Source organism: Eucalyptus grandis, chromosome 8, assembly GCF_016545825.1.
Source record: "Eucalyptus grandis isolate ANBG69807.140 chromosome 8, ASM1654582v1, whole genome shotgun sequence".
In the NCBI taxonomy this organism is placed as follows: Eukaryota; Viridiplantae; Streptophyta; class Magnoliopsida; order Myrtales; family Myrtaceae; genus Eucalyptus; species Eucalyptus grandis.
In genome coordinates this window covers 72,287,787-72,558,079 of record NC_052619.1, presented here as the reverse complement: position 1 = coordinate 72,558,079, position 270,293 = coordinate 72,287,787, and the positions used below count along the sequence as shown (strand labels likewise).

The window sequence follows — 270,293 nt, the reverse complement described above, 5'->3', positions numbered from 1 at the left end:
GTACAATAGCCAATATTAATGTCAACAACACATTTCTAGCCCAACAGATCAAAGAAAGTTTCCGATGACTCTCGTTGGAGTGTCCATCCGGCGTTAAGGCTTCTCGTGTCTGCTGAACAAAAGCACAGAAACAACTAGCAAATAAAGCTCGTCTATGTCTCTGTCAATCGTAGCTGCTCAAACATTCTTTATAATGACTTGACCGCTTAGAAAAGTTGTTTGGTCTTAAAGTTTCATGAAATTGGAAACAGTCGAAGCTGTGCTTTTATAGTGGGAAATTATTGGTGAGTTTGGTTTAGTTCGTGGCTTTTTGGCATGTTAGAAAGTCAACAATCATCTCTGACGCGAATTCAGGCTACTGTGAAATTTCAAGTTCAAGGCTGACAATGAAAGGCTTCATTCAATTTTTCATGTTTAATTACTATCTACAAGATGTCATGAATGTGACTGATCCATACGTCATGTTATTTATGTGGTTTGATCGTACATCTTTTTAGAATCCATTCAAAACATAATTTGACACAAGAAAAAGAGAAAAAGTAAATACCTCCATAACTTATGCCGCAGCTGATCATACAAATTGTAAAGTGAAAATTTTCACAAAAACGAGCCTTTGAGATAATACTTATTATCATCATACTAAGTATTATCTTTATGTTAGGATTTTATCAGGGATATACAACTTTAGCGCATTGTCAACATCATTCCTTCCCCTATTCTCCTTAAAGAAGCAATTATACGTTGCAGCACATGGACTCACTCCATTCCTCACCATCTCCTCGAGCAACTCCTCAGCATCCTTGATCCTCTCGCATGAACAGAGAAATTTTAAGACAGAAGTATATGCGCAGGCTCAAGCTAATTCCCATCTCCTTCGTCATCTTCATCTTATCGAGCAACAGCTGCGGCTTATGTACCCTACCATACACGTGCGTAACAATGGAATGACTAGTCCTGTCAGGCTCGATACCTCTGTCGCGCATTTCACACACCTTATCGGCAGCTCTCAACATCCTCTCGACCCTCACATCCGGATTCAATCTCGCTCTCCTACAAATCCCATTCAACAAAACATCGTACGTCGCCAGATAAGGCTCGACCCCTCCCTCTATCATATCATTCCAGAAACTCTCCCGCATATGTCTATCCTGCCAATCTTGCACCACCTATATAACTCAAGATTGTTTACATTTTAGCATCTGGGTCAAAAGCTCCACAAGACTTCCTCTTGTGAACAATCTCCACAGCCACTTTCACGCACCCATACTTACAAAGCCTGTCAAGCAAGCAACAGTAATCATTATTACCTGCTCCAGGCTCAAGAAAGCTACCCATGTCGTCGACGCACGTACGGCCTGATCGCGTGAGCCTGGTAGCTATCAACCTTCGTATGAGAATAAAGAAAGTCGGGGTCACTTCATAATTTCTCTTTAACTATCCTCATTGTGAACTCCATATCCTTATGTTTATATCGAGAGCAACATGGTCCAATTTCCTGTGGTACTTGCCTTCACAAACTGCTGAAAATGGCGAATAACAAAGGACGGAAGTTTTACTCATGTCAGTCAGAAGGGTGGAATTTCTTTGTGTATGATTCTACTGCCTAGTCTGCTCGGTCCATCCTTCATTTTCAGCCCCTGTTGGACCGCGTACTATAAGTCATTGATCCCGTTACTGTTTATGATCTGCATTAATTAGGCAAATTATATGCAAATAGTATCATATTGGGATGAATAGACTTTGCGTTGACAGGGATATGGTGAAGAAACAGATTGTACCTTTAGTTTTCCTTCTTTCTTCTATCTACTCTTTCTTTGTTTTTATTTACTTCTCGTCATAGAATCCTCCCTTTATGTATCGCTTGTTGTAGTCCAAGAACTTGTTCCAATTCCAATGTGTAGGTGGGAGGATAGCTTCAAAATGGTGGAGGAAGACATGGTGCAAATGAAGTGTCAGAGCTCATTCCAATAGTGTGGGCGGCCGTGAACAGAAGTAGACGAGGTGGTAACAACGCCACCAATTTAGACTTTCGTCTCTGCGAATTGTGAGCCCGTTACTGGAAGATGTTATGTTTGTGGAGATAACTTCATATTTTGCAAATGTCTGCCTAAATCGATTTACCTAAGGCCTTCCCCTGCATGAAACTCTAGCCGCCTAGTCTCCTTTTTCAGGTTTGATCCAAGCTAAGGCAGAAAGTTAAAGAATGTGGTTTGAAAGATGTGTATATTTATCTCTGTACTTGGGTTTAGATCTGGGTAAGCCTTTGTGTTTGTGATGAGAATTTTGTCGATCTGATTTCAAATAGGATGTACGGTCAAAGCATTTCCAGAGTCTGGCTGCTGCTTAGTCGTGTTGAGAAAGCTGCCTTAACCATTAATGTCGTGATAAATTTCTGAACAGCTAAGCATTTATTTGTAAGCCTCGAGCAATCATGCAATAGATACATCAATTCTCATTACGTATAGTAATCACTGTATATTGCTTAGGATAAATTACAGAATATTTCCATTGAAACCAGATTTCTACTTTCACGCTTCATCATTGAACTCCAGACTATAAATATTAGATTCTTCATCTAGTACTGTAGTGAACTTCAACAAAATCACATCACGGTGCATTACATCAAGTGGAGTCCTCTGCTTTTCTCTGCAAACCTTGATTACACAAGGTTCTGCCATGTTAAAGGAGCATTCCAAAATAACCTTGATGGTTAACTTATTGTGCATTCTCTCTATCTCAGAGTGAACAAGCGGCCATATCTAGGATATACAATAAATGACCCAGAGAACCCTGACTGAAAGGGTGCTTCCCTCACCTAATTACATATATTATCCATTCCCAGTATACATTGACTTCATATATAGAAGCCAATGTTAATGTCAACTAAACATCTCAATCTCAACCGGTAACAGAGTTTCCTATGCGTCTCTTTGGAGTATCTATGTGGTGGGGACGCTTCTTGTGTCGGCTGAACATATACACAGGAACCCAGCACCCTGCCACCACAAGTATATAACCCAGGAGCCTAAAGAAGAGATAAGCATCCCCATGATTTACTAATGGGAAATTACTAATGAGTCCAGTGTAGTAGTTCATCAGGAGAAAGGACATAGATAATCTGAGCATCAATGTGCAAGGAAGTCAAAGTAAAAGGTCGAGAATTGTGCATGCAGAGGTCAGAAATGCTGCGGTATTATATCCCAAGAAGAGGTACAGACAGGGTCCGCTCATGATCATTTTTCCAGCAGAATGCGGTTTTCCCTCTCTACCAGCAGTTGCAGTGGAGGTGGCTGTTGCAGTGGCCGTGGTGGTGTTTGGAGAGTGATCGTCTTGCCAATATCCTCCCGGAGGACTAAGAACAGCTTGGTACGTGGCAGCCGCAACCAGACCAGCCACCACGAGGATCATGTCACGAGGTGATTTAGTGTTGCTGCCGTTTCCAAGGACATTTAAGAATCTGTCCTGCAGTTCGGAGAAGGTAAGTTGCCGACTCAAGTGATCTGAAAGCCCTGTGACGCCAGAGAGGCTTGAAGCTCGTTTTGCATTGGCATTGCGCAGGATTTTTCCCACTTCTTCCTTGTTATTATGCTGAAATCGCTCATAGAAGATGTCTAGAGCAGTCAAGCCTTCAAAATTCTTTGCGTTCACATTCATACGCCCAATCAGCAATTTGATGACCTTCCCATGAACGAAGCACACAGCCGCTTGTTAACAAAAAGATCATTTTTTTCCTGATCATGGTGTCCCAAACAAGAATATGAAGTAATCGTGATAAATATTAATAAACGACTAGTACCTACACCAAAAGGAGAAACCAATAACAGTAATAGCGATAATCACAGGGATATACCTCAGGCTGATTCGTGAGGGTAGCAATATGCAGGACGGTATTGCCATCCTCGTCATTCCAATTCAGTATCTCTTCCATCTTGACTCGCATCAGCCATCCAACCAATACCTTGACCGAGTTAAGTTTGCCATTCTTCACGGCAACATGAACCGCTGTCTCGCACCTGCTCGTCAAGTCCTCGATGGACGATGGGCAGGCGGAGAGGAACTCAGCCAAGAGCACGTCCGCCTCAATCTCAGCCGCGTAATGCAACGGAGTAACCCTCCCTCTCCCTTTGACCCTGATCAAGTCCACGTCGACGGTCATCAATGCTCTCACCGTCTGAACCTGACCGTTTTGCAAGGCCAAGTGCATCGGGCTCAGCCCGAGATGGTTGAGTTTACGAGCGAGCGATGGCCTCAGAGTGGCAATTTCCATGGCGAATAGCGTTTCACCTACACACGCAGACATATGCAAAGGGGTGTTGGCGTACGGCGTGTCGTCTATTCGCTGGAGAATGTGCGGATTACTGGCTAGGCGCGCATAGAGCTTGTCGATGTCCCCATCTTCGGCCGCTCGCTGCAGCTGCTCGTCCATGCTTTATAATGATTCGAGGACTGAGAAAAAACTTGTTTGGTGTTAAGTTTCTTGAAACTGGAAGTTGTAAGTAGTTGCCCTTTTATAGTGGAAAAATCAGAAATCTTATTTTTGACTTGGGTTTAGTTCGGCTGGGCACATATAATAATATCTTTTGATATCTGGATATTTTTTTTTATGATGATTGGCCAATAGATGGCCTTTTGGCACGCTACCATTCGAAGATCTTGTACAGGAGAATTGAGGGCTACTGCGAAAGCAAGAGGTTCAAGTCTGACAGAAGGCTTCATTCGATTTCCATTTTAAATTTCTATCTATAACACGTCATGAGCGCGACCATCTATATGTCACAGTATGAACCCCAGCTTGACCGTACATTCTTCAGAACTCCCTTTCAGCATACAATTGAACCCCAGAAAAGGATAAGAAGAAAATCTTTGGGAACGCACAAAATATCTTTAGAACTTGTGCTGCAGCTTATTATTGGAAGTTTGTTGCGTAAATTTTTTCACAAAAATGAGTCATTTGAGATTAGGAGTGAACAATTCTATATTCCGTGTAAATCGTACCTAGAATCTGAAACATATTCGTTTGAACAGATTTCTTATATTTTGGAATCTAGAACCTATCTTGTATATCATTTACCTCCATAATTTGGGATAAGTACACTAATGGTGCCATAAGTTATGTACGGGGCTCACTTTGGTGCCAAAAGTTTCCGTCGGATCACTTAAGTGCCAAATCGGAGGGAAAACGCTCACTTTGGTGCCACCGGCGAAAGATTCCGGCCAAAATGATTTTTTTTTTTTTTTAAAATTGAGAAGCCTTTAAATGACGTCGTTTTCGGTCCTCCTTAAGAAAACGACGTCGTTTTGCCGTCCTACGTGGATGGCTTCATGGAAACGACGCCGTTTAGCTTACATGGGGAAGAAATTAGGGTTTCGGGGTCGAAGCCATGGCCGTCGTCGGGGTTGGGGTCGGAGTTGGGGTCGGCCTGCGGCCGCCGAGTGGCCATCATCGAGGTCGGGGTCGGGGTCGGGGTCGGCTACGGCCGTCAAGTGGCCATCGTCGGGGTCGGGGTTGGGGTTTGAGCCGCGGCCGTCGAATGGCCATCGTCGCGGTCGGGGTCGAGGTCGGGGTCGGAGCTACGGCCGCCGAGTGGCCATCGTCGGGGTCGGGGTCGGGGTCGAGGTCGGAGCCACTGTCGTTGAGTGGCAATCGTCGGGGTTGGGGTCGAGGTCGGGGTCGAAGCCGTGGCCACCGAGCACAAGGACCGTCGAGGACGGCGACGGCCGGAGATTAGGGTTTTGAATTGGGGAGACACCAAACGGCGTCGTTTTGGTATTTGGATGCTGACTCACCTCTCCGACGAGCCACGTCGGCGTCAAAAATTAATAAAAAAAGGCCACGTCGGATTTCCGGCCAATTTTGTCGGAGTTGGCACCAAAGTGAGCGTTTTTCAAATTTTTTGGCACTTAAGTGATCCGATGAAAACTTTTGGCACCAAAGTGAGCGCCGTACACAACTTATGGCACCATTAGTGTACTTATCCCCCATAATTTACTAACCACAACTTATATTTAGAATGTGAATATTAATAAAGTAAAAGTCTTAATCATATAACGGAAGCTCAGACTAGTGTTTTCACATTATAAATTCATCATCGAACACCATGGATATTGCAGAATCGCGCAAAGACCTGAAACCTATTCATCGAAATATGTTCTTCAATTTTTGAAACCCGGAACTACAGGTTCTTACTAGTCTAGTTCTCAAATTCCAAGTTCTATCCTAGAACCATGCTCACCTCTAATTGAGACTATACTTACAATCATTACATTACTACTAAGTAATATTTTATGATGGGATATTATTAGCAATATTAAGATCCACCACTATTCAAAATCTTTGCTCTGAAATCGAGGACATACATCAAGTCTAGTTTGTCAAATAAGAGTTTGGATCAAGTAAGTACATTCTTGATCACTTTATTCATGGACTTGAAAATGTGTAAACCTTACCTCAAAAGGGACAAGGTAAAAAAAGAAAGAATATAACTGCATGGATATAATTATTTATTTTAACCATCTTGAGGAGTATGTGGATTCACATGAATGTGATGGTGAGCGGGAGGAAGTTTCTCCGGAGACCTCTGAAAAAAAATTCCACGCTAGGGAAAATAATTGAACCGTCTTCACAAAACTACATCCTATCTCAATCGAAGGACCGCGTTTTTTGACATGTTTAAAACTCGTCGTTATCGAAGAACCGTGTGTTTGAATGTTCATGATAAATGACAAGTGAGGTTAATCTGATGTCAAAATATCAAAGAACCGCGTGTTTGGATGTTCATGATAAATGACAGGTGAAGTTAATTAAATGTCAAAATTTCAAAAAACCGCGTGTTTGGATGTTCATGATAAATGACATGTGAAGTTAATCACATGTCAAAATTTCAAAGAACCGCGTGTTTGGATGTTCATGATAAATGACAGGTGAAGTTAATCAAATGTCAAAATTTCAAAGAACCGCGTATTTGGATGTTCATGATAAATGACAGGTGAAGTTAATCAAATATCAAAATTTCAAAACACCACGCCTTTAAATGTTCATGATAATTGACAGGTGAGTTAATTAGGCATCAAAATTTCAAATATTAATCTAAATGTGACTTTGCATATCAGCCAAAAAAATAATAATTCCAAATTGCAATCCCCAAGTTCAAGAATTCAAGGTTCGCTTTTCCGCCATTACTGTAGTTTGTTCTTGTACGAGTTGCTGCGAAAACTAATCGTGGGACAAAGCTTCGGTGACAGTCTGTATAGAAAAGAACCATTCAGGAGGAATACTTTCATTACACAACTGGCATGTTTTCTTGCCCATATATACATAATAAGGGAAGGTGTTAACAATGTTTATGGAAGGACTTATATCCTACAACTGCACCCGCAGCAGACGATCTTCCAACTAGCAAGCACTCCATCGGAGTTAGGCACTGCATTCCGATTTCAATACCTCGATTAAACGGTTTATTGTCTTCTTAGTCTTCCTTTACAAAGTGCTTTGATTCCAAAACAAGCTGGTGTGATGAAGTTGAGAAAGCATCTTCACAATTACAATGCAGTTCTTGATTCCTAGCCTTGGAATCTTTTGAACCGCAGGCAATGGGTGCGATCATGGTTCTCTTTCAAGCACGAAAACGTGGGAAACCCACATCAGTTTTTTGGCGGGGCTCGCCGAATCTGTCGAGTTCAAGCACGCTCGAGAAGGAGGATGAGGAGGAGGAGGAGGAGTAGGACAAGAAGAGAATCATCCCCTTCAGGTGAGACCTCCGAATGAGCAGCAGTAAGTAGTACACGAGCGCATGTGCGGGGAGATGGATACGACGAAGACTGCGAGACGAGGAGCGGGGTCAAGTCATCTCTCTCTCTCTCTCTCGCTTCTTCTTCTTCTTCTTCTTCTTCTTCTCGATTAATGGTGGACGAGAACGGAGAACGATCGAAGGAGTGTTTGGAAAGACCCCATTTTTAACTTTTCCTCCGGACGGCTTTGGAGCGAGCACCGTCTATTTTGTCTTGCGCGAGCAACTTACGGACAACGAAGACCGAGGAAGCTGGAAGCCAAGCTGGTGCGAAATGTCTATTTTGTCCCCCGGGGAACGGGGGGAAGCATCTGGCCATGGGGAAGGGTCGTCGGTAGCAATTATAACCCCCACCCACCAATTTAGAATTCGAGGATTCGACGGGATTTGACATAAATTAATTCGAATAGACGCAAATTGATATGTTACCGTCTGTTATCATTATGAAAGAAAGGGTTATATTCAATTTTTAATTTTTCTTAAATATTTTTAAGTTAATATCACGAAAACTCTAAACTCGTATGTGTTTATATATATATATATGATAAATTTATTCCAAAAGCATAGACGTTAGTTTATATTAAATTTTATCATCAAATTACTGAATTTGATAATACACGGTAATTAAAAAGTGTACTAGTTTAAGGTTTTACCTTCTACTTGTCACAAATGTACAAGTTTGTGATTTTTGTAGTATTAATTCAATTTAACGGAAATTAACAGAGAGTATATTTGTGACAAATGTAGCAATTTGGGATTTTTTTTTGTAGTTAAAGAATTAATTTATGGTAAATTTATCGCATAAATATCAATTTGATATTTTTTGTGATAAAAAATTAATTTTTCGTTATTTTTCATGGATATATCAATTTAAATTTTTTTGTAATATTTAATATTTTTTTATGATACAAGTGATTAAGTGAAACTAGTTGTACTGAGTAAATTTCTCATTAGACATAACAACTAACTTACATTCAGAAGACTATGGCAAAGAAGAAGAATCAATACCAAATGCAGCATTTGCAAACTATTGTTTTTGCCATGATCTCCCATGTAACTTGTAGCAAAATTTATGAAATGACCATATTTGCTATAGTAATGACAAGTCCAAACAACCCCTGAGCTATCAGTAGAAATGTGAGATTGTCCATAAAGTCGCTGTTGGCTTTGGCCTCTCTCTATTTTTGTGCCTCAGCCGCGCCACGGCCATTATGTCCTCTACGGTTTCTTCCATCACTCTTACCACTACCACTAGTTCGAGATTGGGACAAGAGTTGAACTATTTACCGCAGTATTCATTGTCAAGAAGCAGAAGAGAGAACTTCCGTAAATAGTTCAATTATCAATCTCAACAACTCACATATTAATAGTCTAATCAATTGATTAATCTTATCAAATTACGTGTCAATGGTCCATTTCATTAATTAAACCCGCGCTCAAATATTTAATCATGATCAGGCATAATGCCTTTTGATGAGGTAACTAAGATTCCCTCTTAGTTAGGTCTCCACCTATATTGTTAGTGGCCGACCCCCAAGGATATCCTGACATTAATATGCATATCCACAAATCCCTCAATAGATTTACAGAGACATTGAATACCAAACCCACACCCTCTAATATTTGGAATCAAATACATAATTAATCTCATAAACTTAAATATATCTCACAAATCAAATACATAACCTTTCACAATTCAACTCATCTGCAAAAATATTTTTCATAAAACATTTCTCAAATCATTTTAGAACTCACATGATAAATAGATTTCACAAACCGAACCAAATCACCTTTCACAACTTAATTTTTCAAATATAATGCATTTCATAATATATTTCACAAATCAATACATATATCCTTTCATAAACCATACTCAAAGTAGACTTCAAAACTATTTCTCAACTCCGTTCCTCAAACACAATATATATAATAAGACATTTCTCATTCCACTTCGAAACTCATTTCATAAACCAATAACTTTTCAAAACGCCTTACATAAAATGTTTCTAAAACCATTCACAAATAACCGAAAAGTAGTAAATACTCAATCTAACATTTTATGCAACAAACGTGCTCTTTTAGGTCTTTTAGTGTACCAAATTTCTATCACTTTCAAGACATGCGTTTACAAATTTATAGAAGAGAATCAACATCAAAATCAAGTAAAACACTACCACAACTATGAAACAACTAAGCTAAACTTAATCGCTAGCAAATAGTTCTCAAACGTCAAAAAATCGCTCACCCAAAGCAATTATATAAAGCCGTTCGCAACGCAAAACTTGATCACGCTATAACTCTATTTACTGAACTCCATTTCAAGTGAACTTACGTTAAGAATTAAAGCCCTTTGGAAGTTCTAGAAGAAGCACAGTTTGGCCGACTCAAATTCTAGCTGGCAACCTACGAAATTTGACTTGAAAGCCACTGATCGTATATTATTCATTGCGCACGTGAAACTTTGAAAAATTGTTTCAAACAAACCGCAAGCTCAATTGAGTTCTAAAATTCTATAGCTCCACAACACCCTAAAAACTATCAATCCCCCATAATCTCTTAGCTTGACAACCCCTAAATCGGATTTTGCAACTCAAAGTTCACTTAATTCCGAGTTTGTGCCATAATTTTAAAAACTTGAAAGTTAATCAAAACACCTCACGTCACAAACTAGCGTTGAAGAAGAAAATGAGTGCGAGAGCAAGAGCAAGATAGGATTTTCTTGAACCAAATCAGATACCAAATGGGGCATTTTTTGTTTTTAAGAGCTCTATTTATACCTTGATTTCTTCTTTAACTGAAATACCCCTTCTTCGATGGCTGCAAACAGTCACATGCTTGCTGACTGGCAAAGATTTAGCTGGCCGGCGAGCGCAAACTCTCATTCGAGACAATTTGGCCGCTTCAGGACCTTGTCTGGGACAAAGTCCACTCTAAACCATTTCTTGAGAAAAATGCCTCTACTTCAATCCCTAATTTGAAAATTTCACCTTTTCCGCCACTACTGTAGTTTGTTCTCTTACGAGCTGCTGTGACAACCAATTGTAGGACAAAAACTTCCATAACAGCTTGGATAAGTAGAAACATCAGTAATACTTCCATTAAAAAACCGGCATATTTCCTTGCCAATCTATACACAACTACAGAAGGTGATGAAAATGTTTCACCCTACATGGAAGGACTTATATTCTAAAATGCCACCTGCAGCTTCCAACTAGCAAGTACTTCCGTAGGAGTTAGGCATCGCATTGTGATTTCAACACCACGTTGAAAAGATGTGCTGTCTTCTTAATCTTGCTTTACATGGTGCTTTGATTCCAAAACAAGCTAGAGCGATAAAGTTACAGAAAGCCTCTTCACAGTTAACATGCAGTTCTCAATTTCTAGTCTTGAAAACATCAGGCAATGAGTGCAATCATAGTTCTCTTTTAAGTCATCGCTTCAGATGTTCCTCCCTTATTAAATTATACACTGGAAAGCTGCAGCCAGCATGTAAGCAGAATTCTGAACTCAAGGCATCTCCACCAAACCTTGTGGCACTGGCTGTACACATTTGTTTAGGCAGGATCTGAAATCTGATGCTCAAGGTACTGAGGCAGGACAAGAAAATGAGCCCTAAATTGTATCATTGGCTCACCACATTTAGGATCAGAAATCTAAAATACTAACTCGAAGAAAGCACCAACTTCAGAGAAAATAGACCAAGAAAAACTCAAAACTGTACCTTTACAGAAAGCAGAATGACCTGAATCCTAAGCAGCACCACTGCTGTGACCTCTTTTAGAGTGGGAAGTGCTTTGCGGTCCCCTTGAGAGTTAACCACTGTGACTGCGACTTGTTGGGACGCATAATTATCTTGGGAAATATAAATGTAGTCAGTGTGGTTAACCATCAGCTTCACCCCCAAAATCAGTGTAAGAGACCACAATCTAGAAATTTCTATGCTCCATGTATGACTGAGCAAGAGTGAATGAAACCGATGGTTGATAAACATGCTCAAAGATTAACACCCTTTTTTCAAAGACATGTCTTATCTTCTATAGGGCTTGAGGTTATAATTTTGGAACTCGGTTCCAAATGTTATGGATTCCTCATCAAGCTTCTTCTTCAATCTTCTCCAGGTTCTCAACTTGTCAGATTGGATCAAGCCTCTGTAAAGTGTCTCAAAGGTAACCTTTTGAGGAAGAAGGCCATTCTCGATCATCTCCACAAAGAATGTACAAGCTTGCCTCCATTTCTGCTTCTCACACAAGTCATGGATCAATAAGGTATAAGAATCTAGATCTGGCCCCATACCATTTCTCTTCATATCCTCCCAAATTTCCCTCACGATCCCCATCTTATCTAACTTCACAAACATGGCTATGAGAATGTTGTAGGTATGCATGGTGGGCACACAGACATTATCCTCCTTCATCTTCCTATACAACTTTAGCGCATTGTCAACATCTTTCCTTCCCCTATACTCCTTAAAGAAGCAATTATATGTAGCAGCACAAGGACTCACCCCATTGCTCACCATCTCCTCAAGCAACTCCTCCGCATCGTTGATCTTCCCGCACGAACAGAGACATTTAACAACAGAAGTATATGTCGCCACGCTCAAGCTAATTCCCCTCTCCTTCATCATCTTCATCTTATCGAGCAATAACTGCGGCTTATGCGCCCTACTATACACATGCAACACAATGGAATAACTAGTCACATCAGGCTCGATCCCTCTGTCGCGCATTTCATCAAACACCTTATCGGCAGCCCTCAGCGTCCTCTCGAACCTTTCATCCGGATGCAATCTCGCTCTCCTACAAATCCCATTCAACAACACATTGTACGTCACCAAGTGAGGCTCCACCCCACGCTCAATCATATCATTCAAGAACCTCTCCGCCATGTCTATCCTGCCAATCTTGCACCACCCATAAATCAAGATCGTATACATTTTGGCATCCGGGTCAAACTCCCCACAAGCCTTCCTCTTGTTAAAAATCTCCACAGCCACTTTCACGTACCCGTATTTACACAGCGTGTCGAGCAAGTAATAGTAATCCTTATTACCCGGTCCACGCTCAACGAAGCTACCAATGTCGTCGAACGCACGCACGGCCTGGCGCGTGAGCCCGGCCGCGACCAGCCTTCGTATGAGGATGAAGAAAGTGGTGGTCGTCGGGTGGATGCTGTTCTGGTCCATCTCGACGATGAGCTGCCAGACGGCGTCGAACTGCCGCACCTTGGAGAGAATGTCGATGAGGAGGTTGTAGGAGGCGGAGGTGAGAGGCGGGTCGGGGAGGGACTTGGCGTAGTTGAAGAGGGCGACGGCGATCTTGGAGCTGTGGTGGAGGCGGAGGAGGGTCTGGTGGAGGAGGGGAGCGGAGAGGGCCACGCCGTGGAGCTGGAGCGACGACTCCATGGCGTGGAAGGGGTTGTGGTGGTGGAGCAGGATTTGGGATATCGAGTCGGCGTCGCTCGAGGGCTCGAGGGTCGGGAGGGGGTCGTCGGCGGAGGCGGGGGCCGCGCCGTCGAGGACGGCGGCGCAGAGGCGGCGGAGAGGGAGCGTAACGGCGGGAGCGAGAGGCGTGACGGCGGGTCTCAGCTTGAACGCCGCCATGTTGCCGGCGATGAAATTTTTTTTTTTGACTCTCTTCATCTTGTGCATATCTATGGATGTATAAATTAAGGAAAATTGCATATTGGTCCATATGTTTAGACTATTTTCACAAAATAATTAAGATTTCGGCCCCTTACTTATATATTTTTTCTTTGTTGGTCCTTGGTCGTACCTTTAAAAGATGGTCTAGAATCTAGATAATGCAAGGGTTAATTTGAAAAATTAGAAGCGAGGCAAAACTTCTTTGTGATAATTCCACTTTTTATAGTTATTTAGTGATATCATTGCGAGAAGAAAATGAGGATCATGTCTAAAAGCATGGGTTAAAAACTTGTTTATTGTCGAAGACAATGTCGACCCTTGTGAAAAGTGAGACAAAATGGTAATTACGCATTAAAGGGTGATTACTTGATTAAATGTGTAATTTTGGAAAGCAAAAAGTGAGACAAACTCCACTTTTGGATTAAAAATATAGACTAGTATCAAGGCCCACGCTACTAGCATGCGCGATTGCCAACAGATAATCAATTTTTTGGAAAAATTGAAGAGCTATTTAATTGAGTAGATAATTCATAAACATATATCAATTAGATGGTCGCTTGATGAAGAGAGAGTAGTGACTCGTCTTGATTTTGATACACTTTGATGCAAGGGTAATAATGGAAAATCCAAAAAGTAAGGCATTTAAGTTTTGAATTGTATACATAGATCAATCTAGGTGATAAATAGAGTTGGATCACTATATCGGTACATAAATTATTGACTTCACGATTAAAAAAATATCATTTTCAACAAATGCTCCACGCAACACTCATTAAATATATTTAATTTATAAAAAAAAAAAATCATCTCCAATGTACTAATTGCACATAACATAAAAGACATAAAAGACAATGCATCTAAAATCACGATCTTTCTTTCTTTCGTTGATTAAATTCCTAAACACTAGTCAATGAACAAAAGATCAATTTCGCCATTTTAGGTTCAATTACAAGATACATAGAGACATATTTAAACTTTGAGATATGATGACATTTATTTGGAGCAATGGAATTCCCTGGGACATTCAAAACAACTTCTAAGGACTGGCGAAGCTAAAGTTGCCTGGTAAAAGGCCACAGATGAAAATTCTGAAAATGCATAAATGGCTAATCATAATTAACAACTTGTACCTTTGATACATTGTCCATGTTTTTTTTTTTTTTTCGAAATACATTGTCCATTTGATTCTCTCTCTCTCTCTCTATAACTTCTTCAAATTTTTTTTTTAATTTTATGAACATGTCTAGGAGATCAATTTTCTTGTTAAAATGTTACCTCTTTAGTAATTTGATATAAGATCTCTGGTAACAATAACCAGTTCATACAAGACTAAGTTTCACGAAGAATAATTATACACGTTGATCACACTTGCATGTCAAAATCACTCGTGCCTCATATCCAAAGCCAATATATAGAATAAGGCCACATGAAATGATTAATTGTATCAATTTATTATATCAAGTAGCTTCATGAGCTATTTTATTCGGAAATACATTTTTCCCTTTCATCCAACCATAGGTATTTCGCAGACATTGCCCTTTTCATCAATCCAAACATAAACTCGGTTGCAGCAATAATCGCCAAAACCAGCTTCTTTTCCCTTCACTATCAGCACAGCAGTCACGGTTGGATTGTCCTTTTCGATCACAGCTTTCGCTTTCTCTCCATTCTGGCCCACCAACTTAGGCCACGTCATTCGATTCCCTGCGGTCAGTCATTTTTCAACCTCGATCTCATATTATGACGTCACACTCGACTACATCAAATGCCTTGTCATCCATGCACACTACTAAATTTCATATGGCCAAAAATTCAAATGACTAATGGCTCATATTTGGGAAAGGGCTGATGTACATTAACAACACCGTAAGCTAGAAATAAATAAATAAAAAGGGACATGAGCACGTACCCTTGGGATCATTGCACATTCCATCACCACAAGGTGGGTAAGGTTGTTTTGGGAAGGACGACATGCTTCTGATCTTCCTTTTAACAGAGAAAGAAGTAAATTATATGGAATGTTGTCGTTGGCACCACCCTTTATATAACCTTATTTGTTATGCTTGATAGCTATTTTACCATTAATGAGAAATCCAAGGGGAAATCCCTCATTATCTAAATAAAGCAAGAAAAATCTCAGTTTTAATGACCCTCATAATTATGGGAGAATTATGAAGATTCTCTGCTCAAAAAGAAAAATAAAGAATATATAGGTTATTATTGCTATTACTTTATTATGATATAATGCGTTCCAGATTCATCAAGCTTTAGACTAATCTTTGGTATTCTTATGTCCCTCCAAATCGTTATATTTAGTGCACACACCGTATTAATTTAATTTGAGGTGATTCACTAGATTAAAAATGGAGCTTTGGATCAAGGGTACACGCATATGTCCCCTTTTTAGCTACAGCTTTCGTTCACTCATGCTGTATTACCATAGCATAATTAAAGTTACCTCAAGAACAAATTGTTGATTCAGATATATTACTTTTTTTTATTTTTGTACGACATGCAGTACGTAAATCTTTTATACCAGTCATTTTCTAGTCTCTTAAACTTTTACAGTGAATGGTTGGGCACGCAAGTGCAACACGAGTTAGAAGTACATCAAAGGCTCACTCATTTACCTCAAAAACAATAATAGGCTTTGGATTAATCTTTGATAAATAGTCTGCCAAAAATAGTTTGTATTAATCGTCTTCATTTATTAGAGTGAGTGAATGACCGACCATATTCCATCTTTAGGACATGATTCAGTCTGATTAATTTTGAAGTTATACATAAGGGTAGAGACATTGCTCAGAATTTCAAATTATGTGAAAAGATGGAGATCTAGATCCACACTGAGAAGGGTAGTAGCAAATTCCTAAATACTAATTTGGCATGAGAGCTGGAAACGTAATGGAGTCAAGATAATCGGATGACCCTATGCTACTTATCATCAAAAGTGACCCATTTTGAAGTTATACATAAGGGTAGAGACATTGCTTCGAATTTCAAATTATGTGAAAAGATGGAGATCTAGAACCACACTGAGAAGGGTAGTAGCAAATTCCTAAGTACTAGTTTGGTATAAGAGCTGGAAATGTAATGGAGTCCAAATAATCGGATGACCCTATGCTGCTTATCATCAGAAGTGACCCATTTTGAAATTATAAGAAGTACATTGATTTTCAACCCGTCAATATGGTCACGTTGCGACATGTTTTAAAAGCAACCATTGCTTGATCCCGAAGAATATACCATGGGATATGAAACTAACGGTGTTTACCAAAAAATGCTAAGGTAAAATCATAGAGTTAGCTAATTTAAAAATCTGTCAAGTAAATTCTCGAATGGTGCCAGTGATCCCACCCAAGATTAAGAGCATTCTCTTAAATCGACCTAGCGAAACAGAAAAAGAGAACTTTTTCTATTCAGCCCGATTCTCGAATATGAATAGAACATATCATATACATATGCGATCATCCTCTTAATTTGAGGGATGGTGAGAATGTAAATGGTCAGTCTTCAAATTGAGGTTTAGTAACACTGTTGTATAATTCATTTTTTATGCCATCAGTGTATACTTAAATTAACTCTTCGCTAAATTCACCAAGCAGCGGAATAGAAAAAGCTCTTTTATTGATTTTTTTTCTTTATTGATATATGAGTACTAAGCAAAGAGAATATACGAAATGTTGGAAGATACGTAGCTTGACAGAATATTTGATTGATTCTAATCCGATTTGTACAGATCAATTAAGATTAGATCTAGAATAGATTGATTTGTAAGATCATTAATTTCCTTGTTCACTCTTACACTTGTATTATAATTGCTGAAGATGTACATCGATTCTATTCATTGAAGACAATAGAATACACAAAAAAATATTCTCTCCATTCTCGAGTTCTTCAAGTCTTTGCTTTTCTTCATCTTCTTACACGAAAAGAAAAGTTACTCACGAGGGGATTATCAGCATTGACAAATTTAGGCAACCTACCATTATTTCATCCACAGGGGAAGGATATATTATTCTCTCAAACATGGCGTATTAACACCTTTGCTTATTCCTCTTCTTCTTTTTCCCTTGGCATGACACAGCACGAACGTCAACCTTGACACGAAGAATCTGGATGATTCCAACTCTCAGTCTTTGTTATTCAGACATGGCCCGTCCAGGTAGATATTGGACAAGATACAGACATATTTAAACTTTGAGATATGATAACATTTATTTGGAGCAATGGAATTTCCTGGGACATTTAAAACAACTTCTAAGGAAATTAACTATGTTCATTTGGAGCTTTTATTTGACTACTGTAACTTCAGCCGTATGACATAATAAGGAAAAGAGAACTACACATATCAGGACAGAGCAGGAGATACAAAAAATTGCAGACTGTCAATAATCACCAGATCTCCCGGCCCAAAAAAATAAAAACAATAAAGAGTGATAAGATATCACAGAACTCTACAACCGCTTCCAATTGGACTATGACTAACCTGGAGCTGAATCGTCATGGGCCGAGTCGATGCCGGCCTTTCATTTCGTGGATTCACATTGATTTCAAAAAATCAATAATTGTGATTACACGTAATTTATCGACCATAAACCATGGCAAGTTCTAGTCCTTTCATTCGAATGAAGAACCCCTCACGCTTTGTAACGCGAACTCTGTTGTCCTCACTTTACAGTTCCAACATCTGAGTTCATTTTCAAAGCTAGACGTTCAAAAATTTCTGAAAATCCCCACTTATATCATCTAAATCGATTACTTCCTTTTCAGTTCTTTCTGCCTTTCTGATCTTCTCAAGGTCCAGATTCAATTCTGCGAGTTGCCTCTCAATCCTCGATCCCTTATCGGGTAATCTTGAGATCGTAACCTGCATTTGTTCAGAAGGTCGTCACAAACATTATGAACTATCGAGTCACAAATCTAAACTTCTGCTGTAAAGGCATGCTTATGCAAGGACTGTCAACTTTTTAAGACCACCAGAAAAAGGTTACATTCATCACAATAAAAGAAAAGGTATTACTCTTAATTCCTGTTCGTAATTTTTCTATGGAAAAGTATATGCCCAACAGTCTAAAACGTCCATTAAAGCAAATTTTTTTTTTTTTTTCTAAAGTGACATTCACCTTTCATAATGAGAAAATCCTATCGGATACTTAAATCCTAGACTCACAAAATAACTCATTGATCTCATGAGCCATGTAAGACGCGAGCCAAAGCTAGGATGGGCAGCTCATATATGAGATTATTTGCACTTGGTGTTTAGGAAATTAAACTTCCGACGTGCATTTAATCCATACAAACATGCTTGCATGTTAACTATTATATCAACTCCATGAGACTAAATTATGACCCCTTTAAGGGAACTCTTACCATTTGCTTCATCTGCAAGTTATTCACTTTACTAAACTATTACCGTATTTATGATTAAATGCAAAAAGGTACAAAAAGGACGGAAAGGAAATACTAAAACTAAAAGGCTAGCTTTGGTTGCATGATGAACATATTAGCTAGTACATAAAACTTTTCTCGGACCAATAGGAAGTACCTTATCAAGAAGCATGCGTGACAACCGATTGATACGTTCTTTGATATCTGATTCTGTCTGTTTACCAGAACTACCTGGGCTATGGTTTTTCTTGTTCAGTGTGACATCCTTCGGTTTGAAAGCATATGCAGCCCTGTCAAAGTCGTCATTTCATTTTTACCATCAGTAGATAAAACAACAGATGATAAATGCTAGTCTCAAAGTTAAATTCCAATAATTACTCGAAATATGATGGGGATTAACTGAAGTGACATTTCGCCATCATCAACTACTAATATTACTATGTGAATCCCTTATTTTAAATTGAATCTTAGACAAGCAGATGCAGTCGTAACATGCTTCTCCATGAATAAGCTTAGCAGGAGGGACTTGACAGACTCACTCGGGATTTCTAAAACTCTATCTGGCACCGGCAACAAAATTTAAAGGTAGGGACAAACATAATGTTGTAAGCACTGGCTTCAAGAAATTGCATGATGATTCTCAACATACCCATCAACATTACGTTCCAATGGAGCACCTGATGATGAATTACCCACAAGAGCAGAAGCCTTGATCCTGCAACCATAGTGAGAAAGCCAATGAGATTGATTTCAGATGTCATAGTAGATGTTCCACACATTGAACAATACAGGATTCAGTAATAGTGGTAAAAGTCCACATTTGATGGTTTACATTTACTTTTCTACTATGCCACCAGATGACCATCAATAGCTTCTATTGATTCTTTTCCCCGGCCTAATACAATTTTACCCTTACAGGTCTGAATTCAACTCCTGAACTTGAAAGACAAAAAAACACTTCTGTACTCAATCCAGAGTAACGAGGGAATAAATTTTTTACTATATCACTAATGCTTTTAACTCTTTTATCTTGATATGCATTTGCAGACAATCAGAAAGAAATTAAACAATTCACGAAAAAGGAAAACCATTCTGATCCATTTGTTAGACTGAATTAAATGCAATAATTGAAAGTAGCTGAAGTATGCAATATTTGGTAAAGTACCATCTGACTTCCATTTCTTCATCTGCAACTTGCACCGGTGCCGTCTTCGAGTAGAGTAAACTGTGATGACTAACACCAGCTATGCCCAAAGTATCGAGGAACTCTATGTGACTCCTTAAAGACTCATCCCTGAGGCAGTCGATACAAGAAAGTGACCCATAGAGATAAAAAAATCAAACTGATTCAATTATGATGAAGCTGTTCTATGAGCACAAAAATTCTTAACCAATAAGAAGCCAAATACCCAGTCCCCACCAAACTGTATGCATGACAAAAATGTTCAAGAAAAGAAAGAAATATCAGCCACTTTATGATATTTCATCTTTTAAACTGCCAAACATCTTGAAAGTGGAGGAAAGCAAGCCATGTCACAGAACAGGATAGCCCTTATGGCCAGTGATGATGCTAAACCGTAGAGAACAAAAGCTAGTACATCTTGACTTGGTGATCATGCTCCTCATACAACTGCTGCTGAGTTGGAGAAATGTCGAACCCCTCTGTCGGAAGGCTGAAAATTTCCTTCAGATCCTGGAACAGCCAAAGAAATCAGTCCAAACAACCCTGACCTCAAGTTTAGATAAGCATGATTTTGGGTGCTCTTCAAGGGAAATTGAGGACATAGAAAACCCAACCCCAATCTGAAGAGTTGTATCAGAGATGATCTAATACAAATAAATAAGTACCCGCTCACTAAAGTAGCGAATTTGCTCTTTATGCTCAGTTGCTGTTTTGAACAATCCTCCCTTGAATATCTGAACCAAACAGAATGGAGAAACAATAAAATGACAGGTATCATGGCAAATTCCATCCTGTGCGTCCATGCCCGTGAGCAAGCATGGCACGTTTGCAATACACTACTTATACGATATAGTGAGCCACTCACTCATAAAAAAACAAACATGATTGCATTAAATAAGATACTATCTTTTTATGAGAAAACTAGAAAAGAAATCTTATCTTGATTGGTTTATTTGACAATGCATGCAGTGACAAATGGAGTAGCAGATACATCCGGTATTTTTTAGGCATGCATCGTTTGTGCTCATCAACACACGAAAGCCAAAGAATTCTAGTGAAACACCTAAGGCTCCTGATCATAGCATTTCATAGTAACATCTGCTCCAATATAATAACGTTGTTTACCACAACAGTTCTTAAGTCATTTCTCTTATCTTAAATTGCATACAAACCCCAAAACTATCTTTCCATTTTACCAATTGAGACCATAGTATAGTTGAACGACACAAAACCTGCTTTCTGTATATCTTCTCCTCGATAGTTCCACATGTCATCAACCTATACACAATGACATCCTTCATCTGTCCAATTCGATAGGCGCGATCAACACTTTGGTTATCCGTACTGTCAATAAGAAATGCATACGTAAACTAACAGAAATATGCTCAAGATCTGCTTCTTTATTCATATATAAAAACAGCTGCAAAACATCTGAGCTACGTCTGAGAAAAGAGGGGAGGAAAACAGATGGGCAGAATTGCACCCCCCCCCCCAAAAAAAAAAAAAGAACTTAGCTTTAAAGTAATAAATACACCTTTTTTGCCAAAGAACCAAACGAATTTGCGGTAAGTGCTAATATTATTAGGACATCAGAAAATAAATAACAGCCAATGCAAGCACAAACTTGTATTGTGCCAAGAGTTTCTCCAAGTAAATTTAACTTGAAGCAATATGTAGAAGCCTACGAGTAGAAGTTAATGTCAAGAAAGTACCTTTCCTTCCAGGGAGTATGCTAATAACAACATAAGATTATATCAATAAAATAATAGCTTTTAGCTGCGTCAATTTGTTTTATGAGTCAACTAAGGGGGGATCTAGTTAACTTGTGTCAAAATTGATGATTAGATCAAGTCAAGGCTGACATGATGTTTATTACATGCGTCTGCATCATTAGTTCAGTGATATTGGTATCATGAAATATTATTTAGTATAACAGTGTGAAGCTTAAAGTTGGGTAAGAACTTGTATCATCTATCATAATAATGTTACCTATGACAAGTATGGGTTAGAACTCAAACGGTACAGAGATTCCTACTTAAAAGTTGTGGAACAGTTAATAATCCCATAATAAAGGAATAGCATTGAATATAACCTTTACAATGTAATAAATAAATAAAAATTCTTCGTTTCTTCTTTCCTCTTTCATGTACTTGCAAAAGTAGTTCAATTCATGGCTGACAATAAAATAAGCAGTGGTACCTCGGATTCCATGCTGGATCGACAACAATCACACGGTCTGCTCTTGTAAGGGTGAGGCCTAGACCGCCAACTTGAGATGTCAAGAGAAATATAGGTGCTCCAATGCCTTCTTGGAAATCCTAAGTTCATAAGATGAGAATAGCACATAAGCACGTCAAATTTACAAGCCAGACATAAATTAGCGAAATACTTACATTTACTATCTTGATCCTGTCGCTAGCTTTTGTCGTACCATCAATGCGTAAATACTCATAGCCACGGGACAGTAAGGAATCCTAATTGCAAAAGGATTCAGAAAAATCAATCGCCTGTATTGAGCCAATCAACAGTTTACTACTCCCTAAGTGTTTGGAGATATTTCAACTAAAAAATGCAGTATCAATATTGAACTTTGGAAAAGGGGAAAATTAAAATCTCGAACTACATACTGCACAAAGAAAAGCTCCAAATAAGCATAGTTTGTTCAGCATGATCTCAATAGACTTTCACAACCAACAAGCTAATTCTCGACAACTGATTTTATATTGTGACAAATCTCTTTTTCAAAAAACAATATCAACACTTCACCAAATGTAACGTAAGCAGGGAAAAAAAAGCCTTAAGGCAATATGCAAATCAACCACCACAGGATATCAAAACATAGTTTCGTTGTATCGGTGGAGAATCTCATTGTATCAGTGGAGAATAAAAAACCAGTACCCTCATCCTTGTGAGATTTAAAATCAACATGGAATAATCAGATGTGCCAGCAAAGGATAAACATTGCATTCCCCAAAACAACTTGACTAATCATCTTCAAAAGTAGTTCCAAGCATAGCCAAGTCAAACCTGGATAAGATCGAGCATCTTGCGAGTCTGAGAAAAGATAAGCACATTGTGGCCATCTGGAATTAAATTGTCCTATAAAAGAGCATCAAAATGTATTTATGGTAGGCTCTTTCAATTTCATCAATCAAATATAGATATGCAGGAACCTACCAATAATGACATTGTGAAGGATATTTTGCATGATATTATGTCATTTGTCTCCTGAAATTCATCTCTCTCACCAATATCAGCTACATGCATCGCCAATTTCTCTGCCATACCAACATCTTCAGGATTAACCACTGAATCCATCCCTTCAAGAACATCTTCAGCAGCTCTCTTTGTTAACAACAGTGGATGATCACATATCTTCTTCAAAATCTGATCAAAAGAAGTGTACAGTTATAAGCTTTTGTTTTGAAAACAAAACAAACCAAACAGTACTGTTAAATTAAATGTGTGATATAGACTGTCTACGTGTCTTCTAACAACTTGAGTTTTTGGAAAAGAAACAGGTCAAGAGTGAGTCTTGGCACTCTCTCTTACTATTATTCTAATCAGGCGTTGTCTGGATGTCCTTTAATTTTTGGGATAAGTGCACTAGAAGTCCTAAAACTTATCGCAATTGTGCAATTGAGTCCTAAAATTTCAAAAAGTGTGATCAAGTCTCGAAACTTTTAAAAGTACAATCAAGTGCTACAACTTGTCACAAAAGTGCTATCAAGTCCTAAAACTTTCAAAAAATGCAATCAATGAAAACACTTGATTCAACCAATTTGAAAAGTTTTGGGACTCAATTACATTTTCGTAATAAGTTTTATGACAAAAGTTCACTTTTATGACCAGTTTTAGGACTTTCATTGCACATATCCCTTCATTTTTTTCAAAAAATCTAAATCTTGCACTTGACTCACTTTCATTTTTCCTTAGCCTAAAACACCTGAAAACATTCAAAGTACACAAATTTTGACGCGTGGATCCCCATACAATTTTTTCGAAATTTTTCGAAATTTTGGATAGTAATTTTAATTGTGGTGTCAAGGCAAAAAGTTGCTTTTTGCATTTTAAAAGGCACAAAAAGACAAGCCCTTAGTTTTCATAGTTCTGGTCTTTGGTAATCTTGTCAATGTGATTACATCCACAACTTATGTTTCACATGTAAGTAACATTCGAAACACAAGAGGAAGTGTTGAAAAATATGCCAAATATCGGGGCCCATTCTCTAACAAGTTAACTTTTTGCTAAAAATGGCTTAAGTAGCATAGAAAGAATGATAAACTTACAGTCAGGAAATAGGATTCGCATCTATCCTCTTAGCAATCAAAGAGATGGAAATAACAGATGAGATGAAACTTTATTTTCAATCACTCATCACTTGCCTGAGAATGCATCATGCCATTTGGTGTATCATACATTAGCAAGGCATAATAAATGGATGCTGAATATATTTCAATTTTTTATGAGCCATTACCCATGCACAGACAAAGTTAGAGCACATATAAAGAACGAGACAAAGGTTAACAGTCAGAGGATACCGTCAATGCAGCAAGTGGTGAGCGGTCAAAGGAGGAAAGAACCATCTCACTGTTCAGAAAGGCTTCATAAAGTCGTCGCTGCAAATGTCAAAATTTTAGGATCAGCATGTTGAACCCTGGGACCAACACTGTGCAATAAGAGCCTAGGCTGAAGAATGCAACTTGTACCTGACAATTTGTCAATCTTAACCACACAATCAGTTCACTCTTCTTCGACAATTTGGCAACTTCTCCATCGTCTTCACGAAATACTTCACTCTTAAGGCGTCGCAAAAAGTACGGTTGAATGCGTTCCCTCAGCTCCTGTTGCAAAAGGAATTACTCCACCATATCTTTTTTTTTTTGGGCACAAATTCTACAGAAGTAAAGCAAGCTACTACCTGATATACAATATGAAACCAGAGAAGGAAAAAAGAAAAAAAAAAACCCACATGATTAACAGAGAAATGAAAGTTAACACTTACAAGAAACTATTGAGTGAAGCACAATAATCAACAGACAAGGTCAACTTAAAGAAATCTATTAGCTCAAACTTCAACAGTACCAATACTTTCTTAAGTGGCTTCATTTTTTTCTCATGCAGGGATACTTATGTCTTTTATAGAATTAGACAACCTAATGAATTGTAAAGTCCCCGCATAATAAGATAGACCACGAAAAATTACTAAGCTTTATAGTCAACAGAAACTACGGTAGCACAAGACAATGAACAAACAAAATCTTACTTTCAAGACTGCAATTCATATTTCCAACGGAGAATTTAATTTGGTAGGATTTACCAGAAAACTATGCAATATGGTTCAACATTGCCTTTTCCAAGGTTATAGGGCCTCTTTGGAGAAATTGCGTGCTTTACTAATCTTTTAGCACTGGCCAAAAGAAAATCTATAAGTTGCAAGACCGTGAAGTGTGAAATATGCTCAGTAAGGCACTCCTGTTTCAGAGCCATTGTCCTAATTTTCCTGCCATTAAACTTGTTCCTTGGAAAGCATATATCAGCAATCTGCAATGATTCATGTGGACAGAGAGCGGCCTCAGTCAAAACAAAGATATAATGGAGTCCACTCTATACGATGTTCTTGTAATTCCCATATTCCCAACTCTTGTTCTGACTCTGACTCCATGATGCTGTTTATACAGCATTTCTAATTCACTTGACTTAGTCAAGCCCATATTCCCAACTCTTGCTCTGACTCATCTGACTTAATGATGCCCAATTTCTAACTCTATGGCAAGTAGATGGCAAATCATTTAATGGAGAAACCACTACATTAAAGTACAAAAGACATACTGCTAAAAAAGAATTCAATACCTTTGCAACTGCAGAACCAATGCGCTTCTCTCTATCTGAAGCTTTTTTTTCATTTCCACGAAGTATGGGATTCTCATATTTCTCTTTAAAGCTGTAAGAATATTTCAAACTCAACCAAGGAAAAAAAAATTAAGACATGATAATGAGGATGTTTAGAAACCAGGAGAAGTACACTTTGTTATCACCCAGTAGTTCAGGACAGCAGAAGTTAAATAGCGCCCATAGTTCCTATTTAAGCATCACAAAATGGCACACAATATTAGAAAAGTATACTGTATTATTAAGACATAACAGATATGAAAGCACTGCATAAAATAGCAGCCCTAAGGATTACCCTTAGATTGTTCTGAATTGGAGTGCCACTAATGATAATGCGATGAGCAGCTGGTACCTCAAGTAAACTTTTTGCTCTCTGTGTACTCGGATTTTTTATAAGATGTCCCTGGAGTTGTCAACATCATGTGAGATATTATTGTTAGTAGTACATACCACAAGTCCTGATAAGCACATGCTATTTGTGCGTAGGAATAGGAAGAGGATGTCCCACAGATAACATGATCTAAATGAGAAAAAAGGAAGAGAAAAACAGTCTCACTAGTAAATAAGTTAGCGGCTCTTTCCCAGCTTAATGGTTGGGAAGAAGTGTTAACTAAGCATTTACCTAATTACATATAAGAGATAAATGCAAAATTATTCCGTTTTAATACAGAAGAAGTGCTAACAGAGAAAGAAGTGTTTAAGGTTCTTCCTAGCTTGACATAGGATATTCAAGAGATTTATCACATTAAATAATAACATGCGAGTCAAATATGCCAGGTGTACAGGCAAGGCACAAAAACATATAGCAATTCCTGTACAGTTTCCCCATAAGTTTCCCAACTTGTCTCATCCACCAATAACACTATCTGCAAAAAATACATATAGCACATATAGCAGAACATCTAGGATATTCCACATTGGTTCGCATATTTTTGCAGAGATATTGAACATTAAATTGAAATGCAAATGATGTTGTAACTAGGACAAGTATTACTAGTGTAAAGTACTCCCCCACTCTTTGATATCTCATTACCCAAGTCAAGGACTTAACATGTATCCTTGAGGATCTTGCCAAGCATCTCATGAAGCCAACCATGCCCATCTCTCCTATGTCTCCCTCCCTGCACTTTCTCCACATACAAATTTTGTGCAACTCCTAACCTTTGAAACATGCTCAACATAAAAAGAAGGAAAAATAATGCAAGGCAATGCTTAATGTATAAGCAAACAAGAAACATAAGGTTTCTAATTTTTGGCCCTTAAAATGCAGCAACTGCAACATCACCAATAATTTCAATATCCTCAAATAGATGGGCATCCATTTTCATCATGCATGCAAAGTTGTACGCCACATGAAGTCTTGACTATATATTAGTTATTGTCTTCTCGAGCTACTAACTGACTTCATATCAATTGCCAGTGTCGTTACCAATAAATTTCCTTCCTTTTTCTCTTCCTAATCTAATAAGACTTATATTCCTCATGAAAGGGCTTCAGAGGAAGTAGATATACATTGGGAAAAAAATAGAACGTACACATTTATAACAGACTAACATATTGCAGGTGCAGCGACTTTCCATGAGAAATGAAACTTACAGAGAACATTAAGGTGACATAGAGTTGACACATCAATCTTAATGATTTGTTCCACCAATTTCAGTGATTTTTTCCACAATTCCATTTCGAATCAAGAATAGGTGCAACAATTTTAAGGGTTTCTCCCACAACTCCATTTCAAATCAAGAATAGGCACAACAATTTTAAGGGTTTCTCCCACAACTCCATTTCGAATCAATTAAATCGAATGCTTTAAAAAGCAGGTTGCAAATTATCAAAGCGCTTTACAAAAAAAAATCTACATAAAAGGCAAAAAAGACATGTCTACAATGAACAGTTAATTAAGGAACTCGCTAAATTCAACAGTAAGGAAACCATCCTTCACAGCTTTATACCCACCTCATCAAGAATCATATAATCCCATGTGATGCTGTCCTCATCCAGCTCATCCTTAAAGTAAAAATCGCCCCGCAATGATTTTGAGTTGTTCCGCACTATATCATAAGTTGTTAAAAGAATACCTTTGTCCTACAAGCAACACAATTGAAATCAATCATCAAAAAGCTGCGCATTGACAAATAGAGCAAGAAAAAGTTGCTTAGTAACTACTAGATAAAGAAGTGTAGAAAGACTACTCCAACCAGAAAGCAAATATCTTGTTGATCTTAATATCATGAACTATTTAAGATTCTAACTTGGCATTAATAGCAACATGAAAGATACTAATTGCAAACAAGATATTTAATTGAATGATGAACATATGATCATGCACAAATTATCTTGACCGACTCCCTAGAGCTAACCAAGCAACAGAAAAACAACAACCTGAAGCACATATTGCAGTTCATATTGACGAGCCTTTGGACAAGTCCCATAGTACCTGCACACAAAATGATGACACTATCTCTTAGAAACAATTATGAGCGCACCAGTACAACCAGAGTATTTAAAGTTAAAAAGCAGGCAGCCGCACTCTTTTGTCTTTTCAGAGAGTCCTACAACCGATAATTCTTTCAACCAATGAGAAAGCAAAGTCTTTGGCGCCACAACAAGTGCCCTCCTTATCAAACGGGAATGGAACAACCCAGCTAAGAATCCACAAATCTGCAACAAAAATTGAATCTGTATCAACCATGCAAAATCAGCCATTAACAATAGTTGACGATTGCCACATAAGCACCTGCATTGTTTTACCCAAACCCATGTCGTCACCCAAAATGCCACCCTTTCCTTTACAATGCAGGGACCAAAGCCACCTTAAACCATCAACTTGATGAGCATACAACATATTCGCAATTTTGCCGGGTAATTTGTATTCGGATTTCAGGCCAGTCAAGATAAAATCCTTTTTATCATCCAGGAGTACATCATCAACAGAGTCATCTGAAACGTCAATCACATTGCCATCGCCATAATCTGTGCAGTCACTGTAAGAGTTTTCGGACGCAATTGAAAATGAGGATTCAGCACTAGCATACTCGGGCACCTCAATTTTATTCCCTTCAAAAACTGCCCGACCTTTAACTACAGGAGAATGATCCTGGAAGGTCTCATTCTGTTTAGGAACACGCTTCTTCTCAACTGACAACAGCTCAAGCCTGGAGGATAAGTCGTTAAGAATATCCCTGATATCATTTCCAATTTCCCCACAAGTTTTGGGTGGCGGTGGGGAATCGAAATCGGTAATATCAGAGAGCTTTGACTCTTCGTGAGAGGATCTATTATCTGCATCTGCACTATCCTGGGAGGAAAGTTTGCAGAGGCGTCGCCTCCCCTTCATTTTAATCTTTGCCTGTTTGTCCTCTGTCACACCAATGAACTTGGGTTCATAGGCTACGTCACCCGTTTCAGAAGCATCATAGTTTCGAGATGAAACTTCACAAAGGCTTGGTCCCTCCATGTTGACCTTCGTCGCAATCTTTTCCTCTCCACTGTCACGTGAAGAAAGTTTGCAGAGGCGACGCCTCCCTTCAATTCTAATCTTTGCTGGCTTATCTTCCTCTGTCACACTGAAGAACTCAGCCTCAAGGGCAGCTTCACCAGTTTCGGAATCATCCAAGTCTTGAGATGAAACTTCTCGAATGCATTTTCCCTCCGTGTCGACCTTCCTCGTGATCTTTTCTTCTGCAAGTCTCCCACAAAATCCCAAATGCACTATATTAAGGGTTTAAGTAAAGCATTATCTCCACTTCTGGATAGAATCATCGCCAAAGACAACTACAGAGGGCCTTTTCCCCTCCTTTTAGGCCAAAACTAATAGACCTCAATTACAAGTATAGGACTAATACTAACATGATGGAACGAAGGCCCGTAGTAGGCCAATGACAATACTGCAAAAGACTATCAATCGACAACTTCAACATTTCAGCAGAAAATTTAAAGAGCTCTAAAAAGAAATGCTTAAAAAGCTTCCTTAATTGTGAAATAGAATATCAGCTGGCTTGAGCTAACATAATCCATTAGACTTTCAAAGGCACAAAATTTTCTTCTTTAAAAGCAGATAAGAGACACTGGTTTATGGAGGAGATGAAGTTAGAAACACGCATCGGAGCAACCTCAGGATCGCAGACAAATTAGCAATAAAAAAATAAAAATAAAAAAAAGCACGGAGGAACCGAGAAGACAGTACCCAGAGGAGAGTCGAATTCCGTAATCGCTGAGAACCGAGGAACGGCGTGATCGTCGCGGAGATCACGATCGCCTTCGACGGCGGCGGACGACGACGGCCCATCCGCCTCTGCGCCGAAAACCGTCGATCCACGATCGTCTTCGGGCGATGACTCTTCCAACTCTGCACCGAAAACCACAGACCCCCGAAAGATCATCACTCCACCGCAAAGCAATTAAAAAAAAAAAAAAGAAAAGAACAAGAACCCTAATCGAGGAACGAAGAGACGGGAGCCAATCGGCGCGGGGAGAGAGGAGCGGACCCAGACGAAAAGCCGGCGGCGAGGGAGGGCGGCGAGGGCGGGGGACGCCGGCGGCGGAGGGCGGGGGCCGGTGAGGTCCTGGAGGAGGCGGTAGTGGCTGTCGTTGAGGCTCTGCGGCTTCCTTCGACTCGCCATTGCAGCAGCGGATTTCCCTTTCCTCGACCTTAGCTCTCTTCTGGAAAGCTTGCGGAAAAAATGAGGTTGTTTTGTTTGGGTGCTTTTCCCGCTTGTGGTCGGGCGTTTGAAATTTGGATTTTTTTAAATTTGGATTTGGCGTTTGATGGTTGCGACGGAGAATTTTGCCTTGAAGACTGGTTTGGATAATAGGTTTTAGTGGGGGATTTAGCGGAAATTAGGGGCTTTTTCGATTTGTTCCTCCCTCTCTTTCGCCTTCATGCTAGCAAAACGGTATGCTGGATGCTCTTTTAGGGAGAAGATTGGTCCAATTGATTTGGGAATATGTGTTAATGATTTCGAATCATTTATGCAAGTGTCAATGTAGATTATTTGTAGAGAGGATGAACTTTTCTTTTCCTTTATTTCCCTTTCATTGAGTATTGAAACTAGGCCTATGATTAACTACTTTGCCGCTGGTTGAACAAAGGCAAAACATGATGTTTTCGCGTTTGAAAATAATAAGAAACTGAAGTGAGGAAATAATGAAAAACGCTGCTTCAATTAAATCATTTTGAGATACAAATACGATAAATTATAAAAGATATTACAGATGACAATGGCCTAATTACAATTTGTACAAATTACACTAAATGAGAATGCCTAACAAAATTCAATGTCTTTAGCATGGTCTCCCCAACGATGATTTAGATGATAGAAATGTTCAATTGTCCTTCCATCCTTATTGGACACTTTCTTAATTCTTGCAAAACCCAATCATGCCTTATTACAGTCAGCTCTAAATTTTTATGGGAGAAGCCAAATCTATTGTCTTCAAAGATGCATTGATTAATACTAAATGTAGACTGTGAAGGTACAGTTGATGCAATTAGAGTCAATAGGTCGCAAAGCTATAGCAGTAATAATTAGAAGACTTTTTCACCATTTTAGAATGTTGATGTCATTGTTGCTAACTCTATCAATATATTTGAAATAATCTAATCCTAGACACATTTCCAAATCATTAATAGATGAAGACGAAAACTTAGCAAAAAGGAATAATATGTTCCTAGCAATGTCTCCAACTATAGGTTTTAGGCATTGCTCAATGAGAGCCCTATCTTTGTTCACAAGATGGAACTTGTTATATTAAATTGACTAATCTTGGAGCCAACTCACTGCATTGCCAATACTTATTCTACTTGGACATTCTCACCTAATCCTAAATTTTCGCAATATTAAATAGGGAGAGTATCGACGCTTTTAGTTTGATTCTTGTATCCAAGATTGAGGATGTGAAGAAAAAAAGGGAAACGTTTTTAAAATATGAGAGGAATTTTGCCTCTATGGCGACTCTTCTTCATTGAAGAAGGGATCACCCTCCTCATTGGCTAATTGAACGGGCATCAATGTATATAAATAGAATGACTCGGTTGCTTGATGGATAATCGTTGGCACTCGAAACGTCGGTCATACCACCCTCCCCGTTCGCCAATTGACTTACGGTCACTGATCCTGTGACCAAATATATGGTGCCTAGGCCCCCCAAAAGTCTTCCAAGCCGCACGGGCCCAATGATTGAATTCGGCCTAAAAAAGTACGTCGGGTCTAGGCGAGGCATGAGGAACAGTTGATATTATTTTTAGTTATTGTATTATTCTACTAATCTATTATAATTTAATTTCATAATTTATATTATAATTATAACTATGTTGTACCACAATAAAATCTTTCCTAGAAAGTGAAAGTATATTTGAGATTCTTGTCCCGTTCCATTCCCATCTTATTTTTCTTATCATCAAATATAAAAGTTATCAATTCAATGCAATTTCGTAATTCATCAAAGAAAGAGATTGAAATGATCATTCGATTTCGTTTCATATCTTTCCCATCTCGTCTATGTTACGAAGTGCAACATAAAGAGAAAATCTTGACTTGCCCATGTTTTGGAAACGGTGAACCTTGGCCTGAACAAACTTTTTTTTTTTTCAATGAGCGGCTCGAGTAATAATTTAGGTAAAATCTCGGCAGATTATCTGCCATTTGTCTAAGATCTACATAATCTACACAACTTGTAGTTTCTCTGCCTTGAGTTAAAAACCAATCTTCCCAACTTCGCAAATTTTGACCTTTCGGGGCGCCATTTTCTTTCAAATTAATGCAAGCTGATAAGGTGTGCTCAAACTTAAAGGTGCCAAATTCTTTACCCTTCATCTGAAAGGTTATGGTTTTATTGTACAGAATGTCTGTTCATTTTACAGATCCTCCTGCACAAGTGGAACAAGAAAGATGGTGTTTCATCTGTGGAAATAGTTCGTTTGGCGAGCAGAACAAAGTTTTTTAGCCCATAAGAAATGATAGTCGAATATTTTCAATGGGAAACCTCAATTAAGTATGACATTAATTTCCAAATGATGCACCTATAAAGCAACACAATAAAAGCCAAACTTCACGAGAAATAAAAGTCAATCTGAGAAATATACTGGTGATAAATTATTATCCCATATGCTTTTGATTTTGCTTTAATCTACTCTTAAATTAGAATAAAAAAAGATAAGCATTATGCCATAATGGCATCCAAAAACTTGATTTGAGCAGAAGAAGAGATGACAACAAATGATCACCTAAAGTTCTATAACGTCTCAAAGCGAACGAGAACGAAAGTGTCTGGTGTCGTGAGTTTGAAATCAAGTGGGCCTGTAATCGAATGGGGCATTAAAGTGGGGAACGTAAATTGTTTTTTCGGCCTTAGGTGGAACGTAATTAATAAGAAAAGTGGATGAGTTAAGGTCCTGTGATTCGAATTGGCTTGCGTGCCCCCTTCCCCGGACAAAAAAGCAACCCCAGATCATCACGATTGTGCTAGCAATACAAAAAGTAAGTAAAAAAGAGTTTCATGCAAGGCTAAATTCTCTAGCTAGATGAAACCACCGACCTCCTTAACATATTGGACTTCCCAACTTAGAGAAAAGGCAATAATAAGATTCATCATGAGGATGATGGGATTTTACAAGACATGCATAAGAGTTCCCACTAATCATCATAAAGTTGCATTAGCTTAAACGATTGTCGTCACAGAACATCGAGAGTTCTATTCCAAGTAATCATCCTCGTACAACTTTTATACAAAGTATGATCTGTTTGAAGTTTGAAATGGGCGGCTCGTTACTATGACTTACGAAATTCTCTTCATAGCATGTGTACATAACGAACAAAAGTTGGAAAAATTTACAAACCTCAAGTGACGGAATGACTTGCCTTCTCGCAGATGATGTTGCCAAACTCACAAGGTCTCCTCTTCCATGCCCCGGTTCGTATCTAGACTTGAAATCGGTACTCCTATTATCGTCATTGGCTAGAGTTGATCACAAATGTTGAACTCGCAAGATTTTTCCTGGTGATCTAATTATCCCCCTCCAGATGCCATCGATGAAGCGAGCGGCATTTCACTCTCGTGCGATTTAATGGACACATCATGGAACGAATTGCCATTTTGGTCGTTGTGATCGTTTTCGTTCGCTACAACGGCGGCTCCGAAATGCACCTGCCTCCCACCATTTCCCGGAGAATCCACATTAGAACCGTTCTTCTTTACGGATCCAGATGCCGCATTATTTTTCCCGGTCATGCTCCCGCCGAATCCACCTCCGCCCCCTCCCCTGCCACCCATTCTGTGGCTGGAGGTGCCACCAGCGTCGTCGCCACCTCCACAAACAAATCGAAAGCCGCATGTTCGAGAAATACATCGATAACTACACGTGAGAAGCCAAAAGAACCATGGAAAGCACACCAAAATCATCCCGGCATAGAGAAGCCAACTCGAAGATGTGGATTCAGGGAGGCTCATGTACCGTACGAGGAAGCCGCCGCCAATGGCTAAGCATAGCAATATGAAGGAAGCTACGAGCCATATGAACGCCCTCCCCGCCCTCGGGTCTCCTATTGGCATTTATCTGTCTTCTCGATCGCGGACCCGAAATCAAGATTTCGATGGAGAAGAAAGAGAGATTTTCTCTTCGTTGTTATTACCATCCATGTACTCGATCGTGACTCCAATCCGCAAGTCTCTCGACGTGATGTGATCAGATGGATCGGACAAGGTTGATCTCGACAAGGGTTGTTCTAGCTTCTATCGTTGCATGAGATCTGTCATGCACGAGTTCATGATCAGAGGGAAGACATGTTCAAAAGTTGTCCACGAGAAAAATGGTTAAAGACAAACCATAACCCACAAAACGAGAGAGAGAGAGAGAGAGAGAGAGAGAGAGGTGATTTGTTGTCATCTTATAGGTGGCAGTAATTAATTTGCGGCCTATAAATATCAAAGATCCGTACATTAACTTTACGTCATTAGTTGTCTTTATTTAATTTATAGTCCTTGGTTTGGTGGACAAACCTACGACACGGTTAAAAATAAAATATTTAAACATATGATCTTTTAGAGAATATAAACATGAATTACCATGCGACTGGGAAAATGAGTGACTTACACGATGCCTGATGATTATGTTGACTTCAAAGAGGGAATTTAGAAATAACGGTTGATTACTCAAGGGACAAGTGTAAAAAAACTCCTCCATTTATTGAATTTGCATCAATTTAGTCATACACATTTTAATAGTGTCAATTTAATTTTATATATTTTGACTTAATGTCAATTTACTCATAAACCTTTTGATTTGACGTCAATTCATTTCTCCCGATCAATTTTGGCCTCATTGACATGGATACTGGCTGGCTTACGTAGCATCAATAGCACCGAAGTGGACTATTTTCAATAATTTTTTATTTTTTTTTTTGTTTTTTTTTTCCCTTTTTCCCATTTTTTTTCACTCATTTCTAGTTCCTTTTGTTAATGACCAGCCACCGACCGTGGCCAATGATTGACCTTGCCAAATTTGGCTTGGCGAGGGAAGCCCTCTCGTGCCCTCAACCAGGTGAGGGTCAACATTGCCAAGCGAGGCCATCCCTCGCCTATGCTAGGGTGGCCTTACTAGATTTAGTGGGGAGCTTTTGCTCGAGCTGTCCTTGCCTAAGCCATATCTAGTGAGGTTGACCTTCGCTAGGGCTTGGCCTCCCCATGGGCGGTGATTGGTGACTGGTCACCAACAAAAGAAAAAAGAAACGAGAGAAAAAGGAAAAAAGAAAAGAAAATCAAAAAATTATTAAAATAATATTGAAAATTATCCATTTAGTCTTTGGGTACCATATAAGCTAGCCAACGTCCATGCCAGAAATATTCGATCAAAATTAGCCAAAATAACTGAATTGACACTAAATTAAAAGTTTTAAGACTAAATTAATACAAGTACAATAATTTTAGGACAAAAGTTGATATCAATGTAATATGTTTATGAATTTTATGACACTTTTTCCAATTACTTGACGAATCTTAATTATTGTAAATTACTCTCTTGTTCATCTATAATCATATACATTATTATTGTGTATTTATTTAGGCATGGTTTCTCATGGATTAGTTTGGCGAAGTTGAATAACCATTGGATTTGTTGTATTAAAAGTAAACATGTAGGCATGGAATCAGGGAATTTTATTCATAAAAAGTAGGGAATGGAACTAACCTTTGGAAGATAAGTCTCATTTCCAAATATTGACATGAACGGGAACAGTTTTTACATTCACGTGAATTACGTGAACTATTTCATAATTTGGGTCCCTTGTAGGTCTACTAAAGTTAATGTCTTTCATGAAAAGGTGTGCCCCAGCAACTTTTAAATGAATTAGATCAACACATATAGGTAGATTATATGTCTCATGTCACCCCATGTTTAGCTACCACAGTTATATGTGTGTTTTTCCCGAAGCTCTCAAAAGTCATTTCTAAGGATAGACATGTGGCAATGTGCATTTTTTAAATGCATTTGTAAGAAACTTGTAAAAGGATGAACAACCTATCTTATTATTCTTGAGAACTCTGATTATATGATTTTGTGGATTAGTTTCCGTAGATTATGCTAAATCTAGCCATTTAGTGGGACAAAGTATTCGAAATTTTTTTTGTGTTTATCGCATTAATACTAATTCACTTTCAAATCTTTTTCATTGTACCAGTCTAATTCCAAAATTTTATATAATGGTACCGATTGATGTGAATATATTTAATAATGTTTTTGAATTTTGTATTTTGGATTTTATTTTTTTGTTCTTTTTATGTTGTTGAAGATCACCTCTGCTGTCCCATCAATGCTGCAGCAGCAGATAGCGAAGATGGTGCAGGTTTCTTCACCAGCGAATCCTTCTTTATAGCTAAATATTTAGTATTGAAAAAGTCTTGCACCCTATGAGTCTATGACTATCTGTTCTAAGACAAACATAGCGTCCAAAGGAGAAGAAATTTTTCTTTTGTCTTCCTTCTTTTTCACGGCTCCCCCAATCTTTTGAGTTCCTTTTGTCTTCTTTTTATTTTCTTTTTAACACGCGCCTGCTAGCGATTAATAAAGCCTTCACAAAGAAGTCTTCATTTTTGAGTTCAAGCAGTCTACTATAGATCAAAAAACGCCTGTTGATTTCTTTTTATTTTCATAAAAATTATCGTTAAAATTGTAAATTGGTACATCGATCAATTTTATTAATACGAACAAAAGGAGGTTTCTTTTGAGGGATCCAAGTGATCTTTGAGGCCGCGGTCCGCGGTGACGAGGGTGAAAGATCAGCAAGGGGAGTTGTCTTTTGTTTTTTTGGTTGAAAGTGGAGTCGTTGAGTGAAGAGACTGGTAGGGAGTTTCGGATGGCTTAGGGTGGCACGAAAGCTGGTGAGGAATGTGGTTTATAAAGCCTTTGTGATTGCAGGGAAAGTGAAGAAGTGACCTTTCTTCGCATGATTGAGAAGGGCATGTTTGTAAACTGCTTCGAATATGAAGGCCATTTCACATTGTTTATTAATCTTAGCTGCTCCTCTTATCATTTTATAAGTTGCGTGCTCATTTCTTTGGAGTGTTGGAATAAAGCCAATGCTCTACTAGTGAGCTATATATTTAATATCTGTCCCTTCATTTCGAGTTAGTCAAAAGGTCATGAAAAATACTCCTAAAATATATGCTTAAACAATGCTTAGTTAGAGCATCTTTGTCGACAATGCAGCAAATCCAATCCTTGCAATGTGAAGGAGATTTTTCTAGTAATCTAGAGATCCGAGTGTTATCTTGAGAGGTGATTTGTTAGGAACATTTTGTTATCATTATGTATTCATGTAGATATTGTGATTTTACAATGTTGGACTGGGATTTTAATTATGTCCAACTGTAGGTATTGCTAGAGAACAATCATAAAGATTAAATGTTTGAGAATCCAAAAGGACAAAAGTGAATTAAGAGCTGACGCTGCCCACATTACCAGACCCATGTGACAAGCAGGAAAAGGTGGAATTGTTCAAGAAAAGAAACAAAGGAAAAAAGAAGAAGAGAAAAGGTACGACTGTTTTGAGCAAAAAGAGAAAAAGAAAAAGAAAGGTACAGCTGTATGCGTCATTGTGTCCATTTTTCTAACTGGTCCCCACCTTGTTATTTCTTAAGGCATCAACGTTGATGACTATAAATTGAAGTTGCACCTGCTTCGAAGTCGCCAATACGCGTTTTTGCTTTTCATTGCAAGTGGGGTCAAATTCAAATATTTAAAGTATAATATTTTTCTATCGACAAAAAAAAAAAAGTATAATATTTTTCTAATAACGATTTTACCCACGAATGCCAAATAAAATTTGTCACTTTTAAAATGCTGTTTTTCTCATAATATACATAATCAATAAAGTCACTTCTTATTTGATGTGGAACGACAAAAAATACCTAGAGAGCACTCGTTAACAATATTTTTCTAATAATAATAATAATCCTTGATTTGTCGCCATAGTACCTCCTAGTGTACATTGCCTGGCCATGTGAAAAGCACGAAGAAGAAGAAACTCCATGTGATCTTGTAATGATAATGTCCCTCCAATTTATATTTCAGGTTTAATATTCTGAAAAATTCAAATTAATTTACAATTTTATTTCAAATTAAATTTTCACCATGAAAAGTCTTAAATCGGTATACTTATAATAAATTTACTTCAAATGATTGTAAAAAAATCTTAAATATGTATAATTATAATAAATTTACTTCAAACTAATTTCATAAATCGCCAAAACTTCAAACTGATAGTATTTTAAATTAAATTGGATTAATACCACAAAAACCATAAAAATGGTACAACCATGATAAACAGAAGTAAAATCTCAAATCGATACACTAGTTAACTATCATGTGTAATTTAACTCGGGTAATATTATAGTAAAATTTAATAGAAACACCACCGTCTTTAACGACGCAATTAGCTCGGCTTTCCTCTCACAAATGGGAGAAATTCAATTTAGAGATGTCGTTAAGTGATTTTTATTTAGAGTACTATGTTACAAAAAAAATTAATAGAAACTAATAGATAATAAATTGTCACAAAGTATCGGGTTTTGGTAAATTTATCAAATGTATATCAATTTGAAATTTTTAATTTAAAATATTTATTATATGTATATTAATTTAAGATTTTTTAGATATTAATTTTATTTTTAAATCTATAACTTTATTGACTATGAATTTTCTACGTAGACAGAGCCATGTGAAAAGCACGAAAAAGAACATGTGATCTTGTAATAATAACGTCCATCAACTTTATTGACTGGAAATTGATTGTGACTGTGAAGTGGACGCTGCACCTTGTTACTGGTGGACGCTGCAGTTGCCCATAAGCGTCTTTTATGGCAAATGAAACGGGTCTAATTTAAATATGCGAAATGCAGTATTTTTAAATAAGCATTATGTTTTCTGTTAAAAACAATACTAAGCATTATGCTTGCAAGGAAAGTGAAGAAGTGACCCTCTTTCTTTGTATGATTGGGAAGGTGATGTTTGTAAATTGCTTCAAATATTAAAGCCAGTTCACATTGTTTATTAATCTTAGCTACTCCTCTTATCATTTTATAAGTTGCGTACTCATTTCTTTGGAGTGCTGGAATAAAGCCAATGCTCTACTAGTGAGCTATATATTTAATATCTGTCCCTTCATTTCGAGTTAGTCAAAAGGTCATGAAAAATACTCCTTAGTGAGCAGTAAATATATGCTTAAACAATGCTTAGTTAGAGCATCTTTGTCGACAACGCAGCAAATCCACTCCTTGCAATATGAAGGAGATTTTTCTAGTAATCTAGAGATCTTGAGTGTTATCTTGAGAGGTGATTTGTTAGGAACATATTGTTATCGTTATGGATACATATAGATATTGTGAATTTATAATGTTGGACTGGGATTTTAATTATGTCCAAATGTAGATATTGCTAGAGAACAATCATAAAGATTATACGTTTGAGAATCCAAAAGGACAAAAGTGAATTAAGAGCTGACGCTGTCCACGTTACCAGACCCATGTGACAAGCAGGAAAAGGTACAATTGTTCAAGAAAAGAAACAAAGGAAAAAAGAAGAAGAGAAAAGGTACGACTGTTTTGAGAAAAAAGAGAAAAAGAAAAAGAAAGGTACAGCTGTATGTGTCATTGTGCCCATTTTTCTAACTGGTCCCCACCTTGTTATTTATAGAGGCATCAACTTTGATGACTATAAATTGAAGTTGCACCTACTTCGAAGTCGCCAATACGCGTTTTTGCTTTTCATTGCAAGTGGGGTCAAATTCAAATATTTAAAGTATAATATTTTTCTAATAACGATTTTACCCACGAATGCCAAATAAAATTTGTCACTTTTAAAATGCTGTTTTTTCTCATAATATACATAATCAATAAAGTCACTTCTTATTTGATATAAAATGACGAATAATACTTAAATAGCACTCGTTAACAAGAACTTTCTGATAATAATAATCCTTGATTTGTCACCATAGTACCTCCTATTCACGACTCGAAAGCAAATGTTAAGAGGATTTTTTTAAATTTATCCAAAAGTTCTAAAGTGGATTATAAATAGGTGTAGTCTACATCGCCAGACCATGTGAAAAGCACGAAAAAGAAGAAATTTTATTGGCGTGTTTGGTAACATTTTTGTTAAAAAATCATTCTAAAAAATAGAAATAGAAAAAATTATTTATGTTATGGGGAACAATTTTTGATTAGAAAGACGCGTTTGGTAAACTTGTTCCGGGAATAAAAAATGAATAGAAACAGCGTTTGGTAAATTTATATTCTTTTTTTTGTTTATTTTAATTTTTAAATATTTTCTTTTCTTTTTCTTCTTTTGGCCGTTCGTCAGCCATGTCGAGGTCGGCGACCGGTTGACGGGGGCTAAACGGCCTCGCCCGGCCACGGTGAGGCTCGTCGGGGCGAGCTCGGCTCCCGGTCCTCGACAATGGCCGTTGACCTCGGCATGGCCGACGAACGGCCAAAAGAAGAAAAAAAAAAAAAGAAAAAAAAAGAAGAAGAAAAAAAAGAAAGAAAAGAGGAGAGAAAAATTTGTTCTTTAGAAATGTTTTCGAAATAAAAATAACTTTTTTTTTTTCATTTCTGTTCCAATTTGTTACGGGAACAAAAATGATTTTGAACAAAACGCAAATAAACGCGTTTTTGTTTTTTTTGTTTCTCGGAATAAAAAAATAGAAAATCTGTTCATGAACAGATAAAAAGAACACAAACATGTAGGGCCCATGTAATCTTGTAATGATAATGTCCCTCTAATTTATTTTTAAGATTTAATATTATGAAAAATTCAAATGAATACATTTATAATAAATTTATTTCAAATTAATTTTTCACCATGAAAATTCTTAAATCGATATATTTATAACAAATTTACTTCAAATGACCGTAAAAAATCATAACCGGCATAATTATAATAAATTTACTTCAAACTATTTTTAAACTACCAAAAATTCCAAACTAATAGTACCTAAATTAAATTGGATTAATACCATAAAAATCATAAAAATAGTACAACCGTGATAAACAGTAAAATCTCGGGGCCGATACATTAGTTAACCTATGTGTAATTTAATTCAAGAATATAATAGTAAAATTTAATAGAAACTAATAGATGATAAATTTGTCACAAATATACTAGGTTTATGGTAAATTTATCAAATGTGTATCAATTTGAAATTTTTTGTGATTAAAAAAATTAATTTAAAATATATTTATTATATATATATCAATTTAATTTTTTAGGATATTAATTCTATTTTTAAATCTATAACTTTATTGACCATGAATTTTCTACGTAGACAGAGCCATGTGAGAGCCATGTGAAAAGCACAAAAAAGAAGGATCTCCATGTGATCTTGTAATGATAACGTCAATCAACTTTATTGACTGGAAATTGGATGTGACTGTAAAGTGGACGCTGCACCTGCTGGGAAGTTGCCCATACGCGTCTTTTATGGCAAATGGGTCCAATTCAAATATGCTAAATGCAGTATTTTTAAATAAGCATTATGTTTAACTAGTGCTCTGTGGGTACCGATTAAATTAAATACTTACGCATAAAGAAAATTTTGTTATTTTGAAAGCACTACCTTCCTTATCTTATACACAATCAGTGTATTGAGAATGTAAATATTTGTTTCATTAAATATAACTAACTAGTATCAATAAAATGCTTATTAAAAAAGATTTGTCTACTAATGATCTTCACCGTGGCCATAACATTTACTGTTCATTATTTGGAAGCATATTTTTCGATTTTTTTTAATAAGACCACTTCTCTTTAGGTTGGAAATTACGTATTATCAATTGCTGTTAATGTCTGAACCAATCCTATGGACTTCATATTAGATCCGAGTACACCAAAACTCTTAGTATCTTTTGGTCAACTAAGTCAATTTAAAATTTCCGAATCGATTGGTAATTAGCTCAAATCTCGAGTCTTTATAAAATTAATTTATAGTCAACGGTCCTCTAATGAGGCTTACAAAGTCTTTGTCGTGACTTCAAATATTAAAGTCACGGACTTGCATCGAGATCTGCAAAACATCTTCGGCTTTTTGCGAAACTGCCTACGGCCGGAACGATGTGCTAGATGAAAAAGTATCTCAAGAGTGCCTATTAGAGAGAGATAGAGAGTGAGGGGTGGCTCCGTTGGGCGCGAAGTGAGCTCCTATGGCGACATCGGAGACGGGAACCAGCACCAGCAATCCATTAGGAGGGGAATACCAGGTATTCCTAAGTTTTAGAGGACCCGACACTCGTCGTGGATTCGCCGACGTCCTCTACCGCGACTTGTTAGAAGCCGGGATTCATGTTTTCATCGATTACGAAGAGATTCGACCGGGTGAAAGAATTGATGGCGAACTTTTGCGGGCGATCAATGACTCGAGGCTCTACATACCCATCTTCTCTCCAAACTACGCATCGAGTTATTGGTGCCTCTGCGAGCTTGCGAAGATGGTGGAGAACATCTCTAATCCTAGGGAAGACGAGACTAAGAAGGTGATATTGCCCATCTTTTATGATGTGAAACCAGATGACGTGAAGTTGCGAACCCCATCGTACGAAAATGACATTCGGAATTTGGAGCAAATGATGAAGGATAAGAAAAAAATTTCAGCTCCGAGGATGCGAATACATGGCGGCGAGCGCTCAAAACAGTTGGTGGCATCAGCGGGTTGGACTTGAAGAATTATACAGGGTAACCACTTATTTATGAATGGGAAAATCATTTTTTACGATTGAAAGGTAGATCTAATAAAAATTCATTAATCATATTCCAACTCCAGTTTCCCAAAATTTTAAAATTTTTTTTTAAATTTTAAATATCATGAGATATCCAAATTTTTTCTGATCTAACAGAATTATTATGACTTTGTTTTTGACCTAATTTTCATTGTATAAAAGATTGGCTTTGTTTCATCTTTTCTATGCCAACTTGATCCGTACATGTATTAAGATTTCTAATGTATGCCAGAGAACTTTATCATTGAGCTGAACGCAATTATATTTGTAAAGTTCTTTTTCAATCTCATATTGCCGTAACTCTGTTGGAATCAAAAAGATTTGGAGGGAGAGAGTGTAAACACACAACGAGAGATTATATTATACATATGCCTTGTAAAGGCTTAATGGAGTACACACATAAGACACACACAAGCTTTGCTAAGCTTATAACTCTCTAAAATCTCACTCTCTCACTGTCTCTCTCCCCACTCTAAATAAACTAACGTAACCCTATATTTATAAGCATCTTCACCACATGGACTTCAAACTTGCAAGAGTTAAAGTTGAACTTTTCTTCTTGGCAGTAAAAACGTGGGCTGCGTATCTCTTCACGTGCAAGTACTAGCAAAGTTAAACTTTGCTTCTTGCTCCTTGAAGGCTCCAGTAACAATTATACTATTATTTTAATATGTGCCCATTCATTCCTTCATGGGAACACTTGCTGCCCACGTCCAGACTTCATGCATAATGGGACTTTCATTATTATATTAGGTGTTGACTCCAACACTCTCCCTCAACACCTAATACTCTTCTTCTATAGCATTTGATATTCATCTTCTTCAGTTGCCTCCGCAACTGTGACTTCAACTGAGCTTTGCGAAGCTCGGACTTCATCAATGCTATTTCACTTTGCGTATCAGTCTTTTTTCCTTCTCATGGAGCTTTTTTTTCTACAATCTTCCATTTGTTTTTGCCCCTGGGAATCTTTTTCTCTGGGCAACATTTCTTGAGCCTTTGCAATTTCTTGAGCTCGTACCGGAGCTTCTCCTGCTCCCTTTCTTTGAGCTTGAGCTCCTTGTCCTTTTGCTTCAGCATTTCATCCTTCTCTTTCAACATCTCCCGCATCTCTTGCAGTTCCTTCTCACGACCGCTTGATGAAGCTGCTTCTTGCTTCTTCGAGCTTGCCCATGGCTTGCTCTTCTTTGGGAATGTCTCAATGGCTATCACATCATCTGCGTTGATGATACCGGTGGCTACAGGATCTTCTTGCTCCTTTGCTGCAACAATCGCTTGGAGACTCCATTCTTCTTTACTATGGTTCTTCTTCTTGGTAAAAGTGGTAGCTTCTCCTTTTACCTGCTTGAACCAACAGACTCTAGCAAAGTGGCCTACTTTGCCACAAATGTAGCACCGCTTGCTATGCCTTTTGTTGTCTTTGTCACAGTCTTGGTATGCTCTCCCTGGTTGAGTGCTCCTCGCTATTGGTCGCCTTTGCCAATCGCTATGACTTTTCCACCGTTTGCCATTCCTAATGCCGACATCATTTCTCCATTGGCTCTCGAAACCTCTTTTATTTCTAGAGAGAGTACGCACATCATCCACGGTACATGCTAGCACCACATCTTCGTCATTATTGACGATATGTGCATGTTCTATCACCTTTGCTTGACATTCGGATTTGTAATGTCCGAATTTATTGCACTTGAAACACCTGACTTTTGACTTCTCACGTGTTCTATATCTTCTGGTGAAATTTGAATTTTCACCCCTATCTCGGGTACCTCCATGACCTTGTCCACCTTGATAATCTCCTTGATTTGATTGAACAACCCGACTCTGCAATACTTGCTCGGGATACGAACCGATGGACTTTTGATTCATTCTTTGCTCATGCGAACATAATGAACCCATCAACCGCTCCAACGTCATGGTTGATATATCTTGGCCTTCTTCGATCGCCGCAACCACGTAGTCAAATCTTTCAGTCAAAGACCTCAAGATTTTTTCTACGACTCGTACATCTTGGAGCTCTTCACCATTAACCCTCAGTTGGTTAACGATGGTTTGTACACGATCAAAGTAAGCCGAGATAGATTCAGAGTCATTCATGCGTAAAGACTCAAAATCTCCTCGAAGTGTTTGGAGCCGCACCCGCTTGACACGATCATCGCCTTTGTAGGATTTTTGCAATATATCCCATGCTTCTTTCGCTGTCTCCGCACTCGATATTTTCTCAAATATCATCTCCTCCACGGCTTGAAAGATCGTAAATAATGCTTTCTGATCTTTCTTCCGAGTTTCCACCAATAAATCTTTCTCCGTCTTTCTTAAAGCATTGAATGCTTCGGCATCGGCCACTTCGATGTAGCCGTTCTCCACTGAGTTCCACAAATCTTGGGATTTGAAAAGAACCTTCATCCGGACGGACCGCTTGTTGTAATTCTTTCCGTTCAACTTTGGGAGTAGCAGTTGAACAGAGTTGATGGAAGCCATTGCTAGCTTTGAGTTCACGATCCTTGATCGATTGTTCTAGGTTCTCGGTCTCCAGCCACTGGTTTTGATACTCCGGTTCCTGACCTCCTAGGCTCTGGCACTCCAATCCTTGGCCTGCTCTGGATTCACGATCCCTAACCGCTAGCTCTGACACGGTCCCTGGCCGACTAGCTCTGATACCAATTGTTGGAATCAAAAAGATTTGGAGGGAGAGAGTGTAAACACACAACGAGAGATTATATTATACATATGCCTTGTAAAGGCTTAATGGAGTACACACATAAGACACACACAAGCTTTGCTAAGCTTATAACTCTCTAAAATCTCACTCTCTCACTGTCTCTCTCCCCACTCTAAATAAACTAACGTAACCCTATATTTATAAGCATCTTCACCACATGGACTTCAAACTTGCAAGAGTTAAAGTTGAACTTTTCTTCTTGGCAGTAAAAAACGTGGGCTGCGTATCTCTTCACGTGCAAGTACTAGCAAAGTTAAACTTTGCTTCTTGCTCCTTGAAGGCTCCAGTAACAATTATACTATTATTTTAATATGTGCCCATTCATTCCTTCATGGGAACACTTGCTGCCCACGTCCAGACTTCATGCATAATGGGACTTTCATTATTATATTAGGTGTTGACTCCAACAAACTCATCACGCATTTATATTTTGATTCTTCTACTTGATTTAAAGATCAAACATTTCTTCCTCGATTCCTTCAACTTAAACTTGTAATGGAAATTCATGTTAGTGATTCATCACCTTCCTGAAGTTTTGGGGTTAACGTTGAATTTTTATCGAGTCTTTAGTCCATCTTATTCTAGTCCCGGTTCGATTTGTGTCCTTTTTCATTGGATAAATTGTTGTTGCAGCTGACCTATCTCAGAAAAAAAAAATTGCCTCATAATCATAAAGATAAATTTTAATATCTATATATAGACATGTGATAACCCGTATGATTACTAGGTAGAGCGACCATCAAAAGTAAATCAAAGTAAAATTCTTAAGCGATCATGGGGAACGCGCGCACGTATTTCATGACATTTTGATGGAAATTAATTTTTATTGTTTTAAGTAAAATAATAATGTGGTGATAAATTCTTAATGTCCTTGAAACCGATGAACATTAAAAGAAAATGATCTCGCAAAATTAAATGCGGTTTAGTATTATTATTTCGGTAAAAAATAAAAACACTTTTTTCTTACAATTTTTTCTTATATTGGTTTCTACGGGGTGGTTCTTTCTTTGATACAATGATAAAGTATCAACATTAGATTCCTGGCTCCATCACTTAACTGAGTAATATCTGCGTTTTTGATTAGTTTATGAAATTGATCTACAAAAGAGAAGTGAAAAAGGCTTGTTGTAAGTTTGAATAGGAAACACTTATTTATATACTCCTTTTCTGTCTTCTGAATTGATTTTGCGCAAGAATTTTTTATCTCGTAACATAACAATAATATATTATGATTACGTTATTCGTCCATATTTTTAACGTTTCCATGAGAACAATGTTTAAGATAATTAGATTGGAATTAGTTGACTTAGTATATGGTTGGTCAACATGCAAGGAAACGAATTTGTTACCTTTTCACAATTGAAGCTGTTCAACTTTGTGGCAGGGACGGGCATCTAAGCAAGAAGGTTGTTGATGAGGTTGTGAATAGGCTCCGGACAAGACAAATAAAAGTGACCGAAGATTTAGTTGGAATGGAGAATCGAATATCGGCAATAAACAATTTATTAGACATCGATGCTGGTGGTGTGCGGCTTATTGGAATTTACGGGATGGGTGGCATGGGTAAAACCACACTTGCCCAAATAATCTACAACCAACTGTGTCCTCACTTTGGGAAAAGCTGTAGCTTTCTTCGTGACATAAGGGAAACAGCAAAAACCAAGGGCTTAGTCAAGCTGCAAGAACAATTATTGTCCGATATCTCTAATTCTACAGTGGCTCACAACATTCGTTATGATGATGATGGGATCAAAGCGATTGAAGGAACAATTTGCAACAAGAAGGTACTGGTTGTTTTGGATGACGTTGATGACGGCAACCAAATTCAAAAACTAATTGGAAGGATTTCTTTGTGTCCTGGTACTAGGATACTTGTTACCACTAGGGATAGTGGGGTTTTGAATATTAGGGGACTTGAGTATAAATTCAGGCCTTATGAATTGGAGCGGTTGAGTGATGAACACGCACTTCAACTTTTTAGTAAGCATGCCTTTGATGTCGACTCTCCTCTAGAAGGTTATGACGCTCTTTCAAAAGACATTGTCCATACGGCAGGAGGCCTACCTTTAGCTCTTCAAGCAATAGGTGCATCGCTTTATGGTCAGAAAAAGAAAAAAATATGGGAAGAGATGCTGCAGAAGCTAAAGACAACACTCGATAAGGATGTCTTGGAACAATTGAAGATAAGCTATGATGCCTTAGAAAAAGATCAAAAACAGATATTTCTCGACATTGCATGCTTTTTTATCGGTTGGCAGAATAAGACTGAACAAATCTTTATGTGGGACAATTGTGGGCTTCGCTCAGAGCATGCTATTGATGTACTTACTAGGAGGTGTATGATAAAGGTTTTAAATGATAATGAATTTTGGATGCATGATCAGTTTAGAGATCTTGGAAGAGCAATTGCTAAAGAAGAGGGTACTAGGTTGTGGGATACAGCCGACATCATTCGCGAATTAAGTTCGATAGAGGTAAAGTATGACCCTATTTGAATAGAAAATTGCTTACCCTGTTCTTAATTGAGGATTCACGTTTCTGAGTTGGGAGATATTCTTCTATTTCATTTTTCTTCTCTCGATAATATAAAATTGTGGGATATTGACATATTCCTGCTCCTGCTCCTCAATGTCATTGGCAGAAAAAGCAAAACGTTCATGCACTCTGTTTTCACCCGCAATGTCGCCCTTGTATAACTGTCACTGCGAAGGAAATTAAGCGGTTCCCGCATCTACAGTTTCTTTGGTTGAATGGCGTACGCTTGCAAGGCGACTTCGCGAGCTGTCTTTCCAAGTTGAAATGGTTTGATTTGTCCCATTTCACTTATGGCATCGATGATCCACCGTTTATGCCAACCAATTTGCATCTGGAAGACGTAGTTCTGTTGGATACTTATGGCTATGAGTGGACAAAAGATGCGATCAAGAGCCTAATCAAGGTATGGTAGAATCCCCCTCAGTCTAATTTTCTTATTCTATATTGAATGAATTTACAGTCTAATTTTCTCATTTAGTGAGAGTATCAAATGAAAAACGATACAAGTCAGGAGCCTAAATCCATATTTATTTCTTGTATAGACATCTAATTCTCTGTCTTAATGTTTCATCGTCTTTTGTAGGAGGCAACGAAGTTGAAGGTTCTCAGCATTAATTCATGTCGTTTGACACAGGAGACACCAATCTTTTCCAAACACTTAGTTTTGGAGAAGTTGAGTTTTCTTTACTGTTATTCTTTGAAGAAAATTAGTTGCTCTATTGGGAAACTGAGGTTGCTGACTTACTTAGAATTTTGGCATTGTAATGCACTTGAAAAATTGCCTGAACAAATTGGCGGACTAAAGAATCTTCAGCACCTCTCTTTTTTTAATTGTCAAAGCTTGAGGGGACTCCCTGACTCAGTTGGCAAACTAAAGAATCTTCAGCACCTCTCTTTTAGGTGTTGTCAGAGCTTGAGGGGACTCCCTGACTCAGTTTCAAAATTAGACTCATTGATGGAACTGGACCTAGATGATAAAACATTTGACCCATCTACGAAACTGGACCTAGATGACTACAATAAGATTCAAGAGTTGCCGGAGCTCCCAAAAAGTTTGGCCACTCTGAGGTTTTCATCTAGATCGTTGCAGAGTATCCCTGACGTCTCAAACCTTACTAATCTAGTTGAACTGCTCCTATCGGATGGTTATTCAAATATAACTAAATCTTGCGACTTGTCATGGATTGGGAGGCTATCCAAACTGAGAAAGTTGGAATTGTGCCTTTTAAATGTCCCCGCAACATCCATAGAGTGGGGTTCCCTTTCCCTGCTGGAAGAACTTCGTCTCAATAGACTAGACCTGCAGAAGCTGAAACAACTTCCATCAAGCTTGAGAGTTCTAGAACTCGGAGTGACTCAAGTGAAACAAGTGGAACTCGATGGGCTTCCTAATTTGGAAAAGTTGGTGATCATAAGCTGTGAACACGTCGCAAGAATATCCATTACATCAAGTTTGAATAAACTCAGAGATGTTGAGGTGTTCGATTGCCCCAAGCTAGTCGAACTTCAATTTCACGGTGTCTTAAAATCGATGGAGAGTTTAGATAATTCGGATAATGAATCTTTAGAGAGGTTGGTTTGTCTATCGGAGGAGGAGCTAGGATGCAATGAGCTACAAGCTCCCGAGTTGACTGATGGTTGGAGGAGAGTGTCCCTTGTCTCAAGCTCCCTAAAGATGCTTCGAGAACTCGAGCTGTCATCTTTCCTAGGGCCACAAGAGATTCAATTTGTTTCAACGTTGGAAGCATTGGAATTTTTTTCTGTTTCCGATTGCAGTTCATTAAAAAGGTTAGGAGGTTTGTCAAACTTGAAGAATTTGAACCATTTAAGCATTAGGTCGTGCCCGACGCTGCAGGTTGTTGAGGGCATCGACAAGTTAGAGCGTTTGGAGTATTTGGGGATTAGTGACTGCAGATCAGTGGAAAGGATTTTCGAGTCATCAAGCTCAAAAATACCAAAGGAGTGCAAGATACAGATACATGATTTGGGGCAGCTACCCAGCTCTGGCGACGGGGGATCATTCATCACTTGGGAGTGTTATAGACAGATGATTTTGAAGGCACAAACACAAGCGGCGGACTCTACTATCGAAACAACTTTCCCCGAAATAGGGGATCCTCTATTGGAACAGGTACACCTTCTGTTTATTCATGGATCATCATTGTTTCTTCTGCTTTATTCGCTTTTTATTTCTGCTCTAGACAATAACATGATTCTAAAATGTGCAACCATGAAAAATTTCTCATTAAAAATTTCCATTTTACTAGGAATTTTATTTGCTATACTCGTGTCAACTTTGAAAGCGAGGTCAAGGTTCTTACATCATTAACCGTCTGACCGATAGAATACTCTCCTTCCTATTTATGCTTTTAGTTCATTCCGTGCTTATCACAATTACTCAAATGACATGGAACCTATTTTTTAGCCCAAAAATTGATGATGAAACTTCATGAATTCTTTTCCACCTGATAAAATCAATATAATGCAATAGGATCATGCAATCTAACAAAATCACGAGATATCAGAAAATTAAAGAAGAAATAGATTCAACACACCCCAATTTACATAGTCCAGTTCAAAGAGTGATCTAAATCCATAGGAACAGTAGCAATGATACGCTACAAACTAGCAGATTCTAACATAAAAAATAATCTCTTGATTCCAAGCTCTGATTCCACCCAATCGTGATCCAGTGTTTCGCTCAACTTCTAATGCTTCTTTTTCCAAACTAAAAATGCAATATGTAATAATACCAATTTCAAGAAGATATAATGTGTAATAATACCAAAAAGATTTGAAAATAGGGGTACAACGCATCCTATGCATGTCCTCAGCTCCATTGTGCGCTTGGTTGAGCCATGCTAGCTGGTTTAGGCTCCTGGCAATTAGGCTTGACCCAATGTGGCTTGACTCACTAGTGCCTTTGCAAGCGTCGCGACCCTCTGAACGCCCATACACATGTAGATGCCTATTTGCATCCCTTCACTTGAATCCAAGCTGACATTTTCGACAAATCTCGACATCGGCTCAAGTTTGCAGCCTAGTCATGGTCGTGATTCGTCACTTTACATTGCTAAGCTTTTGTCACTTTACATTGCCATGCTCTTCCAATGCCTTCCTTGGACAGCTTAAGTTGCATCATCTTGCCATGTCATCATGTCATGTTGTATGCCACATCATTCATCGTACATGCCATGTCATCACCTATGCCACGTCATCGCCATGTCATCGTCATGTCACATGTCATGTCATTTAGTTTTGGCCACACTACCTCTCCTTCTTTTGCCATCCCTATTTTTGGCCTCGATCATTGATGAAATTACCCGTCTCGTAACAAAACCTTCCAACTCGTATCACAACCACTAGAGCAACAACATGACAGCTAATAGATCCATCACTCTCTAGGTTGCCTACTTGACTTGGGTCCACTTACCAACTTACTACCAGGCTACGTGAACTGCTTTCCCTATTATCCTAACGAATACTGAAGGACCCATTCCATGTGTACACAAATTGACCATATAAATTACCAACAGCATGTGAAAGATCAAATCTAGTACTATACGTACATATGGCATATACCTCTAACAATCAACAGTACTAGCTTGTGAAATACGATATATATGCTCCACCTCCATGTTGATGCACAATGACAACGTAAATGATGTCTTAAACGTGCGATGCACAGTTACATATTGTGGTGCTTCGAACTTCTCTCGTGTAACTCCTCTGAGTCATTCTCAACATTCCAATTTTCCTATCTCTTTGCATTTCTATATGCGACACCTCCTCCGCTTCTCCCAAATTCCCCAACCAGATTTCCTTATTTTCTTAACTTATATGTCAAGTCTTGGGAAAGTTGTGAAGAAGTAAATCAAAGCCCAGCAGTTGCTCCGTTCCAATTTCGAGGAAATGAAGATATGCGAATTTGTAAATGCTGCTTGATTCTAATAGATTTATGTTCGATTGATGCTTTAGAAAGCATTCATAGGTTAATTAAGGGTGAAGAAAACTCGTTACGTTGTTTCTTGGTAGGTGCTTCAAACTAAGGATTATTGTCGTTTGATATTTGGGGAATCTGTTTTCTTCTTTGATGTCAACAAGGATGGCGACGATGACGGGAATGGTGACGGCGATGGCGATGAGGATAGGATAAGGATGAGAATGAGGAAGAAGAAGAGAGGGAAGATGAAGAAGCTGAAGAGGAGGTAAGAGGCCACAACAACCTAAAACTCAGCTGAAATCTATTCTCTATTCAGAATTCGTGCTAATTTTCTGAAATGCTGAAAATAAATCTAGCAAAGAGTTATTGCTCTAGATCGTGAGCTTGCTGCAAATAAAAACTGTGATTGAAGAAATTGATTTTGAAACTGTCGGTTTACAATCTAAAGAAGGGCTTTCTGCGCATCATGGTCCTCTGCTTTGCCCTACTTTCTTCAAATTTAAGTACCTATTGATTGAGAAGAAAAATAAGATAAAAAAAATTCACGTAAAAAATATTTTATTTGTCAATTTGAACGCAACTAAGGGATTATGTTGATTCTTGCTGGTTGCTTGCTTTTGGGTGTTCAAACTAGGGGATTAATGTCATATGATATTTGGGGATTTTGACCTTTTCTTCGTAAGATGTTTAATCCACTTTAAATATGATATTTTCAAGCCTCTCTCTTCTCAGCAAGATGATGGTGAGGATGATGATGGCGACTAGCACGACAATGCGTAGGAGGTTCTGCAGTCATCTTGCGGGCATTTACAAGTTCATTAAATGGACAATGCCGAAGAGAAGGAGGAAGGCTAGAGGCGAAGGCGAATCGATGGCAACAACGAGAAAGAGGACGAGATCGATGATGAAGAAGCCGAATAGGAGGTAAGAGATGGAATAGAATGATGTCCTTGGCTTATTTTTTCCTATCGAAACTTGGGGCGTGAAGACTGACTAGTAGTTGAAAGTGTGTTAATGCCCATATCCGTTCGATCTCGAGAGTTGATCGGCGAAACCACCTCAGTTTCTTGTCTCTTTCATTCCTCAGTAGCTTTTGTTCTTTTCCTTTTCGATTGTTTGGACATTATTCACTCCTTCATTTTCTCTCCATAAAACGACAATGGTGTGTAAGTGCCCTATTTATGGCACGCGAATTTGTTTGGATTTTATTGGTTAATCTCTTCTGATTCAGTGTATGCATCTCACTATGTCGAGAGGTGCCTCGTAGGAACATGCTTCATGAAGATGTCTTAGCTGATATTGTTCAAGACTCATTGGTTTACCACTCCTTGACCTCGAATAGTCATCAAAACAAGACGAATGTTCTTTTCCCAAACCAAATCCTTCAACCTTGGCCTTTAAGCTAAACGGGTGATTCCCAGAATTCTTTCCAGAATTGTTCATGGAGGTAGGCTTGAATAATTAGGGATTTCATGAAATATAATTTTTTTTTTGGTCGGTCCTACTTAAGTCATACTCTAATTCTCACTTTCAAACTTTTGCTCTACTTCCTCGAAATCCACACTTGAAACTAAACCATCCCCACCCTCAATCCCCTCGAGAAGGTGGAGATTTGAATCCCCCACCTCCTCATTCCATACTAGAAGGGTGGCCACTAGGGCAAACTCTAATGGTTATGAAATTTAATTTCACTTCCACCATTCTTGCTCATCTTCGAAGTATTTAAACAAAAGCAAGAACATCTCATTAGGAAAGGAATTCAGTTTCATTCTCATATACAAAACTCTCAAAAGTTGATGTGAAGACCTCTCAAAGGACCAATTAAAGATGGCAATTTTTACCAATTGTGACCTTCCCGATGTGGTGTTGGGAGCGGATTTAGAGGTCATGTCAAGTCGGCATCCCCAAATGGCTCGAGTTCTTAGAAGCCCTTGCTTTGCGTGACATTGATGTTTACATTTTAAATTCGACTAATCCAATGAGCCGCTACTAACTTGCTAGGGTAGACTAGGAGTCGAGTGAGACAAGGGAGACTATTTCACTTCCCACACAATCAAATATTTAAGATCGGGACATGAGACATGATTATACTAATTGCCTAATTAGTGCCCTTTTGGTACACTAACTTAATTGATTTGTTTACCTAATATCCTATATTTATAATATATCATTGCCCTATACCATTGAATGATGCCCATGTATAAGCACGCAATCAAGGGTAAGTAAACAATCATATTTTACAATAAAAGTAGAGTATAAGGAAGTAAGCCGATAAAGTGTTAAGTAAAGAATGCACATGCTCTTGTTATTAAGCCCCCACATAGCAATCCCATGAGGTAAATTCAAAATGAGTCTAATTCCTTGTCTAAAAGATAAATCTATTTAAACCTATTACTAGATCAAAAGTAATCACTAAAATTCCTAAACTATATACACACACTAATTAAATGAAACTAAGCTAAGTCTTGTGCTAAAACTTAAGCAACCTGATCAAGGTCTTTGTTTCGTACCGTTTTCAAATTTTTTATTTTTCGAATATTCTCTAATTTTTTTTATTTAGTATTTTATTACTTTTCAATTTTTATATTCTGAAAAGCAGGGACTCAGGCTGGGCCCTTGGGCCCAATCCGAACATGGACTAAACCTGGACACATAGGTTGGGCCACGGACACGAGTGGGCTTATTTAAAACAAACCCACTTCGAATAGGAAACTCATCGAAGCCCATTTGGTTGAAACTGATTGCAGCAAGCCCATTTTCCCTTCTAACAGCAACGAGTATCTCCCATGGGAAAACCCATTTCCTCATTTTTTTCTCCATCTCTTTCCTTTGTTACTCTTATTGCAGACTGAAAAGGAACACCTAAAATGAACATTAACTCCAGAACATTCGAGGTTTACCGATGGTCAACACTTTCGATCTTTAAGCCGAGAACCATTTATCCACCGCCGTTAGTCATGTCCATCCGTCACTGGTCCGCCATTGTCAACTACCGCCGTCAACCTCCCGCAGTCGCTAGAGCGACCACCGTCAATCATCGGCCACAATCTCTCACGCGCGTACACACTAGGGACTTGATGACAAGCATCGCTAGACATCCGAACTTGCATTATCGCCTCCAGTCATTTCTCATCGGCGGCACCATCAACAACCACCGGAATATATCACCTCACGCAGAAAAATACGGTAGAAGAAGGAACTGAGATTCGTGTTCCGTAACCATGATCATATTGAGAGAAATATTTGCATCCCTTCACTTGAATCCAAGCTGACATTTTTCGACAAACCTCGACATCGGCTCAAGTTTGCAGCCTAGTCATGGTCGTGATTCGTCACTTTACATTGCTACGCTTTTGTCACTTTACATTGCCACGCTCTTCCAATGCCTTCCTTGGACAGCTTAAGTTGCACCATCTTGCCATGTCATCATGTCATGTTGTATGCCACATAATTCATCGTACATGCCATGTCATCACCTATGCCACATCATCGCCATGTCATCGTCATGTCACATGTCATGTCGTTTAGTTTTGGCCACACTACCTCTCCTCCTTCTTTCGCCATCCCTATTTTTGGCCTCGATCATTGATGAAATTACTCGTCTCGTAACAAAACCTTCCAACTCGTATCACAACCACAAGAACAACAACATGATAGCTTATAGATCCATCACTCTCTAGGTTGCCTACTTGACATGGGTCCACTTACCAACTTACTACCAGGCTACGTGAACTGCTTTCCCTATAATCCTAACGAAGACTGAAGGACCCATTCCATGTGTGCACAAATTGACCATATAAATTACCAACAGCATGTAAAAGATCAAATCTAGTACTACACGTACATATGGCATAAACCTCTAACAATCAACAGTACTAGCTTGTGAAATACGATATATATGCTCCACCTCCATCCTGATGCACAGTCACAACGTAAATGAAGTGTTAAACGTGCGATGCACAGTTACATATTGTGGTGCTTCGAACTTCTCTCGTGTAACTCCTTTGAGTCATTCTCAACATTCCAATTTTCCTATCTCTTCGCATCTCTATATGTGACACCTCCTCTGCTTCTCCCAAATTCCCCAACCAGATTTCCTTATTTTCTTAACTTATACGTCAAGTCTTGGGAAAGTTGTGAAGAAGTAAATCAAAGCCTAGCAGTTGCTCCGTTCCAATTTTGAGGAAATGAAGATATGCGAATTTGTGAATTTGTGAATGCTGCTTGATTCTAATAGATTTATGTTCGATTGATGCTTTAGAAAGCATTCTTAGGTTGATTAAGGGTGAGGAAAACCCATTACGTTGATTCTCGGTAGGTGCTTGCATTTGGGTGTTCAAACTAAGGATTATTGTCGTTTGAAATTTGGGGAATCTGTTTTCTTCTTTGAGATGTTTAATCCACCTTAAATATGATATTTTCGAACCTCCCTCTTCTCAGCCAGATGATGGTGAGGAGGATAACGATGACAACAAGGATGACGGTAGGCAGGATGACGATGACGAGGATGATGACGAGGACAATGAAGATGATGGCAAGGATGACGATGACAACGACGAAGTGCGTGAGGACCATGAGAATGATGACGGTGAGGATGATGAGGTCAGCAATGTGCATTCGTCTCGCGGGTCTTCGCCGGTTTGTTCTGAGGACCAGGATGATGACGATGACGATGACGGCGAGGATGATGAGGGCAATAATTCGCATGAGGTTTTGCAGTCATCTCACGGGACTCCACCAGTTCATTTTGTGAGCGATAGCGATGAGAACAATGATGTCAACAAGGATGGCGACGACGACGGGGACGGCGACAATGATGGCGACGAGGATAGGAAAAGGACGAGAATGAGGAAGAGGAAGAGAGGGATGATGAAGAAGCTGAGGAGGAGGTAAGAGGCCACAACAACCTAAAACTCAGCTGAAATCTATTCTCTATTCAGAATTCGTGCTAATTTTCTGAAATGCTGAAAGTAAATCTAGCAAGAGTTATTGCTCTAGATCGCGAGCTTGCTGCAAATAAAAACTGTGATTGAAGAAATTGATGTTGAAACTGTCGGTTTACAGTCTAAAGATGGGCTTGCTGCGCATCATGGTCCTCTGCTTTGCCCTACTTCAAATTTAAATACCTATTGATTGAGGAGAAAAAAAAGATAAAAAAAATTCACGTAAACTTTATTTTATTTGTCAATTTAGACGCAACTAAGGGATTATGTTGATTCTTGCTGGTTGCTTGCGTTTGGGTGTTCAAACTAAGGATTAATGTCATATTATATTTGGGGATTTTGACCTTTTCTTCTTAAGATGTTTAATCCACCTTAAATATGATATTTTCAAACCTCTTTCTGCGCAGTCATCTTGCGGGCATCCACAAGTTCATTCCATGGACAACGATGAAGAGGAGGAAGGCTAGAGGCGAAGGCGAATCAATGGCAACCACGAGAAAGAGGATGAGATTGATGATGAAGAAGCCGAATAGGAGGTAAGAGATGGAATAAAATGATGTACTTGGCTTCTTTTTTCCTATCGAAACATGGGGCGTGAAGACTATGACTAGTAGTTGAAAGTGTACTAGTGCCGATATCCGTTCGGTCTCGAGAGTTGATCGGCGAAGCCACCTCAATTTCTCGTCTCTTTCATTTTTCAACAGCTTTTGTTCTTTTCCTTTTCGATTGTTTAGATGTTATTCACTCCTTTCTTTTCTCTCCATAAAACGAAAATGGTGTGTAAGTGCCCTATTTATGGCACGCGAATTTGTTTGGATTTTATTGGTTATTCTCTTCTGATTCAGGTGTATGCATCTCACTTTGTCGAGAGGTGACGCTTAGGAACATGCTTCATGAATATGTCTTAGCTGATATTTTCGAGATTCATTGGTTTACCAGTCCTTGACCTTGAATAGTCATAAGAACAAGACGGATGTTCTTTTCCCAAACCAAATCCTTCGACCTCGGCCTTTCAGGTAAACGGGTTATTCCCAGAATTCTTCCCAGAATTGTTCGTGGAGGCAGGCCTGATTAATTAGGGATTTCATGAAATGTAATTTCACTTCCACCATTCTTGCTCATCTTCGAAGTATTTAAACAAAAGCAAGAACATCTCGTTAGGAAAGGAATTTACGTCTTCATTATCATACACAAAACTCTCGGAGTTGATGTGATCGCCTCTCAAAGGACCAATTAAAGATGGCAACTTTTAATTGTGACCCTCCAGATGTGGTGTTGGGGAGTGAATTTAGAGGTCTTGTCGAGCTGGTATCCTTAAACGGCTCGGGTTCTCAAAAAGCCTTACTTCGTGTTACATTGGTGTTTACATTTTAAATTTGATTAATCCAATGAGCCGCCGCTAGCTTGCTAGGGCAGATTGGGAGTCAAGTGAGATAAAGAGAGAATATTTCACTTTCTAAACAATCAAATATTTAAGATTGGGGACATGGGTCCGCCATTGTCGACTACCGCTGTCAACCTCCCGTGGTCACTAGAGCGTCACCGTCGGTCATCGGCCACAATCTCTCACGCGCGTACACACAAGGCAGAAATAAGGGATACTAATCTTGCTAGGCACTTGATGACAAGCATCGCCAGACATCCGAACTTGCATTATCCACCTCCAGTCATTTCTCATCGGGGAGAACCATAATGCAGAAAAACATGGAAACGAAGGAACTGGGATTCATGTTCCGTAACCATGATCATATTGAAAGAAAAATTACACCTACTGGCTACAAAATTAACATCAACATATATAAATCATCAATATACGCTCTGGTCGACAGATATCAAAGCCTATTTCACAAGAATGTTTCGAATGCATTTCCTCAAACACATTGTAGGCATTGCAAAGATCGAGTCTAGTATGAAATTGAAGCTGTTTCTCGCTCTAAAATCAGCATTAGAACAAAAATGACATTGCGAATCATCAAGTAACTGTTGGAAGATATGCGGCTAGACAGAATATTTAATTGATTCTGATCCAATTTGTACAGATCAATTAGAATTAAATCTAGGATAGATTGATTCGTGGGATATTTTATTTCCTTGTTCATTCAATCTCTTGTACTATATTTACAAAGGATGTTCATTAATACATCATTGAAGAATACAGAATATACAAAAACTTCTCTCCACTCTCGTGTTCTTCAATCTCCTTTTATTTTTCTTCATATTCTTACATGGTATCAGAGCGGTAAAAGATTCTATTGCTTCCGTTTTCTTCTCTTCATCACTTCTGTCGAGTCTTCGCTTCATGGCCAACATTCCGCCTTCAGCCTCTGGTGGACATCCGCAGCATGAAGATCCCACACAAATCATGGAAAGCCGGGACAATGTCTCCTCTGTTGATGTCGCCAGATCTCTCGAACAACCTGTTCAAACTCAAGAAAATCGAAATCTTTGGCTCGAGTCAGTGCAGGGCAACCCTACTCGGTTCAGCCCATTCCGGGCCAACCATTAGTGGGCCATCCTTACCAGTGGCCACTAATTCAGATGCAGCCAAATTCGTGGCTATTTGGGCCTAACCAGAATGCATCATCGCCAATTTTTCAAGGGACATGGGCCTCTGGCCAACCCGACGGCAGCCCACCAACCGTAAGCGGGGCAAGCATGACCGACGGGTCGGGTGGAGCAAATGCGGGGCAACCCGATGGATCAAGTGGTTTGGGCAATGGAGGAAATCCATACCCGACCAATGCGGGTTATGGAACCGGTTCGAATCCGGGCATGGGAGCGAATCCCTACCTGGGTTTCTCACTCGGATTTTTGCCGTTTCCAGGGACAATCTTCACCGGACGGCCAGAATCCGGCGACCCTCTGTTCGTCTCCACCGCCGACGGACCTGAACTGAAATTGATCAGCCAGCAACTTACCGGGCACGAAAACTACTCCAAGTGGTCGCAGGATTTCCGGCGCGCGCTGGTTACTAAGGACAAGGATGGATTCCTCGATGGAACCATCCCTGTTCCCTCAGACGATCGCCTGGCGCGACACTGGAGGAAGTGCAATCAACTCGTCCGAACCTGGATCGGCAATTGCATCTCCCCAGAAGTCGCGGTAGGACTTCCACCCACAGAAGACGCTCAACGGATGTGGGAAAATGTCAAAGAAATGTACGGCAAACTCGACCGTGCAAAAATCTTTTCGCTCATGCAGGAATTGAGCAATTTAAAACAGGGAAACATGACGGTCACGGCTTGTTTCAACAAGCTATCGTCTTTATGGAACGAACTAGAAGCCGTGGAAGAAAAGCTCGAGGGCCCAGAATCAACATTAAAACAGTATCGTTCCATCAAAGAGAGGGAGAAGGCAACACGATTTTTGCTAATTTTGAACAAAAATTACATCACCTTTCGCTCACAGATTCTGGCCATGGACCCTGTCCCCCCGATCGGACGAATCTATCAGTTGGCTGTGCAGGAGGAGAACCAACGTCTCACGGAGTATGCAAGAAACGGGGAGAGCATTGCTCTTGCAGCCTGCGGCGAACGACGAGAGGGACCACCGAAAACCCTAAATCGAGAGAAAAGAGGCGGATTAGGGTTTGCAGGAGGAGAAGTCGCGCGGTCCTTTAAAAGGGACAGCATCAACGGCCGAGATTTGTTGCGCGGATCGGACGGATCGGATTGTGTACGTGGATCGGACGGTCTAGATCGTCCTCGCGGATCGGACGGTTCCCTTTTGCTTGAAAGCGCGGATGAATCCGACGGTGGATACGATTCCACGATTAAAGGAGTGGACGGCCAGATTCTTGCCACGTCATCAAAAAATTTTCGGCAAAATTTTAAAGCAAAGGGTAAAATGTTTTGCGATTATTGCAAACGTCCTAACCACATGATTGACAGCTGTTGGAAATTACATGGAAAGCCTGGCGAGAAGGAGAAGAAAATATCATCTGCCTATCAAGTGACTGGGCTCACCGGCAAAAATGCTGACCAACCTATCTCCTATGGTCAATATCAACAACTGATGCATGCTTTGCAGAAGTTGGACACCTCCAACAAGGGAGGAAGCTTCTCAGGTATCTCACATTGCCTCATTAATTCAATTTCAAGAAAGGCATGGATCATTGACTCAGGTGCAAGCGATCACATTGTTTGTGATAAAGAATTATTTACCAGTGTAAATGGGAAATTAATTCTTCTTGTTTCCGTGCAATTACCAAATGGGAGCATCACACACGTGAATGTGACAGGAACAGTAAAGCTTAACGCTCAAATTACACTTGAGAATGTCCTTTATGTCCCAGAATTTCAGTTTAATCTTATTTCTGTCTCACGGGTATGCAAGGACAATTCATGCCGGGTATTCTTCGACATTGACACATGCTTCTTTCAGGCCCCTTCGACTGGCAGACTGATGGGCTTGGGTAAACTTTCTGAAGGCCTTTATTCTTGGACCCACTTTCCAAGTAATTTCAATTTTTCTAGTGCTTCCTTCAATAAGAATTCATTGTGTAATTTGACTACCAATGAAAAGAATTTCATTATGCATTTAAGGATGGGTCATAGTACTTTTTTTCCTTATGCACAATGTCCCGTATGCCCACTTGCCAAACAGTCACGCCTTCCATTTCCTTTAGGAAGTACTCGTGAAAATGAAATATTATCATTGATTCATGTTGATATATGGGGCCCCTACCATACAATCAATCACGATGGGTCTCGTTATTTTCTCACTATAGTAGATGATTGTTCTCGTGCAACATGGATATTCCTAATGCAATCTAAGGGTCAAGCTTATTCGAATTTGAAGAAATTTCTTATCTTTTCGAAAAATCAATTTGGAAAGTCTATTAAGAAGATTCGAACTGATAATGGAAAGGAGTTCTTCAGCCATGATTGCATTTCACTATTTTCATCTCATGGGATTCAACATGAAAGTTCTTGTATATACACTCCACAACAGAATGGGGTGGTTGAGCGTAAACACAGGCATCTTCTGGAAGTGGCTAGAGCTCTTAAATTTCAAGCAACAATTCCAGATGAATATTGGGGAGAATGCATTCTTACAGCGGCCTATCTCATCAATCGAATGCCCACTCGGGTCCTACGTGGGAAAACGCCTTTTGAAGTACTGTTTGGCAAGGCACCAGATCAAACACATCTCAAAGTCTTTGGATGTCTCTGTTATGCAGCTATAGTGGGATCTCGCGACAAATTGGATCCTCGTGCACGTCGCTATATTTTCATGGGGTATCCTAATATACAAAAGGGATACAGAGTCCTCGAGCTATCTACTAAGGAATTCTTTGTAAGTAGAGATGTTTTATTTCATGAAAATGTTTTTCCTTTCAATGAAAAAACTCTCTCTCATGAAGAATCCGATGCCTTGAGTATTCCTCATCGGCTTGTGATGGAAGATACAACACATCAGGATCTTAATTATATACCAGTGGCAGTGCCTACTCATGATCATTATGTTCAGATGAATCCCTCTGAAGCAGGACCAACTTCTGATGGGAATCAGGCTCCTACAGATATATCAAGGAATCCACCCACAGATTCTTCTGTTAATAAAAAAAATTGAAGAGATCCTTCCTACGCCAGCTGGGGAACCAACTTCTCCACTTCCGAGAGTAGATCCTCCACGACGTTCTGGTAGAGCTACACGACCTCCCACCTGGACTAAAGACTATGTCTGTGCTACTTTCGAATCTCCAGGTATCAAATATCCAGTTTCGTCCTATGTTTCATTCAATAATTTATCATCAGAACATAGGTGTTGTATAAGTAAATTATCTGAAGATAAGGAACCTGCTAGTTACAATGAAGCATCTGCTGATCCAAGATGGCAGAAGGCCATGGAAGCAGAATTGCAGGCCTTGATTGATAATAAGACCTGGGATCTTGTCACATTGCCACAAAATTGTAAACCCATTGGCTGCAAATGGGTGTACAAAATAAAATATCAAGCTGATGGCTCCGTTGAAAGATTCAAGGCACGCTTAGTGGCCAAAGGCTTCACTCAACGGGAGGGATTCGACTATCACGAGACATTCTCACCTGTCGCCAAAGACGTCACCGTACGATCTTTTTTGACAGTTGCAGCTATTCGTGACTGGTCTCTCCACCAGATGGACGTCCATAATGCCTTTCTCCACGGAGATTTGGATGAAGAGATCTATATGGAGGTTCCTCAGGGATTACGGAGACAGGGGGAGAAGAAAGTATGTCGTCTCCGAAAATCCCTTTATGGATTAAAACAAGCTTCCAGGCAGTGGTATGCAAAATTTACAAGCGCCCTTACAACAGCAGGGTTCCAACAGTCCCGACATGATTATGCCTTATTCACACGGACTAAAGGTATGTCATCCATTTATCTGATGATATATGTTGATGATATTCTTATTATGGGAAATGATGAAGGAGCCATAAGGGATTTTAAGAAATATCTGCATGCAATTTTTCATATTAAAGACTTAGGAGCACCTAAGTACTTTCTTGGCATTGAAATTGCCCGTTCTGAACAAGGGATTTCACTAAGTCAGCGAAAGTTCATATTGGAGATTATCTCGAAACAGGTTTATCGGGTTGCAAGCCAGCTGTTATTCCCATCGAACAGAACACGAAATTGACCACAGCAGATTATGATAAGGGAATTTCTCAAGAAGATGACTTCATTTTGGAAGATCCATCGGGCTATCAAAGGCTTGTCGGAAAACTTATATATCTGACAATGACTAGACCTGACATCTCTTATGCAGTCCAGACTCTTTAGTCAATTCATGCACAGTCCAAAGCAATCACACCTGAATGCTGCATATAAAGTTGTGAAATACTTAAAAGGATGTCCAGGTCTTGGGATATTAATGTCCAGAAGATGTAACATGGAGATAACAGCATATTGTGATGCAGACTATGCAACTTGTCCCATGAGTCGAAGATCCCTTACTGGATATTGCATCAAGCTAGGAGATTCCTTACTCTCCTGGAAGACCAAAAAGCAGCCTACAGTTTCTCTATCTTCAGCTGAAGCAGAGTATCGAGCTATGGCCAAAGCTACTTGTCAGATAGTATGGATTCGAGGTCTTCTTAAGGACCTTGGAATACAAGTACAAGGAGCAACAAAGCTGTTCTGCGACAACGATGCAGCTCTTAAACTTGCAACAAACCCTATTGTGCATGAGAGAACCAAGCATATAGAGGTTGATTGCCACTTTACACGAGACAAGATCTTAGAAGGAGTCATTGAAGCAAGAGGAATTGGAACAACTGAACAGCCAGCAGACATTTTCACCAAGCCTCTTTGTCAAAAACAACATGCATATCTTCTGAACAAGCTAGGTGTCTTAGACATATACAAGCCACCAGCTTGAGGGGGAGTGTTGGAAGATATGCGGCTAGACAGAATATTTAATTGATTCTGATCCAATTTGTACAGATCAATTAGAATTAAATCTAGGATAGATTGATTCGTGGGATATTTTATTTCCTTGTTCATACAATCTCTTGTACTATATTTACAAAGGATGTTCATTAATACATCATTGAAGAATACAGAATATACAAAAACTTCTCTCCACTCTCGTGTTCTTCAATCTCCTTTTATTTTTCTTCATATTCTTACAGTAACAACTCAGTTTTTTCGGTGATTTTCCCATGAGTATCATGAACATAGCTCGGCACAACAACTCTCCAAAACAGAAGCAGAAAAGAAGAGAATGAAATTACCATGTCAATGGACGACGACGAAGCTATAATCCGTCACCAACTCAAGTCTAGAGACTTAGGTTATCACTGCCTATCGGAATCAAAGTGAACGAATGGATCCCAAGTGCGAATCCGTCGCTACGAAACTCCCGGTCGCACAGAAGAGTAAAGCAGAGCACGTCTTGCACGCCTTTGAAGCCGATTGATGGCGTCAGCGATCGACGGTCAGCTCGATAAAAGAGGTTTTCAAAGATGATGTAGCCGAGGATCACAGCCGGTGGTGGTGTGCCGAGCAGGAACGGAGATCCTCAAGTATTCGGATAGTAGGGTGGTTCGCGGCACGGGGGCGAAACTGGCGGAAAACGGCGTCGCCGTGTGTCGATCAGTGCTCGACAGCTTTAATTTCAACTAGGCTTTGACTATTAAGAGACTCCGTTGGATATTTCATGGATTATCATAGTCTATCTAAAGGTTTTTGATGAATTGCTTTGATGAGGTTAAATAACCGTTGGATTTGTTATATTAATAGTAGAGATGTAGGCACGGGTTTATAGGGAAATCTCTCATTGAAAACTTCAAGATCCAACTTTCCGTTGGATTTTTTTTTTTAAAATGTTTTCTTGATAGTTGATATGTAATGGAGCAACTTTTACATTCACCTCATTTATGTGTGATCTCTTTTATAATATGGGTCCCTTGTAAGGCTACTAAAGTCAATGGCTCACATGACTCAGGTGTGCCCAATAACTTTAATATGTAACAGATCGACATATATAAATAGAACACATGTCTCATGTCGGCACATGTCTAGCTATCATAGCTATATGTGTTTTTTTCAAAAGCTATTAAAACTCATGTGTACATATAGATATTTGTCAATATACATTTCTTAAGTGAAATTGTGAGAAAGCTTGGAAACAGGATGAAAGACCCATCTTTTAATTTTTGAGAATTGTGGTCATATGATATTGTAAATTAATTTTTGTACATCAGACTAAATTTAGCCTTCCAATCCCATTAAAAGGGTGGGAATATGACTTTTGAGATTTGCGGGGAATTGCTTTAAAGTGGTTGGTCTACCCCACCAGATTGTGCCGAGCTACAAATAAAACATGGGGTTTTCCGGTAAATATGTTACGATACTCTTCATTCTTATTTTCATTTTAAAAAATTGATCATCTCTATTTAAACAATATAAATTGACCAAATGTACTATCTTTAAAGTCAAGACATGTCACGATCCATTTTCACCCACTAATCTCGATTGATGAGGGAATTTGAATTTAATTATTGAATAAGAGAATTCGTATCCTCCCCAAATAATTAGTTTTCATGCAGTCAACTATTATTATTTGAACAAGTATCATATAGCTTTCTGGCCAAGAAGATAAGAAAACGAAAGAACTCGTACCTTATAGCCGGCAAGCTTTACCAAGTGGAGGTACCATTCGAACAAAGTCTATAAAAGTAGGAAAAAAGAAATCTATTTCATAAGTGAACCAAATTTTACATATTCTTCAATCACGGACCCTTACTAAGCGGAAATATTGAAATCCCTACAATTTGCAGAATCATTTGTTCCACTTCTCGTCGGATTTCACACGTCAAGTTCGATTTTTCTTGCTCCACTGTACAAACCCTGAAACTCTAAGCCAAGTCAACTACGGCCCCCTTAAATTTTCCAAGTAATTGTCATGGCGTTCGTATGCTGACTTGATTCCTATTCGAGAAGTTTCGCATGATATGTATGAATTCCGATTGTTTTCTTGCTCCACTGTACAAACCCTGAAACTCTAAGCCAAGTCAACTACGGCCCCTTAAATTTTCCAAGTAATTGTCATGGCGTTCTTATGCTGACTTGATTCCTATTCGAGAAGTTTCGCATGATATGTATGAATTCCTTGCTCCACTTGAAACTCTAAGCCAAGTCAACAACGGCCCCTTAAATTTTCAAGTAATTGTCATGGCGTTCGTATGCTGAGATTCCTATTCGAGAGTTTCGCATGAGAGAATTCCGATTGAAGAGGAGAGAGAGAGAGTGCCTGTGTGAGGGTGATGGCGGGGCTGTTTGATAAGCAAGCGGAGATATACGCGGATGCGAGGCCGACGTATCCGAGGGAGTGGTACCAGAAGCTGGCCGCTCTCACCCCACGCCAAGCCTTGGCCTGGGACGTTGGCACCGGCAATGGTCAAGCAGCTCTTGGGGTTTTTTCTGTCTCCCTTTCTTCTCATGCGAATTCGAATATGCTTGCGCTTCTGTACATGACTGTTCTCTTCTTAATTTAAACTAAAACTTTTTTATTTATTGTTAAGCTAGATGAAATCTTTTCATTTCCACCTTTGTTTTTATGAACCGCTAGCTACACAGCCAATAGTAAACAATCAATTACTGTATGCAGACGATTATACCGTTCTGTTCTAAGATAACATATTTATTCGTCTTGTTCCTTAGCCATTTGTTTCCTTTGCTTCATTTCCCTCCCCAAATGTAGGTTGCGGAGCATTATCAGCAAGTGATTGCCACGGACGTGAGTGAGTCGCAGCTAAATTATGCCATCCCACATCCCCGCGTTCAGTACATGCACACTCCACCATCCATCTCTGATGATGAATTGTTAGCCACGGTTGGTGGTGAGAACTCTGTCGATCTAATCACCGTGGCTCAAGCCATCCATTGGTTTGAACTCCCCAAATTCTACTCTCTCCTAAATCGTGTCCTCCGCAAGCCAGAGGGTGTGATTGCAGTTTGGGGCTATCAAGCCATCCAAGTTAGCCCTACCTTCGATCCGATACTTAAAAAGTTCTTAGACGCGACGCTTCCGTACTGGAATCCAAACGTCAGGTACGTGTTCGACCAATACAAGACATTGCCGTTCCCTTTCGAAAGTGTCGGTTTGGGATCCGAGGGGAACCCAGTGGCACTCGACATACCAACGGAGGTTTCTTTCGAGGGAATCCTGGGGATCTTGAGGTCGTGGTCCGCGGTGGCGATGGCAAAAGAACAGGGGGTGGAGTTGTTGAGTGAGGGGGTTGTTAGGGAGTTTGAGAGGGCTTGGGGCGATACAAAGCTCGTGAGGAATGTGGTCTATAAAGCCTTTATGCTTGCAGGGAAAGTGAAGAAGTGACCTTCCTCGTATGATTAGTGAGGGCATGTTTGTAAATTACTTTGAATAATAAGGCCATTTCACATTGTTTATTAATCCTAGCTAATCCTTTTATCATTTTCTATGTGGTTCACTCATCTCTCTGAAGCATTTGATCAAGGCTGACGCTCTACCTGTGAGCTATATAAGGTTCGATTTGTTTTAGGTGATGGAATATAAGAGGTACATTTGATTTGGGGCATGTTGCCATCTCTAATAATCATGGTTGAGCGAAGAACTTAAAACTTGACAGCTCTTGAATTGAGTGAAGCGAGTGAATGTGCATTTCAAAGGTAAAGCGAATCCGGCCTTATTCATCTAACGGCTGGCTAGCGGAAACTTTTAAAACAATTGATGGGTGATTCTTCCAAGTTTCTCTAGAATTGTTCAATTGATTCATCTAATAGCTAGCTCGAAGATGTTGTAATTATTACTATAGGAATTCAAAGTTGAATTGGTTCATAGATGAAAATAATCTGTAGCAATTAACCTTTTATTGCAAGTAAAAGTTATATAATGACAACGAACCACAAACAAAACTATTTTAAATTTACTTTTAAAAACATCAAATGATTTCAAATGACCTATTTGTCCACATGAATGGATTTATAAATTTTGTTGTTAAATATAAAAACTCAAAGGTTAATTATTACTGTATATGTTTTTTGTTATAAGTTTTAGTGGCATGTGTTGACTAAGTCAAATAAGGTGGGTGATTAAGTAGACATGGAATTCTTTCAATGACCATAACGCACCGTCTTACAAACGTTCGATTATTATTGTTATTATTTTATACGAGTGATAAACTTAGAGCAAGTCCTGAAGAATTAGTAGGGCTGACTCGCAGGCTTGAGGAACAGAGTAAAGTGTATAGAGGTTAAAGGCACACTAAAAAGGGTGGTTAAGACAGTCTAATCTTATGCGAGACCATGCATAAACGCTAAGACTTCATTTGAGTTGAACATTTGTTGTCCAATTGAAAAGTCAATTTGGGTAGGTGTGGCGGAACATTCGCAGGCTCTCAAAGTCTTAGCTTCATGGGAGAGATACAGCGGTCAATAGAGAGTGTATTATAAGAGCATTTTGTTCCAATTAGTTTTTGTATGATGAAAATAATGGTACTTTAAAAGGCGAGAGAGTTAACATAGTGTAATAGTGTCTTCATGAGCTTTGCATAGTACGATTCTCTTTGGGTTGCTGCCACTACATTCACGCCAAAATAGGCAACAAGTGATATACGAGTAGCTTCATGAAAGTCAATGTTTGGTGTCGGAGCTAAGCTTCCTTATCCAACACTATAAGACCAACTTCATTAGATCTAAACATACTACATATGGAACTTATAAATTTAGGATTTTTAAAAAAATCGACATGAGTGGCAAAAATTTTTATTGCACAAATTGCATTAAAAATATATATTGTAGGAGTACAGTATATATGCCACAACTATAAATAGGTATTGTACATGAACCAACGTGTTGCACGAAATGAAAAGTAAAGGGTGAGTAAAAAATGGTTCAAGTTAAAGCAAATCGAATTGAATAGTTTTTTTGCGGTTCGGTTCAATTTAAAAGTACCTTTTGGGAAAAAAAAAAAAACGGTTCACAAATGAAACCATAATTTTTTGCGTTTTGTTTTGGTTTTGATTTTTTGAAACCAAATCAAACTGAAAAATCATTGTTGACACCTAAATTTTTGGTACCCATTTATTTATCTATTTATTGCATTTAAAAAATAAGTGATTAATTTTTAACCCCTGAAAAAATATTAATTGCATAGCATATAAATTTATGTATATTTATTTTTAGTTTGCATGTTTTGTATTTTATTTATTGGATTGGTGGTTGATGAGTTTAAATTAATGTTTATGAGCTCTAGTTTGGCAAGGCAGATTAAGCTCCATGAAGTGAGCAAATTAGGTCGAACCTATTTTCTTTTAATAACAAAAATTACATAAATGGAGATTTGAAATGATATTACGGTGGATTTTGGAATTGGTATTGCATCTTATCTTTAGCAATAGACGATAAAATTAGTAGAGAATATTCAGGAGATGAGGAAAATAAAAATATTTTTATAATTGGAAGGTTATAGGCAATCTTCCTGAGAAGAAATATTCATAAAAGATTACGTTTGTTTTTGCCTATAATAGGTGTGCACGGAGGTCGATTGGATGGGGGGCTTCTCTTCCTCGAAAAAAAGAGAACACGAAAAGTTAAAAGTGGAAAAAGAGAGAAAAGGGAAGGGGTTACGTGCGGCAGGGTGAAAGGAAAAACTGAGAAAAGTCTATCAGCAAGGAAAAAGAAAAAAAAAAAGAGAAAAAGGAAAAAGTCAAAAAAAAAAAACTGTTCGTCTTCCTCGCGTCTTCGCCTGTTGCCCGAACCGCCGGCTCGCCTCACCGCTCGCGCTACCGCCTCACAGGCGAGCCAGCGCCACCGCCGCCGCAGCCGCGACCCAGCCGCGCCACCGCACCCGTGTTGACGCCTCCGCCTGCTGCTTCGCCGCACCTGCTCTGTCCGAAGTTCCGCCTCTCGCTGCCGCCCCTGTTCTGACGATATCTGCCCAACCCAGCGTCCGACAGCTCCGCCGTGCCTCCACCTCCGATCTCTTTTTGCCGACGCCTGCAGCAGCCGTGCCTCCACCTGCAGAGCTCGCGAGCGTCGCTTCAGCCAGCCCAGCGACCGAGCTCTTCTGCTGCTGAACCTTCCGCCCAGACGCAGCAACGCCGCCCCGCCTTCGCCGGTGATCCGTTTCAGCCAGCCCTCCACCCGAGCGACCATCGGAGCCGGATCTGCAGTCCTCCGACCGCGACGCCCCTATTCCGCCGGCTGTCCCTGCTGCCCGGGTGCCGCCCCTTTCCTGCCGGTCCGCCCTCGCCAGAGTTCCCCTCGCCGGACCGACGATCAGTCCCCTTGGTGACCCGCCACGAGCACAAGGCTTGGAAGAAGATTAAAAGAAAGAAAAAAAAAGGAAAAATATGTTAGGTAGTTTTTTTATTTATTTATTGTGTTTTTATTCTTTTCTTTTATAGCTTGTTTTTTAGTGGAATAGTTCCCTAAATGTATGATTGAGATTTCGACACGAAATAGCCCCTAAAATTAGAAATTGACAGTCTAATTTTCGCGCCCGAAATTCGACTTACAATCTCTTGTGAAACCAACAATCCAATCTCACGCAAATTCGATACGTGATTTAATTTTAAAATTGGCCAATCCGATCTTATGCACGAGATATGATTCGTCAATTTTTGATATCAATCTTATTTTGTTTGATTTGCTGTAGTGTTGGTTGAATCAATTTTATTTTCGTAAAAAAAAATTCAAAAAATATTTGAATTAGGATTATGTTTGTTTTAGAATATTTCTTGTTATCTTGCATATTTAGAATAGGCATTTTATTTCGAATTTTGAAAAAACATAAAATATAAAAATGTATTCATTTAGGATGTTAGTTTTTTAAAAAATTTGAATTGCATGTTTAATTATTTGGCAATTTTAATTCAATTTCATAAAAGAATAAGAAAAAAAAAATTAGAATTAGGGCATTCTTCCATATTATGATAGATTGCATGTTTATTAAAAAAATAAAAAAAATCATGTGTACGTAAGGTTCATGAAATGCGCGTTGTTTAGTGATTGTTGCTATGTTCATTTAATTAAAAATTGCCATCATTAGAATTAGGTCAGAGGAAATTAAACGATTCTCAAATCTATAGTTTCTTTGGTTGGATACCGCAATCTTGCAAGGCGACTTCACTGGCTGTCTTTCCAAGTTGAAATGGTTTTGTTTGGGCGATTGCGTTACAGCCGTCGACGAAGATTATCCGTTTATGCCAACCAATTTGCATCTAGAAAACGTGGTTGTGTTCCATGCTTGGGGCTATGAGTGGACAGAAGATGCGGTCACAAGCCTAATCAAGGTATGTAAGAATCTTATGACCAAAAAAAAAAGAAAAAGGTAGTTAGAATCCCCCTCAGTCTAATTTTCTCATTCAATAAAGGACCAAATTTAATGAATGTATAGTCTAATTTTCTCATTTAGTGAGAGGATCAAATGATAAAGGATACAAGTTGGGAGCTTAAATCCATATTAATGTCTTGTACAAACATCTAATTCTCTGTGCCGATGTTTCATGGTCTTCTGCAGGAGGCAAGGAAGTTGAAGGTTCTCTTCATTTCATTTTGTCGTTCGACACATGGGATACTATTCTTATAAGAAGAAGACGATGATTTATTGAGTAGCTCTCATTTGATGAAAATTAGCTGCTCTATTGGGAAACTGAGGTGGTTGATTTACTTAGATTTTGCGCATTGTGAGAGACTTCAAAAATTGCCCAAACAAAATGGGGAACTAAAGAATCTTCAGCACCTCTCTCTTAGAATTGTTGGAGCTTGAGGGAACTCCCTAACTCAATTCTGAAATTAGAGTCATTGATGGAGCTAGAATTATATAATTGCAATAAAATTCAAGAGTTGCCGAAGCTCCCTAGAAGTTTAACCACTCTAAGGCTTTGCTCTAGATCGTTGCAAAGTGTTCCCGATGTCTCAAACCTTACTAATTTAGTTGAACTGCTCTTATCGGATGGCTCTCGTCAGGGTGAGCAATCAAATATAATTCAACCTTGCGACTTGGCATGTATTGGGAGACTATCCAAACTGAGAAAGATGAATTTGAACCTTTTAAATGTATGCACAAGATCTATAGAGTGGGGTTCCCTTTCTTTGCTGGCAGAACTTCGGCTTAGTGGAGTAGACTTGCAAACGCTGAAACAACTTCCGTCAAACTTGAGAGGTCTATGGCTCGACCGCACTCAAGTGAAACAAGTAGAACTCGATGGGCTTCCTAATTTGGAACAGTTGGCTTTTGAACGTTGCAACCCGGTTACAAGAATATCCATTGCATCAAGTTTGAATAAACTCAAATATGTTCGTGTGCATTGGTGCAGCAAGCTAGTTGAAGTTCAATTTCACGGTGTCTTCAAATCGATGGAGAGCTTACGCATTGAGAGCTGTGAATCTTTCGAGAGTTTGGTTTGTCTGTCGGAGGAGGAGCTGGGATGCAATGAGCTACAAGCTCCCGAGTTGACTGATTGTTGGAGGAGAGTGTCCCTTGTCTCAAGCTCCCTAAAGATGCTTTGAAAACTCAATCTGTCGGATTGGCTAGGGCCACAAGAGATTCAATTTGTTTCAACGTTGGAAGCATTGGAAGAATTTCATGTTATAAAGTGCATTTCGTTGAAAAGGTTAGACGGTTTGTCAAACTTGAAGAATTTGAACAAATTAATAATTTCATGGTGCGAGAACCTGCAGGTTGTTGAGGGCACTGACAAGTTAGAGCGTTTAAAGAAGCTGGACATCTATGGGTGCAGATCAATGGAAAGGATTATTGAGGCATCAAGCTCAAAAACACCAAAGGAGTGCGTGATATATATATGGGTTTGTGGGCGGTTACTCGACACTGGCTCATGCATCACTTGGGAGTGTTACAGAGAGATGATTTTGAACGCACAAACCCAAGCGTCAGACTCTGTTGTCGAAACAAATTTTTCCGAAACAGGGGATCCTCTATTGGAACAGGTAACACCTTTTTATTCGTGGATCATAACCGTTTCTTCTGCTTTATTCGCTTTTTTATTTCTGCTTTATTCTAGTGAAGAGAGAATAAAATGAATCTAAAATGTACAACCATGGAAAATTTCTCATAAAAAATTTCCATTTTAATAGGAATTTAATTTGCTATACTCGTGTTAACTTCAAAAGCGAGGTCAAGGTTCTTACATCACTCACCATCTGACCGATGAAGTACTCTCCTTCCCATTTGTGCTTTTAGTTCATTCTGTGCTTATCACAATTACTCAAATGACATGGAACCTATTTTTACCCCCAAAAATTGATGATGAAGCTTCATGACTTCTTTTTCACTTGATAAACTCAATATGGTGCAATAAAATCATGCAATCTAACAAAGTCACGAAATACCAGAAAATTAATTAAGAAATAGATTCAACACACCCCAATTTACCTAGCCTAGTTCAAAGAGTGATCTAGTAGTAACGATACCGCTACAAATTAGGGGATTCTAACATAAAAAATAAGCTCCTCATTCCAAGCTCTAATTCCATCCAATTCTCATCTACTGTTTCGCTCAACCTCTAATGCTGCTTTTCTCAAACTAAAACTCAAACCTTAACAATTTCAAGAAGATACAATGAATAATACCAAAATATTGAAATATGGTTAAAACGCATCCTATGCATGTCCTCAGCTTAACTGGATGCTTGGTTTTGCCATGCTAGCTGGTCCAAGCTCCTGGCAATAGTATGGCTTGGTTCACCGATGCCTCTGCAAGCATCGGGGATTGACCCTCTGAACGCCCATACACATGTAGATGCCTATTTGCATCCCTTCACTTGAATCCAAGCTGACATTCTCGGCAAATCTCAGGTTTGCAGCCAAGTTAAGGTGGTGATTCGTCGCTTTACATTGCCGCGCTCTCCCAACACCTTGTTTGAGCCGCTTAATTTGCATCATTTTGCCATGTCATCATGTCATGTCATATGCCACATTATTCATCGTACATGCCATGTCATCACCCATGCCACGCTGTTGCCGTGTTATTGTCATATCGTTCAGTTTCAGCTACAGGACCTCTTCCACTTCTTTCACTGTCACTAATTTTGGCCTCAGTCATTGATGAAATTACTGTGTCACATAACAAAACCTTCCAAGTCGTGTCACAAACCACAAGAGTAACAACATGACAGCTTTCGGATCCACCACTCTCTAGGTTGTCTGCTTGACCTGGGTCTACTCAACAAATTATTACCACGCTACATGAACTGCTTTCCCTATCATCCCAATTACTGGTGGACCCATTCCATGTATAACAAGCTGATCATATAAATTACCAACATCATGTTAAAGATCAATTCTGGTACCACACCTACACATGGCATACACCTCTAAGAATCAACAGTACTAGCTTGTGAAATACGACATATATGCTCCATGTCTATCCCAATGCACAGTGACAACGTAAATGATGTCCTGAAAGTGTGACAAGAGGGGTATTTACAAATCTTACCGGCTACATGTTGTGTTGCTTTGAACTTGTATCACGTAACTCCTCTGAGTCATTCTCAACATTTCAATTCTCCTCTCTTCGCATCTCTATATGCAACACCTCCTCTGCTTCTCCCAAATTGTCCGATCGGATTTCCTTATTTTCTTAACTTATGTCAAGTCTCGGGAAAGTCATGAAGAGGTAAATCAAAGCCTAACGGTTGCTCCGTTCCAATTTTGAGCAAATAAAGATACACGAATTTGTGAATACTGCTTGATTCTAATAGATTTATGTTGGGTGGATGCTTTAGAAAGCATTTCTTAGGGTGATTAAGGGTGAGGAAAACCTCTTACGTTGATTCTCACTATGCGCTTGCGTTTGGGTGCTCAAACTAAGGATTATTGTCATATGATATTTGGAGAATCTGTTTCCTTCTTTAAGATGTTTAATCCAACTTATAAATGATACTTTCAAACCTCCCTCTCCTCAGCAAGATGATGGTGATGACAATGACAAGCAGGAGGGTACGGGGAATGACCATGATGAGGACAATGAGGACGACGGCAGGGATGATGACAACAACGACAATGTGCATTCTTCTCGCGGGTCTTTGCCAGTTTGGTCTGAGGACGATAATGATGAGAATGATGATGTCGACGAGGAAGGTGAAGGTGATGCTGGCAGTTACAGCAATAGCAACGATGATGAGGACGAGGATGATGAGGACAACAATTTGCATGAGGTTTTGCAGTCATCTCACGGGACTCCGCCACGATGAGAACAATGATGTCAATGAGGAAGGCGATAGCGACGAGGACAGGATGAGGATGAGGAAGAGGAAGAGAGGGACGATGAAGAAGTCAAAGAGGAGGTAAGAGGCCACAACAACCTAAAACTTAGCTGAAATCTATTCTTTGTTCAATATTCGTGCTAATCTTTGGAAATGCTGAAAATAAATCTAGAAAGAGATTATTGCTCTAGCTCGTGAGCTTGCTGCAAATTGATATTAACTGTCGGTTTACAATTTAAAGAAGGGCTTTCTGCACATCATCGTCCCCTGCTTTGCCCTACTTTCTTCAATTCTGAGTACCTACTGATTGAGAGAATTAAAAAAAAAAAGTCACGTCAAAAAAGTAAAGTAATTAAACACGTCAAAAAAGTAAAGTAATTAAAGGATTATGTTGATTCTTGCTAGTTGCTTGCGATTGATTGTTCAAACTAGAGATTAATGTAAAGTAATATGATATTTGGGGACTTTCACTTTTTCTTCTTGAGATGTTTAATCCAATCTTAAACATGATTTTTTAAACCTCCTCTCCTCAGCAAGAGGATGGCGATGACTACAACGACAATGAATACGACGGTGGGGGCGAATACAATGGCAAGGACAATGATGGCAACTAGGACGACAATGCGCAGGAAGTTCTGTAGTCGTCTCGGCGGCATCCACAAGTTCATTCTGTGGACAACAATGAAGAGAAGGAGGAAAGCGAGAGCCAAATGCGAATTGACGACAACGACAAGAAAGAGGACGAGATCGATGATGAAGAAGCCGAAGAGGAGGTAAGAGATGGAACAGAATGATGTGCTTCCTTCTTTTTTCGTTCGAAGCATGTGGAGAGATGACTGAGACTAGTAGTTGACAATGGTGTGCAAGTGCTCTATTTATGGCACACGAATTTGCTTGGATTTTATTGGTTTATCAGTTCCGATTCAGTGTATGCATCTCATTATGTTGAGAGTTGCCCCATAGAAACATGCTTCCTGAATCTGTCTCTTTTGACATTGTTCAAGACTCATTGTTTACCACTCCATGACACTGAATAACCACAAAAAACGAGACGAATATTTTTCTCCCAGACCAAATCCTTCGTCCTTAGCCTTTCAGGCAAACTGGTGATTCCCAGAATTCTTCCCCCAAGGCTTTTTCATTGCTGATCACATTATGGACCGACTCCAATTTATTCGTGAAGGCAGGCCTGATTAATCAGGGCTTCTCGTCCATAACATTTCACTACTACTATTGTTATTCGTATTGAAAGTGTTTTAAAAAAAGCAGGAACATCTCATTGGGAAAGGAATTAAGGTATTCAATCTCATATGCGAAGCTCTCCTAGTTGATGTGATGGCCTCAAAGGACTAATTTTTTCTTTTTTTTGGGTCAAACTCTCAAAGGACCAATCAAAGATGGCAATTTTTAACTATTGTGGGGAGAATTACAAAAAAAGTCATAGACCTGTTGCAATTGTGTTAATTTAGTTATAATTTTTTTTTTAGCTAATTTAGTCCTAAAATTTTTACAATTGTGTCATTTTAATCCATTTGGCCAAAATTGACCGGTTGATATTGACGTGGATATCGGTCGTCCAGTGAAAGCTGATACAACTTATATATATATATTTACATTTTAAAATATTTTTGAGATTTTTGAATTCTTTTTTTTTTCCACATTCTCCTTCCTCTGGTCGGCGAGGCTGACCTCACCGGCCAATGGCAAGGCTTGTCCCCATTGGCCACTGGTGAAGGCGAGCCTTGCCCAATGATGGTGAGGTCATTGTTGCCAGATCTGGCGAGGAGCCTTGCTAGCCATTGGTGAAGGCTGACCTCACCAATGTCCGGCGAGGCTGCCGTCACTAAATCTAGTGAGGCTCAGCCTCGCCCAACCATGGTGAGGTTGAGCCTCGCCATCCCTGGGCGAGGAGCCTCGCTAGCCATCAGCGAGGTCGACCCACCATGGATTTGGTGAGGCTCGGCCTTGCCCAGCCATGGCGAGGGTCGACCTTGTTAATGCCGGCGAGCTCGGCCCTCGCCTAGCGATGGTGAGGTTGGCCTTGCCGGCCCTCACCTTTAGCTGGCGCCAAAGGAAGGAGAAGGTGAAAAAAGAAAAAAAAGAAAAAAAGAATTAAAAAATTCAATTTTTTTTTTAACGCCATGTCAACTTTTGCCGGACGGCTAGTGTCCACGTCAGCACGAGTCGGCCAATTTTGGCCGGATGGACTAAACCGGCACAATTGTAAAAGATTTAGGACTAAATTGGCGAAAAAAAAAAGTTTATAATTGAATTGACACAATTATGGCCCTCCCGATGTGTTGTCGGGAAGCGGGTTTGGAGGTCATGTCAAGTTGGCATCTCCAAATGACTTGGGTTCTCACTTGACTAGGAGGTAAGGGAGAATATTTCACTTTCTACATAATTAGATTTCTAAGATTGGGACATGATTATACTAATTGCCTAATTAGTGCCCTTTCGTACTTTAACTTAATTGATTTTTTACCTAATAGATCCATGTGACTTATAATTGAATCATTACCCTATGCCATTGAATAATATCCATGCATAAGTGTGCAATCAAGGGTAAGTAAACAATCATAATCAAGACAATAAAAGTTAAGTATAAGGAAGTAAGCTCAATAAAGTGTTAAGCAAAGAACACAAATGCCCTGTTATTACGCCCCTAGACAGCAATCTCACAAGGTAAATTCAAAATGAGTCTAATTCCTTGTTTAAAAGATAAATCTATTTAATCCTATTACAAAATCAAAAGTAATCACTAAAATCCCTAAACTATATTTATTCACACACTAATTAAATGAAACTAAGCTAAGTCTTGTGCCAAAATTTAAGCAACCTGATCAAGGTCTTTGTTTCATACCATTTTCAAATTTTTTATTTTTCGAATATTCTCTCATTTATTTATTTATTTTTATTTAGTATTGTATTACTTTTAATTTTTATATTCTGAAAAGCAGGGACTCAGGCTGGGCCCTTGGGCCCAATCAGAACCTGGACTAAACCTGGACTCACAGGATTGGGCCAAGGACACTAATGGGCTCGTTTAAAACAACCCCACTTCGAATAGAAAACTCATCGAAGCCCATTTTGTGGAAACTGATTGCAGTAAGCCCATTTTCCCTTCTAACAGCAACGACCCTACTTTAAGTCTATAGATGAATCAAGCCCTAAAGTTTTTGCACTCAGTGTATATCTCCCATTGTAAAACCCATTTTCTCATTTTTCTCCTTTTCTTTCCTTGTTATTCTTATTGCAGACTGAAAAGGAACGCCTCAAAAATGAACATTGACTACGGAACATTCGAGGTTTAACCGATGGTCAACACCTTCGATCTTTAAGCCGAGAACCATTTATCCACCGCCGTTAGTCATGTCCATCCATCTCCGGTCCGCCATTGTCGAGTACCTACTGCCGGCAACCTTTGGTAGTCACTAGAGCGCCCTGTCGATCATCGGCCACAATCTCACGCGTGTACACACATGGCAGAAATAAGGGATACTAATGGTTGCTAGGGACTTGATGACAAGCATCGCCAGACATCCGAACTTGCGTTATCCACCTCCAGTCATTTATCATCGGCGAGCACCATCAACAACCACCGGAGTATATCACAAAACGCAGAAAAACACGGAAACGAAGGAACTGGGATTCATGTTCCATAACCATGATCATATTGAAAGAAAATTTTCGCCTAATGGCTACAACATTAACATCAATATACGCTCTGGTTGACTGATATCAAAGCCTATTTCACAAGAATGTTTCAGATGCATTTCATCAAACATATTGTAGGGACTGCAAAGATCGAGTCTAGTTATGAAGTCGAAGTTATTTCTCGTTCTAAAATCAGCATTAGAACAACAATGACATCACGAATCACCAAGCAAAAACTCAGTTTTTTTCAGTAATTTTCACATAAGCATCATGAAGACAAGTCGGCACAACAACTCTCCAAAACAGAAGCAGAAAAGAAGTGAATGAAATTACCATGTCAATGGACAACGACGAAGCTATAATCCGTCACCAACTCAAGTTTAGAGACTTAGGTTATCACTGCCTGTCCGAATCAAAGTGAACGAATAAATTCCAAGCGCGAATCCGTCGCTACGAAACTCCCGGCCGCACAGCAGAGTAAAGCAGAGCACGTCTTGCATGCCCCTGGAGCCGATTGATGGCGGCAGCGATCGACGGTCAGCTCGATAGAAGAGGTTTTCAGAGATGATGTAGCCGAGGATCACAGCCGGCGGTGGTGGGCTGAGCAGGAACGAAGATCCTCAAGTATTCGGATAGCAGGGTAGTTTGCGGCACGGGGCAAGACTGGTGTGTCGATCAATACTTGACAGTTTTAATTTCAACTAGGCTTTGACTAGTAGCGTCGGCTCAATCCAAGCTAAAGACTCTGTTGGATATTTCATGGATTATCATAATCTATCTAAATTTCGGCAAGATTTTTGATGGATTACTTCGATGAGGTTTAATAACTGTTGGATTTGTTATATTAATAGTAGAGATGTAGGCACAGGTTTATAGGGAATTCTCTCATTGAAAACTTTGAGATCGAACTTGTCATTGGATTTTCTTTAAAATGTTTTCTTGATAGTTGATATGTAATTGAGTAACTTTTACATTCAACTTACTTACGTGATCTCTTTTATAATATGGGTCCTTTGTAAGGCTATTAAAGTCAATGGCTCACATGACTTAGGTGTGCCCAGTAACTTTAATATATAACAGATAAACATATATAAATAGAACACATGTCTCGTGTTGGCACATGTCTAGCTACTGTAGCTATATGTGTTTTTTCCAAAAGCTATTAAAACTCATGTGTACAGATAGATATTTGTCAATAGACATTTCTGAAGTGAAATCATAAGAAAGCTTGGAAACAGGATGAACGACCCATCTTTTAATTTTTGAGAACTGTGGTCATATGATGTTGTAAATTAATTTTTGTACATTAGACTAAATTTAGCCTTCCAATCCCAACAAAAGGGTGGGAATATGACTTTTGAGATTTGCGGGGAATTGCTTTAAAGTGGTTGGCCTACCCCACCGGATTGTGCCGAGCTACAAATAAAACATGGGCTTTCCGGTAAATATGTTACGATACTCTTCATTCTTATTTTCTTTTAAAAAAATCGATCATCTCTATTTAAACAAGATAAATTGACTAAATGTACCATCTTTAAGGTCAAGACATGTCATGATCCATTTTCACCCACTAATCTCAATTGATGAGGGAATTTGAATTTAATTATTGAATAAGAGAATTCGTATCCTCCCCAAATAATTAGTTTTCATACAGTCAACTATTATTATTTGAACAACTATTTTTTTTTGAACAAGTGCCATACAGCTCACTGGCCAAGAAGATAAGAAAACGAAAGAACTCGTACCTTATAGCCGGCAAGCTTTACCAAGGGGAGGTACCATTCGAACAAAGTCTGTAAAAAGTAGGAAAAAAGAAATCTATTTCATAAGTGAACCAAATTTTATACATTCTTCAATCACAGACCCTTACTAAAAGGAAATATTGAAATCCCTACAATTTGCAGAATCATGTGTTACGCTTCTCCTCGGATTTCACATGTCAAGTTCGATTTTGCTTGCTCCACGGTGCATACCCTGAAACTCTAAGCCCAGTCGACTCCAGGCCCCCTAAATTTCCCAAGTAATTGTCATAGCCTTCATATGCTGACTTGATTCCTATTCGAGAAGTTTCGCATGATATGTATGAATTCCGGTTGAAGAAGAGAGAGAGAGAGAGAGAGAGAGAGAGAGAGAGAGGGTGTGTGTGATGGCGGGGCTGTTCGATAAGCAAGCGGAGATATACGCAGATGCGAGGCCCACATATCCGAGGGAGTGCTACCAGAAACTGGCCGCTCTCACCCCCGGCCAAGCCTTGGCTTGGGACCTTGGCACCGGCAATGGTCAAGCTGCTCTTGGGGTTTTCCCTGTCTCCCTTTCTTCTCACGCGAATTCGAATATGCTTACGCTTCTGTACATGACTGTTCTCTTCTTAATTAAACTAAAACTTTTTGTTTATTGTTAAGCTAGATGAAACTAGATGAAATCTTTTCATTTCCACCTTTGTTTTTATGAACCGCTAGCTACACGGCCAATAGTAAACAATCAATTACTATACGCAGACGATTATACCGTTCTGTTCTAAGATAACATATTTATTCGTCTTGTTCCTTAGCCATTTGTTTCCTTTGCTTCATTTCCCTCACCAAATGTAGGTTGCAGAGCATTATCAGCAAGTGATTGCCATGGACGTGAGCGAGTCGCAGCTAAATTATGCCATCCCACATCCCCGCGTTCGGTACTTGCACACTCCGCCATCCATCTCTGATGATGAATTGTTAGCCATTGTTGGTGGTGAGAACTCTGTCGACCTAATCACCGTGGCTCAAGCCATCCATTGGTTTGAACTCCCCAAATTCTACTCTCTCGTGAATCCTGTCCTCCGCAAGCTAGAGGGTGTGATTGCAGTTTGGGGCTATCAAGCCATCCAAGTTAGCCCTACCTTTGATTCGATACTTAAAATTTTTTTCGACGCGACGCTTCCGTACTGGAATTCTAACATCAGGTACGTGTCCGACCAATACAAGACACTGCCGTTCCCTTTCGAAAGTGTCGATTTGGGATCCGAGGGGAACCCAGTGGCACTCGACATACCAACGGAGGTTTCTTTCAAGGGAATCCTGGGGATCTTGAGGTCGTGGTCCGCGGTGGCGACGGCAAAAGAACAGGGAGTGGAATTGTTGAGTGAGGGGGTTGTTAGGGAGTTTAAGAGGGCTTGGGGCGGCACGAAGCTTGCGAGGAATGTGGTCTACAAAGCCTTTATGCTTGCAGGGAAAGTGAAGAAGTGACCTTCCTCGTATGATTAGTGAGGGCATGTTTGTAAATTACTTTGAATAATATGGCCACTTCACATTGTTTATTAATCCTAGCTAACCCTTTTATCATTTTCTATGTGGTTCACTTATTTCTTTAAAGCGTTTGATCAAGGACGCTCTACTAGTGAGCTATATAAGGTTCGATTGCTTTAGGTGATGGAATATAAGAAGTACATTTGATTTGGGGCATGTTGCCATCTCTAAGGGCGTGCATGTTTGTGTTCTTTTTATCTGTTCATGAACAGATTTTCTGTTTTTTTGTTCCCGGGAACAAAAAAAGAACATAAATGCGTTTTTGTTCAAAATCTGTTATTTTGTTCTTAGAACAAAATTGGAACGGAAATGAGAAACAAAAAAAAGTTATTTTTTTGTTCTAGAAACACTTTTGAAGAACATTTTTCTCTCTCCTTTCTTTTCTTCTTCTTTTTTCTTTGGCCGGTCGCCGGCCTCGGCCATGGCCAACGACTGACCATCGAGGGCTGGTGACGCCGTTGAGGGTCGGGGACCTTGCCAGAGCGTCGCCAGCCCCTTGCAAGGCTTGGCTGGGCGAGCTCCAACCATGGCGAGGCTCGGCCTCACCGGGGCCGGTGAGCCTCGTCGTGGCCGGGCGAGGCTTTCGGCCCCGTCGGCCGATCGGCTGAGGCCGCGACCGGCCAAAAGAAGAAAAAAGAAAAAGAAAAAGAAAAAAAAAAAAAAAAGAAAAAGAAAAAGGAAAAAGGAAAAAGGAAAAAGGAAAAATAAAATAAAAATATTAAAAAATTAAAAGAAACAAAAAAGAATATAAATTTACCAAACATGTTTTTATTCATTTTTTATTTCCCCGGAACAAGTTTACCAAACGCGTTTTTTCTAGTCAAAGTTGTTCCCCGAACGAAATAGTTTTTTCTATTTCGTTCCCCGGAACACTTTTTGAACAAAAACATAAACAAACGCGCCCTAATTAATCATGGTTGAGCAAAGAACTTAAAACTTGTTAGCTCTTGAATTGAGTAAAGCGAGTGAACGTGCATTTCAAAGGTAAAGCAAATCCGGCCTTATTCATCTAACAGCTAGCTAGCAGAAACTTTTAAAATAATTGATGGGTGATTCTTTCAAGTTTCTCTAGAATTGTTCACTTGGTTCATTTAATAGCTAGCTCAAAGATGTCATAATTATTACTATAGGATTCAAAGTTGAATTGGTTCATAGATGAAAATAATATGTAGCAATTAACCTTTTATTGAAAGTAAAAGTTATATAATGACAACGAAGCACAAACAAAACTATTTTAAATTTAATTTTAAAAAACATCAGATGATTTCAAATGACCTATTTGTCCACATGGATGGCTTTATAAATTTTGTTGTTAAATATAAAAAAGTCAAAGATTAATTGCTAAAAAAGTTAATAAAAAAAAAGCATCGTTCTGATATACCCTACAATGTGTTATGCTAGTTGTATATGTTTTTTGTTATAAGTTTTAGTTGCATGTGTTAACTAAGTTAAATAAGGTGGGTGATTAAGTAGTGGAATTCTTTCTGTCACGCCTCGATCCTCGATCGCGTGCCCATCCCTCTCTTGGTTGATTAATAGCGATGTCCTAGGACGCATCGCCGACCCTTCTTGTTTTAATACGCATGCGGAAGCATATAATAATCCTCAAACAATAAAACATTGGAATAGCAAAATAAGGCCATATTTTTCACATCTGAAAACCATAACCACACTTTTATACAAGACAAACCACATAGTATATAAAACAACACTATTCGCTAAAGGCTGAACTATCACACATTAGTTCTCAGCCTAGGGTTTGCAATTCGGGTCGTAATCAGGATCCTCCTCAGGATCATCCTCTTCTTCAAAATCTTCCTTCTCCTTGGGTTTGACATTAGGGTTCTCCTCCTCATACTCCTCATCAGGGTCATGAAATGGTTATATAATAACCATTGAGATCACGTCTTAGCAAGTTCTACTCCCTAAGACTCGATTAGTAAACTAATACGCTAACCGGGCTGCCTATACACGCATGAGTCAGAGGATTTACCTTGGCCTTGGTTTCACCTTACAAATCAACGTTATTTACAGATGCCTTATATCACATCACTTAATTAATTCATAACATCATATCATTCAATCATTGAATCACATTAAATCCACGCTCATATTGAAAGATCCAATAATCGATTAATTGACCTAGTCGATTACATGTCATCTCGACCCCTTTCTTGATCGACTCATCTCATTTACTCAAATTCACTGCTGAATTATGGCTCAGCGAACACGGCCTATACAGTCATTTCAAATACTCAACTCCAACGTTGAATTACGGCTCAGTGAGCACGGCCTACTAAACTTTGGCGGTAATGCTGAATTATGGCTCAACTGGCATGACTTACTAATTCTTCGGCGATTAATGCTGAATTACAGCTCAGCAGGCACAACTAATTCCAAATTCAGTGGTAATGCTAAATTATGGCTCATCGTGCACAACTTAGATTAGGTGGTAACCTACAGTCCAATGGACATAACCATACTTTAATGATAATGCTAAATTACAGCTCAGCAAGCACAACCGATTCCAAATCCGGTGGTTTCCATGCCCTATTCCACACTGTCACACACCCATCATACATCATTTCATCTTTCAATAGTCTTCTCAATGCGACTAATAACCTTTACACAATTAATTACTCTCGGCCAAGGACTGTGTGCTTTACACTTAGAATCCTCAATCAAAATAATAATTCGCCTATTTCCCTTGTATTAACAATACCCAATAAAAATTTATCGTGTGTGGGTACACAACTGGCTTTAGCCAAAATATAATATTTTTTCTTTCCATAGCTCCCACATTTTCTATAGTCCACTCAAATATTTTTGACATTAACAACCGATGCCCAGTTATTTTTCAATTAATAACCAACGATTATCCAATTAAAGAATAATTCTTACTTTCACAAATAATTTAATTTAGCACAAAATAAAGCTCAATTAAATAAACGGATTGTGCCACGACAATCAGCATAAAATTCAGGAAAATAAATAAATAATTAAATAATTTCAAAAATTAATAAATAAATACTAAAAATCCAATTTAGGCTGGTAATGCCTAACTGAAGCCCGATAAGGGTCGGGAAAAACCCCGAGATGCATTCAATAAATGCTATAAGCTATACTCTAGCTAATTACACTAGTCAAAAGCCTAACATGCATCATAATTAATTAATAATCATTAATCTACTATAATCTAAACACCTATTTGCACTTAATTAAATCTAATCAATCCTTAAGTATAATTAGCAAATTAAGAAAGAATTAGTGAGTAAAACTCACTTGATTAAAGGTGGAGACCGGGTCACGGTGATGACGACATGACGGCGGCCGAATCTCGGGTTTTCAGTGACGTCAATGAGCACATAGACCGGGCCCAAAGGCCTTGCAGGCCCACGGAAAAAGCTGGGCTTGGGCCAAACTTGGGCCGACTAGCTTCGTGGGCTGAGCTGCTGAAACTTCTTGGGCTTCAAATGGGCCTGACACGTGAAGATGGGTTGCTGCATTCACGGGCTGACCAAGAAAGCCCAAAGGAGCTGCTGGGCCTGACTGAAACTCATATGGGCTGAGCTGATCCTAACCAACTGTGGGCTGGAAATCACATGGGCTGAAGCTTGACTCAATGGAGATGGGCCCACGACGCTGGAATGAAGAAATCGGGCAGCAGCTTCGGCGAGTGGAAATGCTTCACGCGGCTGGCGTTGCGGACGAGATGCAGTCAACTTCGGTGAAGGAGACACCGGTTTGCTGACTCACGCGTGGGGACGAGAAGCAGCTTCAGTCGCTGCTTGATTTGCGTGGACGTGTGGCATGCAGCTTGCTCGGTTGGTGGGCTGCTGCTTCGTGGGATATGGGCTGCACGAACGTTGAAGAAAACAACTTGCTGGGCTGAAGAACATTCGGTGGAGGGATCGTGGCTTCGGTGGTGGTGGACTGCCGCGTGGACGGAGAGAAGCTCGCTGCTTCTATTGACCTTGTGCTGGCGAGAGCTGCTGGCGATGCTTCGGTCAGCAAGGCTTCGTGGAATTGAGACCGAGTGAAAGAAGACACGGCAGCAACTTGTAGGGAATTGGGTGGCCGACCAAGGATGGTGCAGGCGCTGGGGTGCTCTTCGGTGGACGTTGATGGCAGCAGACGAAGGAAATGAGGGAGACGGGGACAACCATGAAGAATTACGTGGGCGTGGGTTTTCGGTGAAGCGAAAGGCAGATGGAGAGAGAGAGGCTTCGCACAGAAATGAAGGAGGAATGAGACGTGCGGAGGAAGTCGTGGGTGAAGCCAAACGGTCAAAGAAATGATTGAAATGCCCAAGAGTCCAAGCTTCATCTTCTTAATTAAATGCATTGTCCCCCTAATTCTTTCCACAATTTAAATCTCATAATAATATCCAAATTGAAGTCCAAATTTCCAACCCCATTCCTAATTTCGAATTTCACCAATTTAATTTCACTTTCTTCACTCAATTTCCCAAATTGATGTCCGATTTTGATGAAGAAAAATCCCAATAATTTTCTATGAGTCCCCAACACTTGAAGGCTCGGCTTGAAAGTCCAAATTTCCTTTAATTTGGCCTGTCCAATTTTCTGCAACACCCGAACCAATTTTTCGTAAAAATCTCGAAATCTCTAAAAATATTTGGAAGATGAGTTGACGTTCCTAAAATAAATCGTGACATGACAAGACTTTCAATTTCTGAAATCAGACTCGAATTCATTGTTAATTTCCATTTGGCCCGTCTTTAGCGTGACCTAGACTACCGGGTAACTTTCAGACATTTTTAGTGCAAATGACCCATGGTCGATTTTTTTCGAACCACAATGAACCTACTCGACACATTAGTGACTCTCGATTGTTATGAAAATCTCGAGGATTCAATTACAGGCACAGGGTACCAAACCGACAAAGAAATCAAACTAGTGCCGGTCGACTAGAATTTTCCAATTTAGTGGAGTCACCCACGATCGGTCACACATCTCAGTCGGATAGACCTATCTCCGATCTCAAATCGATTTTTAACTGTGTCGTAATCGCCTCTAAAGATAAGCACAGTCGAGAAGCCGATTCCTAATCGAATTCTCAAGTCTATTTCCTTAAAAGTCCTTAATAGTTTCCTCAGATAATCTAGTTATCTCGATAGTGATTAGCTCTGAGAATAACCCTATAGGCGCGTCAATGAAATGTTCGATTTATTCAGTAGAAAATAATATCGAAAATTTGGGATGTCACACTTTCAATGACCATAACCCACCGTCTTACAAACGTTCAATTATTATTGTTATTATTTTTCTACGAGTGATAAACTTAGAACAAGTCCTGAAGAATTAGTAGGGCTGGCTCGCAGGCTTGAGGAACGGAGTAAGAAGTGTATAGAGGTTAAAGGCACACTAAAAAGGGTGGTTAAGACAGTCTAATCTTATACAAGACCATGCTTAAACGCTAAGACTTCATTTGAGTTGAGCATTTGTTGTCTAATTGGAAAGTCGATTTGGGTAGGTGTGGCGGAACATTCGCAGGCTCTCAAAGTCTTAGCTTCATGGGAGAGATACAGAGGTCAATAGAGAGTGTATTAAAAGAGCATTTTGTTCCAATTAGTTTTTGCATAATGAAAGTAATATAGGTACTTTAAAAGGCGAGAGAGTTAACATAGTGTAATAGTGTCTTCATAAGCTTTGCATAGTACGATTCTCTTGGGTTGCTGCCACTACATTCACGCCAAAATAGGCAACAAGTGATATACGAGTAGCTTCATGAAAGTCAATGTTTGGTGTCGGAGCTAAGCTTCCTTATCCAACACTATAAGACCAACTTCATTAGATCTAAACATACTACATATGGAACTTACAAATTTACGATTTTTAAAATGACACGAGTGGCAAATTTTTTTATTGCACAAATGGCATTAAAAATATCTAGCGTAGGAGTACAGTATTTATGCTACAACTATAAATAGGTATTGTACATGAACCAATGTGTTGTGCGACATGAAAAGTAAGGGATGAGTAAAAAATGATTCAAGTTAAAACAAATCAAATTGAACAGTTTCTTTACGGTTTAGTTCAATTTAAAAGTACCTTTTTGGAAAAAAAAAACGATTCACAAATGAAACCGTAATGTTTTTTGCATTTTGTTTTGGTTTTAATTTTTCGAAACCAAATCAAACCGAAAAATCATTTTGTATAAATTATTAATTTTGTTAATTATTTTTGCCATCTATATATGGAGCATACTATTGATTTTCGTGGTGTGTAAATTCATGAATGGTTGTAACTGCGGGTGGTGGTTTTTTTTTTTCATGAATTTGCAAAAGATGAAGAGGAAAGAATGAAAGAAGAAAGAATGATTAAACCAAATTAATCCACAAAAAAATAATTTGGTTTGATTGGTTCTGGACTATAATATAATTTAGTTTGGTTTCACTTTTCTTCAATCATATTTATGCAGTTTGGTTTGGTTTGACATCCAAATTGTACCAACCACACCGTGCTCACCTCCTAATAGTTATAATAAAGAAATAAGTGTGGTAAAAGATTTGTGTTATATTGTGTCTCAAGTTTGAGCCCATTCTTTAATACGCATAAGTTTTGGCCGACTAAACAAAGTTCAGGAGAGACTTTGTGATGTTTTCGAATTTTCTTGTTCCAGCATTAATCCCATCTCTTCGTGCGTATGCGAAGGAAGAAGCCAAAAGCTGCATGGGGTTTTATTCTTCAAGCATGCAAGTAAAGTCACAGAAGAATTGTCTTCTGCCGAAAAGGAAAGGATCACCAATTTTCTACATTAAATAAAGGACCCACCACCTGCTGCAAGTGCATGAAGAAATGCATGCACATGGCCATGCACGTAGAAAATTGGTCAACACTTGTAGGCGCCGAATTCCCTCTTTCACGGTTTCTCTTTTGTGGGTTTCTCTTGTTTTTTTTATTGATAAAGAAAGAGGGATGGCAGAATAAAAAAAGAGAGAAGGCAGAAGCTATTCTACGTGTGTGTCAGTGCATGATGGTCATACGCTTGCTTCTCTCCATGAACAAGAAATTCGAAGACAGCCGCCCACCTCAGCTCACGGTTATCTTCAAGGATCATAGGCGCACGTTTGTTGACTCTCTTCCCCCTCATTAAATGCTTGCCCATGCACATGCACGATCCGCATGCATGCCTTCAAATATGGTGGGCGTTCGGTGCCGATTGCGGCTTGTCTTGTGGGCGCCTGCGCTGCATTTAATGAGGCCATGTATTTTCATTTGTTTTGTCTTGTTTTCTGCCCTTCTGGAGAAGACGTCCAAAGATGCAAGTAGAGCGAAAGAAAAGCGCTCGGCAGAGAGCAAGAAGAAAAAGCTCGAGAGAGTGTGAGAGACGACAGAGCAAATAGAGGTTTTGTGCTGAGTTGAGTCCAGTGAGTTGTTTTATTAAACACCGTGGGTATCGGGTATAAAATAGGGCTGGGAAACACTTTAGTGCATATGTGATTGTAATCCTATAATTCTCCGATTTATAGTGGATTAATTTGTTGGCTCTCCCCGTGGACGTAGGTTCCGACATTCGGATCGAACCACGTAAATTTCTGGTGTCCTGTCCTTTTATTGTTCCTCTTTTTATTTCGATTGATTTCTATAGCTCCCGACATAATTGCAAAATTTCCGATCCGCTTCCGCTGCGACGCCGATTCATTTACAACAATTTGCATAATCATTTTGTTTTTAATATAAAGACACATTTTATAAGAAAAATTGAGTAGTTAAATATAATCAATTCTAATAAAAGGCAAGTTATTAAGTTGAAGGGATCAAAACAAATACTCGATGGTGAATTGATAAATATATTCTGAGGCAGTACTTAGGTGATGCATTTTTTGAATGCTGCAAATTCTATAAATGCAATATGATGGAAATTTTCTAGCTTAGAGTCCCATTTGTCATGTGGGTCGCTATACTTCAATCATATTTTATTATTATGTACTCATACAAATATATTGGAATTTTACAATATCAAAGTGGGATGTTAAATATGTCGAAACGTAGATATAGCAACAGAATATTGAAAATGATATAATTATTTCAGAATCATTTTTTTAATCCAAAAATTCAAATGTAAATCCAGAACAGAGCTTGTTACATAGCCAGAGTCATTTGACAAGCACGAAGAAGAGCCTCCAAAGAAATTTGGCGTGCGAAGAGGTACACCTCTTATGGTCAGAAAAAGAAAAAAATAGAAAACAAAGGTACACCTCCATATCTCTCCATCTTTTTTGGTCTCCACTTATTGTCATCGCCTTTATTTTTTATTTTTTGGTCAATCCTACTCTATTCACTCTAAGACTTTTGCCCTATCTCTTTACAGGGCGTGGTAGTCGAAACCTACACTTGAAACTAATTTATCCTCACTCCAACCTTCCTGAGAAGGTGGGGATTTGAATCCCCCACCTCCCCTTTCCATATTGGAAAGGTGGCCCATTGCCTTTATTGACTAGGGGCACTTGTTGAGAAATTGCCTATACGCGTTTTTGGTTAGGACTTCTTTGTCCACCTTATCATTATAAAATCCGTCAACTTTGTTGACTAATGGAAGCACCACCTGCTGGGAAGTTGCCTATATGCTTTTTCGACAGCAAATAGAGTTGAAGTCGTACATAATGTAATGTCTTTTTATTAGAATTTTGTTAACCAGTGTTCTAGAGGCATTAATTAAATTAAACATCCAGACGCAAAGAAATTTTTTCATTTTCAAAATACTATTTTTCTCATATTTTGCACCATCAGTATATTGAAAATGAAAAATATTATTTTATTATGAGTGGCTAAGTAGTGTTGTGAGGGCACTTATTAACAAAATACTTTTTAATTGCTGCCATGGCATGTCCTGTTCATGATATGGACGCAAATCTTTCACAAATTTTCTCATAATGCCACTTCTCTCAAAGTGGGATGATTATAATTACCATTGATGTTGATGTCTGAACCGATCTTGTAGTCCCCAGATTATATTAGAATATTCCAAAACTTTTTGAATCTATTGGTCAGCTCAACCGGTTTTGATTTACCGAATCAATTGGTAGTTGGCTTATACCATGAGTCTTTGTAAAATTAATAGAATTTCAATGTTCCTATACTAAATCTTAAAAATTTTTCGTCATGACATAAATAATTATCAATAAGGAAATAATGGTTGTAAAAGTTTTGCACAATTTTTTGCTTTTTAATACGAAGGCATATTCTATGAGAAAATGTGAGTAGTTAAATATAATTAATGATAATATAAGGCAAGTCATTAAGGCGAAGATATCAAAACAAATAATTCATGGTGAATAATAAATATGTGCTAAGGGAGAGCTTAGGTGGAGCATTTTCTGCAGAGAATGAAGCAAATCCAATTTTTGTAAAGTGAAGGAGATTTTTCTAATTATCTATAGTCCCACGTGGAATCACGAGAGGTGATTCTTTACTAATATTTTGTTATTGGATTTTTTTTATTTATTTATTTATTCAGAAGTTCAAAAGTGGATTCTGAACAGATGCTATCGGCGTGAAGAAGAAGAAACTCCGTGTGACCTCGAATGATAATGTCCTCTTTATTATTTTTCAATCCATCAGCTTTATTGACTCTGAATTTTCCATGGAGACTTAGCTACATGAGAGGCACGAAAAAAGAAGAAATTCCATCTGGTCTTGTAATGATAATGTCCTCCACGTTATCATTTTAAGTCCATCAAATTTATTGATTATAAATTGAACGTGATTGTAAATTGGACGCTGCACTTACTGCGAAGTTGCGCACACGCGTCTTTTATGGCAAATGGATTCAAATTCAAATATGTGAAGTGTAGTATTTTTTAATAAGCATTATGTTTAATTAGTGCTCCAGGGTACCGATTAAATTAAAAATTTTCACATAAAGAAAATTTTGTTATTTCGAAAGCTTTGCCTTCCGCATTTTATACGCAATCAGCACATTGAGAATGTAAATTTTCTTTCATTAGATATAGCCAATAAGTGTCCATAGAACGCTTATTAAAAAGATTTGTCTACTAATGATCCTTGGCGTGGTCAAAACATTTCCTGTTCATTATTTGGAAGCATTTTTTCAAATTTCTTTTTAATAAGGCCACTCCTCTCTAGGTCGGAAATTATGTATTACCAACTATTGTTAATGTCTGAACCAATCTTATAGACTCTAGATTAGATCTGAATACACCGAAACTCTTAGAATATTTTTGGTCAACTAAGGGCATGTTCGGTAACACTCCCAGAAACAACTGATTCTATTTTTTTTTTATCACCGAGAACAAAAAAAAGAATAGAAATCCGTTTGGTAAATTTTTTATTCCATAGAACAAAAATATATATAGTTTTTGTTCATTCTTTGTTCATGGGAATAGATTTGGAACAGAATCAAAAAGTAGAAAAAAAGTTATTTTTTGTTCCCGAGAATAATTCCTAGAATAAAGTGTAATTTTTTTTTTTATTTTCACTTCTCTTTTCTTCTCTTTCCTTTTCTTCCATTTGGCCAATTGTGGGCCTTGGTCATGGCTTGTAACCTCGCTGGAGTGTCGCCGGCCCCCCGCGACGCCATGCCTCATCGTGGTTGGGCGAGACTCGACCTTGCTAGGTCACCTCTAGGTTGGCGTTACCTGGTGGTGGCTCAACGAGGCTCGCCGAGTTGGGCAAAGCTTGGCCCCACCCAATTTGGTGAGGCCAAGCCTCATGGTGGCTAGGCGAGCCTTCGGCGAGCTCGCACGACCTCGCCTAACAGGTCACTGGCCACTGCTTTGGCCAACGACTGGCCACAAAAAAGGAGGAAGAAGAAGAGAAAATGAAAAAGAAAAAAGAAAAAAAAAGAAAAAAAATGATAAAAGTAATAAAAAATTTAAAAAAAAAAAGCAAAAAAATTTAAGAATCCTACCAAATGCATTTCTATCTCAAGAATATAAATTTTGAATAGTTACCAAACTTTTTCAAAAATTCAAAAATTACTCCTAAGAACAGAATAAATAAAAAATTATTTTTGAGCAAAAAACTGTTTCTGGCAATATAATAGTTACCAAATGTGTTCCAAATCAATTTAAATTTTTTCCAAATCGATTGGTAGTTGGCTCATATCTTGAGTCTTTTTAAAATTAATTTTATATCCAATGGTCCTCTAATGAGTCTTAGAAGGTCTTCGTTGTGACTTCACTATTGAAATCACGACTTGCATCGAGATCTGCACAACATCTTCGGCTTTGTGCGAAATTGCCTACAGCCGGTACGATTGCATCGCCATGGCATGTCCTGTCCATGAGCAAATAAATATTTTCTAATAAGCCGGAAGATTAAACGATGGTTTATTATTGAAGTGGCTAGAAATCTTGAAAGTATTAATAAATGTTGATATTTTTCAAAACCAAACAAGATAAAAAGGTTGCTTAGTGACTAAAATTAATTGGTATTTATTGTGACAAATGCTGGTATATCAGTCAAACTAAGTTAAGTAATATCGAATAATAGTCAGTAACTTTAAAGGAGTTAATAGTCAGTAACTTTAAAGGAGTTAATAGTCACAGGAATAGGAATTGGTGGATATTTAAACTAATTGCCATTCTTCTACGTGTAAATAAATGTTGTTACTTTTCAAAATCAAGCCATAAAGTGCATAAAAGTATGTCAACAGTTTCCTTGGTTCGTGTGAAATTACTTATACCCAGTGCAACGGGCTAGATGCAAAAGTATCTCAATCCTGCCTATTTGAGAGAGAGAGAAAGAGAGAGAGGTGACCTGACCCGCCAAGTGTGAAGTGAGCTCGTATGGCAAACTCAGAGACAAGAATGAGTACCAACAACCTATTAGGAGGTGAGTATCAGGTGTTTCTGAGTTTTAGAGGGCTCGATACACGTCGGGGAATCACCAATAGCCTCTACCATGCCTTGGTAGATGCTGGAATTCGAGTTTTCATGGATGATGAAGAGCTTCGACCAGGAGAAAGAATTAGTGGCAACCTTCTACTAGCGATCGATGACTCTAAGCTTTACATACCCATCTTCTCTCAAAACTATGCTTCGAGTCATTGGTGCCTCCGCGAGCTTGCAAAGATGGTGGAGAACACCTCTAAATCTAAAGAAGAGGGGAATGAGAAGGTGATATTGCCCATCTTTTATGATGTGAAACCTGCTGATGTGAAATTGAAATCCCCATTATACCGTGATGCCATATTGAATTTGGAGCATAGGATGGTGAATCAAAAGAAGAAGTTTAGCTCTGAGGATGTAGAGTCGTGGCGCCAGGCTCTCAATGAAGTTGATGACACCAAGGGGTGGGAGCTGAAAAAATATTCGGGGTAACTATCTAACCGTGAATGTCAAAATTATCTTTTGCAATTGAGCAATAGAATTCCAACTCCAATTTTTTCAAATTTAAAAGGAAATTCTCAAATTCTTGTTTTCTTCTTCTTCTTCTTTTTTAAATCACGAGATATCAAATTTATTCAGACCTAATAGGATTATTACAATTTTTCTTTTGACCTAATTTCCATTCCATAATAAATTGGCTTTGCTCCATCTTTTCTATACCAATTTGGTCCGTGAATGTATTACAATTTTCCTATTATTTTCTTATTACATGTGGCACCGATGTGGCGCTTACCAAGCATCATATTGGAAAAACTTGAAATATTAAAAATCAAAAACGGTTTTAATATTTTAATAGTAGAAATGAGGAAGGATAAGGATAAAAAGATAGAAAAGCTATTTTTTTCTTAAAGCCAAAGAAAATGCGAGCCATCGGAATTTCTCTCTCGGAATCTTATAATAGTAATACTCCTTTCGTTCAAGAAGATGATCGTTGAGAAAACTTGGATTGTTCGCACAAACCCTCAGCCTTAGATTCTGAAATAAGGTTTGTTCTGACAGCAGCAATTGTTTATGAAAAGGAAAAGCTCACCTTATTAAGCTGCTCCGCTTACACCATTTTCATCAGTCAGACCGCCGGTATCAACGCTTGTTGATCAAACAGTAGTGCAGCTGGTCACTGAAGCTGTCCATGGTCGCCGGCAGCCGTTGCCTCAAACACCTGCCGCTAGACTCACCACCACCTACTGCCTTGCCGGCTACCCTCGCCCTTGAAGACAACCACCATGGAATCAGACACCACCTCCACCACAATCAAATTCAGCCTCCACAACCAACTTCACACTTAACCACCACCAAACTCATCCCCCACCACTGCCTAGCACCTCAAGAATTCGACCAACTTGTCCAAACTCGTCCACCACCGTCACCAGATCAGGTTTCCACCGCCACTATTATGGTTCGCCACCATTAAAATCATGCAGCACATCACCACGCACGGAAAGACCCGGGCTTGAGTTTGGGGCACAAACTCAGCGTGAAACCTCATATCTGAGGTCATACGACCTTCAATTTGAGGTTGTTCGACCTTAGCCACCATTGAGAACTCCATTGACCGCTTGAACTTCATCGAGTGTTGCCGTGACGGCTGGAATTTCGTCAAGCTCGGGGCTACGGTCGCTCAAGCTTCATTGAGTTTGGTCGTTCGGCCATGGTGGTTGGAGCACCTTCGAGCTCACGGCCATGGCCAGTAGAGTTTCCATGTAGTATTTCAAACTCCTGTCTCAAGAACTCAATTTAAAGAAACCATGGAAAGTTTTAAAGAAGAATCAACAAATGATCAGATTGGAGAAAAAAGTTACTGGGGATGGGAGCAAGCGAGATTTCTTTCCACCGTTCTTCGTGCCCCTTCATTTATTCATTTATTTGTTAGTTTCTCAGCCTATTTTCTAATGACAGGTCATTAGTTTCCATCCATTAACATGGATAGAGCTAAAGGAACAATTTGATTGTATCAATTTGACATTTTAATAATTGATTGCATATTTTGAAAGTTTTAACACTCAATTATACTTTCGTGACAAATATTAAGGCTTCGGGTACATTAATTCCTTTAATAATCAAACATTTCTCTTTCTCTGTTTCTTCAACTTAAACTGGTAATGGATGTTAAGGTTTGTAAATTCATCATGTTCTTGAAGTTTTTAGGGTAACGTAATTGGTCTTGGTCCAGTCCCGTTTGTTTCGTGCCATTTTTCGTTGGATAATTCTAGTTGCCTCTCAACACCCCAAAACTAGTTGTCTCATGATGACGACGACAAATGTGTGTGTGTCTTTATATATATATATATAGACATGTGGTAACGTGTATGGCTACTAGGTAGAGTGATCATGAAAAGTAAACTGCTGGGTAAACCTCACACGAGAGCGTGCCACGTGCATGCAGGTGTCACGGGCCGAGAGATTCCTTGGCCTTGGAATGACCCGTGCAACGCCTAGCGAGCGGAATTCGCCAGGCTAGCCTTCCTTCTATAGCTGTTCCACAAACAATATGGTGAATGCTTCTTCGTACGAGATCCAATCACGCCCAGCTTCGTTCGGGCGTTTAGTCCATCGAGTGAGACATCAGTTTTCTTTAGGCACAACAACTAATTTCGGTTTGCCATGGCCTCATCAAGAGAGCGGCATCAGCTCCCGACCAGTTTGTGCACGGGAGGTCAACTCCGCCTTTAGAGCTCCTAAGTGATATAATTATTCTATCCTAGAACTCCTAGCACCAATCGTCTTGACGCCACTCCCACGAACCAGTTGTGTTTGTCCCTTCTGCCTCCTCACTCTTCACTCGATAACCCCAAGTGCTACTCACAAGTGTCACGAGTACAGGAGGATTCACGGACCATGACATTCTCCCCCACTCAGTTTGCAACGCTCTCGTTGCGATCTGTTCTGTCGCTTCCTTGCGTCGCTTAATCATTGATGTACCACTTTTGGGATTTCACATCGAATGGTTACGCTTGCCCAACAAAACAGGCTTTGCTCCATCGGTAGTCTCTTTTGATCTCAGCCACTCGGCCCTTCTTGGTCACCTGCACTTTCTTTGGCAAGTGTGGCATTTTTCGCCAACTGCATCTTTTGGCAGCACTATTTTAGCCTAACCAGCATCTTGACCCCAGCAAACCAAATGGAGGTTCTTTCCTTGTTGAAAACGCAGCAGTATACCTCTTCTTCGTATTCACCAATTGATCCAGGAACATTATCCCCATTCAGTAAGAATTTAGTTCTTCTCAGACTCGCTATCCGCTTGGCGAAAAATCGACTCGTCCTAGTACCCATTGTTATCCTAGGAGCTGAGAGCCCCGCTAAGTTTAGGCATCTTTTGGCCTCGGCAGATTCCTCTCCACCCACTAGGACCGGTCCCACTAGGACTTATCTGTTTGACCTGCACTGGAGCGTGGAGCCCGATTCTCCGACTCGCTCACTTACTGGAGAGATTCCTACTCTGATACCACTTGTCACGGGCTGAAAGATTCCTTGGCCTTGGAACGACTTGTGCGGCGCCTAGCGAGTGGAATTTGCTAGGCCAGCCTTCTTTCTATAGATGTTCCACGAACAATATGGTGAATGCTTCTTTGTACGAGATCCCACCACGCCCAGCTTCGCTCGGGCGTCTAGTCCATCGAGTGAGACAGTGGCTTTCTTTAGGCATAACAATTGGTTTAAGTCTGCCATGGCCTCGTCAGGAGAGCGGCATCAGCTTCCGACCAGTTTGTGCACAGGAGGCCAACCTCGCCTTCAGAGCTTCTAAGTGATATAATCCTTTTATCCTATAACTCCTAGCACCAACCGTCCTGACGCCACTCCCATGTACCAGTTGTGTTCGTCCCTTCTGCCTCCTCACTCTTCACTCGATAATCCCAAGCACCACTCACAAGTGTCACGAGTACGGGAGGATTCACAGACCGTGACACATGCGTGCGTGTGTATAAGTGAAATAATAAGGTAGAGTTAAAGTTTAGTGTCTTTGAACACGATGAACATTCAAATAAAATGAACTTACAGAACTTAGTGCTGTTTAGTTTAGTATTATTATGTCGGTAAAACGCAAAAGTACCTTTTGCTTGCACTACTTTTATATTGGTCTCTTACGTTGTGTTATTTCTCACATGCAATAAGAAAGTGTCAACATGAGATTCCTGGCTTCATCACTTAACTGATTAGTTTATGAAATTGATCTATGAAAGGGATTCAACAAATAATTATTTGATATTTGAATAAGAACCGCTATTTATATACTCCTTTTTGGTTCTTTTTAACGAGAATTTTCCCTCTAGAATAGTTTTAACCTCATGTTCCCAACCTAACTTAGTAGATGGTTGGTCAACATGCAATTAAACGAATTTGTTGCCTCTTCACAATTGAAACTGTTCAACTTTGTTGTAGCGATGGGGATCTTATTGAGGCTGTTGTTGTGGAGGTTGTGGTTAGGCTCAAGACAAGACAAAGAAAAGTGACTAGAGATTTAGTTGGAATGGAGGATCGAATAGCAGCCATAAATGGTTTATTGGACATCCAATCCGGTGGTGTGCGGGTTATTGGAATTTATGGGATGAGTGGCATCGGTAAATCAACACTTACCAAGATCATCTATAACCAACTATGTCCTCGCTTTGGGAAAAACTGTAGCTTTCTTGATGGTGTAAGGGAAACAACAAAAACCAAGGGCTTAGTCAAGTTGCAAGAACAATTGCTATATGATATCTCTAATTCTAGAGTGGCTCGCAACATTGATAACATTGATTATGGAATCAATACGATTAGAGAAACAATTTGCAACAAGAAGGTACTAGTTGTATTGGATGATGTTGATGAGGGAAACCAAATCGAATACCTTATTGGAATTGATTCTCTGTACAATGGTACTAGGATACTTGTTACCACTAGGGACAAAAGTGTTATAAAAATTAGGGGATTGAAGTATGAAATTGTGCCTTATGAAATGGAGGTGTTAAGCGACAAAGACGCACTTCAACTTTTTAGTAGGCATGCATTTGATGCTGACTTTCCTCCAGACAAACTATATGACACTTCAAAAGACATTGTCTCTACTACGGATGGACTACCTTCAGCTCTTCGAGCAATAGGTTCATTGCTTTTTCTTCAGAAAGAGGAAAAAATATGGCAAGAGATGCTAGAGAAGCTAAGAAAAACACCTACTAGCGATGTCTTGGGAAAGCTAAGGATTACTTATGATGCCTTAGAAATGGATCAGCAGCAGATATTCCTCGATATTGCATGCTTTTTCATTGATAAAGATAAGACTAATCCATTCTTTGTGTGGAAAGACTGTGGGTTTAGCCCAGAGTATGCTATTGATGTCCTTATTAACAAATGCACTATAAAGGTTTTAGACGAAAATAAGTTTTGGATGCATGATCAATTTAGAGATCTTGGAAGGACAATTGCTAATCAAGAGCGTTCCAGGTTGTGGGCTCCAGATGACATCATTCACGAATTAAGATCAATAGAGGTAATGTGGTGACCAAATTTAATACTGTGTTCATAATTGAGGATTCGTCTTTCTAAAATGAGAGCTACTCTTATGTTCCATTTTTTCTTCTCTTCAATGGAATAAAAAAGTATAATAAAAAAGTATTACAAGATTCCATTGGAAGACTATCAAGCTTGTCATCTCTCAATGTATCATCCACACCGATTGTGAAAGTGCCCAGTACAATGAGCGAGCTTCGTCGCCTCCAAACACTGGACTTAGAGCATTGTCATAAGCTCCAAGAGTTGCCGGAGCTCCCTAAAAGTTTGACCACTCTACGGTTGCGATCTAGTTCATTGCAGACCGTGCCTAACCTCTCAAATCTTACTAATCTAGTTGAACTACTTCTATCTGATGGTTCTGAATCTAAGGCCACATCAAATATAATTAAAGCTTGTGACCTACAGTGGATAGGGAGGTTATCCAAATTGAGGAAGCAGCACTTGTGCCTTTTAAATGTCCGCGCGCAGCCTACAGAGTTGGGCTCCCTTTCTCTCCTAAAAAAACTTACCATGTATGGATTAGACTTTGAATCCCTCGAACAACTTCCGTCAAGCTTGATAGTTCTAGAGCTCGATCGCATTCAAGTGAAACAAGTACAACTAGATGGGCTTCCTCAATTGGAAAAGTTGACTATCAGAATGTGTGAACTTGTCAAAAGATTATCCTTTCCATCAGGTTTAAGAAAACTGAGAGAAGCTGAGGTGTCTTCTTGCACTGAGCTAGTCGAAGTTCAATTTCTCGGTGCCTTAATATCGCTGGAGGAATTATGTATTGAGGACTGCAGATCTTTAGAGAGGTTTGTTAATCCATCGGAGGAGCTAGGGTGTAATGAGCTACAAGCTACCAAGTTGACTAATGGTGGGAGGAAAGTGTCCATTGTCTCAAGCTTACTAAAGATGCTTCAAGTATTCCAGCTGTTGAGGTGCCCAAAGCTAGAGGAGATTCAATTTGCTTGTATGTTCAAATCATTGGGAGTATTTTCTGTCGAAGGGTGCACTTCATTAAAAAGGATAGGCGGTTTGTCAAATTTGAAGAACTTGACGCGGTTAGGTATTGTAGAGTGTGAGAGCCTGCAAGTTGTAGAGGGCGTGGACGAATTAGAGCATTTGGAGCAGTTGAAAGTTTATAGGTGCAGATCAATGGAAAGGATGATTGATGTATCAAGCTCAAAAAAACCAAAGGAGTGCCAGATTCAAATGAGGGATTGTGGGGAGTTATTGGACATTGGTCCAGATGATTCAAGCATCACTTGGGAGTCTTACAGAGAGAAGATTCTGAATGCCCCAGCACGAGCGTTGGGCTTAAAGCTTGAAACAACTCTTTACGACTATGAAACAAAAATAGAAACAAGGGATCTTCTATTGGAACAGGTGTGCCTCCTTTCTATTTATGGATCATCACCGTTTCTTTTGCTTTATTCCCTTTCTATTTCTGTTCTATTCTAGTGAAGAGGGACAAAAAATAATTCTAAAATGTGCAACCAGGGATAATCACATAAAAAATCCCCATCTTACTAGAAATTTTCATCTGCTATATGTGTGTCAACTTCGGAAATGAGGCCAGGTATCTTACATCACTCACCATTTGAGAATTCATACTCTCCTTCTTCCTATTTGTGCTTTTGGTTCATTTTGTGCTATCACAATTACTCAATGACGTTGAGCCTATTTTTACCTTAAAAAATGGAGGATGAAACTTTATGTCTTCCTTTTCCACTTGTTAAAATCAATATTTGCAATAGGATCATGCAATTTACCAAAATCACAAGATACTGGAAAATTAAATAAGAAATAGATTAACACCACAATTTGCGTAGCTTAGTTCAAACAGTGATCTAGATCCACGGGAAGTATAACAATGATAGATCCATTGCAAACTAGGAGATTCTAACATAAAAATAATCTCTTGATTCCAACCTTCGATTCCACCCAATCCTTACTCAATATTGCATTCTCTGGTATTGTTTTTCTTAAACTAAAACTCACAGAGAACCTAAAACAAAGTTGGTGCTATTTTTACCCCAAATATAACTAAATCCACCCTATTTACCTTATAAGGATTTTCCCTCCATCATTCAATTACAAAGTGATGGCTCCATTCTTTCTTATTCTATTTTTCCTATTCCTATTTAGAATCTAATTGTCATGATTAACGTTTTACATGTTCTTTTTAGTATATTAAAAAAATCTACAAAATCTATCACTTCATCGACAATCTGCTAACGTTTTCTCTTTTTGCAACTCCACTTATTTATGTGTACACCACTTAGATCTTTATTTACAATTGGTTGCTCTCTCCTATTATAAGATAGAGCAAACTCGTCAAAGGTAACATCTTCGCTTATCATAACTCTAGCTAAAAACTCATACTTGTGCCATATCTTGTGTCTCTGGTGCCAATGCATAGTTTAGGAATATGTATCTCCTTGCTTGAGTGCCATCTTTCACATGAGCATAAATAGGGCAATTACAACTTCTCAATCTAGTGTGATAAGCAACTTGCTTAACCGCATTTCCTCATATTACTACAATCAATTGATATTGATGGCTATACTGTATTCATGGCCAAAATTGTAGAGTAAAGAGTGAGCTCTCTCTAGTGGAGTTATATTCATCCATCCTCTGAGTTTGCTTAAGTATGGTGTGTTCACAGTAGTGTGGTGTCTCACTAAGCTTTCCTCAGTGCAAATCGGCTATAATTTTTTTTATTTAAAAAGAAGATAAAAATTAGGGGAAAAAAAGAAGGTAAAAGAAAAGAGGATAAGAATTAAAAGAATTACAAAGCTAATATATATATATATATATATATATATATGTATATATTTTGAAAAAGAAGGTAAGACTGTTGGGTTGCATCGGCGAGGGCTTGCGACCCTCGTTGCGTATCAGTGAGGGCTGTCGGTCCTCGTCGCTAGCAAACGAGGGCTTGCCAACCCTTGTATGTGTCTAATGGTGCTGGCACCCTTATTGCCATAAACAACCTACCAGCCATTAATCAAGCGAGCAACATCCTCGGCCACCATCTTTGTTGAGGGTTAACACAACAAGCTATGACACCAACTTGACCCATTTTCGACAACTATCATACCAGTATTTGATCGTTGCAAATATTCACTTTTGTCTCCAGAATCAGATTTCCTTCTTTTCTTCATTTGTCTCCAGAATCAGATCTTCCTTATTTTCTTCATTTTGAGGGAATGAAGATATGTGAATATGTGAATGTTGCTTGATTCTAATAGACATAAGTTCAATAGATGCTTTATAAAGCATTTTTAGGGGGATTAATTGTAGGGAATCCCTTTATGTTGATTCTTGTTTGGCGCTTGCGTTTGGGTGTTCAAACTTAGGATTATAGTCATATGATATTTGGGAAATCTATCATCTTCTTTAAGATGTTTAATCCACATTAGATATGATACTTTTGAACCTCCCTCTCTCAGCAAGATGATAGTGACAAGCATGAGGATGGTGACAAGGTCGATGGCAGGGAGGATGACAATAGCGAGGACAGTGGCAAGGAGGATGACGACGATGACAACCATGTGAATATAGATGATGATGATGATGGCAAGGAGGAGGATGATGACGACAACCATGTGCATGTGGACAATGAGGATGACGATAGCGAAGATGATGAGAATGTGCATTCATCGGGCAGGCCTTCGCCGGTTTGTTCCATGGGCAATAATGATAAGAACGAGGGTGTCGACAAGGAAGGTCAATGTGAAGGTGATGGCAATAGTGATAGCAAGGACAACGAGGACGAGAATGATAACGGTGAGGATGACGAGGACAACAATGTACATGAGCTTTTGCATTCGTCTGACGGGCCTTCTCTAGTTGGTTCTGTGGACGGTAATGATGAGAACGACAATGTTGTCGAGGAAGGTCAATGGGAAGGCAACATCAGCAGCCATAGCAAGGACGACGAGGACGAGGATGATGATGGTGAGGATGACGAGGACAACAATGTGCATCGGCTTTCACATTTGTCTAGCGGGCCTTCTCTAGTTGGTTCCGTGGATGGTAACGATGAGAATGATGATGTCGACGAGGAAGGTCAATACGAAAGTGATGGCAACAGCCATAGCAAGGATGATGAGGACGAGGACAATGACGGTGAGGATGATGAGGACAACATTATGCGTGAGCTTTCTCAATCATCTCGAGGGCCTTCACCGGTTGGTTCCGTAGATGATAACGTCGAGAATGACGATTTCAATGAGGAAGGCGAAGGTGACGGCTATAGCTATAGCTATGGTGACGGCAATGACGATGAGGGCAAGGATGAGGATGAGGAGAGGGATGATGAAGAAGGCGAACAAGAGGTAAGAGACGACAACAAACTAAAACTCAACTGACTGTTCTTTGTTCAAAACTCGTGTGAATTTTTTGAAAAGCTGAAATTAAATCTAGGGATAGTTAATTGCAAGCTTGCTGCATCTATTAACTGTCGGGTTTAAATCAAAAGAAGGGCTTTCTGCACATCTCTATCCTTTGCTTTACCCTACTTTCTCCAAATCCGAGTACCAACTAATTGCCAGGAAAAAGTCACGTCAATATTCTCTATAAATCAATTTGGATAGAATTAAGAGATTATGTTGATTCTTGTTAGTTGCTTGAGTTTGGGTGTTCAAACTAGGGATTCATGTAAAGTAATATGATATTTGGGAATTCTGACCTTTTCTTCTTAAGATGTTTAATCCACCTTGAACATGATAATTTCAAATCTTAGCAAGATGACGGTGATGACTACAACAACAATGAATACGATGAAGACACGAAAGACAATAGCGATAAAGCTGGTGACGAGGGTGACTACAACAGCGAGGTTGATGACGGCTACTAGGACGACAATGCGCAAGAGGTTCTGTGGTTATCTCGTGGGCCTTCGCGGGTTCATGTTGTGGACAATGACAATAAGGAGGAAGGCGAAAGGCAAAGGCAAAGGCGAATGCAATGGCAACAATGAGGACAAGAAAGAGGGCATTGATGAAGAGGACGAAGAGGAGGTGAGGTGATGGAACAAAATGGTGTACTTGGCTTCTTTTTTTCCTTCAAAACATGCGGCGAGATGACTATGGCTAGCAGCCGAAAGATTGTTGATGCCCTATCCTTCCGGTCTCAAGAGCTTATTGGCGAAGCGACCTTAGTTTCTCATCTCTTTCGGTTCTTATCAGTTTCTATTATTTTCCTTTTCGATAGTTCAGATGTTAATTCCCTCTTTTCTTTTCCCTCCATAAAATGACTATGGTGTGCAAGTGCCCCTATTTATATCACATACTAGTTTGGATCTTACTTGTTAATCAATTCTAATTCTCCATGTATGCATCTAATTATGTCGAAATTTCCCCGCGCGTAGAAACATGCTTCATGAATATGTCTTTGCTGATATTGTTTGAGACTCATCGGTTAAACACTCTATGACACTCAAAAACCATAAAAACAGTACTAATGTTCCTTTTCTAGACCAAATCCTTCGTCCTTTGCCTTTTGGGCAAACAAGAAATTCCCACAATTCTTCTTCTTGCTTTTTCATTGTTGATCACATTATGACCGACTCCACTTTGTCTGTGAAGGCAGGCCCAATTAGTCAAGGCTTCTTGTCCATCCTATAAGATAATTTCGTTGCCAACACTCTTACTTGTCTTTATAGTATATAAACAAAAACAGGTCCATCTCATTGGGATTAAGAAGGGAAAATAACACAAATGGTCCATAAACTTTGATCAATATGCAATGTGATTTACAAACTTTTAATTTGTTCAATGTGGTTCATAAACTTTAGTACAATTTATAATGTCTTTCTTGAATTTTTAATTTGTTCGATATGATCTTTAAATTTTTTATGCATCTTCAAATTAATCTATGAACTATATGAAAATATTCAATATTATTCCTGGACTTAAAATAATGAAATGACAGTATTGAATATTTTCATATAATTCAAGGACTACATTATCTATTGAGCTAAATTTTAGGAACTATTTGTGTCGTTATCCTCATTAGGAAATGAATTAACATATTCAATCTCATGTACAATTAGGCTAAAAAGTGAGGATTTTCCCTCTCTCTTGACATGCAGAGCTTCCCTCTACCAACAATGGTAGTTTTCATTTGGTTTGATTAAATCCTAATTATCGATCACAACCTTTTCTCATTTTCAACCATCCCGTTTTCCTTTCTTTCTCTGCGATGACTCTTTCGTCAATGGAATTTGGCTTTTCTTTTGTGAAATCCGCCCAGTGAAACCCAATTCTCTGCTGCGATGACTCTCTCTTTGTCTTATCCGCTATTGTCTCTGGGTCATCGGTACTTTCCATTTCTATCAATGATCAACTCGGTTGTCTTTTTATTTCTCACCTGAAGCTCCGCTCTTTGCCTGTTTGCCCAATTTCCCAAACTGTATCCTTGTCCATGTCCTTCCAGTCTTCAAGTATACCTTTGCATGTCGACATCCTTGCACATATCCTCTGAATTCTGACTTGGGACTTCAATTATGGACTTTCTCGATCAGGAACAGACATCACGCCTTGCTGCTCTTTGCAACAGATTGGGCCGTTTATGGTCCGAGCAGGAAATTGAGATATGGGAAGACTCACCATCCCTGGAAAAACTTGAGGAATGCAAGAGGATATTAATCGGTAAGATTGTCTCAAATACCTCTATCAACTTTCAAGCATTTCAAAATACAATGAAGCGCGTTTGGCGCACAACTCAAGTGGAGATCACCCAATAGGAAACAAGCATCTATGTGGCTAAATTTGAATTAGAAAGTGAAAAACAAAGGGTACAAGATGGCGGTCCGTGGCTGTTCTCTAGTCATTTGGTGATTTTTCAGCCTTGGAAGCCAAAAACTCCCCTCCATTGTTATGATTTTTCCAAATGTGCAATCCGGGTTCAAGTTTTTGGCCTCCCACTAGAGTGGTACACAGATAAAATGTTAGGCAAGGCTGTTAAACGCATAGGGAGAATGCAGGAGGTCAGGGTTGATACTAAGGACGGACCAACTTTAAAAGTGGTCGTGTTAGGGTTGAAATTAACTTAAGCGATCCTTTGCAACCAGGGCACTTGGTTCGTATCGATGGAAAAGCACTATGGTTAGATTTCCACTATGAACGGCTTCCTCACTTCTGTTATTCATGCGGATACATAGGGCACCACGCAATGTACTGTCAGGACATACCTTTGACTGAAGCTAAGATGGCAGGCAAGGAGAAGATGGCTTTCAGTCAATGGTTGCGTGCTGAAGTTAAGGAATACAGTCCGTACTGGCAGATGTTCTATGAAGGAAAGCTTCCCTCTGACGACTCTGATGAAGTTATTCCAGAAACTCCTCCTTTCATGATCTCCAAAGTACTTGCTCTGTCTCCTCCTGAAGTAGTCGCAGAAAGGGCAGGTTGTCAGGATGGACCAAAGAAAGGGAAAGTTGTGACTACCGATTTGATCCCTGTCGCATAAAAAATGAAGGGTATCCAACAGGCCCCTCTTGAAAAGGACACACATATTTCTGTCACAGCAATGGACACAAGTATGCCACTGAAACAAAACCTACCTATTGTTGAAGAAGTCACAGCTTTAATTCCTCAGCATAATTGTAACGCTTTCCCTAATCGAATGACGGCTATATCTGGTGGAGTATTGATTCTAGCACCTGTCATGCCAAAAGGAACTCAAGATAGAGTTGTAGCAGCTATGAATACCAAGAAAGTGAAACCCTCTCGTATAATCACTAAAACAGGGACAACAAAAAAACTCAAGAGGTACAACCCTTATGACTTGTGTTCTCATGGTTCTGAGTGTTTTGAAGAAACTCAACTACTGGAAACTCCTGTCCTCATGGTCGATGAAGTAAGGAACTGGGCTGAGGTGGCTTGCCTGAAAAAGTCATCGGTAACAAAATGAAAATCCTAAGCTGGAACTGTCAGGGATTTGGCTCTCCCCTGACAGTTCAAGCCCTAAAGGCCCTAGTGGCCAAAGAGAAGCCGGATGTGATCTTTTTGATGGAAACAAAGAATAGAGAGGTAGTTCTTTCAAGAATTCAGAGAAGACTTCAATTTTCTAACTCCCATGTAATTAATCCAGTAGGCATAGCTGGAGGTTTGGCCATGTTTTGGCAGTCTCATTTATCTATACGGGTGGAACTAACTACTCAAGACTTTATCGATGCTCTATGTACAAAGATAGGGAGAGGAATACCTATGCGATTGACTTGTGTACATGCATTAGCAACTCTTCACTCACGCCAACCCTTATGGACAGCCCTTCGATGAATTGCGGCCGCCAACTCTTTACCTTAGGTTTGTGCAGGGGACTTCAATGAAATAATCTATCCTTGGGAGAAGATAGATAAGAGATCCCTTGATTTTTCCCGAATGCAGTCATTTAGAGAAGTTCTACACGATTGTGCACTGATGGATATCGAAAGCAACGGCTGTGCGTTTACTTGGATGAATCACCGAGAGGGGGATGACCTGGTTAAAGAAAGATTGGACAGGGTTCTTTGCAACTGGAACTGGAGAATCTTTTTTCCTGAGGCTGAAGTCTTCGCTTTACCAGCAGTAGGTTCGGACCACAGTCCCTTGGTGCTTAATACTGAAGCAAGACTGCCTAGTAAAGGCAAGACTTTCAAGTTCGAAGCTTATTGGCTGCAGGAACAGGCCTGTTGGGATATCATCGAAACGGCTTGGTCTTCAGCTCCAGCCATGGGCAATAACCTGCCATCCAAATTAAAACAGGTTAGTTGGGCTCTTTTGAAGTGGAGTAAAGTCACATTCTCTCAAGCTAATGAACAGATAGCAATTTTACATCAGCAGCTACAGTTGTTAACAAATCAGACCCATAGATCCCGTGATAAATAACTAGTCACTAAGTTGAAAGAGAAGCTACACAATACTTGGCAGTAGGAGGAATAGTACTGGGCTATGCGCTCTAGGATAAATTGGCTTCGGTGGGGTGATAAAAATACTAAGGGCGCGCATGACAACCATTCTGTTCCAAAAATAGTTCTAGAATAGAAATATATTTTTCTATTTCTATTTCTGGATGAGTTTCTGAGCAAAAAAAATCTGTTTGATAACGATACAAAATTTTTGTTTCAAAAATAGAAATTTGTTTGATAACAGTATAAAATTTCTATTTCTTAAAACAAAATTTTCTTTTTTAGAGCAAATGAGATGTCCATTTTTACAAATTTTATATGCTTATGAACTCATTGACCCAAATACAAAATAAGAGTTTTTTTTTTTTTAAAGTCTCCCTTGTTTGAAAAAAAAAAAATACAAAGTAAGTGTTGTTATATCAAATTTTCTAAATTTTCACATAAAATTCTTTAGCATCCACCTAGATAGGCAATTACGGTCAAACGATATACTTATCAATAGTCTCCATAAAATAGAAAAAAGAAATCAATATGCATTACTCTTGAGCATGATAGAAGGTTCCCAAAACTCTAGTAGAATGAAGGTGGGCAACCATATTCTAATCCCCTTCATGCTAGTGTGTCATGTCGATTGCCGCCACGGTTTACGATATCGAGCAATCGTTTTAGAAAAAAACACAAAGAAGTGTATTGGGCAATTTGCGGTAAATTTTACAAAATCGGCGAATTTTACGAAGTGTAATAGAGCTTGTCATAAAGGACCATTACAAATAAGGGAAATCCTCAAGTAGAACATCACATTACAAGAATTGAAATAGGAATCATCAAATACAGTATCACATTACAAAATCAAAGATTGGAAATCCCTAAATACAAAATAATAGAAATACGTTACAAAAGTTGAAAACACGATTTCATGGAATCTCCGGCATATTATGATCCATTATCATCTTATTGGCAATACTTTTTCTAAACATATTCATCTCAGTAGAAAATTTCATGGAGAAATTATTTCTGATTTATGTTCTAGAAATAGAGAAGTAGAAAATTTCTACTTCTGATTTCTATTCCAAATCTATTTCTGGAACAAAAATTTATTCAGAAATAGAAAAACGGAATAAGTTTATCAAACGGATTTCTATTCCAGAAACAGGTCTGGAATAGAAAAATTGTTTCTGGAACAGAAATTCTGGTTTGTCATGCACCCCCTAAGTTTTTTCATGCCACTACCATTCAACGTAGAAATAGAAATAGAATCAGAATGCTACTAGATGATAATCAAAGATGGGTTAGAGATGATTGCCTTCTCAAGGAAATGATGATGGATTTCTTTTCCAAGCTCCATAAAACATAAGGCTATCGCAATTATGGACCGATTTTGGATAACTGTGACTGTGTTGTGACCACTGCGATGAATGATCAACTAATTTCAGAGGTAACCCGAGAGGAAGTGCAACTAGCAGCGTTCCGGCTGGGGAAAACTCAAGCCCCAGGTCTTGATGGCTTTAATGGTCTCTTTTTCCAACATCACTGGGATATATTAGAAGACGAAGTCTATTCATCGATGAAGCTATTTTTTCAATCTGGTAGCATGCCCCCAAAACTAAACCGAACCAATATCACACTCATACCAAAAGTTCCTAACCTAGAATGCCTCGATCAGTACTGACCCATTAGTCTTTGTAATTATGCCAACAAAATAATCTCCAAGGTGCTCGCCAACCGATTGAAACATTTTCTTCCTAATCTCATTTCTATGGAACAAAGTGCATTTGTAAGCGGCCATTAAATACAGGACAACATTTTAATTGTGCAGGAGGTTCTACATCAACTAAAGACGAGAACTAGAAAGAGAAAGTTTTAGGCTGTTGTCAAAATGGACATGAAAAAGGCATATGATCGTGTTGAATAGGATTTTCTTAAAGACTATCTATTTAGGATTGGATTTCTTTCCACTTGGGTATAGTGGGTCATGCAGTGCATCACTACCGTTTCCATAAGTGTCAAGTTTAATGGGGAACGGCTGAATTACTTCCACCCAACGTGCGGAATTTGACAAGGAGATCCTCTATCCCCTTATCTTTTTATCTTGTTGGCGAATGTGCTGACTACTCTCATCCATCAAGCTCTCCAAACGGGAAACCTTAAGGGTATCTAGCTAAACAGGTGGTGTCCAACTCTGACTCATTTGTTTTTTGTCGATGACGCTATATTTTTCCTAGATGGGTTAGTACAGGAATGCCAAGAACTAGCCAACATCCTAAATCAGTATTGTCTTGCTACGGGACAGGCAATCAATATAAATAAGTCGAGCATCTTCTTCAGTAAAGATTGCCCTGAAAGCCTTAAGGCAAGCCTGGCACAGGAAATTAGAATCCCGGTGTTGGCAAAAACGGGTAAATACCTAGGTATCCCGTCGGACTAGGGAAGATCCAAACGTGAAATGTTTGCGTGGATTATTGGGAAAGTCAACACCAAACTTGATGGATGGAAAGAAAGTCTCATTTCTAAAGGTGGTAAGGAGATTCTTATAAAAAGTGTTGTATGGGCAATCCCACAGTACGCTATGTCAATTTTCAAAATCCCTGTTTCGCTTTGTAAGTCTATTGAAAAAAAGATTGCACGTTTTTTTGTGGCAAAATGATAGCCGAAAGTCAGGAATACATTGGAAGAATTGGGAAATACTGAAGATCAAGAAGGAATTGGGAGGACTCGATTTCGAGATCTAGTCGCTTTTAATAAAGCTATGTTGAGCAAACAGGCCTAGCAATTGATACACCAACCTACTTCTTTATGGGCAAAACTCTTTAAAGGTCTGTATTTCCATTCTCAGGACTTCTTAACTGCCTCGAAGGGTACTCGATCTTCCTGGGGTTGGCAGAGCATACTAGTTGGACGGGATTCTATTTTATCAAAGATTCAATGGTCGGTCGGAGATGGAACTAGTATCAAGATTCAAGAAGACCGTTGGCTTCCTACAGGTAAAATAAGAGGAATAGCTGCTGCAGATGAACCTGAGAGAGTCGCTGATCTGATTGACCCAGAAACTAACCTATGGAATAGGCCTTTACTAGAACATCTCTTTGATGTTGAGATTAAAATTTGGAAACTCCATATCACTCCCAAAATTAAAAATTTCCTTTGGTCTTTATACCAGAATGCCTTGCCCACTAAGGACAACCTATTCCGCAGAAAAATTAGTGCTGATCCTATCTGTTCCCTTTGTTCAACTCAACAACCAGAAACTTTGGAACATTTATTTTTATTATGTCCATGGACCTCACAAGTTTGGTCTCACCCCAGATCAATGCTCCTATTTTACCCATAGATATTCACCGCATAGAGGATTGGATTACTAATCTTTCTGATAAAGAGAAAGCCTTACCTGGTTAGGAGTTTTTAGCCACACTTTTTATGGCAAATTTGGAAATCGTGTAATAGATTCATCTTCTGCCAGCAGACTCTTGATCCTCTTCATGTTGTTGATGCCGCAGTTGCCCAAGTTCGAATGGCTAACATAATCTCAGCTCCTGTTCATGTGGTTGGTTCAGCTTGAAGAGATCCCGATCCCGGCACATCGTGGAGGCCCCCTGACCCAGGAGTCCTGAAGATCAATCTAGATGGGGCATTTCAGCCAGGAAGCGCCACCGGATCAGTCGCATATATTTGTTGCGATCACAATGGAAATATGATTGAAGGTTTCACAAAAATAGTACCTGCTTCTTCGGCGTTGCTGGTGGAAGTCCAGGCACTGAGTATCGCCCTACATCACTTGCAGAACGCCGATAAGACCACGGCTTCTCTTATAATCGAGTCCGACTGCCTTGTGATGGTTGCAGCAGCGAGAGATCCTCAAGCTTTGCCATGGACGGTCAGACCCCTAATTGCCGAAGCTGCTGCTATGCTCTCCTGTTTTCCCCGTTTGTCGATTAGGTTTTGCAGAAGACAAGCAAACTCTGCTGCGGACTGGGCTGCCAAGGCCCATAACAATGGCTCCTTGCCTTCTAATTGGGCTGCTTTCCCTCCTACCCCCTTGTTAAACCTTCTTGGTCTTGACGCTTTTGTCACAGGATGTAACTATCGGGTCAACTAATGCAAGTTTCTTTTTCGACCAAAAAAAAAAAATCTCCTGTACAATTTGTCCAAGTCGATGTGATGGTCTTTTGAAGGAGCAATTGAAGACAGCAATTGAAAAACGCTTGCCTTACTAAAAGAATGAACGCAAATCCATGCAGGACGGCTTTTAGGCAAAAAGAGAACTCATCAATAATCAATGAAATAAGCAAAAACGTACGCAAAAGGAGAAGGTAGATCAAAGGGCCCATGGTGACAGAAAGTTAGAAACATTGTTTACTGTGCACTTCTCTTTTGCGTCCTTCCTCTGATACAACCTTAAGTGGCAGTCTAAAGTAACCCAAAAGAAAGTGTTCCGAGAACAAGGCTGCATATGATTCTTTTTTTTTTTTTTTTTTTCGGTCGGCAAAGCTTTCTTTCATTCTATATAAGATTACAAAGAGCAGATTTCGTTCAAAATTGTAACGAAAAATGGTGTTGTTGTCCCAAGTGATATGTATTTCGCACGCGCTCTTCAACGTTGGATGAACGTGCACTTTGCGTGTGCTCTTCAATATTTGACTTTCTTAGTCCTTTTATTGTGTAATATTTTATTGTGATCTAAACAAGTTATTAAGAAAGTGATTGAAAAGGACTTATAAATTTATAGTTGTCCCAAGTGATATGTTTTTGGGCGCATGCTCTTTAACGTTGGAATAAGAATGTGCATTTCGCATGTGCCCTTCAATATTTGACTTTCTTAGTCCTTATATTTTATTATGATCGAGACAAGTTATGAAGAAAGTAATCGAAAAGGACTAATGATTTTATAGTTATCCCAAGTGATATATATTTTGTGTGTGCTCTTTAATATTTGACTTTCTTAGTTGTTTTATTGTGTACCTAATATTTATTGTGATCGAAACAAATTACAAGACTAATAATTTTCTGGTTGTCCCAATATTTTATTGTGATCGAAACAATATTTTATTGTGTACGCTTGAATACGTATGTGGAATTTGCGGTGCAAGCATGACTCATGAGCGTTTATGAAGCGATACATACGAGCCACGAATTTCATAAACCGGATACTCCTTGAAGATTTGTCTCGTGTGAGATGGAGTGGGGTAGTTACACTTCCCATGCTCGATAGTGCTTGAATTACACAAAAGAAGCTGTGATGAGCGGGTAGGTACGAGATCAGCCGCTATCAACTCCAATGTGCTGTTTATGACAACTCAAAATCCAATTTTAGGACTTCCATCGGTTCATGAATTTTAATGCGAGGATCTTGATGTTTGCACGACCAATCTCTCGCAGTTGCAAATCAAGAACAGGACCCCAATTGCGACGGCAATCAATCAAATCCCAAGATGGCCGGCATATTGTGCCACGTTCACGTGCATGACACACGTCCAAGGTTATGATTAAATCTTATGAGGGTTTTTGATTCACGAGCAGTGCATACAAGGCCACGTGAATTTTTCGATGGGCTCGAACTATCGCCAACGCGTCCAGTGATGTCGTGTGCGCACATAGCAGCGAACAACAAGCATCGCAGAGGCAAAACCTGAATCAGATAATTCTCTCTTGTGGGTTTGGAATTCATTGGGCCCTTCTTTTTCCCATAGAAATGTCATGAAACGTCTGATATTTTCTTTGTGCTTTAATTCCCACATTCTCAAGTATCTCCGATCCACGCACTCTGAAGATCAACATGACGGTTCCTTTGTTGCCGAATCGTTGGAAGGAGCCATCGCCTGCATTTGTCGAGACTCCATGGGTTGATTGGTAGACGGATTGGCGAGATTAGCACATGCTAGCTTGGCCGCGCTGGTGGAGTGCATAGTTATGGTGGAAATCCTAATCTTCCTCTCCCTTTCCGCATGAACTGAAGCTTCGTTTAAGTCTTGAGTCAGACAATGCAGATCTAATAAGAGCCTTTATCAAGCACAAATCAACTGAACTAGGAAGTACAAAGGATGCACTAATTGGGAGAGAATATTATATGATGTTGAGTTTTTCAGGCCTTAAGTTAGCCTATTGCAGCAGGAGTCCAACAAAATAGCCGATTAGGTCGCCAAAGCCTAATGAAAGAAAAGTCCTAGTAATTGGACTATTTTTCCACCTCAAGCCCCTTGGAACTTGATTTGCTCTGAAGTTTTAAACTAGTATTCACTAAATACTTCTAAGGGAATGGCATTTACGTTTTCAGACCTTGGAAAAAAAAAATCCTTCTGATTGTCTCTTCAAAATAAGTTTTGCACTAGATTGCCATGGAGTTTGCTAGATTAGCCAACAAAACGGCCCCATAAAAATTTTAGTGACGAAACTAAAACATTGTGGAATGACATTCCTTGAAATTAACGTCAACACATTTCGCGCGTACACACATTATCATATGGAAATGGATTTACTCAACTGAACAAGAATAGAATAACACTGAGAGCAAAGACCATGCAAAATGAATCTGACCAAATATCTTACACGCACACCAAAATCTGCATTAGTTTGTTGTCAAAATCGTGCAAAGTTAAGAGTAACCTCTATATTAAATTGACTATTAAAATTGATAACGATGCACTAGATTAAACCAGATGCACTTTGGCTAGCTAGGACTCCTCAAGTCCAATCCAAACAAATCTCGGAATTATTGTCAAGATTGATCTCGAACGAGGAAGATGTCCCAACAAGTCTTGCACTTCGTCTGTTTGCATTTGTCTAGCCCAGAGTCGCACCTCCTACCGTGTAATTCTGTCTTTTGTGGCGTTTGATCCTGTCGCGTTCGTCCTGTACATCCAAAAGCCGAAGAAAAACAATGAGATCAAATGAGTTGCTGGGTCGACGTGTAAGCTATCGCTTAATCCGTCTAGAGTTTTCATTTCCTATATCAATAACTTTCATAATAAACTAAGATGAGATCCACATAATGATTTGTTGTCATCTTATAGGCGGCAGTATTCAATTTGCGGCCAATATATATCAAAGATCTTTACGTTAACTTTATGTCTTTTATTGTGTTCATTTATTGTCAAATGTACAGTCCTTGGCTTGATGGACAAACCTGCGATATGGAAGAAAAATCATGTGTAAAGATATGATCGTTTTGAGAATACAAACATAAATTGCTATTATAATGGAAAGATGAGTGCAATTGCCATTATAATGGAAAGATGAGTGCTCTATATAGAATGCTCGCTGATTATATTGAACTCAAATTGGGAAGTTATCAATAGTTAGCCGGTGGATTTGCTATATTAACAGCAGAAATGTAGGCACGAGTGTTTAGGGAATTCTTTCATAAAAGTTTGAGATTGAAGTTTCAATTTAGTTTTTTTTTTTTTTTTGGAAATACAAATATAAATCATAAATATATTATATAAATGTCAATCTACTTTTGAACCTTTTGATTTGACTAATTTAATTATAAATATTTCAACAATTTGTCAATATAAACTTTTTGGCTAATTTTAGCTGAAAACTAGTAAACTAGACATTGTTCTACTTGGTATGATCAGCTATTGGCAAGGGTCGCAGCCCTTGCCAATGGCAGGGAAGGCAACTTCTAAGGTCTGGTGAAGGCTTCAAGCCATGTCCTCACCTACCACAATGGAAAAAAGTATGAAAAATTTAAAAAAAAAATTGTAAAATTATTCACGTTAGTACAAGATGGTATCTTTCGTCAATTTTTGGTCAAAATTGATCGGAATGATTATATTGGTAAATTGTCAGAAGATTTATAGTTTAAGACTGCATTGGTGTTCATATAATATGTTTAGGATTTTTTTGGTAATATTCCCCAATAAACTAAAAGCGTAATAAATGGATATACACTATATTCCTTTGATTAAAAAGTGCGATTAAAAAGTGCAATTAAAATATAGAGGAAATGATGATTAGAAAATTGCATCATTTGTTAATATTTCCCAACTTGTTTTTTTCAAATATCGGGCAAGTCTAGAGTTGAATATTAGGGAGTGCAATGAACAGAGCAGAAACCAAGACCCAAGGCAAGGGCAATGCGAGCAGATGCAGATCAGGAGGGGAGAGAGGAGATGCGGGGTCTGTTCAACAAGCAAGCGTAGATGTACGTGGACGCTCGTCCGACATACACGGCACACTAGTACTCCATGCTCGCTTCTCGCACTCCTCGTCACTCCCTTGCTCGGGACGTCGGCGCCGGCAATGGCCAAGCCGCCCTCAGCGTGAGTCCTCTCTCTCTCTCTCTTTTCTGCGTGCAAGATTAGTAGCAAGTTTACTGTTTTTCTTGATACGATGGAACACAACATTGATTGGGAACCGTGACGGTGTGAGCAGATTTTCTGGATTTTGCAAAAAGAAAAATGGGCTAGACCAGATATGATCGCAAATCATGTGAAATTCGACACTATATATGATTAAATACATATCAAATGCATGTCTCGTTGAAGAGGAATTTTGAGGAGAATCATTCATTCGAGCATTCACCATGTATGAATATTTTTCCTTTGTTTTTGCTTTTGGAAGTAATCGACTAGACATAGGGTGTAGAGAATGAGTGAAGATTAGCTCATCCTGGGTGAATTTTACCTGAATCCTCATATACTACTTTTAACTTTGCTCATTGATAAGAAGTTGATTTATTCGATTTGATTTTGCTTGGGGCTTGGATAGGCTGCATACTGCTTCCTCATCACCAACTGAAGGTGGTCATCCTCCAGTTCCACGTATTTGATCTCAAATCCTTTGTGTTGTTTTGAATGTGAACTTTAAAACTGAAGTTCAACCCGTCTCCGTGTCTTCCGGGCTTCTTCTCCCTTTTTTTTTTTTATCTTTTTAAAATGGGCTTCTCTTTAAAACTAGAGAGATTCTCATCTCCTCCTCTACCATGGAGTTTCCCCTCTACCGCTTGTGTAGTCCCCCTCTACCAGCTGGGTATCTTCCCGTTCCATCCCCATCCTCTTCGTGCAGCAAAGCTCCGCCTCTCAACCTTAGGGTTTCTTCTGGCGTCGAGGTTTGAAAACCCCTATTCGAACAATCGCAAACCCTAACTTGAGCCCCTTTCCTCTGCATCAAGGCACCCCCCATTTTCACTCATCTGACCTTCTTCCAACTCATAAACTCACGATCCAGTGATTCCAGGTTCTTCTCCAGCTTCACTTAACAGAGCTCCCTTCAACCCATACACCCACGATTCCACCAAAACCCCTACAAAAACCATGGCAGATCAAACCAAAGAAGACAGGCGACTTGCGGCTCTCTGTAAAAGCATGGGCAAGCTATGGAATGCAGTTGACGTTGTCGATATACCAGGTGATATTTCTCCTGATAAATTACTAGAGTGTCGCAAAACCCTATTTGGCCGATTCTACACCAACCCCGCATTAAACTACACTGCCTTTCTAACACTCATGCGGAAAGCTTGGAAGACTGAGAACTTTACCTGTGCGACGCTGGAACCGGGTTTTTTCTCACTCTCCTTCCAATCGGAAACTGAAGCACAACGGGTACTCCACACAGGACCTTGGTCCTTCTCTAGTCATCTCCTCATACTTAGGCAGTGCGAACCTGATACACCTGAGTTCTGTTATGACTACAGCTATTGTGATTTCTGGGTTAAGTTTATCGGATTACCGTATGGGAGAGTTACCTATGATGTCATTGAGGAACTAGCCTCCAAACTTGGTGCAGTTGTCGAAGTGAAACTTGAAGCAAAGGGAAATAGTACCTACAAAATGGGTAAAGCTAGAGTTAGATTAACCTTAGCAAACCCTCTGAAGACTGGTGTGCTTGTGAATCTAGAGAACAGGAAGATTTGGGTTGAATTTAAATACGAACGATTGCCCTATTACTACTACTCCTGTGGAAGAATTGGCCATTACGCCACGGAGTGCATCGAAATACCGTATAGAGAATCAGGGTTGGAATAGAACTTACCAGCTCGATGCGGTGATTGGCTGCGCGCCGAGGTGAAGGAATTAAGCCCCTACGGCAAAATATTCTATGGCAAGCAGGAACTCCTTCCTGAAGAGGTGGATGCAATACCCGAAACCCCACTATCACCTGTAATTGAAACAGAGCAGAACAGTCCTCCTGAAACCCGGCAGACACAAGTCTGTAGCACTCAGCAAAAGGGGAAGGAGATTTACCAACATTCCACATCTCAAGATATAATTCTGATTGAAGAGAAAAGCCCCCAGAAAAGAGGCAATAGTTGTATCGATGAAGAGTCAATATTGATACTCCACGAGGAACATATGAAGGAAGCTAATGCAGGGTTGGAGACAATCTCTCCTGCAAGGTTGAAAGGAAAATATGTGAAGTCGACAGGTTCAAAGAAAGTAAAAAGATTCTGTCCATATGGAGCACAAACAGCACATCAAAACTCAGAGGACAGTAATCAGCTAGTGGAAACACCTATAAGGGTGGTAAGAGAATCAGATCAATGGGCTCTGGTGGCTAGCCCTAATAAGCCACCAAATTACCCATGAAACTACTAAGCTGGAATTGTCAGAGGTTGGGCAATCCCCTAACAATCCAGGCCTTGTGAGTCACTGTGACTCAAGAACGGCCCAATCTTGTTTTCATTATGGAAACAAAAAACTCTGAACAGAAAGTGCTCAAAATCAAAAGGAGACTTAAGTTTAAGAATAGTTACCTAGTTAATCCAGAAGGTACAACAGGGGGCTTAGCTTTATTCTGGGATGATCAACTGCAAGTGTCCATCAACTCCTCCTCAGCCTCAGCAATATTCACCCAATGTCACATGACAAACAGTAATCAGAGAATGAATATTATTTTTCTCCATGCTCCATATGTATTCAGAGAAAGAATACAGTTATGGGAACAAATTCATTCAGCAAGTGTGAACTATTGACTACCATGGCTTTGCTTGGGCGATTTCAACGAAATACTCAATCATTGGGAGAAAGTGGGAAAGCATAGAGCTGAAACTTACAGGCTAACAACTTTTAGAGATTTTGTAAGTCAATGTTCCTTGATGGACCTCGAATGCAAGGGATGCTCCTTCACCTGGTCAAACAAACGTGAGGGAGACAATCTGGTGAAAAAGAGACTTGATAGAGTTCTTTGCTCGCTTCAGTGGAGAATTACTTACCCCGAGGCTGAATGTTTTGCACTCCCTGCGATAGGCTCGGATCACACTCCTCTTCTGCTGTCCTTGGCTCAACCGAAGAGAAGAAAACGAAAGCAATTTAAATATGAAGCATACTGGAATGATGAAGTTGAAAGCAAAGACATAGTCACTGATACCTAGAATGGCCCCGATCGCACCCCGGTGGAGAAACTGCAGCAAGTACAGCAGAAACTGATTCATTGGAGCAGAAGCAAATTTGGCCACGCCAGGAAGAGGATTACCTGGCTGCAAGGAGAACTCCAAAACCTAATGAACTGCACACAAAGCAACGGAGAATCAGCCCAAGAAAAAAAGATCACTAAAGAAATTGACCAACTATGGTGACGGGAGGAGATGTACTGGGGAATGCGGTCACGGATAAGCTGGATAAAGTGGGGTGATAAAAATACCCGGTTCTTTCATGCGACGACAATTCAGAGGAGATGTCGCAACCAGATAACAATGCTGAAAAATGAGAACGGAGGTTGGGTTAGAGGGGAAAACCAACTACAGAGGATGACATATCAATTTTATAAAAACTTATATTCCACAGTGGGTCTCCGCAACTACCAACCCATACTAGAACTTATACCTACCTTAGTGGATGACCAAATCAATCAAACCTTGATGGCTCCAGTCACAGAGGAGGAGGATACTCAAGCTATGCAGCAGCTAGGGGCCTTCAAGGCACCCGGTCCTGATGGATTTCATGGCATATTCTATAAGGAGCACTGGCTAGTAATCTCCAAAGATATCTTCCAAACAGTACAGCTCCTTTTCACCACTGGTCATCTAGACCCTGCAATAAACAGAACACTTATCACACTGATACCCAAGATCCTACACCCTGAAAAACTGGAGCAATACCGCCCTATCAGCCTCTGCAATTTTCTATATAAAATAATTTCCAAAGTACTCACAAACAGACTCAAACCAATTCTACCACATATCATTGCAGAGGAACATAGTGTTTTTGTGGGAGGTAGGCAGATTCAAGACAACATACTGATAGTACAGGAGGTGCTACACAGATTGCGAAACGGAAGCAGGAAAAAGAAGTTCCAAGCAGTTTTAAAACTTGACATGCAAAAGGCATACGATCGTATAGAGTGGGACTTTCTTAAAGCCTGTTTAGCAAGGCTAGGCTTCTGTGATCAATGGGTACATATTATCATGCAATGCGTGACCACAGTTACTTACAGCATAAACTACAATGGTGAACCCTTACCTTCCTTTAAACCAACCCGAGGCTTGCGCTAAGGGGATCCACTCTCACCTTACCTCTTTATCATTGTGGCCAACGTGTTGTCTACCCTGATGAAGAAAGCAGTTCAAGATGGTTTGCTCACAGGAATCAAAATGACTATCCACTGCCCTACTCTGTCCCACCTCCTCTTTGCTGACGACTCCATTTTCTTCCTAAATGGTACAATAGCAGAATGTCAGCACTTGGCAAATATCTTAAATCAATACTGCTTTACATCTGGTTAGGCAATCAATCTCAATAAGTCAGGAATCTACTTCAGTAAAGGTTGTCCTACAGCTCTAAAGCGAAACATGGCGTCAACTCTTCGAGCACCAGAAATTACCAAGACAGGGAAGCATTTAGGTATACCTTCAGATTGGGGGCAATCCAAGAAAGACATCTTCATGTGGATCTTAGCTCGGGTCAACTCCAAACTCGACAGTTGGAAGGAAAAATTGCTATCAAAAGCAGGAAAAGAAATATTCCTGAAAGCGGTAATACAAGCTATCCCTCAATACGCCATGTCAATTTTCAAAATACCTACATCAATTTGTAAAGCAATTGAGAGAAGGGTGGCATCATTTTGGTGGAAAAGCAATGACAAAAAAGATGGAATTCACTGGAAGAAGTGGGACTCGTTAAGAACCAGGAAAAGTGAGGGGGGGATTGGGCTTCAAAGACTTACAAACATTCAACACAGCAATGCTAGCAAAGCAGATGTGGCGTATCCTTAAAAAACCAAACTCTCTGCTGACCAAAGTAATGAAAGGATTGTATTACTCACAGGGTGACATCTGGAACGCTCGAAGAGGCTCCCAACCCTCGTGGAGTTGGCAAAGTATCATCAAGGCCAAGGATATGGTTGCTCCTCAGGTAATGCAAAGGATAGGCAATGGGAAAAACACAGCAATCAGAACAGATAGATGGCTAAAAAGCGGCCCTATAGGAGGCCCAGCAACAAATCATGAACCAGCACGAGTTTCGGACCTCATAAATCTAGACACAAGCGCATGGAATGAAACTCTACTACATTCTATGTTTGATGAATCAAGGGTCCAGGAAATATTAGCTACACCCATCAGCTTACCTGACGAAGAAGATAAACTGGTCTGGATACACACTAAATCGGGAGATTACGAAGTGAAGAGTGGTTATTTTATATTCAGGGATGTCATGCTTAAACCACAGGAAACACAAGCACATTCGTCTTATAAAGCTAGCCCAAAACTCTGGAAATACATTTGGCAGTCCACAATCCCACCCAAAATCAAATTTTTCCTCTGGAATGCATGCAACAACGCACTCGCAACAATGGAGAATTTGCACCACAGAAAGATTGTACCTTCTCCTCTATGCCCCCTCTGCAAGGAGGAAGCAGAAACGCCCAAGCATACACTTCTTCTATGTCCATGGACTGCCAAGGTATGGAATTCATCTCCTCTGAATCTTCGAATCTCTAGGTTTGGCCTCACCCGGTTCGAAGAATGGATCTGCAGAATCAAACAGAACCCAATTACTTCGGGCAAATTTAACAACATTGCGGTGTTGCTTTGGAGCGTTTGGAAGGAGAGAAATCAATTCATTTTCAGCTATCAAAACCTGAGGCCGCACTCCACAATCGCCAGAGCAGAGGCGATCTCAGCGAGTTATAGGGCCATGAACAGACCACCCAAAAGAGAGAAGGAAACAAAACACTTATCTGAAATCTGGCATCCACCTCCTCCAGGCAAGATCTGAATCAACGTAGACGCCTCCTTTGATCCAGATCTGGCAATCGACATCTCTCCCACCGATGGAACAAATCCCCCTCGCAACAGAGAAGACGCCTCCTTTGAAACCGATCTGGCAAACGAAACAATATCCACGGATGAAAGATATGGAAGCAACCCTCCTCGACACAGAGCAGCCATCGCCTATGTCTGTCGAGAACACCGCGGCATCGTGGTGGATGGCTTCGCGAAGCAGGTTCCTGCGGCCTCGGCTCCTCAAGCGGAGGCGATTGCAATGGACGAAGCCCTAAAGTTCATCGCAAGCCGACACTTTCTCTCTCCTCAAGTACATTCTGACTGTTTAACTCTGGTGCACGCGTTGAAGTCTTCGACTGAACTCAACTGGGAACCGTAACCGATTGTGAGCCGGGCCCAAGCCAAACTCGCCCAACTTCCGGGCCTTTCCCTGGCCCACTGCCATCGTAGCTCGAATCGGCCCGCGGATTGGATAGCCAAGGCTTGCCGGAACAACTCCTTACCCCCTAACTGGATATCAAATCCCCCCTGCTTTATTTGATCTTTTATGCACTGATGTAATGGGTGTTTTAATCCCAAGACTGAATGAGTAATCAAAGCGCTGATGTTTGATGACCCAAAAAAAAAAAAGGGCTTCTCTTTCCTCTTTGATTTATTCAATCGAATTTCATTACTTCCAGATTGTTTTTGTCACTTACAACTCCGTTCATATGCCCTGCACTTGCTTGTAAAATAGGTAGCCCAGCACTACGACCGGGTGATCGCCACTGATGCGAGCGCAGCCCAGCTAAAATGTGCGATGCAGCATCCGAGGGTCCATTACGTCCACACCCCAATACCCATCTCCAACGACGAAATCATGACCTTAATTTGAGGTGAAATATCAGTGGATTTAATTACGGTGGCTCAAGCGGTGCACTGGTTCGACCTACCCAATTTCTACTCCCTCTTGACCCGTTTGCTTCGGAAGCCGGGAGGTTTGGTGGCAGTATGGTGCTACAATGGCATTGAAGTGAGCTCTACATTTGATCCGGGCATGAAACGCTTCCATGAAACTACGCTGCTCTTTTGGGACGCCAACATAAAGCACGTATCCGATGGTTACGAGAAGCTTCATTTCCCGTTCGAGAGTGTGGGGTTGGGGTGTGAAGGTGAGCCGCTGCCACTGGATATACCAAAGGATCTCTCTTTCGAAGGGTTTCTGAGGGTGTTGAGGTCATGGTCCGCAGTTACTACGCTAAGGAACGAGGTGTTGATCCGAATCCATATGCAGTAATGAAGCTACGATTCACATCTAGACTATCACAAAATCATCAACATATTTAAATCATTAATAGAACCTTTATCGCGGATGATTTTTCACTTAAACCATGACCAAACTTCTTGGCTATGTTTTCATTCGCAATCATTTAAAACAGAGCAAATTTAGTTCGATCTAGCAAAGGATTATGACCTGGGATGATTACTAATCGGATATGAATAAGGCAAACACAGGTACGGCTTCTAGGACGGGAATCAACGAAACAAGTAGAAATGATCACTTTACGAGGTCTTCGGTTGCGGCGACTGCCGGTAGGGGCGAACAGAGTGTCCAGGGAGCAACAGTGAAATCAGGAACCTACAACGGAAACTGCGGTTGTCCATATCTTGAGAATATTGGAAAAAGTGAATTGATCATGGAATCCAAGAGAGGTCTTTCGCGCGTTAAAGAGGAAGATGTGGATTTATCCGAGAGGGAGTTTCCGAGGTGCTGCTCTATGGCCATGTCGCCGTTAATGAAGAGGAGCTTTAGAAGTGAGGATAAAACTGCTGGAAATACAAAAGATATGAGAAATCAGTGCGACGACTGAATCAAAAATCGAAAATAGAAAATCCGATAACCCAGAAAACTTGGCTTCGGTTTGCCATAATCCAGTAAGGTAGAGCTTGGAATGACAAATTTGAGCTCAATGGAGCTCCATCTATGGCTGTTTTCTCCCTGTTTCGAGTCAGGCATTTCGTCGTACACCCAAATCGCGCCCCCGTCAGCACACATACGTAACTGTGCGTGCTGAGCAGAGGAGTGAATCGGGGGGAGCCGCTGGTTGAGCATGACGAGCGCGTGTGCCGAAGGAGGCCAGGCGACGTTGTCGGCGGAAGCGGAGGATCGAAAGCGAAAGAAAGAAAGAAGTTATCAAGGCCGGGCTTGTTGAGTCTTGAAGCGGGCTGAGCTTGTAAAGGTTTGGGCTTTTCTCAGTAAACGCGGGCTTGTTTTCTACTTTCCATGGGCTAAAGCTTTGGGCTGAATTGTTTGAACTTTTATAACAAGGCCTGTAAGGCATGACACACTCAAGGTGAGCTTAAATTCTGATCCTTGGCATGGGCCGGGTTATATGTATATCTGCTATCAGTGCGAAGGACTTTGATTGTCTTCGAGAACTAAGATTGTCTTCGAGGACCGAGTTTTTTTTTTTTTTTAATATCATATTTGCAAAACAAATGTTAAGTGAAAGTTATTCAGACCTATGTTGCATAAGATAAATTTATGTAAACCGCGAGTAATCATCAATATGGCTTAGGAACACGGGCCAATCATGGGATTTTGATTATGTTCAACTGTAGATATTGCTAGAGAACAATAATAAAGATTAAATGTTTGAGAATCGTATTATTTGTAATCCTAAAGTACAAAAGTGAATTTCTTGTCCAAAAAAAAAAGTACAAAAGTGAATTTAGAGCAGATACCGTCTACATTTCCAGATCCATGTGACGAGCACGAGAAGGTACAATTGTTGAAGAAAAGAAAAGAAAACGTACGACTGTTTTGAGCAAAAAGATAAAAAGAAAAGGAAAGGTACATTTCTACCTAACAAAGAAGGGGGTACAACTGCATGTGTTATTGTGTCCATTTTTCCAACTGGCCCCCGCCTTATCATTTTTAAAGGCATCGACTTTAATGACTATAAATTGAAGGTTGCGACCGCGAAGTTGCCCATGCGCGTTTTTCTATTTATCGCAAATGGGGTCAAATGCAAATATTTAAAGTATAATTTTTTCTAATAAGGATTTTGACGAATGTAATAAAACATCCACACATAAAATTTTTGTCATTTTCAAAATATTGTTTTTCTTATTTTATACATGATAAATAAAGCCACTTTTTACCCACTCTTGAGCAATGCGGATAGTATAAATGTTCTCCCTTATCGTTGAGATCGAGAGTTCAAATTCTCTCGTTATATTCCATGACTTAAGTGAGGGTTCCAGGGGTGAATTACAGGGCCAACCCTCGAGGTTTTATGTCTAAATAGCAGCTAGTACTGTCGGGCCGTATGATCACCAAATGGTGATCTCCAACCGTTCCTCGATCATCAAAAAATAAAAATAAAAAGAAAGCCACTTCTTATTTGGTGTGAAATGATTAATAAGTACCTAGAAAGCACTTGATAACAAAAATTTTCTAATGATAATCCTTGATTGGTCGTCCTAGCACCTCCTGTTCACTACTCGGAAGCAAGAGGATCTTGTTTTATTTGTCCGGAAGTTCAAAAGTAAATTCACAACAGGTGTTGTCGACATAACCAGAGCCATGTGAAAAGCGCGAAGAAGAAGAAGCTCCATGCGATCTTGTAATGAAAATGTCCTCCAATTTATTTTTAAATCCATAACTTTATTGACTCTGAATTTTCTACGTAGACACAGCCGTGTGAAAAGCACGAAAAAAGAAGGAACTCCATGTGATCTTGTACTGATAATGTCCTCCACCGTCCATCAACTTTATTGACCGTAAATTGGACGTGACTGTTAATTGGATGCTGTACCTGCTGCGAAGTTGCCCACAAGCGTCGTTTATGACAAATGGAGTCAAAGTCAAATATGTGAAATGCAGTGTTTTTATCTATCGTAGGAATACAGTATATATGCCGCGACTATAAATAGGTATTATACATGAACCGACGTGTTGCGTGAACTAAAAAGCAAGGGGTGAGTAAAAAATGGTTCAAGTTAAAGCAACACGAATTGAACAATTTCTTTGTAGTTCGATTCAATTTAAAAGTACCTTTTGGAAAAAAAGAAAAAAGAAAAAACAGTTCACAAATGAAACCAGAATGTTTTTTGCATTTTTTTTTTGGTTTTAACTTTTTGAAACCAAGTCAAACTGCAAAATCATTTTGTATAAATTAATAATTTTGTTAATTATTTTTGCCATCTATATATGGAACAGCCTATTGATTTTCGTGGTATGTGAATTCATGAATTGTTGTAACTATGGCTTGTGGTTGTTTTTTTTTTTTTTTCATGAATTTGCACAAGGTGAAGAGGAAAAAAATGAAGGAAGAAAGAATGATTAAACTGAATTCATCCTCAAAAAATAATTTGGTTTGATTGGTTGTGGACTATAATAATTTAGTTTGGTTTCACTTTTCTTCGATTGTATTTATGCAGTTTGGTTTGGTTTGACATCCAAATTGTACCAACCACACCGTGCTCACCTCCTAATAGTTATAATAAAGAAATAAGTGTGGTAAAAGATTTGCATAATCATTTTGTTTTTAATATAAAGACACATTTTATAAGAAAATTGAGTAGTTAAATGTAATCAATTCTAATAAAAGGCAAGTTATTAAGTTGAAGGGATCAAAACAAATACTTGATGGTGAATTGATAAATATATGCTGAGGCAGCACTTAGGTGATGCATTTTTTTTTTTTTTTGGTAAAGAATTAGGTGATGCATTTTTTGAATGCTGCAAATCCTATAAATGCAATATGAAGGAAATTTTCTAGCTTAGAGTCCCATTTGTCATGTGGGACGCTATTCTTCAATCATATTTTACTATTATGTACTCATACAGATATTTGTAATTTTACAATATCAAACTCGGATGTTAAATATGTCCAAACGTAGGTATAGCAACAGAATATTGAAAATGATATAATTATTTGAGAATCATTTTTTAATCCAAAAAATCAAATGTAAATTCAGAACAGAGGTTGTTACATAACCAGAGTCATTTGACAAGCACGAAGAAGAGCCTCCAAAGAAATTTGGCGTGCGAAGAGGTACACCTCTTATGGTCAGAAAAAGAAAAAAATAGAAAACAAAGGTACACCTCTATATCTCTCCATCTTTTTTGGTCTCCACTTATTATCATCGCCTTTATTTTTTATTTTTTGGTCAATCTACTCTATTCACTCTCAAATTTTTTGTCCTACCTTCCTGATGGAGAAACCAACACTTGCCTAATTTGTCCCACCCCAATCTTTTTGGAATTCGAATCCCTCACCTCCTCTTTCCATATTGGAAGGGTGGCCCATCGCCTTTGTTGACTAGCTGCACTTGCTGAGAAATTGCCTATACGCGTTTTTGGTTAGGCCTTCTTTGTCCACCTTGTCATTATAAAATCCGTCAACTTTGTTGACTAATGGAAGCGCCACCTGCTGGGAAGTTGCCTGTATGCTTTTTAGACAGCAAATAGAGCCGAAGTCGTACATAATGTAATGTCTTTTTACTAGAATTTTGTTAACCAGTGTTCTAGAGGCATTAATTAAATTAAACATCCACGCGCAAAGAAATTTTTTCATTTTCAAAATACTACTCATATTTTGCACCATCAGTGTATTGAAAATGAAAAATATTATTTTATTATGAGTGGCTAACTAGTGTTGTGAGGGCACTTATTAACAAAATACCTTTTAATTGCTGCCATAGCATGTCCTGTTCATGATATGGACGCAAATCTTTCACAAATTTTCTCATAATGCCACTTCTCTCAAAGTGGGATAATTATAATTACCATTGTTGTTGATGTCTGAACCGATCTTGTAGTCTCCAGATTATATTTGAATATTTCAAAACTTTTTGAATCTATTGGTCAGCTTAGTCGGTTTTAATTTCCCAAATCAATTGGTAGTTGGCTCATACCATGAGTCTTTGTAAAATTAATAGAATTTTAATGTTCCTCTAATAAATCTTAAATTTTTTTCATCATGACTTAAATAGTTATCAATAAGGAAATAATGGTTCTAAAAGTTTTGCGCAATTTTTTGCTTTTTAATACGAAGGCATATTTTATGAGAAAATGTGAATAGTTAAATATAATTAATGATAATGTAAGGCAAGTCATTAAGGCGAAGAGATCAAAACAAATAATCCATGGTGAATAATAAATATATGCTAAGGGAGCGCTTAGGTGGAGCATTTTCTGCAGAGAATGAAGCAAATCCAATTTTTGTAAAGTGAAGGAGATTTTTCTAATTATCTATAGTCCCACGTGGAATCACGAGAGGTGATTCTTTACTAATATTTTGTTATTGGATTTTTTTATTTATTCAGAAGTTCAAAAGTGGATTCTGAACGGATGCTATCTACATAGCCAGAGCCATGTGAAAGCATGAAGAAGAAACTCCGTGTGACCTCGAATGATAATGTCCTATTTATTATTTTTCAATCCATCACTTTATTGACTCTGAATTTTCCATGGAGACATAGCTACATGAGAAGCACGAAAAAAGAAGAAATTCCATCTGATCTTGTAATGATAATGTCCTCCACGTTATCATTTTAAGTCCATCAAATTTATTGATTATAAATTGAACGTGATTGTAAATTGGACGTTGCACTTACTGCGAAGTTGCGCACACCCGTCTTTTATGGCAAATGGATTCAAATTCAAATATGTGAAGTGTAGTATTTTTTAATAAGCATTATGTTTAATTAGTGCTCCAGGGTAACGATTAAATTAAATATTTACACATAAAGAAAATTTTGTTATTTCGAAAGCTTTGCCTTCCTTATGCGCAATCAGCACATTGAGAATATAATTTTTTTTTTTCATTAGATATAGCCAACAAGTGTCCATAGAACGCTTATTAAAAAGATATGTCTACTAATGATCCTTGGCGTGGCCAAAACATTTCCTGTTCATTATTTGGAAGCATTTTTTCAAATTTCTTTTTAATAAGGCCACTCCTCTCTAGGTTGGAAATTATGTATTACCAACTGTTGTTAATGTCTAAACCGATCTTATGGACTCTAGATTAGATCCAAATACACCAAAACTCTTAGAATCTTTTTGGTCAACTAAGGGCATGTTCGGTAACACTCCCAGAAACAACTTATTCTATTTTTTTTTTTTATCACCGAGAACAAAAAAAGAATAGAAATCCGTTTGGTAAATTTTTTGTTCCAGAGAACAAAAATATATATAGTTTTTGTTCATTTTTTGTTCATGGGAATATATTTGAAACAGAATCAAGAAGTAGAAAAAAGTTATTTCTTGTTCCCGACAACAATTCTTCTAATAAAGTCTAATTTTTTTTTTATTTTCTCTTCTCTTTTCTTCTCTTTCCTTTTCTTCTTCTTCCTTTTGGCCGATTGTGGGCCTTGGTCATTGCTCGCAACCTCGCCGGAGTGTCGCCAGCCCCCCGTGATGCCATGCCTCGTTGTGGTTGGGCGAGACTCGACCTTGCTAGGCCACCTCTAGGTTGGCGTTACCTAGTGGTGTCTCAATGAGGCTCGCTGGGTTGGGCAAGGCTCGGCCTCACCCAATCTGGTGAGGCCAAGCCTCGTGGTGGCTAGGCGAGCCTTCGACAAGCTCGCAAGACCTCGCCTAACAGGTCGCTAGCCACTGCTCTAGCCAACGACTGGCCACGAAAAAGGAGGAAGAAGAAGAGAAAATGAAAAAGAAAAAAGAAAAAATAGAAAAATATGATAAAAGTATTTTAAAAAATTAAAAAAAACAAAAAAAAAATTTAAGAATCTTACCAAATGCATTTCTATCCTAGGAATATAAATTTTAAATAATTACCAAACTTTTTCAAAAACTCAAAAATTATTCCCAAGAACATAATAAAAAAAAATTATTTCTGAGCAAAAATTGTTTCTGGCAATATAACGGTTATCAAATGTGCTCTAAATCAATTTAAATTTTTTCCAAATCGATTGATAGTTGGCTCATATCTTGAGTCTTTTTAAAATTAATTTTATATTCAAGGGTCCTCTAATAAGTCTTAGAAGGTCTTCGTTGTGACTTCAATATTAAAATCACGACTTGCATCGAGATCTGCACAACATCTTCGGCTTTGTGCGAAATTGCCTACAGCTGGTACGATTGCATCGCCATGGCATGTCCTGTCCATGAGCAAATAAATATTTTCTAATAAGCCGGAAGATTAAACGATGGTTTATTATTGAAGTAGTTAGAAATCTTGAAAGTATTAATAAATGTTGATATTTTTCAAAACCAAACAAGATAAAAGGTTGCTTAGTGACTAAAATTTATTGGTATTTATTGTGACAAATGCTGGTATATCAGTCAAACTAAGTTAGGTAATATCGAATAATAGTTAGTAACTTTAAAGGAGTTAATAGTCACAGGAATAGGAATTGGTAGATTATTAAACTAATTGCCAATCTTCTACGTGTAAATAAATGTTGTTACTTTTCAAAATCAAGCAAAAAAGTGCATAAAAGTATGTCAATAGTTTCCTCGGTTCGTGTGAAATTACTTATACCTAGTACAACGGGCTAGATGAAAAAGTATCTCAATCCTGCCTATTTGAGAGAGAGAGAGAGAGAGAGAGAGAGAGAGAGAGAGAGAGAGAGGTGACCTGACCCGCTAAGTGTGAAGTGAGCTCGTATGGCAAACTCAGAGACAAGAATGAGTACCAACAACCTATTAGGAGGTGAGTATCAGGTGTTTCTGAGTTTTAGAGGGCTCGATACTCGTCGGGGAATCACCAATAGCCTCTACCATGCCTTGGTAGATGCTGGAATTCGAGTTTTCATGGATGATGAAGAGCTTCGACCAGGAGAAAGAATTAGTGGCAACCTTCTCCTAGCGATCGATGACTCTAAGCTTTACATACCCATCTTCTCCCAAAACTATGCTTCGAGTCATTGGTGCCTCCACGAGCTTGCAAAGATGGTGGAGAACACCTCTAAATCTAAAGAAGAGGGGAATGAGAAGGTGATATTGCCCATCTTTTATGACGTGAAACCTGCTGATGTGAAATTGAAATCCCCATTGTACCTTGATGCCATATTGAATTTGGAGCAAAGGAAGGATCAAAAGAAGAAGTTTAGCTTCGAGGATGTAGAGTCGTGGCGTGAGGCTCTCAATGAAGTTGATGACACCAAGGGGTGGGAGCTGAAGAAATATTCGGGGTAACCATCTAACCATGAATGTCAAAATTATCTTTTACGATTGAGCAATAGATCTTATAAAGATTCATTAATTATATTCCAACTCCAATTTTTTCAAATTTAAAAGGAAATTCTCAAATTCTTGTTTTCTTCTTCTTCTTCTTTTTTAAATCACGAGATATCAAATTTATTCAGACCTAATAGGATTATTACAATTTTTCTTTTGACCTAATTTCCATTCCATAATAAATTGGCTTTGCTCCATCTTTTCTATACCAATTTGGTCCGTGAATGTATTACAATTTTCCTATTATTTTCTTATTACATGTGGCACCGATGTGGCGCTTACCAAGCATCATATTGGAAAAAACTTGAAATATTAAAAATCAAAAACGGTTTTAATATTTTAATAGTAGAAATGAGGAAGGATAAGGATAAAAAGATAGAAAAGCTATTTTGTTTTTAAAGCAAAAGAAAATGCGAGCCATCGGAATTTCTCTCTCGGAATCTTATAATAGTAATACTCCTTTCGTTCAAGAAGATGATCGTTGAGAAAAACTTGGATTGTTCGCACAAACCCTCAGCCTTAGATTCTGAAATAAGGTTTGTTCTGACAGCAGCAATTGTTTATGAAAAGGAAAAGCTCACCTTATTAAGCTGCTCCGCTTACACCATTTTCATCAGTCAGACCGCCGGTATCAACGCTTGTTGATCAAACAGTAGTGCAGCTGGTCACTGAAGCTGTCCATGGTCGCCGGCAGCCGTTGCCTCAAACACCTGCCGCTGACTCACCACCACCTACTGCCTTGCCGGCTACCCTCGCCCTTGAAGACAACCACCATGGAATCAGACACCACCTCCACCACAATCAAATTCAGCCTCCACAACCAACTTCACACTTAACCACCACCAAACTCATCCCCCACCACTGCCTAGCACCTCAAGAACTCGACCAACTTTGCCAAACTCGTCCACCACCGTCACCAGATCAGGTTGCCACCGCCACCATTAAAATCATGCAGCACATCACCACACACGGAAAGACCCGCGCTTGAGTTTGGGGCACAAACTCAGCGTGAACCTCATATCTGAGGTCATGCGACCTCCAATTTGAGGTTGTTCGACCTTAGCCACCATTGAGAACTCCATTGACCGCTTGAGCTTCATCGAGTTTGGCCGTGACGGCTGGAATTTCGTTAAGCTCGGGGCTACGGTCGCTCGAGCTTCATTGAGTTTGGTCATTCGGCCATGGTGGTTGGAGCTCCTTCGAGCTCACAGCCATGGCCAGTAGAGTTTCCATGTAGTATTTCAAACTCCTGTCTCAAGAACTCAATTTAAAGAAACCATGGAAAGTTTTAAAGAAGAATGAACAAATGATCAGATTGGAGAAAAAAGTTACTGGGGATGGGAGCAAGCGAGATTTCTTTCCACCGTTCTTCGTGCCCCTTCATTTATTCTTTTATTTGTTAGTTTCTCAGCCTATTTTCTAATGACAGGTCAATATTTTCCATCCATTAACGTGGATAGAGCTAAAGGAACAATTTGATTGTATCAATTTTTTTTAGTAATTGATTGCATATTTTGAAAATTTTAACACTCAATTATATTTTCGTGACAAATATTAAGGCTTCGGGTACATTAATTCCTTTAATAATCAAACATTTTTCTTTCTCTGTTTCTTCAACTTAAACTGGTAATGGATGTTAAGGTTTGTAAATTCATCATGTTCTTGAAGTTTTTAGGGTAACGTAATTGGTCTTGGTCCAGTCCCGTTTGTTTCGTGCCATTTTTCGGTGGATAATTCTAGTTGCCTCTCAACACCCCAAAACTAGTTGTCTCATGATGACGACGACAAATGTGTGTGTGTGTCTTTATATATATATATATATGTGGTAACGCGTATGGCTACTAGGTAGAGTGATCATGAAAAGTAAACTGCCAGGTAAACCTCACACAAGAGCGTGCCACGTGCATGCATGCGTGCGTGTGTATAAGTGAAATAATAAGGTAGAGTTAAAGTTTATTGTCTTCGAACACGATGAACATTCAAATAAAATGAACTTACAAAACTTAGTGCTGTTTAGTTTAGTATTATTATGTCGGTAAAACGCAAAAGTACCTTTTGCTTGCACTACTTTTATATTGGTCTCTTACGTTGTGTTATTTCTCACATGCAATAAGAAAGTGTCAACATGAGATTCCTGGCTTCATCACTTAACTGATTAGTTTATGAAATTGATCTATGAAAGGGATTCAACAAATAATTATTTGATATTTGAATAAGAACCGCTATTTATATACTCCTTTTTGGTTCTTTTTAACGAGAGTTTTCCCTCCAGAATAGTTTTAACTTCATGTTCCCAACCTAACTTAGTAGATGGTTGGTCAACATGCGATTAAACGAATTTGTTGCCTCTTCACAATTGAAACTGTACAACTTTGTTGCAGCGATGGGGATCTTATCGAGGCTGTTGTTGTGGAGGTTGTGGTTAGGCTCAAGACAAGACAAAGAAAAGTGACTAGAGATTTAGTTGGAATGGAGGATCGAATAGCAGCCATAAATGGTTTATTGGACATCCAATCCGGTGGTGTGCGGGTTATTGGAATTTATGGGATGAGTGGCATCGGTAAATCAACACTTGCCAAGATCATCTATAACCAACTATGTCCTCGCTTTGGGAAAAACTGTAGCTTTCTTGATGGTGTAAGGGAAACAGCAAAAACCAAGGGCTTAGTCAAGTTGCAAGAACAATTGCTATATGATATCTCTAATTCTAGAGTGGCTCACAACATTGATAACATTGATTATGGAATCAATACGATTAGAGAAACAATTTGCAACAAGAAGGTACTAGTTGTATTGGATGATGTTGATGAGGGAAACCAAATCGAATACCTTATTGGAATTGATTCTCTGTACAATGGTACTAGGATACTTGTTACCACTAGGGACAAAAGTGTTATAAAAATTAGGGGATTGAAGTATGAAATTGTGCCTTATGAAATGGAGGTGTTAAGTGACAAAGATGCACTTCAACTTTTTAGTAGGCATGCATTTGATGTTGACTTTCCTCCAGACAAACTATATGACACTTCAAAAGACATCGTCTCTACTACGGATGGACTACCTTCAGCTCTTCGAGCAATAGGTTCATTGCTTTTTCTTCAGAAAGAGGAAAAATATGGCAAGAGATGCTAGAGAAGCTAAGAAAAACACCTACTAGCGATGTCTTGGGAAAGCTAAGGATTACTTATGATGCCTTAGAAATGGATCAGCAGCAAATATTCCTCGATATTGCATGCTTTTTCATTGATAAAGATAAGACTAATCCATTCTTTGTGTGGAAAGACTGTGAGTTTAGCCCAGAGTATGCTATTGATGTCCTTATTAACAAATGCACTATAAAGGTTTTAGACGAAAATAAGTTTTGGATGCATGATCAATTTAGAGATCTTGGAAGGACAATTGCTAATCAAGAGCATTCCAGGTTGTGGGCTCCAGATGACATCATTCATGAATTAAGATCAATAGAGGTAATGTGGTGACCAAATTTAATACTGTGTTCATAATTGAGGATTTGTCTTTCTAAAATGAGAGCTACTCTTATGTTCCATTTTTTCTTCTCTTCAATGGAATAAAAAAGTATAATATTGACAAATTCTTGCTTCTGCTCCTCAATTTCATTAGCAGATCAAGAGTAGTGTTCAAGCACTGGATTTGACAAATTGGTCAAGGACTGATGATAACTTAACTATCACTGCGGAGGAAATTAAACGTTTCCCACATCTTCGGCTACTGTGGTTGCATAACATAACCTGCCAAGGCGACTTTGCGGGCTGTCTTTCCGAATTGAAATGGATCAGTTTGTTTTACCTTGATAGAAGTTCTGAACGTCATCCACGTTTTGAGGCAACCAATTTGCATCTAGAAAACGTGGTTGTGGGGAATTTCGTTGGCCATGAGTTCACGGATGATCATGTCAGGGGCCTGATCAAGGTATGTCAGTTTCCCTATCAGTCTAATTTTCTTATTTAAGGACAGAATTCATTGGATTTGTAGTCTAATTTTCTCATTTAGTGAGAGGATCAAAGGACAAATGATCCAAGTTGAGAGCCTAAATTCCCATATATTTCTTGTTTAGACATCCAATTGTCCATGCTGATGTTTCATTTGCTTTTGTAGGATGGGAGGAAATTGAAGGTTCTCACTCTTGAGAATAATATGTCAATTTACAGGACACCAACCTTTTTTGAATACTCAGTTTTAGAGAAGTTGAGTATTTCTAAATGTTCATCTTTGATGGAAATTGACTGCTCTATCGGAAAACTGCGGTTGTTGACTGATTTGAGTATTGAGTCATGTCAGAATCTTGAAAAATTACCTGAACAAATTGGAGAGCTACCAAATCTTCAGCACCTCTCTCTTAGGAATTGTGACAGCTTGAGTGAACTCCCCAAATCAATTTCGAAACTAGAGTCATTGATGAACTTGGATGTGTCTCACACACCTATTACAGTATTACAAGATTCCATTGGAAGACTATCAAGCTTGTCATCTCTCAATGTATCATCCACACCGATTGTGAAAGTGCCCAGTACAATGAGCGAGCTTTGTCGCCTCCAAACACTGGACTTAGAGCATTGTCATAAGCTCCAAGAGTTGCCGGAGCTCCCTAAAAGTTTGACCACTCTACGGTTGAGATCTAGTTCATTGCAGACCGTGCCTAACCTCTCAAATCTTACTAATCTAGTTGAACTACTTCTATCTGATGGTTCTGAATCTAAGGCCACATCAAATATAATTAAAGCTTGTGACCTACAAAGGATAGGGAGGTTATCCAAATTGAGGAAGCAGCACTTGTGCCTTTTAAATGTCCGCGCGCAGCCTACAGAGTTGGGCTCCCTTTCTCTCCTAAAAAAACTTACCATGTATGGATTAGACTTTGAATCCCTCGAACAACTTCCGTCAAACTTGATAGTTCTAGAGCTCGATCGCATTCAAGTGAAACAAGTACAACTAGACGGGCTTCCTCAATTGGAAAAGTTGACTATCAGAATGTGTGAACTTGTCAAAAGATTATCCTTTCCATCGGGTTTAAGAAAATTGAGAGAAGCTGAGGTGTCTTCTTGCACTGAGCTAGTCGAAGTTCAATTTCTCGGTGCCTTAATATCATTGGAGGAATTATGTATTGAGGACTGCAGATCTTTAGAGAGGTTTGTTAATCCATCGGAGGAGCCCGGGTGTAATGAGCTACAAGCTACCAAGTTGACTAATGGTGGGAGGAAAGTGTCCATTGTCTCAAGCTTTCTAAAGATGCTTCAAGTATTCCAGCTGTTGAGGTGCCCAAAGCTAGAGGAGATTCAATTTGCTTGTATGTTCAAATCATTGGGAGTCTTTTCTGTCGAAGGGTGCACTTCATTAAAAAGGATAGGCAGTTTGTCAAATTTGAAGAACTTGACGCGGTTAGGTATTGTAGAGTGTGAGAGCCTCCAAGTTGTAGATGGCGTGGACGAATTAGAGCATTTGGAGCAGTTGAAAGTTTATAGGTGCAGATCAATGGAAAGGATGATTGATGTATCAAGCTCAAAAATACCAAAGGAGTGCCAGATTCAAATGAGGGATTGTGGGGAGTTATTGGACATTGGTCCAAATGATTCAAGCATCACTTGGGAGTCTTACAGAGAGAAGATTCTGAATGCCCCAGCACGAGTGTTGGGCTCAAAATTTGAAACAACTCTTTACGACTGTGAAACAAAAACAGAAACAGGGGATCTTCTATTGGAACAGGTGCGCCTCCTTTCTATTTATGGATCATCACTGTTTCTTTTGCTTTATTCGCTTTCTATTTCTGTTCTATTCTAGTGAAGAGGGACAAAAAATAATTCTGAAATGTGCAACAGGGATAATCACATAAAAAATCCCCATCTAACTAGAAATTTTCATCTGCTATATGTGTGTGAACTTCGGAAATGAGGCCAGGTATCTTACATCACTCACCATTTGAGAATTCATACTCTCCTTCTTCCTATTTGTGCTCTTGGTTCATTTTGTGCTATCACAATTACTCAATGACGTTGAGCCTATTTTTACCTTAAAAAATGGATGATGAAACTTCATGTCTTCCTTTTCCACTTGTTAAAATCAATATTTGCAATAGGATCATGAAATTTACCAAAATCACAAGATACCAGAAAATTAAATAAGAAATAGATTAACACACCACAATTTGCGTAGCTTAGTTCAAAGAGTGATCTAGATCCACGGAAAGTATAACAATGATAGATCCATTGCAAACTAGGAGATTCTAACATAAAAAATAATCTCTTGATTCCAACCTTCGTTTCCACCCAATCCTTACTCAATATTGCATTCTCTGGTACTGTTTTTCTTAAACTAAAACTCAGAGAACCTAAAACAAGGTTGGTGCTATTTTTACCCTGAATATAACTAAATCCACCTTATTTAGCTTATAAGGATTTTCCCTCAATCATTCAATTACAAAGTGATGGCTCCATTCTTTCTTATTCTATTTTTTCTATTCCTATTTAGAATCTAATTGTCATGATTAACGTTTTACATGTTTTTTTTAGTATATTAAAAAAATCTACAAAATCTATCACTTCATCGACAATCTGCTAATGTTTTTACTCTTTTTGCCACTCCACTTATTTATATGTACACCACTTAGATCTTTATTTACAATTGGTTGCTCTCTCCTATTATAAGATAGAGCAAACTCGTCAAAGGTAACATCTTCGCTTATCATAATTCTAGATAAAAACTCATACTTGTGCCATATCTTGTGTCTCTGGTGCCAATGCATAGTTTAGGAATATGTATCTCCTTGCTTGAGTGCCATCTTTCACATGAGCATAAATAGGGCAATTACAACTTCTCAATCTAGTGTGAGCTTAACCGCATTTCCTCATATTACTACAATCAATTGATATTGATGGCTATACTGTATTCATGGCCAAAATTGTAGAGTAAAGAGTGAGCTCCCTCTAGTGAAGTTATATTCATCCATCCTCTAAGTTTGCTTAAGTGTGGTGTCTCATTAAGCTTTCCTCAGTGCAAATCGGCTATAATTTTTTTTTTAAAAAGAAGATAAAAATTAGGGGCAAAAAGAAGGTAAAAGAAAAGAGGATAAGAATTAAAAGAATTACAAAGCTAAAATACTTTTTTTTTTTTTTGAAAAAGAAGGTAAGACTGTTGGGCTGCATCGGCGAGGGCTTGCGACCCTCGTTGTGTATCGGTGAGGGCTGTCGGCCCTCGTCGCTTGCAAACGAGGGCTGGCCAACCCTTGTACGTGTCTAATGGTGCTGGCACCCTTATTGCCATAAACAATCTACCAGCCATTAATCAAGCGAGCAACATCCTCGGCCACCATCTTCGTTGAGGGTTAACACAACAAGCTATGACACCAACTTGACCCATTTTCGACAACTATCATATCAGTATTTGATCCTTGCAAATATTCACTTTTGTCTCCAGAATCAGATTTCCTTCTTTTCTTCATTTGTCTCCAGAATCAGATTTTCCTTCTTTTCTTCATTTTGAGGGAATGAAGATATGTGAATATGTGAATGTTGCTTGATTCTAATAAACATATGTTCAATAGATGCTTTATAAAGCATTTTTAGGGGGATTAATTGTAGGGAATCCCTTTATGTTGATTCTTGCTTGGTGCTTGCGTTTGGGTGTTCAAACTTAGGATTATAGTCATATGATATTTGGGAAATCTATCATCTTCTTTAAGATGTTTAATCCACATTAGATATGATACTTTTGAACCTCCCTCTCTCAGCAAGATGATAGTGACAAGCATGAGGACGGTGACAAGGTTGATGACAAGGAGGATGACAATAGCGAGGACAGTGGCAAGGAGGATGACGACGATGACAACCATGTGCATATAGATGATGATGATGATGGCAAGGATGACGACGACGATGACAACCATGTGCATATAGATGATGATGATGGCAAGGATGACGACGACGATGACAACCATGTGCATATAGATGACGATGATGGCAAGGAGGATGATGATGACGACAACCATGTGCATGTGGACAATGAAGATGATGACAGCGAAGATGATGAGAATGTGCATTCATTGGGCAGGCCTTCGCCGGTTTGTTCCATGGACAATAATGATAAGAATGAGGGTGTTGACAAGGAAGGTCAATGTGAAGGTGATGGCAATAGTGATAGCAAGGACAACGAGGACGAGAATGATAACGGTGAGGATGACGAGGACAACAATGTACATGAGCTTTTGCATTCATCTGACGGGCCTTCTCTGGTTGGTTCTGTGGACGGTAACGATGAGAACGACAATGTTGTCGAGGAAGGTCAGTGGGAAGACAACATCAGCAGCCATAGCAAGGACGACGAGGATGAGGACGATGATGGTGAGGATGACGAGGACAACAATGTGCATCGGCTTTCGCATTTGTCTAGCGGGCCTTCTCTAGTTGGTTCCGTGGATGGTAACGATGAGAATGATGATGTCGACGAGGAAGGTCAATACGAAAGTGACGGCAACAGCCATAGCAAGGATGATGAGGACGAGGACAATGACGGTGAGGATGACGAGGACAACATTATGCGTGAGCTTTCTCAATCATCTCGAGGGTCTTCACTGGTTGGTTCCGTAGATGATAATGTCGAGAATGACGATTTCAATGAGGAAGGCGAAGGTGACGGCTACAACTATAGCTATGGCGACGGCAATGACGATGAGGGCAAGGATGAGGATGAGGAGAGGGATGATGAAGAAGGCGAACAAGAGGTAAGAGACGACAACAACCTAAAACTCAATTGACTGTTCTCTGTTCAAAACTCATGTGAATTTTTTGAAAAGCTGAAATTAAATCTAGGGATAGTTAATTGCAAGCTTGCTGCATCTATTAACTGTCGGGTTTAAATCAAAAGAAGGGCTTTCTGCACATCTCTATCCTTTTCTTTGCCCTACTTTCTCCAAATCCGAGTACCAACTAATTGCCAAGAAAAAGTCACGTCAATATTTTCTATAATTCAATTTGGATAGAATTAAGAGATTATGTTGATTCTTGTTAGTTGCTTGAGTTTGGGTGTTCAAACTAGGGATTAATGTAAAGTAATATGATATTTGGGAATTTTGACCTTTTCTTCTTAAGATGTTTAATCCACCTTGAACATGATAGTTTCAAATCTTAGCAAGATGATGGTGATGACTACAACAACAATGAATACGATGACGACACGAAAGACAATAGCGATAAAGCTGGTGACGAGGGTGACTACAACGGCGAGGATGATGACGGCTACTAGGACTACAATGCGCAAGAGGTTCTATGGTTATCTCGTGGGCCTTCGCGGGTTCATTTTGTGGACAATGACAACAAGGAGGAAGGCGAAAGGCAAAGGCAAAGGCGAATGCAATGGCAACAATGAGGACAAGAAAGAGGGCATTGATGAAGAGGTCGAAGAGGAGGTGAGTGATGGAACAAAATGGTGTACTTGGCTTCTTTTTTTCCTTCAAAACATGCGGCGAGATGACTATGGCTAGCAGCCGAAAGATTGTTGATGCCCAATCCTTCCAGTCTCAAGAGTTGATTGGCGAAGCGACCTTAGTTTCTCGTCTCTTTCGGTTCTTATCAGTTTCTATTATTTTCCTTTTCGATAGTTCAGATGTTAATTCCCTCCTTTCTTTTCCCTCCATAAAACGACTATGGTGTGCAAGTGCCCCTATTTATATCACATACTAGTTTGAATCTTAGTTGTTAATCAATTCTAATTCTCCATGTATGCATCTAATTATGTCGAAATTTCCCCCTGGAGAAACATGCTTCATGAATATGTCTTTGCTGATATTGTTTGAGACTCATCGGTTAAACACTCTATGACACTCAAAAACCATAAAAACGGTACTAATGTTCCTTTTCTAGACCAAATCCTTCGTCCTTTGCCTCTTGGGCAAACAGGAAATTCCCACAATTCTTCTTCTTGCTTTTTCATTGTTGATCACATTATGACCGACTCCACTTTGTCTGTGAAGGCAGGCCCAATTAGTCAAGGCTTCTTGTCCATCCTATAAGATAATTTCATTGCCGACATTCTTACTTGTCTTTATAGTATATAAACAAAAACAGGTCCATCTCATTGGGATTAAAAAGGGAAAATAATACAAATGGTCCATAAACTTTGATCAATATGCAATGTGATTTATGAACTTTTAATTTGTTCAATGTGGTCCATAAACTTTAGTACAATTTATAATGTCTTCCCTGAATTTTTAATTTGTTCGATATGACCTTTAAATTTTTTATACATGTTCAAATTAGTCTCTGAACTATATGAAAATGTTCAATATTATTTCTGGACTTAAAATAATGAAATGACAGTATTGAATATTTCCAATATTATTTCAAGGACCACATTATCTATTGAGCTAAATTTTAGGAACTATTTGTGTCGTTATCCTCATTAGGAAAGGAATTAATGTATTCAATCTCATGTACAATTTGTCCAAGTCGATGTGATGGTCTTTTGAAGGACCAATTGAAGACAGCAATTGAAAAACGCTTGCCTTACTAAAAGAATGAACGCAAATCCATGCAGGACGGCTTTTAGGCAAAAAGAGAATTCATCAATAATCAATGAAATAAGCAAAAACGTACGCAAAAGGAGAAGGTAGATCAAAGGGCCCATGGTGACAGAAAGTTAGAAACATTGTTTACAGTGCACTTCTCTTTTGCGTCCTCCCTCTGATACAACCTTAAGTGGCGGTCTAAAGTAACACAAAAGAAAGGGTTCCGAGAACAAGGCTGCATATGATTCTTTTTTTTTTTTTTTTTTTTGGTCGGTAAAGCTTTCTTTCATTCTATATAAGATTAGAAAAACAGATTTCGTTCAAAATTGTAACGAAAAATGGTGTTGTTGTCCCAAGTGATATGTATTTCGCACGCGCTCTTCAACGTTGGATGAATGTGCACTTTGCGTGTGCTCTTCAATATTTGACCTTCTTAGTCCTTTTATTGTGTAATATTTTATTGTGATCTAAACAAGTTATTAAAAAAGTGATTGAAAAGGACTTATAAGTTTATAGTTGTTCCAAGTGATATGTTTTTGGGCGCATGCTCTTTAACGTTGGAATAAGAATGTGCATTTCGCATGTGCCTTTCAATATTTGACTTTCTTAGTCCTTTTATTGTGTACTCAATATTTTATTGTGATCTAAACAAGTTATGAAGAAAGTAATCGAAAATGACTAATGATTTTATAGTTGTCCCAAGTGATATATATTTTGTGCGTGCTCTTTAATATTTGACTTTCTTAGTTGTTTTATTTTGTACCTAATATTTATTGTGATCGAAACAAATTACAAGACTAATAATTTTCTGGTTGTCCCAATATTTTATTGTGTACGCTCGAATACGTATGTGGAATTTGCGGTGCAAGCATGACTCATGAGCGTTTCTGAAGTGATACATACGAGCCACGAATCTCATAAACCGGATACTCCTTGAAGATTTGTCTCGTGTGAGATAGAGTGGGGTAGTTACACTTCCTATGCTCGATAGTGCTTGAATTACACAAAAGAAGCTGTGATGAGCGGGTAGGTACGAGATCAGCCGCTATCAACTCCAATGTGCTGTTTATGACAACTCAAAATCCAATTTTAGGACTTCCATCAGTTCATGAATTTTAATGCGAGGATCTTGATGTTTGCACGACCAATCTCTCGCAGTTGCAAATCAAGAACAGGACCCCAATTGCGACGGCAATCAATCAAATCCCAAGATGGCCGGCATATTGTGCCACGTTCACGTGCATGACACACGTCCAAGGTTATGATTAAATCTTATGAGGGTTTTTTATTCACGAGCAGTGCATACAAGGCCACGTGAATTTTTCGATGGGCTCGAACTATCGCCAACGCGTCCAGTGATGTCGTTTGCGCACATAGCAGCGAACAACAAGCATCGCAGAGGCAAAACCTGAACCAGATAATTCTCTCTTGTGGGTTTGGATTTCATTGGGCCCTTCTTTTTCTCAAAGAAGTGTCATGAAACGTCTGCTATTTTCTTTGTGCTTCAATTTCCCACATTCTCAAGTATCTCTGATCCACGCACTCTGAAGATCGACATGACGGTTCCTTTGTTGCCGAATCGTTGGAAGGAGCCATCGCCTGCATTTGTCGAGACTCCATGGGTTGATTGGTAGACGGATTTGCGAGATTAGCACATGCTAGCTCGGCCGCGCTGGTGGAGTGCATAGTTATGGTGGAAATCCTAATCTTCCTCTCCCTTTCCGCATGAACTGAAGCTTCGTTTAAGTCTTGAGTCAGACAATGCAGATCTAATAAGAGCCTTATCAAGCACAAATCAACTGAACTAGGAAGTACAATGGATGCACTAATTGGGAGAGAATATTATATGATGTTGAGTTTTTCAGGCCTTAAGTTAGCCTGTTGCAGCAGGGAGTCCAACAAAATAGTCGACTAGGTCGCCAAAGCCTAATGAAAGAAAAGTCCTAGTAATTGGACTATTTATCTACCTCAAGCTCCTTGGAACTTGATTTGCTCTGAAGTTTTAAACTTGTATTCACGAAATACTTCTAAGGGAATGGCATTTACGTTTTCAGACCTTGGAAAAAAAAAATTTCCTTCTGATTGTCTCGTCAGAAAAATTTTTGCACTAGATTGCCATGGAGTTTGCTAGATTAACCAACAAAACGGCCCCATAAAAATTTTAGTGACGAAACTGAAACCTAGTGGAATGACATTTCTGGAGATTAACGTCAAAACATTTCGCGCGTACACACATTATCGTATGGAAATGGATTTACTCAACTGAACAAGAATAGAATAACACTGAGAGCAAAGACCATGCAAAATGAATCTGACCAAATATCTTACACGCACACCAAAATCTGCATTAGTTTGTTGTCAAAATCGTGCAAAGTTAAGAGTAATCTCTATATTAAATTGACTATTAAAATTGATAACGATGCACTAGATTAAACCAGATGCACTTTGGCTAGCTAGGACTCCTCAAGTCCAATGAGCCAAACAAATCTTGGTATTATTGTCAAGATTGATCTCGAATGAGGAAGATGTCCCAACAAGTCTTGCACTTCGTCTGTTTGCATTTGTCTAGCCCAGAGTCGCACCTCCTACCGTGTAATTCTGTCTTTTGTGGCGTTTGATCCTGTCACGTTCGTCCTGTACATCCAAAAGCCGAAGAAAAACAATGAGGTCAAATGAGTTGCTGGGTCGACGTGTAAGCTATCGCTTAATCCTTCTAGAGTTTTCATTTCCTATATCAATAACTTTCATAATAAACGAAGATGAGATCCACATAATGATTTGTTGTCATCTTATAGGCGGCAGTATTCAATTTGCGGCCAATATATATCAAAGATCTTCACGTTAACTTTATGTCTTTTATTGTGTTCATTTATATTGGTAAATTGTCAAAAAATTTATAGTTTAAGACTGAATTGGTGTTCATATAATATGTTTAGGATTTTTTTTTTGGTAATATTCCCCAATAAACTAAAAGCTTAATAAATGGATATACACTATATTCCTTTGATTAAAAAGTGCAATTAAAATATAGAGGAAATGATGATTAGAAAATCGCATCATTTGTTAATATTTCCCAACTTTTCTTTTTCAAATACTGGGCAAGTCTAGAGTTGAATATTAGGGAGTGCAATGAACAGAGCAGAAACCAAGACCCAAGGCAAGGGCGACACGAGCAGAGGCAGACCGGGAGGGGAGAGAGGAGATGGTGGGTCTGTTCGACAAGCAAGCGGAGATGTACGTGGACGCTCGTCCGACATACTCAGCACACTGGTACTCCCCGTCACTCCCTCGCCCGGGACGTCGGCGCCGGCAATGGCCAAGCCGCCCTCAGCGTGAGTCCCCTCTCTCTCTCTCTTTTCTGTGTGCAAGATTAGTAGCAAGTTTACTGTTTGTCTCGATACGATGGAACCCAACATTGATCGGGAGCTATGACGGTGGGAGCAGATTTTCTGGATTTTGCAAAAACAAAAATGGGCTAGACCACTTTACCAAAAAAAAAGGGCTAGACCAGATATGATCGCAAATCATGCTAAATTCGACACTTTTTATGATTAAATACATATCAAATCTTGCTGAAGAGGAATTTTGAGGAGAATCATTCATTCGAGCACTCACCATGTATGAATATTTTTCCTTTGTTGTTGCTTTTGGAAGTAATTGACTAGACATAGGGTGTAGAGAATGAGTGAAGATTAGCTCATCTTGGGTGAATTTTACCTGAATCCTCATATACTGCTTTTAACTCTGCTCATTGAGAAGTTGATTTATTCGATTTGATTTTGCTTGGGGCTTGGATAGGCTGCGTACTGCTTCCTAATCACTAACTAAAGGTGGTCATCCTCCAGTTCCACATAATTGATCTCAAATTCTTCGTGTTGTTTTGAATGTGAACTTTAAAACTGAAGTCCAACCCGTCTCAGTGTCTTCCGGGCTTCTTCTCCCTTTTTTGTCTTTTTAAAATGGGCTTCTCTTTCCTCTCTAATTTATTCAATCGAATTTCATTACTTCCAGATTGTTCGTCACTTACAACTCCATTCATATGCCCTGCACTTGCTTGTAAAATAGGCAGCCAAGCACTATGACCGGGTGATCGCCACTGATGCGAGCGCAATCCAGCTAAAATGTGCGATGCAGCATCCGAAGGTCCATTATGTCCACACCCCAATACCTATCTCCAACGCCGAAATCATGACCTTAACTGGAGGTGAAAATTCAGTGAATTTAATTACGGTGGCTCAAGCGATGCACTGGTTCGACCTACCCAATTTCTACTCCCTCTTGACCCGTCTGCTCTGGAAGCCGGGAGGTTTGGTGGCAGTATGGTGCTACAATGGCATTGAAGTGAGCTCTACATTTGATCCGGGCATGAAACGCTTCCATGAAACTACGCTGCTCTTTTGGGACCCCAACATAAAGCATGTATCCGATGGTTACGAGAAACTTCACTTCTCGTTCGAGAGTGTTGGGTTGGGATGTGAAGGTGAGCCGCTGCCACTGGATATACCAAAGGATCTCTCTTTCGAAGGGTTTCTGAGGGTGTTAAGGTCATGGTCCGCAGTTACTACGGCTAAGGAACGAGGTGTTGATCCGTTATCCATATGCAGTAATGAAGCTACGATTCACATCTAGACTATCACAAAATCATCAACATATTTAAATCATTAATAGAACCTTTATCACAGATGATTTTTTTACTTATACCGTAACCAAATTTCTTGGTTATGTTTTCATTCGCAATCATCTAAAACAGAGCAAATTTAGTTCGATCTAGCAAAGGACTATGACCTGTGATGATTACTGATCAGATATGAATAAGACAAACACAGATACGGCTTCAAGGACGAGAATCAATGAAACATTTAGAAATGATCACTTTACAAGCTCTTCGGTTGCGGCGACTGCGAGCAGGGGTGAATGGAGTCTCCGGGGAGCAGCAGTGAAATCAAGAATCTGTGACAGAAACGGCGGTTGTCCGTAGCCTGAGAATATCAGAGAAAGTGAATGGATCGGTGGAATCCAAGAGAGGTTTTTCGCGTTTTAAAGAGGAGGATGTGAATTTATCCGAGAGGGAGCTTCGGAGGTGCTATTCTATAGCCATGTCGATCATCGTTAACGAAAAGGAGCTTCAGGAGTGAGGATAAAACTGCTGGAAACACAAAAGAAACGAGAAATCAGTGTGTTTATTGAATCGAAAATCGAAAATAGAAAATCCAAGAATCAGAGAAAAATCGGCTTCAATGTCATTGCCATAATCCCGTAAGGTAGAGCTTGTAATGACAAAATTTGAGCTCAGCGGAGCTCCATCTATGGCTGTTCTCTCCCTGTTTCAAGTCAGGCATTTCGTCATACACGCAAATCGTGCCCCCGTCAGCACACACACGTAACTGTGCGTGCTGAGCAGAGGAGTGAATCGGGGGGAGCCGCTGGTTGAGCATGACAAGCGCGTGCGCCGAAGGAGGCCGGGCGACGTTGTCGGCGGAGGCGGAGGCGGAGGATCGAAAGCGAAAGAAAGAAAGAAGTTATCAAGGCCGGGCTTGTTGAGTCTTGAAGCGGGCCGAGCTTGTAAAGGTTTGGGCTCTTCTCAGTAGACATGGGCTTGTCTTTTACTTTCCATGGGCTAAAGCTTGGGGCTGAATTGTTTCAACCTCTTATAACAAGGCCTGTAGGACAAGACACACTCCGGGTGAGCTTAAATTCTGATCCTTGGCATGGGCCGGGTTATATGTATATATGCTATCAGTGCGAAGGACTTTGATTGTCTTAGAGAACCGAGGTTTTTTTTTTTTTTAATTATCATATTTGCAAACCAAATGTAAAGTTAAAGTTACTCAGACCTATGTTGCATAAGATAAATTTATGTAAACCATGAGTAATCATCAATATGGCTCAGGAAGACAGGCCAATCGTGGGATTTTAATTATGTCCAACTCTAACTATTGCTAGAGAACAATAATAAAGATTAAATGTTTGAGAATCGTATTGTTTGTAATCCAAAAGTACAAAAGTGAATTTAGAGCAGATGCCGTCCACATATCCAGACCCATGACAAGCACGAGAAGGTACAATTGTTTAAGCAAAGAAAAGAAATCTGTTCAAAAAAAGAAAAAGCAAAGAAAAGAAGAAAAAAAAGGTACGACTGTTTTGAGCAAAAAGATAAAAAGAAAAAGGAAGGTACATTTCAGCCGACAAAAGAAGGGGTACAACTGCATGTGTTATTGTGTCTATTTTTCTAACTGGCCCCCACCTTGTCATTTTTAAAGGCATCAACTTTAATGACTATAAATTGAAAGTTGCACCTGCGAAGTTGCCTATGCGTGTTTTTCTAATAATCGCAAATGGGGTCAAATGCAAATATTTAAAGTATAGATTTTTCTAATGAGGATTTTACAGACGAATGTTATAAAACATACACACATAAAATTTTTGACATTTTCAAAATACTGTATTTTCTTATTTTATACATAATCAATAAAGTCACTTCTTATTCTATGTGAAATGATTAATAAGTGCCTAGAAAGCACTCGATAATAAAAATGTTCTAATAATAATCCTTGATTGGTCGTCGTAGCACCTCCTACTCACGACTCGGAAGCAAGAGGTTCAAAAGTAAATTCAGAACAGGTGTCGTCTACATTGCCGGAGCCATGTGAAAAGCACAAAGAAGAAGAGGCTCCATGCGATCTTGTAATGATAATGTCCTCTACTTTATTATTTTTAAATTCATCAACTTTATTGATTTTGAATTTTCTACGGAGACAGAGTCATGTGAAAAGCACAAAAAAAGAAGGAACTCCATGTGATCTTGTAATAAGAAAGTCCTCCACCTTACCATTTTAAGTCCATCAACTTTATTGACTATAAAATTGGACGTGACTGTAAATTGGACGCTGCACCTGCCGCGAAGTTGCCCACACGCGTCTTTAATGGCAAATGGAGTCAAATTCAAATATGTGAAATGCAGTATTTTTTAATTAGCATCATGTAATTAGTTGTCTTCATTTAATGTGTAGTCCTTGGTTTGGTGGACAAACCTCAAAACAGATAATGTTTAAACATATGATTGTTTAGAGATTATAAACACAATTTGTTATAAGATTGAAGTTGATGGCTCACATGAATCGGGTGCACCTAATAAAGATGTATCATGTCGCCGCATGCCTAGCTACCACAATTATATGTGTGTTTTCCCAAAGCTATTAAAACTCATTTCTAAGGATAGATACGTACCAATGTACATTTTTTAACCACGTTTGTGAGAAGCTTATAAAATGATGAACAAACCATACATCTATTATATTAGTATCAATTCAATTCTAAATGTTTTCATTTAACTGATTTAGTCCTAAATGCATTTATATCAATTGAGTTCATTTGGCGAATTTTAGCTCAAAATTGCTGTCATAAACATTGGCCATCTTATGTGTTCAATGTTAACGTTGACAATTTTAATAATGTTTTTTGAACTTTCTATTTTGGTTTTTATTTTCTGTTCTTGTTATTTTTTTGAAGACAACCTCTACCTTCCCATCAATGCCGCTGCAGCGTATAGCGAAGATGGTGCAGGTTTCTTCACTACCTATCTTCTTTTTATTAACGTTCTCTCCTAAAAGACCGTTTCGAACCTACGAATTCAACAAAATCCACAAGACTGCTGTAAAAATGAAGATTAATAGAGGTAAACCCTTATGCATTCGGAGTTATGACCTTATGATACTTCATCAAGGGAGCAATTAGTTCCGGCTTCGGTCCAGTCCTCTTCTTCCCGACGCTTGGCCACGAGCCTGTCGTACTCATCCTCTTTGACCGAGTCGTAGATTGGATCCTCGATCTTGATCTGCACGGCGGACTCGGCTCTTGAGCTGCCGGCGCGAAGGGTCTTGAGGCACCGCAACCTCCCTAGATACGCTGTTGAGGTGGCTCCTAATTTCCTTCGCTGACCGTTGCCTCTTTGTTGCTTGTCTTCCAACTCTCTCTATGGCCAGACTTTTGCCAGCCACAATGAAGGCATGGGGCGAGGGCCACCATGTTCTCGTTGACCATAGTGAGGGCGTTGCGGCCCTTGCCCAGAGCCAACGAGGGCTGTGATGCCCTCGCCCAATGCCGGCAAGGGTCGGCTAGTGGCCCTTGCCAGCTCTCAACAAAAAATAAAATAAATAATTAACATAAAAGATAAGATAAAAAGAAAAAAATTATAAAAAAATCAGAAAATTATTTTAAAATTATTAAAAAATTATTTTAAAATATCTGGCACTGTCATTCACGTAGAATGATCGAAGTCCATATTAGCGATTTTTTATCAAAATTGATTGGATAGACTTAATTGGTATCAATGTAGAATGTATTTAGGACTAAATCGCTTAAAACATTTGATTATTGATTTGTCACCTTTTTTATATTTTCCGGTGGAGTTTAAATTTCCTCCTCTACCTCAGCCTCCTCCACGACCTTGATCTCCTCGATAGCCTCCTCAACTTGATGAAGCGATCCGATTTTGCAATGCTTGCTTGGGACTTGAACCAACGGGCTTTTGATTCATTTTTTTGCTCATGGGAGTACAATGAACCCATCCATTGCTCCCATGTAGGGGTTGACACATTTGGCCCTTCCTCGATCCTTGCAGTGATGTAACCAAATTTTTCAGTCAAAGACCTCAAATTTTTTTTTCCCGAGATTTGTACATCTTGGAGGTCTTCATTGTTAACCCTTAATTGTTTAATGACGGTTTGCTTATGATCGAAATATATCGAGATTGATTCAGGGTCACTCATGCATAAAGATTCAAAATCACCTTAAAGTGTTTAAAGTTGAACTTGTTTGACACAATCGTTGCCTCTGTAGGAGTTTTGGAATATCCCACACTACTTTTACGGGCTTCACACTTGATATTTTTTCAGATATCGTTTCCTCTATGGCTTGAAAGATCGCAGATAATGCATACTAATTTTTCGTCTTGGACTCTACCAATAATCATTCTCCACCTTTTTCAAAGCATTGAATGCTTTCACATTAGCTACGATACTATTGTAATATTAACGTGAAAATGATATGATCTTGCAAATTAAATCAATGTGAAAATATCAAATAAATAAATGAGGAATAATAATATATAAAAAATTTATGTAATTCAGTTCGAGTATCGATATATATATATATATATATATATATATATATATATATATATATATATATATATAGTCGGTATCAAATAATTCATTATAATCAAATAATTAGAATTACAACTGCTTATATACTCAAGTGCTTCTTAGATTTAAATTTAAATATTAAATTCAAAATATTTATAAATAAATAACTAAATTGGACCTAAGTTCACGTAACAAAAATTGTAGTGTTCACCCCAAGCAAAAGCTTTGCTGGTGCCACTGAAAAATCAAGAACGTTGCACCTTCTTGGATATTTTCCCTTCTTCCTGTTATTATTTTTTTCTTTAATACGGCTTCTGCAGGAGAGGTGAGAGGACAACTTTTCTTTCCGTAGGTCCCTCACGCGGTCGAACCTCTATTGAACGAGCACTTGAGAAAGGCGACGTACACTTCTTTCTTTCCTCTTAGAGATAGACTCCTTTACCCCATAAATAAATAAATATTCATAGAATAAATGAATCCCTCATTTTGTCTTTTAGTGCTCATGTCTTTCCCACTTCCTTTTGTACGGCCAAAAACAAGTCCAAGAAAGATGAGCTCCTCCGTCCTAATTCCAATTCATTTGGACAAATTTTTCTTAATAAATTCAATTTAACAAATCAATATTCAAATTTAAAACATTAATTTAACAGTCACTTTAGTGTAATAACTTTTCAACAAATTTTATGAATCATGTAATTTGAAAAGAATATTCATATAATCAAATTGATTGTTGAAATTTTTTTCGTTTAACTTTGTAAATTGTGATTTAATGTAATTCATATACCACTTTCTAACTTTGATACCAAATGTTGGAACCCAAAAAATGAATAACCTCACAAATTTGGAACAAGAGCACAAATAAAGACTAGAGGGATTTTTGATAGAAATGCAAATGCTCATACTATAATTCTCTATTTCAGAAGCTAACCTTCGCTTTTTTTTAGAGGGGGGGTTGCTTATAATGATTCACAAGTAATCTATTTATAACTAAATATTTAGCATTGAAAAAGTGTTGCGCCCTATGACTATTTGCTCTAAAACAAACATAGCATAAGAAATTTTTCCAGGTGCCCCCAATCTTTCATTTTGTCTTCTTTCTTTTTTATGCACTTGCTAGCGATTAATAAAGTCTTCACAAACCACCCCATGTGGTGGCGGCATTGGTTCGGGCTTTGTCCTCCTCACGACGGGGACAAGTTCGAATCCCAATGTCGTCATTTGTGAACTTACTTGTGACGTCGTCAGTGGTGGTTTCCTGGCGTCGCACCTAGGTTTCTTCGCCTACCGCATTGCCATGTATGAGATTCTCTGAATCACAAAAAAAAAAATAATAATAAAGTCTTCACAAAGAAGTTTTCATTTTTTAGTTCAAGCAGTCTATCATAAATCATGGCTGTTGATTTCTTTTTGTTTTCATGAAGGTATTGTTAACAAATCAATCAATTTTATTAAGATGAACAAAAGGAGGTTTCTTTCGAGGGATCCTAGTGATCTTTAAGGTCGTGGTCCGCGGTGACGATGGTGAAAGGACGGCAAGTGGAGTTGTTTATTGTTTTTTTCGGTTGAAAGTGGAGTTCTTAAGTGGAGGGACTTGTAGGAAGTTTGAGATGGCTTAGGGTGGTACGAAACTGGTAAGAAATGTGGTTTATAAAGCCCTTGTGCTTGCAGGGAAAGTGAAGAAGCGACCATCTCTGTATGATTGGGAAGGACATGTTTGTAGGTTGTTACGAATATTAAGGCCATTTCACATTGTTTATTAATCTTAGCTACTCTTATCATTTTATATGCCGCTTACTCATTTCTTTGGAGCATTGGAATAAAGCCAACGCTCTACTAATGAGCTATATATTTAACATTTGCCACTTTTTTTTCGAGTTAGTCAAAAGATCATGAAAAATACTCCCTAGCGAATAGTAACAATGCTTAGTTAGAGCATCTTTGTTGACAATGTAGGGCAATATGACGGAGATTTTTTCAATAATCTACAATTCCATGTGTTATTTTGAGAGGTGATTCATTATGAATATTTTGTTATTATTATGTATTTATATAGATATTGTGAATTTATCATGTTATACTGGAATTTTAATTATGTCCCACTGTCGATGTTGCTAGAGAACAATCACGAAGATTAAATGTACAAAAGCAATTAAAAGTAGATGCTGTCCACATTGCCAGACCCATGTGACCAGCACGAAAAGGTACAACTGTTTAAGAAGAGGAAAAAAAGCTAAAAAAATAAAAGAAAAGAAAAAGGTATGAGCAAAAAGAGAAAAAGAAAAAGAAAGGTACATCACTATCCGACAAAAGAAGGGGTACAGCTGTATGAGTGCCATTTTTCTAAGTGGTCCCCACCTTATTATTGTTAAAGGCATCAACTTTAATGACTACAAATTGGAAGTTGCACCTGCTTCGAAGTCGCCCGTGCGCGTTTTTGTTTTCATCGCAAGACTACAAATTAGGGGTCAAATTCGAACATTTGCTGTATAACATTTCTAATAAGGATTTTACCGACGAATGCCCATTAAAACATCCACACATAAAATTTTTGTATATTCTCAAAATACTTTTTTTTTTCATATTATGCATAATCAATAAAGTCACTTCTTATTTGACGTAGAATGGCTATGACAACCGGTCAAATAGTATTTAATTTTATTTTCTTTTGTTTCTGATAATAGATTTGAAATAAAAATCAGTTTAGTAAATTTTTATTTCTGAAAATAAATTTATTCTTAGGAATAGATTTGGAGTAGAATCAATAAGTAAAAAAAAAGTTGATTGTTTATTTCTAGAAATAATTCTAGAATCAAGCCAACTGAAATTTTTTCTTTTATTTTATCTTCTTCTTTTCTTCTCAATTTTCTTCCTTTTCTTCTCCTCTTCCGCTGCCACTACCATCGGCCACCATCCCACCACTGCCCACCACTACAAGTCATTGGTGACCAGTTGGGTGAGTTCCAACAAGCTCGTCGGAGGCTTGCCCAACCATCGGTGAGCCTTGCCTAGCCGGGTGAGGCTCTTCCACGTCTTGGCTAGGTTGGGTGAGATGGTGAGGCTCGGCCAACAAGAAGTAGCCTCGCCAGGGCTGGCAACCCTTCGGCGAGGCCCTCGACGCTCGTCTAACTGGTCGCTAGTCATTTCAAGGTTAGTGACTAGCTAAGGAAGAAGATAAAAGAAAAGAATAAAAAATAATAAAATTATCAAAAATCAGAATAAAGTAGTTTGGATTATAAATTTTTAGGACGATGTCAAACCTAATTTTATTTTGGGAATATAAATTTTGGATAGTTTCTAAACACTTTTAAATACTTAGAATTTATTTCCGAAAATAGAATAAAAAATTATTCATGAAAACAGAATAATTACTAAAGGTGACTTAAATGTGTGGAGATCATTATTTAACAATAGCCTTTTACAAGTAATAATCCTTGATTGGTCGCTGTAGCACGTCTTGTTCACGACTTGGAAGCCAATGCTAGAGGACAATTTTTTTTTGTTTTTTATCCAGAAGTTCAAAAGTGGAATCAGAACAGACGTTGTCTACGTTGCCAGAGGCATGTGAAAAGAGCACGAAGAAGAGAAGAAACTCCATGTGATCTTGTAATGATAATGTCCTCCACTTTATTATTTTTAAATCCATCAATTTTATTGACTCTGAATTTTCTACGGATACAGCAACGTGAAAAGCACGAAAAAGAAGAAACTCCGTGTGATCTTATCATGTCATGATAATATCGTCCACCCTATTATTTTTATGTCCGTCAACGACCGTAAAGTGGACGCTGCACCTACTGCGAAGTTGCCAGTTGCCACACGCGTCTTTTATGTCAAATGGAGTCAAATTCAAATGTGTTTTTTTTTTTTTTTTTTTTTTAATAATCATTCTGTTTAACTAGTGCTCCTAGGATACATATTAAATTAAACATTTACACGTAAAGAAAAATTTGTTATTTTGAAAGCACTACCTTCCACATTTTATACACAATAAGTGCATTGATAATGTAAATATTTATTTCATTAGATATAGCTAACAAGTATTCATTGAACGCTTGATAAAGGGATTTGTCTACTAATGATCCTTGGCGTGACCATAACATTTCTTGTTCATATTTGGAAGCATATTTTTCAATTTTTTTTTTTAGTAAGGCCACTTCTCTCAAGGTTGAAATTTATAATGTCTGAAACGATTTTATAGACTCTAGATTAGATCCGATCACACCAAAACTCTTAGGCTACGTTTGGTCCTCCAAATTTCTAATCGGAATAGGATTTGATAGGATATGATATGAAATTCTGATATTTTTTTTATATCTTATCTATTATATAGTGAATCACAATATTAAAGTTAGATATATTCCCATCATATTATGTATGTATATATATATTTTATATAAATGACGTGTCATTATAAATGAACCTAAGTCAACAGCTGGTAAGCAAACCCAGGAGCGATTGCGGGACCCACTACTACTGTACTCCAGATAAGAATTTCTAACGACGTTTCGAGATTCAAACTTCTTCCCTTCATGAGGGGGAGAGAGCTCGAGCCATTCTGTGGCGAAGGCGTGGTAATGAACCAAATGTTTATAAAACAAAGATGGTGAAAATTTCTCATAACACTATTCCTTAATTTATTTTTATTTTATTTATCTTTTTTTTTTTATATTATTTTCTTTATTATTTCTTTTTTCCCCTTTCATTATTCTTTAGAAAATTTTATCAAATAGTAAACTGTACTAACATATCTAAAATACAAAAATACCTAAAATATATAATAAATATAAATATTTAATTTATGGATTGAAGGTTTATTATAAGATAGAATTAGTTGAATATATAAATTAAAATAAGATTAATTAAAAATAGATTTCTATTTTTTATTTCTTAAATTATAATTTCTTTTTTTTTTTTTTTTCCTTCTCCTTCTTCCTTCGGCCGGTCGCAAGACCTCGACGACTAGTTGGAGGAAGAATGAGGAGAAAGAAAAAAAAAAAAAAAAAAAAAAAAGAATTCAAAAAATTAAAATATTATTAAAAATTATTTACGTCAACGCCGATCAAATGCCGTCAACCGACCGTATCCAATCGATAAATCCGACCAAAATTGACTATAAATGATTGAATTGACATAACGTAAAAATGTTTAAGACGTAATTGGCACAAAAAAATTTAAAATTAAATTGATATAAATACAAAAAATTTAAGATATTTTTCATCACTTCTCCGTAAAAATGACAGTGTTCACCTCAAGCAAAAGCTTTTCTCGTACCACTGCGTTCTTGATTTTCCCTCCTCCGTTTTATTTTTCTTTTTATAACGCTTCTGCGGAAGACAGCGAGAGGACAACTGCTTTTCTTTCCGTGGGTCCCTCACGCGGTCAAACCTTTATCGACAGATCACTACCCAAGAAAGGAGACGCAGACGTCTTTCTTTCTCTCCTGGTGACAGTCTTCTTTACCCCACAGATAAATAAATATTCATAGAATAAAAATGAGCCCCTTATTTTGTCTTTTGTTGCCCGTATCTTCCCTTGCTTTCTTTTCTACGGCCAAAAACAAGTCCAACAAAAAAGAGCTTCTTCGTTCAAAAAATCTTTCTCAATAAATTTAATTTAACAAATCGATATCCAAATATAAATTCAAGACATTTATTTTGACAATCACTACAGTATAACTATTTTTCATTAAATTTCATAAATCTTATAATTTGAAAAGAGCACTCATTTAAACGGATCAATTATTGAAATTTCTTTCATTTAGTTTTGTAAATTATAATTGAATGCAATTGATAGACGTGATTTCTAACTTTGATATCAAATGTTGAAATCAAAAGAAGAATAACCCTGGAAATTTGGGGCAAGAGCACAAATAAAGACTAGAGGGAGGACTTTCTTATTGAAATGCAAATGCCCATACTGCAATTCTCTATTTCTGAAGCTAAACTTTGCCTTCTTTTTCTTTTTTCTTTTTTTTGCCTTGCGTACGATGATTCACAAGTAATCTATTTAAAGCTAAATATTTAGTATTGAAAGAGTGTTGCACCCTATGACTATTTGCTCTAAGACAAATATAGCATTCAATGGAGAAGAAATTTTTCTAGGTGTCCCCAATCTTTACTTTGGTCTTCTTTCTTTTTCACGTGCCTGATAGCGATTAATGAAGTCTTCACAAAGAAGTCTTCATTTTTGAGTTCAAGCAGTCTATTATAAATCACGTCCATTGATTTCTTTTTATTTTCATGAAGGTATTGTTAACACGTCAGTCAATTTTATTAATACAAATAAAAGGAGTTTTTTTTAGGGATCCTAGTGATCTTTGAGGTCGTGGTTCGCGGTAACGATGGTGAAAGATCGACAAGTGGAGCTGTTTTTTTTGTTTTTGCGGTTGAAAGTGGAGTTGTTAGGTGAAAGGACTGTAAGAGACTTTCAGATGGCTTAGGGTGGTACGAAGCTTGGCGAGGATTATGGTTTTATAAAGCCTTTGTGCTCGCCGGGATAGTGAAGAAGTGACCTTCTTCATATGACTGGGAAGGGCATGTTTGTAAATTACCTCAAATATTAAGGCCATTTCACATTGTTTACTAATCTTAAGTTACTCCTCTTCTCATTTTATATGATGTTTACTCATTTCTTTGGAGCGAACGCTCTACTAGTGAGCTATATATTTAATATCTGTCCCATCTTTTCGGGTTAGTCAAAGGATCATGAAAAATACTCCCAATGAGTAGTAAATATTTGCTTAAACAATGCTTAGTTAGAGCATCTTTGTTGACAACGCAGTAAATCCAATCTTTGCATTATGAAGGAGATTTTTCGGTTATCTAAAGTTTCGTGTGTTATTTTCAGAGGTGATTCATTAGGAATATTTTATTATCATTATGTATTTATATAGATATGTTGTGAATTTATAATGTTACATTGGGATTCTAATATTGTCCAATAGTCGATATTGCTAGAGAACAATTATAAAGATTAAATGTTTGAGAATCGTATTATTTGTAATCCAAAAGTACAGAAGTGAATTTAGAGCAGATGCCGTCCACATTTCCAGACCCATGTGACAAGCACGAGAAGGTACAATTGTTGAAGAAAAGAAAAGAAAAGAAAAGGTACGACTGTTTTGAGAAAAAAGATAAAAAGAAAAAGAAAGGTACATTTCCACCCGACAAAAGAAGGGGTACAGCCGCGTGTGTTATTGTGTCCATTTTTCAAACCGGCCCCCACCTTATCATTTTTAAAGGCATCAACTTTAATGACTATAAATTGAAAGTTGCGCCCGCGAAGTTGCCCATGCGCGTTTTCTATTTATCGCAAATGGGGTCAAATGCAAATATTTAAAGTATAATTTTTTTCTAATAAGGATTTTACCGACTAACGTAATAAAACATCCACACATAACATTTTTGTCATTATTTTATACATAATCAATAAAGCTGCTTCTTATTTTTACCAAAAAAAATAAAAATAAAGCCGCTTCTTATTTGGTGTGAAATGATTAATAAGTACCTAAAAAGAACTCTATAACAAAAATTTTCTTATAATAATTTTCGGTCTGTCATCGATCGAAAAAATATTAGGTGGTTTGGGACCGCCACATCAGTGTGGTCCTGGACCACTAACGCGACTAGGGGTGTGCAACGAAAACCGCCCGAACGGAACCGGCCGGACCGGACCGGTCGGTTTCAGGCGGTCCTAGAGGGTCTCGGTCCGGTCTTAGGTTCCTATTTTTGGAACCGGTGACCGGTTGGTCCGATTCCCGATTTTGGGGTCGGAACCAGACCGAACCAGACCGGACCGACTATTTATATATATATATATATATATATATATATTTTAATTTATGAAATAATTTATAGTACCAATTACCATCATATTCATTTCTTCTCTCATAACTCAAAGCCAATAATCCCTTCCCTTTTTTGCTTCTGAAGTACACTTAACAGTAACCATCACATCGGCTTTTATTTTCCAAATTTTTGCAATTCTCCTCACTTGCCTTTCCCTCTTGAAACCTAAACGAATGGGGTTGCCCTCTCTTTTTGGTTAGTTTCTGCTTTAATATATAGTAATCATGACATCAACTTCTATTTTCCCAATTTTTGTGATCCAACTCGGCGGTAATTCGATTTAACTTTCATTTTCCCAAACCCTTCCTAGTTCCTCCCCACAGCGTCATCATCTCTTCGCTCTCTCCCGTCTCCCGTCGTTGCCCCGATGATTCCCAAGGCCCTCTCGTTCTTTGAGGTGAGTCCCGAGTCCCGTCCTCGATCAGCTCTTTTGCTATGTTTTCATTGTCGCCCGGCTTCGTTGTTTGATCATTTATACTCTGTAGTCCCATCTTCGTTTGTTTCCGACATGCTATTGTGTTGTATTGATGTCGCATTTGGAGGGGGGGGACGGGGGCGGTGGGTGTTTGGATTTCGTCTCCTCTGCGCATTTTGGTATGGGTAAGAGTGCGATTCGTTAGGGGATTTCAATCTCTTGGCTCTCTATTGAGATTTGATTATTCGTTAGGAGATTTCAATCTCTTGGCTCTCTTTGTTTCCACAAAGTTGACGTTTTTAATTTAATAGGGCGTCACTTTGTTTTTTTTTTTGTAAATGTAATAATATTAATGAGGAGGACAAATGTACAAAAGATCGGATCCAAACAAGCACTCTTAACAAAGGAGCAAGAGTGACGGGGATCCGATAAAAAGCCCGAGGGCGCCAGTAAGAACACAAAAGCTAAGAAGCGAACAAACAAGCCGTAACGACAGGAACCTGTAGCGTCCCCATCCTCAAGCCCTCAAAGCTGAAAGCGGAGAACGGATGAGGAAGGAACCTGTAACTACAAGAACAAGATCAGACCGAACCACCAGCAACCTAAGGAGGAATAGCTATAGATGAAAAGATCATTGGGTGGAATCCCCACCCCCTTTGCAGTCTTCTGTTCCTCGGAGAAGGAAGAACTTCCGTGAATGCGAGTGCTTTGTCCTTAACCACCTTGATTAGGTGATTTTTAAGGGCGTCACTTTGTTGCTCACAAAGTAAATAAAAAAACTTGACCGAATCATAATCTCACGCGTTACTTTACTAGTAATTACTATTTATTTTTTGTTAAATGAAATGAGAACAAGTGATGGTTCATTGGAACTCGACCGGACCGGACCGGACCAACCGGTCCGGTCCGATTCTCGGTTCCAAGATAGCCGGTCCAGTCCACAGTCCATAAAAGTGGGAACCGGTCCTTCAGATCCGGTTCCCGGTTCTTGGGTGGAACTGGACTGAACCGGGAATCGATCACCCCTAAACGTGGTGCCACATGTGAGGAGAGGAAGACAGAAGAGAGAGGAAAGAGAGCGTAAGAGAGATAGGACAGGAGTAGGTCCTTTGGTTCTCTCCTCTCACACGTGGCGCCACGTGAGTTGTCGTGGCGATCCCCAACCATCTAATATTTTCTCGGTCGTCTTAGGACGTCCTGTTCACGACTCGAAAGCAAGAGGATCTTTTTTTATTTGTCCGGAAGTTCAAAAGTAAATTCAGGACAGGTGTTGTCTACATCGCCAGAGCCACGCGAAAAGCGCGAAGAAGAAGAAACTCCTTCTGGTCTGGTAATGAAAATGCCCTCCAATTTATTTTTAAATCGGTAACTTTATTGACTCTGAATTTTCTACATAGACACAGCCATGTGAAAAGTACGAAAAAGAAGGAACTCCATGTGATCTTGTACTGATAATGTCCTCCACCGTCCATCTACTTTATTGACTATAAATGGGACGTGACCGTAAATTGGATGCTGCACCTGCTGCGAAGTTGCCCACACGCGTCTTTTATGACAAATGGAGTCAAATTCAAATATGTGAAATGCAGTGTTTTTTAATTAGCATTATGTCATTACTTGTCGTCATTTAATGTATAGTCCTTGGTTTGGTGGACAAACCTAAAAAAAGATAATGTTTAAACATATGATTTTTAGAGATTATAAACAAAATTTGTTATAAGACTAGGAAGACGAGTGATTTATAGAATGCTTGATGATTAGGTTGACTTTAAATCAGGAATTTTGAAATAGTGATTGATTACTTGATGAATATTAATTATCGTAAATTACTCTTTTGTTCATCTATAATCATATACATTATTATTGTTTATTTAGATTTAGGTATGGTTTCTCGTGGATTAGTTTGTTGAGGTTGAATAATCGTTGGATTTGTTATATTAAAAGTAAAAAGGTGTAGGCACGGAATCATGGGGAATTTTTTCATTAAAAGTACAAGATTAAACTTACCATTGGATATTTCTTTAAATTGTAAAGGTAAGTCTCAAACGTGTTTTAATTTTTTGGTAGTTGATAAGTTCCAAATATTGACAGGAATGGAATTATGCAATTTTTACACTCACTTGATTTACGTAAGATATCTCATAATTTGGGCCCCTTGCAGGTCTATTGAAGTTGATGGCTCACATTAATTAGGTGCACCTTATAACTTTTAAATGTAATAGATCAACACATATAAGTAGATAAGATGTCTCATGTCGCCACATGCCTAGCTACCAAAATTATATGTTTGTTTTCCCAAAGCTATTAAGAATCATTTCTAGGGATAGATATGTGCCAATATACATTCTTTAACCGCATTTGTTTAATGATGGTTTGCTCATGATCAAAATATATCGAGATTGATTAAGGGTCACTCATGCATAAAGACTCAAAATCACCTTAAAGTGTTTAAAGTTGAACTTGTTTGACACAACCGTCACCTCTGTAGGAGTTTTGGAAAATATCCCACGCTACTTTTGTAGGCTTCACACTCGATATTTTTTCAGATATCATTTCCTCTGTGGCTTGAAAGATCGCAAATAATGCATAATAATTTTTCCTCCTGGACTGGCAATAATCATTCTCCACCCTTTTTAAAGCATTTAACGCGAAAACGACATGATCTTGCAGATTAAATCAATGTGAAAATATCAAATAAATAAATGAGGAATAATAATACATCAAAGATTTATGTAATTCAGTTCGAGTATCGACACTTATATACAGGAAAGTTAGTATCAAATAATCAATTATAATCGAATAATTAGAATTATAACCGTTATATATTCAAGTGTTTTTAGATCTAAATTTAAATATTAAATTCAAAATACTTATAAATAAATAACTAAATTGGACCTAAGTTCACATAACAAAAATTGTAGTGTTCACCCCAAGCAAAAGCTTTGCTAGTACCACTGAAAAATCAAGAACGTTGCACGTTCTTGGATATATTCCCTTCTTCCTGTTATTATTTTTTTCTTTAATACGGCTTCTGCAGGAAAAGTGAGAGGACAACTTTTCTTTCCGTAGGTCCCTCACGCGGTCGAACCTTTATTGAACGAGCACTTGATAAAGGCGATGTACACTTCTTTCTTTCCCCTTAGAGATAGACTCCTTTACCCCATAAAAAGAAAAAAATATTCAATGAATCCCTCATTCTGTCTTTTAGTGCCCATGTCTTTCCCCCCTTCCTTTTGTACGGCCAAAAACAAGTCCAAGAAAGATGAGCTCCTCCGTCCGAATTCCAATTCATTTGGACAAATTTTTCTTAATAAATTCAATTTAACAAATCGATATTTGAATTTAAAACATTAATTTAACAGTCACTTTAGTGTAATAATTTTTCACCAAATTTTATGAATCATGTAATTTGAAAAGAATATTCATATAATCAAATTGATTGTTGAAATTTTTTTCGTTTAACTTTGTAAGTTGTAATTTAATGTAATTCATATACCTCATTTCTAACTTTGATACCAAATGTTGGAACCAAAAAAAGGAATAACCTCAGAAATTTGGAACAAGAGCACAAATAAAGACTAGAGGGATTTTTGATAGAAATGCAAATGCCCATACTATAATTCTCTATTTCTGAAGCTAACGTTCTCTGTTTTTGAGAGAGGAGGGGATTGCTTATAATGATTCACAAGTAATCTATTTATAACTAAATATTTAGTATTGAAAAAGTGTTGCACCTTATGACTATTTGCTCTATGACAAACATAGCATAAGAAATTTTTCCAGGTGCCCCTAATCTTTCCTTTTGTCTTCTTTCTTTTTATGCACTTGCTAGCGATTAATAAAGTCTTCACAAACCACCCCATGTGGCGGCGGCATTGGTTCGGGCTTTGTCCTCCGTCGTCATTTGTGGACTTACCCAATGGCATCGGGGTGGTGGTTTCGCTGGCGTCACCCTTTTCTTTACGTCATTTTGTTTACTTCATCATGGGATTTTCTGAATCACAAAAAAATAAAAAAATAAAAAATAAAGTCTTCACAAAGAAGTTTTCATTTTTTAGTTCAAGCAATCTATCATAAATCATGGCTGTTGATTTCTTTTTGTTTTCATGAAGGTATTGTTAACAAATGAATCAATTTTATTAAGATGAACAAAAGGAGGTTTCTTTCGAGGGATCCTAGTGATCTTTGAGGTCGTGGTCCGCGGTGACGATGGTGAAAGGACGGCAAGTGGAGTTGTTTATTGCTTTTTTCGGTTGAAAGTGGAGTTCTTAAGTGGAGGGCCTGTAGGAAATTTGAGATGGCTTAGGGTGGTACGAAACTGGTGAGAAATGTGGTTTATAAAGCCCTTGTGCTTGCTGGGAAAGTGAAGAAGCGACCTTCTTTGTATGATTGGGAAGGACATATTTGTAAAGTGTTATAAATATTAAGGCCATTTCACATTGTTTATTAATCTTAGCTACTCTTATCATTTTATATGCTGCTTACTCATTTCTTTGGAGTATTGGAATAAAGTCAATGCTCTACTAATGAGCTATATATTTAACATTTGTCCCTTTTTTTCGAGTTAGTCAAAAGATCATGAAAAATACTCCCAATGAATAGTAACAATGCTTAGTTAGAGCATCTTCGTTGACAACATAGCAAATCCAATCTTTACAATATGACGTAGATTTTTTTAGTAATCTACAATTCCGTTGTTATCTTGAGAGGTGATTCATTATGAATATTTTGTTATTATTATGTATTTATATAGATATTGTGAATTTATCATGTTATATTGGAATTTTAATTATGTCCCCCTGTCAATATTGCTAGAAAACAATCATAAAGATTAAATGTACAAAAGCAATTAAAAGTAGACGCTGGCCACATTACTAGACCCATGTGACCAGCACGAAAAGGTACAACTGTTTAAGAAGAGGAAAATAAGGAACAAAAAGGAAAGAAAAGAAAAGAAAAGAAAAAGTATTGACTGTTTTGAGCAAAAAGAGAAAAGGAAAAAGGTACGTCACTATCCGACAAAAGAAGGGGTACAGCTGTATGAGTGTCCATTTTTCTAACTGGTCCCCACCTTATTATTTTTAAAGGCATCAACTTTAATGACTACAAATTGGAAGTTGCACCTGCTTCGAAGTCGCCCGTGCGTGTTTTTTCTTTTCATCGCAAGCGGGGTCAAATTCGAATATTTGCAGTATAACATTTCTAATAAGGATTTTACCGACGAATGCCCATTTTTACCAGTTAAATAAAATATCCACACATAAATTTTTGTATATTTTCAGAATACTTTTTTTTTGGTAAAGGAATACTGTTTTTTTTTTTATATTATGCATAATCAATAAAGTCACCATATTAACCTTTTACCAATAAATAAATAAATAAATAAAGTCACTTCTTATTTGATGTGGAATGGTTATGGCAACGGTCAAATAGTGTTTGATTCTCTTTTTTATTTAAGAATAGATTTGAAATAAACTGCTTCAATAAATTTTTTATTTAAGAAATAAATTTATTCTTGGGAATAAATGAGAATAAATTTGGAGTAAATCAATAAGTAAAAAAAAAATTGATTATTTATTTACAGGAACAATTCCAAAATCAAGCTAACTAAATTTTTTTCTTTTCTTTAATCTTCTTCTTTCCTTCTCATTTTTCTTCCTTTTCTTTTCTTCTTTCGTTGCCACTGCCATCGTCCACCACCATTGTCGCTGTCCACCACTGCATGTCACCGGCAACCAATTGGGTGAGTTTCGACGAGTTTGTTGGAGGCTCGCCCAGCCATCGGTGAGCCTCACCTAGCCAGGTGAGGCTCTTTCGAGTCTTGGCTAGGTTGGGTGAGCCGGCAAGGCTCGACTGACAAGAAGCGGCCTTGTCGAGGTTAGCAACCCTCATGAACCCTCGTCTAGCTGGTCGCCAATCATTTCAAGGCTACTGATTGGTTGAGGAAGAATATAAAAGAAAATAAAAAAAAAAAAAATATTAAAAATATTAAAAAAAAAAAAAAAGTGATTTGAATTAGAAATTTTGATGACGGTGTCAAACGCAATTTTATTTTGGGAATATAAATTTTGGATAGTTTCTAAATGCCTTCAAATACTTATAATTTATTCCCGAAAATAGAATAAAAAATTATTCATGAAAATAGAATAATTACTTACGCGCTCTAAATATCTGGAGACCATTAGTTAACAATAGCCTTTTACAAGTAATAATCCTTGATTGGTCGCTGTAGCACGTCTTGTTCATGACTTGGAAGCAAATGTTAGAGGACAAATTTTTTTTTTTTTTTATCCAGAAGTTCAAAAGTGGATTCAGAACAAATGTTGTCTACGTTGCCAGAGGCATGTGAAAACTGAAAAGCACGAAGAAGAAGGAACTCCATGTGATCTTGTAATGATAATGTCCTCCACTTTATTATTTTTAAATCCATCAACTTTATTGACTTTGAATTTTCTACGGAGACAAGCAATGTGAAAAGCACGAAAAAGAAGGAACTCCGTGTGATCTTGTCATGTCATGATAATATCGTCCCCCCTTTTATTTTTATGTCCATCAACTTTATTGAGCGTAAAGTGGACACTACACATGCTGCGAAGCTGCCACACACGTCTCTTATGGCAAATGAAGTCAAATTCAAGTATGCGTTGTTTTTTTTAATAATATTTATTTCGTTAGATATAACTAACAAGTGTCCGCAGAATGTTTATTAAAAAGATCTGTCTACTAATGATCCTTGGCATGGTTATAACATTTCCTGTTCATCATTTGGAAGCAAATTTTTTCAATTCTTTTTGGTAAGGTCACTTCTCTCTATGTTGGAAATTATGTATTACTAATTGTTACTTACGTGTGAACCGATCTTATAGACTCCATGTTAGATCCGAATACACCAAAACTCTTAGAATCTTTTGGTAAAATAAGTCAATTTTAATTTCTAATCGATTGGTAGTTGCCTCATATGTATCTTGAGTCTTTGTAAACTTAATACTTGTCTTTGTAAAATTAATAGTATTTCAACGGTTCTCTAATAAGTCTCAAAAAGTCTTCGTCGTGACTTCAATGTTGAAGTCACCTACTTGTATCGAAGATCTGCAAAACTATTTCAACAGCGTCTTTTAGAGAGAGAGAGAGAGAGAGAGAGAGAGCTCCGGGGGATTGGGGAGGGAGAGGGAGGGGTGACCATGCTAAAGGTGCATTTTATGAGAAATAATTTGAGTAGTTAAATGTAACTAATTACAACAGAAGGCAAGTTGTCAAGGTGAAGAGATCATAAAAAACACTCCATGGTGAGTCATAAATATATGCTTAGACAATTCTTAGGTAGAGCATCTTTCTAAACAATGCAGCAAACACAATCTTTACAATGTGAAGGAGATTTTCCTGTAATCTAAGGTTCCATGTGGAATCCTGAGAGGTGATTCGTTAGGAATGTGTTGTTATTATTAAGTATTTATATAGATATCGTGAATTTACCATATTACCCTGGGAATTTAATTATGTCCAACGATAGATATAGCGATGGAACGTTCATAAGGATTTAAGTTTTTGAGAATCATATTAATTGTTATCCAAAAGTTCCGAAGTGAATTCAGAGCAGACCCATGTGACAAGCACGAAGACGAAAGTCGAAAAAAATTGGGCGTCTGACAAGGTATAGCCGTATGTAATGTAATCCGTTTTTCTAATGGGTCAGAGCCTCATTATTTTTAAAGTCGTCAGCTTTACTGACTAGTGACTACAAATTGGCAACTGCACCTGCTACGAAGTTGCCTATACTCGTTTTTTTTTTTTTTTTAAATGGCAAATGGGGTCAAATCCAATTATTTAAAGTGTAATATTTTTCTAATAAGAATTTTATCAATGAATGCCCTAAGTTACACGTTAAATTAAACATCCGCACCTAAAACTTTCGTCATTTTCAAAAAAAAAAAATTCTCATATTATGCACAATCAAGAAAGCCACTTCTTATTAGTTGTGTAGCAAGAACCTTCTAATAACAATCCTTGACTGGTCATTATACCATGTCCTGTGCAAAGCATATGCTTCAATTTTTTTTTTTAATGGGGCCATTTCTCTCTAAGTTGAAACTATGTATCCATTGTTTTTAAGGTCTGAACCAATTTTATGGTCTCCATATTATTAGAATATTCCAAAACTCTTAAGAGTCTTTTGGTCAGCAAAGTCAATTATTAACTTCCCGAAATCATATCTCAAATCTTTGTGAAATTAGTAATATTTCAACGTCCTCCAAAAGTTTGAAAAGTCTTCGTCGTGATGATTTTAAAGTTTCCAACTTGTATCAAAATCTGTAGAGCATTGTCTTTTTTTTTTTTTTTTTTGGACGAAAATAAGACTTACTTTCATTTAAAACACGGATTACAAGTAGACGGTAAATAGACTTCAGAACATAAAATATTTAGAAGGGGTTGAGGTGGTGCATTTAACCAATTTGTAGGTAAAGTCTTACGGCGGTGCGCCTTGGCGGTCCAATCAGCTGCGTGGTTTGCGTCGCGGGAGCAGTAGGCGAGAGTAACGAATGACATCTGCTGAAGGAGCTCTCTGATTTCGGTCACTAAATGCATAATGGCCCAAGGTGCATCATCCCGGCCCAAACAGGCCTCCACGAGTGCATTATTGTCGCACTGTACTTCCCAGCTTTTGTCTTCGAACTGAACAGCCCCCACTTGACTTTCTCTTCGTTGGTTGAGAGAGTTCAACGCGTGCAGGAGTGCTAGGGTTTCGGCGTGCAGAGGAGAAGCCGCCCGAATTTCAGCTACAAATCCGTCGATCAATAATCCACTCGAGTCCCGGATGAGCCCTGCGACCGAACCTAGTTCTTCTCCATCCTTCCATGAGCAGTCGACATTCAGCTTGAAGGTGGTGCTGTTCGGAGCCGTCCAGTTCTCTGTTGTAGCTGATTTGCTGGATTTCTGCTTGTCTTTCTTGCGGTTCCATCTGAGGAAGGCTCGGGTCTGTGTGTGGGCAAGATCTACAATTGATTCAGCCTTGGGAGCTCGAGATCTGAAGATGTAGTCGTTTCTAAGTTTCCATCTGGTGGCAAGTAGAGCATTGTCGACTTCGTGCAAAATTGCCTATATATGTGCTAGATGAAAAAGTATTTCTTCATTGCCTCTGAGAAAAAGGGAGAGAGAGAGCTAGGTGTCCTTGCTAGGTGCGAAATTAGCCCCTATGGCAAGCTCAGGAAGTTATGAGGTGTTCCTCAATTTTTGTGGGGACGACACTCGTCGTGGATTTACCAATACCCTCTATTGTGCCTTGAAAAATGCTGGCATTAGCGTTTTCATTGATGACAAAGGGCTTCCACAAGGTGAAACATTTGGTACAGAACTTCTGCAAGTGATCGACCATTGCAAGCTCTACATAACCATCTTCTCCAAAAACTATGCTTCGAAACACTGGTGCCTCCGCGAGCTTGTGAGGATAGTGGATAACACCTATGGAACTGAAGAAGATGGGAATAAGAAGGTGGGGACCACCTCAAAACCCAGAGAAGACGTGAATGAGAAGGTGATATTCCCCATCTTTTATGATGTGGAACCTGAGGATGTGAAGCTGAAAACAGATAAGTATAATATGGCCATATCGAAGTTGGAGCAAAAGATGGAGGATCATAAGAGGAAGTTCAGCACAGAGGACGTAGAGAAGTGGAAACAAGCTCTCCAAAAAGTCGATGGCATCCAAGGATGGGAGCGAAGGAAATATAAAGGGTAATCATCTAAATATAAATGAGAAAACTATTTTTTTTACAATAAGACAATAGTTCTAATAAGGGTGTGTTTGATAACCATTATGTTCTTGGAAATAATTTTCGCTTAGAAATGATTATTTAATTTAGTTCCCGAAAATAATTTCTGAGCATTTGAAAAATCTTAGTAACTATCCAAAATTTTTATTTTCGGAATATAAATGTGTTTAATAGGATTCTTAAATTTTTTTTTCTTTTTCTTTTTTTAATACTAGTATTATTATTTTTTTTTTTCTCTTTTTTTCTCTTTTTCTTGTTCTTCCTCCTTTTTTTTTTGTGGCCAATCGCTGGCCACTCGTGGTTGGCCACAGGCCGGGCGAGGTTTGGCTACCTCGCAGGACGCTTGCCTGGCCACCACGAGGTCAATGATGGCAGCTGGTGATCTATTAGGCGAGGTATGGCAAGCTCGCTGAAGGATCGCTTGGCCACCACGAGGCTTAGCCTCACCTAGATCTGTGAGGCTAAGGCTTGCGATGGCTAGGCGAGCCTTCGATGAGCTCGCCAGACCTTGCCTAGTCGGTCGCTGGCCATTGTTGATGACGACGGCGGTGGTTTGTGACCAGTTGGGAGAAAGAAGAGAGAAGGAGGAAAAAAAAAAAGAGAGAAAAAGAAAAATAGGTTGCACTTGATTCTAGAATTATTCATGGAAATAAGAAGTAATATTTTTCTACTTTTTTATTCTATTTCAAATCTATTTAAAAAAAAATGAATTTTTGTTCTTAGGAATAAAAAATTTATCAAACGGATTTCTATTATTTTTTTTGTTCTAGGGAACGAAGAAATAGAATTAGACACTATTTGGAGTGTTACTAAATAGGTTGTAAAAGTTCATTAGTTATGTGCCAACTCCAATTTCTCTAAATTTAAATAAGAAGTCTCATATTCTTCTTTGAAATTTTTTTTAAATCTTGTGATGTCCAAAAAATTTTAAACCTAATGGGGCAATTATAATTTTGTTTGTGACCTCATTTCCAATGTATACAAATTTGGCTTGGCTTCATCTTTTTTTATATTAACTTGATCCATGTATGTGTTAACATTCATACCGTATGCTAGAGATTTTGATTATGAAATTGTATGCAGTTGCATTTGTGAAGTTGTTTCCATGTCAAATGAAATAAGTAAATCTAATATTGCCGTAATTGATCATAAATTATATTTTGATTCTTCTACCTTTTTTTTTTTGTGCAGAAATTTTGATTATTCTACTTGATTTAAAATCAAACATTTATGTTCCTCTAGTCCTTCAACTAAAACTTGCAATGGATGTTCAAGTTTGCAAGTCATCATTCTCCTCAAGTTTTGAGGGTAACGTATTTGTCGATCTTTGATACATCTTGGTCTAGTCCCATTTCTTACATGACACTTAAATTCTTGTATTGACAAAAATAATGTCGGAGTGAATAAATTTTAGTGTCTTTGAACATGACGAACATTCAAAAAATGAACTTACAAAACTTAATGCTATTTAGTATTTTTATTTTGGTAAACAACAAAAACACTTCTTCTTACATTGTTTTCTCATTGGTTGCTTATGTGGCATTCTTTCTTACATGCAATAATAAGGGAAAATAACATTGTAAGTGCCATAACTTTCATACGGCATGTATGAGAGTACCACAACTTTTTTCAGTTGATTACTTAAGTGCTATAACATTATAAAATCATTTATATAGTGTTGTGCCATGTTGGATTTTTGACATTCGGTCGAACAATTTTAAAAAGTTATGCCATTCAAGTAAAAATAAAATAAAATAAAAGTCATTGGACTCAATTGATAAAAAAAAAAAAAAAAGTTATGATATTTAAGTAAGTACCGTACGAAAGTTATGATACTTATAGTATAATAATAGAGTATCAAGATTAGATTCCTAGCTCTGTCACATTTCTGATTTGGATCTACCTTTTGATTAGTCTATGAAATTGACCTTCAAAAGAGCTCCGATGAAGACTTGTTAGATATTTAAATAAGCACTTATTTACATACTCCTTTTTGTTGATCTCGTAACATGACGATAGTATTTTCTGATTATGTTATTCATTCATAAGCTCAAAAGCTTCTTACATGGAAATAATTGACTAGACGGTATTTGGAATAACATTATTTAAGATAATCAGATTTGTTTTAGCTGGCAAGCACGAAGTAAGTTGATACCTGGCCCCCCAAAAAAAAAAAAAAAAAAAGTTTTGACCTCGCGTTCCCACCCTATTACTTAGTGGATGGTTGGTCAACATGCGAGGAAATGAATTTATTACCTTTTGTCAATTGAGACTTGTTCAACTTTGTGGCAGCGATGGGCATCTAAGCAACTCAGTTGTTGAAGCGGTTATGAAGAGGCTCGAGACAAGACAAAAAATGTGACTGCAGAATTCGTCGGAATGGATGATCAAATAGCAGACATAAACAATTTATTAGACATCGACCGCCATGACTGGAAGATTATTGGCATTTATGGGATAAGTGGTATTGGTAAAACAACAATTGCCAAAATCATCTACAACAAATTACTTCCTCAATTTGGAAAATATTGCAGCTTTCTTGAAGCCATAGGGGTAACGGCAGAAGCCAATGGCTTAGTCAAGTTTCAACAACAACTTTTTTCCGACATCTACAATCCTAAAGGGGTTCGCAACATTGGTAACAGTGATCATTTGATCAATAATATTAGAGAAACAATTAGCAAAAATAAGGCACTAATTGTTTTGGATGACGTGAATAAGAGCAACCAAATCCAAGAGCTAATTGGAACACATTTGTTTCCTGGTACTAGGATACTCATTACCACTAAGGACAGAGGGGTTCTGACCAACAGAGTATTTCCGGTGATCAAGCCCTATGAAATGGAGGGGTTGAACTACAAAGACGCACTTCAACTTTTTTGTAAGCATGCCTTCAATAAAAACTCTCCTGCACCCGGTTACGGCACTCTTCCAAGAGATATTGTCCATCGTGTGGGTGGACTACCTCTAGCTCTTCAAGCAATTGGTTCAATGCTTTATGGTCAGCATGGGAAAGAAAAATGGGAAAAGCTGCTGACGGATCTAAGGAAAATGCCTAATGATGATGTCGCGAAAAAGCTACAACTTTCCTATGATACCTTGAGCCCAGCTCAACAGAAAATATTTCTTGATATTGCATGTTTTTTCATCGGTTCTAATAAGAGAGATCCAATCTACATGTGGGAAGATCTTGGGTTTCGACCAGACATTGCTATTGACGTCCTTCGCAATAGGTGCATGATAAAGGTTTTAGATAATGATACATTTTGGATGCATAATCAGTTTAGAGATCTTGGAAGGACAATCGCTAGTCAAGAGCAAAGTAGGCTGTGGGCTAAAGAGGACATCGTTCGCCAATTAGGGTCCAAAGAGGTAAAGTATGGCTAAATTTGAATTGAAAATTGCTTACCCTGTTCTTAATTGAGGAATGACGTTTCTGAATAGGGAGCCATTCTTCTGTCTCATTTTTTCTTCTCTTCGACGAAATAAATTTGTGGATATTGACAAATTCCTGCTTTTGCTCCTCAATGTCGTTAGCAGATTAACAAAAGCATTAAAGCACTCCATTTAGGGTCACGAAAACAACGTCGAATGACTGTCACTGCTCAGCAAATTGAACGGTTCCCAAATCTCCAGCTGCTGAGGTTGCGGAACATAACCTGTCGAGGCAACTTTGCAGGTTGTCTTTCCCAGTTGAGATGGATCCATTTGCGTTACAACTATGAATACTGCCAACGTCATCCGCAGTTTATGGCAACCAACTTGCATCTAAAAAATGTGGTTGTGATGTACATTGGTGGCAATGAGTGGACAGACAATGCCGTCAGGAGCCTAATCCAGGTGTGTTGTAATTCCTCTTGGTCTAATTTTCTCATTCAATGAAGGACAAAATTTAATGAATTTACAGTCCAATTTTCTCATTTAATAAGATGATCAAATGACATACGATAAGTTGGAAGCCTAAATCCAAATTTATTTCTTGTATAGACATCAAATTCTCTATCATGATATTTTATTGGCTTTTGTAGGGGGCAAGGAAATTAAAGAGTTTAGCTCTCCAAAATGCTCACTCGTTGAATAGGACACCAACCTTTTCCGAACAGTTAGTTTTAGAGAAGTTGACTATTTATGAATGCAGATGTTTGAAGGCAATTGATGGCTCTATTGGGAAATTGAGGCGGTTGACTAATTTGAGTGTCAAGTCTTGTAAGGCACTTGAAAATTTGCCTGAACAAATTGGCCAACTAAAGGATCTTGAGCACCTCTCTCTTAGGGAATGTAGCATGTTGAGGGAACTCCCTGACTCTATTTCAAAATTGGGGTCATTGAAGAATCTGGATGTATCATTCACGAGCATTACAAGATTACCGGGATCCATTAGTAGACTACGAAGCTTGTCATCTCTCGATGTATCACACACAAAAATAGTGAAATTGCCTAGGACAATGAGCAAGCTTAGTCAACTTTATACACTGGACCTAGATGTTTGTCGACAGATCCAAGAGTTGCCAGAGCTCCCCGAAAGATTGACCAGTCTAAAGCTTAGATCTGATTCATTGCAAACTATCCCTGACCTCTCAAATCTTACTAATCTAGTTGAAGTGCTCTTATCCGATGCCTCAGAACTTAAAGAAGAATCACACATAACTCAACCTCGTGACTTCCCGCGTTTTGGGAGGCTATCCCAACTGAGGAAGCTGGAGCTGTGCCTTTTAAATGTCCACGCAACGTCTACAAAGTGGGGTTCCCTTTTTGCACTGGAAGAACTTACTCTCCATGGACTAGACTTCCAAAGGCTGAAACAACTTCCGTCAAACTTGAGAGTTCTACTGCTTTTTAACATTCAGGTGGAAAAAGCAGAATTTGATGGGCTTCCTCAGTTGGAAACGTTGAATATCAAACGGTGTGAACTCGTCACAAGTATATCCATTACATCAAGTTTGGGAAAACTGAGAGAAACCAATGTGGATTCTTGCAACAAGCTAGTTGAAATTCAATTTCTTGGTGTCTTAGAATCAATGGAGAGCTTATTTATTGATCACTGCAAATCTTTGGAGAGGTTAGTTTGTCTGTCGGAGGAGCCAGGGTGCAATGAGCAACAAGCTCCCGAGTTGACTGATGGGAGGAGAGTGTCCCTTGTCTCAAGCTCCCTAAAGATGCTTCAAAAACTTTATCTGTCCAGGTGCCCAGAGCTACGGGAGATTCATTTTTTCCCAGTGTTGGAAGCATTGAGACAATTTTCTGTTCGTGAGTGCATTTCGTTAAAAAGGTTTGGCAATTTGTCAAACTTGAAGAATTTGAAGTCTTTAGATATTCAAGTGTGCAAGAACCTGGAGGCTGTTGAGGGCATCAACGAGTTAGAATTTTTGCATTCATTGCATATTGCTCGATGCAGATCAATGAAAATGATTTTTGATACATCAAGGTCAAAAATACCAAATTATTGCGGCATAATAGTAAGGGATTGTAGGAATTTTCCCAACACTCATTCACGTAATGTAAGCGATTGGAGGTCTTACAGAGAGAAGATTCTGTTTGAAGAAAAAAGATCGATAAATAGAGAACGGTTTTGTCATGACGAGTACCCCGGAGTTCTAATTTCTGATGTTAAAAAATTAGAGAGGTACGCCTTCTTTCAATTCATTGATCATCGTCGTATGTTTGGCTTTATTTGATTTCCATTTCAATTACTAAAAGACCTTCCCTTAATAGACTTATGGGCAGTTGGAGAAGTATATGTTCGGCGGCCAGGACCTCAATTATAAACATGAAAAAAAGAGAGAAAAGGATAGAGTCCGCAAAAGCAGAAGAGAGACCGCTCTCTGAAAAAGTTCTCAAAAAGGTTTTGTTTCAAGCAAGTCCCTGAAGAAGGCGAGCAATTTACCCTCAGCTCACGAGCAGCTCATATCTTTGTCGAGCCGTGCATGTCGAGTGCCGTTTTCCGTAACATGGCCAGCATTTTCGTTTCAAATTTTTCGGATTTGACCCAATTGCACGTGCCACCCGCGTGCAACTGGATTAAAATGAAATGGCTAACGTTGAAAAGACAAATGAAAGCTAGGTTCTTCGAGTCAGCACCAGCAGAGCCAAGGTTGTTTGCTTCACCCGACTGGAAATGGAGGTCGACGGTGGAGTGTGGAAGGAGGGCAATGGTGCGGACGACTTGGATCGAAGCTAACCCTGCGAGGCGATTACATGCATGTCCAACACTTGGGTATGACTTCTGATTTGTTAAATTTTTGGGTTTTCGCATTTGAAATTTGGTGTTAATTGAGGTTTAATTACCCAGTGTCTTAGAATCGATGGAGAGCTTATGCTTGTTGGCTGCAAATATATCCGGAGGTTGGTTTGTCTGTCGGAGCTACAAGCTCCCGAGTTGAGTTATGCTTGGGAGGAGAGTTCCCTTGTCTCGAACTCCCTAAAGGTGCTTCAAGTACCTGCTGTCGGGGTGCCTACAGCTACTGGAGATTCAACTTATTTCTACCTTAATATCATTGTAAAAATTTTATGTTGGTTGACACCAAGGAATGACCAACTCTTGAAATTGAAGAGTGGCAAGCTCAGTCGACGAGAACAAAGCTTGATCAAAACATAAGTCACCAGCGAATAAGGCAATCGATAAGTTGAAGTGGATCAATGAGGGCCTTCACCGGTCGATGAGATTCATTGACAGCCAACGATTGCATATTTTGCTTAGTGCTTAGCGTCTTCCAAGGTTCTTTTCCCTTTTGTTTTCTTTTTCAAATGTGCTTCTCTTCCCTTCTCTTTGCTTTTTGATGATAGATCTTTCACCAATCTCAATTTCCGTCATCAACAACCAGATTGTTCGTCAGGTTCAGCTCTGTTCCTATGCCCTGCATTTCCTTGTAAAGTTGGTAGCTGAGCACTACGACCGGGTGATCGCCGCTAATGCAAGCACGGCCCAGCTAAAATGTGCGATGCAGCATTTAAGGGTCATTCACACCCCAAGGACGAAATCGTGACCTCAATCAGAGGAGAAAATTCAGTGGATTTCATTACAGTGGCTCAAGCAGTCCACTCGTTCGACTCCCCAATTTCTCTCCCTCGTGACCCATCTGCTCTGAAAGCCGGGAGGCGTGTGTGATGCTTCAGTGATGTTGAAGTGAGCCTTACACATGATCCAGTCATGAAACGCTCCCACGACTCCACACTGTTATTCCGGGACCCCTAACATAAAGCACTTTCCCATTTGAGAGTGTGGAGTTGGGATGCGAAGGCAAGCATTGCCACTTGATATACCGAAGGAGCCTCTTTCAGAGAGTTTTTTAGGATGTCAAGGTCATGGTCCGCAGCTACTATAGCTAAGGAACAAGGTGTTGATTAGTTATCCAAGGCGTGGTGAGAGAGCTTAAGGAGGCATGGGTGGTCCTGATTTGGTCCAGTGCATTGTGTAAAAGGCTTTCATGCTTGCCGGCACAGTATAAGCTGTAAATTTCTGTGTCCTCTTTCGACTCCATTAGGATAGAACTGAACACGAAGGACAGTTCAAATGATCTTTCTAGTTGCCAATTTTACAAGCTCAGACATTGTGCTGAGCTGATAGGCAGATACTCTATCTCTGTCAAGCATGTCAGACTTGGCTTCTTTTCTCCTTCGATAGAGGTGGCAAAATGACTATGATTATTAGTTCAAAGAGTATCGAACGCACACATCCTGCCGGTTTCAAGGTCCAGGAGCGAAACAACCCCAGTTTTTTCGTCCATTTTGGTTCTTATCAGGTTTTATTCTTTCCATTTTCAGTAGATCAAATGTTAATTCGCTCATCTTTTCCATCCACAGCCAGGCAGGGGTATGCAAGTGCCCTGTTTATTCGACAAATTTGTTTGGATCTCAGTTTATTCCGTTCCAATTTGGTGTATGCATTTTTAATTACGTCAACGAGAGTTCATTTGCTGATATTGTTCAAGACCCGTTGGTTTACTACTCCACGAGACTTCTAGTTATAAAGAATATGAATTTTATTTTCCCCCTTGAAGGCTTTTTCAGCGCTGATCACATTGTGGGCCGATTAATCGGGGATTGTCCAGCACCAATTGTAATTTCACTGCCACCATTTTCACTCATCTTTATAGGGTGCATACAATTCCCTGCCATGAAGTCCAGATGCAGTAATGAAGCTCTGATTCACATCTAGACTATCACAAAACCATCAACATATTTAAATCATTAATAGAATCTTCATGACGGATGGTTTTTTATTTAAACCATTACTAAACTTCTCGGCTATGTTTTCATTCGCAACCATCTAAAACAGAGCAAATTCAGCTGGATCTAGCAAAGGATTATCACCCGGGATGATTGCTGATCGAATATGAATAAGGCAAACACAGGTACGACTTCAAGGACAGGAATTGACGAAACAAGCAGAAATTATAACTTTACGAGCTCTTCAGTTTGAGCGACCGCGAGCAGGGGCGAACAGAGTCTCCAGGGAGCAGCAGTGAAATCAGGAACCCGCGACGGAAACGGTGGTTGTCCATAGCCTGAGAATATTGGAAAAAGTGAATTGATCAGTGGACTCCGAGGGAGGTTTTTCGCGTGTTAAAGAGGAAGACATGGATTTATCCGAGAGGGAGCTTCGGAGGTGCTGCTTTATAACCATGTCGATCGTTCGTCGTTAATGAAAAGGAGCTTCAGAAGTGAGGATAAAACTGCTGGAAACACAAAAGAAACGAGAAATCAGTGCGGTGATTGAATCAAAAATCGAAAATAGAAAATCGGAGAATCCGGAAAACTCGGCTTCAGTTTCGTTGCCATAATCCCGTAAGGTAAAGCTTGTAATGACAAAATTTGAGCTCAGTGGAGCTCCATCTATGGCTGTTTTCTCCCTGTTTCAAGTCAGGCATTTCGCCGTACGCGCAAAATCGCACCCCCATCAGCACACATACGTAACTGTGCGTGCTCAGCGGAGGAGTGAATCGGGGGGAGCCGCTGGTTGAGCATGACGAGCGCGTGCGCCGAAGGAGGTCGGCCGTCGCTGTCGGCGGACGCGGAGGCTGAGGGAAGGAGGAAGGAGGAGAGGCAGTTGCGCATGACGTCCATTTCTGCCGATGCGCCGCCCTATCGCAGCGGAGCGTGAGGTCGCGGGATCCGTAAATGTGCCCATTGTTTTCTCCGCTGCAGGATCATAAGCGGAAGAACGAAACAAATTATCAAGGCCGGGCTTGTTGAGTCTTGAAGCGGGCTGAGCTTCTAAAGGTTTCCGCTCTTCTCAGTAAATATGGTCTTGTCTTTTTACTGTCCAGGGCTAAAGCTTTGGGCTGAATTGTTTGAACTTTTATAGCAAGGCCTGTAAGACAAGACACATTCGAGCTTAAATTCTGATCCCTGGTAATCATATTTGCAAACCAAATGTGAAGTGAAAGTTACTGAGACATATGTTGCGTAAGATAAATCTATGTGAGCCCAGCCTGATCATTATGGGCCCAAAGATAGGCTTGGATGTAAGGGTAGGATTTTGACCTAGACAGAGTTGGACCAAGTAGTACCCCGAAACTTCCAATTCGTTTTTTCTTGAAATAATAACACCAATAGTTCTTGAACTTTAGTTGATATATAATGTCGTTCTTGAATTTTAAATTTGTGCAAATGGCATGCTTCAACTTTGGTCCAATGTGCAATGATATTATTAGACTTTAAATTTGTTCAAGGTGGTCCCGAATCCAATTGTTTAATGCAGTTTATAAACTATTACTAAATGTTTAATGTGGTCCCTAGATTATAAGAAAATCTTAAAAAGTTCAAGAACCATGTTGAATATTAGATCAAATTTGGGGACCGCACCGGACAAATTAATAAATGACATTACACATTGGTCTACTAAATTTGATGTCTCACATAAATAGGGTGGACCCAATAACTTTTAAATGTAATAGATCAACACATATAAGTGGATGACATGTCTCATGTTGCCACATGTCTATCTACCACAATTATATGTGTGTTTATCCAAAACTGTTACAACTTATTTATAAGGATAGAAATGTGCCAATATACATTCTTTAACCATGTTTCTAAGAAGTTTGTAAAAGGATGAACTACCCATCTTATTATATTTGAGAACAGTGATCATATAATATTGTGTATTAGTTTTCGTGCATTAGACTAAATGTTTCCATTCAATTGGGAAAAGTACCAAAAAATGTTGTACACATATTACAGCAGTCCAAATTTAGTTATAAATCTTTAATTTAACCAATTTAGTTCTAAATGTATTTATACCAATTGAGTTTATTTGACTTATTTTAACTGAAAATCAGTGATGAAGACATTAGCCATTTTATGTGGCACAATCGATGCTCACGTTGATATTTTAAATAATAGTTTTTGAATTTTCTAATTTGGTTTTTTCTTTCTTTTCTGTTCCTTTTATTTTTTTGAAGACGACCTCCGCTTTCCCATCAATGCCGCTGCATCATATAGCGAAGATTTGTAGGTTTCTTCACTGCCTATCTTATTTTTATTAACATTCTCTCCTTCAAGACCGTTTCGAACCTACAAATTCAACAAAATCCACAAGACTGCTCTAAAAATAAAGATTAATGGAAGTGGACCGATAAGCATTTGGAGTTCTGACCTTCTGATACTTCATCAGAGGAGCAATTAGTTCCGACTCTGGTCCAGTCCTCTTCTTCCCTATAATTGCTGCTCAAAATGCTCTATATTATTGATTATACATTATTTACATTTTAGATGAATTTATAGGAGAAGATACATAATGTTCTTTGCTTAATTTTAGCAAAGAATCCCAAAATATATGCAACAAGAAAGGTAACAAAATAACAAAAAATAATATCAAAAATCAGATTTGTTTACATTCTTTTATACGGCCCCGCAAGATGGAGTTTCCATCGAAAACACCAATCTTGTGTCAAAGTTGATGAACTCGTTATTTTGATAATGGTTTAGTGAGAAAGTTGCGAGTTGATCATGTATTGAGCTATGGGAGACTTGAAGACGGTTTCTTTTGATGAGCTCTCCAACAAAATGGTAGTCAATGGCAATATATTTCATGCTAGAATGGAAGACCGGATTGGCACAAACATATATCACGCCAATATTGTCACAATGGATGACGAGGGGTTGTGTCGAATGAACTGCGGTCTCTTGAAGGAGATTTTGGACCCAAAGAAGTTTGGCCGACGTTGTGGCTACGGCCCTATATTCGGACTCAGTGGAGGAGTGCGCAACAAATTTTTGCTTCCGAGAACTCCAAGAAATGGGATTAGCGCGAATGTAGCTAAGAAATACGGAAGTAGAAGTACAGTCATCTGAGTTATCGGCCCAGTTGGCGTCGGAGTAAGCATGAAGTGTTGGTGTGGTATCACGGCGCAAATGTAAGCCATGAAAGATGGTACTCTTGTGATAGCGAAGTAGACGCTTGGCTGCCGTCCAATGTGTGTCGATGGGTTTGTGTGTGAACTGCGATAACTTATTGACTGTGTAGGCAATGTCGGGTCGGGTAATAATAAGGTATAGTAAGCTACCAATTAAACTTCAAAAATCAGTTGGATTTCTGAGTTCGGTGCCATCAATAATAGTCAAAGTAGTACCTGTTGCATGGGGGTGCTAACCTCTTTAGCAGCAATCATTTTATGGCGCTCAAGAAGGTCTTGAATATACTTGTATTGGGATAAAAGTACACCGTGTTGAGTAAGTATGACTTCAACTCCCAAAAAGTAGTGTAGAGACTCGAGATCTTTCGCAGAAAATTGGTGAGAGAATGAGGCAATGAATTGGTTCACAACTTTGGAGTCAATTCCAGTGATGATGAGACCATCAACATAGACCAGAAAACACATGTGAGTCCCATTTTTGGAGTAGATAAAAAGGGAATTGTCTGCTTTGAAGTTGACAAAAGAATGATCAAGGAGAAAGGCACTTAATTCATTGTACCATACGCGGGAGCTTGTTTAAGCCCATAAATTACTTTGCATAATTTATAGACGTGATTGGGTTTGGTAGGATCCTTGTAGCCAAGAGGTTGCATCATATAGACTTCATCGTCAAGGGTGCCTTGGAGAAAGGCATTATTTACATCCATTTGTCATAAATCCCAACCACACATGAGGGCTACAAGCTCCCAATTTGACTTATGGTGGGAGGAGAGTGTCCCTTGTCGCAAGCTCCTTGAAGATGCTTCAAATATTTCATCTGTCGACTTGCCTAGAGCCAAAAGAGATTCAATTTGTTTCAACATTGGAAGCTTTGAAAGAATTTAATGTTGTGGCTTTCATTTTGTTAAAAAGGTTAGGCGGTTTGTCAAACACGAAGAATTTGAAGTGTTTAGAAATAATATTTTGTAAGAAGTTGACTATTTCTGGGTGCATATCAATAGAAAGGATTACTGATGCATCAATCTCAAAAATACCAAAGGAGTGCCGGATAGATATAAGGGATTGTGAGTGGTTACTCAACATTGGCCCCCATAATTCAATCATCACTTGGGAGTGCTACAGAGAGTTGATTCTGAATGCACAAACAAAAGCGTCGGACTCTGCTATCGAAACAACTTTTTCCGAAATTGGGGATCATGTATTGGAACATGTAAACCTTTCTTTTATTCACAGATCATCTTGTTTCTTTTACTTTATTCTAGTGAAGAGAGAATAAAATGATTTTAAAATGTTCAACCGTGGAAAATCTCTCATTAAAAATTCCCATCTTACTAGGAATTTTATTCGCTATACTTGCATCAACTTCCAAAGTGAGGTCAATGTTCTCCATCACTCACCATCTGACCAAGAATCTATACTCTCCTTCCTATTTGTGCTTTTAATTCATTCTGTGCTTATCACAATCACTCAAATGACATGCAACCAGTTTTTACCCCTAAAAATTGATGATGAAACTCCATGACTTCTTTCCACTTGATAAATTCAATATAGTGCAATATATCGTGCAATCCAACAAAGTCATGGGATCTCAGAAAATTAAATAAGAAATAGATTCAACACACCTCAATTTGCGTAGCTCAGTTCAAAGAGCGATCTAAATTCATGGAAAGAGTGACAATGATACCACTACAAACTATGAGATTCTAACATAAAAAATAATCTCTATTACAACCTCCGAATCCACCCAATCCTCATCAGTGTTTCACTCAACCTCTAATGCTGCTTTTCTCAAACTAAAACTCACAGAGAGAACCTTAACAATTTCAAGAAGATACATTGTGTAATAATACCAAGATGTTTTGAAAATAGGGTTAAAACGCATCCTATGCATGTCCTCAGCTCCACTGGGTGCTTGGTTGAGTCATGATAGCTGGTCCAGGCTCCTGGCAATTAGGCTCGACCCAATATGGCTTGACTCACCGGTGCCTCTGCAATTGTCGGGGATTAACCCTCTGAACGCCCATGCACTTGTAGATGCCTATTTGCATCTCTTCACTTGAATCCAAGTGGACATTCTCGACAAATCTCCACATTGGCTCAAGTTTGCGGCCAAGTCACCATTCATTGCTTTACATTACTGCGCTCTCCCAACACCTTCCCCAGGCCGCTTAAGTTGCATCATTTTGCCTGTGCTATTCATCCTACATGCCATGTCATTGCCTATGCCACGACATTGCCATGTCATCATCATGACATATGCCATGTCATATAGTGTCAGACAAACTAGCTCTTCCGCTTCTTTTGCTGTCACTATTTTTGGCCTCAGTCATTGATGAAATCACTGTGTCTTGAGACAAAACCTTCCCACTCATGTCACAACCCACAAGAGTAACAATATAACAGCTTACAGATCGACCACTCTCTACCCTGCTTGACTTGGGTCTACTTACCCACTTACTACCACGCTAGGTCAATTGCTTTCCCTACCATCCAATCGAATACTGAAGAACCCATTCCATGTGTACACAAATTGACCGTATAAATTACCAACAACATGCGAAAGATCAAATCTAGTACTACACGTGCACAAGGCATATACCTCTAACAATCAACAGTACTAGCTTCTGAAATACGATATATCTGCTCCACCTCCATCACGATGCACAGTGACATCGTAAATGATGTCCTAAACTTGTGGCATGAGGGGTATTTCCAAAACTTACCAGCTACATGTTCTGCTGCTTCCGACTTGTCTCACGTAACTCATCTGAGTCATTCTAATTTTCCCATCTCTTCGCATCTCTATACACAACACCTCCTCTGCTTCTCCCAAATTTCCCAATCAGATTTCCTTATTTTCTTAACTTATTTCAAGTCTTGGGAAAGTCACAAAGGAGTAAATCAAAGCCTAACTGTTGCTCCGTTCCAATTTTGAGGGAACGAAGATATGCAAATTTGTGAATGCTGCTTGATTCTAATAGATTTATGTTCGATTGATGCTTTAGAAAGCATTCTTATGGTGATTAAGGGTGGGGAAAACCTCTTACGTTGATTCTGTCTGGGCACTTGCGTTTGGGTGTTCAAACGAAGGATTATTGTCGCATGATGCTTGGGGAATCTGTTTTCTTCTTTAAGACGTTTAATCCCCCTTAGATATGATAATTTCAAACCTCCCTCTCCTCAACAAGATGATGGTGACAAGGATGACGACAATGACAGGCATGACGGTAGGGACGATGGCGATGACGAGGACAATGAGGACGACAGCAGGGATGATGATGGCGGTAGGGATGATAAGCCTTCTTAAGCTGAAACTACCGCAAGCCAAACCATTTTCTATTATAACTAATATTGAGCTCAATTTATTTCTTTTTATCAGCATTTTCATTTTTTTATTTTTTATTATCACTTTGTCTTTGTACCCTTTCACGAATCAGAGCTCTTTTAGCTCTATGCAGCTCTGTTTGCGATTTGAGAACAAACTCCCAACTAATAAAACCACTGGGATTGCCTTAGTGAGCATCCCTCCCTCATGAGAAGTGGGAGATGGGGGGTTCATTTGCCCACCTTCTTGGGGTTGGGCGGAGACAAATAGTTTCAGATATAGCTTTCGACTTTCACGTGTTGTGTGTTGTAAAGAGCAGTACAAAAAGTTTGAGAGTGAGTTGAGAGTTAGAGTAAGACTGATAAAAAAAAAAATCCTAACTAATACATGAGAATTCCAGAACTTAAAAAGTAACAGCCATGAATCAACATATCAAAATCATAAGTTGTAAACCAATTTATGCTCCACCATCAACCACCTCTATCAATAAATTACGCTCAGCCATTGTCATCAGCCATTCGGTGACAAAAATTTTCATATTGGCAAACATTCTCTGAATATCAAAAACTACCAAAGCTAATATGAGCAATTGCAAGACAATACCAGATATTTGGTAATATGCATACCGGTGACTTTCACTCATTTTCCTCGCCATTGTTCATCATGAGAAGATCATCCAATACGGAGAACACAATAAACAACATAAAAAAGTAACAATGACACAATGGGTGGTCCTAGATCTATACACTTAGTAAATCAACTTCGGAGAAACGATTCATATCGACACGTTTTCAGATCTGACATTGTCATGATCTATTTCTCGGTCATGCCTTTGAGGCGTTTTGTCAAACATTATACGTGCAACAAAACGATTGACTCAAGCTATGGAACGGAACAAAAGCCATGTTTTCATCTAAAATCCCAAAAATCAGGGTTAAAAATCACAAAGCCAAAAGCCATCACAAGTCATCCAGTTACAGCTCAGATCTTAAGTGAATTACACCCGAACTACCTGAACGTGGCTCTTTTACACAACTCACCGTAACAGAGCAAGAAAGAGGGGAATGAGTTTACCTGGTTTATCGGCGGTATGGATACTGCAACAATAGCTCGAGACGAAGAATAAGAGACTTACGATCGTCCAGGAACGAAGTTAGAACCAGCGGAGAAGTTCGAACGGAAACTGGATTCGTCGTATCTTAGGGAAGCTGGATTTTCTGACGATGAGCGTACCAAAGGATGAAGGTTTTAGATGCGCTCGGCTATGAAGTTCAACGCCCGCGCAGAAGTATCGAGTGAGTGCGAAGCACTCTGGACACTACGATCAGAAATGCAGGAGAGAACAGAGGCGTGGCCAGCGAAGCTTGGAGACGGCGGAGGACGTCGATCGACGGCAGCTACGGCGATTGAATCGACGAAGAAAACATGCGAATGAGAGCAATCGATGAGAAAGATCTTTCAATGAACCCTCTGTAACTCTAAAAACTAATGCTCTGTTTTCCCCCATCCTGTTATGGCCGATCTCGCGGTGTTCAGTTATGGGATGCGACGATGAAAGCTGGTAGTCAGAGATGGTGATCAGTGGATTCTGGCGTTGATTGGTGCATGGTGAAGAAACTTTTTGGAGCTGGGCGGATCCAGAGAGAGCTAAGGTATCATGGCGATGGGCACTGATAGTTGTATTTGCGTGGGCTATTGTGCAGTAGAGATTTTGAGCAAATTAGAAATCTTCAATAATGGGTTTTGGGGCTTGAGCGTTGCGAAATGAATTGAGTTAAACTGATGGGTAAGGCGAAATGGACCAAGTCCAAAAGGTTATGTCATGTTCTTTTTGCATGGACCGAATTGGAGCCCTTCTTTTTGTTATTTCTCTCCTTTTGAAAAAAAAAAAAAGAAGAATTTTTGAATTGTCGACTAAAATTCAGATGTCAAAATAAGCTTGGCTTGACCTACATGTTGTAACTTTATTTCATTGGTTGTTATTTATGTCAGTGACTGTAATTTGTTTTGACTTACAATTGGTAATTTATATTTTCGATTTGTTATTTGTCTTTAGAGTTCATAACCCGAAATGTTAATACTTAGTAATTAACCCAGAGTATAGTACGATACCATAAATTGGCGTTTGTGATGATACCTATACTTGATAATTTTCCTTAATAATGATAAGTTTCCTATAAGCCCTCGCAAATGACATATTAATGATCACCCTTTAAAATATAGTAATTTTACCTAAAAATCTCGTGAGTTTGAATTTTCTAACGTTTATAACTTTTCATGAAATATAGTAAACAACATGAACTTCTTGTAATTTTTATTTTCTCTATTCCGAGTAAATTATGACAATGATATTCATTTACAGTTTCTAAATTTAAGGACTTTTTACATGTCATAATTTTCCTTCATCAACAGATAAATTAATTAAATTTAGGTTATCCATTTAGATGTTTACGCCGACAATCTTATAGTCAATAATTTTGATTAAACATTCATAAATTTTTTCTATTTTTCTAAAATAATTTGGCGATCGAAATTTATTCACTCTGAAGCCAAAGGCTTAGATTGAGTTTGACCTATTATGAGTGAGATATCTCACATCCTCTGTCAATTAGTGGAGGTCATTTGATGGTCGAAACTTATTCACTCTTAATACAACGGCTTAGACAAAGTTTAATGAGTTATATGTGATATCTCAAGACCCGATATCAATCAGGAGAGGTCTTATTGAGTAATTTATAAGCTAACACTCATTCTCAATACTTTGTGTAGTTACTTTGAGTATTCTTTTTATACTTGGCTTACATGTATCTGGTTGGCCCGGGTCATTACAGATTTTTAGAGGAGGATCGTTTCTAGTACATATATGGTTTGTGGCTAGACTAGGCCTGTATGCGATCAGAATAGGGACAAAAATGATCATAGGGTGAGAGGACTTGAACAAAATGTAGCTCCTAACAGGTTTCAATGCCACCCCAAATGGTCAATTACCTTATAAGATTACTTAGAGTATTCTTTTTGGTTTATTGGCCGATGTGAACCAGCTGAGCTTGGTGGTTACATCCTGCACTTTCCTATACGGAGGACTGTAGAATCCAATGAAAAACTACAGATTGGGCTTGTTTAATTGCACTTAAGTAGAAACATAGTATTTTATTGTTTTCCACCAAAATTAAAAATATTATCTGATTTTTTTAAAATTTAATGTGAAAGTATTTGATGATCTGCATATCAAAATTGAGTGTTGTGGAAGTCTCAGATGTTTCAAATTTAACAAAAAAGAACGCCAAAGTATACGAGCTCTAAGGTTCAAATTAAACAAAAATAAAAGGCGAAACTCAATCTAGACAGATAGTAGTATATCAATGAGAAGAGCTTTTTACAAGAGTCAACATTTTTTTCTTGTTAGAAAGGAGTAAAATCAAGTCCACATTTCCCCCCAAAAGAGACTTAAACCGTAAATGGGTATAAACTATATACTTATGATTACAAAGTACAGTAATAGTATAGATGAAACGGTGATCAGAAAATAGCACTATCAGTCTGAATGTTCCTTACTTTTCCTTTCCTAAATCTAGGGAAAGTTTAGAGTTTAATTATGGGGAGTGCAGTTATCAAAGCAGAAACTAAGACCCAAGGCAAAGACGACCCAAGGGCAGAGGAAGACCCAAGGCCGAGCACCACGACGAGGTGATCGCCACTGATGCAAGCGTGGCCTAGCTAAAATGTGTGATGCAGCATTTAGGGTCCGCTGCATTCACACCCTGAGGACGAAATCGTGAGCTTAATTGGAGGCGAAAATTCAGTAAATTTGATTACGGTGGCTCAAGCAGTGCACTGGTTTGACCTTTCCAATTTATACTCCCTCGTGACTCGTCTGCCCCGGAAGCTGGGAGGCGTGATTGCAGTGCGGTGCTACAATGATCTTGAAGTGAGCCCTACACATGATCCGATCATGAAAAACTTCCACGAAACTACACTGCCCTTTTGGGACCCAGCATAAAGTTCTTAATTGATTGTTAAAAGAAACTCCCTTTCCCATTTGAGAGTGTGGGGTTGGGATGCGAAGGCGAGCCATTGCCACTTGATATACCGAAGGAGCTCTCTTTCAGAGGGTTTTGAGGATGTCAAGGTCATGGTCTGCAGTTACTACAACTAAGGAACAAGGTTTTGATTTGTTATCTGAAGGCATGGTGAAAGAGCTTCAGGACGCATTGGGTGGTCTTGATTGGTCAGGTGCATCGTGTACGAGGCTTTCATGCTAGCCAACACAGTGAAGCTGTAAATTCTTGTGTCCCCTTTCGACTCTTTTAGAATAGAATTGAGCACATGGGCTGTTCAAATGATAAGCTAAGAACTTATGAAACCTGAGCTCAGACTTTGTGATGAGCCGATATGCATAGACTGTGTCATATCTCTGTCAAGCATGTCCAACTTGGTTGGGGAAGGAATTTCTGGGAACAGAATTACGTACGTGGCTTCCTTTTCCCTTCGAAACATGTGGCGAGAGCGTTGAATGAGTGTTGAATGCCCATATCCTGCCGATGTCGAGCTGAGGCGCAAAACCACCTTAGTTTTTGTGTGGTTCTTGTCTGGTTCTGTTCTTTTCCCTTCTTAATTTGTTGGCTTGCCACTCTACGACGCTTGCAATTATAAATAGCACGAATTATCTTTTCCCAGACCAAATCCTCCTTCGGCCTCTCAGGCAAACAGGTGATACACTAAATTCTTCCCTTGAAGGCTTTTTCAGCGCTGATCACATTAATGGGCCAACACAGATTTTCCTTTGAAGGCTGGCCCAATTATTTAGGGCTTCTTGTCCAATGCGAATTGTAATTTTATTACCACAGCTCTTACTCGTCTTTGAAGTATATATACAAAAACGGGAACATCTCATTAGGAAACGAATTAACGCAATCAATCTCACATACAAATCTCTCGAAGTCGATGTAATTTCAACCTACTTCATTGCTACCATTGATCTTTGGTGTTGCTACCACTACATTCACTTCCAAATACATGATGGGTGATATCTGAGCAAAGTCATGAGAGTCAATGTCTTGCATTAGAGACAAGTTTCCTTATTAACACTATAAGAATAATTCCAATAGATATAAGCAAACCGTATATGATTCTTATAAAAAAATGTTTTTTCAGATGACATGATCAGTGACTTTTTTATTACATAAATGACATCAAATCAATATATTGATGTCAATAACCTCAAGATCGCTTGCTTAAAAAAAAAAAAATTCTGATTCTGTATAATATTTTACAAATATAAATAGATAATACATATGAACATTTGCTTTGTTCGGAAATAAAATAATAAAAAACTACTTTACCTCAAAAGAAATAATTAAACCAAATCCAACCAAGTTTTTTTTTTTTGGCGGTTTAGTTTAGTATAAGAATACCATTTAAAAAAAAACGGTTCACAAATCAAATTGAATTGTTTTATGGGGTTTGATTTGGTTTCAACTTTTTCTGAAACTAAGCTGAATTACAAAACGGCATTATAGCAATTATTAATTTTGTTAATTAGTTTTACCATCCATATATAAAGTAGCTTGTTGAATTAGGTTTGATTTTCATTTTGTGTGAATATATGAACTGTTGTGAGTGTCATGAAATTGTTAAAGTTGGAGACAAATAAGTGAAAGAAGAAAGAAAAATTATACCTAATCAAACGGGGAAAAAAAGATTTGGCTTTGTGGGTTCTTGACTATAAAACGATTTACTTTAGTATCACTTTCCTTCGAACCGTAATTATGCAGTTGGTTTAATTTAACGTCCAAATCGCATCAATTACGTTACTCACTTTCTGATAGTTACAAATAAGGAAGTAAGTGTTGTGAAAGAACGTCGAGGCAACTACACATGTACATATGGACTTCCCTTTACAACAATTACAAATACATTAAATGAAAAAAGTCATATAATGTTATTTGTAATGAAATTCATTCAATTATTTACACAAGAGGAGTCACATGAGCCTCATTTCTAGAAGAAATTCTTCCCGGTGGTCTAACGGAGGACCCAAAAACAAAGAATCAACAGCAATTACTTCAAGTACGACAACTAGGGTCTCCAATTGTTCATGGGATCGTTCTACCTCGCCGGGCTCACCACGACATTTTTTGTGTCTTATCCGACGAGGTAGCTTTGGAGGAGCCTCACCGTGCTCATCGCCGGGATTGTCTTCATCCCCGGGTGTTTAACGTTGCAGCTCAAGAGCAGGTGATGCTCATCATTGAATAAATTTTGTTCGAGTGTGGTGCTGGCTTCACCAATTAGGTTCACATGTATACATGTGTGCACAGAAAAATCGTGACTGTGATATCTATCATGTGATTGTGATTGTGCCTTGAAATGTGAGCCAAAATGGTTGTCGTTATACATCATTTTTAACTGTTGTATTGAAATCCTGATCAATGATGATCTGAAAGCATGTGAAATAAAGTTGGAGCACATTATTTATTGTACTAAAATCTTGACAAATAATGACATGAAAAGATATGAAATATATTAAGATATGAAATATATTGTGAGTGGGTCGTAGGCCCACGAAGGACAATTTATCCATCACGACAAGTTATCTTTTTCACTAAGAAATAACAAAAAGTGATATTTCACCATCACATACGAAAAAAGGGGGTTTTTTTTTTTTTATTTTTCCCACTTTTGATAGGAGTTCCTTATTAAAAAAACAAAAAGCAGAAGAACCAGAAAAACGGCTCTATCACTTTTGTAAAGTTATTTCCCTTTTGATAAGTCTAAGTTAAATTGGACATGGTTTTTGGCCTCATAACATGAAATACATCAATTATTTCATTGCTTTTCTTAATTTCGTTTGAAAATAAAGCCATTAGTTCCTATATATATATTTGCTTTTCAGTTTTCCAAAATATTCATAATTAAAGTAGGTTTCATTCCACAGCTTCTTATTGATCGTTTGACCAAATTTCTTCTTATACAATAAAGCGGACATGTACATGAGATCACAATGGACTTCCATTTTCCAAATTCTGTCTTGATGTCCTCCTTCATCGAAATCCTAATCACCTTTTAATTTTTTTTCCTGATATAGATATCGTGAATTTTTTATCTTAATCAGCCGATACTTTTATGAAGATAGAGATAGCTTATGTTACTTTGCAGCTTTTCCATGTGATTGCGACATTTCATTTTTTGTTTTTTTTTTTTTGCTTTTGTTTTTGTTTTTTTTTTTTTGTATTGGACATTGACTATCTTCGAATCATCCAGTGGATGCTGACACGTCTAGTTGATACATATTCTAATAATTTTTCCTTTAAAAAGCCCTTTCGGCTATTGGTTTGAATGAACGTGGCTCTATGAAACTCTGAGTCCAATCCAAAGTTCAGACCTTTTTATTTTAATTTACCTTGTTCCATTTTCCCTCAGCTTAAACTTCAAAATTCAATTCAACTGCCTACGAAGAATCTCTTCTTTCTTGTCTAACGAATAATTGTTTAATTTTGTAGGCCATGGGATTGAAAATAAATGATTTAATCTAGCATAAATCAAATGTGGCAAGTTATGATTAGACCATCTACTATGATTCTGATGATTTTGGGGTTAAAAATAATCATCAAAGACCATACTTAGCATGGCTACTAATCAATCCATCACCGTAGAAAGAGATTTTTCTCCATTTCGGAATGATTGAATTCCTACTATATTTTATTACTACAAATTTGCATACTCTATAACAAAATATAACTCTTAATTAAAGTGAATCGTAGGGATTTTCGTCGGATAATAGATGATTTGTTCAAAAGGACAAACTATCTTTTTAGATAAGGAAGAACGTAAGTTGATATTTGAACATCAGGTAAGAAATTTTTATTTTTCTTTGGATAGGAGTTCCTATAGAAGAAGAAGAAGAACAGGCTCTAGCACGTTAAATCATGTAAACTTTTTCTCCTTTTGATAAGCCTAAGTTAAATTTGACATGATTTTATGACCTTGATAACATTAACATGAAAATACATCAATTATTTTTTCTCTTTTCTCAACTTCTTTTGGGGAAAAATAGAAAAGAGTTGTTGGTTTCCAACATTATACAATTTTTTTTCCTATTTTCCAAAATATTTAGAACTAAGAAAGGTGTCCTTACCAGCTTCTTGTTAATCATCTAACCAAATTTCTTATTATGCAATTATGCAAGCACACTTAAATGTAAATGAGATGAGAATGCAATTTCCAATTTCATTATGATGTTTTCTTGGTCCTTCTTCCTCGAAGTCCTAATAATCTTTTTATGTTTTGTCCAGATATAGATATCGTAACTTTAATTAATTGTTCTTTAATTATAATCTGCCAACTTTAATGATGATTGTGATATATTTTGTTGATTGGCAGTGTTTCCGTGTGATTGTGATATTTGTTTTTGTTGGAAGAAAGTCGGCGGAAGATGACTAACCTCTTTCAGATGCGCAATGAACAATTTGTCCCTGAATGATTGTTGAATTGCGAACGAATCACGAACAAAAATACTCCATGTTGGTCTAAATGTAATCATGAGGAAAACATTCGATTTTCACAGCGCAAATACCATTTGTTCTTGTAAATGAGAAATGAAACACCTTCTTTTTCTTTTGATGGAAGGGGACAAGAAAAAGGAGAGAAATTTCTAAAAGTACGTTCTACCAACCATACCAACGGTTATCTTTAGAAAACTTTTATACAACTCCCTCATACCCTTTCAAATGGTGTTTTTCCATCGTAGAATATCAAGAAGAAACGATGCGTTATCATTGCACCACATTATGGACGTACTAAATAAGTACAACATCTCCCACTTGGACATGATTGGCTTGATAGCACTCTATCAAGAATATAAGGCATGCAAAATTCATCAACTTTATAAAATAATTTATACTAGCAAGTCACACGACTAGTGAGTATACCTACACTTGGAAGCACAAATTATGCACCCGTTAGGAACGACATAATGGCTACAACCCTAAAAAGAAATAAACAATTGATATCTCACAGTGCCAAAAACATATTTTGTTACATTAATCAAAGTATAACTATTTCGTAAAAGCTATAGTTGACTATTCTAAAAAAAAAAAAAAACACAATGTATTTACAATTATATCCGCAACCTAATAAGATTATATAATTAGTCAACCAGTAAATACATGTGATAGATGTAAAACAACAATAATCTTCTTTTGCACTCATGTCTCTCTCCATTTTAGAACAACTGCTTTCTTATATACGTCCCATAAAACCATCTCTATTCATGACCGTCGGTAACATGCTAAAATAACAACATTTATATTTCACTTCGAGAATATAGTTAAAAGTAATATATGACACAAAATGAGGAAAATTATAAATTGCATTAGGGGCTCACACAATGAATAAATAAGGATAATTTTACTTGCATTCCCTTATTGGTTGTATAATGCACATGTAGTATGAATTATATGCTATAGTGGATTTCTCTTTCTATAAGAGCGTATGTTATTTATTAAATATATCTACTATACAAATCTTAGCCTAAATATACCACCACCCTCAGCGGTGCAGCTGGCTCAAGCGTTCTCCTCCTCACGAAGGAAAGAAATTCGAATCCTAGAGGTATGTTAGGGATTCTTACCTGGAGTACCGTAGTGATGGATCCTGTAGTCGCTCCCTCAGGGTTTGCTTGCCAGCTGTCAGCTTACGAGGTTCCTTGGGTTACAAAAAAAAAAAAATCTTAGCTTAAACATAATCACGCACTTTCTCACGTACTCATGTTTAACTCAAGGGCTATATCAGCTTTCTATAGCATCCAATTAAGTACTCGCATCCGGCATCTATCAAGCATACATGATTGTGAGATTTTCACGTTCGGTTTTATTATAAACAAATCACAGACCTCATCTTGACTCCAATCAATGTGACATAATATTTTATGTACTAAACTTGCTCTTCAACATTTATTTGTACATAACATCTAATCTGAACGTGCTAACTATAATACTTGAGATGATTGCTCATGTACATGAGCCAATCATTGCCCGCTGACATACTTTTCAATAATATATATGTGTATGTGCTAGTCCCATGATGGATTTATACTTATTGATAAAACATCAAGTTACTTATAAACAAATAAGTATAATACATATGTCTACATATGCATAAACCAATGATCCTTTACAATAACACATATCACATTCTACGCAATCCTAGTGATATCTTGTGGGCCAAGAATATGTCTGTAGAAACAACCTTCGTAAATGGATCATCAACCATTTTATTGGTTGAAATGTATTGTAGGATCACTTCTTTCTGCGCTATTATATTCCTTATGAAGTTATTTTTTATGTCAAGGTGCTTCGTCCTTCCATGATACTTGGGATCCTTCACATAGGCAATGACTGCTTGACTATCGTAATAAACTATCACCGGTCTTAGAACCTCAGTGATAATGGCTAAATTTTCAATAAATGTTTTAGCTATAGTAGAGCATGCAATAAATTCTGCATTTATTGTAGATAAAATTGTGCATGTCTTTTCTTGTTTTTCCAAGAAATTGCACATTCATTGAACAATAATGCATATCTAGAAGTCGATTTATGCTAATCTAGGTCTCCACCACAATCAGCATTTGAGTAGCTTAACAAGTATAAATCATTTCTTTGGTAACAAAATCGATAATACATGGTACATTTTAAGTATTTCAAGATTCTTTTTACTACTTTCTAGCGTGCTTGACCGAGATTTGATTGATATCGGTTCACCAATCTTATGACATAACATATGTCGGGTCGAGTACACATCGTAGTATACATCAAACTTCCTATCGTACTAGCATAAGAAACGATTTTCATTACTTGAATTTCTTTTGGAGTCTTAGGATACATCTTAGTACTTAGGCCTTCACCTTGCATAACAGGGTGTCAATGAGATTACAGTGCTGCATATTGAAATGTTCAAGAATCTTCATTTTATAAGACACTTGTGATAAAGTAAGGAGTTTCCTTGATCTATCTATTTCTATTTTAACTCTTAATATATAAGCAGTTTCTCTCATGTCCTTCATTTCAAAATTGGAGGACAACCATTTTTTGATAGTAATAACCAAAATCTTGTCATTTCTAGCCAATAGAATATTGTCCACATAAAGAGATAAAATCATAAATTTATCTTCTGATTGCTTGACATATATACAATGATCTTCTTCAATTATCGTGAAACCAAAAGTTGTTATGGCTCGATGAAAACGAAGATACCACTGTCTAGATGATTGCTTAAGGTCATATATCGAGCGATGAAACTTACAAACTTTATGCTCTTGACTTTTAGCTATGAAACATATTGGCTGCTTCATATAGATTTCATCATCTAGTTTTCCATTGAGAAATGCCGTCTTTACATCCATTTGATGTAATTCAAGGTCTAAATGTGCAACGATAGCTAGAATAGGCGTATTGAAGCAAACCTTACAATGGGTAAAAAAGTTTCCTCATAATCTATACCATTTTGTTGAGTATAACCTTTCGTCACAAGATGAGTCTTATACCTTGCAATAGATCCATCTACCTTTCGCTCAATCTTAAAGACTCATTTGTTTCCAATGGCTTTGCGATTATGTGGTAGATCAACCAAGTCACAGACGTGATTTGCCCTTGTTGACTCCATCTTATCTTTCAAATTTTTTCTCCATTCTTCCTTATCAAAAGATGAGAGAGTCTATTGAACAATCTTTGGCTTGGCATCGTCTTTCCAAACAATTATAAATGCTTCCCCTTCAATCTCAAAATAACGAGGAATATTTTTACGATTATTTTTGTGCAACTAAATTTCACTTGAATTCGGTTCACCATGTGATGCAACACTCCCATTAGGTTTTGTATGTTGAGGTAAATCTTCATTTCTATCTACAACATTAGTAGTGTGTGGTTAGAATCTTCCATTTCATATAATTTGAAGTCCTTATTAATTTCACATCTACTAGGAAAATCATTCTTCAAGAATGTGACATCTCGTGATGTCACGCCCCGATCCTCGGACGCGCGCACATCCTTCTACTTGGTCGATTTTAGAATGCGATATCCCAAGACTATGTATCGCCGACCCTTTCTTTTTATTAAGCACATGCGGAAGCAGTTATAAATCCCCAGACAATAAAACAATGAGATAGGAAAGCAGGCCATATTTTTCATATTGAAATTCACAACCACACTTTCATTAACAGCACAACTCATAGAGTATTTACAATACTATTTACAACATAAAAGTCTCACACCTATCTACACTAAGACAGGGTTTATAAAAGGGATGGGATCTCAATCCACATCTGGGTTATATTCAAGATCCCTCTCTGGATCATCTTCTACTTCAAAATACTTTCTCCCCTTCAGGTTCTTCTTTTCCTTAGCTTCTCCTCAGGGTCCTGAAATGGTTATTCAATAACCAATGAGACCACGTCTCAGCGAGTCCTACCCCCTACGACTCGATTAGTAAACTAATACGCCATACGGTTGCCTAAGCACAACACGAGTCAGAGGACTTACCTTGGCCTCAGTTCCAACCTACAATTCAAGGTTAAACATAGATATTCAAACAATTCACGACATCCGATCAAGCATTGATCAATCGACTAAGTCGATTACATGTCAGCCAGACCCTTTCTAGGTCATTCCCACTCATACCATGAATTTCCAGTGGTGTACTCATTCACCAAATCACATGTGTTTCTCGGGCGTCGTTTTCGCCAATGACATACCGATCACCGACACCGTGCGTTCTTTAAGGCGCCGTTTTCACCAGTGATAACCTTGATCACCGAACCACGTGTCCTTTCAAGGGCGCGTTTTTCGCCAAGGTGACATCGGCTATAGACAACATCGTGCGTTCTTTAAGGCGCCGTTTTCACCAGTGAAATTCCCATAATCACCGAACCACGTTTGTCTATAAGTCATTTACGTGCGTTCTTTAAGGCGCCGTTTTCGCCAATGATACTTCCAATCACCGAACCACGTATGTCCAATAATATCGTACCTGATTGGTCTCATCATTCTCCCTACTATATAGCCCATCAACGTACTGGCGCTATATATCCATGCTTGGCCATTACCAATCAAATATTCAATAACAAACAATTTAGGACAATTCCTATAATTCCACAATAAATTCAATTCCACACAACGTAGAGCTTAATTAAATAAACGGACTGCACCACGACAATCGGCACGAAATTCCGGTCACCGCCATCCCGGATGAATTTCCGGAAAAATAATTAATTAAATAAATAAATTTCGAAAATAAATAAATAAACATTAAAAATCCAATTTAGGCCTATATTGCCTTATTGGAGCCCGAAACGGTCGGGAAAAATCCCGAGATACATTCAATAAATAACCAAACATTTCTACTTGCTAATAGCTAGGTCTAACCACCTAACATGCATCCTCAAGTCACTAATTTAATTGTTCTAACCTAATCTAACCACCTAAGTGCATGTAATTAAATCTAACCAACCTTAAGCATAATTAGCAAACTAATAAAGCATTAGTGAGTAAAACTCACTTGATCAAAAGCGGGAATCGAATCACTGCACGACGGCGACGCGACGGCGGCCGAAATCGGACTTTCGACAACACCGGCGGGCTTGGGACCGGGCCTTGACCTTGGCCCAACAAATCTCAGCCCAATTGAGGTTTGTTCTTGCTTTTGGGCCAGACCCAAGTTGAATTGGGCCTGCTGAAATTTCTGGACTGACTTCACTTGGGCTTCAAATTTCTTTGCTGGAAATTGGGCCTCAATTTCAGTTGATGGGCTGCTGAACTGGGCTTGACTAATTACTTCACTTGGATTGAACTGGGCTTGAAGATTGCAGGAGATTGGGCCTCAATAAAATTCTGCTGATGGGCTGCTATTGGTGAGATTCGATTGGGCTGACTTGCGGGGCTTATGCAGAAGCTTCGCTGGGCTGTAGAGTTGGGCCGCAATCCACGAAGAGATTTGCGTGGGCTGCTTCGGTCTTCGCTGGAGGGTGCTGCGACTTCAGCCAGTCAATTGCTTTAGCAATTGAGTTACACGAAGGAGAAATGGAGGCCACGTGAACGAGGCAGCAAGCGGGGATTCAATGAAATCAACGGTGGAGGAAATTCTCGGTCAGCTTGCTAGCTTCTGTGGCTGACCAACCTCAGTGGAATCGGGGCTTCAAGCGGTCAACCAAGAGCTCCAATTGAAGCTGTTGTTGACCGAAGTAGGCGTACACACGGCCAAGTGGCAGCAAGCTTGGCTGAATCAGCTTCGGTGGAAATAAAGACAAACGAAAATGGGCTTTGCTGGTAGGGAGAATTTGGTGGAACTGCTGCAGGGATCTTCGCTGGAGAAGCAACGAACGGCAGCAGCTTCAATTTGAGGCTTCGTGGGAGTCGGTCAACCAGCGCTTCGGTGGAATGAACTTCCGCAGCTACTGGACGCGTGGAGGCTTCACTGGACGCACGAAGAGAGGAAGCAAACCGTGGACGGTGCGGCTCCTTCCTGCAATGGTTGACGTTGGACTCGCGGCAAGAGGAGAAGACTCGGTGAATGGCTTCGCATGGGGCAGCTTCGGTAAGTCTTTAATGTTGCTGGAGGAGACACGAAGTAGTGGAGATGGGCGCTGCTTCAGAGGTCAACAAAAGCTAGTTTGTTGACTGCATATGGAGACAAGAAGCAGCATCAATTGCCGCTTGATGCGTGGCCAGCTGCAGCGTGAGACAAGGAGGTCCACGGAAGAGAGAAAGGGGCTTCGATTTTCTCGAGTGAAAGAGAGGAAGATGGAGGGGAAACCGCACAAAGAAAATGAAAAGGTAGAGAAGCAATTCACGGTAGCAAGATGGAGAGGATGAGGAAGAGGTGGGCCTAAGCTTGATATTTTGCAAGAATATCTCCATGAATCACTCTTAGCCAAGTAAAAACACTTGGCCTTCATTAGGCCATCCAAATGACTTCCATAACCTCTCGTAGTCAATATTCTTTAGGGTGAGGGGATGATACGAATTTCACCATTTGAACTTCAATTTCTCCAATAAATTCCCAAATTGAGGTCCATTTTGACGTAGAAAATCCCAAATGATTTTCTATAAATCCCCGACACACAACGGCTTAGTCTGAAAGTCCAATTTCCCATTAATTTAGCCAATCTGAACGTTTGCCAAATTTCCGCGACGTCCGAACCTAATTTCCGTAAAATTTCCCGAATCTTCGAAAATCTTCTGAGACTGCGTTGATGCTCCTAAAATTTATTGTGACATGGCCAAAACTTCAATTTCTGAAATCGGACTCGACCGGCGGTTAATTTTCATTCGGCGCGTTTTTAGCGTGACCTAGACTATCGGGTAGTTTTCAGAACTTTTTAAGGCAAATGACCCGTGGTCGATTTTCTTCGAGCCACTATAAATCCACTCGACTCAATGGCGACTCTTGATTGTCGTGAAAATCTCGAGGATTCAATTACGGACACATGGTACCAAAACAATAAGAAAATCAGTCTAGTGTCGGCCGATGAGAATTTTCTAATTTAGTGGTGTCACCCACGATTAGCCACACATCTCAGTCGAACCGACCTATCTCTGATCTCTAATCGATTTTATACTTTGCGCCGCAATGGCCTCTAGAGATAGACACGGTCAAGAAGCCGATTCCGATCGAGTTCTCAAGTCTATTGCCTTAAAATTCCTTAATAATTTCCCCAGCTAGTCTAGTTATCTCGAGAGTGATCGGCTCTGAGAATAACCCTATAGACGCGTCAATGAAATGCCCGATTAATTCAGTAGAAGACATGGTTGAAAATTTGGGATGTCACACGTGACTCCATTTCAGTCATACTTCCATCAACTTGTTCACCTATGAACACGTACCTTTAGAAGTGTTCAAAATATCTTATAAACATATATTTCTTCTTTCTATGACCTAATTTCTCATTTTTGTAGGAAGAATCATGAACATAAGTTGCACATCCCTATGGATGTAGACTACTTAAGTCTGTTTTCCTATCGTTCATAACGCATCTTCCTAATATGAGATAGGTAAATTTGCTTGCGCCATCATAGACCTAACCAGTTCAATAGGGTTCTATTTCTTCTCTTAGCTATTTCATATGAGTTGCAATGAAAATTCAGTTTTAGTCCATTTACCGAATGGTTTTCTAGTTACTTTTACCGCTAGAGAATGTTCATATACGGGTAGATTAACATTAGTGAGCAACTCAAAATGCATTCTCTAGCTAATATTTACATTTTTTATAATCCGATGTGATCTAATCTAGCATGCCAAGTACTTGCATCAATCTCAACATTACTAAAAATGCAATTAAAAAAAAACAACCATCAATAGTAACATTGTACTGATCATAGTCAAGGTCTAACACCATAAAACCATTCAATACATGACCTGAATCATAATAAATTTTTCAAAACTAAATGTCAACACAATCACTATGAAAATTCAATACATAACCTAAGCTAAGAAGAACAATTATGGAGACTAAGTTTCGTTGATATTTGGAGCATAACATCATGTAGGAATAGGTTTCGATCACCACGTAAAATTAATTTACATGTGCCGATACCTTTCATTTCAATTCTTGAGTTATTCCCAACATATATCCATCTTCTTTCGGCTGTATCTGACGATATTCTACAAATACTTCTCGGTCTCTAGTTACGTGGTCTGTTGCTCCTAAGTCTATAGTCCACGATGGAAAAGATTCAGCAGGCATTACAATGCTAAAAAATAAAAGCATTACTTAAAGTAATGGAGTAATATGGTACCTATTTTAGCTTAGTACATTTACGAGTAAAGTAATCCATATTGCCATAATTATAGCATTCATCTTAGCATTGTCCTTCTTCCCACCATATTTCTTGTGTCGGAATGTCTTAACCCTCTTAGGTGCTTGATTATTTTTTTTTTCCTTTATTGTTAAATTGATGATTCTTTTTGCACTTAAAGCTCAATTTTAGTAACATAAGCATGGTAGAGGATCTTGCAGCCTCCAGGTGCTCATCCTCTAATTCCAAATGACACGTTATATAATCAAAAGCAACAATATTCTCATTATGCATTATGTTGATCTTCATATGCTGCTAATTGTTAGGCAGAGACGTTATAACAACCTGAACTTGTTGTTCATCCATAAGAGAGTGACTTGCTGACTTCAGCTCACGAATCATGTTTGACATCTCTCAAAGATGCTGCCTCATCGTTACATTTGGACGCTTTCAATATATGTCAAACTTGATAGTGAGTCTCCTCAATTTAATAATAGATGTACCCTCAAACTTATCTTTCAAGGGAACCCATATTGCTTGAGCTTTATCATAACTTTCAAACTCACACATGAGATAATCTTGTATACAGCTCAACAATGTGATGCGAGCAATGCTATTTTTCTTTTTCGAAGCTTGATAAGCTTCTAGATCTCTCCTGTGTTAAGCTGAAGTTCCATGCTCAAATTCATCCATGGTGTGGTTGAGGGTTTCCAAAATTTCTTACTCCTCAAGGATGTATTGAACCTTTTGGTGCCAAATATCATAATTGTCATTGTTAAACTTCTCACCATTATTGAGGTCAGCCACAATGATCTTGGATGCCGAAGTTATAATCAATCGCTATAATATATTGACATAATAAACGCATAATCAATATTAGCACACTTTTTAGAGTAACACACATATTTAATTTGCAGCAAATACAAACTAAATTAATGATAATTCAACAAAAGATATAGAAACGAAAGTTCACTATGTTCCCAATCAACTCCTGTGTATGATTATTCTATTATCATTAATTAGTTTAATTCGCGCAAATTGTAAGTTCTAGGTGAGAACTCCTTCGAATTCTACTAACCTACGAACTCCCACTAGAAAAAATAATTATATGACTTCATGTAATTTCTACATTTTTCCATTAACACAAAATCATAGCATGATGTGAACCAACATACAAAAAATAATCATGTTACAACTATAATCAAAATGCAATTCAACATATAACGGAAAAAAATAAGGATTTCCTACCATTGTTCGAATTTTCTTGGAAGTAAAACATTACAAGTATATTAAATTATATACATGCTACCATCGAACCAAGCTCTACACATCATATATTATATCATTTTTATCTAGGCAAGCTATTGTATTTCTAAAAACATAAGAAATACAAGCTAAAAATGAATAAACAACATATTTAAATCCCAAAAATACACGTACTTAGGGTTCCCTCCAAATTTTTATACATTTATAAAATTCAAAAATATAAAATAAATGTACACAATGTAGAGAACAACCAGACGAACCAAACGTTGCTGACCACGCTCCCATCCGACATCACACACGCCACATGCATGCCCACATGTGGCGTTGCACCAGCGAGCCTAGAAAGTGTGTAACGATTGATCCAACTGGATTGGTCCGACCGGTGACGCTTGGTCAATCGAGCCTAGAAAGCTCTTTCAGATACGCAATGAACAATTTGTCCTGGATCCGACCGGTTTGAATGCCAAGGAAAGCATCCGATTTTCATAGTGTAAATGCGGTCCAAGGAGAAATGAAATGCCACCGATGGAAGGAGACAAGAAAAAAGGAGAGGAATTTCAAAGTCAATCGGTATCTTTCCATTATAGCATATCAAGGGTCAACGGACGTTTTTAAATAAGTACAACAGTTGGGTTGTTGGTCGACTATCTTGGTTATGAAAGCCGACTCCCTTTAACCTCTTTGTGTCAGATACGCAATGAACAATTTGTCTCTTGGAATGATCGTTGAATCCCTTTAATACGGATGAATCATTGTATCAAACAAAAAAATACTCCACGTTGGTTTGAATGCAATTACAAGGAAATCATTCGATTTTCATAGTGTAAATGCCAATTGTGAAACATCCCTTTAATACCCGTGAAACTTTGTGTCTCCTCCCTCTTTCGAGTCTAATCTAAAGTTCGAGACCTTTTTATTTCATTGTATCCAATTTTCACTTACTTAAGGACATTGACTATCTTGGAGTTATGCGGATAAAGTTGACACATCCCTTTAATACCTGTGAAACTTTGTGTCTCCTCCCTCTTTCGAGTCTAATCTAAAGTTCGGGACCTTTTTATTTCATTGTATCCAATTTTCATTGACTTAAGGACATCAACTGTCTTGGAGTTATGCGGATAAAGTCGATACATCCCTTTAATACCCGTGAAACTTTGTGTCTCTTCCCTCTTTCGAGCCCAATCTAAAGTTTGAGACCTTTTTATTTCATTGTATCCAATTTTCACAGACTTAAGGACATCGACTATCATGGAGTTATGCGGATAAAGCCGACACATCCCTTTAATATCCGTGAAACTTTGTGTCTCTTCCCTCTTTCGAGTCCAATCTAAAGTTCGAGACCTTTTTATTTCATTATATCCAATTTTCACTGACTTAATTTTAATTGTTTAACCCTGCATGACTATGGAGTCGGAAATGCAATATTAGTTATTTGATCTAGCAAAATAAACTGGGCAAGTGCCAATTAGACCACCAGATACAATTTCAATATTTTTGAGTTTAAACATAATCATCAAAAACTATATATAGCATGGCTACTAATTGTTAGCATTCACCGCATAATCACAAAGAAAATAGAGAGTAAAATGAAGAAAGAGAATTTGAAATGCAAGGTTTATTCTTATTCATCCTTAAACTAAGGTTACGTCTAGTTGAGAATTCCACTATAATTAGCATTCGCACCTTTCTGTTACATCCCTCAATTACATTAAAAAGAAAATATATATCCAGTAATATTCGTGGGCCCGAATAAAAACTATTAATAAAATATAGATAAAAAATATATGAAAGCATGGAAACCAAATCAAACCATCGAACCATATGGTATAAATTATTAATTTTGTTAATTATTTTTACCACTTACACATGAAGCAGCCTATTGGAATAGTTTTGATCGTGTGAATTTTGTGTTATTGTGAGTGTAGAATTTGACCTTCTTCTTTTTTTTTTTTCATGTAATTACAAAAGATGGAGAGAAAATAGTGAAAGAAGAAAAATTGATTGAATCGAATCAAACTACAAAAAATGGTTTAGCTTTGTGGGTTCTTGACTATAATTAGGTTTAGCTTAGCTATACTTTTCTTCAAACCGAATTTATACTGTTTGGATTGTGTACTTCTATTCATAACAATTATAAGTACATTATGTGAAAAAGTTATATACGCTAACGTTACTTTTAACGAAACTCATTCACTTTACATCGGTGGGAGTCACATTGATCCCTGATTCCTTGAAGAAATTCATCCTGATGGCCTATCCGAGAACCCAAGAACCAAGAATCAACAGCAATTACTGCAAACATGATAATTAGGGTCTCCAAAAGTTTACGTCATTGTCGTATCTCAAGGAAAGTGTTAAAAAAGTCCTAAATCTTTTGCATTTATGCTAATTTAGTTCTAAAGCTTTTTTTTTCGTGCCAATTTAGTCCTAAATATTTTTACGTTGTGCTAATTCAGTCATTTCCAGCCAATTTTTTGATTGGACACCGGTTGGCTAACGTGGCCTGATTGACATTAATGTTGACAATTTTAATAATATTTTAATATTTTTGAATTTTAATTTTAATTTTTTTATTATTTTTCCTTCTCCTCCTCCTTCCTCCAGTTAGTCGCCGGACCTCGGCAACCGGCCAGAGGCGACGGTTGGTGAGGGAGAGCCTCGCCCGCCCGGCGCGAGGCCGCCCTTGCGGGCACCGGTGGGTGGCCGGGTGAGGTCAACCTCGACCTCGCTAGCCGTCGCCTCTGGCCGGTCGCTAAGGTTTGGCGATTGACTGGAGGAAGGAGGAGAAGGAAAAAAGAAAAAGAATTAAAAGAATTAAAATATTATTAAAAATTATCCACATTAACATCGATCAAGCCACATCAGCCAGCTGGCGTCCAGTCAGCAAAATCCGCCCAAAATTGGCTGAAAATGACTAAATTGGCATTAAAAAAAAAAAAGGTTTAGAATTAAATTGGCAAAACGCAAAAGGTTTAGTACCTTTTTTAACACTTCTTCCGTCGTATCTCCCCAGGCTAACCGAGATGCTGGTCACGTCCTACATGACAAGGCGGCTCAAGAGGAGGCTCGCCATGCTCATCCTTAGGATCTTCCTCAGGTGTTCAACGCTACAGCCCAAGATCTGGCCATGCTCATTCTTGAAAGAATTTTGTTTGGGTGCAGTGTCGGTTTCGCTATTTTGTCCAAACTCACACATGTGCGCAGATTAAAATTCGTAATTATGATTTCTAGCTTGTGCAGTGCGAATGTGCTTTGAAATGCGGTCCAAAGAGGGTGGCGTGATGTTGCGCTTTAGTTCTTGCATTGGAATCTTGATTAAAAATGACGTGGATAGATATGAATTATATCATGAGTGGCTCGTAGGGATTTTCGTCGAGCAAAGGACGAATTGTTCATAAGGACAAGCTGTCTTTTTGTCTAAGGAAGAACATAAGGTGATATTTTAACATCAGGTAAGAAAAGGTTTTTTTCCCCGTTTTTGATAGGAGTTCCTACAGAAAAGAAGAATAAGAAAAAAAAAAAAGGCTCTAGCACATTAAATCATGTAAACTTATTCTCCTTTTGATAAACCTAAGGTAAACTCAAGGTGATTTTTGGACCCTGATAATATAAATTACACCAATTATTTCAGTTCTTTTCTTAATTTCATTTGGAGATAGTCGTTAGTTCCTAATATTATATAAATATTTTTTTCAGTTTTCTGAAATATTCAGAATTAAACAATGTTTCCTTACTAGCTAAAACCTATTGTTAATGGGAAAATTGTCTAAAAAGTCTAAAACCTATTGTTAAATGAGTCTTTTTTTTGGTAAAAATTGTTAAATGATTCTTTAACCTTTTGATATTGCCAAAATCCTAAATGTTTTCTTATTTTGCCAGCTGAGTCTATCCGATTAATTTTAGTTGAAAATCATTGATGTAGACACCAATTATTCGATATGACACAACCAGCATTGATATTGACAAATTTTATAATTTTCTAAATTTAAAAAAAAAGTATTTCCTTTCTTTTTCTTCATTTTCCTTTATTCTCTTCAAAGCCCAGTAACCCTCACTAGTCACGGTTGAGAGTCACGGCCCTTATTAGACTTGGTAAAAAAAATGAAAAATAAAAGGATAAAAAATATTTGCACACATTAGCATCAGCTATCTTATCTGACATCCAATGTCCATGTTAAAATTGGTTGGATATATTTAATTGACAAAATGTAAAAATATTTATAATTCAATTTGCGAAATTTAAATACAAGAATGTAATATGTTTAAATTTTTTTGCATAATTTTCCCTATTGTCAATATCGAATTTCTTGTTATACAATTAAGCAAACACAACTAAAATGTACATGAGATCACAATTTCGTTGTGATGTTTTCTGAGTCCTTGCTCAAAGTCCAAATCATCTATTTTAGCTTTTTCTCTGTTAAGATATCGTAACCCTAATTATCTATTCTTTAAACTTAATCTGCCAATACTTTTATAAAGATATAGATAGATTCTGTTACTTGGCAGCTTTTCTATATGATTGCGACATTCCATTTGTTTTTTATTGGTTTATGGCCCAGAGACATCATATTGGACTTCCGCTATCTTGGAGTCATCCAGTTGAAGCCGACACATCCCATTAAAACATGTTTCAATAATTTTGCCTTTAGAAGAGTCCTTTTGGCTTTTAGTTTCAATGAACGTGGCTCTGGGAAACTTTGTGTGTTCCCCCTCTTTCGAGTCCAATCCAAAGTTTCAGACCTTTTTATATTATCTTATCCCCATTTCACTGACTCAATGTTAATTATTTAATCTGGCAGGCCATTGGAGTCGAAAACAAATATTAGTTATTTAATCTAGCAAAAAATCAACTAGTGGTGTAGCGTTATGAAAGCCAATTTGTGTTATCAGAGCCAAGCTTCCATATCCAACACTATAAGTCCAACTCCAATAAATATAAGCATATTATATATAGATGTTATAAATGCAAAAGTTTCCAAATGATAGAAGGGAAAATATTTTATCACACAAATATCATTATATATAACAGTTTTTAGTTGGACGTGTATTATAAAAATTCTTTATATTATGGAACTAATCATCAATTCTCTTTAGAAGGATATGAAATTAAGTTTATGTTCAAGTAGCATATATGCCACGGTTGCACAAGTCTATCCATCCGATATAGGTTCTTAGGACATCATAACTTAACTACAGTAGAGTGTCATCTTGATGGAGTGCAAGTCATCAATTTGAGCCTAATTTTCCCTAAAACCAATGCGAATAGGTACAATTTTTCTCTGTGGTACTTCACCTTGCTTGTTTTTTGTTCAAAGATGAAATTCTTAATGAAAGTTGGTTGTATTAACATAGTTTTGCAATAATAGCTTGTTCCACGCACGATAAATTGCATTTTATATGTTCTGAATGTATTTACTTTTGAGGGACTTATAGTTTTTCTTGGATCAGGAATAGGAGGTCTAGGAATGGTATTACGTACCAATCCAATTTTATTCTGGCTTTTCCTATATATGCCATGGGGAGACTTTATGGGGCCTTTTTGATGTCAATAACCTCAAAAACGCTTGCTTTTGGAAAAAGAAAAAAAAAAAAAAAAAAACTCTATTGTAGGAGTGCGGTCTTATAATTACAAACTAGACATGAACCTCCGCATTGTTCAATAATAAATAATAGAAAAATCTATTTATCCTAAGATGAATGATTATAAGGACTGAGCAAGAAAAGTTCAAACCGTTCAACCAAATTGACCAAACCCTTTTTTTTGTCGATTTGGTTCGGTTTAAAAGCACTCTTTTGAAAAAAAAAAACAAATCGAACTAAATTCTTTTTTGTGGTTTGGTTTGGCTTCAACTTTTTCCGAAACTAAATCAAATTGCAGAACTAAATTATTAATTTTTTTTGTTTATTTTTGGGAAAATTACCAAAAAGTCCCAAATCTATTGCAATTGTGTCAATTCAGTCCTAAACTTATTTTTTTGATCAATTCAATCCTAAACCTCTTGCAATTGTTCTCAATCAGTCCATCCAGCCAAAATTGGGGCGGCGCCGAATAACATTTTTAATATTTTATTTTTTAAAAAAATAATTTTTTTTTTTTTTTTTTCCCTCATCCCTCCTTTCTTTGGCTCAAGCGACCGCCGGGTTGGCTGGTCACCAGACTGAGGCGATCTGGCGGGGCGAGCCCCTGCTGGACTGAGGTGATTCGGCGAGGCGAGCCCCTGCCGGATCTGGCGAGGGCTTGCCTTGCCCGACGGGGACTCACGCTCGCTCCACCGAGTGAGTGACGGTGTCAACCAAGTGCTTGTGGAGATCGGTCATCCAGCGGAGCCACGACTTGGGATCGGAGGTCAGCACGAGGCACGGGTCCCCCCTGTGCCCGGGCCCCCCGCTGCCGCAGCAGCCGAAGTAGTTGGGGCCGATGAGCCCCTCATGGGGCTGGATCAGCCTCGGGAACATCAACCCCCCAAAACCCTAAGCAAAAAAGCCAACCCACCCACCACCGCCAAACCGAACCGCCCTGCCTGCAAAACCGCCCCCGGAAAGAGCTCTAATTGCTGGCAATGGGGGCTCGTTGAAACCCTGTCGGATTTGGTGAGGGGATCCGGCAGGGCGAGCCCCCCTCGCCGGATCTGGCGAGGGCTCGCCTCGCGGTCGCTCGCCAGATTTGGCGAGGGGGGCTTGCCGTCGCGGGCGAGGCCTCCTAGCTGGATCGCCTCAGTTCGGCGAGCTCGCCCCGCCAAAGCCAAAGGGAGGAGAAGGGAGGAGGGAGGAAGAGGGAAGAGGGAAAAAAAAAAAAGGAAAAAATTAATAATCTTTTTAAAAAATTAAATATTATTAAAAATGCTCGCCGGCGCGCGGCCGGCTGCCACGCGCCCGGCCAACCAATTTTGGCCGGATGGATTGATCAAGAACAATTATAAAAGGTTTAGAACTTAATTGGTCAAAAAAATAAGTTTAGGACTGAATTGGCACAATTGCAATAGGTTTAGGACTTTTTTGGTAATTTTCCCGTTTATTTTTACTAATCATATATGAAATAGCATTTAGAAGTAGGTTTGATTTGCATTCTGTGAAAATTTATGAACCGTCATGAGTGTATATTTTTTATTTATTTATGAAATTACAAAAGATAAAGAGAAAAAATAAAAAAATAAATAAATCAAACCCAACCCAACCATAAAAATGGTCTGGTTTGATTGGTTCCTGACTATGATCTGGTTTAGTTTGGTTTCACTTTTCTTCCAACCGTATTTATGCAGTCTGATTTGTTTAGGGCGCACTTAGGTGGAGTATTTTTTGTGAACAATGCAGGCAAATCCAATCTGTGCAACATGAAGGAGATTGTTTATTTATCTAGAGCTTCATGGGTCATCATGAAAAATGATTCTTTGGGTATATCTTGTTATTATGTATTTATCTACATATATTGTAAATCTAGATTATTGGATTGGGATTTTAAATAAGCCCAACTATAGAATAGCTATAGAATAATCGTAAATGATTTAATTGCGGGAGTTCATATTTTCTTAATCCAAAAGTTCAAAAGTGAATTGAGAAGCAACATTGTCTGCACAGCCAGCACCACGTGAAAAGCATGAAGAAGAAATTCGAAAGAAATTGGGCGTGCGGAAAGCTCCACCACTATGTGTTCTTGTAGTCATAATGTCCACCTTATTTTTATAGCCATCAACTTTATTCACTGTAACTTGGAAGCTGCACCTGTTGTGAAGTGGCCTATACATCTTTATTTAATAGCAAATCGGTCAAATTCAAATATGTGGAGTGTCATATACTTATAGTAAGGATTTTATTAGCAAGGGTTTTGAGGACAATGGTTAAATTTATAGAGAAATTTTATCAGTATCCAAGAACTATTTTTCTCACGTTATGCACAATTATCATATTGAAGAAAGAAACTTATTTATTGGGTGTGGCTAACAAGTGCCCTGGCTTAACAATCTGCTTCAAGTAATAAACCTTGGCATTGCCATGGCATGTCCTGTCCATGAGCAAATGTATATCTTCTAATAAGCTGGAAGAATAAACGATGGTTTTGTCACGCCCCGATCCTCCGTGCGCGTGCCCATCCCTCAATTGGTCGATTAAATAGCGACGTTCCAGGACGTGTCGCCAACCCATTTCTTTTTAATGCACATGATAAAACAAATGAAATAAATCCCCAGACAACAACAAGATGAGATATAAAAGTAAGGCCACAATTTTTCAAAACCAAACAACACATTTATATATGTATCATACTAATTCATATACATTACTAACCGATATTTACAAGGTCTACAAAAAAGTCGACTCTCCAAAACAAGCTGTCCTATGACCAGTTAGTTTGACTCGTTTGCCGATTCTTCAATGTCCACAGGAGTCGGGCGAGACGGTGGGTTCTCCACTACGCCATCAGGGAGAGTTAGCTTGATCCTCATCCAAAGCAGCATCAATCACCACAATAGAGATATCAAAAGCCCTAAGGGGACCTAGCCTCACACCATAGGGAAGTGGTGCGGAATCATGCTTTGAATCGATTAGGTATCTCCTGATGTAGAACCTCTTCGACTCAAACAGTGGTTACAACTAGCTCGTAAACCCAAAAACCTCTGAGATCGGGGAAACTAGAGACTTGTTCGGTAACCCTCATGGAACGACCATGACGCCTGGGGGGAACCACCATCTAAGAACCTGAAAAGATAAGCCCACTATGGAGTGAGATGACGTCTCAGTAAGTTTACCCCCTAAGACCCGACTAGGAAGAAAATACGCCATAAGGGCTGCCTAAACACAAACACGAGTCAGAAGACTTACCTTGACTTCCAGTCCTTCCTGCAAGTCAAAATAATTCATAAATTCAACGAATCATTTCAACACCTCAATTCATCCAATCAGATCGAACCATCAATCAATCGACTTAGTCAATTCCATGTCATCAAAATCATATATTGATCAATCCATTGAATTCTATTTATAACGTCCGATTACAGCAAATTTGGTCGACAATGGACGCTGCTGGAGTCAACTTGGGCTTTGATGGACGCTGCTGTTGACTCGGTAAGGAGCTGCACGTGAAGTGGTGTGTGTCGGTGGGGCTGGAAGAGGAAGAAACGGTCGAAGGTGGGGGCGTCTGTGGGGCAGAGAACATGTGAGGGAAATGGAAATTGAAAGGAAAAGCACAAGCGGCCAGAGGGGAAAGGGGTCGACGAAGCTGGTGGGGCCAGAGAGAGAGAAATAGAAGGAGAATGAAGGGGTGAGATAGGAGAAAATATTGGGTGATCGAGACCGCCACGTCAGCGTGATTCCGGATCATCACGCGGTGCCACATGTATGGGGAGGGACAAAAGAGAGAAAGAGGAGAGAGAGCGTCAGAGAAGTGGGCCCAATTTCGGTCCTTTGTCCCCCTCCCCATACCCGTGGCGTCGTGTGAGTGGTCCGAGTCCACATGGTGGTCCCGACCACCCAATATTTTCTCGTGAGATAGTAGGGTTGGTCGGCTGAGAGGAAAAAGAACATGCGAAAAAAAAAAAAAAAAAAGAAAAGAGAGAAAGTCATGTCGGCTGGGGGGGGGGGGCCTCTACGCACAGGTCTTCAAGAGAATTGAGAGGGAGAGACGTGCACAAGTTGAAGAGAAGACCACCCAATATTTTCTTGTGAGATAGCAGGGTTGGTCGGCTGAGAGGAAAAAGAACATGCGAAAAAAAAAAAAAAAGAGAAAAGAGAAAAGTTATGTCGGCTGGTGGGGGTTGGGCGCTCTACGCACAGGTCTTCAAGAGAATTGAGAGGGAGAGACGTGCACAAGTTGAAGAGAAACGTGCGGGGAAGAGAGAGGGATCGAAGGAAGAGAAACAAAAGAATAAGTTTAATAAAATGTCATATATTTATTCATTTTTGGTCCCACAAATTTCAATATAAAATGTTTGGTCCTCACTTGCTTTCTTGCACCATAATTCTCCCAATTAACAAGTCTTGGATAGCAAAAAATGGCCATTTCCCGTAATTTCGAATTTCATTTCCTTTTTCCAAAATCCAATTTCTTAACAAACCTCTCCGATTGTCGTCTAATTTTGTTGAAGAAAAAGGCCACACAATTTCCTTTTACCAAGTAGCTCACACAGGAGGCCAAAAATCTCCTCAAATTGATCAATTCGAATTTCCGTTCGTTTTCCGAATCATCCGAATCGATTTTCCGTATAAATCCCGAACTCGCCGAAAATTCCTTAAAAGATGAGTCAACATTCTCAAAATGACTCGTGACACAACAAAACTTTCAATTTTTGAAATCGAATTCAAATTCGCACTTAATTTCAATCTGGCGCAATTTTAGCGTGACCTAGCCTATCGGGTAGCTTTTAGAAATTTTTGGTGCAATTGACCCGTGGTCGATTTTCTTTGAACCACACGTACCTCTTTGACACATTGGCGACTCTCGGTGACCGTGAAAATATCGAGATTTCAAATACGGACACGGGATACTAAAAACGATAGAAAATGAGTCTAATACCGGTTAACGAGAATTTTGCAATCAGGTGAAATTATCCACACTTTGATCACACATCTTGGTTGAATCAACCTATCTCCGGTCTCTGACTGATTTTTAATTATGCCATAATGATCCTTGTAGACTAACATAGTCGAGCAGTCGATTCCTTGTTAAATCCTCAAGTCTATTGCATTTATATTCTTTAACGGCTTCACCTGATAGGCTAGTTATTTATTGAGTGGCCATATTAGAGAAAAACACTATAGTCGCGTCGATGAAAGGCTCGATTCATTCAATCAAAAACAGAATCTAAAATTCAAGATGTCATAGGTTTATTATTAAAGTAGTTAGAAATCTTGAAAGCATTAATAAATGTTAATATTTTTCAAAACCAAACAAGATAGAAAGTTGCCTAGCGACTGACAAATGCCGGTATATCAATCAAACTAAGTTTGGTGATATCGAATAATAGTTAGTAACTTTAAAGGAGTTGGTAAGTCAAAGGAATAGGAATTGGTAGATTATTAAACTAATTGCCAATCTTCTAAGTGTTAATAAGTGTTCGTACTTTTCAAAATCAAGCCAAAAACATGCATAAAAGTATGTCAACAATTTCCTTGGTTCGTGCGAAATTACTTATACTGGAACGTGCTAGATGAAAAAGTATCTCAATCTTGCCTATTTGAGAGAGAGAGAGAGAGAGAGAGAGAGGGTGACCTGTGAAGTGAAAGGAGCTCGCATGGCAAACTCAGAGACAAGAATGAGCACCAACAACCCATTAGGAGGTGAGTATCAGGTGTTTCTGAGTTTTAGAGGGCCCGACACTCGTCGGGGAATCACCAATAGCCTCTACCACGCCTTGGTAGATGCTGGGATTCACGTTTTCATGGACGATGAAGAGCTTCGACCAGGAGAAAGAATTAGAGGCAACCTTTTGCTAGCGATCGACGACTCTAAGCTTTACATACCCATCTTCTCCCAAAACTATGCTTCGAGTCATTGGTGTCTCCGCGAACTTGCAAAGATGGTGGAGAACACCTCTAAATCTAAAGAAGAGGGGAATGAGAAGGTGATATTGCCCATCTTTTATGACGTGAAACCTGCTGATGTGAAATTGAAAACCCCGTTGTACCGTGATGCCATACTGAATTTGGAGCAAAGGATGGAGGATCAGAAGAAGAAGTTCAGCTCTGAGGATATAGAGTCGTGGCGCCAGGCTCTCAATGAAGTTGATGACACCAAGGGGTGGGAGCTGAAGAAATATCCGGGGTAAGAACTTCAAAATTATCTTTTACAATCGAGCAATAGATCTTATAAAGATTCATTAATTATATTCTAACTCCAATTTTTCTAAATTTAAAAGGAAATTCTCAAATTCTTGTTTTTTTTTTTTAATGACGAGATATCCAAATTTATTCGGACCTAATAGGATTATTACAAATTTTCTTTTGACCTAATTTCTATTGTATAAGAAATTGGCTTTGCTTCATCTTTTTCATACCAATTTGATCCATGAATGTATTACAAATTTTCTATTATTTTCCTATTACATGTGGCAACGATGTGGGACTTACCGAGCATCATATTGAAAAAAATTTGAAAAATTAAAAAGAAAAAATAATTTTAACATTTTAATAGTAGAAATGAGGAAGGATAAGGATAAAAAGATAGAAAAGCTATTTTTTTTTTTTTTGAAGCAAAAGAAAATGCGAGCCATCGGAATTTCTCTCTCGGAATCTTATAATAGTAAGACTCCATTCGTTCAAGAACATGATCGTTGAGAAAAACTTGGATTGTTCGCACAAAGCCGAAGCCTTAGATTCTGAAATAAGATTTGTTCTGACAGCAGCAATTGTTTATAAAAAGGAAAAGCTCACCTTATTAAGCTGCTCCGCTTACACCATTTTCATCAGTCAGACCGCTGGTATCAACGCTTGTTGATCAAACAGTAGTGCAGCTGGTCACTGAAGCTGTCCATGGTCGCCGGCAGCCGTTGCCTCAAACACCTGCCGCTAGACTCACCACCACCTACTACCTTGCCGGCTACCCTCACGCTTGAAGACAACCACATGGAATCAGACACCACCTCCACCACAATCAAATTCAGCCTCCACAACCAACTTCGCACTTAACCACCACCAAACTCATCCCCCACCACCGCCTAGGATCTTAAGAACTAGACCAACTTTGCCAAACTCGTCCACTACCGTCGCCAGATCAGGTTGCCGCCTCCACCATTAAAATCGTGCAACACATCACCGCGCACGGAAAGACCCGGGTTTAAGTTTGGGCCACAAACCCAGCGTGAAACCTCATATCTGAGGTCATACGACCTCTAATTTGAGGTTGTTCGACCTTAGCCACCATTGAGAACTCCATTGACCACTCGAGCTTCATCGAGTTTGGCCATGACGGCTGGAATTTCGTCAAGCTTGGGGCTACAGTAGCTCGAGCTTCATTGAGTTCGGTCATTCGGCCATGGTGGTTGGAGCTCCTTCGAGCTCACAGCCATGGCCAGTAGAGTTTCCATGTAGTATTTCGAACTCCTGTCTCAATAACTCAATTTTAAGAAACCTTGGAAAGTTTTAATGAAGAGTCAACAATTGATCAGATTGGAGAAAAAGTTACTGGGGATGGGAGCAAGCGAGATTTCTTTCCACTGTTCTTCGTGCCTCTTCATTTATTCTTTTATTTGTTAGTTTCTCAGCCTATTTTCTAGTGACAGGTCAATTTTTTCCGTCAATTAACGTGGGTAGAGCTAAAGGAACAATTTGGTTGTATCGATTCGACAAATTTTAGTAGTTGATTGCAAATTTTAAACGTTTTAACACTCAATTACATTTTCACGACAAATTTTAAGACTTCTAATACATTAATTCCTTTAATAATCAAACATTTATCTTTCTCTATTCCTTCAACTTAAACTGGTAATGGATGTTAAGGTTTGTAAATTCATCATGTTCCTGAAGTTTTTAGGGTAACGTAATTAGTCTTGGTCAAGTCCCGTTTGTTTCGTGCCATTTTTCGTTGGATAATTCTAGTTGCCTCTCGACACCCCAAAACTAGTTGTCTCATGATGATGAAGACAAATGTCTATAGACATGTGATAACGCGTATGACTACTAGGTAGAGGGACCATGAAAAGTAAACTGCTGGGTAAACCTCACCCAAAAGCCTGCCACGTGCATGCGTGCATGCGTGTTTATAAGTGAAATAATAAGGTAGAGTCAAAGTTTAGTGTCTTCGAACACGATGAAATTCAAATAAAATGAACTGAGAAAACTTCGTGCTGTTTAGTTTAGAATTATTATGTCGGTAAAACACAAAAGTACCTTTTCTTGCATTATTTTTATATTGGTCTCTTACGTTGTGTTATTTCTCACATGCAATAAGAAACTGTCAACTTTAGATTCCTGGCTTCATCACTTAACTAATCAGTATCTACCTTTTGATTAGTTTATGAAATTGATCTATGAAAGGGATATAACAGATAATTGTTTGATATTTGAATAAGAACCACTTATTTATATACTCCTTTTCTATTCTTTTTAATAAGAGTTTTCCCTTCATAAATTTTTAACCTTGTGTTCCCTTAAACAAATTTGTTACCACTTCCAATTGAAACTGTTCAACTTTGTCGCAGCGATGGGGATCTTATCGAGGCTGTTGTTTTCGAGGTTGTGGTTAGGCTCAAGACAAGACAAAGAAAAGTGACTAGAGATTTAGTTGGAATGGAGGATCGAATAGCCACCATAAATGGTCTATTGGACATCCAATCCGGTGGTGTGCGGGTTATTGGAATTTATGGGATGGGCGGTATCGGTAAATCAACACTTGCCAAGATCATCTATAACCAACTATGTCCTCGCTTTGGGAAAAATTGTAGCTTTCTTGATGGTGTAAGGGAAACAGCAAAAACCAAAGGCCTAGTCAAGCTGCAAGAACAATTGTTATCTGATATCTCTAATTCTAGAGTGGCTCGCAATATTGATAACATTGACTATGGAATCAATACAATTAGAGAAACAATTTGCAACAAGAAGGTACTAGTTGTATTGGATGATGTTGATGAGGGAAACCAAATCGAATACCTTATTGGAACTAATTCTCTGTACAATGGTACTAGGATACTTGTTACCACTAGGGACAAAAGTGTTATAAAAATCAGAGGACTGAAGTATGAAATTGTGCCTTATGAAATGGAGGTGTTAAGCGACAAAGATGCACTTCAGCTTTTTAGCAGGCATGCCTTCGATGCTGACTTTCCTCCAGACAAACTATATGACACTTCAAAAGACATCATCTCTACTACAGGTGGACTCCCTTCAGCTCTTCGGGCAATAGGTTCATTGCTTTTTCTTCAGAAAGAGGAAAAAATATGGCAAGAGATGCTAGAGAAGCTAAGAAAAACACCAAGTAGTGATGTCTTGGGAAAGCTACGGATTAGCTATGATGCCTTAGAAATGGATCAGCAACAGATATTTCTCGATATTGCATGCTTTTTCATTGATAAAGATAAGACTAATCCAGTCTTTGCATGGAAAGATTGTGGGTTTAGCCCAGAGTATGCTATTGATGTCCTTATTAACCGATGCACTATAAAGGTTTTAGATGAAAATAAGTTTTGGATGCATGATCAATTTAGAGATCTTGGAAGGGCAATTGCTAATCAAGAGCGTTCCAGGTTGTGGGCTCCAGATGACGTCACTCGCGAATTAAGATCAATAGAGGTAATGTGGTGACCAAATTTAATTCGAATAGAAAATTACTTACCGTGTTCATGATTAAGGATTCATCTTTCTAAATTGAGAGCTCCTCTTATGTTCCATTTTTTTTTCTCTTCAACGGAATAAAAATGAATGATATTGACAAATTCTTGCTCCTGCTCCTCAATGTCATTGGTAGATCAAGAGTAGCGTTCAAGCACTGGATTTGACAAATTGGTCAAGGACCGATAATAACTTAACCATCACTGCGGAGGAAATTAAACGTTTCCCACATCTTCGGCTGCTGTGGTTGCATAACATAACCTGCCAAGGCGACTTTGCGGGCTGTCTTTCCGAATTGAAATGGATCAGTGTGTTTTACCCTGATAAAAGTTCCGAACGTCATCCACGTTTTGAGGCAACCAATTTGCATCTAGAAAATGTGGTTGTGGGGAATTTCGTTGGCCATGGGTTCACGGATGATCATGTCAAGGGCCTTATTAAGGTATGTCAGTTTCCCTCTCAGCCTAATTTCTTATTCAATAAAGGTCAAAATTCAATGTATTTATAGTCTAATTTTCTCATTTCATGAGAGGATCAAAGGACAAATGGTCCAAGTTAGTAGCCTAAATTCCTATGTCTCCCTTGTATAGACATCCAAGTGTCCATGCTGATGTTTCATTGGCTTTTGTAGGATGGGAGGAAATTGAAGGTTCTCACTCTTGAGAATAATATGTCGATTTACAGGACACCAACATTTTCTCAATACTTAGTTTTAGAGAAGTTGAGTATTTCTAAATGTTCATCTTTGATGGAAATTGACTGCTCTATTGGAAATTTGCGGTGGTTGACTGATTTGAGTATTGAGTCATGTCAGAGTCTTCAAAAATTGCCTGAACAAATTGGAGAGCTACAGAATCTTCAGCACCTCTCTCTTAAGAATTGTGATAGCTTTGTTGCCTCCAAACACTGGACTTAGAGCATTGTCATAAGCTCCGAGAGTTACCAGAGCTCCCTAGAAGTTTGACCACTCTACGGTGGAGATCTAGTTCATTGCAGACTGTCCCTAACCTCTCAAACCTTACTAATATAGTTGAACTACTCCTATCTGATGGTTCTGAATCTAAGGCCACATCAAATATAAAAACTTGTGACTTGCAGTGGATAGGGAGGTTATCCAAATTGAGGAAGCAGCACTTGTGCCTTTTAAATGTCCATGCACCGCCTACAGATTTGGGCCCCCTTTCTCTACTAAAGGAACTTACTATGTATGGATTAGATTTTGAATCTCTCGAACAACTTCCGTCAAACTTGACAGTTCTAGAGCTCAATCGCACTCAAGTGAAACAAGTACAACTCGACGGGCTTACTCAGTTGGAAAAGTTGACTATCAGAAGGTGTGAACTTGTCAAAAGATTATCCTTTCCATCAGGTTTAAGAAAACTGAGAGAAGCCGAGGTGTCTTCTTGCACTGGGCTAGTTGAAGTTCATTTTCTCGATGCCTTAATATCTTTGGAGGAATTATGTATTGAGGACTGCAAATCTTTAGAGAGATTTCTTAATCCATCGGAGGAGCCAGGGTTTAATGAGCTACAAGCTACCAAGTTGACTAATGATGGGAGGAGAGTGTCCATTGTCTCAAGCTTTCTAAAGATGCTTCAAGTATTCCAACTCTTGAGGTGCCCAGAGCTAGAGGAGATTCAATTTGCTTCTACGTTCAAACCATTGGGAGTATTTTTTGTCGAAGGGTGCACTTCATTAAAAAGGATAGGTGGTTTGTCAAACTTGAAGAACTTGACGCGATTAGGCATTGTAGAGTGTGAGAGTCTGCAAGCTGTAGAGGGCATGGACGAATTAGAGTGTTTGGAGCAGCTGAAAGTTCATAGGTGTAGATCAATGGAAAGGATTATTGATGTATCAAGCTCAAAAATACCAAAGGAATGTCGGATACAGATGAGGGATTGTGGGGAGTTACTTGACACTAGTCCAGATGATTCAAGCACCACTTGGGAGTCTTACAGAGAGAAGGTTCTTAATGCCCCAACACAAGCGTCGGACTCTGAATTAGATACTACTTTTTATGATTGTGAAACGGAAATAGCAACAAGGGATCTTCTATTGGAACAGGTGCGACTTTTTTCTATTTATGGATCATCACTGTTTCTTTTACTTTATTCGCTTTCTATTTCTGCTCTATTCTAGTGAAGAGAGAGAAAGTGATTCCAAAATGTGCAACTAAGGATAATCACATAAAAAAAAAAATCCCCATATTACTAGAAATTTTCATTTGCTATATGTGTGTCAACTTCGGAAGTGAGGCTATGAATCTTACATCACTCACCATTTGACTGAGAATTCATACTCTCCTTCTTCCTATTTGTGCTCTTAGTTCATTTTGTGGTGATGTGGAGCCTATTTTTACCCTAAAAAATGGAGGATGAAACTTCATGTCTTCTTTTTTCACTTGCTAAAATCAATCTGTGTAATAGGATCATGCAATTTACCAAAATCACAAGATACCAGAAGATTAAATAAGAAATAGATTCAATACACCACAATTTGCGTAGGTCAACTCAAAAAGTGATCTAGATCCCCAGGAAGTGTAACAATGATAGATCCACCGCAAATTAGGAGATTCTAACATAAAAATAATCTCTGGATTCCAACTTTTGATTTCACCCAATTCTTATTTAGTGTTTCATTCTCTCATACTGTTTTTTTTTTTTTTTTTCTAAACTAAAACTCACAGAGAACCTAAAACAAGGTTGGTGCTCTTTTTACCCCCCCCCCCCCCCAATATAACTAAATCCACCCTATTTACATTAAAAGGACTTGCCCTCAAGCATTCAATTACAAAGTGATGGCCCCATTCTTTCTTTCTCTATTTTTTTCTATTCCTATTTAGAATCTAAATATCACAATTAAGCATTTTACATGTTTTATTTTTTAATATATTAAGAAAATCTACAAAATCTGTCACTTCTTCAGCAATCTGCTAATGTTTGTGCTCTTTTTGTAACTCCACTTATTAATATGTACACCACTTAGATCTTTCTTTACAATTGGTTACTCTCTCCTAATATAAGATAGAGCAAACTCGTCAAAGGTAACATCTTCGCTGAATCATAACTCTAGATAAAAACTCATACTTGCGCCATATCTTGTGTCTGTGGTGCTAGTGCATAGTTTAGGAATATGTATGTCCTTGCCCGAGTGCCATCTTTCACATGAGCATAAATAAGGCAATTACAACTTCTCAATCCAGTGTGATAAGCAACTTGCTCAACCGCATTTCCTCATATTACTACAATCAATTGATATTGATGGCTATACTGTATTCATGGCCAAAATTGTAATCTCTCTCCAATGAAGTTATATTCATCCATGCTTTGAGTTTGCTTAAGTGTGGTGTGTTCACAGTAGTGTGGTGTCTCACTAAGCTCTTCTCAGTGCAAATCGGCTAGATTTTTTTTTTTTTTTTTTTAAAAAAAAAGAAGATAAAAATTAGGGAAAAAAAGAAGGTAAAAGAAAAGAGGATAAGAATTAAAATAATTACAAAGCTATTAATTTTTTTTTTTTTGAAAAAGAAGATAAGACCGTCAGGCTGCATCGGCGAGGGCCTAGGACGCCTCGTTGCGTATCAGTGAGGGCTGTCGGCCCTCGTCACTTGCAAACGAGGGCTTGCCAACCCTTGTATGTGTCTAACGGTGCTGGCGCCCTCATTGCCACAAACAACCTACCAGCCATTAATCAAGCGAGCACCACCCCCGGCCACCATCTTTGTTAAGAGTCGACACAACAAGCTATGACACCAACCTGACCCATTTTCCACAATTATCATACCAGAATTTCTTTCTTTTCTTCATTTGTCTCTAGAATAAGATTTTCCTTCTTTTCTTCGTTTTGAGGGAATAAAGATATGTGAATATGTGAATGCTGCTTGATTCTTATAGACATTTGTTCAATCGATGCTTTAGAAAGCATTTTTAGGGGGATTAAGTGTAGGGAAAACCCTTTATGTTGATTCTTGCTTGGTGTTTGCGTTTGGGTGTTCAAACTTAGGATTATAGTCATATGATATTTGGGAAATCTATCATCTTCTTTAAGATGCTTAATCCACATTAGATATGATACTTTTGAACCTCCCTCTCTCAGCAAGATGATGGTGACGAGCATGAGGACGGTGACAAGGTCGACGGCAGGGAAGATGACAATAGCGAGGACAGTGGCAAGGAAGATGACGACGATGACAACCATGTGCATATAGATGATGATGATGATGGCAAGGAGGATGATGATGACGATGACCATGTTCATGTGGACAATGAGGATGACGATAGCGAAGATGATGAGAATATGCATTCATTGGGCAAGCCTTCGCCGGTTTGTTCCATGGACGGTAATGATGAGGACGATGACGGTGACGGTGAGGATGACGAGGACAACAATGTGTGTGAGCTTTCCCAGTCATCTCGAGGGCCTTTGCTGGTTGGTTCTGTGGATGATAATGTTGAGAATGACGATTTCAATGAGGAAGGCGAAGGTGACGGCTACGGCTACAGCTATGGCGACGGCAATGACGATGAGGGCAAGGATGAGGACGAGGAGGAGAGAGATGATGAAGAAGGCAAACAAGAGGTAAGAGACGACAACAACCTAAAACTCAACCGAATGTTCTCTGTTCAAAACTCATGTGAATTTTTTAATAGCTGAAATTAAATCTAGGGATAGTTAATCGCAAGCTTGCTGCATCTATTAACCATAATTGAAGAAATTGATATGAACTGTCGGGTTTTAATCAAAAGAAGGGCTTTCTGCACATCTCTATCCCTTGCTTTGCCCCACTTTCTCCAAATCCGAGTACCAATTAATTACCAGGAAAAAGTCACCTCAATATTTTCTATCAATCAATTTGGATGGAATTAAGAGATTATGTTGATTCTTGCTAGTTGCTTGCGTTTGGGTGTTCAAATTAGGGATTAATGTAAAGTAATATGATATTTGGGGATTTTGACATTTTCTTCTTAAGATGTTTAATCCACCTTGAACATGATAATTTCAAGCCTCAGCAAGATGACGGTGATGACTACAACAACAACGAATACGATGACGACAAGGAAGACAATGGCGGTAAAGATGGTGACGAGGGTGACTACAATGGCGAGGGTGAATACAACAGCGAGGATGATGACGGCTACTAGGACAGCAATGCGCAGGAGGTTCTATGGTCATCTCGCGGGCCTCCGCGAGTTCATTTTGTGGACAATGACAATAAGAAGGAAGGTGGAAGGCAAAGGTGAAGGCGAATGCGATGGCAACAACGAGGACAAGAAAGAGGGCATTGATGAAGAGGCCGAAGAGGAGGTGAGTGATGGAACGGAATGGTGTACTCGGCTTCTTTTTTTCCTTCAAAACATGCGGCGAGATGATTATAGCTAGCAGCTGAAAGATTGTCGATGCCCAATCCTTCCGGTCTCAAGAGCTGATTGGCGACGTGACCCTGGTTTCTCGTCTTTTTTGGTTCTTATTAGGTTTCCTTTTCAATAGTTCAGATGTTAATTCCCTCCTTTCTTTTCCCACCATAAAACGACTATGGTGTGCAAGTGCCCCTATTTATATCACGAATTAGTTTGGATCTTACTTGTTAATCAGTTCTAATTCTCTGTATATGCATCTAATTATGTCGAAATTTCCCCCTGTAGAAACATGCTTCATGAATCTGTCTTTGCTGATATTGTTCAAGACTCATCGGCTAAAAACTCTATGACACTCAAAAACCATAAAAACGGTACTAATGTTCCTTTTCTAGACCAAATCCTTCGTCCTTTCCTTCCAGGCACATAGGAGATTCCCACAACTCTTCTTCTTGCTTTTTCATTGTTGATCACATTATGGGCCGACTCCACTTTGTCTGTGAAGGCAGGCCCAATTAGTCGGGTTTCTTGTCCATCCCATAATGTAATTTCATTGTCGACATTCTTACTTGTCTTTAAGGTATATAAACAATAACAAGTCCGTCTCTTTTGGATTAAGAAGGGAAAATAACACAAATGGTCCATGAACTTTGATCAATATGTGATGCAGTCTATGAACTTTTAATTTGTTCAATGTGATCCATAAACTTTAGTCCAATATATAATGTCTTTCCTAAATTTTTAATCTATTCGATATGATCTTTGAACTTTTGATACATATTCAAGTTAGTCTCCAAATTATATGAAAATATTCAATATCATCTTTGAACTTAAAATAATGAAATGACAATATTGAATATTTCCATATAATTTAGGGACCACATTATTTATTGAGCCAAATTTCAGGAACTATTTGTGTCGTTATCCCCATTAGGAAATGAATTAATGTAATCTCATATACAATTTGTCCAAGTCAATGTGATGGCCTTTTGAAGGACCAATTGAAGACCGCAATTGAAAACGCTTGCTTACTAAAAGAATGAACGCAAATCCATCCAGGACGGCTTTTAGGCAAAAAGAGAATTCATCAATAATCAATGAATTAAGCAAGAACGTACGCAAAAGGAGAAGGGAGATCAAAGGACCCATCGTGACAAAAGGTTAGAAACATTGTGATTATCCCTAAGACCCCTCAAAATTCTTCTGCAATTATCTCTGTGCTGGACTCGGTTCATGCCGTACCTACTACTTCAGTGCAAAAATCTGTTCATGCTGTACCTAACATTTCAGTACAAAAAAATAAGGGTAAACACACTATGGAAACATCAGCCAGAGATCCTATTATCACAACAACAAACCAAACTACTCAGGATCTTAATACTCTGGATCAGCAACTCATATTGGCAAACCCCCCTATTACTAGTTCTTCTCAGTTGAAAAAGAAGCTTAAACACTCACATCTTAATGCACGATTCGGACCTCTTAAGAAGGTAAAATGAGCTCTGCATCATGAAGTTCGACATCACTTATAGGAGCAGTTTGATGAATCCGCTTTACAAGACACTCCTATCACTGAGGCAGACACGTCTGCATGTTGGGCCCTAGTGGCTGGCCCTAAAAAGCCACCAGGTGAACAATGAGACTTATAAGTTGGAACTGTCAGGGGTTGGGCAATCCCCCGACTGTTCAAGCGCTTAGGGTCTTAGCGACCTAAGAGAAGCTCGATATTGTTTTTTTGATGGAAACAAAAAACCAGACTCAGCAGCTTTTGTCTATTCAACGAAAACTTAATTTCTCAGCAGGTTATATACAAGATCCAGCAGGATTGACAGGAGGTTTAGCCCTTTTTTGGACTAACAAGATTTCTTTGAAAGTTACTTACCAGTCATCTGATATGCTAGACTCCATTTGTACTTACCTGGATTCTGGCATTACCATGCGTCTTACTTGCTTACATGCTCCTCGCCGCTATCCTCTTCGACAACACCGTGGACAGCTTCTAAGACGCATCGTCAGTAATTTTAACTCACTTCCTTGGTTATGTACATGGGATTACAATGAAGTATTATATCCATGGGAGAAAGTAGGGAAGTGTCCCGCGAGTCTTCTGAGAATGATTTCTTTTCGTGATCTTATTAATGACTCATTATCTTATGGACCTCGGCAGCAAAGGATGTGCCTTTACATGGTCTAATAATAGACAGGGTGATGATATGGTAAAGGAAAGATTAGACAGAATGCTTTGCACAAAGGATTGAGATTGGCTTACCCTCTTGCCGAAGTACTCGCCTTCCAAATTTCGTCTCGATCACAGCCTCTTCTTGTCTACCGAAGCACTTTCTAACCGTAAACGGCGAAAATCCTTCTATTTTGAAGCTTTTTGGCTCCAGGATATCGAGTGCCGTTCCATTATTGCTGCATCCTAGACCTCTTCTCAGCTTGGAGAGGTGACACTTCCTCAAAAACTACTGCTTTATTGCATTATCCAAATGGAGTCGCTCCAAAATTAGAAATGCACAAACTCAACTTTCTCACCTCAAGAATCGCTGCCAGCAAGACCCCGAAACAAACCGCTTTTGTTGGTGGTCGCCAAATCCAGGATAATATCATTGTGGTTCATGAAGTCTTACATCAAATTAGAATCCGAAAACGTACAAAGAACTTTCATGCAGTGTTGAAACTAGACATGCAGTTACTGTGCACTTCTCTTTCGCGTCCTCCTTTGATGCAATCTTAAGTAGCAGTCTAAAGTAACACAAAAGAAAGGGTTCCGAGAACAAGGCTGTATATGAATTTTTTTTTTTTTTTTTTTTTTGGTCGGTACAGCTTTCTTTCATTCTATGTATGATTAGAAAGAGGAGATTTCATTCAAAATTGTAACGAACAACGGTGTTGTTGTCCCAAGTGATATATGTATTTCGCGTGCGCTTTTCAACGTTCGATGAATGTGCATTTTGCGTGTGCTCTTCAATATTTGACTTTCTTAGTCCTTTTATTGTGTATCCAATATTTTATTGTGATTGAAACAAGTTAAAAGTGATGGAAAAGGAATAATAAGTTTATAGTTGTCCCAAGTGATACGTATTTCAGCGCATGCTCTTCAACGTTGGAACCAGAATGTGCATTTCGCATGTGCCCTTCAATATTTGACTTTCTTAGTCCTTTTATTGTGTACTCAATATTTTATTGTGATCGAAACAAGTTATGAAGAAAGTAATCGAAAAGGACTAATAATTTTATAGTTGTCCCAAGTGATATATATTTTGTTCGTGCTCTTTAATATTTAACTTTCTTAGTCCCTTTATTGTGTACCCAATATTTTATTGTGATCGAAACAAACTACAGGACTAATAATTTTCTGGTTGGCTCAATAATTTATTGTGATCGAAACAATATTTTATTGTGTACGCTCGAATACGTATGTGGAATATGCGGTGCAAGCATGACTCGTGAGCGTTTCTGAAGTGATACATACGAGCCACAAATTTCATAAACCGGATACTCCTTGAAGATTTGTCTCGTCTGAGATGGAGTGGGGTAGTTACACTTCCCATGCTCGATAGTGCTTGAATTACACAAAAGAAGCTGTGATGAGCGGGTAGGTACGAGATCAGCCGCTATCAACTCCAATGTGCAGTTTGTGACAACTCAAAATCCAATTTTAGGACTTCCATCAGTTCATGAATTTTAATGCGAGGATCTTGATGTTTGCACGACCAATCTCTCGCAGTTGCAAATCAAGAACAGGACCCCAATTGCGACGGCAATCAATCAAATCCCAAGATGGCCGGCATATTGTGCCACGTTCACGTGCATGACACACGTCCAAGGTTATGATTAAATCTTATGAAGGTTTTTGATTCACGAGCAGTGCATACAAGGCCACGTGAATTTATCAATGGGCTCGAACTATCGCCAACGCGTCCAGTGATGTCGTGTGCAAGCACATAGCAGCGAACAACAAGCATCGCAGAGGCAAAACCTGAACCAGATAATTCTCTCTTGTGGGTTTGGATTGCAATTGGGCCCTTCTTTTTCCCATAGAAATGTCATGGAACGTCTGCTATTTTCTTTGTGCTTTAATTTCCCACATTCTCAAGTATCTCCGATCCACGCACTCTGAAGATCAACATGACGGTTCCTTTGTTGCCGAATCATTGGAAGGAGCCATCGCCTCATTTGTCGAGACTTGGGTTGATTGGTAGACGGATTTGCGATTAGCACATGCTAGCTCGGCCGCGCTGGTGGAGTGCATAGTTATGGTGGAGATCCTAATCTTCCTCTCTCTTTCCGCATGAACTGAATCTTCGTTTAGGTCTTGAGTCAGACAATGCAGAAAGTTATCAAGCACAAATCAACTGAACTAGGAAGTACAATGGATGCACTAATTGGGAGAGAATATTATATGATGTTGAGTTTTTCCCTTAAGTTAGCCTATTGCAGCAGGGAGTCCAACAAAATAGCCCCTAGTAATTGGACTATTTATCCACCTCAAGCTCCTTGGAACTTGATTTGCTCTGAAGTTTTAAACTTGTATTCACTAAATACTTCTAAGGGAATGGCATTTACGTTTTCAGAACTTGGAAAAAAAAAATTCCTTCTGATTGTCTCTTCAAAAAAAGTTTTGCACTAGATTGCCATGGAGTTTGCTAGATTAGCCAACAAAACAGCCCCATAAAAATTTTAGTGATGAAACTAAAACATCATGGAATGACATTAACGTCAACACATTTCTCGCGTACGCACATTATCATATGGAAATGGATTTACTCAACTGAATAAGAATAGAATAACATTGAGAGCAAAGACCATGAAAAATGAATCTGACCAAATATCTTACACGCACACCAAAATCTGCATTAGTTTGTTGTCAAAATCGTGCAAAGTTAAGAGTAACCTCTATATTAAATTGACTATCAAAATTGATAACGATGCACTAGATTAAATCAGATGCACTCTTGCTAGGTTTTGGCTAGCTAGGACTCCTCAAGTTCAATGAGCCAAACAAATCTCGGAATTATTGTCAAGATTGATCTCGAATGAGGAAGATGTCCCGACAAGTCTTGCACTTCGTCTGTTTGCATTTGTCTAGCCCAGAGTCGCACCTCCTACCGTGTAATTCTGTCTTTTGTGGCGTTTGATCCTGTCGCGTTCGTCCTGTACATCCAAAAGCCGAAGAAAAACAATGAGATCAAATGAGTTGCTGGGTGGACGTGTAAGCTATCGCTTAATCCGTCTAGACTTTTCATTTCCTATATCAATAACTTTCATAATAAACGAAGATGAGATCCACATAATGATTTGTTGTCATCTTATAGGCGGCAGTATTCAATTTGCGGCCAATATATATCAAAGATCTTTACGTTAACTTTATGTCTTTTATTGTGTTCATTTATTGTCAAAATGTACAGTCCTTGGCTTGATGGACAAACCTGCAATATGGAAGAAAAATCATGTGTAAAGATATGATCGTTTTGAGAATACAAACATAAATTGCTATTATAATGGAAAGATGAGTGCTCTATATAGAATGCTCGCTGATTATATTGAAAATTGGGAAGTTATCAATAGTTAGCCGGTGGATTTGCTATATTAACAGCAGAAATGTAGGCACGAGTGTTTAGGGAATTCTTTCATAAAAGTTTGAGATTGAAGTATCAATTTAGATTTTTTTTTTTGGAAATATAAATATAAATCATAAATATATTATGTAAATGTCAATCTAGTTTTAAACCTTTCGATTTGACCAATTTAATTATAAATATTTCAACAATTTGTCAATATAGACTTTTTGGCTAATTTTAGCCGAAAACTAGTAAAATAGACATCATTCTACTTGGTATGATCAGCTACCGGCAAGGGTTGCAGCCCTTGCCAATTGTAGGGAAGGCAACTACTAGGGTATGGTGAAGGCTTCGAGCCCTGTCCTCACCTACCACAATGGAAAAAAGTATGAAAAATTAAAAATAATTGTAAAATTATTCACGTTAGTACAAGATGGTATCTGTCGTCAATTTTTGGTCAAAATTGATCGGAATGATTATATTGGTAAATTGTCAAAAGATTTATAGTTTAAGACTGAATTGGTGTTCATATAATATGTTTAGGATTTTTTTTTTGGTAATATTCCCCAATAAACTAAAAGCGTAATAAATGGATATACACTATATTCCTTTGATTAAAAAAAAGTGCAATATTCCTTGATTAAAAATCGCATCATTTGTTAATATTTCCCAACTTTTCTTTTTCAAATATCGGGCAAGTTCAATTAAAATAATATTAAAAAAAGTGCAATTAATTGATAATTAGAAAATCGCATCATTTGTTAATATTTCCCAACTTTTCTTTTTCAAATACTGGGCAAGTCTAGAGTTGAATATTAGGGAGTGCAATGAACAGAGCAGAAACCAAGACCCAAGGCAAGGGCGACGCGAGCAGAGGCAGATCGGGAGGGGAGAGGGGAGATGGTGGGTCTGTTCGACAAGCAAGCGGAGATGTACGTGGACGCTCGTCCGACAAGCAAGCGGAGATGTACGTGGACGCTCGTCCGACATACTCGGCACACTAGTACTCCATGCTCGCTTCTCGCACTCCTCGTCACTCCCTCGCTCGGGACGTCGGCGCCGGCAATGGCCAAGCCGCCCTCTGTGTGAGTCCTCTCTCTCTCTCTCTCTCTCTCTCTTCTGTGCAAGATTAGTAGCAAGTTTACTGTTTTTCTTGATACGATGGAACCCAACATTGATCGGGAGCAGATTTTCTGGATTTTGCAAAAAGAAAAATGGGCTAGACCAGATATTATTGGAGATCATGCGAAATTCGACACTTTTTATGATTTAATACATATCAAATGCATGTCTCACTGAAGAGGAATTTTGAGGAGAATCATTCATTCGAGCACTCACCATGTATGAATATTTTTCCTTTGTTTTTGCTTTTGGAAGTAATTGACTAAACATAGGGCGTAAAGAATGAGTGAAGATTAGCTCATCCTGGGTGAATTTTACCTGAATCCTCATTTACTGCTTTTAACTCTGCTCATTGATAAGAAGTTGATTTATTCCATTTGATTTTGCTTGGGGCTTGGATAGGCTGCGTACTGCTTCCTAATCACTAACTGAAGGTGGTCATCCTCCAGTACCACGTAATTGATGTCAAATCCTTTGTGTTGTTTTGAATGTGAACTTTAAAACTGAAGTTCAACCCGTCCCAGTGTCTTCTAGGCTTCTTCTCCCTTTTTTGTCTTTTCAAAATGGGCTTCTCTTTCCTCTTTGATTTATTCAATCGAATTTCATTACTTCCAGATTGTTCGTCACTTACAACTCCGTTCATATGCCCTGCACTTGCTTGTAAAATAGGTAGCCCAGAACTATGACCGGGTGATCGCCACTAATGCGAGCACAGTCCAACTAAAATGTGCGATGCAGCATCCGAAGGTCCATTACGTCCACACCCCAATACGCATCTCTAACGTCGAAATCATGACCTTAATTGGAGGTGAAAATTCAGTAGATTTAATTACGGTGGCTCAAGCAGTGCACTGGTTCGACCTACCCAATTTCTACTCCCTCTTGACCCGTCTGCTCCAGAAGCCGGGAGGTGTGGTGGCAGTATGGTGCTACAATGGCATTGGAGTGAGCTCTACATTTGATCCGGTCATGAAACGCTTCCATGAAACTACGCTGCCCTTTTGGGACCCCAACATAAAGCACATATCCGATGGTTACGAGAAACTTCCTTTCCCGTTCGAGAGTGTGGGGTTGGGTTGTGAAGGTGAGCCACTGCCACTGGATATACCAAAGGATCTCTCTTGCGAAGGGTTTCCGAGGGTGTTAAGGTCATGGTCCGCAGTTACTACGGCTAAGGAATGAGATGTTGATCCGTTATCCGAAGGCTTAGTGACAGAGCTTGAAAATGCATGGGGTGGTCCTGATTTGGTCAGGTGCATTGTGTACAAGGCTTTAATGCTTGCTGGCACAGTGTAAGCTGTAAATTTCCATGTCCTCTTTTGCCCTCCGGACGTGCGGACCCCTCAAGTGCCACACTTAAGTGCCATAACTTACGAAAGGTACACTTAAGTGCCAAAATCGGAGTAAAAGAGATCACTTGAGTGCCAATCCGGCCAAAATCCGGCCAAAACGCCAACGTGGCGTTTTTCCGGCGAAGCCGGCCAAACGGCGCCGTTTTGCACGTTGACGTGGCCAAACGGCGTCGTTTCGATTGACGTGGAACAAAATAAATAAATAAATAAATTAATTTAATTTAAAATTAAATTTAATTAAAATATTTAAAAATAATATTTAAAATTTAAAAAATTTTAAAAAATTAAAAAAAAAAAAAGGAACGGGGAGGCGGGCCGAGGATCGGCCCTCGGCCGCCGCCGCCGCCGGAAGAGCCGGCGACGGCGGGGAGGGTCGGCCGGGTCGCGGGCCTCGGCCGGGGCCGGCGACCCGGCCGACCGGCGGCGACGGCTCGCGAGCCCTCGCCGGGATCAGGCGAGGGCCGCGAGCCCTCGCCGTTGGATCTGGGGCGAGGGCTCGCGGCCCTCGCCGGCCGACCGGCGGCGAGGCTCGCGAGCCCTCGCCGGCTGGATCCGGGGCGAGGGCCGTGAGCCCTCGCCGGCTGGATCTGGGCGAGGGCCGCGAGCCCTCGCCGCTAGATCTGGGGGCGCGCGGCCCTCGCCCGCCCGGCGGGCGGAGGCCCTTGGCCCGGCCGGGCGAGGGCCGCCGACCCTCCCCCGCCGTCGCCGGCCCTTCCCGGCGGCGGCGGGCGGCGGCGCGCGCGAGGGCGATCCTCGGCCTCCCCATTCCCTTTTTTTTTTTTAATTTTTTTTAATTTTTTAAAAATATTTTTAAAGGTTTTTAAAGTTTTTTAAAATATTTTAAATAAATTTAATTTTAAAATTATTATTTTTAAATATTTTAACTAAATTTAATTTTAAAATTAATTTAATTAATTTTTAATTTTCCTTTTGCCACGTCGGCCCAAAACGACGCCGTTTTGGCCACGTCGGCGTGCAAAACGGCGTCGTTTTGGGCGCGCTTCACGGAAATACGCCACGTTGGCGTTTTGGCGGACTTTGGCCGGAGTGGCACTCAAGTGATCCGTTTTTTTGGCACTTAAGTGTACCTTTCGTAAGTTATGGCACTTAAGTGTCCCTTTGGCCAAAGTTATGGCACTTGAAGCGTTCTTTTTGCCTTTGACTCCATCAGAATAGAATTGAACATAAAGGGCAGTTCAAATGATCTTGTTAGTTGGCAATTTATACAAGCTCAGACATTGTGCTCAGCTGATATGCAGATACCCTATCTCTGTCAAGCATGTCAGACTTGGCTTCTTTTCTCCTTCAATAGAGGTGGCGAAATGACTATGACTATTAGTTGAAAGAGTGTCGAATGGCCACATCCTTCGGATAAGTTTTTTCGTCTGTCTTGGTTCTAACCAGGTTTTATTCTTTCCATTTTCAATAGAACAAATGTTAAGGACGCGTTTGGTAACATTTTTGTTTAAAAATTGTTCCAAGGAATAGAAATAGAAAGAAGTGTTTATGTTCCTGGGAACAATTTTTGAATAAAAAAACGTGTTTGGTAAACTTGTTCGAGAATAAAAAATGAACGAAACACGTTTAGTAAATTTGTGTTCTTTTTTTTGTTTCTTTTAATTTTTTAATATTTTTATTTTATTTTTATTTTTTTTCTTTCTTTTTTTCTTTTTTCTTTTTCTTCTTTTGGCCGGTCATCGGCTCGGCCATGGCTTGCAACCGGCCGATGAGGGCCGGCGGCCTCGCCCAGCCACGGTGAGGCTCGCCGGCCTCGGCCTCGCCGGCCCTCGACAGTGGCCGCGCCGACCATGGCCGAGGCCGACGACCACGACCAAAGGAAACAGAAAAATAAAAGAAGAAAAAAAAAGAAAAAAAAGAGAGGAGAGAGAAAATTTGTTCTTAAAAATTGTTCCGAAATAAGAAACACGTTTTTCTTGTTTCTTGTTTACATTCCAAATGTGTTCCTAACAAAAAGATAGATTTTGAACAAAAACACAAACAAACGCTTTGCTTCTTTTTTTTTTGCTCCCTAGAACAAAAAAACAGAAATTTGGTTCATAAACAAAATAAAGAATGTTAACAAACAGGGCCTAATTCGCTCATCTTTTCCATCCACAACCAGACAATGGTATGCAAGTGCCCTGTTTATTTGACGAATTTGTTTGGATCTTAGTTTATTCTGTTCCAATTCGGTGTATGCATTTCTAATTACGTCAACGAGAGTTCATTTGTGGAAACATGCTTCACGAATCTGTATTTGCTGATATTGTTCAAGACTCATTGGTTTACCATTCCACGACACTTCTTGTTATAAAAAATGTGAATTGGGGCTTGTCCAGCACGAATTGTAATTTCACTGCCGCCATTTTCACTCGTCTTTATAGGGTGTATACAATTCCCTACCATGAAGTCCATATGCAGTAATGAAGCTACGATTCACATCTAGACTATCACGAAATCATCAACATATTTAAATTATTAATGGAACCTTTATCACGGATGATTTTTCACTTAAACCGTAACCAAACTTCTCGGCTATGTTTTCATTCGCAGTCATTTAAAACAGAGCAAATTTAGTTCGATCTAGCATAGGATTATGACCAGGGATGATTACTGATTGGATATGAATAAGGCAAATACAGGTACGTCTTCTAGGACGGGAATCATCGAAACAAGTAGAAATTATCACTTTACGAGGTCTTTGGTGCGACTGCGAGCAGGGGCGAACAGAGTGTCCAGGGAGTAGCAGTGAAATCGGGAACCTGCAACAGAAACTGCAGTTGTCCGTAGCCTAAGATTATTGGAAAAAGTAAACATGGGCTTGTTTTTTACTTCCCATGGGCTAAAGCTTTGGGCTGAATTGTTTGAACTTTTATAACAAGGCTTGTAAGACATGACACTCTCAAGGTGAGCTTAAATTCTGATCCTTGGCATGGGCCGGGTTATATGTATATATAATATCAGTGCGAAGGGCTTGGATTGTCTTTGAGGACCGATTTTTTTTTTTTTAATATCCTATTTGCAAACCAAATGTAAAGTGAAAGTTACTCAGACCTATGTTGCATAAGATAAATTTATGTAAACCGTGAGTAATCATCAATATGGCTCAGGAACACCGGCCAGTCATGGGATTTTAATTATGTCCAACTGTAGATATTGCTAGAGAACAATAATAAAGATTATATGTTTGAGAATCGTATTATTTGTAATCCAAATGTACAGAAGTGAATTTAGAGCAGATGCCGTCCACATTTCCAGACCCATGTGACAAACACGAGAAGGTACAATTGTTGAAGAAAAGAAAAAGGTATGACTGTTTTGAGCAAAAAGATACAAAGAAAAAGAAAGGTACATTTCTACCCGACAAAAGAAGGGGTACAACTGCATGTGTTATTGTGTCCATTTTTCAAACCGGTCCCCACCTTATCATTTTTAAAGGCATCGACTTTAATGACTATGTGTGCGTTTGGGAACCACTGTTGGGGAAAGTCTTTAGGAAAATGCAAAGACTTTGAGTTAAAGGTGTTTTCCAAAATACAAACTGTGTTTGGTAAATTGTACTTTGAAAGCCCTTTGTGAAGTACTTTGAGCAAAATGGTGTTTGGGGAATTACATTTACAAAGGAGTTTTGTGGTAAAAAAAAATTATCAAAAGAATAAAAAAAATAAAAATTGACCGGCAAGGGCAGTGGCCGCTGGTGACCTCCGGCGACCGTCGGCGACCTCCGGCGACCGTCGGCGACCTTTGGTGACCGTTGGCGACCTCCGGTGACCTCGGTTCTGGGCCAGCGAGGTCACGCGACGCCGTCGCGACCTCCGGCGACCCCGGATCTGGGGCAGCAAGGTTGCGCGCATCACGCGATGCCGCCTCGACCTTCGGCAACCCCAAATGCTCGGGCGCGAGGTCACGCGACGCCACGCAACGTCGCCTCAACCTCCGGCAACCTACATCCGAGGCGTCGAGGTCATGGAAGGACCTCGTTGCCCCAAATCGGGCGGTGATGTCGCGCGACCCAGATCTGGTCGCCACTCGAGCCTCCGGCACCAGATTTGGTCGCGACCACTAGACCTGCAACCAGATGGGTTGCGCCGCCCTGGCGAGCTCCGTGCAGAGGTCGCGGTGCGCAAAGAAGCGACGGTTCTGCGCAACATTGCGACTCGCGGAGGTCGCCCGACTCTCCGACGAAGATCGCCTAGGTCGCGGTGTCCCTATAGCAGTCGTTGGCCCGGAGAAGATGAACAGTGTTTCATCCAAGGGCACGCACCGGAAAAACAAAAAATTCTTGAGGACAATTTTGGAAAAAAAAAAGTGAACAGTGCCGCGTGGGCATGTCGAGAAAGCTGAAAGCCCAAGGCAGGTCCTCACCTGCCTTGGGCTTTCAGCCTTAAAAAGGCTTGTTTTGCCATTAAGTCCCTTTCAAAGTGTTTTGCCAAACACCCTTATTTTTGCTTGCAAGGGGCTTTAGACCCCAAAGGTTTTTGGGAAGTGGTTCCCAAACGCACCCTATAAATTGAAAGTTGCGCACGTGAAGTTGCCCATGCACATTTTGCTATTTATCGCAAATGGGGTCAAATGCAAATATTTAAAGTATAATTTTTTCTAATAAGGATTTTACCGACGAATGTAATAAAACATCCGCACATAAATTTTTTTGTCATTTTCAAAATATTTTTTTCTTATTTTATACATAATCAAAAAGCCACTTCTTATTTGGTGTGGAATGATTAATAAGTACCTAAAAAGCACTCGATAACAAAATTTTTCAAATGATAATCCTTGATTGGTCTTCCTAGCACCTCCTGTTCACGACTCGAAACCAAGAGGATCTTTTTTTATTTGTCCGGAAGTTCAAAAGTAAATTCAGTACAAGTGTTGTCTACATCGCCAGAGCCATGCGAAAAGCGCGAAGAAGAAGAAACTCCATGTGATCTGGTAATGAAAATGTCCTCCAATTTATTCCATAATTTTATTGACTCTGAATTTTCTACGTAGACACAGCCATGTGAAAAGCACGAAAAAAGAAGGAACGCCATGTGATCTCGTACTGATAATGTCCCCCACCGTCCACCAACTTTAGATGCTGCACCTGCTGCGAAGTTGCCCACACGCGTCTTTTATGACAAATGGAGTCAAATTCAAATATGTGAAAAGCAGTGTTTTTTAATTAGCATTATGTTATTAGTTGGCTTCATTTAATGTATAGTCCTTGGTTTGGTGGACAAACCTAAAAAAGATATGTTTAAACATATGATTATTTAGAGATTATAAACACAATTTGTTATAAGACCGGGACGATGAGTAATTTATAGAATGTTTGATGATTATGTTGACTTTGAATTGGGAATTTAGAAATAGTGATTGATTACTTGACAAATATTAATTATCATAAATTACTCTTTTGTTCATCTATAACCATATACATTATTATTGTTTATTTAGATTGAGGCATGGTTTTTCGTGGATTAATTTGATGAGGTCGAATAACCGTTGGATTTGTTATATTAAAAGTAGAAAAGTGTAGGTGCGAAATGATAGGGAATTTTTTCATTAAAAGTACGAGATTGAACTTACCATTGGATATTTCTTTAAAATGTAAAGATAAGTCTCAAATGTGTGTGTGTGGTTTATTTATTTATTTATTTTTATTTTTTTGTAATTGATTAGTTTCAAATATTGACACGAATGGAATTGAGCAATTTTTGCATTCACCTAATTTATGTAAGCTATCTCATAATTTGAGTCCCTTGGAAGTCTATTGAAGTTGATGGTTCACGTGAATTGGGTACACCCCCAATAGCTTTTAAATGTAATAGATCAATGCTTATAAGTAGATAAGATATCTCATGTCACTGCATGTCTAGCTACCACAATTATATGTGTGTTTTCCCAAAAGCTATTAAAACTCATTTTTAAGGATAGATATGTGCCAATATACATTCCTTAACCACCTATAATCATATAATGTTGTGTATTAGTTTTCATACATTAGACTATATCTATCCATACAGTCAGGAAAAGTATCAAAAAAGTTATATATTTACTACATTTGTATCAATTCAATTCTAAACTTTTTAATTTAATTAATTTAGTCTTAAATGCATTGGTACCAATTGAGTTCATTTGATTAATTTTAACTGTAAATCACTGACATGGATACTAACTGTATTGTGTAGTACGACCGATGCCGACGTTGATATTTTTAATAATATTCTTTGAATTTTCTATTTTGGTTTTTTTTTTAAGACAACCTTTGCTTTTCCATGAATACTGCTGCAGCATGTAGCAAAGATGGGGCAATTTTCTTCACCGTCTTCTTTTTCTTAACATTCTCTCCTGCAAGAACGTTTTTAACCTACGAATTCAACAAGCTCCACAAGACTGCTGTAAAAATAAAGATAAATAGAAGTGGACCCATAAGCATTTGGAGTTCTGACCTTTCGAAACGACGTCAGGGGAGCAATTAGTTCCGGCTCTGGTCCAGTCCTCTTCTTCGCGACGCTTGGCCACGAGCCCGTCGTACTCGACCTCTTCGACTGGGTCGTAGATTGGATCCTCGGTCTTGATCTGCACGGCGGACTCGGCTCTTGGGCCGCCAGCACGGAGGGTCTTGAGGCACCGCAACCCCTCCAGACACGTCGTCGAGGTGGCTCCTATTTCCTTCGCTGGCCGGCGACTCTTTGTTGCTTGTCTTCCAACTCTCTCTCTCTTTCTGGCCAGGCTTTCACCAGCCCCAACGAGGGCATTGGGCGAGGGCCGCCACGCTCTCGTCGCCACAGCGATGGAGTTGTGGTCCTGGCCGAGAGCCGGCGAGGGCTGTGATGCCCTCGCCCAATACCGGCGAGTTAATAAAATATTATTTAAAAATATTCATGTTGGCTGCTGTGTTACGCAAATGATTGAAGTCCATATTGACAATTTTTTGTCAAATTTGATTAGGCAGACTTAATTGATATTAATGCAGAAATGTTTAAGACTAAACTATAAAAAAAATAGTTGATTATTGATTTGTCACATATTTTATATTTTCCGGTGGAATTTGAATTTCCACCTCTACCTTGGCCTCCTCCATGACCTCAATCGCCTTGATGGCTTTCTTAACTTGATGAAGCGATTCGACTTTGTAATGCTTGCTTGGGATTTGAATTAACGGGCTTTTGATTCATTGTTTGCTCACATGAGTACAACGAACCCATCAATTGCTTCACGTAGGGTTGACACATTTTGCCCTTCCTTGATCCCTGCAATCATATAACCAAATCTTTCAATCAAAGACCTCAAGATTTTTTTCCCAAGACTCGCACATCTTGGAAGTCTTCATCATTAACCCTTAATTGTTTGATGATGGTTTGCACACAATCAAAATATACTAAGATTAATTCAGAGTCATCCATGTGTAAAGATTCGAAATCACCTTAAAGTGTTTAAGTTGCACCTGTTTGACACAATCATCACCTCTATAGGAGTTTTGTAAAATATCCATGCTACTTTTGCGGTCTCCACACCTCATATTTTTTTCAAATATCATTTGCTTTATGGCTTGAAAGATCACATATAATGCATACTAGTCTTTCCTGTTGGACTCCTCTAATTAATCGTCATCCTCCTTTCTTAAAGCATTGAATGCTTCAGCATTGGCCACAATTGTAATATTAACACGAAAACAACATGATTTTATAAATTAAGTCAATACAAAAATATCAAAAAAAATAAATAAGAAATAATAATGTATTAGATATTTATGTAATTCAATTCAAATATCGATATCTACATTTATGAAAAGAGTTAATGTTAAATAATTTATTATAATATGAGAATTAGAGTAATAATCGTTTATATATTCGAATTTTTTTTTGACATATAACCAAAGTGTTCGTAAAAAATAATTTAATTGGACGCGAGTTCACGGCACAAAAATCAGAGTGTTCACCCCAAGCAAAAGCTTTTCTTGCACCACTGAAAAATCAAGAACGTTGCGTGTTCTTGAATTTTTCCTTTTTTCGTATTATTTTTCTTTTTGCACGGCTTCTGCAGGAGACAGCGAGAGGACAACTTCTTTTCTTTCCGTGGGTCCCCACGCGGTCAAACCTTTATTGACCGAACACTACTCAAGAATGGCGACGTACACCTCTTTCTTTCCCCTCAGCGATAGAATTTTTTACCCCATAAATAAATAAATATTCATAGAATAAATGAGCCCCTTATTTTGTTTTTTAGTGCCCGTATCTTCCTTTACTTTCTTTTGTACGGCCAAAAACAAATCCAACGAAGAAGAGCTTCGTCGTCCGAATTCTAGCCCGATTGGACAAATCTTTCTTAGTGAATTCAATTTAACAAATCAATATCTGAATTTACATGCAAGACATTAATTTGACAATCACTTCAGTATAATTATTTTTATCAAATTTTATATATCTTGGAATTTGAAAAGAACACTAATTTAGATAGATTAATTATTGAAATTTCTTTCGTTTAGCTTAATAAGTTATAACTGAACACAGTTGGTAGATGTCATTTCTAACTCTAACATCAAATATTGGAATCAAGGGAAAAATAACCTAGAAATTTGGAACAAGAGCACAAACAAAGACTAGAGGGAAGATTTTCTTTTTGAAATGCAAATGCTCATACTGCAATTCTAAACCATTGCGTTTTTTTTTTTTTTTTTTGGGCCTGCTTACAATGATTCGCAAGTAATGCTAAATATTTAGTATTGAAAAAGTGTTGCACCCTATGGCTATTTGCTCTGAGACAAACATAGCATTCACTGGAGGAGAAATTTTTCTAGGTGTCTTCAATCTTTCCTTTTGTCTTCTTTCTTTTTCATGCACCTGCTAGCGATTAATAAGGTCTTCACAAATAATTCTTCATTTTTGAGTTCAAGCAGTCTACAATAAATTACGCCTGTTGATTTTTTGCTTTTTGTTTTCATGAGTTCAAGCAGTCTACAGAGGGAAAGCGAAGAAGTGACTTTCTTTGTATGATTGGGAAGGGCATGTTTGTAAATTGCTTCAAATATTAAGGCCATTTCACATTGTTTATTAATCTTAGCTATTCCTCTTAGCTATTCCTCTTATCATTTTATAAGTTGCTTGCTCAATTCTTTGGAGCATTGGAATAAAGCCAACGCTCAACTAGTGAGCTATATATTTAATATCCATCCCTTCTTTTCGAGTTACCCAAAAGATCATTAAATATACTCCCAATGAGTAGTAACAATTAATTGATGTGTTACTGGTTAAATTAAATATCCATACATAATATTTTTGTCATTTTCAAAATACTATTTCTCGTATTATAAGACTTTCTAATAATAATCCTTGACTGGTGGCCATAGACTCACAATATATTTTGATCACAATTTCAAAAATTTTCTAGTAAGGCCATTTCTCTCTTAGTTGGAAATTTTATATTACCATTGTTGTTGATGTCTTAACTCATCTTACGGTCTCCAAGATAAATCCGAATCCTCCTAAACTAAGGATATTTTGGTCAGCAAAGTCAATTTTTATTTTTCTGAAATTATATCTTGAATATTCATGAAATTAGTAATATTTCAACGGTTGTCTAAAACTTTGTAAAGTCTTCTTCGTGACTTTAATATTAAGGTCATCAACTTGTATCACGATCTGCAAAGCATCATCGACTTCGCGGATAATTGCCTATACCCGGTACGATTTGCTAGATGAAAAAGTATTTCAACAATGTCTGCTAGTAGGTCCCATGGAAATTGGACCAAATTCAAACTGCCGGTTATGGGTAATTTGTGATGAAAGTTTCAATATCATTCCCAAAATTTGAAACTGGGAATAATTGGTTCAGTTGCTCCCTGGTTGGAACCGGACTGGTAACCCTATTATTTTATTTTTATTTGTATTTTTGTCAAGCCCCGAACCTCGAGCGCGCCAACATCCCACTGCGGTCTATCAAATGCGACATTCCCAGGATACGTCGCCGACCCATTCATTTTATTACGCATGCGGAAGCGAAACAAATCTCCTGACAACAATTAACTTGGGATAGAAAAGCAGGCAATCAATCACAATACCAAACACTCATTTACAACACATAGGTTTAATTACAACTCTAGACTGTCTACAAAATAGACCAGCTCAACGAATGGGGAACTATCCTAAAGCCAACTAGCAGGACACGTTCACCGATACTTCAGTCACCACCTTTCCAAACTTAGGGCTTCGAGTCCACCACGACCGCCATCTAGGGACCTGAAATTTTAATCCCACAACCGGGATGAGACGATGTCTCAGCAAGTTCAACCCCCTAAACCCCTATTAGAAAGCAAATACACCCCGGGTGGCCTAGCCACATCACACGAAGACTTACCTCGCCTCGCTTCCTTCCCCGCAGTTAGCACAATTTCAAATCACTCAATCACAGATAGTAATAAGAACTTAAACAACCGGAACGCATTCTTTTTCATATAACCAACAACCACGGGGGTCTTGATTATAAGACTAAATCGTTATGACACGTCCCATTCCATGCCACACAATTCCGTCCCATAATCCGACACATCAACAACACTCAACATGCATCCCAATTGTTATTCACTGCCACACAAGGGCATAGCCTACTCGCTGTTCGGCTATCTACTGACACTCATGCCAGGCATCGCCTCCCCCCATGGAGCGCGGCTTCGTCAGTACGTCGACGGCATTCCCAAGGGAGCATGGGCCCAGAATCTACTGCGACCCGCATCCACCGCGTGGGCATCCCATATAGGGGCAAGTCCGGCTCAACAGCCCAGGACGCTTCCTCATAGTTATCACACAACCAAAGCATACTCGGCCCCAGGACACTTTGTATTTCAATCAATGCTTCCACTTAAAATAGTGATCCCGGCCATTTTTCTCCATATTAAAAATATTCCAGAAATTACTCACGTGTGTGGGGACACGCTAATTTCGAATCAAAAAGCCAATATCTCACTTTTTTCAAACCCCACTATTTAATATAATCATTAAAATCCAATTTTTGTATCAAAACCCGACATTTGGGTTTTTATGAATAAAATCCTTATTTATCCCAATCAACAGTCAATTTGCCACAATCAATCATCAAATTCAAATTCTAAATACACAATGTAGCGGCGATCGGCACGAAATTCGAGAGTATAAGGTCCCGACTTAAATTTTCGAATTTTAATAAATAATTAAATTTATTCCGAAAATTAATTAAATAATAATATTCACATTTTTCGCAATCCACATTCAATTTATATTATCCAACCATCAATTTCAAAATCCGAACACACAGCAGCGATCGGCACGAAATTCTGAGCAACCGGGGTCAAAAATAATTTTTCCGTTTTTTTTTTTAAATATTTTAATAATTTCGGAATTAATATAATATTATAAATTTCCAGAATTTCGAAATCTTTAAATAATTCAAAAATAAAACCCTATTATGTCACATCAAGGCTTTATTTTAAAAATAAACATACTTAACTTTAAACTAAACACACTTTAACTTAATTAAACATCCTAATCTAATCATCAATCAAATAAACTAATCTAACCACCTAAACTTGCTTAACTTAGACTAAGCACACTTAGGGCATAATTAACCGTCTAATCAAGATTTAGTGAGTTAAACTCACCGGATTAGCGAGCCGAGCGGACCAAAACGACGAGGACGCCGAGGAGAACAACTTTCCTCAAAGCGGGCCAAGCATCCGGGCTCGGGAAGGCGACCAAAACGGGCCACGAAGGGGCTGCCATACCCATTTTTCTTGGTTGCTGTCCATGGCGGGATGGGGCGGTTCCGGCGACGGGATGAGCTCGGGGGCGGCGGAGAAGACCGGCGGCAGCTCAGGCGGAGCTCCGGCGAGGCTGACGGCGGCGATGGAGGCTCCGACGGAGGCCCGAGCTGCTTGGACGAGCGGCTGGAATGCGGCCTGGCGCGGACGAGGGCGACGGGCGGAGCGGCGAGGCGGTGCACGGGCGAGCGGGCGGCGGTAACGAACGGCGACCGTGACGGCGGGGAGCTCCGGCTGGCGGTGTCGAGCAACGGAGGGGCGTGCGTGTTGCTGGTCACGCACGAGCATCCCCCCCCCCCCTCCTTCCCCTTTCTCTCCCTCTCTCTCTTTCTTCCCAAGGTTGAAGATGAAGTGGTGGGACCTCCTCACTTTTGAGGACCAATTAGCACTTGCCACTTGTCAAGCTCTCCTTCCATATGGCCCAACCACCATGACATCACATGGTGTCATGCCCCACTATCTCAAATCCTCCACAACTTCTCCAATGGTTGCATTTTATTTTTCCGCCGGTCCACCTTGACGTCCCATTTCTTTAATTCTATTCAATTCTCTTCCAATTGAGTCCAATTGAAGTCCATAAAATTAATCCAATGTCACCACACTTCAATTCACATCCTCACTTGGCCATAGAACCAACTTAAGTCCCAAAAGCACAACCAAAAACGGCCTACTAATTTCTCGAGCCAAATTAGCCATTTCTTGATTATTTTGCTAAAAAGCTCGGCTTGCACGAAAAATCTTCCAAAGATGATTCAATGATCTTGAAATGATTTGTGACACACCCAGACTTCCAATTTTTGAATTCGATCTCAATTCCCACGGTTAATTTCACTTTGGCACGATACTTGCGCGCCCAACCTACCGGGTAGCCTTTAGAAATTTTCATGCATTTGACCCGTGGTTGATCATCTCAAGCCACAATATACCTCTTTGAAACATTGGCAACTTTCGGTTGTCGGGGTAATCTCAAGGTTTCAAATACGAACACAGGGTACCCAATCGATAGAAAAGTCGGTCCAGTGCCGATCGACAAGAATTGTGCGATCCGGTGGAATCACCCACACTCGATCACATGCCTATGTCGAGTCGACCTATCTCCGGTCTCTAATCGACTTTTATTTGTGCCGTAATGACCCTTGCAGATTAGCTCGGTCGAAAGGTCGCTTCCTGGCCAAATTCTCGAGTCTAATGCATTAGAAACTCTTAGCGGCTTCACCCGACAGACTAGTTTTCACATGAGTGGCCGACTCAAGGAAATGAACTATATACGTGCCAACGAAATGCCCGTCTCAATTTATTGAAAATAGAATTGGAAAATCGGGATGTCACATTTTTTCTACTCTTCCAAAAGAGTAATTCACTGAGAGAGATAAAATAAACAAATCCTAGCCTCCTTGCATAGTCCTCTCGACTCTCTCGCCTCATCTCACTCTCGGTCGCCTCTCAGCTGAGCTCTCGCCTCCGACCATCCATCGCAGCATCACAGTAGTAGCCTCGCCTCCGGACCTCCCTCGCAGTCACTGCCTCCCATCCGGCCCTCCCTCGTGGCCTAGCCTCCCTTTCTCGCCCTCATCTCAGTGTAATGGCCCTTCTCTCGTTATTGCTTGATTTCTGTTGCTAGTGTTGGTGAATCTGCCGGAATTGATGGTGTTGACTTTGTTGAATTTCAAGTTCATGTTGGTGAGGTTGTTGTGATCTAATCTCACCATGTCTCTTTGATCCTTCTTGCAATTCCTCTTTCTGTTAAAAGAAAAGTTCTAGAAGAGAGAGATCACCCAGCTAAGTGCGAAGTGAACTCCTATGGTGAACTCAGGAGGTGAGTACCAGGTGTTCCTCAATTTTTGTGGGCCCGATACTCGTCGTGGATTCACCAACAGCCTCTACTACGCCTTGAAAGATGCTGGGATTCATGTTTTCATCGATGACAAAGAGCTTCCACGAGGTGAAAAATTTAGTGACAATCTTTGCAAGCGATCGATGACTCCAAACTCTACATAACCATCTTCTCCCCAAACTACGCTTCACATCACTGGTGCCTCCGTGAGCTTGCGAAGATGGTGGAGAATATCTCTAAACCTGAAGAAGATGGGAATAAGAAGGTGATATTGCCCATCTTTTATAACGTGAAACCTGATGATGTGAAACTGAAAACAGATTTGTACAGTAAGGCCATATCAGAGTTGGAGCAAAAGATGGAGGATCAGAAGAAGAAGTTCGGAACAGAGGAAGTAGAGACGTGGAGACAGGCTCTCAAGGAAGTCGATGCCATCCAGGGATTGGAGCTGGAGAAATATGAAGGGTAATCATTTAACCATGAACGTGAAAGCTTTTTTTTTTTTTTTTTTTTTTTTTTACAACCAAGCAATAGATCTAATAAAAGTTCATTAATTATCTTTCCAACTCCAATTTCTCTAGATTTAAATAGGAAGTCTCAAATTCTTCTTTGAACTTTTTAAATTACGGGATATCCAAAAGATTTTCTGACCTAATTGGATAATTAAAATTTCGTTTTTGACCTCATTTCAAGTGTATAAAAATTTGGCTTGGCTTCATCTTTTTTATACTGACTCGATCCATGTATGTGTTAAGATTTATACTGTATGCTAGAGATTTTAATTATAGAACTGTATGCAGTTGCATTTATGAAGTTCTTTCCATGTCAAAAGAAATAAGTAAATCTAATATTGCCGTAATTCATCACGCATTTATATTTTGATTCTTCTACTTTTTTTTTTTTTTGTAGAAATGTTGGTCCTTCTACTTGATTTAAAGATCAAACATTTTTTCCTCTATTCCTTCAACTCAAATTTGAAATGGAATGTTCAAGTTTACAATTCATCAAGCTCCTCAAGTTTTGAGGGTAACGTTTATGTCGATCTTTAATCCAACTTGGTCCCTTCCCGTTTGTTACATGACACTTACTTTCTTGTTTTAACTGAAATAATAACGTAGCGAATAAATTTTGAGTGTCTTTGAACACGATGAACACTCAGAAAAATGAACTTACAAAACTTAATGCTGTTTAGTATTTTTATTTCGGTAAACAACAAAAACACTTCTTCTTACACTGCTTTTTTCATTGGTTGCTTCGCGGCGTTCATGCAATGATAAAGTATCAAGATTAGATTCCTGGCTCCATCACTTGACTGATTAGGATCTACCTTTTGATTAGTCTATGAAATTGATCTACAAAAGAGATCCGACCAAGATTTTTAGATATTTAAATAAGAAGCCCTTGTTTATATACTTCTTTTTGTTGATCACGTAATGACAATAATATATTCTGATTATGTTATTCATTCATAAGCTCAAAGTTTCTTACATGGAAACAATGCACTAGGCGGAATTTGGATTAACATTATTTAAGATAATCAGATTGAAATTAGCTGGCGATTACATAAGTTGATTCCCTCCAAAAAAGTTTTGACCTTGCGTTCCCACCCGATTACTTAGTAGATGGTCCATCGACATGCAAGGAAATGAATTTGTTACTTTTTCTCAATTGAAAATGTTCAACTTTGTGGCAGCGATGGGGATCTAAGCAAGTCGGTTGTTGAAGAGGTTGTGAATAGGCTCCAGACAAGACACAGAAAAGTGACTGAAAGATTTAGTTGGAATGGAGGAACGAATAGCAGCCATAAACAATTTATTAGACATTGGCTCCGGTGGTGTGCGGCTTATTGGAATTTATGGGATGGGTGGCATCGGTAAAACAACACTTGTCAAGGTTATCTACAATCAACTATGTCCATACTTTGGGAAAAATTGCAGCTTTCTTGATGATGCAAGAGAAACGGTAAAAACCAAGGGCTTGGTGGAGCTGCAAAAACGATTATTGGTTGATCTCTCTAATTCTGGAGTGGCTAGTGATATTCGAAATATTGATCATGGGATCAATAGGATTGGAGACACAATTTGCAGCAAGAAGGTACTAATTGTATTGGATGATGTGGATGAGGGTGACCAAATAGAAAATCTAGTCGGAGTGAATTCTTTGTGTCCTGGTACTATGATATTTGTTACCACTAGGTACAAAAGTGGTCTGGAAACAAAGGATTTTAAGTATGAAATTAAGCCCTATGAAATAGAGGGGTTGAGCCACGAAGACGCACTTTAACTTTTTAGTAGGCATGCCTTCAAGGACAAGTCTCCTCCAGTTAATTACTACACTCTTTCAGAGGAACTTGTCTGGACCACGGGTGGACTACCTTTAGCTATTCAAGCAATAGGTGCATCGCTTTTTAATCAGAAAAAGGAAGGAATATGGAAAGAAAGGCTAAAGGAGCTACGCAGTAAACCTCATAATGATGTCTTGGGAAAGCTAAAGATTACCTATGATGCCTTGGAAACGCGTTCAACAAACATATTTCTTGATATTGCATGCTTTTTCATCAATGAAGAAAAGACTGAGCCAGTCTTCATGTGGGGATGATTGTGGGTTTTACCCTGAGTCTGCTATTGATGTACTTATTAGAGGTGCATGATAAAGGTTTTAGACAACAATAGATTTTGGATGCATGATCAGTTTAGAGATCTTGGAAGAGCAATTGCTGAGGAAGGGCCTACTAGGTTGTGGGATACAGATGACATCATTTGCAAATTACATTCGACAGAGGTAAAGTATGACCATATTTGAATAGAAATTGCTTACCATGTTCTCAATTGAGGATTCACGTTTCTGAATTGAGAGCTACTCTTCTATTTCATTTTTTCTTCTCTCGATGAAATAAAATTGTGGGATATTGACAAATTCTTGCTCCTGCTCCTCAATGTCATTGGCAGGAAAAGAAAAGCGTTCAAGCACTCCATTTTGGAAGGCGATGGGATGACCCCTCGTCCGACCGTCTTTCGGGAGGAAATTGAGCGTTTCCCGCATCTACAGTTTCTTTGGATGGATGACGTAAGCATGCAAGGCAACTTCGCTGGCTGTCTTTCCAAGTTGAAATGGTTTAATTTGGTCCGTCACGGTCCCGCCAACGATGATCGAGCGTTTATGCCAACCAATTTGCATCTAGAAAACGTGGTTGTGTTGCATACTTATGGCTATGAGTGGACAGAAGATGCGTTCAAGAGCCTAATCAAGGTATGTTAGAATCCCCCTTAGTCTAATTTTCTCATTCAATAAAGGACAAAATTTAATGAATTTACAGTCTAATTTTCTCATTTAGTGAGAGGATCAAATGACAAACGATACAAGTTGGGAGCCTAAATCCATATTTATTTCTTTTATAGACATCTAATTCTCTGTCTTAATGTTTCATCTTCTTCTGTAGGAGGCAAAGAAGTTGAAGGTTCTCATCATTCAGTCATGTCATTTGATACACGGGACACCAACCTTTTCCGAACTCTTAGTTTTAGAGAAGTTGAGTTTTTTTGAATGCCTTTCTTTGAAGAAAATTAGTTGCTCTATTGGGAAACTGAAGCAGGCTGACTTACTTAGATTTTGAGGCATTGTGAGGCACTTGAAAAATTGCCTAAACAAATTGGCGAACTAAAGAATCTTCAGCACCTCTCTCTTGAATATTGTGAGAGCTTGAGGGAACTCCCTGACTCAGTTTCGAAATTAGAGTCATTGACGGAGCTAGACCTAGGTAGTTGTCATAAGATTCAAGAGTTGCCTGAACAAATTGGCGAATTAAAGAATCTTCAGCACCTCTCTCTTGAATCATGTAAGAGCTTGAGGGAACTCCCTGACTCAATTTCGAAATTAGAGTCATTGACAAAGCTGGACCTAGAAAAGATTCAAGAGTTGCAAACAAGATTCAGCACCTCTCTCTTGTATATTGTGAGAGCTTGAGGGAACTCCCTGACTCAATTTCGAAATTAGAGTCATTGAGCCTCCCTACTCCAAAAAGTTTGACCACTCTGAGGCTTGAATCTAATTTGCTGCAAAGTATCCCTGACATCTCAAACCATACTAATCTAGTTGAACTGACCCTATCAGATTGTAATAGTTCAAATATAACTCAACCTTGCGACTTGCTAAGTATTGGGAAGCTATTCAAACTGAGAAAGTTGGTATTGAACCTTTTAAATGTCCACGCAACATCCATAGAGTGGGGTTCCCTTTCTCTGCTGGAAGAACTTGGTCTCCATAGACTAGACTTGCAAACGCTGAAACAACTTCCATCAAGCTTGAGAGTTCTAAAGCTCTCAAAGACTCGAGTGAAACAAGTGGAACTCGATGGGCTTCCTAATTTGGAAAAGTTGGATATCGGATCTTGTGAATGTCTTGCAAGAATATCCATTACATCAAGTTTGAATAAGCTCAGAGATGTTAGTGTGACGACTTGCTCCAAGCTAGTCAAACTTCAATTTCACGGTGTCTTAAAATCAATGGAGGTGTTAAGTATTTATGGAAATTATTCTTTAAAGAGGTTGGTTTGTCTGTCGGAGGAGGAGCTAGGATGCAACGAGCTACAAGCTCTTAAGTTGACTGGTGGTCGGAGGAGAGTGTACACCATCTCACGCTCCTTAAAGATGGTTCGAGATCTCACGCTGGGTCATTGCCCAAAGCCACAAGAGATTCAATTTGTTTCAACGTTGGAAGCATTGGAAAAATTTTCTGTTTTCGGTTGCATTTCGTTAAAAAGGTTAGGCGGTTTGTCAAACTTGAAGAATTTGAAAAGTTTAGACATTTGGACATGCAAGAAGCTGCAGGTTGTCGAGGGCATTGACAAGTTAGAGCGTTTGGAGGAGTTGGTCATTGTTCTCTGCAGATCAGTGAAAAGGATTTTCGAGCCATCAAGCTCAAAAATACCAAAGCATTGCCGGATAGATATAAAGGGTTGTGAGCAGTTAATCAACACTAGCCCATTTGATGAAGAGGAAATGTACAAACCTGACCCACATAATTCAAGCATCACTTGGGAGTGTTACAAAGAGATGATTATGAATGCACAAACACAAGCGGCGGACTCTACTATCGAAACAACTTTTCCCGAAATGGGGGATCCTCTATTGGAACAGGTACACCTTCTTTTATTCATGGATCATCATTGTTTCTTCTGCTTTATTCGCTTTTTATTTCTGCTTTATTCTAGTGAAGAGAGACAATAACATGATTCTAAAATGTGCAACCATGGAAAATTTTTCATTACAAATTTCCAGTTTACTAGGAATTTTATTTGCTATACTTATGTCAACTTTGAAAGCAAGGTCAGGGTTCTTACATCATTCATCGTCTGATCGATAAAATATTGTCCTTCATATTTGTGCTTTTAGCTCATTCCGTGCTTATCACAATTATTCAAATGACATGGAACCTATTTTTAAGCCCAAAAATTGATGATGAAACTTCATGACTTCTTTTCCACCTAATAAAATCAATATGATTGAATAGGATCATGCAATCTAACAAAATTACGAGATATCAGAAAATTAAATAAGAAAAAGATTCAACACGCCCCAATTTACATAGCTCAGTTCAAAGAGTGATCTAAATTCATAGGAACAATAGTAATGATACCACTACAAACTAGGAGATTCTAACATGAAAAATAATCTCTCGATTCCAAGCTCTAATTCCACTCAATCATGATCCAGTGTTTCGCTCAACCTCTAATGCTGCTTTTCTCAAACTAAAATACAATATGTAATAATACCAATTTCAAGAAGATACAATATGTAATAATACCAAAAAGATTTGAAAATAGGGGTAAAACGCATCCTATGCATGTCCTCAGCTCCATTGCGTGCTTGGTTGAGCCATGCTAGCTGGTTCAGGCTCCTGGCAATTAGGCTTGACCTAGTGTGGCTTGACTCACCAGTGCCTCTGCAAGCATCGGGGATTGACCCTCTGAATGCCCATACACATGTAGATGCCTATTTGCATCCCTTCACTTGAATCCAAGCTGACATTTTCGACAAATCTCGACATTGGCTCAAGTTTGCAGCCTAGTCATGGTCGTGATTTGTCACATTACATTGCTATGCTCTTCCAACGCCTTCTTTGGATAGCTTAAGTTGCATCGTCTTGCCACGTCATTATGTCATGTTATATGCCACATCATTCATCGTACATGCCATGTCAACACCTATGCCACGCCATTGCCATGTCATTGTCATGTCATATGCCATGTCATTTAGTTTCAGCCACACTACCTCTTCCACTTCTTTCTCCGTCACTATTTTTGGCCTCAGTCATTGATGAAATTACCGTGTCTCGTAACAAAACCTTCCAACTCGTATCACAAACCACAAAAGTAACAACACGACAGCTTACGAATCCACCACGCTCTAGGTTGCCTGCTTGACTTGGGTCTACTTACCAAATTACTACCACACTACGTGAACTGCTTTCCCTATCATCCCAACGGACTACTGCAGGACCCATTCCATGTAGGCTGATCATATAAATTACCAACAATATGTGAAAGATCAACTCTACTACTACACCTACACATGGCATATACCTCTAACAATCAACTATACTAGCTTGTGAAATCTGATATATATGCTCCACCTCAATCCCAATGTATAGTGACAACGTAAATGATGTCTTAAACATGTGGCAAGAGGGGTATTTACAAATCTTACCAGCTACATGTTGTGGTGCTTCGAACTTGTCTCACGTTACTCCTCTGAATCATTCTCAACATTCCGATTTTCCTATCTCTTCGAATTTCTCTATGCGAAACCTCATTTGCTTCTCCCAAATTTCCCTATCAGATTTCCTTATTTTCTTAACTTATGTCAAATCTTGGGAAAGTCATGAAGAAGTAAATCAGAGCCTAACAGTTGCTCCGTTCCAATTTTGAGGGAATGAAGATGTGTGAATTTGGGAATGCTGCTTTTTTTCTTTTTCTTTTTTTTGGTCGAATTGTGAATGCTGCTTGATTATATTAGAATCTATTATGATCTATTGTGAATGCTGCTTGATTCTAATAGATTTGTGTTCGATTGATGATTTAGAAAGCATTCTTAGGGTGATTAAGTGTGAGGAAAACCCTTTAAGTTGATTCTCGCTAGGCTCTTGCGTTTGGGTGTTCAACCATGGATTATTGTCATATGATATTTGGGGAATCTGTTTTCTTCTTTAAGATGTTTAATCCATCTTAGATATGATATTTTCAAAACTCCCTCTCCTCAGCAAGATGATGGTGGTGAGGATGATGACAACCATGAGCATGGCGGTAGGGAGGATGACAATGACGAGGACAATGAGGATGGCAGGGATGACGACGATGATGACGACAACATGCATGAGGACCATGAGAACAACGACGGTGAGGATGATGAGGTCGACAAGATCCATTCGTCTCGCAGGTCTTCACTGGTTTGTTCCGAGGACGATAACAATGAGAACGACGATGTTGACAAGGAAGGCGAAGGTGAAGTCAGCGGTTACAGCAATAGCAAGGATGACGAAGACGAGGACGAGAACGAGGATGGCGAGGATAATGAGGACAACAATTTGCATGAGGTTTTGCAGTCATCTCATGGGATTGCGCCAGTTTATTCCGTGGGCGATGACGATAAGAACAATTATGTCAACGAGGAAGGTGACAGAGACGAGGACAGGACGAGGACGAGGAAGAGGAAGAGGAAGAGAGGGACGATGAAGAAGCCGAAGAGGAGGTAAGAGGCCACTACAACCTAAAACTCAGCTGAAATCTGTTTGCTATTCAATATTTGCGCTAATTTTTTGAAACGCTGAAAATAAATCTGGCAAGAGTTATTGCTCTAGATCGAGAGCTTGCTGCAACTAAAAACTGTGATTGAAGAAATTGATATTGAAATTGTTGGTTTACAATTTAAAGAAGGGCTTTCTGTACATCATCGTCCCTTGCTTTGCCTTTCTTTAAATCTGAGTAACTATCGACACAGAGAAAAAGAAAAGGTAATAAAAAAAAGTCTCATAAAAATTTTTTATTGGTCAATTTGGACGCAATTAAGGGATTATGTTGATTCTTGCTAGTTGATTGCATTTGGGTGTTCAAACTAGGGATTAATGTCAGATGATATTTGGGGATTTTGACCTTTTCTTCTCAAGATGTTTAATCCACTTTAAACATGATATTTCCGAACATCCCTCTCCTCAGCAAGATGACAGTGATGGCTACAACGACGATGAATACGACGATGGGGGCAGCTACAACGGTGAGGACGATGACGGCGACTAGGACGACAATGCGTAGGAGGTTCTGTATTCATCTCGCGGGCATCCACAAGTTCATTCCGTGGACAACGATGAAGAGAAGGAGGAAGGCGAGAGGAGAAGGCGAATCGATGGCAACAACAAGAAAGAGGACGAGATCGATGATGAAGAAGCCAAAGAAGACGTAAGAGATGGAACAGAATGATGCACTTGGCTTATTTTTTTTCTTTCGAAACACGTGGAGAGATGACTGTGACTCCTTCCGGTCTCGAGAGTTGATCGGCGAAACCACGTCAGTTTCTTGTCTCTTTCATTTCTTATCAGCTTTTGTTCTTTTCCTTTTCGATTGTTCAGATGTTATTCACTCCTCTCCTCTCTTTTCCCTCCGTAAAATGACAATGGTATGCAAGTGCTCTATTTATGTCCCACGAATTTGTTTGGATTTTATTTGTTAATCAGTTCCGATTTAGTGTATGCATCTCATTATGTCGAGAGGTGCCCTGTAGAAACATGATTTATGAATCTCTCTTTGCCGATATCGTTCAAGACTCATTGGCCTTTCCCCATGACCAAATCCTTCGTCCTTGGCCTTTCGGGCAGACAGGTGATTCCCAGAATTCGTCCCCCTTGAAGGCCTTTTTCATCGTTGATCATAGTATGGACCGACTCCGATTTGTTCGTGAAGGCAGGCCCAATTAGTCAGGGCTTCTCGTCCATCACGAAATGCATTTTCGCTTCCACCATTCTTACTCATCTTAAAAGTAATTAAACAAAAGCAGGAACATCTCATTAGGAAAGGAATTCACGTATTCATCCTCATGTACAAAACTCTCCAAGTTGATGTAATGGCCTCTCAAAAGGCCAATTAAAGATGGCAATTTTTACCTATTGCGACCCTCCCGATGTGGTGTTGGGGAGCAAATTTAGAGATCATGTTGAGTTAGCATTCCCAAATGACTAGGGTTCTTACAAGCCCTTATTTCGCGTGACGTTGGAGTTTACATTTTAAATTCGATTAATACTAAAAGATTTCTATGAGAATGAGCCACCACTAGCTTGCTAGGGCCGATTAAGAGTCAAGTTGGATAAGGGACATGATTATGCTAATTGCCTAACTAGTACCCTAAAGGTACAATAACTTGATCGATTTGTTTACCTAATATATCCATGTGATTTATAATCATTTCGTTACCCCATGCCATTCAATGATGTCCATGTAAAAGCACGCAATCAAGGGTAAGTAAACAATCATAATCAATAAGATCGAAGTTAAGGAGGTAAGCCCGATAAAGTGTTAAGCAAAAAATACACATGCCCTTGTTATTACGCCCCTAGAGAGCAATCCCATGAGGTAAATTCAAAATGAGTCTAATTCCTTTCTAAAAGATAAAAAAACCAATCAAAAGTAATCACTAAAATCCCTATGCACACTAATTAAATGAAACTAAGCTAAGTCTTGTGCTAAAACTTAAGCAACCTAATCAAGGTCTTTGTTTTGTACCATTTTCAAATTTTTTTTTTTCGAATATCCTCTAATTTTTATTTTTTATTTTATTTAGTATTTTACTACTTTCAAATTTTTTTATATTTTGAAAAAAGGGACTTAGGCTGGGCCCTTGGGCCCAATCCGAACATGGACTAGACCTGGACTCACAAGGCTTGGGCCACGGACACTAGTGGGCTTATTTAAAACAAACCCACTTCGAATAGAAAACCCATCAAAGCCCATTTTGTTCTGATTGCAGTAAGCCCATTTCCACTTCTAACAGCAACAACATTAAAACCCATTTACAACCTATGGATGAACCGAAAAGCCCTAAAATGAACACTCAGTATATCTCCCATTGTAAAGCCCATTTCCTCATTTTTTTTTCCTTTTCTTTCCTTTGTTATTCTTATTGCAGACTAAACAGAAGCACCTCAAAAATGAACATTAACTCTGGATGGATAAGGGGATACTAATGCTGCTAGGAACTTGATGATAAGCATCGCCAGACATCTGAACTTGCATCATCCACCTCCAGACATTTCTCATTAGTGAGAACCATCAACAACCACCGCAGTACATCACATAACGCAGAAAAACACGGAACCGAAGGAACTGCGATTCATGTTCCATAACCATGATCATATTGAAAGAAAAACTTTGCCTAATGGCTACAAAATTAACATCAAAATATATAAAACATCAATATACGTTCTGGTTGACTGATATCGAAGCCTATTTCACAAGAATGTTTTAATGCATTTCATCAAACAGATTGTAGGCACTGCAAGGATCGAGTCCAGTTATGAAATTGAAGTTGTTTCTCGCTCTAAAATCAGCATTAGAACAACAATGAAATCGCAAATCATCAAGTTAAAGCTCAGTTTTTTCGGTGATTTTCCCATGAGTATCATGAACATGGCTCGGTGCAACAACTCTCCAAAACAAAAGCAGAAAAGAAGAGAATGAAATTACCAGGTCAATGGACAACGACGAAGCTATAATCCGTCACCAACTCAAGTTTAGACTTAGGTTATCACTGCCTGTCGGGATCAAAGTGAACGAATGGATTCCAAGTGCGAATCCGTCGTTGCGAAACTCCCAGCCGCACAGCAGAGTAAAGCAGAGCACGTCTTGCACGCCTTTGGAGCCGATTGACGGCAGCAGCGTCGACGGTCAGCTCGATAGAAGAGGTTTTCAGAGATGATGTAGCCGAGGATCACAGCCGGCACAGCTGGCGGTGGTGTGTTGAGCAGGAACGAAGATCCTCAAGTATTTGGATAGCAGGGTAGTTTGCGGCACGGGACAGGACTGGTGGAAAACGGCGTCGCCGTGTGTCGATCAATACTTTACAGTTTTAATTTCAAGTAGGCTTTGACTATTAGCGTCGGGCTCCATCCAAGCTAGAGACTCCGTTGGATATTTCATGGATTATCATAGTCTATCTAAATTTAGGCAAGGTTTTTGATGGATTACTTTGATGAGGTTTAATAACCGTTGGATTTGTTGTATTAATAGTAGAGATGTAGGCACGGGTTTATAGGGAATTCTCTCATTGAAAACTTCAAGATCCAACTTATCATTGGATTTTTTTAAAAAAATGTTTTGTTGATAGTTGATATGTAATGGAGCAACTTTTACATTTACCTTATTTATGTGACCTATTTTATAATTTGGGTCCCTTGTAAAGCTACTAAAGTCAATAGCTCTCATGACTTAGTTGTGCCCAATAACTTCAATATGTAACAGATCAACATATATAAATAGAACACATGTCTTGTGTTAGCACATGTCTAGCTACCGTAGCTATATGTGTTTTTTCCAAAAGCTATTAAAACTCATGTGTACAGATAGATATTTGTCAATATAAGTGAAATCATAAGTAAGCTTGAAAACAAGATGAACGACCCATCTTTTAATTTTTGAGAACTGTGGTCATATGATATTGTAAATTAATTTTTGTACATCTGACTAAATTTAGCCTTCCAATCCCATCAAAAGGGTGGGAAATGACTTTTGAGATTTGCGAGGAATTGCTTTAAAGTGGTTGGCCTACTCCATCGGTTTGTTTTAAGCTAGAAATAAAACAGAGGTTTTCCAGAAAATATATAACAATACTCTTCATTCTTATTTTTATTTTAAAAAAATCAATCCTCTCTATTTAAACAAGATAAATTGCCCAAATGTGCCATCTTTAACGTCAAAACATGTCACAATCCATTTTCACCCACTAATCTCAATTGATGAGGAAATTTGAAATTAATCATTGAATAAGAGAATTCGTATTCTCCCAAATAATTAGTTTTCATGCAACCAACTATTATTATTTGAACAAGTACCATATAGCTTACTGGCCAAGAAGATAAGAAAACGAAAGAACTCGTACCTTATAGCAAGCAAGCTTTGCCAAGGGGAGGTACCATTCGAACAAAGTCTATAAAAAGTAGGAAAAAAGAAGTCTATTTCATAAATGAACCAAATTTTATATATTCTTCAATCACAGACCCTTACCAAGCGGAAATATTAAAATCCCTACAATTTGCAGAATCATGTGTTCCACTTCTCCTCAGATTTCACATGTCAAGTTCGATTTTGCTTGCTCCTGTACAAACCTTGAAACTCCAAGCCCAGTCGACTACAGCCCCCCTAACTTTCCCAAGTAATTGTCATGGCCTTCGTATGTTGACTTGATTCCTATTCAAGAAGTTTCGCATGACATGTATGAATTCCGGTTGAAGAGAGAGAGAGAGAGAGAGAGAGAGAGAGAGAGAGAGAGAGAGAGAGAGAGAGAGAGAGCTTGTGTGAGGGTGATGGCGGGGCTGTTCGATAAGCAAGTGGAGATATACGCAGATGCGAGGCTGACATATCCGAGAGAGTGGTACCAAAAACTGGCCACTCTCACCCCCTGCCAACCCTTGGCTTGGGACGTTGGCACCGGCAATGGTCAAGTTGCTCTTAGGGTTTTCTCTGTCTCACTTTCTTCTCATGCGAATTCGAATATGCTTGCGCTTCTGTACATGACTGTTCTCTTCTTAATTTAAATTTATTGTTAAGCTAGATGAAATCTTTTCATTTCCACCTTTGTTTTTATGAACCGCTAGCTACACAGCCAATAGTTAACAATCAATTACTGTATGTAGACGATTATACCGTCCTGTTCTAAGAAAACATATTTATTCGTGTTGTTCCTTAGCCATTTGTTTCCTTTGCTTCATTTCCCTCACCAGAGCATTATCAGCAAGTGATTGCCACGGACGCGAGCGAGTCACAGCTAAATTATGCTATCCCATATCCCCACGTTCAGTACATGCACTCTCCGCCATCCATCTCTGATGATGAATTGTTAACCATGGTTGGTGGTGAGAACTCTATCGACCTAATCATCGCGGCTCAAGCCATACATTGGTTTGAACTCCCCAAATTCTACTCTCTCGTGAATCGTGTCCTCCGCAAGCCAGAGGGTGTGATTGCAGTTTGGGGCTATCCAGCCATCCAAGTTAGCCCTACCTTCGATCTGGTACTTAAAAAGTTCTTTGACGCGACGCTTCCGTACTGAAATCCTAACGTCAGGTACGTGTTCGACCAATACAAGACATTACCGTTCCCTTTTGAAAGTGTCTGGTTTGGGATCCGAGGGGTGTTGTAGAAAACTTCCTTGAGTGCTTTGAAGTTGACAAAATATTTCCATCAATCTAGTTTGAAAACTTACAGACTCTTCCATTAAAGTCTCAAGACCTCCGGATCGCTAAACTCAAGACTCAAAGTCTATTCTCATTGACAGTTTCTAGACCGTCGAATAAGGCTTATCCATAATTGAGTATTTCGTTAAGGATTTGATTCTATCAACTGAAGAAGGTCTCTTAGCTGGATATAACATGTCGGAATCTATTATTCAAATTGAGATTGATTAAGGGATTTTGGATCCGTTGATTGGCAAAGTATACTTGGAAGGTTCTACTTATGGAAACCTAGATCCTGATTGTATGGGCGAGCATGATTGGTGGGCTATCGTCATATTCTTTAAATAACTCGAAATCTTCCTAATTGATTCCGTCCAATGGGTAGATTGGAAGAACTCCTTTGGTAAGTGCCAACGGGTGTGATGGCATGAAGGAGTATATAAGGAAGATGTTCCAAGTTGTTCGAGTGTGTGCGCGATAGAAGAATTCCAAAGTCTGAAGCTCATTGTTCTTAGTCAATTTAATTGTTGAGCAAAATCTTGTACTCAAAAGAGAGTTTATATCTTTGTGAGATCTTGAGGAAGTATAGCAGAGTCTCTACACTGTGGAATCAAGGAAGAGCTTTACTGTAACAACTTTTTTGATTCATAATGAAATCTGGTCAGTGGGCTGTCAGTGCGGAAGATTGGATGTAGGCTTGGATTAAGCCGAACCACTATAAATTCTGTGTTCTTATTCTCTTCCCTACACTCTTTTACTTTGATCGTAACTCAATTTGCTTACAAGAATATAATTTTCTTTTTCATAATCTATTGTTGATTAGTGTTGCACACTTCTCTCGGGAAATTTGTTTTTGCACCTATTCACCCCCCTTTAGGTGCTCGTACTAGCTTTCACAATTGATATCAGAGCCTATGTACTCACTTAAGTTGAAGTGTTTTACTTCAGAGTTAAAGATTCATGGCTAGTATGTTGGCTTCAGGTCTGGTTGAAGGGCAAATAAATACCAGACCACCTTATTTTGATGGAAAGGAATACAACATTTGGAAAAACAAGATGAATGCATTCCTAAGATCAAAGGATCATCTGGAATGGGATGTGGTAGACAAATGAATCATTCCTAAAACTGTACCAGTCTTAGAAAGAGGAAAAGAAGCCGTTGAGTCTAGTGAAATGACTCAAGAAGAGATAACCAAGAGACAAGCTCTTGATGCAAAAGCAATTTATTCTTTATATTGTGCATTATCTCCTACTGAATATAACAGAATATTTTCTTGTGAAACAGCTAAAGAAGTCTGGGATAGATTACATATCACCTATGAAGGAACTAATCGAGTGAAAGAAACCAGAATCAACATTTTGCTCGATCAATATGAAGCATTCAAAATGAAATCAGGAGAATCTATCACCGACATGTTTAGTCGTTTTACGTAAAATCGTGAATGGTCTTGAATATCAAGGTCAACCAATTTCTGGACCCATGAAGGTAAACAAGCTACTGCGTGGACTGTCCAAGGATTGGAATCACATAAAGACCTCAATAAGGGAGACACAAAGAATCATGCCACTCTCTGTTGACGAATTGGTAGGGACTCTTCGCTTATGAAGTGGAGCAAATCAACGAAGATGAAGATCCTAAAGGTAAGAAATCCATTGCATTAAAATCTAATGATGATTCGATGTCACGCATTCTGAAGACGATATGGATGATGAAGAGCTCGTTCTCATGATAAGAAGATTCTAAAAACTAAACAGAAAGGGGAGAATATTCAATTCAAAGAAACAAAGTTTTCAAAAGCAACAGACTAAGTCAGTTGAGGATGATGAATCCAATAAAGATGTAGTCTGCTTTGAATGCAAGAAAAAGAGACACATCAGACCCAATGTCCCATTCTGAAGAAAAAGAAAGGAAAAGTTGAGAAATATCGAAAGGCACTTAAAGAAGAAACTTGGAGTGATACAAAATGTGAGGAAAGTGATGATGATTATGCCAATATTTGTCTCATGGCACAATCGGACTCGGATTCGGACTCCGAGACGACTCGGACTCGGACGCTGAAGTCGAGGTAAGTAATTTGAAAATCCCTACTAAAGTCTCTATATATATTGATAAATTGTGTCTTAGTCTCAAAACCTCTCTCAAAAGGATTTCTGAACTTAAAAGGGAAAATTCTGCATTAAAACAATAGGAAAATGTTTGGAAAGAAAAGGTTAAAAGTTTAGACAAAAGTATTACTACTTTGAAAGAAAATGCAAACAATCTTTCATAAGAAAATGCATTCTTGAAAAATGATATCTCAAGTATTTCTAAAAGATTCTCTATAGGATCTGAGAAACTTGAAAAAATTCTTTCAAAGCACAAAGACCTTACTTCAACAAATCATGTTTAGGAATGACTATTGAAACCATTCCTCTAATTGATTTTCCTAAAGTAAAGGAAATAATTAAGCAAAGACCTACAAGAGATTCTTATAAAAATCATTTCCAAAAAGTTTTTGTAAAACCAGTAGGTCGCAGTACTCTTAAATATTCTAAGTGCAATAGCTCAAATCATTTTAAGAAAGAATGTCCTATGGTTTGGAAACATGTTAAGAAGGTATGGACAAAGACCGTATATTACACTAACACCAATGGATCCAAAAAAATATGGGTACCAAAGAAAGCTTGAGTCTCTTTTCTAAATGCAGGTCACTATCAAGAAAAATGTTAAATGGTACTTGGATAGTGGATGCTCAAGACATATGACAAGAGACTCAAATTGCTTCATAAAACTTGTACAAGTTAGTCGTGGAAAAGTTTCTTTTGGAGGAAATAGCAAAAGAAGAATTGTGGGATACGGAAATGTAAAGATTGGAAGCCTCGCGATTAGTAATGTTTCCTTAGTAGAAGAACTCAACTACAACTTGCTGAGCATCAGTCAGCTGTGCGACACTAGTTTCAAAATCAACTTTCAAGAAGGAATATATTTAGGAACCAGTAAAGATTCCTCTCAGTCTTTCATGGGGCGAAGCCATGGGAATATCTACCTCTTGGATATCAAATAAGATGAAATCCAATATCTAATCTCAATTCAAGATGACGCAAACTTATGGCATAGAAAACTTGGGCACATCAACATGAAGCAAATAGCCAAAATCTCAGCAAAGAAGCTTGTTCGTGGACTACCCAAATTGACATACCAAAATTATGATCAATGCACACCATGTGTGTTGGGAAAACATAACTCAAAGCACTGGAGGTAAGAAATACTGCCTAGTAATTGTGGATGGTTATTCACAATTCACTTGAGTATATTTCTTGGCAAGTAAGTTTGAAACCTTTTCTTATTTTATAAAGTTTGCTAAAAAGGTTCAAAATGAGAAATGATATGTTATTTCAAGTATACGGACAGACCATGGAGGCGAATTTGAAAATCAAGATTTTGCAAAATTCTGTGATGAATCTGGTTTTTAGCATGTGTTCTCTTCACCATATACTCTAGAGCAAAATGGAGTCGTGGAAAAAAATAATAGATCGCTGCAGGAATTGGCTAGAACTCTTTTAATTGAAAGTAATATCTCTTCTCGTTTTTGGGCTAAAGCAGTTTCTACAGCGTGTTATATTATTAATAGAGTCTTTCTAAGGCATATTTTGGAGAAAACTCCCTATGAGTTATTCAAAGGAAAAAAGCCAATTGTTTCGTATTTTCATGTATTTGGATGTAAATGTTTTATTTTGAAAAATACAAATGATCGAGTTTGTAAGTTTGAAGAAAAATCAGATGAAGGTATCTTCCTTGGATATTCTATTACAAGCAAAGCTTACGAGTATATAGCAAAAAGACTCAATCTGTGGAGGAATCGATGAATGTCAAATTTCAAGACTTTATGCAAAATGAATCGATTCAGACTCAACTTGAAGAATCTGAACCTGCTCCGGACTCTACAAAGTCTAAATCTCCGTAGCTCGGACTTCGAAGTCCAAAGAACAAATGATCATCGAAGATTCAAATGAGAAAATGATCAACAATCGACAAATCAACCAAAGAATCGGAAGCATGAGTCAAGTCATCCTAAAGATCTCATTATTGGTGATATTAATGAAGGAATTCGCACAAAATCCAAAAGGCGTGAAGAGTCTAATGATGTGGCTCTTATTTTTGAAATAGAACCTAAAAGTATAGAAGAAGCTTTAACTAATGAAATCTTGATTGAAACTATGCAAGAAGAACTCAGGCAATTCAGTATCAATGATGTCTAGGAATTGACTCATAAACCAAAAGAAAAATCCATCATTGGAGCTAAATGGGTTTTCAGGAACAAAATGAATGAGAAATGAAAAGTTGTAAGAAACAAAGCAAGACTCGTGGCCAAGTGATATACACAAGAAGAAGGGATAGACTATGATGAGACTTACGCGCCAGTAGCAAGGTTAGAAGCAATTAGATTATTACTTGCTTTTGCTTGTCATAAGAATTTCAGGTTATTCCAAATGGACGTCAAAAGTGCTTTCCTAAATGGATTTATCTAAGAGGAAGTTTACATGGAACAACCACCCGGTTTTGAAGACCCAAGGAACCCAGACTTTGTATTCAAACTAAAAAAGGCTCTATATGGTTTAAAGTAAGCACCTCGAGCTTGGTACGACAAACTAAGTAAGTTTTTAATTCAAAATGGCTTTGTCAAAGGTAAAGTAGATACTACATTATTTATCAAAAGAGAAAGCAAAATTTTTTTACTTGTTCAAATTTATGTTGATGATATTATTTTTGGATCTTCTAATGAAAATCTGTGCAAGAAATTCTCTAAGTCTATGCAGGATGAATTTGAAATGAGCATAATGGGTGAACTAACCTTCTTTCTCGGGCTTCAAGTGAAACAACTAAAGGAGGGAACCTTATTCATCAAGAAAAATATGTTAAAGAACTTGTCAAAAAGTTTGGACTGGAGAATTGCAAAAAGGCTGATATACCAATGTCAAGTTCTTTGAAGCTGGACAAAGATGAAGGAGGAAAGAAAGTTGATCAGAAGCTATACAAGAGCATTATTGGTCCACTTCTTTATCTTACTACTTCTAGACTTGACATTTTGTTTAGTGTTTGTATTTGTGCCAGATTTCAATCAGACTCTAAAGAATCTCATTTAAGTGCTGCAAAGCGTATTATCAAATACATTGCCTCAATTTCAAATTTAGGTCTTTGGTATCCTAAAGAAGGAGACTTCACTCTTCTTGGATACTCAGACGCATATCTAGCATGATGCAGAGTTAATAGAAAGAGCACCTCGGGCACCTGTCAACTACTTGGAAATAGGATATTGTTTTGGTTTTCAAGGAAGCAAAGTACCGTAGCTCTTTCTACGGCAGAAGTAGAATATGTAGCTCTTAGAAGTTGTTGTTCACAAATTCTATGGATAAAACAACAGCTAAGAGACTTTGGAATTGAAGATTCATGCACTGAGATCAAATGTGACAACACTAGCACAATCAATCTCACCAAGAATCCGATTCTTCACTCAAGAGCAAAACATATAGAGATTCAACATCATTCCATTAGAGATCATGTTCAAAATGGAGAAGTTTCGATTCAATTTATTGATTCAAATAATCAAATGGCGGATATATTCACAAAGCCTTTGGAGAAAAATCAATTTGAAGTCATTCTTTCTAGTCTCAATATCTTAAAGTCTCGAGGAAGTTCGACTCGGGACTGAAAGTCTAAAGTCACTCGGACTCGATGATCAAGATTTACGTCCGGAAGTTACTTTTATTTTAGAAAATTATCTCTCAGATCAAATCTCGAAAATGTACGATCATCTATCCGTAATTGATTAATGTTATTTCCCAGTTTCCGTGATTATTACAATATTTCTGTGGCATCCTAAAATCTCGTGACAACCTCTGGAGTACCATGAACCAGGATTAGGTAATGGAAGTGCCGTTTGATTTTGTATTAGCCATTGAGTTCATGAATTTCAATTAATTTAAAGCCGAGCATTGTAAAGGATGATTGTTTGGATGGAGATGTGTCTTCAAGTGACCCAAGGATTTTATTAAAGTGCAAATTGGTATAAAATTTTTATTTTTGGTGGTGCACTTTATAAGTAGAATTTTATTGATTTAAATTATAAATTTTTGTGGGCTTATAAGTTGAAATTAGGAGTTTATTAAAATAAGGGTTAAATGGAATAGGAATAGGAGAGGGTGGGCTGATTTTTAGGCCCAAAGACCATCCAACCAGCCCACACCAACCCTTTGGTCGACCGGCCCATGAAGGCCCAAGACCGGCCCAAACCTTGAATCCCATCAACTTTGCATGTGAGCTGCCAAGTGGCATGGAGGAGGAGCCAAGTGTGACTCCCCTCATTGGCTTCCTTGGGCGGCTTCATGCAATCAAATGATTGCAAATGATTGTGGGAAAGAAAGCTAAAGGGAGAGAGGCGGATGGGTGAAAGGAATCGACCGAGAGAGAGAGAGAGAGAGAGAGAGAGAGAGAGAGAGAGAGAGAGAGAGAGAGAGAGAGAGTGTCGTCCGAGAGAGAGAAAGAGAGAAAGAGGGGAAGCGGGCGTGCGAGAGGAAGGAGGAGGATCGACCGCCTAGCTCACCGTTGTCCATTCGCCGCTTTGCTGCTGTTCTTGTTGCTGTTTGTGCTTGAGTTTAAGGCAAGTTGTCACGCACTCCCCCCGAGCGCGCGCACATCCCACTACGGTCGATCAAAAATGCGACATCCCAGGATATGTCGCCGACCCATTCATTTATTTACGCATGCGGAAGCGAAACAAATCCCCTGACAACATTTAACTTGGGATAGAAAAGCAGGCAATCAATCACAATACCAAACACTCATTTACAAACACAAAGGGTTTAAATACAACACTGGACTTTCTACAAAATAGACCAATGCTCGACAAAAGGGGAACTATCCTACAACCAACTAGCAGGGCACGCTCTCCAACCCTTATGACTTCACCTCTGCAACTCCTCAAGACCAACCAAACCTATTTGGCCGCTCCGTCCACCGGGGACCTGAAATTTTAATCCCATAACCGGGATGAGACGATGTCTCAGCAAGTTCAACCCCCTAAACCCCTATTAGAAAGAAAATACACCCCGGATGGCCTAGCCACATCACACAGAAGACTTACCTCGCCTCAGCCTTCATCTGCAGGTTAACGCAATTTATATAATTCAACCACGTACAATTATGATAACCAAACAACCATGGCTCAATCACATTATCAAGACAATTCAACCACTTGGATCGTCTCAGCGATCAATCGACTCGGCCGATTACATGTCATTCCAACAAATCAATTACTACTACCCATCTCGACCCGATAGGAAGATTTAGTAACTAGTGGCAATCACGGCCCCACTCGGCACGACACCGTAATCGTGGTAATTCACGGCCTCATCGTAGCACGACCTCTAATAGGTGGTATATCACGGCCTTATCAAGCACGACCTCTAATAGGTGGTATTTCACGGCCACATCAGGCACGACCTCTAATAGGTGGTATATCACGGCCTCATCAGGCACGACCTCTAATAGGTGGTATATCATGGCCTCATCAGGCACGACCTCTAATAGGTGGTATTTCACGGCCTCATCAGGCACGACCTCTAATAGGTGGTATATCACGGCCTCATCAAGCACGACCTCTAATAGGTGGTATTTCACGGCCTCATCAGGCACGACCTCTAATAGTTGGTATATCATGGCCCCACTGGGCGCGACCTCTAATAGGTGGCATATCACGGCCCCACTGGGCGTGACCTTTATCAGGTGGCATATCACGGCCAATCGCCCATTCATTTCCACACTTAGGATTTTATAAAGAGTCCCTATATATCGCAATCACACTCAATTTGCCACAACCAATCATCAATATCAAATTCTAAATGCACAGCAGCGATCGGCACAAAATTCTGAGAGTTTAGGGTCTTGACAAAATTTTCGGAATTTATTAAATAATTAAATTTATTCCGAAAATAATTAAATAATAATATTCATATTTTCACGATCCACACTCAATTTATAATATCCAATCATCAATTTCAAAATCCAACTACACAAAAAGCCGATCGGCACGAAATTCGAGCAACCGGGATCAAAAATATTTTTTCCATTTTTTTATAATAATAATATTTTAATAATTTCGGAATTAATATAATATTATAAATTTCCAGAATTTCGAAGCAATTAAATAATTCAAAATTAAAACCCTATTATGTCACATCAAGGCTTTATATTAAAAATAAACATACTTAACTTTAAACTAAACACACTTTAACTTAATTAAACACCATAATCTAATCATCAACCAAATAAACTAATTTAACCACCTAAGCTTACTTAACTTAGGCTAAGCACACCTAAAGCATAATTAACCCTCTAAGCGAGGTTTAGTGAGCTAAACTCACCGGATTAGCGAGCCGAGCGGACCAAAATGACGGGGACGCCAAGGAGAACAACTTTCCTCAAAGCGGGCCGAGCATCCGGGCTTGAGAAGGCGGTCAAAACGGGCCAAAACTCCGCTGCAATACCCATTTTCTGCAGCTTCGATTTGGGGCCGAGAACGGCGGATCCGGCGCCAATGGGCGGAGGAACGGCGAAGAAGCGGCGGCTGCAGCTTGGCGGGCGGCGGCTCCGGTAGGACTCACGATGGCCGGAGGTGACCGACCGCGGTCCGAGCTGGCCGAATAGCCCCGAGACGCACGAGCAGAGGCCCACGGAGACGGCTGGGCGTCGGCCAAGGCGGAACGACGACGACGACGACGCAACGTGTGGCGGCGAGCGGCGACGACGAGCACCAAGGGGGCGGCGTCGGGGCCGGTCCGGTCGCAGCTCTCCTCCCCCGCTTTCTCTCTCTCCCCAAGGTCCAAGGAAGAAGATGATGTTGATAGGTGAGAGAGAAAAACCCCACTTTATGAGGGCCAATGGGCTCTGCCACTTGTCAACACCCCATTCGCTTGGCTTCAATCAGCATGACATCACCCACATGATGTCATCTTCCACTATCTCCTCTCCCACAACATTCTTCAATGGGTCCATTTTATTTTTCCGCCGGGGTCCAATTCTTGTACGTCCAATTTCTTCAATTCCTATCAATTCTCTTCCAATTGAGTCCAATTGAATTCCATAAAATTAATCCGATGTCACCACATTTCAATTTACATCTTTACTTGTCCATAGAACCAACTTAAGTCCCATAAGCACGACCAAGGACGAGCCTACTAATTTCTCGAGCCAAATTAGCCATTCTCTGATTTAATTGCTGAAAAACTCGATTGCATGAAAAATCTTCCAAAGATGATTCAATGATCCCGAAATGATTTGTGACACACCCAGACTTCCAATTTCTGAATTTGATCTCAATTCCACGGTTAATTTCACTTTGGCACGATACTGGCGTGGTCCAACCTACCGAGTAGCCTTTAGAAATTTTCATGCATTTGACCTGTGGTTGATCATCTCAAGCCACGATGTACATCTTTGAAACATTGACGACTTTCGGTTGTCGGGGAAATCTCAAGGTTTCAAATACGGACACAGGGTACCCAATCGACAGAGAAGTCGGTCCAGTGCCGATCGACAAGAATTTTGCGATCTGGTGGAATCACCCACACCGATCACATGCCTCTGTCGAGTCGTCCTATCTCTGATCTCTAATCGATTTTAATTGTGCCGTAATTACCCTTGCAGACTAGCTCGGTCAAAATGTCGCATCCTGGTCAAATTCTCGAGTCCGATGCATTAGAAACTCTTAATAGCTTCACCCGATAGACTAGTTTTCACATGAGTGGCCAACTCAAGGAAAAGAACTATATGCGTACCAACGAAATGCCCGTCTCAATTTATTGAAAATAGAATCGGGAAATCGGGATGTCACAACTCTTCCCCTCTTATAAAAATTTCGTCCTTGAAATTTAAACCTTTACCAATTCTTAAACAAAAAGGTGGGGGTACTCATCTAGCCTTCTCTTTCTCAAGTTGCTCCTTCTGTACCAATGCTACCAGATGACTGCTATCTTACCCAAACTACTTCGGATCCAATATACTAAACACTTGCCCACTTAAAATTTTAAAGATCTTCAACACAAAAATCTCGGGCTAACCGGCAATTCGAGCGATCTCTAAGCTGTCTCTGATAACTGCGATTGAATCACTGATTCTAAACCAACTTTGGACCTGCGATTTTCTAATCTCTAATCTCATCTCAACCAACTGAAGTCCTGTACACTTTGCTCTGCACTTATTAGAAAGAAACTATCTGACGGATCTGTTGAAACTGGGAATCTCTGGTCAAGATCTGATATAGCTTTGACACTAATCTCGGCAACTACAATCACTGACTACGGTATTGACCCTGACCTGCGATCTTTCTTTCCCCAACTTCATCTCAGCAATCGAAATTCCACACTCTCTGCTATACACTGCTTAAGAAAGAACCATCTGAAAGCTCTGCCAACTTGGAACATCTAATCTAGATTTGAAATACAATTCATCCCCGGCATTTCATGTAGAAGAATTATATGATATCCACACTCTTCGGTATACCTATTCTAATCGAGATCTTTTCGTGCTGCATTAAGGCAAGTTGACTATGTTCATCTGTCGACCACAACCCCATAAGGAATCAATACTCTTCCCGACTCCTTAATAAGCCTGTCATAACATTCCATCATGATATACTCCCATTCCCACAAAGGACTCTCTCAAGTGCTTGAGAAAAGCTTTCCTGGCTTACGTTACCAAATTCTCACTTACTGATACATCCAACACTTACCGATCTACCAATCCCGATGATGTAGATTCTGACTCATCTTTGTACTGTCTAGACAACGTTGAAATTGCTATGATGAGCTTCCCATAAGATCTCTTCTTCAATCTCCATATCGTCAATTACACACAATCATCCTAAGTATCTTAGCGTTCTGTCTTCAGAAATCTGAAAATCAACCTCTCTCATCTGCATTCTCTTATAGAGTCTTCTGAATTTCTGAATCTGTCCACTGAAGCGATTTGATTCTGATCTGTACTCTCGGCTCAATTCTTTCTAGAGTGATATAAAATATCATAGTCATAATCCTTAATGAGTTCCATCCAGCGACGCTATCTCGTATTCAACTCCCGAGGTCTTAACTGACGGGACACATATGCGACAACCCTATCTTGCTGCATCAACAAGCGACCAAATCCTTTAAACGACGCATCATTGCAGATCTCATAACCTTCAGACCGTGATGGAATGGTCAAAGACAAAGTGCGGTAGTCGCTTCTACTTAAGCTCTAGAAAACTACGCCGCACTCGTATGTCCACACAAACTTTTCTTACTTTCTCGCAGTCGAATCAACTGCAACACCGACGCTAAAAATCCTTCCATAAAACTTCTGTAATATTATGCTAATCCCCAGAACTTCTAATCTCTGTCACTGCAGTCAATATTGGCCAACCGATCGCTGCTTCAATCTTGGACAGGGTCTACGGAGATTCCTTCTCTCACATGACCTAGGAATGCAACACGAGTCATCCAAAACTCGCATATGCTAAGCTTATTGTAAAATCCAAAAGTACTCAAAGTCTGAAGTACCATCCCCAAATGTTTCTCGTGCTCCTCGGCACCCTTTGAATACACCATGATAATTTCAAGGAACACGATCATAACTGATTCAAGTACCCTTAAA

The 270,293-nt window shown here is 38.8% G+C and overlaps 13 protein-coding genes, 3 long non-coding RNA genes and 4 pseudogenes across 26 annotated transcripts; 14 read left to right on the top strand and 6 right to left on the bottom strand.

Annotated features, from left to right (window-relative positions):
• Positions 1-2,690: 2,690 nt before the first annotated feature.
• On the bottom strand, positions 2,691-4,462 carry LOC104416018 (ankyrin repeat-containing protein BDA1). Of its 2 annotated transcripts, XM_039300371.1 has the most exons (3): positions 4,360-4,462; positions 3,851-4,284; positions 2,691-3,678 (listed from the first exon to the last, which is right to left on the bottom strand). In XM_039300371.1, the coding sequence occupies exons 1-3, from the start codon at positions 4,424-4,426 to the stop codon at positions 3,142-3,144; spliced, it is 1,038 nt and encodes a 345-aa protein (XP_039156305.1). In that variant the 5' UTR covers positions 4,427-4,462; the 3' UTR covers positions 2,691-3,141. The 2 variants fall into 2 exon arrangements, with proteins under 2 accessions (XP_039156305.1, XP_010025765.2); XM_010027463.3 differs by having other exon boundaries at positions 3,851-4,462.
• A 6,396-nt stretch (positions 4,463-10,858) lies between these two features.
• On the bottom strand, positions 10,859-13,409 carry LOC104416019 (pentatricopeptide repeat-containing protein At2g13420, mitochondrial). 2 transcript variants are annotated; one of them, XM_010027464.3, is made up of 2 exons: positions 11,509-13,409; positions 10,859-11,399 (listed from the first exon to the last, which is right to left on the bottom strand). In XM_010027464.3, exon 1 carries the CDS (start codon positions 13,387-13,389, stop codon positions 11,815-11,817), a length of 1,575 nt encoding a protein of 524 aa, XP_010025766.2. In that variant the 5' UTR covers positions 13,390-13,409; the 3' UTR covers positions 10,859-11,399; positions 11,509-11,814. The 2 variants fall into 2 exon arrangements, with proteins under 2 accessions (XP_010025766.2, XP_010025767.2); XM_010027465.3 differs by having other exon boundaries at positions 10,859-11,374.
• Positions 13,410-17,692: 4,283 nt separating this feature from the next.
• LOC104416020 (protein CHROMATIN REMODELING 24) lies at positions 17,693-30,728 on the bottom strand. The gene is made up of 22 exons (XM_010027466.3): positions 30,385-30,728; positions 30,084-30,245; positions 28,635-29,578; positions 28,428-28,558; positions 28,280-28,334; positions 27,854-27,982; positions 26,193-26,300; positions 26,031-26,086; positions 25,859-25,949; positions 24,715-24,849; positions 24,547-24,624; positions 23,183-23,392; positions 23,033-23,104; positions 22,399-22,479; positions 22,205-22,323; positions 21,238-21,349; positions 20,671-20,739; positions 20,421-20,515; positions 19,988-20,116; positions 19,472-19,537; positions 18,980-19,112; positions 17,693-18,301 (listed from the first exon to the last, which is right to left on the bottom strand). The coding sequence occupies exons 3-22, from the start codon at positions 29,352-29,354 to the stop codon at positions 18,140-18,142; spliced, it is 2,751 nt and encodes a 916-aa protein (XP_010025768.2). The 5' UTR covers positions 29,355-29,578; positions 30,084-30,245; positions 30,385-30,728; the 3' UTR covers positions 17,693-18,139.
• A 3,176-nt stretch (positions 30,729-33,904) lies between these two features.
• LOC104417951 lies at positions 33,905-34,447 on the bottom strand. Its single transcript, XM_010029136.2, has one exon. It carries the CDS (start codon positions 34,445-34,447, stop codon positions 33,905-33,907), a length of 543 nt encoding a protein of 180 aa, XP_010027438.1.
• Positions 34,448-42,989: 8,542 nt separating this feature from the next.
• On the top strand, positions 42,990-58,140 carry LOC104428909 (disease resistance protein RUN1-like). Of its 3 annotated transcripts, none has more exons than XR_005545772.1 (6): positions 42,990-43,115; positions 47,260-48,349; positions 48,517-48,813; positions 48,994-50,541; positions 56,798-57,242; positions 57,704-58,140. XR_005545772.1 is itself a non-coding variant. In XM_039300588.1 (6 exons), exons 2-6 carry the CDS (start codon positions 47,348-47,350, stop codon positions 57,834-57,836), a joined length of 3,429 nt encoding a protein of 1,142 aa, XP_039156522.1. In that variant the 5' UTR covers positions 42,990-43,115; positions 47,260-47,347; the 3' UTR covers positions 57,837-58,140. The 3 variants fall into 3 exon arrangements, 2 of the variants coding, with proteins under 2 accessions (XP_039156522.1, XP_039156523.1); XM_039300588.1 differs by having other exon boundaries at positions 56,794-57,242; XM_039300589.1 differs by lacking the exons at positions 56,798-57,242; positions 57,704-58,140 and adding exons at positions 52,515-52,618; positions 53,086-53,583.
• Positions 58,141-67,019: 8,879 nt separating this feature from the next.
• Positions 67,020-68,214, top strand: LOC104416027 (putative methyltransferase DDB_G0268948). The gene is made up of 2 exons (XM_039299245.1): positions 67,020-67,198; positions 67,486-68,214. The coding sequence occupies exons 1-2, from the start codon at positions 67,049-67,051 to the stop codon at positions 68,116-68,118; spliced, it is 783 nt and encodes a 260-aa protein (XP_039155179.1). The 5' UTR covers positions 67,020-67,048; the 3' UTR covers positions 68,119-68,214.
• A 7,061-nt stretch (positions 68,215-75,275) lies between these two features.
• Positions 75,276-76,920, top strand: LOC120286414. The gene is made up of 3 exons (XM_039299220.1): positions 75,276-75,399; positions 75,689-76,069; positions 76,522-76,920. Exons 1-3 carry the CDS (start codon positions 75,371-75,373, stop codon positions 76,763-76,765), a joined length of 654 nt encoding a protein of 217 aa, XP_039155154.1. The 5' UTR covers positions 75,276-75,370; the 3' UTR covers positions 76,766-76,920.
• A 4,744-nt stretch (positions 76,921-81,664) lies between these two features.
• On the top strand, positions 81,665-82,944 carry LOC104417960 (putative methyltransferase DDB_G0268948). The gene is made up of 2 exons (XM_039298753.1): positions 81,665-81,941; positions 82,237-82,944. Exons 1-2 carry the CDS (start codon positions 81,792-81,794, stop codon positions 82,867-82,869), a joined length of 783 nt encoding a protein of 260 aa, XP_039154687.1. The 5' UTR covers positions 81,665-81,791; the 3' UTR covers positions 82,870-82,944.
• A 16,166-nt stretch (positions 82,945-99,110) lies between these two features.
• Positions 99,111-105,286, top strand: LOC120287521 (TMV resistance protein N-like). Its single transcript, XM_039300335.1, has 4 exons — positions 99,111-100,268; positions 100,592-101,662; positions 103,732-104,619; positions 105,027-105,286. The coding sequence occupies exons 1-4, from the start codon at positions 99,111-99,113 to the stop codon at positions 105,138-105,140; spliced, it is 3,231 nt and encodes a 1,076-aa protein (XP_039156269.1). The 3' UTR covers positions 105,141-105,286.
• A 930-nt stretch (positions 105,287-106,216) lies between these two features.
• Positions 106,217-113,108, bottom strand: LOC120286641. Of its 5 annotated transcripts, XR_005545297.1 has the most exons (7): positions 112,889-113,107; positions 112,558-112,788; positions 108,491-109,008; positions 108,062-108,169; positions 107,847-107,945; positions 107,478-107,666; positions 106,217-106,907 (listed from the first exon to the last, which is right to left on the bottom strand). It is a non-coding gene; the product is annotated as an uncharacterized LOC120286641 (long non-coding RNA). The 5 variants fall into 5 exon arrangements; XR_005545296.1 differs by having other exon boundaries at positions 108,062-109,008; positions 112,889-113,108; XR_005545295.1 differs by having other exon boundaries at positions 107,847-108,169.
• Positions 113,109-117,280: 4,172 nt separating this feature from the next.
• On the top strand, positions 117,281-125,180 carry LOC104416028 (annotated as a pseudogene).
• Positions 125,181-131,889: 6,709 nt separating this feature from the next.
• LOC104417964 (TMV resistance protein N-like) lies at positions 131,890-223,824 on the top strand. Its single transcript, XM_039300334.1, has 7 exons — positions 131,890-132,477; positions 134,905-135,504; positions 135,606-135,990; positions 136,148-136,453; positions 136,640-138,244; positions 140,265-141,254; positions 223,205-223,824. The coding sequence occupies exons 1-7, from the start codon at positions 131,951-131,953 to the stop codon at positions 223,334-223,336; spliced, it is 4,545 nt and encodes a 1,514-aa protein (XP_039156268.1). The 5' UTR covers positions 131,890-131,950; the 3' UTR covers positions 223,337-223,824.
• LOC104428916 lies at positions 146,239-169,475 on the top strand (annotated as a pseudogene).
• Positions 172,394-177,946, top strand: LOC120286640 (disease resistance protein RPV1-like). 3 transcript variants are annotated; one of them, XM_039298975.1, is made up of 6 exons: positions 172,394-173,580; positions 173,749-174,048; positions 174,237-175,831; positions 175,921-176,422; positions 176,498-176,923; positions 177,030-177,946. In XM_039298975.1, exons 1-4 carry the CDS (start codon positions 172,588-172,590, stop codon positions 176,072-176,074), a joined length of 3,042 nt encoding a protein of 1,013 aa, XP_039154909.1. In that variant the 5' UTR covers positions 172,394-172,587; the 3' UTR covers positions 176,075-176,422; positions 176,498-176,923; positions 177,030-177,946. The 3 variants fall into 3 exon arrangements, with proteins under 3 accessions (XP_039154909.1, XP_039154910.1, XP_039154908.1); XM_039298976.1 differs by lacking the exon at positions 176,498-176,923; XM_039298974.1 differs by having other exon boundaries at positions 176,498-177,946.
• Positions 181,171-189,172, top strand: LOC104417965 (annotated as a pseudogene).
• Positions 223,825-230,013: 6,189 nt separating the features above from the next.
• Positions 230,014-231,417, top strand: LOC120286848 (putative methyltransferase DDB_G0268948). Its single transcript, XM_039299412.1, has 3 exons — positions 230,014-230,081; positions 230,117-230,198; positions 230,905-231,417. Exons 1-3 carry the CDS (start codon positions 230,014-230,016, stop codon positions 231,415-231,417), a joined length of 663 nt encoding a protein of 220 aa, XP_039155346.1.
• A 10,193-nt stretch (positions 231,418-241,610) lies between these two features.
• LOC108957951 lies at positions 241,611-243,654 on the bottom strand. The gene is made up of 2 exons (XR_005546056.1): positions 243,205-243,654; positions 241,611-241,810 (listed from the first exon to the last, which is right to left on the bottom strand). It is a non-coding gene; the product is annotated as an uncharacterized LOC108957951 (long non-coding RNA).
• Positions 243,655-244,748: 1,094 nt separating this feature from the next.
• Positions 244,749-247,357, top strand: LOC120286250. The gene is made up of 3 exons (XM_039300716.1): positions 244,749-244,942; positions 245,114-245,662; positions 246,891-247,357. The coding sequence occupies exons 2-3, from the start codon at positions 245,418-245,420 to the stop codon at positions 247,072-247,074; spliced, it is 429 nt and encodes a 142-aa protein (XP_039156650.1). The 5' UTR covers positions 244,749-244,942; positions 245,114-245,417; the 3' UTR covers positions 247,075-247,357.
• Positions 247,358-252,889: 5,532 nt separating this feature from the next.
• LOC120287645 lies at positions 252,890-253,998 on the top strand. Its single transcript, XR_005545848.1, has 2 exons — positions 252,890-252,942; positions 253,407-253,998. It is a non-coding gene; the product is annotated as an uncharacterized LOC120287645 (long non-coding RNA).
• Positions 253,999-257,758: 3,760 nt separating this feature from the next.
• Positions 257,759-258,594, top strand: LOC120287520 (annotated as a pseudogene).
• Positions 258,595-270,293: the final 11,699 nt, after the last annotated feature.

What these genes read in the sequence shown, in the direction of transcription:
- LOC104416019 (XM_010027464.3), bottom strand. Translation starts at nt 13,389, where the DNA reads ATGGCGGCGTTCAAGCTGAGACCCGCCGTCACGCCTCTCGCTCCCGCC.
- LOC104416020 (XM_010027466.3), bottom strand. Translation starts at nt 29,354, where the DNA reads ATGGAGGGACCAAGCCTTTGTGAAGTTTCATCTCGAAACTATGATGCT. An exon ending in AACTGCAATATGTGCTTCAG is followed by an intron (nt 27,983 to 28,279) that starts GTTGTTGTTTTT and finishes TGTTGCTTGTAG; the next exon opens with GACAAAGGTATTCTTTTAAC. An exon ending in TAAGATTGACAAATTGTCAG is followed by an intron (nt 24,625 to 24,714) that starts GTACAAGTTGCA and finishes TGACATTTGCAG; the next exon opens with CGACGACTTTATGAAGCCTT.
- LOC104417964 (XM_039300334.1), top strand. Translation starts at nt 131,951, where the DNA reads ATGGCAAACTCAGAGACAAGAATGAGTACCAACAACCTATTAGGAGGT. An exon ending in GGGATCTTCTATTGGAACAG is followed by an intron (nt 138,245 to 140,264) that starts GTGCGCCTCCTT and finishes TCCCTCTCTCAG; the next exon opens with CAAGATGATAGTGACAAGCA. An exon ending in ATGAAGAAGGCGAACAAGAG is followed by an intron (nt 141,255 to 223,204) that starts GTAAGAGACGAC and finishes TTCAAGCCTCAG; the next exon opens with CAAGATGACGGTGATGACTA.
- LOC120286250 (XM_039300716.1), top strand. Translation starts at nt 245,418, where the DNA reads ATGGTGGAGAATATCTCTAAACCTGAAGAAGATGGGAATAAGAAGGTG. An exon ending in GAGCTGGAGAAATATGAAGG is followed by an intron (nt 245,663 to 246,890) that starts GTAATCATTTAA and finishes ACTTTGTGGCAG; the next exon opens with CGATGGGGATCTAAGCAAGT.
- LOC120286414 (XM_039299220.1), top strand. Translation starts at nt 75,371, where the DNA reads ATGTCAAGTCTCGGGAAAGTCATGAAGAG. An exon ending in CTCGGGAAAGTCATGAAGAG is followed by an intron (nt 75,400 to 75,688) that starts GTAAATCAAAGC and finishes CCCTCTCCTCAG; the next exon opens with CAAGATGATGGTGATGACAA. An exon ending in ATGAAGAAGTCAAAGAGGAG is followed by an intron (nt 76,070 to 76,521) that starts GTAAGAGGCCAC and finishes TCCTCTCCTCAG; the next exon opens with CAAGAGGATGGCGATGACTA.
- LOC104417951 (XM_010029136.2), bottom strand. Translation starts at nt 34,447, where the DNA reads ATGCCAATAGGAGACCCGAGGGCGGGGAGGGCGTTCATATGGCTCGTA.
- LOC104428909 (XM_039300588.1), top strand. Translation starts at nt 47,348, where the DNA reads ATGGAGAATCGAATATCGGCAATAAACAATTTATTAGACATCGATGCT. An exon ending in GCGAATTAAGTTCGATAGAG is followed by an intron (nt 48,350 to 48,516) that starts GTAAAGTATGAC and finishes TGTCATTGGCAG; the next exon opens with AAAAAGCAAAACGTTCATGC. An exon ending in ATGAAGAAGCTGAGGAGGAG is followed by an intron (nt 57,243 to 57,703) that starts GTAAGAGGCCAC and finishes CTTTCTGCGCAG; the next exon opens with TCATCTTGCGGGCATCCACA.
- LOC120286848 (XM_039299412.1), top strand. Translation starts at nt 230,014, where the DNA reads ATGGTGGGTCTGTTCGACAAGCAAGCGGAGATGTACGTGGACGCTCGT. An exon ending in CCGACAAGCAAGCGGAGATG is followed by an intron (nt 230,082 to 230,116) that starts TACGTGGACGCT and finishes CTCGGCACACTA; the next exon opens with GTACTCCATGCTCGCTTCTC. An exon ending in ATGGCCAAGCCGCCCTCTGT is followed by an intron (nt 230,199 to 230,904) that starts GTGAGTCCTCTC and finishes CTTGTAAAATAG; the next exon opens with GTAGCCCAGAACTATGACCG.
- LOC104416027 (XM_039299245.1), top strand. Translation starts at nt 67,049, where the DNA reads ATGGCGGGGCTGTTTGATAAGCAAGCGGAGATATACGCGGATGCGAGG. An exon ending in ATGGTCAAGCAGCTCTTGGG is followed by an intron (nt 67,199 to 67,485) that starts GTTTTTTCTGTC and finishes CCCCAAATGTAG; the next exon opens with GTTGCGGAGCATTATCAGCA.
- LOC104416018 (XM_010027463.3), bottom strand. Translation starts at nt 4,426, where the DNA reads ATGGACGAGCAGCTGCAGCGAGCGGCCGAAGATGGGGACATCGACAAG. An exon ending in CCCTCACGAATCAGCCTGAG is followed by an intron (nt 3,679 to 3,850) that starts GTATATCCCTGT and finishes GTTCATGGGAAG; the next exon opens with GTCATCAAATTGCTGATTGG.
- LOC120286640 (XM_039298976.1), top strand. Translation starts at nt 172,588, where the DNA reads ATGGATGATCAAATAGCAGACATAAACAATTTATTAGACATCGACCGC. An exon ending in GCCAATTAGGGTCCAAAGAG is followed by an intron (nt 173,581 to 173,748) that starts GTAAAGTATGGC and finishes TGTCGTTAGCAG; the next exon opens with ATTAACAAAAGCATTAAAGC. An exon ending in CCGTCAGGAGCCTAATCCAG is followed by an intron (nt 174,049 to 174,236) that starts GTGTGTTGTAAT and finishes TGGCTTTTGTAG; the next exon opens with GGGGCAAGGAAATTAAAGAG.
- LOC104417960 (XM_039298753.1), top strand. Translation starts at nt 81,792, where the DNA reads ATGGCGGGGCTGTTCGATAAGCAAGCGGAGATATACGCAGATGCGAGG. An exon ending in ATGGTCAAGCTGCTCTTGGG is followed by an intron (nt 81,942 to 82,236) that starts GTTTTCCCTGTC and finishes CACCAAATGTAG; the next exon opens with GTTGCAGAGCATTATCAGCA.
- LOC120287521 (XM_039300335.1), top strand. Translation starts at nt 99,111, where the DNA reads ATGGTTGGTCAACATGCAATTAAACGAATTTGTTGCCTCTTCACAATT. An exon ending in GGGATCTTCTATTGGAACAG is followed by an intron (nt 101,663 to 103,731) that starts GTGTGCCTCCTT and finishes TCCCTCTCTCAG; the next exon opens with CAAGATGATAGTGACAAGCA. An exon ending in ATGAAGAAGGCGAACAAGAG is followed by an intron (nt 104,620 to 105,026) that starts GTAAGAGACGAC and finishes TTCAAATCTTAG; the next exon opens with CAAGATGACGGTGATGACTA.